General features: G+C 40.9%; 3 protein-coding genes and 1 non-coding gene across 8 annotated transcripts in view; 3 read left to right on the top strand and 1 right to left on the bottom strand.

The window, feature by feature from the left end:
• The window catches only part of LOC109043313 (UDP-sugar transporter UST74c), an 8,855-nt gene extending 6,340 nt beyond the window's left edge, over nt 1–2,515 (bottom strand). The window contains exons 1-2 of one of the 5 annotated variants that reach the window (XM_019060490.2): nt 2,099–2,515; nt 1–541 (exon numbers count right to left, since the gene is read on the bottom strand). The exon at nt 1–541 is cut by the window's left edge and continues 6,340 nt beyond it. The gene's annotated coding sequence lies outside the window, so the exon portion shown is untranslated. The other 4 variants (XM_019060491.2, XM_019060492.2, XM_019060493.2 and 1 more) reach the window with 4 other exon arrangements.
• A 7,983-nt stretch (nt 2,516–10,498) lies between these two features.
• Nucleotides 10,499–71,443, top strand: LOC109043335 (armadillo repeat-containing protein 2). The gene is made up of 16 exons (XM_019060532.2): nt 10,499–12,307; nt 40,616–40,794; nt 41,702–41,955; nt 42,584–42,755; nt 44,694–44,881; nt 45,703–45,805; nt 46,774–46,940; nt 47,666–47,856; nt 60,041–60,206; nt 61,625–61,765; nt 62,980–63,084; nt 65,169–65,328; nt 66,367–66,480; nt 67,578–67,710; nt 68,441–68,601; nt 70,485–71,443. Exons 1-16 carry the CDS (start codon nt 12,183–12,185, stop codon nt 70,598–70,600), a joined length of 2,475 nt encoding a protein of 824 aa, XP_018916077.2. The 5' UTR covers nt 10,499–12,182; the 3' UTR covers nt 70,601–71,443.
• Nucleotides 71,444–82,766: 11,323 nt separating this feature from the next.
• Nucleotides 82,767–232,595, top strand: Tis11 (Tis11 zinc finger protein). The gene is made up of 2 exons (XM_019060486.2): nt 82,767–83,201; nt 225,780–232,595. The coding sequence occupies exons 1-2, from the start codon at nt 83,139–83,141 to the stop codon at nt 226,539–226,541; spliced, it is 825 nt and encodes a 274-aa protein (XP_018916031.1). The 5' UTR covers nt 82,767–83,138; the 3' UTR covers nt 226,542–232,595.
• TRNAE-CUC (transfer RNA glutamic acid (anticodon CUC)) lies at nt 199,855–199,926 on the top strand. The gene has a single exon. It is a non-coding gene; the product is annotated as a tRNA-Glu (tRNA).
• Nucleotides 232,596–253,209: the final 20,614 nt, after the last annotated feature.

The following is a 253,209-nucleotide window of genomic DNA, read 5'->3' as shown; positions in this document are numbered from 1 at the left end:
CTGGTTTCATGAATCTGTTTGAAGGAGAAATTAAACCCAGTTTTATTAATCCTTGTGCATTTTGGAGACAGTTTAACACCAGAATCTTCTATACCTTACTTACAGGCATTGAAAATATCCAAAGGTGGGTTTATTTTCACATTTTCTCAGCAAGGAGCTGAAGATTAAGAAAGTCAGGATTGCAAAATTACCAGTCTTCAACTTTCCATGTGGTTACATTTTCATGAAAGTGACTGTGTTCCGAAATCAACTTTCAGTGATTACTTACTACAGAAACATAATTCATTTGGTACATTACTCATTGTAGAGCAATCATGGTGCTTATTAGCCTCCTTCCACAACTTACTTGAATAAATCCCAGTTTGCATGAAATTGCCAAGTCAGGGCACCTTCGATCTGGCAATGGAAATGACAAAATAAGCTCATTGATCCGATGGTGAGACAAATTTTTCGGCATCACTTGAGCTGATATTTTGTAAGACACGCACTGAGTTGTTTCGGTAAAGTGTCAAAGAAGCGGCCAGTTCCTAAATCAAGATGTCTGTAAAGGGAAGGAAAAAACACAGCTTGATTACTTATACAAGTTTTGTACATAAAAATTCAATAAAACAACTACAAAGAACTGTTCAAGAAAATTTTCAAGAAACTATGAGACTCACATTTTGCCATCTGTTTTTTGCACCAGTTTCACAGAGCCTTCATTTGTCAATGGCTCAGTCAGAAACTACATAGATACCACCAATTTCAAAGTTTCAAACCTTTCCTCAAGCTTCCCTGTTTCTTAAGAGAACAAACCAACAATTTTCCATAAAAAGTTCTTGCAAATTTTTTCATTCTTTAAAAAGTGCCTTTTAACAGATAATTTCAAGGAGATATTTTAGTCAGGTCCCTTGTTAGAAATAAAACTAATCCTGAGATTTCGGGGCGTCACATTGGAAATACCTACACATTATTCGGCTTTAACCTTTGACGCGCCATTCTATGTTCAAACAGAAAATTCATTTTGAAACAAGGAACAAATTCCAATCATCATGCTTTTGAATCACTGATATGCGCATTGAGAACAGCAAGCCTCAGCATGTTTTGGTAGCAAATTGTAGAAAATATAGGAGCTCATGGTGGAACTTGACCATAATCTATGAATATGATCTAGACTCCTTCCAAGGAGATAATTGCAATAATGATATTAAGTTAGTACCAATTTCTAAAAATTGGAAACATCATTGAAGAAATAGGTATGAGAGCTCGTTGTTGTAAATAATGAAACAAAAACTGCGATGTCGAGGTGAACTGTTTGGACCATTCGGAAACAGAATTTAGCGATTCTAAACGGCCAGCGCTGGTGGACTCCATTAGAATTACCTGATTACTTGTGCTCACACATGAGAGCCTAATGTTCCTACCAAACGCTCGACGATTACAGGAGGTTGATAGGACCATTAGGTTACGTTTGCAAACAAAAGAACCAAACAAAATTGCACAAGTTTACTTCGAAAACACACCTTAACAGCTCAGAAGCAAACTTTGAGAGTCAGACAGATAATCCTCTACTCCTTTAGTTGCATTTGCTGTATGCAGCAAAGTAAGAACATCAGATCGTCAATTGAGGTTTGAAGATGGGCCAACCAATTCGGTAAGATTTTTTTCTCTAATTAAAACTCAGTTCCTCCATTTCACCTTCATCATAGCAACCTAGCGGACAGAATTATTTGATCCTTGAAAGGGGCCATGATCGGTAGATGTCTATGGTTCTCCAAAATGATTACTATCATTTAATCAGAGATTCTTGAATCTCATCTAAGCTCTCAATTAAGAAGACATCTACCTCCTAATGTAGGAATCAAAACAACATGCAATGGTTACTGCTTACAGCTAAATCAGAAGCGAGTATTTACTTTGACCATGGTAAAGTTTTGCAACAAATTTCTTCTGGCAACGGCACTCCCTTCCTACGCAAGAATAAATAAATGAGTAGGTAAAATTCTAGTGAATGAGAATTTTTAAGAGAGATTAACTTGCATCACAGAGATAAAAACTGTGTTTGCTCAGAAAATAGTGCGGACTAAGAGTTAGGAAACGAGTAATGACACTTGACTACCTGAAAAACACACTTTGACACTGGATGACATCGACGTTTGAGGTACGTCAACAGGGAAATTTCAAAGGTGGAGATTATTGACAATGTTAGTTCTCAGTGAGATCATCCGCAACAATCTAATCCAAGGTTTCCTCCAGTCAGGGTCATCATAGATATTTCAAAACGGCCACGTTAATTACTTACAGATCGGCTCTCGCAGTTGGCGGACAGTATAAACCACTGAGAAAAAATGGCAAACTATGATAATGATTCACCGATAAATTTGCACAGGATGCTACGTAGCATTTCATTAAACACACCGACTGATAAGGTATCCAGGAGAAAAACGAGAGGTGGAGTGGTGGAGAGGTTATTATTTTATTTATGTTTAGCGATAACAGAGAAAACAGGAGGACGAGAGGTGTGATCCGTATGACTGGCTGCGTGGCAATCCCCACTTTCAGTAGCAGGGAAGAGGTCAGTTTGATTGGATGGCTTTTCGTAGAGTACCTATATTGAGAGAGTATGGCCACTGGAGTTACCACCTCTGATTGGCTCAGCCATCTTAGGCTGAATGGAGCCCTTAGGACCCAAAAATGGCGGACGCCATAAAGTTAATGTAATGCAAAATGATTCTAAATGTAGTTGTCTTTGCTTATCGTAACGAGAACTTTACCCAAATGCACTATTGCGACTTTTTTACATATTTTTAAGGCTAATCGTGTGCAATTTTTGAGAAAAATGATCTTAGATGTAGTAAGGTTGGCAGCAAGTGCGGTTGGTGATAACCGTCAAAAGTTGGCAATGACCCCCCTCCCATCATCAAAAACCAAAACAAAGCACCGCCATTTTTGGGTCCTAAGCCTCTCCATGGGACCCAGTGGCCATACTCTCTTAATATAGGTACTCTAGCTTTTCGCGCCACTTTTGGGTGCCGAGCCAAAGACGAGTTCTACAGCACTGGACTGGTCACTGGCCGAGCGTAGTTGGCTGGTAACCACGTATTTCGATTTGCGACGTTACACACTCCTTCTCACTCTTTATAAAGCTACGGAACCTTAGGCGCGTCTGGACGCGGCGTCCTGAACGCCGGCGGAAAATGCTGCTACCGAGTCGAGGGCGAGAAGACGCTCACATTTTGGAGCACGGCACCTTAGGAGCGGAATCCGTGGATTTTTTCCGCTCCGTCCGCCGTCAATTTCTCGAATTTTCGTTGATCGGACAGTATGCTTTGGGCCGCGAAAATGGCCGTACGCGCTTTTTTTTAGGAGGGTGTGGATTCGATCGACAAAAATCAACCGAAAAATAAAAACGTGAATCGATCGACACCAATCGATGGACAAATTACTAAAAAACGGGTGTCAATTCGATCGACAAAAAATGTGGATCGATAGACGAGAAATGATTGACAATTAAAAGGAAAACCTGTATCTAGTCAATCGACATGAATCGATCGAAAAACCAAAACGTGAACCAATCGACGTAATTTGATCGATTCACAACTTGGTCGATCGATTCACGGGTTTTTCGATCAACTCACAGGTTTGTCGATCGACTCATAGGTTTGTCGATCGATTCGCAGGTTTGTCGATCGACTTATAGGTTTGTCGATAGACTCACAGGTTTGTCGATCTATCCACGGATTTTGTCGACTGATTCACGGGTGGGTCGGTCGATTCACGGCTCTTGTCGATCGATTCACGGAATTTTCGATCGATTCGCGGCTTTTGTCGATCAATTCACGGCCTTTGTGATCGATTCGTGGGTTTGTCGAACTAAACACATTCAAAAATCGGTAGGAAAGGCAGCGGACTGAGCGGAATTTCTCGGCGTCTTCGCTCCGATCTGTTCGCGACAGATCGGAGCGTCCTCGATCGGCGTTTTCCGCAGCGTCTCTTCGCCGCTAAGGTGCCGTCCCCGCGCAAAAATCATTAGACAGATTTATCGGCGTCTGGACGCCGCGTCCAGGACGCCGCGTCTAGACGCGCCTAAGGTTCCGTACCTTAATGGATCGTATTCGATACATCGAATAGGTGAGATTGTATCTATATCGATTGGTTCAACATGTGGATTGCATTTTGCAAAAAGGAACCACTAGCATTGTAATGATGCTAAGATTGTGCACAAGGTCGGACTGGCTCGCATCTGAGGGCGTAGACCCTTGGCTGGTTAAAGGGGCGTAACGTGATATTTCTTGATGGGGCATCCCCTTCGTGGAGAGGGGCTCAGAAAATTTTGGAAAAGCGGCACAAGTTTACGCTATTTTCAGGTTCAAAGTTTAGTAATCGTACAGAGTAAAAATTGTAAAATTGAACGTATTGAAGTGGCCGACAGACTTCTGAAATTAAAACAAACAAAAATATTAAAGCCGCAAGATCAAGACACATCTAAGAACCATTATTTCCATAAGAACCGTGTCAATGCTGCGGTTTACACGAGCTTAAGACGTGAGTCTAAAAATCCATCCTAAAAAAGAATCAGGCAAGAACCTATAAAAAGAAGAAAGAACGAGTATAAACACAGCCGACGACAAGCAAAACGTATTCGGGCCTCTTTTTTAACTTTTCTTCCGAATCTGAGCGACACCTCATTGGCAGAATATAGCAGGGCATTGAGAACACGCTTCGCGTCATCGCGCCTTCAATTTTTTAGATGCAGCACAGACGTCCATCAAGTACGAATAGTTGTATCTCTGCGCCGCCGTCGTTAACGCGCATCCTTTCCCTCGCTTTATTTCCATATTGTGTTTGTTTGCGTTTGTCTTATTCGTAATGGAGCTTCAAGCACTACGTGAATAACACAGCCGAAGGTAGGAGAGATGTGTTCGGGCCTCTTTTTTAACTTTTCTCCCGCATCTGAGCGATACCTCATTGGCAGCATATAGCAGGGCATTGAGAACTCACGCTTCGCGTCATCGCGCCTTCAATTTTTTAGATGCAGCACGGACGTCCATCAAGTACGAATAGTTGTATCTCTGCGCCGTCGTAAATACACATTCTATCCCTCGCTTTATTTCCATATTGTGTTTGTTTGCGTTTGCCTTATTCGTAGTGGTGCTTCAAACTAGTAGCATAGGGCAGAGCATTGCGAGTTATCGACTCGCGCCATCGCGTCTTACATTTTTCATATGCAATGTGGACATCTATCTTGCGAGAATAGTTGTATCGCGTTTACACTTTAGATGCCTCTTGCTATTGAATTTCGAAATAAATCAAGGTTAAGTTTACCCGAGTTATGCTATGATATGTCTAAATCAATAGTCATTTTGAAAAGGAAGAAATATGTTTAAAGGTCTCTCAGGAGGTCTATAAAGTGTGCGTATGTCTAAAAATCGAACCGGCTATCGCTTCTCACATAGTTACACATAGAGAATGAAGGAGGGGGATGATAAAGCGCCTAGATGTCAACAAAAAGGTGACAATTTCACAGAAAAGTGTTTACGCTTTAGAACATAGTTCTTGGACCTCTGTTCACCACTATACGTAAATGCGCTTCTCCTCACTCCTAACTCTCTCTTCCTCCGTTCATTTAAGAAATTTTCCGCACATATTCTCGGTCGTAATTTTTTTTCTCTCCTCATTTTGCTATCCGTCAGAGTTGGCGCGTTTTTTGCGCGCCAAGAGGGCGTATCTGCCAATGGCAGATTGGCCTTATGGCCAGTCCGAGCCTGATTGTGCAACTTCATATTTTGCAATAAAATTGCGGAAATTGTGAAAAACTATGTTTAGATGGTAATTTTTGTCTTAAATTTACAGTTTTTAGAGAGTAAAATAGAAACTATTAATGGATAATCGGGGTTTTCCTCCAAGACAAAAGAAGTTGCAGAATCTTAGCAACATTGTAATGCTAGTGGTTCCTTTATGCAAAATGCAATCCATGTAAACATAGCCTCAGAAGTCAATTGATCAATTTGAGGGAGCGGGTTTTTCGTGATGGACTTTTTATTCTTGTAAGTAAAAATGACAATGAAAAGTGAAATTGGTATGTCATTTCTAGCTTTTCCTACTGAAATCCTAAAATTTTCGTTTGAGGTTTCTAGTGTTTGAACCGAACGATACATCGAGCCACTATCGAATATAGCTATCTATCTATTTATACAGGGCCTTGCAAAAGTTCAGCTCCCCCCCCCCCCCCCCAAACGTTTGGGCGGCCCCAAACTCAAAATTTTCAGTTCCAATTCGAAGTATCATTTAGCATAAAGATCCAGTCATAGTAAACTCGAGAGGAAGCCTCCTTATGGATTTCAATCTTGTTTACATAAATGGCACATACCTATAACTTACCATTCGTGGCTTTTCATGGATGTGGGTCCCTCACATTTACAACGGGAGAAAAATGCATCATCAAACACAGACCTTCAAAATATCCATTAGTTTTTCATCTTTGCGGATGCTTTTTGGGGGGAATTATCGCGTTTGGCCCTCGCCTATTATTCAGACGGTGGAAGTAAAGTAAAACAATTGTTACACCCATTGTTTATTAAATTTTCGTTTTTCCGTAGTGCTCTCTGAGTTTCCTCGTGATAAGACATTAATTCTTTCACCAACCTACATACGGATGTATGACGTGTTTCTCTCCGTTTTCCTCCTGAGAAGTCACCAACTAATCCTATATTGTCGGCCATTTTGGAAAAATAAATAGAACTGAAAACCAGCTAGCTGCCTCTGTGCCATATTTATCTTCCTACGAGGATTGAATTTGTGAATTTATCTTTAAAGAGGGGGGGGGGGGAGGGAGTGGCGTGAAAAAAATGAGGTTGGGGGAAAATTCTGCAATGCTTGGGAATTTCCCAATCCAGTCTTTAGTTTCTCTTTTTCTTCTTTTCTCGGTGGAATAACAAAAAAAACTGCACGTCAGCGACACTTCTAAGATGGTTTTTTGGAAATTTTCTGAAGAGCGCTTAAAAAAGAAATCGCTTCTAGCTCTCCTTCAATTTTGGCGAAGCAACCCAACCCTCCACTGACGTTAATTAAATTCCATAGTAGCAATGGCTCCTTAAAAAATTCTAAAAAACGTTGTCCAAAAAAATTTAAACAACTTGTAAATTTTGAGAGTTCGTAAATTTTAAGTAAAAAAAACTCTTAAATTACTCGTTTTAGGAAACTCTTTTGGGGAATTCTTTTAAATAAAAAATAGTGTTATTTTAATAAAAAGAAAACGTAAAATTTACGTGAAAAACAACAAACTATATCCTCAATTTTTATGGGCTGCAACTTTTCCTTTTATACTTTTCTGTTCACCACTTTTTCCCCTCGTTTTTGCCCTCAGGAAGTTTATAAAATAAAATACGTAAATTTTACTTAGAATTTACGTAAAAAAATATACTTTAAAGAGTTTTCTTCAATTTTATGGAAAAACAGCCCCAATAAAGGTTTCCTGATACGAATATTTCAAGAGCTTTTTTGCGTAATTTTCAAGTGGTTTTGAAGTAAATTTTAGGTTCTCTTTAAATTTACGAGTTTTTTACAACTTTTCTCAACAGCCACTGCTACTACGGTTGCTTCAACCGATTTAGTTGTATTCTGAATATTTCATACGTTCTTGAGCACCTATTACCGTTGCCTACGAGAATGGAGAGGCCGTAACTAGTCAGTTCTGTGACGTCAAGCTAGTAGATATTTACCGAAAACAACAAGCATCTCCGGGTCATTAGTGCATCGATGAGTGAGGCAGTCGCTGCGTGGACCAATCAGAGTGGCTCTCGATCGGCCGAAGTTGCGCGAGCGGCCCGTTTGAATCTGAGTGGAGTAACGATTTTCGGTATTACGCATTCATTTCCTCGATATTCAGACAATGTCACAAATGAACTAGTTAGTTTTCTAAAGTAAAATTTCATCTTCTTTCTAAACGGTTCTTATGAAATTTTGCGTCACATCAACCCTGAAAGAGATATCGGCGAGAAATCATCGCGCGGCAAGCGTTCTCCCATAAGAACGCGTGTTAAACCGCGGCCGAGTTTCATCTACTAGTGTGACGTCACAGAATCGTAGTTACGGCCTCTCTATTCTCGTAGGCAACGCTATTACTTACATTAAAGGTATCGAAATGAAATGCAGGCAATTTTTTTTTTCCATATGTAGTCGCAGAACAAGCATATTGATGGTAACACTCCCAAACCTCCTATCTGGCTTTGCGACGTTGTCGACTTCCTGTCATGCTTTATATTTTAAATTAAAAACCACGCAATGTCAATTCTGAAAACCTTCCACGATTCGTCTTCTCTATACGAAGCAAATTCTGAGAAAATTTCAAGGAATACTGTTGTTTTGTTCTCCCTTGAAAAATAAATCAGGAGCAACTAACACAACATTTAAACGAGGACGAAACCATGCATTTCTCGTTTTCCCCTCCGCGCTAAGGAAGAAAACCGTATGGACATTCGAGTGTTGCCAAATTTCCCTTGATAAAACATGTATTTTTGACAACATTCATGTATACTTTTCCTCCAAATTTATATTTTAGATTGAATTGCGTTCAAAATTGTCTGAAAATTTTGGAAAATAATATTCGCATTTTCCCCAGTAAATTCGGTTTTTTACCGGAAGAAATTTGGCAACGTCTGAAAGCTCATACGGCGTTGCTTCCCTAGCATGATGGGAGTATATTCTTTTTCTCTGGCTCAGAGATGCGCCGATACGAATTGCAGTTTACGAACAGCCTCATGACAATATTACGTTCAATGAGCCCCCTGGACGATATAAGTAAGTTTGTAATTATATTGATCTTTAAGTTAATTGTTTTGTAAACATTTCCATTCAGATTTATTTTATATGGTTTATTCATAAATTTTTAAGGGGATTTAGACGATATGAGGGAGTGCCAACTCCCTGCAGGGTTTCGGGATGATAGGGGATTTTCATTGATGATAGTGTCACAGAGCGCCAAAGAGCGCTATGAAGGTGGCTTTAATGTATGTATTTAATTATTTCATTTTATTTTTTATCATTAAAAAAAATCAGTTACAACTATGGCACTATGCTTCTATAATCAGTGCATATGATGTGCAGCATTTAGAATCGGATTACAATAAAATGAAATGGATCACGTAAAACAAAGCTAAAATTAAATGCATTAGAGCCGACTCATTTTAACTAGCTACTGATTGTGAGTCATGCACAATGCGAATAGACAAACATCGAAACATAAAATAGAAAACTCAATCTAGAACCTGCATGACCAGAGAAAAGACCTGTGAGCTTTACGATGTTCAAAATAAAAAAAAAAAAAAAAAAAAAAAAAAAAAAAAACCTCTTTTTTTTAGGTAAACCTTTGCTCCACTCAAAATTCCTGGTGCTGCTGAACCTCAATGACATTTTAGTACCTCTACGTGGATCCGGAGCCCTCCCTTTTTTCGAAAAATGAGCTGATTTGTAGGATTTTTTTGTGAACCATATCACTATAGCAATATTCCACTATGAGCGCCTGTTACTACAGATCGCAATGAAATGCATCTACCATAATGAAGCTTTTGTGAATAAACGTGCTCTAAAGCACGATCTCGGATCAGAGCGCCTTCACTTCCTGTGATACTCTACGCTTTGTCGCAGAGTTAGTTTAGTTGCCTGTCCGATCTAAACTCAACTAAGGGCACGAATCTTACTACACTTTCCATTGAATGAGCCTGTTATTACCATGTTTTTAAGGAAGGAAACGTGTCTATTTGCATTTAAGGCCAAATAATCAGTACTCCAATCGTGTTCTTTAATTTCTAAATTTCATGCTTTCCGATTTATTCACTGGTGGCTTGCAAATTGTCGTTGGTCTCTAATTGCCTTCGAAATTTAATAATGAAAAACTAAGGTGATGCGCGGTTAAAGGCATCTCCTTTCTCACGTGTTGACTTAATCCGTCGTTTTCCGAATAGCCTGTGTCACACTACCAAAGCTAGCCATCATAATATCAAGGTCAGGTTCTGCCGTGCTAAGGAAGAACGCCGTATGAACTTTCAGGCGTTGCCAAACTTCCTTTGATAAAACAAGAATTTCCTGGTAAACACATGAATATTTTCCTGCCAATTTTTCAGATAATTTTGTTCGCAATTTCACTTAAAGTTCCTGAAAATTTCAAGGAAAAATATTGATAACTTTCTTCAAAAATATACATTTTATTGAGGGAAACTTGGCAACTCTCGAATGTTCATACGGCGTTCTTCCTTAGCACGGTAGTGTTGTGATTGGCTTATTCGATGACTTGGACCGATCACAGCACTTGACCTTCACATTTTGATGGAGTATAATAAAATGACATTCACACAGGCTACAGAAGGAACGTAATTCCATTCCAAAGTTGCAAAACTGAGTAAAAAAAAAATATTTTTTCACGAGAATACACCTCTGCATTTTGGTCCTAATTTTTTTTTTTTTATTTTTTTTAATGAGACAAGGAAGAAAATCAAAGACATTTTCAGTTTCCCGAGAATTTGCTGGTAAAAATAAAATTTGCGAGGAAAATTTCGGCAACATATAAATGTAGTTAGGTTCTTTCGTGACAGAAATGGCGAATGGTTTCAAAAATAACGATTACGGTTGATTTTAAGCCGAAGAGGTCTGCAAACAAACCGTAGCCCAGCTTTAAATGAACGCTGTTTTCAAGACAGAAATAATTCACAAATCCATGAACGATACAGACGTGTGTGTGAGCGAGGAAGGGTGAGGGTGTGTGTGTGTATGAAAGGGGAAGAGTCACGAATCCCCGGCTTCGTCTCTATGGTGATTTGCGTAAACAAAATATAGGGCAATTCAAGTGTCATCGCTTGTGCGTTACTAATATGCTCATATTCATCTTCTGTTCGAGTTTTCCTTCTTCTGTGAAACAATATGATTTTATGTATGACACGCAAGTGCCGGTCTTTCCAGGGAGCGTGAAAAACGAATTGAGGTGAAAAATTGAAACGTTGGAATTGGAATTTTTTTTGGTGATTTCACCGAGTAATGTAAAATTTCGACGAGAGAACGTGTGTTGTGGTGCTTCAATTCTTATCAGTCCTGTGGTTCATTGCTAAACATTTATCGGTGTGAGGAAAGGAACACAAAAATTCTGAGAGGTTGATTAGAACTTTCAAAAATATTTTTAAACTTTTTGCGGGAATTTTAAAATACTCGACATAATAATACTCACTCAATTTAATGTAAAATTTTGACGAGGAAACTTGTGTTGTGGTGCTTCAATTTTTATCAGTCTTGTGGTTCACTGCTTAACATTTATTTGTGTGAGGGAAGGAAGACTAAAATTCTGCGAGGTTGATTTGGACCTCTTAAAAATATTTTTAAAATGTTTGCAGGAATTTTAAAGTATTCGATAGAAAATATTGACTAGAAGAGTTTCTTACAGTCAATATTCGATCCTCATTTAATGGGAATCTGAACATCGGTGAGTAACAATTTTTGCCATAATATTATATCAAAAATTAAGAAAAAAATTAATATCTCAAAATTGAGATAAAAAAGTAACTTCGCATTAAAATGTTGGAAAAATAAAATAATAGCAGAAATTCTTGCACGCCGCGATCGAGATCCCTGGTATGGTAGTTTTACCATCGACGTAGGAAGAATGGAAATAAAAAACCTGATAGATGCCAGGAAGAGTTGCTGAGGTTGAGCAAGATACTCTTATCTGTAAAAACGACCTAAATGCTCTTACTTCACGGACATTTCATTGAGACATTTTTTTCTTAATTTTGAGATAATCTCACGACAAAAATTGTTACTCCCCGATCATGATATTCCCATTAAATGAAGACAGCTGCACGATCCTACGATTCTGATAACGTTCACCGTTCCTCGCGTCGTATGTAACGATCATTTTTGTAACGATGGTTAGAACGGATTGAGGTTATTTTCATCGACAATTTAATTTCATGCACAGTGTTTTCTATATCGTTATAGTGCTTCTATCGTGCCGCAATGAGAATTCATGAGATATAGAGGCAACTTCTGTGGGCGATCCTTCTTCATTTGCGTCTTAACAGTAGCGGTCAAGCGCATGACGTTCAACTCTATTGAGGTGCGCGCGGTGAGACCGGTGATATATGCTACGATGTGTCCCTCTGCCTTTTTCATAAACAATTTTACAACGTGAATCCCCCCCCCCCCCCCCCCACGGGAGAATGGATCGGCGTCGCGACGGGACCGGGATGAGAACTTTGGCAACAGAGCGACCTTTCACCCCATTCAACGCCCAACGGCACTTCTTTGGGCCCCGCTTGACTTTGAAGTCACCACTTCTAACCAGGTAGGTGGCACGATCATTCTTGAGTATTTTTTTTCTTTTTTCTTTCTTTTTTTTTGTTTATTCGCCATCCAATTACGTTACTACAGAATTAAAAATTTACATCAAAAGAAAATAGAACTATCACTAGTGAAAAAAATAAATATAAATAAAAAATGGTTAATCAATTTTTGGGTGGCTGCCGGAATCACAGTTAGGCATAACATCAGCAGCATTCTTGAGTATTGTATGTGCTAACCTGGAGGTCAGGTTGAAAGGAATGAGATGAAAAAAAATAATGGGTTGAAGGAATATGGGGTTATTGAAAATTGAAATGTATGCGAAACTGCAAAAACACGTATCTCGGACACCGCAGACCTTCTGCAGTCGAACAGTGTCGACATACATACAAATGTCGAACAAGTACACAACTCTGTATACTGATGTTAAATTTTAAAAAAAGAAAATGAAAGAATGGAATTGGTGTCTTGGGGGGGGGCAAGTTGCTCCATAAGGGGTGCGAAAAATCACTTACTCTTTCGAAAAACAGCGGATGTAGTCTTTTTTAAAATGACTGTATATCGTTAAGACTTTCTTAAAATTTAAAGTTCTAAAGTTCCTTTTATAGAGGAGGATTTGCTCTTTAATATATTTCTTGACCAAACCTTATTTGCTGCACGAACATCAAAATACACAGCTTAGAAAACCTCGAACGCGATTTTCTCAAAGCTTAAAACTCTACATCCGCTGCTTATATATATCAAATGATTTTATAAATGAATATCTAAGAGAAACAATATTTGGGAAATATTATTTCCTCGGAAGTCAAAATAATATGTAAAAATAGAGGCCTTTGAAATTTATCTCGACAAACGGATTCAGGACACTTTATTAAACAAATAATAAAATAACAACATTGTGACTTCGACTTTATTTTATTTCATAGAATCCTTTTCTTTTCCATTCATTTTAAATCTCTGTTTTCACAATTCTATCCATAACCAACGAACACTTTTAGATAGGTACAATTTTAATTTTCTGTTCGAAAAAAATACAATTTTATCCAAAAAGAAAGGAATATAATAGTTGCTAACAGTGTTTCGTACCTTTCTACATGCAAAACAAGGTATTAAACTTAAGTCGATGCCTTAAAATTAAATATCCTAAAGTCACATAAGCTCTGGCAGAATACGGCATCATCATGCACTGAATTATGATAGATGCACAGGAACAAAGCTGAACAGTTTTCCGTGTGGCATAAACAAAATTTTGAAGGTGCTTTGTATGTACTCTCTTTATAAAAAAGTTCAACTATTCAAGTTTGAGGAGTGTTTCCTCTGATAAATTCAAATATGAGGTACTTAAGGCGTGCCAATCTACAGCGCAAGTTGACGACCGAAGTTGGCTCAAAGATGTACTGAAAGACATTAGTAGAATTTTAGAATTTTTTCTAACGGAACATTAAAACGTTGCTGTTGGTCCTCTACATGCATCGTAGATTTGCGCGCCTTGAAAATGTACTTTGGAGGTGTGAACAACCATTTATCGTAAGCATGATACTTCATTGTGCTTTCAAGTACAAGTCTTTTAGTGTATTTTCCGAAGGAAAGATACACTATTGCGTTCTCCCTCATGGTGGGACCTAGACCTGGGACCATGTAAAGAGCACTGATCTCGAGTCGTAGATCACGAATATATATGTCATTCAGTTTCTGTCATATACAGGGTTATTCAAAAGTTACGCACCACTGGCCATAACTGGCCATAATTAGAACTAAAGTTATGGCCAGTGGTGCGTAAATTTTGAATAACCCTGTATGTATATATGTAGTTAGTTAGTTAGTTTTAGTTAACGACGATCAGCATCTAGGCTATTTACGTCGGGGACTAGGCAATATATGTATGTATGTGAGTGTGTATGTATATATGTATGTATGTATTTCAGCCAGCGTGAGGATTTTTTAGTTTTCAGAGCGTTGAGCGGCAGTTAATTTTTTTTTTATTTTTTGGCAAAATTATGAAAGTAAATACAAAGTGGAACTAAAAAATTATGAAAGTAAATACAATTTGGAACTAAAAAAATTCATATTCTCACAATTAGCCAAAGGCGTATGTTTATAATCTAATAAAAAGAAAACATAAAGCACACAACATTGAGCGCCTGTACATAAAAGTGCAGCGTCGGAAGCGTTGCTAAAGCATCTCGTCTGCTATTCCAAATAGGTACCTACTAATCGCCCTCGCTATGTCAAGTATAGTTGTAGCACTTATAAGTATTGCGTTGAATTATTTTCTCCGATACGCAAACATGAATATTGGTCTCTCGTCACAGATCATTGATACGATCAGAAGAAAAGTAACTCTTCGCTGTTCTCCTTATTTCTTTCAAATGCTTTTTAACCAAACGCTTAGACATTTTGAAGTAACTCTGAACAAATCTAAATTTTCATCGGTAATCAATTTGTATATTCGCTTTTGTCTTTTCGTGGCATATCCATATATTTATTCTGGAATGAAAAAGTAAATTACAGTAACTCAAGCTAGTAAGATACTAAAAATATACAAATTCTTGTATTTTAAGTCGGATATTCGAGCAAGTTTGCTAGGAAACTTGGTGTTTCTCCGAAATTACAGAGCTTTAATTCATGGATTCAACGAGAAAAAAAGTAGGAATCAAGTTGGAATTTCCAGTAATGTCTAATGGATTTTTTTCTAGTTTCACGCTTCAGTACTCGCACAAATGAGCTATTTTTCGTCCGTTAAGATTACTTGCCTGTGAGAGATGAACGAAAAACGGAGCGGCAGTGAAAAGAACGTATGTGAAACTTTTCATTTTCATGCAAAAGAATGGTCAACAACTATCAGTTAGTGTTTTATTCATTCATGAAAAGTGCTGGGAAGAGGGGCATGAGACATTGTAATTTGACTATACTATCGACCCCTGGGTATTACTACCAAAACCAGCACCTATTTTGTCGGCGATTAGCCGAGGGTAAAACCCTCGTTTCCACCGTCCACCACGAGGAGGAACCGACATCAGACGGCAACGCTTCCACCGTCCAACTTACAACTCCCATGGCATTACGTTAATTTGAAATTCAAAATTTTGAAGAAATTTTGAAGAAATTGAGAAGAAATTTTAAAAGCAAAGGCATGGGGCTCATGCCTTTGTTTCACTCGAGATCGGATGCCCTATAGCCGTCCGGACCGACCATTTTCCTCCTTAAGATCTCTTCTCCGTTCTGCTTTTTTTCACACGGACTCCCGCGCGAACGAAGCACAACGGATCTACTCAGTTCCTACGAGATCAGAGGTTTAGTCGAGTGAGATTTAGTAAGGATAACCAGTGACCTCTTCAAGATCTCATGCCATGAAGAGTTGGGTCGCCTCGAGGTCGCGCACCCTCACTCACAACAGTGAACAATTCGCCAATGACCGAATGCAGGGAACTCCTCTACCACCGTGCGATCCAGCAGTGAGACAACAAACTCGTAGCTGGATACTCTCTACAGAGATAGAGATTGCTGAAACTTTGTCCGGCTTGTTCGGCCCAGGAGAACAGAATACCCTGAGCCACGAGGCCCCGGAACTCTCGTGAAGTATTCGGCTCTCCTGCATCAAAACCTACTTCAATCTGCAACATCGCCCCAACCACCAGCCCGTTTGAGAGGCGTCCGACCCTCCGGTTCCGACTTTGCCTGGTCTAAAGTGTCCCGGGGGATGACGGCTTTAGACTTAATGCGCAAGCATCGGCAGATACCGGAGGTTGACCAGAACAGGATTGCCAGGCTTCGATCGGTCACCCCTGCATTTGGTCGCTGACGAATCGCGCAAAGTCGGTCACAGATCGGGATTTTCAGACCACTGTGTACCGGTTGATCCTTGCACCTCGCGGTTCAAGGATATGGCCTAACTACTATCAGTGGTCCTCTGAAGATCATCGTTCCCCTCATGTTCCTCAGGTTCCGCTTGATCTCTTCCGTAAGCCAGGGATATGGGCTAAACCAAGGTAATAACGTACCAAGGTTCAGCTTGATCCAAGGCTGCAATGGATATGGCCTAACATCCAAGTGTGAACAGCCTTGCTGAAGCAAGGCACCGAGGAAGCGGTTGATCCACCCGAGCGAATTAGGGATATGGGCTAACAACCAAGGTAATAACGTACCAAGGATGCGCTTGATCCTAAATTGCTCTATACGAGTGTGAAGAGATATGGGCTAACAACCTGAGGCGAGGGAGGGTGCAGAATCACAACAGGTTTGCCGGCGTTTGGCACGGGTCGGAGACCCGTCCCAGGTCCACCACGAGGAGGCTCCGGCACCAGACCCTCAGCTCTCTCATTTTCATTCATCTCATTTTCATTTCATCTCATTTTCATTTCATCTCATTTTCATTTCATCTCATTATCATTTCATCTCATTATCATTTCATCTCATTATCATTTCATCTCATTATCATTTCATCTCATTATCATTTCATCTCATTATCATTTCATCTCATTATCATTTCATCTCATTATCATTTCATCTCATTATCATTTCATCTCATTATCATTTCATCTCATTATCATTTCATCTCATTATCATTCCCTTTTCAACTCATTTTCATCTCATTTTCATCTCATTTTCATCTCATTATCATTCCCTTTTCAACTCATTTTCATCTCATTTTCATCTCATTTTCATCTCATTTTCATCTCATTTTCATCTCATTTTCATCTCATTTTCATCTCATTTTCATCTCATTTTCATCTCATTTTCATCTCATTTTCATCCCCTTTTCATCCCCTTTTCATCCCCTTTTCATCCCCTTTTCATCCCCTCTTCATCCCCTCTTCATCCCCTCTTCATCCCCTCTTCATCCCCTCTTCATCCCCTCTTCATCCCCTTTTCATCCCCTTTTCATCCCCTTTTCATCCCCTTTTCATCCCCTTTTCATCCCCTTTTCATCCCCTTTTCATCCCCTTTTCATCTCCTCTCCTTCTTATCTCTTTTTCATCTCATCACCTTTCCATCTCATTATCATCTCATTTTCATTTCATCTCCTTTTTATCTCTTTTCCACCTCATCTCCTTTTCATCTCCTTTTTATCTCTATATCATCTATCCCTTTACCCATCTCTATATCTATCTCTATACCTATCTCTACCTATCTCCCCTATCTCTATACCTTTTTATCTCATTTTCATTGCATTCCCTTTTATCTCCTTTTCATCTCTTTTTCATCTCATCTTCTGTTCGTCTCCTTTTCATCTCTTTATTCGTGTCTTAGTGAGGGCATTTACATCCAAGTAATCACTTCCATTTTAGTTCGAATTCGTACCAACAAGATGCAAATGATTCAATATTTATATGAGCTACATTAAATAATTTTTCAATCAATTATACATCTGCATACATATTAAATTTGGAAAGTCCTTTTTTTATTACCTCATCCATTTAAATAGGCGAAGAAAAATGTTGGCATTTGGAAATTTAATAAAATTGTATACGGTAAAGTAAAAACGTATGTGTACATGGGAGTAAAAGGGAGGTATAGATATTTTTATAAAGTTCAGATACTAGTTCAAATAAAGCACAGGCACCGACTGATTAAATTTAATCAAATGCTTCAGTTTAAAGATGGCTCATTAACTTTGGCAAAAACAGTACCGCCACACAGTGGATAGAGTCTATTAGAGCGGTCGGACTTGAAATTTTTGAGTAAACTGCAAATTTTGATGTTTGTATCGTCCCTTTTTAAATTTCAGGGGTGCTTAAAGAAGATTTCACGAGAAAATCAATGGACCCACTTTTAGAGTCTCAAAGTTTTGTTTAAACAGAGTTATAAGCGTTTAAAGTTTCAAAATTTTGTCCGACCTCTCCTATTGACTCGATCCACTGTGCGCCATCTTCTGTAGGATTCGACGTGATATTATCAGGGGCTGCATGTTGTAATGATTGCAAATCAAATGAATTTCGAATGAAAATAACTTTAGATAATGGAGTCCGTCCTTTCTCATCCGTATATCCAGGGCCGGATTTACATGTTTAGCGCCCTAGGCTAAACTTAAGGTGGCGTCCTTAAAAGTAGGCGCTCTCGCGGACCCCCCCCCCCCCTCCAGATCAGAAGGAGGATGTTAGGTGTCAGGAAAATGTTCAAATTCACCTTTAAAATAACACGATTTTAAACAGTTTTGAGGTACGTTTACGTTTGCAAGTTGGTTTTGGAAAATAAAAAGTAACAAAAGACTCGTTAGATTAGAAAAAAAAATTAATTCTCAAAAATTTTGCGCCCTTCAGAATGTTGCGCCCTAGGCTACAGCCTATGTAGCCTATTGGTAAATCCGGCCCTGCGTATATCCCCCATCATGTCTTACCCACAAGTATTCATAATTGAGTTGATATTGCTTTTAAGATGCTAAAAAGCGTAGCTTGCTCCGATGAGCAGTCAGGCTAGGACATAGGTAAATAAGAGCACTGGACGTGCATTGCAACTCTCAATTGTACAGCTGAACTTGCTGTATATTTTCCTTTGATTCAGAAAATTGTTTCTATAAAATCTCCGGGCGAATTCAATAATTAATTTAGACGGTTTGCCATCTCTTCAATTTTTTTATCAGTAACAGTAATCTAATATACCCGGGGCAACACGAATATTGGCAGCACTGCCGACACGCATAACAATTTCACGGGTCTGCTCAGGCGACGCTACGGGGCAAGCAAATGGACACCTTGGGTCTCAAGGGTATTACGACGAGAATATTGTTCAATTGCATCAAACTCTATTTTTAAACTTTCTACTGCACTTTTAGTGTCTCAATTCCACTCTCTACGACGGAATCCCCCCCCCCAAAGTAACTTTTTTCCTTATTCATCCTCTGTTCTATATAATAATTAATTTATGCTAGAGAAAGGGGAATTTTAACCCTAAAACAAAAATCGTATTGATGCAAAAGATAGGAGTAAGGAGCTGTAATTTATTGTTAGGAAAAATAACTACCAATTGTGCAACTATCATTACTAATTAAAAAGATGAGAAACGAAATGAAGATAATCATATGAAATCACATGAATGGATGGGAGTTATTGGTGAAAGAGGAGGGTATAGAATTTTCGTGAGCATTGTGCGTTTGAATTATCAAGAAAAGTTAAGAAAAAAATAGTCCCATACCTACCCATTAGACCTAAACCCATCCACTCTTTAACAAAAACTGAACGAAAAAAAACAGAGATGAGAAAGAGGTTTTAATTATTCGTCCCGACATCATGGACCCCTGCCAACTCAGACATATTTTATCTGCCGAAGGGGTTTTCTCTACCGCCCTCAGGCCTTGCCGTGCACCCGGGTCCTGGGTCATTGGTTTCGGCCTTCAACGGATGCCATGGCTGCCGACCGTCCAACGGAAGTGCAAGCACTACTGCGACCCCAAACCAAAAGCTGCGGTATCGTACGCCCCCCGTTCTAATAATACTGGGCGCTAGAATAATTAAAAACCCTGAGGGGGAGGGACTGAAAAGTAAAGTACGAAAGTTAATTGAATTTTTGTTCTTTTCTACTTTCTCTCCATCCTGTTCTCCTTTCTTTTCTCCTTTTCTCTCGTTACCTCCTGCTCTTCTTCTCTCTTTTCTTCTCTCTTTTCTTCTCTCTTTTCTTCTCTCTTTTCTTCTCTCTTTTCTTCTCTCTTTTCTTCTCTCTTTTCTTCTCTCTTTTCTTCTCTCTTTTCTTCTCTCTTTTCTTCTCTCTTTTCTTCTCTCTTTTCTTCTCTCTTTTCTTCTCTCTTTTCTTCTCTCTTTTCATCTCTCTTTTCATCTCTCTTTTCATCTCTCTTTTCATCTCTCTTTTCATCTCTCTTTTCATCTCTCTTTTCATCTCTCTTTTCATCTCTCTTTTCATCTCTCTTTTCATCTCTCTTTTCATCTCTCTTTTCATCTCCCTTTTCATCTCCCTTTTCATCTCTCTTTTCATCTCTTTTATCATCTCTCTTTTCATCTCTCTTTTCATCCCTCTTTTCATCTCTCCCCCTATCTTTTCTTCTCTCTTTTCTTCTCTTTCTTCTCTCTTTTCATCTATCCCCTTCTCTTTTTTCTCTCTTTTCTACTCTTTTTTTCTACCTCTTTTTCTTCTCTTTTTTTCTGCCTCTTTTTCTTCTCTTCTCTTTTTTTCTCTTTTTTCTACCTCTTTTTCTTCTCTTGTCTTCTATCTCTTTTTCTTCCTCCTCTTCTCTAGCAGAATAAATCTCACTTAATTGAAAAAGTTTTTTGATGCAAGAGGCTACGCATGCAGAATCAATGGCAAATCTTGAGACGTCCAAGCGCTGCAAAATTTATAAATTTATGTTCGAGAAAGGAGCATTGCAGCCCCAGAACGAAAATTGCATAAGTGAAATAATATATTGCTATGGAAATTATTTAACAAGGATGAAACTATCATTACTAATTTACAAAAAGCGGAACGAAATGGAGATTGTCGATAGAATGTAGAATGAAGATATTAATATGACAAATTTCATTTTAAATTTTCTTTATTTTCCAAACGTAGAACACTCACGAAAACTTTAATCATCCCTCTTTCACCAATAACTCCCCTCCATTCAGATGACTTCGCACAATCGAAACGAGATACGCGGTCTAGTAGGTTCACCTTCGTCGTTTGTTAGATTTATCCCTGCCGCTCAGGAATTAAAACACTGAAATCTTTTTGATAACATTACTTTATTCCTAATTATGTAAAATTATATTTTGCAATGAGGAATTAATATTTTAGGCTCATTTTTAAAACAGCGCAAGTGCCATCAATGTTCTTATGTTCTTATGCAGAATGTGTGCTGCTTCTTCTTCTTTATCTTCCTTTTTGTCCAACCCTCCCTCTCCTTGCTATTTTTGTTCTTCATCGTTTCTCTCTTCTTCTAGTTCCTCTTACATCTTTACTTCTTCTCCCTCTTTTCTTTTCCTTGCTCTTGATCATCTTCTTTCTCTTTTCCTTCTTTTCCTTATTATCCTATCTTTTATCTCTCTCTTTTCCTGTCTCTCTTTTCTCTCTTATTTACTCTCTTTGTCTTCCCTCTTTATTCTCTCCTTCCTCTTTTTCTTTATAACTTTCCTCCTCTTTCTTTTCTTTTCTCTCTTCTTCCCTTCCTTCTTTTCTCTCCCTTCCTTTCCCCCTCTTTCTCGCCCCCTCTCCTTTCATCGTTTTCTCTCACTTCGTCTTGCTCTCCTTTCTTTCCTCTCTTCTTCATGCTCTTCTCTCTCCTCTCTTGTCTTGCTTCTTCCTGATTTCCTTTCTCTTCTTTTCTTCCTATTCTTCACTCTCTTCTACCCATTCTTCTCCCTTTCTTTTGTCTCTTTTTCTCCCTCCTCTTTCCATTCTTTTTCCTCTTCTTCTTCCTCTCTTTGCTCTTCCTCCTCTCCCAATTTAATTTTCTCTATACAGATAGGTGCATTTATGAATGATCCACAAATATTAATTCCTTATTACATAATGTATATAGTCAATAGGATTCCCAGGAATAAAAACCCAGTAGCCAGTGATAAACTTCAGACACTAGTTATCACGCAGCCAATGAATGTAACCAAATGCATGAATCTCATTGAACGCTGTAGAAAAACAGGCAATCCATGCATGAGTCAAGAATTCGCCCCATTTAGTCGGCCATTAAATGTATGATTCAAAGTTAATCAAGCTTATATTACAAAAAAAAAAAAAAAAAAAAAAAAAAAAACTAATCAAGAATTAAAAAATCAAAATATCTCATGCCTATCAACTAAACTGCGGATTCAACTAGTTAACCTTAATCTATCAAGCGGTTTTCGTAACGAGAGCGTCAATTGAGGGGCTTGGAAGGCAAGTGGGATGTGTGCAGTTTTTGAAAAAATTGACATGTAAATGATTTTAACTAAAGCTAGTCTCGAAATGCACCGTGTGCAGATTTCACTCCTAAAATCCAATGTTTAAACAGCAAAAAGTGAGTTCAAACTTTCTTGCCGCCATAAGGCTCCGCGTAATTTTGCACAATTAAACACGTATTCCTTGAAATAGTAAAAGCGGGTTTTTCGCAAGTGTCATCCAAGCCCCTTGCCTAAAAGAGGTCAATTTAATCAGTTTTTGAGATTCATGTGTTTACTGCTTTCTATCCCTCTTTTTTAAGTTTGCGTTCGCTGAATAATTGAGGCCTTAATTTTGATTTTTGTAAGTTCCAAAAATACCCTGCAATTTGGAGGGTATACAACCTGCACAGTTATTCATCAATGCAGTTTGTGTGAGCCTATTTGGGGAATGATGCTGAATATATTTGAATTTTTTCTTTCCTTTTGCCGCCATTGCGGAGAATTGGTTGACTTCGCTGAGGGAGGGTTTTTTTTTTTAATTTTCCTCAGACTCGTTCATAGGTAGACAAAGTTAAAACAAAAGAAAATATATCGATTGTGACAAGAACCCCACCATGCTTTAATTCGTGTGGCTTGATGGAAGCCTTCAAGCTAAATTAGTCTAACTCCAAAATAAGGCCGATATATAATATTTCTCTCACGATTCATTTCATTAGATAAAAAACATAAAAGTAAATGCTGCCGATGCAAAACTAACTATTGCTAAACTGAATGCTTCTGGGATTTAGTGAGTAAGTATTCGCTTTCGAAATCTTATGGATTTTGCGAGAAAATTGTGACATTGGCCCCCCTTCTTAGATTGGTCTCCGATATGATATACGAAAATATTGACATTTTTATGACGGGGGTATTTTTTTTTAAGTTTAAAATTTGGCATCGTTGCAACGAAAGGTAAAACAATTTCCCGGTCATATAAATTTCAATATTTACATATCTGATATCGGAGAATAACATACTGAACATTCGGACCAATCGAAGGAGCGGGAGGGGGGGGGGCAATGTCACAATTATTTCGCAAAATCCAAAATTATGAAGCTTGAAACTTTGCAACGATGCAGGGGAGCAAAAGAATTTTCTCAATCATGACAATTTCAGAAAAGTTGTACCGCATATCGGAGATTAATATACTAAAAATTCAGATGAATCCAAAAAGAAATGGGGCAAGGGGGGATTTAAGTGCCCTACATGAGCCTTTTTACCAAAAAAAAGCCTAATAACCTCATAAAATCGCGATTATTTCTCCAGGAGCTCCAACAACCTGTTTCGAAAATGTGGTTTTTAGTATTAGAGAGATCTCCTCTTGACATTTTAGCTCAAATTTGTCGCTCTTGACAAACTTCGGACCCCTTCAGGAGCACCGTGCCGAGTTTGGTAGTTTTCGAACTAAGAGATACAATTATAGGGAACGCGGAATGGAGTTAGACTGATTTTACTAAGATCCGCCTACATGGCGACTGCTTATTGTATCGGTGGTGAGGAAGAATACTGTGCCAGCTCACTTTGAAAAATTGAGAGAATAAACAAAAGGTCGATTCGTTCGCAATTAATTCTGAGAGCAGGAGTTGGAGAGATTTTACCGTGATGAAGCGATGATCCGTGAATTCAGGAGCAGTTAATTCTGAGAGCAAGAGTTTGAGAGATTTTACCGGGAAGAAGCGATGATCCGTAAATTCAGGAGCAGCTCTGATGCAAAGTGAAAATTCTCAGTCTTCGCACGCCGCCTTGACGAATGTTGGAGAGGCCACAAAATAATTACTGCAAAAGAAAGAAAAGAATGCTGGAATAGATACATTCAACATAAAATTGTCATAAATGTAATAATACCGTTCCCGAGGAGCACAGAGCAACGAAAATTTGAAAGAATGGTACAAGTTAATGGAAAGAAATTGCAATATTTTCCCATTTAAATTGCATTATTTTTACATCGTTTGATTAGTAAATTCCCATTTCAAACGATCAAATAGTTCTATGTATAAGGCAGTTAGGAAATTGCAATTAAAAACAAGCGGGAAAGTTCTAATACTGTCGTATTAGAAAAGCACTCAGGTGTTAGTAAATGTATTTAGTGAAGAAAGGAAGTATAAACTCCGTCGACTTGGCTGGGAAATGGAAATAAAACATCAGCTGATAGCAAACAAAGGTTACCAAGGAAACCGTAAACGCGTATTTTCGTTTCCCGAAAATGAGCTCACCGTTGAGCTCATCAGGCGCGTTTTTTTTAGGCTTCATTTAAGTTCAACGATCAATTTCGATAAGAATTACTCTACCGCTAAGAAATTTTCTTATAGACAAACGATCGAAACTACCTGCGCATTACGTTAAAAGCATAAAATACGGTTTTCACAGCTTTATTTATTTTAAAAATGGACCCCCCCCCCCCCAAGAAAAAAGCCTAGACATCGATGAGCTGGTGCGCCATTTAAACGAATTAGCACTAGTATACTAGTACCTACTCTAGAGGCAAGTCGAAATCAAAAAGCGCTGCCTATCGGCTGAGCGCTTAAAAGTGCACCTTATCGCGATTTTACTCCAATAAATTTTAAAAAGAGGAGTCCCTTCAAGCAGAGAATAGACAGCATACGCACCACTCCGATCTGATAGCAGTAACTTGCCATGTAATCGCAATTTATTGGAACATGCGCTGCTTTTAATTGAATCAGTGAGTTCGAAAACACAACAACTCGAAGAAAAAAAATTGTTCAGGAAACACCTAAAACTGCGCAGCGGGCGAGGAAGTTAGTTTAAGAAAAACCTTTTTGAGGTTTCACACCTCGTTCTCACAGACTTTCACATCCTGATTTTTCATTGTCTGCCCTGAAAAATTTTTCGAATCGACCATTTGTCTATTCTCTCAATAACCCTACTATTTCAATTTCTAAGCAGGTAAAACTGAGTATTCACGCAATGGATGAGACCCCCCCCCCCCCCCGCTGACTTGGAGACTTTAACGCGAGGGTACCGAAGGTGGACGCGATACGACTATTTTAACTTCCAAGGTGATAAAATTGCATATCGACAAAATGAAGGAGAATCTCTTCTCAGCTGACTCAAAGACCTTAACGCAGGAGTAGAAAAATTGGATGGGTCAAGAGCAGAGACCGAGACTAGACAACGGGTTCCGCCGCAAGCTCGGTGAGACGCATCGTAGAAAATGCACGCAAAAGTTTCTATGTATGGTAGATATGTAATTCTGATTCCGAGACTTTGAGCTTTGCGCGAAAAATGATCGCGGGGAGCCTGCAAAACTGTAGGTATACTTCACGCATCGCGCCGCGCCATCTCGTCGAGCTTGCGGTGCAACCTGATATCTAGTCTCGCTCTCGGCTTTCTCTCGGCACCCATTCAACTTTTCTACTCCCGCGTTAAGGTCTTTGAGTCAGCCGAGAAGAGATTCTCCTTCATTTTGTCGATAGGCAATTTCATCACCTTGGAAGTCGAAATAGTTGTATCACGCGTCCAACTTTTATAATCCTGCGTTGAAGTCTCTGAGTCAGCGAGGGGAAAAAGTCCCCTATTTTGCGTGAATACGCAATTGAATCTGTCAGTTACAAAAGAACTCAAGCACCAATAATGAGAATTTGAGAAAAACGGTAATAATCGTTTTAATTGACCCCTCAGAAATCTCAGAGCCCTAAAATATTAAAGCAATGAATTAATTAATCTCATTATTAATTAATTTGCGATTTAAAACGGGTTGGTTAATAAAGTTTCAACTGTTATTTTCATGACTCGACGCTTGAGCACTTTTGTAACTGATCGATTCAAGTTTACCCTCTTGGAAATCGAAATGGTTGCGTCACGCGTTTCGTCCCATCCAACTTTCCAACTCAGTGTCAAACCTCTGGGTCAGCGGAAAAGAGACCGAACTCATTGTCATTGTTGCAGATATTCGAGAAAGCTTCTTTGCTTCATAACTAGTACCGGATCTGTGAGAAGGAACCTCATTCTCCGGAGGAAATTTTCCGCAACATTGAACTTAACGCGAAAAAAGATCACGGGAAGCGCCTGCAAAACTGTCGGGATACTTCAAAATAGCACGAGCTCTAGTCTCGATCTCGCCTCTTGACTAGCGCTCGCGGAAAATTCGCATGCACACTTTTTATTGCTTCATCTGAAAGTGCTTAGAGAGCTAATTTCAAAGTATTTTTTATAATTTTTTCCTGATATGGAAAATAGTATAAAAATACATTACAAAGTGAGAAAATGCACCTAGTGATGTCATCTAGCAGCATTTCCCATTTAAATACACGTATTTCAGCAGAATAGATCACTTTGTTATTTATTCTCATACAATTGTTCAATTCATGAATCGAGGGTATCCTTGTGCTCAGTTTACTCACAAGTAGTTTCCACTTAAACACATAAATCATCAAATTTCAGACACCTGCGAATTCTCTATTGTAAGTTTCGAAATGCGCATGCGAAATTTGGAGGACAGCGCGCGCACGAAACTTCGGAAGGTGCACGCAAAAATGAAGCACATTTTCATCAAAACGTAATACATTTTTTATCATCCATTACCCAAGGTTGTAGCCTACGAAATTTTTCCACTGCCTATACAAAATCGTGAAAATTCTGCGCTCCTGGAAGGATCTTAAAAATAATTCTTTCCATTGTGGCATAATTCAGTGCACGAATCGTGTACATTAAATCATCCATAAACGTTTTTATTCATTACTGAAATATGCTTGAAATCTAGATTTACAGAGGCGTTCATTCCATAATCTGTAGATTAGAATCTTAAAGCATCATCCGCGAAGGACTTGAATCATAGATAAGGTCATGTATTTGTTTACAGTTGAACTATCACGAAGATTCTAAATCGGTTTATTGATATCAAAATGCGATTAGATTTTCGCTAAATGATAGAGACAGTTATCGAAGTCTCAGTAGCATTGACTATAAAAGAACGTTGAAAAAGTAGCATTGACTATAAAAGAAAGTTGAAAAAATCGGTAAATTCAACACGGAAAATTCTTAGGAGGGGCCGTTCAAATATTACCTAAGCCATTTTGGCAGACTTATTAACCCCTCTCCCCCCTTGAAACAGGTGCAAAAGTGCTTCAAGCTGAACCTTTCCACCACTGACCAGTTAATATTCACTTAACCAGTTAAATTTCACCACTCACCAGTGAAAGAAAGTCCAACGAAAAGTTTAAATCCGGTATGACTATTGATAGAGATATTCGGGCGACGCACAGTGCGGCCCTCAGTGGACAAAAATCAAAAATTCACAACTCGATATTTGAATATTTTTTTTGGAATCTGTCATCTTAAAGATATTTTTGACTCACAATGATGGTTCATTTTCAAATTTTTTACTCAAAACTACTTTACATTTATGTAGAAAGTATACAGGAAATGGGTCGAGAGTCATACTGGTCCATTAGAAATAGACAGAAAAAATACGACGACTTTAAATGAAGATTTCTCGCTTGAAACGCAAAATGCTCTGGGTGCTTGACATTTTCTTAATCCTCAGATATCCAACTTCAATCCTACCAAAAGGATCTTGCGACTTTTTGCCAAGTTAAAGTTTGGATGTTTCACGTTGCTTTTACAGTTAACACAGGGTTGATTCGAGGTTGCCAACTTTAAATGAAGTTTTCTCGAAAAATACGCATATCCTGGTGATAAACCTTGATATGGCCAAAATGTTTTCCTATGTATGTACTTCTTTCTTCATTTTTTAAAGTTAAGTGTCTTTTACCGATTTTTGTCCGCATCGTCCTAAGGATGCCGCACCGTGCGACGCAACAACGATAGGCTCACACAAATAAAAGAGTGCCTTCAATTTCGAGTGATACTACAACACACACAGAAGCTCGATAAGTCGCATGCTTCATTCCGCACCTGTTTTAATGAGGCCAATGAAGGGGCAAGGGACGAACATTATAATTATTGATGGATTATTAACCTCATATCGACGGTGCAACTCCCAAACCTCGTAGCTCTATTCGCGATGTTGGACGAGGGAACATGACTCCATTCCAAGGTAGCCACATCGACTCAAAATATTAATTAATTTTACTCAAATGTACCTATGAAATTTTTAGTCATTTGTCTGTTTTTTTTTTTTTTTTTTTTTTTTTTATTAAATCTGAGGGGTAATCAGTGAAATTTTCAGATAGAAAAGCCCGAAAATTGTCCTTGTTGATATGCAATTTGCGAGGGGATTTTGGAAACATTCAAATGGAGTTACGTACTTTCAGGATGGGGGGGGGGTGGGGTTCGCATTGACGGAGAAGAGGAAAGTCAATGGACAATAATTACGAGGATTTAGATACTTTGGAAATGCCACACATAAAAAACGATGCAAGGGGAGAAAATAATTTGTCAGGGATAATTGAAAAAAATTAAGACAAATGAATAAATGTTAGCTACAAACTGGAAAAACTGTGAAACTCAAGTAAAATTGGAAATTAAAGCAATGAATTTGAGAGAGGTTAATAACGGTATCCTTAACGACGAATGAGTGTATTGTGGAAGAAAAAGGTAGAGTCTACGCATCATTGGAATGATAACATAATGTGAAAAAGCGGAAATATCGAAACATACGATAGTGTCAGCAAATACGACTACATACCTTCAGCGACTCGTAAGCTCCCAACAGACAAGTTGTGAAGCTGGAAAATCTGAAAAATAAAACATAAAGAAAATAATAATCGAAATGTATCAAAGGGACAGGAGCTATGATTTACGGTGCAAATTGGGAGTCACATTTTCGGGATGGGAGAAAGTAAGTCTGTGCGTCAGATACGGGATTCGGGATTCGGAGTTTTTTAAGTTTATGGATTCAAATAACACGAGTACTTATGAAACGATGCAGATTGCGCAGAAAGAGATATTTGGTGGACATTTTGTCGGTAGAAGTACCTAATCACTGTGACTTGATCCTAAAAATCGTCTTAAACACAAATAAAACACTAGGTAAAGCGCACGATTTGCGATTCTTGAGGCCAGGTTCATGATGCCAAAACAAGTGAGGACATTCATTTCCATCTTACTTATGTACAGGATACTTCCCTCATTCCTACATCTCCTCTCTGGAGTGCAAAAAATAATAAAAAAACATTGATTTCCACCCTCCATATAGTATCTACGAATAGCGAAAAAAGCAAATTTTGACTTGACGCCCCCAGAACGCGCGGTTCTTTTCGTATAAATACTTAGGTGCTTGTTTTGAATTACATTACACCTTAGGTGATACCCAATTTAGGTATTCAAAGGATCACACCCTATGAATTTTTTAATCATTGCGAAATTTTGCGTCGATTGAAAACTTGGAGAAAAAAACAAAACAGTAAATATAGAGTATCATAAAGACCCATTTTAAGAGGACAAAATAAAAAACACCAGCCGATTGTCCCGACAGTCAGACTGTTCATAGAAACATGAATTTAAGACACTCACTCTGAAATAGGTAACGCTGAAGCTGCTAATTTTTCACGATTAGGAGAGAGTTAAGCACATGTAAAGTCACTTATGAATTTCGCGAGCGCAAACGGAGCCTTCGGAAACGCCCCTGAAAGTCCACAAAAACCACAGATGGTGCGGTGCACACTGGATTTCAACACAAGGGTGAACTGATCGTATCAAGAAATTGTTACTAAGAAAATGCCTTTCTCACCACGATTATGTTTAGCGATGATATGCTCAAATGCACATGACACCTTGAAATTGCCTCAAAACACAGTTGACAAGCACTTCAAGAGGAGCAGCACAACCGTAAAAGAAACGTTTTGACGATTAGCGATCAGGTTTTGAATTTTAAGAGAGGCTACTGTCACCGATCGAATACTGCGCGTAGGTAGCGGTGGGAGGCAATCTCTGAACTAGACTGAACAGGCAAGTGGCAAAGGAAAATGCCATAGGCCGGGCATCGTTGGAAGGGAGGGGGGTTTCGCACGTGTGCTCGGACGATCTGAAACCACCGGGACTTTTCCGCCGTGCTGAGGAGAAACGCCGTAGGAACCTTCAGGCGTTGCCAAATTCCCTTTGGTATAACACGAATTTCCTGGTAAACTTATGAATAATTTCCTTCCAATTTTTCAGATAATTTTGCTCGCAAGTTTACCTAACGTTCCTGAAAATTTCAAGGAAAAATATTCATAACTTTTCTCAAAAATAAACATTTTATTGAGGGAAATTTGGCAACTCTTGAATGTTCATACGGCGTTCTTCCTTAGCACGGCAATTTTGGTCTGTCGAAAGACGTGTGAGGGTGTGCGTGCGTGTGTGTGTGTGTGTGTGTGTGTGTGTGTGTGTGTGTGTGTGTGGGCCCAGCCCACCTCCTACCCTTGACGTTTCAGAGTTCCAGAGACATTTCGCCGGACGGGAAACCGATAAGCCTCTTTGTCGCTCTGTATTATGTAATTGTTTCAAAGTTAGAGAAATCAATTTGGCAGTTCCACCTGCCTTTTCAGGCCGGTTCCATTGTAACCCTGTCTAGACTCTGCCATCTGTCTAAGATTTCCTGTTAATGAAAACAAGCTGTCCAGCTCTCTTTTTGACGACGCCGACACGACACGACGCGACAGGACGGACGTAAGGAATTGATTTTTCCAACTGGCCAGCGCAGCGTTGCAAACATGGAAGGGGGTGGGGGGGGCTGAAAGGAACCTAAAAACGACCTCTCTTACAGCACGGATGGCTCGAACGAAGTCTGTAAAAACTCGCAACCCCTATATCCTAAAGCGGTAAACTACCCTGGAATACTTTAGAAAAACATGAAAATCGGTCATTGATTGCATTGAAATTTTTTTCCGAGTGAAAAATACTTTTTGCACCGTATTTTGGTTCAAATATTCCGCAGGTCTGCAAAAAGGATTGTTGGGACTATGATGGTTGAATCTTATCTAATCTCCCTCAATACCCACCGATTTCCGGGAAACTGATATTTTACTCAAGACGAGCTTTTCCGAGAGAAATTCAATGTACTGCGAATTTCATGCTTTTTAGCCGGTTTCCCCTGCCGAGAAACTGTATAATGAGAAAACGGCTTATAATGTAAATATATATCGTTCGCAAGTCGCACAGTGCAACGGAAATATTGAAATTAAATTGCAATTTGATTTTAACACAATTGTAATTTTTTTACCATCAAATTGCAATATTTTTACATAATTTATTCGATTTATGCCGATTTTAAACGATCAACAAAATGAGCTCCATGTGTCAGAAAGATAGGCAATATGCAATGCAATGAAAAATTGAAACTTATTTCAATTTTATTGCAATGAGTGTCAATGAATGGGGCCCCTTTAAATAGGAACTAGGCAACATACACAACACTCAGTTGAATTGTAATATTTTTACTACACAACACTTAGTTGAATTGTAATATTTTTACTATGTAGTTGCTACTTATTGCAATCTGTGCTACTTGGGATTTTATTTTGTAATTCTTACTCAACGCGATTATTATACATTACATGTCATTATTAAATGTCATATTAATGTGAAAAATTAAAAACGTAAACGCGTAAAAAATGAGGATGAACACGAGACCAGTCTATCTATAAGACGTCGTTGCTCGGGTCAAAGTTCATGTCGATTTTCTCTGCAAGACTGTACTTCATCAACACACTGCTCTTCCTGAAAATGGCCTTCCAGAACCTGAGGTTTAAAAGGGATCGCAGGAAATCAAAACGTACATCTTTAACTCAAAAATTCAACCAATTACTGTATCATCACATTTACGTCCATCCCATAGGATTGAAAACAGGACAAATCAAAAAAAACAACAACACCCCTCCCCCCTTGAGGACTCATGAGTCATAGAGGCTGTACGCGGCCACATATCTTTCGAATAATCAAAATATTTTGCGATCCAGGCAAGTGACTTACTGAGGCAACATTGTGGGGGTAAGCGTAAGAAGAAAACTAATAATGACTTCCAAAACGATATCCTCAAACCGAAAATTATGAAAGAAAGGCTACAGATACCTAACTTATACAATGGCAACCGACGTGACAAAATAGTAACTTCATTGATTGTGAAACTCCCAGGAGTAAAAAAATCTCGTGGAAATCAATAGAGAAAATCGCCCCTCATGGACTCTCAAATCAGGTTCTGTACGTGACAACTTTTCGTCTAAGGTGATTCGATGGACGCCATATTGTGTGTCAGAACGGCATGCGATATATCGCACCAATTGTTTCCATTTTTTCAGCTACTCGTCATTTTTCTCCAGTTTTGAGATCGCAATTCTGTTGTCAGGAGACTTTTAAAGCACTCACTTACCAATTTTAACAAAGAAATCCAACGTAATAAAGGCGTGGTTTTTTTAGAGAGAAAATATCGCATTCGAGTGCAGTTTCGATATCAGTATCGAATGCGATGTTTTCTCTCTGAAAAAACCACGCCTTTATTACGTTGAATTTCTTGGTTAAAATTGGTAAGTGAGTGTTTTAGTCTCCTGACAACAGAATTGCGATCTCAAAATTGGAGAAAAACGACGAGTAGCTGAAAAAATGGAGACAATTGGTGCGATATATCGCATGCCGTTCTGACACACAATATGGCGTCCATCGAATCACCGTAATAAGGAAAATTGAAGCGCTGAGTGTAAACTGGGTATTTCTTAGTTGCGATGTCTTAGGATCTCCGTTAACGTTTCATCCACTAAAATTAAAGCAAATAGATGAAATGCGTTAAAATTTTACTGAATCCTCTTTAACATTTTACAGTGTTGAAAATTAAAACTTTAGAAAATTTGCCTAGTAATTTCACCTCCAAAATATAAATTGAGAATGAAGATACTTTAACACCGCAACCAAAAAATGCCCTTCCTGCACCTAACCCTTCAATTTTTTATGATATGAGCAAGTGACTTACCAAATTAACCCTAAATGGTTCATGAACAAACTGACTTCCAACATGATATCTCCAAACCGAATATCACGGAAATATCACGGAAAAACGGCTACTGGAAACTTACACAGTGACAACGGATAAAAGTGTTTTCATTCGACTCAAAAGCGACTCAGCAAAAAATCGAATTGGACAGAATACGTTGTGTTTCAAAATAATCAATAGTGGGGCGAAGAATCACCGAACTTGACTAAAACATCAGCTCCTCAAAATCACAAGCCACTTAAACGGACTGAACCGTTACATCCAACTTCACGCACCAGACTGCCGCCGCAAGACGTTTCACGTATCGTCTCCAATCAGTCTCTGGTAAGGGGGGAGGGGGCTATGGGTGGTCAGATAAGCCGAACATCCGCTCGGTAGAATCTCTGTCTGGTCGTTTGGCGACAGGTATGTATGTACCACCCCACCACCGCACCGCGGCCGCGGCCGGCCCGGCCGGCCGGTATCGGAAAAAATTCTCTTATCGAGACTCTGATGAAAAAGGAAATCGGCAGCATATGTATAAAAGGGATAAAGCCTGGGTTTTGTCGAAGTGGCGATGACAAAATATCAGGGGGAAAACTTAGGCAAGGAAGGGCGGGACGCATAGTCACACCTATGCCCAAAACACGAATCTCTAGCTCCGTTGCTACAAAGAACAAAGTAAAGCAAGAGGACGAAACAAAGATGCAATTAAAGTGTTGGGCGCAGAAAGGGTATTTCTTGGTTGCGGTGTTTCAGAATCTCTACGGTTCCTAAGTAATTTATATTTTAGAGAGGAAACTGTTGGGTGCAATTGTTTCGTGGTTCGAGAAAATCAAAACGAACTAAATGGGAGCATATTGTTCTAGGCCTCCGCAATTTTCTGCAATGCGCTGGGTTTTCGAAAAAAGATCATACATCATAATAACAACACACCGCTGGTCAAAATTTTGTGGAATTTTTAGTTAATTGAGTTTTGGGGCGCAGAAAGGGTATTTCTCACTGGAGAGAAAAACGCATCTGATCTAGAGTCCAGACTCTTAAAAACATCGACAAGAAAAAATACTCTTGATTCAATCAGATATTAGCTTAAATCAAGAACCAAGCCTCTTAATTTGAGCGGATTTCCTTTTGATATAAGCTTAAATCTGATTGAATCAAGAGTCCCTTTTCTTGTCAATGTTTTCAAGAGTCTGAATGCTAGATCCATGTGTTTTTTTCCAATGCTTGGTTGCGGTGTTTCAGATTCCCCACTGCTAATGTATATTTAGAGATGAAATTATTGGGTGAATTTTCTGAAACTTTCAATTTTAAGCATCGTGAAATCATAAAGGAAATTCAGCAAAAGTGTCAACGAATTCCATGAATTTGCTTTAGTCGAGATCCTAAGACACCGTAACCAAGAAATGCCCTTCCTGCATTCAGCACTTTAATTTTAGAACGTGTGCTAGAGTCGCAATCCTCACCAGAGTTGGAAATCTGAGAAATCTAACAAAAAAGTCTCACCCTCCACAATTTTTGCACTCCTGTAAATAATCGCCTCCCGAAGACTTTCAAGTGTCTTACAATGCCATGCTGAGGAAAAACGCTGTATAAACAATAAACCTTCAAGCGTTGCCATTTCCAATCGATAAAATACGAATTTCCGGGTACAAACTTATGAATATTTTTCGTCCAATTTTTCAGATAATGTTGATTGCAATTTTACCTCAAGTTCCCGAAAATTTCCAGGAAAATTATTCCTAGCTTCCTTAAAAAATAAACCTTTTACTGAGGGAAATTTTCCCACTCTCGAATGTTCATACGGCAATTCGTACGTTCTTCCTTAGCACGGCAGTATACTACACATAAGCACATCTCCTTCGAAGAAATACAATTTTCAGTGATATAAATGCAAGCAACTCACCAAATTAATACTGCCGAAGCGCAGACTCAGAGATAGAATGACTTCCAAAACGACACCCTCCGACTGAATATCATGGAGTATCACGAAAAAAGGCTACCGAAAACTCTTACAATGACAACCGACAGGAGTGAGAAAACACCAACTCCACCAACGGTGATACTTAGCAAACTATCGAATTAGACAGGAAAAGAAGAGTTTCAAAATCACAAGTTCTTTTATCGGGGCGGCGAATTATCGAAGTTTACAGGTAAAATTAGCTCCTCAAAATCACAAGCTAAAGAATGAAGGTGAACCGTCTCCTTCGGTCCAACATGCCCGACTGCGGCACGTGCACGACGTTTTACTTGACGCGGCCGACCAGTCTCGGAGGGGGAGGAAGACTATCATAGGGGCAGGGATGCTCACTGCGTATTCAGGTAGGCAGAATCTCAGTTTTGGCGACCGACTGGCGGCGAGGGTGTCGGAGAAAATTCTCTTATCGAGACGGACTGATCACATCCCCCCCCCCCCCCCCCTCGAGCACGAAAGTCAATTCATTCTACCTTGCTGAGGAAAACCGCTGTTTGTGAAAGTTGCCAAATGTCCGTCTATAAAACGTTTGTTCTTAAGGAGGAATATTATCTTTTGAAATGTTTAGATTCTTTAAATCTGATCGCAGATAAAATCCTCTGAAAAAATAAGAGGAAAAAATTGACTACTTTCCTTGAAAATTCGTACTTCAACCGCGAAAATTTGGCAACGTCTGAACGCACATGCGACGTTCTCCCTCAAAACGGCCATAGGCGCAATCCAGCAATTTGGCAACACCGGATTTCCTCCATTTAAACCTATGTTAAATAATCGATTCTTTTCGGAGCACCTCACCTCTCCGGGAATCGATACATTTCCATAGGTTTAAATGGAGAAAACACAATATTGCGAATTTGCTGGATCTGCCAATGAGAACGGCAGCTACGTTACGAAGTATTATGTGGCGCGAGAAGAGGGTTAGCCCAAGGAGGCCACTGCATCCGAATATAGGAATAAAAATAGGTGGGGGTAATGTTGTGCGGCAGGAACAGTTGTAAGGCAGGCAGATTGTAAGTTTCGTTGGGAAGGAAAGGTAAGCAGATTTGAAAACAAATTCTGCAAAACCGACCTCAAAACTTTGAAAGTTCCGCCATAAAAGTGTTACATTATCAATCTAATGTGAGGGGGGGGGGGGGGATCTGCCTCTCATGAGCTATAATATGCGCTATAATGATGGAGCCGATGTGACTGATAGGGAAAGGACTTAAAAGCTAAGATCTGTTGCCAATTTCCTTGGAAAACCATATCAGTGCGGAATTTTGAGTTTTTTTAACTATAATAATTGGTCACGCGTGGAACTTCATGAAATTTCGATCCGAAAATTTGTTAATGCGCCATGAATAAAGAGTTGTTTTACTGAAAAAAATATATACGAGATATTCCAAAAGTTCTTAGCAGTCGTTGGTAGGTAGATCCAGGTAGAATTTCTACCTTTCAAAATCTATATTTTGAAATTGTGATCCAGATATTCGTTCTTACCTCACACAATGTCCTTATGCAGGGTATCCTTCAGTTCCGTGCATGTGGTCCGAACTTTCGGCAAAAACTAGCGGAGGGCAGGGTTGTTCGACTGTTCACATCATCGCTTTTTCTCGCAAGAAGATTCGCCGAAAGAAATTACTGAAATGAAACACCGAACACAAACCAAACTGATGGTAATGCACTTCGATTGCAATTTTTCACAAGCGGTTTTTGACATTAACCTTTTTCTCTCAAGTTTTCACACGGGGACCGGAGATGAATAAAATTTCTGACAGTATATCAAGAGACATTTCACAATCTCATGTTAGAAGTTCAAAATGATTCTAACTTTGTAATCTACGGACTTGTTTAACCACTTTACTCACACACCCACGCCACGGCTACTCAACTGCAACTACTCGGGCCACCAGAACTTCCGAGCTCTCGAGCTTTTCAACGTTTTCCTTATTCACCCCAAAGGCGTGGCTTCAGTTCCGAAAATTTCCCCTTTTTTTGGATTCCCCAAGTGAAAACGGTACATGCACACGAAAGAGAAAGCCATCCCACGATAACGGTCGCCGGTTTGCTAATTAGAAAAGGTCTTTTCACTAATCCATCCCTCCCTACTCTTTTATCTCCCTCCAACTCATGTATTTTTGACCTTTTTCATACAGGTCAGGTGAGAACGCCCGCTTGCCTGTCCTTTCTTTCAACCCAACGGCCCGATCTCGAGTGCTTAGGGAGCGTTCATAGATCACATGACGCACTTTTTTTGAATTTTTAACCCCCCCCCCCTATCCTCCCCCCGTTCCCCTTGTGAGGAAAATAAAAGAAAGCCCATCCTTGATTTTTTAGATGAGAGGGCGCACCATCATCTTGCATATTAAAAAGTCGCCGAATTAATGTTATATATGTATTTGAAACCAGCGACCCGTCGAACAGAAAAATATTAGATTTTATGATATTTTCATAATTTTCTAATTTTCGGGCACATTTTGGCGGTTCCAGACTATGGTTGCAACTACCGGTCGATCGAGAATCGTCAGAAGCCTGTTGATGAACCGTAGGATGCTCGCTGCAACACATTGCAATTGGTCATTTTACAGATCAACTGACATGATCATGCAAATGCACTTCGTGCAAAAAAAGAAAAAAATCGCACTTGCATTTAGGAAAATGCAGTGCATTTCTTATAATGCGATGCATTTCAGTTCATGCACCACATTTCTGCAAATGTACCGCATTTTTGTAAGCCATTGATGATTTTTTTTCTTCTTTTTTGTGCGAGATGCATTTGCATAAAATGTAGAGTGTCGTTTTACAGAGAGTATGGACATAACAGCCTTCCTCTTAGACTCCCCTACCCTCTCCTCTGTAACGCAGTCCCACTTTCCTTTCACCATCAGGAGCGTTAAGGATTTTATCAGCGGCTCTTCAGCGTCCTTTTCTTTTCTTTTTATTTTTTAATTTCCTCCCTCAAAGTATATAACTTCACCTTCGCATGCTGAGCTCGTAGTATATGAAACTCTTTAATTGTTTATTAAGAAGGGGTAGGAATCAAAGGAATCTCTTTTGACAGTGGGTCGTTGTTAAATCGTTATCGAAAATGCCCCATTTTTACCATGGAAATGCAGTTCCTGTCATAATTTACTTTTAAATCGAAAACTACTTTTCTTGAATACTTTCTTGATTTATCTGCTCTGCGAGAAGAATATCCTGTGCAACATTCAAGCTGTGATGTTAAGTCGTTCTCTTATGATACATTAAATGGCAAAAGTATTAGTCGACTGTCCTTTGATAAATTTAAAAATGAGCGGAGATTCTAAATACCGGAAATGAGATACGTGTTTTTGCATGGTCTCTCCGTCAATGCTTGATTAGTCGAGGATCAAAACGACAGAAAGTCCCCCTTTCGACGAGACTGGCAATCGCACATTGAAACAAAGCACGGCAAATTTTACCAGAAGTATGGTAAATTCTATCATAAGTCTACTTAATCTTTAACACAGTGATACTGTAGGGTCAAGATAGACGGTTCGCTGATTTTTGAAATTGATAAACGAAGTTAAAGACAATGAAGACAAAAATAGGAAAATGGAGCTATCCTAAAGGTGGAAGCGGGTGGTTGCAATGTACAAAGGAGGTATAAGTAATAGATTAAATAACAACATCCCATGGATAGACCATTTAATTAGTTCATCATTTCACCCCTGGTCTATGAGAATCACTCGTTTCGACTAAAGGAATCGCTTTGTTCCCTTTGTCTCTTCTGTCTATCGTTTTGTCAGCCAATTTCAAAGATCAGATGGCAAAAATCTGGTACCATTAACCATCATTTGGACGTTTTTCTGTCAAACGGAACTAAGCGCCAATTTGAATTCCTTTTGAGGAATTTAGAATGTCGGATAGCGCGTTCTGTCAAAAGGAACTAAGCGCCATGGAAAAACATTGCGAGTGTAGGACGGAATGAGCCTGACGCCCGGCTTCGCCCCCAATCCAAGCCCCCCTCTACCTTCCTCCCCCGATGGCGCTTAGTTCCGTTTGATAGAAGTACGTCCATTTCGACGAATGCTACCAGAGTTACGGTCTTTGCTACCGAAAAGTCTGTTAGTGATTACCATTCTCATATTACTGTTGCTCAAACCATAGTTTTTTTAGTTTTCAGCCACATCCAGATATACGAAAAGAAATGGGCAAAAAGAGCTTGATGCAAAAACAGCTTTTTTCGCCCCCCCTCTGGAAGTTCTTCAGACTTTGTCTATTGATTACTCATACTTGAGCGCTTCTTTTCCCAAATTTTCAGACCCCCAAAAAATTTTGGGGGTGAGCTAGGGGGGGTGGAAGTCAAAACCTCTGAACCTCGATATCTCTTGAACAAAGAAAGATATCGAGGTCCGGTTTGGACGAAAAATCGTCTAAAATTGCATACTTTAAGATTCTAAAGATCGAAATCCCGATATCACATTTTTAAGTCAACATATGTGCTTTTTTCCAGTTTTTAGGTCGAGAAAATTTCTTTTAAACGAAAAATTTACAAAGATTTCAATTTTTTATTTGAACCAAAACCAGTTTTTTAAATTGTTCGTCTTTTTCCGCATCCAACGAGTGGTCCATTAAGCTGGGGAACCAAGCGGTTCCGGAGTTATGATCGATTGAAGTTTCCGCTCAACGCGCGCCGACCGATTTTCGCGCGCAAAAAAGTCGGATTTGACTGTTATTAGATCAGATTGAATGTTCAAACTGAGCAAAATGCTTTATTAGGGACTCTTGAGGGTCGCTGAGTTCAGAAATTACAGCTACTTCCAAAAAATTCACGTTTTTAAAATTGCAGCTTCGGACAGGACCACTGAGCGGCCAGTCGGCGCTCAGTGGGCCTCTAAAATAGCGCTGCGGAGCTGTAATTTTAAAAACGTAAATTATTTGGAAGTAGCTGTAATTTCTGAACTCAGCGACCCTCAAGAGTCCCTAATGAAGCATTTTGCTCAGTTTGAACATTGAATCTGCTCTAATAACAGTCAAATCCGACTTTTTTGCGCGCGAAAATCGGTCGGCGCGCGTTGAGCGGAAACTTCAATCGATCATAACTCCGGAACCGCTTGGTTCCCCAGCTTAATGGACCACTCGTTGGATGCGGAAAAAGACGAACAATTTAAAAAACTGGTTTTGGTTCAAATAAAAAATTGAAATCTTTGTAAATTTTTCGTTTAAAAGAAATTTTCTCGACCTAAAAACTGGAAAAAAGCACATATGTTGACTTAAAAATGTGATATCGGGATTTCGACCTTTAGAATCTTAAAGTATGCAATTTTAGACGATTTTTCGTCCAAACCGGACCTCGATATCTTTCTTTGTTCAAGAGATATCGAGGTTCACAGGTTTTGACTTCCACCCCCCCTAGCTCCCCCCCAAAATTTTTTGGGGGTCTGAAAATTTGGGAAAAGAAGCGCTCAAGTATGAGTAATCAATAGACAAAGTCTGAAGAACTTCCAGAGGGGGGGCGAAAAAAGCCGTTTTTGCATCAAGCTCTTTAATTTCCAGTGATGTAGGGAGGGAATCAATCTCTCAAAATGTCGGACATTTTCAGATGGGATCTTTCCTTCTTTACTCTCATCGTACATAAGTCCCTCATACTTAATCCTATCTATGCTTTACTCTTGAACGTTTTCTCTGAGGGCTCCATTCGTGTTCCAGTTTGCGACATGTGCGGTTTTTCGAAATCGATGCGTTGCCAAATCTACCATCGATGCCTTCGCTTTTCCAGAAAACCCCAACCTCGTTGCCGAACATAACGCCGAGAACGAAGTTATGCAAGTTACCTGCGATCAGAAAAACGCACCATTGTAAACAGCTATTCAGTTCCCTGGATAATTGTAAGTAATGATTGATGCAGTTTCTCAATTACCCCCCCCCCCCACTCGCAGAAAAAATACCTCTTCCATCTCCCCTCCAACCAGGGTTGCAATTTTTCATGAAAAATCAAATCTTGAAATTTCATGTGAGATATTTTATGATATTTCAGAGAAATATGAAATATATTGAGAAATATTTGTCGAAATTAAATGCAAAATTTAATGAAAGGCAAACGGTTTTCGCTTTTTGGCGTATATTAGTGCGTGTTGCAATACCAGCCCCTGAAACTATGCTTCATACATTTTGCATATTATATATCCAACTTTGTAAAATTTTATGAAATATTTCATGGAGATTTCCGATGTTTCATATTTTTCATTTCACTTGTGCAACCCTGCTCCCGATCTGCGCCCCCCCCCCCACCTTCCGGTGGGTGCGGTCAAGGAAAAATCTGTCATAGTTCCCATACTATACAAGAGGTAGTACCTATACGGGGAGAGTACGTACATTTTGATATAATTTAATTAGGTCGTGGAGCTTTTAAAGCCCAAAAGAGCAGCCAACTTTTGAATTCTAATTATTCAGAGTGATTTATCATTACAATCGTCACAACCCATCATTTGTGAAGCACGTATTTGACTTAGTTCTTGCATGAATTTACTCATTTATGCGGAGGAACAAGAACGCTCAATTATGAACATTCTTATACATCTTGGTTTGAAGTTGGAATCCAAAGATTGGCAGTGACATTTTTTGCGTTAGAAGTTGCGTTGGCTGCTTTTTTGCCCTTTGGGCCTTAAGAGCTCCATATTTCGGCATGTCCGCACACTCCCTACATATGTAGGTACCCTACCATACAAGCCATACAGTTTTTATCTCTTTTCTTCTCAGTGCAATGACGCTATGTTGTCTCTCCGTATTTTTCAGTGCTAGAGGAGCTTGAGAACCAAAAAGATGACAGCAGCATCCCTAGTCACCCATATTGCGCCCCAAAATGCAGATCGAGAGGAAGTTTGACCAGCTCGAGATCCCTGGATGCGGAGACAGGACCTCGAAGCTGCACCCTCCCCAGGAGTGCGGGAAATCCCTCCAGTGAGATCTTGAGCATATCTCACCCTGATAACCCCACCGCAATGGAGCCGGATTATTCTGCGGAGGATTTTGACCCTGCCATGCCGAACGTAAGTGTCTCCGACCAGTGGCGTGGCGTGATTTGCGATATATCGATTGATCTGCCATTTAAACCTATGGAAAAGGATCGATAAACAGGATGCTCGCAGTGAACACCTTAATGATAGATTCTTTGCCGTAGCTTCAAATGGGGGAATATCAATATATCGCAAAGCACGCCACGCCACTGCCTCTGACTGGGGATCTGAAAGGGAACTTTCCAGTGGCGTGGCGTGCTTTGCGATACATCGATGGATCTGCCATTTAAACCTATGGGAAAAGATCGATAAACGTGGTGTTCGCAACGAAATCCTTATTAATCGATTCTTTTCCACGGCTTCAAATGGGGAAATATCGATGATCGATTAATCACGCCTCGTCACTATACTAGAGCTGCTCTCCCCTTCGCGGGGAAGCTTCCGCCTAGAAATGTTTACCTGCTTCTAGCATCTTCCGACGTGGTGAATTTTTCAGAATCTACTTTTCAGTAAACGCTCAACAGGGCTTTACAAGTGAAATGAACATGTGGAATGTTTCATGAAATCATGTGACTGAAATATTTCAGCAGCACCATCATTTTGTTCTTCTCTTTCTTTGTTTTCTTGCTTTTTGAGGTCCTTTTACTATTTTTCTTCACAGCAGGAGTGTTTCATCAAAAGGATCCAGGATGTGACGGATCTGGCTAGTTTTGATAACTGCATCAATGAGGCTCGTGCTTTGGGGTCCAACCAGACCTCCATAACATCACCAAGAGTTGACAGTCTCCTCTCTCTGGAAAAAATCCTTTCCGAACTAAAATCCCTCGATCATGGTAGGTATAACGAGTGCTGAAATATATACAAAAAGTCTTACAGTATCAAAAGCATCCTTCAAAAAAAAAAATAGTTGACGGTAGCTCTCTAAGCATGTGTACCTACATTTAAAATTAATTCCTGATTCTTTCACGTTCTATACGCGAGATTTTTAAACTTGCAATATTATTTTTTCTACACTGTCAAACATTTTGGAGTGAAATTCTATGCCGGAGTCTAATAGTCCATAAACCCCGATTGATTTGAATGCGTAGCGGAATCTTCTTCTTACGGAGTGATTTACACTATTTCAAAGCGGAATATACTCTTTTTGCGGAGTGCTATACGCTTTAATGGTGCTAATTTCACTTCTCATTCATGTCACTCGGGGTTTTTGGGAGCTGTGTATAGACTGCGGCACCAAAATTCACTCCTCGATTTTTAACAGTGCATATCGAAGAAGAAAGACACCTAATCTAATGCTCAGGGCCGGATTAAGGGGGTGGCCGCATGGGCCACGGCCCATGCCGGCAAATTCGGCAATTTTTTTAAAAGTAGGTATAAAAAAAAATCGGATTTAGAGAAAAAAATACAAACGAAAAAAGGCAACAAAATCTCTACTTTCCTGAGAGTATAGTAATTTCTAATTTTGTCGTCTTTTTGTGATACAAGTGACAGACAGCACCTTTAATTAGTCGAGTTCAGAGAGAAACCAAACACGCAATTTGGCCAGGAACAGCGCGACTTAGAGAGAAACGGTGACGAGGACTTAAGATGAAAAGGAGAAGCCCTCGGCGCGGCGATCGATCGGCATGTAACACATATTAGCGCCTACAAGACTGCACGAATACTTCACGCATTGCATCAAACACAGTGCGGTCACTGCGGTCAGCGAGAAACGGATAGCGCCTGCATAAATGCATGAATACTTCACGCATTGCGTCAAACACAGTGCGTTCAGCAGCGGTCGTCGGCGTGAAACGCATAGCGCCAACAAAACTGTCGGAATACTTCACGCATTGCTCCAAACACGATGCGGTCTGCGCGGCGGGCGCGGCGGCGGAAGTTAAAATCATTAAACCACATTTATTTGTTCTTTTATAATTTTTTCGTGCACATCTTATGAATGAAAGGCCATGTCCACGCAGAGATGGTTTACGAAACTTAACGTTCGCGCACAGTTCGGTGAATTTTTGTTAGTAGTGTTAACAGGGCTTTCCCAAAAAAGGTTTCCAACATGAGTAAACGCGTCTTATGCACCCCACCCCCACTGGCACGTTCACTTGATGGTTTTTATTGATGTTTCAAAACGAATGAGAAGGGGGCGGCAAAATATAGGCGGCCCATGGGCGGCAAGTAGGTAAATCCGGCCCTGCTAATGCTTAGTAAGTTTCTTCTTAGCAGGATACAAAATTCGACGTAATTCTGCTTAACTGACCTATAAGTTGTAGAGACGTGTGGGAAATATGGAGTGTGCTCTAGAAAGCTGCACATGCACGAGAAAAAATGTAAACGTTTATGCGGATTATTTTGAAAGTTTTAAGGATGCTTCGCACTGTGCAGAAAATTCACTGAGATTTACACAAAAATCCGCACAACCGTTTTCATGTAAAAAATTAAATCGCCCAATTAAATTTGGCAATAGCTAACGTGGCTTGGTTCCTTTCTGCTTAACGCGGTCCATCCGAGGCTGTATGTTGGAAGACCGTAGACACACGTACAGAGAATGGTATCTTGAACAGCAAAATACGTATCATAGAGTAACGTTCGTAAGATTGCCAAAAGCTGTTAAAACTCTACTTTAATCCGAGTATCTTACGCACCTACACTATCAATGTGACTTTATGGTATGCTTGGTTTAAATGACTAAAATCCACATTCAGCAGCTAGGCAATAGCTAAGCTTTAAAAATATCCATAGTTATATAGACCTCATATCCATTTAACCGCTTTTTTCAGAGAATATAGACGAAATTAAAACGCTAGAGCTTTTTTCTGCTCTGTACCTGCGGCTAAAGGAAGAGGGCCTTACGAGCAGATATTGTCCTCACTCAAAATTAAAATCAAAGGTTCTCAGGAATATTTACTCTTTCGTCGAGAATGGCACCGATCCAGTGTTGTTGGAAATCGCACACATATCATTAGCAGTATGTATTCTCCATCATCTTGTTTTCCTCCCTTTTTTCCCGCCTCACAATCATTTTTGGATTTTGAGAGAACGCGAAAATTAGACAGGAAAGTTTCGATCTTGTTTTCTTAAAACAAAATGATGTAACCATCTTCAAAACTTCGAATGCTTTCTCAGGCTACTCTCATTAAAATCGTTATTGATGATATCAGTAAGTTATAGTAGAGTATAAGTTTAGAAGATTGCATTTATAATAGAGCAGAATGAGAAAAATCAGTTGGAGGCTGCTCATCTGATGTAATTTGGACAAAATTTTACGGTAAGGAATTTCCAACTCTGGCTCGGCCATAAAATCACTTATCTGTGTAGGGAATGTAATGCCATAAATTTTGTTGCTAAAATTAGCCGAAAATAGTATTTTCTTGTTGAATAATGCAATCTAGTAGACAGAACTGATAACAAGCAGCTTACAAATATTTCACCTGATCTAATTCTGTCTTAAAAATTTTGAGCGTATTTCTTTTGATCCGGTGGAAATCCATATACATACACTTCCAAGAAGGTAAATTACTTGGCTTTCGGTCAGAAAATGGAATAAGAAAGCAATGAATGGAGGAGGTGAATGGAAGCAAGAAAAATACACTAGGAACAGAATTGAATACGTAAGTCTGAATTGTATGTACAGGGTGCAAATATTTTAATGAGAGTCGAAAGGTTTATCAGACCTTACATTTTTACCTTGCTACATACAGGGTAAGTGTAGTTATGCACCTAAAACAATTTGTATTAAAACGATCCATCGTCCAATTATTACCTTGAAACCGTTATTCTTATTTTCAGTTGAAAGTAAAAGGACCAAACGTATCATCAGTTTGCAAGCTCATTTTCAAAGTGACGAGATCGGCCAAAAATGACGAACTATTTCTACACAGCGACATTTTAGGTTAGTTACTTCGTTTCTGCCTATCTTTTCCAATGAAGGCAAATCTCACGACTGCTCATAAACTGCTGGACTGGCACTATGATCTGATCCAGTGGCGTGGCATGCTTTACGATTTATCGATTTATCTGCCCTTTAAACCTATGGAATAGGATCGATAAGCAGGGTGTTCGCAACGAACACATTAATTGATTCTTTACCGTAGCTTCAAATGGAGAAATATCGATAATCAACCATTCACGCCTCGCCACTGATCTGACTGTCCACGGGGAAAATACCCTCAGGTTACGGAAGGAGAATTTTCCACAAAGTGATTTCAGTCGAGTCGAGTCAAAAACTAGATCTTGATAACTCTTTCGTGCCGTAAAAAATGAGCTGCAAGCGGTTTAGTGTCTAATCGCGTCATTTAATGGTGTAAAGCTGCATTACAATACGTCACCAATGTTGATTTTGCAAGTTGGCAATACTGTTTTACTTCATTAATATCTATTAAAAATATCGATTTAGGTTGCATGCCTCCTCACCAAGAATCGATTGTTTTACATACATTCAAATGGAGGAAAAAGATGTTGCCAACTCATGAGTCGCCACTGTCCGTCACAGTGCCTCGCAGAGAGAGATTAGTTATCAAATAACGAAATTACAATTTTTGCAAACCTCAAGTGAATGTCAGAAATATAAATTTAGATACAGGTCCTTGAGAGGGATTGCAATGATGTATACATACAGATAATTATTTAAAACACGGAAGAAAATATTTGCGAGATTCGTATAAGTTTTAAGATACGTTCGCCTACCGTAAAGTTCTTTACGACCCATACACAACTTTAAAATTATCACTACACAATCTTCACACCGCGGATCTCCTGGGAACTCCTTTATCGAATAGTACGGATTTAGCAGTTTGTTTTCAGGGACTTCAGGAACGTGGGCGAGATTCCACTGATTAACATTTATCGAAAATTTTACAGATTTGTTCATCGAGAGTTTAACGACACCTCTTGAAGATCCGGAGGCGCTGATCTACGCTTACGGGGCGTTGAAGTTCTTGACCATGAATCCGACCTTGCTACAAAGTCTCTTGGATCGGGGAGTTCTCCAACTCATGGTTCTTCATCTGAAGCTTGTCAATACCGCGGTACGAAGTGTTCTCTTCTAAAATTCCAGTTTATGAAATGTACACATTAAGTTTAACACGTCATAACACTAATTTTCATAATTCTTATTGTCCATCGTTTCATAAATTATAAAAGCACGTTCAATACTTTGAATCCGCATACATTTTCTCAGTTTCAAAGTCATAATCCTCAAAGACGCTTGTTTACAATGCGCTATCGGTCGTGTTGATTAATCTTTCAAATGCATAGGTTGGCAGCGGCACTTTCCTAGTGATTTTCGTTTTTCACGTTGTCGCCCTTTGGGCCCTAAGAGCTACATAATACATATATCCATAGAGTACATAGAGTCGTATTGCAAGTGGGAGAGCTGGCGCCACTTTTAAGCATTTTCCAGGTCCCGAATTCCGAGATTCCTGTGCGGCGCCGGGTCCCTTTATCGATACATAATCGATTGTTTGCGATACACGGGGACCCGGCCATATTCCACACCGCCATTTTGGATCGAATATGTATCGAAAAAGTGACCCCGCACACCGGGCTCGGAACTCGTCGATCAGAACATGGCACCAGCTCTCCCACTTACATTACGACTCTATGTACTCTATGCATACATCGAGTTGTCCATACTCGCCGGTCGCGGAAATGTAAGGATAAAATAAGTTTCTTCTCTGGAGCTACTCGGAAAGACATGAAAAATCAAACGCCTAAAACAGTACATGCTGAACTTCTTGGCACTGAATTTCAGCACGAGGACGGCATTCAGATGCAGGAGCAGACGAGCCACGCCATTTTCCAGCTGACGGGTACGTTGCGGCACGTAGCGGATGCTGCGGCACATCTTTTCGTCTCCACCGGGGCGCTGCAAGAGTTGTGCGTGACGTTAAGGTTGTTCTCGGGAGACATCGACCTGGTCGCCAATATTGCCCGCACCATCAGGTACAAATGGACTGCATTTTGCAATTTGGAACTTTAAATTCTGGCCCGGTTTGAAAACAACGTATGTGCCGTTAGTTTCCCTATGCACATAAGTGTTTTTTTCAGATGAGCCAGAATTTATAGTTAATAGTTTCAAATTGCAAAATGCAGTCCAAATAATCATCGGCTTCCTTTGATCTCGGCTTGGAGCGCCTTCAGTTCCCGGTGATACGCTCTGCTTTGCCACGGAGTTAGTTTAGTTGCCTAACCGAACCAAACCCAACTAGAGTCACTGATTTCACTACAAACATGCGCGAGTGTGCCAACTAGTAGTGCAATGCACTCAAGAAAAAAACAGCATATCGACGGCCGAGTCCGCAATCACAAATCTCGTTCAGGGCCGGACTAAAATGGTGGCCACATGGGCCGCGGCCCATGGCGACAAATCGAGGAGGAAGCAAATTTTGCACTTTTTTTTAAATGTAGGTATGAAAAAAATCGGATTTAGAAAAAGATTACAAACAAAATCTCTCATTTCCTGAGAGTCTAGTAATTTCTAATTTTGTCGTCTTTCGGTGATACAAGAGACAGCACTTTTGATTAATCAAGTTAAGAGAGGGACCAAACACGCAATTTGGCCAGGAACGGCGCGACTGAGAGAAAAATGATGACGAGGACTTGAGATGAAAAGGAGAAGCCCTCGGCGCGGCGGTCGGCATGTAACACATATTAGCGCCTATAAATTCCCACAAGACTGCACGAATACTTCACGCATTGCATCAAACAAAGTGTGGTCACTGCGGTCAGCATGAAGAATGAAGAATGCATGAAGACTTCACGCATTGCGCAAAACACAGTGCGGTCAGCGTGAAACGCATAGCGCCCACAAGACTGCGTAAATACTTCACGCATTGCGTCAAACACACTGCGTTCAGCAGCAGTCGTCGGCGTGAAACTCATAGCGCCTACAAAACTGTCGGAATACTTCACGCATTGCTCCAAACACGATGCGGTCTGCGCGGCGCGGCGGAAGTTAAAATCATTAAACCACATTTATTTGTTCTTTTATAATTTTTTCGTGCATTTCTTATGAATGAAAGGCCTTGTCCACGCAGAGATGGTTTACGAAACTTAACGTTCGCGCACAGTTCGGTGAATTTTTGCTAGTAGTGTTAACAGGGCTTTCCCAAAAAATGTTTCCAACATGAGTAAACGCGTCTTATGCACCCCACCCCCACTGGCACGTTCACTTGATGGTTTTTATTGATGTTTGAAAACGAATGAGAAGGGGGCGGGAAAATACAGGCGGCCCATGGGCGGCAAGTAGGTAAATCCGGCCCTGATTTCGTTTGGGGTGTCTGAAAATCTCTGCCTATATGTTATTTTGTTAAAGGACATAAATTGACATCATTTCTCGAAGTTTTTGCACAATTTTCTTCGCATGGAGAAGACAAATCACGGCAGTTTTGATGAAATGTCATTGCGTGGTTTTCCGTTAAAAAAATAAAGTATGACAGGAAGTCTGTGACGTCGCAAACCGAGTTATGTGATTGCCGACCTATACCGTCGATATGTATCGATTTGGAGCACAACAACCAGTAGTTTCTCTCATTTTTCTTTATTCCTGAATGTTTACATTTTTCTATCCAACACAAATAGATTGCAATTTGCTTGCGATTGCTGATTGCCTACCACATACACTTAACGCTGATTAGAGGAAAGGCAAACTGGATTGCATTTTGCAAAAAGGAACCAATAACATTCCAGCGTTGCTGCGATTGTGCAACTTACATTTTTTGCAAATAATTACTGAAATCATGGAAAACAATTAAAGATAAATGTTATGGGAATTTGTTGGGTCGACCATTTTTCAAAGGCAACGAGAGAAGTAGGACAAATCAACCTATTCTCAAAGCTTTAATACTTGTACAAAATACGTCGTTTCACGATTGAAAAATGTAACTACAATTTTTGCCGATGTATGTAGGAATATAACTGTGCAATACTACCACACCTAGAGGAAGAGCACCGCATGAGTCTTCAGACGTTGCTAAATTTCCTCTGACAAATTATGAAAAGAAATCTGCGATTATCTTCCACTAATTATTCAAAGAAGCATATTCGCAATCAGATCTAAATTATCCGAAAATTTAAAAAAACCTTCAAGCGTTGCCACATTTCCTTTGATAAAACACGAATTTCCTAGTAGAAGTATGAATATTCTTCTTCCAATTTTTCAAATAAGTTTGTTCCCAATTTAACCTAAAGCTCCAGAAAATCTCAAAGAAAAATGTTCATAACTTTCCTCAAAAATAAACCTTATATCGAAGGAAATTTGGCAACTCTCGGATGTTCATACGGCGTTCTTCTTTTGCACGGCAGTATACCACACAGACTTATGACATCACCTTGGCCTATCATACATGACGAGTAGAAAGTCAAAACCTGGCGAGGGTCATCAGGTTATTGCTAAAATATGCATGTTACTCCTCAGCGTAAAGTGTCCCGTTTTCATTGGATTTCCATCAGGAAATGTTTTCTAAATTTGGTCTATTAGAAACTGATGCCCCATTATAGGCACCTGATGGCAGTTACCAGGTATTTAATTTCTGCTCTCCGTGTAAAAAAGAAAATTCACACTTCTTCAGCTTCGTGTTGCTCTCACCTGAAAAATTCAGTTTCGTATAGTTCAATAAAAAGATTCTCAGGTTTTGACGTCAGCCAGAAGCTATACTGCCGTGCTAAGGAAGAACGCCGTATAAACCCTCCGGCGTTGCCAAATTTCCTCCGCGATATCACGAATTTTTGGGAAAATGTTTAAATATTTTTCTCCCAAATTTTCAGATAATTTTGTTCGCAATTTCACCTAAAGTTCCTGAAAATGTCAAGGAAAAATATTCATAACTTTCTTCTTTACTAAACGTTTTATCGGAGGACATTTGGCACCTCTCGAATATTCATACGGCGGTTTTCCTCAGCACGGCAGTATAAAGCACAAATCGTAAAAGGAACGGGGAAACAATTTTTGTAAAGCTCATTTCCACACCACCTTAGGATAGTCCGATCAGGTAAATGATACGGTACTGCTCCTGGAGGTAGAGCTTTAGGCGCGCTTTTTTTAACGTGGTATCGCCATGAGCCCTAATCCACGGGGGGGGGGGGGGGGGAATAAAGTACTTACCAATGCTGACGCAGCTCCATGCTTCCTCTGCTCCATGCCATTTTTGATTTTGCTAAAAAGCAGCTCTTCTCGGAAGACGGAAGTAGTGCCCGCTAAAACTGCTTAACGATTATAACCCTTATTTACAAATGAGGAGAAATTAAACGGTATCTTACCTTCGGTTGCGGGAACGGCAGCTGCACCTGAAACAGAAGAAAAAAAAAAAAAAAAAAAAAAAAAAAAAAAAATTCGACGATCCCGGTACGATGATCCTGGTACGATGATCCTGGTACGATGATCCCGGTACGACGATCCCGTTACGATGACGGCCTCCCCCAACCCCGGCTTCAGGCCCCTCCGGCCCCCAGGTTCCTTTCCCACCTCCTCCCTTTTTTTTTTTTTTTTTTTTTTTTCCCACTCGTGGCTTGCTGAGATCCTCCGGGGCGTAACGCCCCGGAGCCGCCGTCGCCGGCAAGGGCGCCCGCCGGGACCCCATAAGGGTCCGCTGGGCGCCCCCACCCCCGACCCCCCGCGAGGGGGGAAAAAGCCCCCCCTTGCGGGGGGGCAAAGACCCCCCTCGCGGGGGTCGGGGGCAGGACGCCCAACGGACCCACGGGGTCCCGGCGGGCGCCCCTGCCGGCGACGGCGGACCCCGGGACGTAACGCCCCGGAGGATCTCAGCAAGCCAGTCGCGGAAAAAAAAAAAAAAAAAAAAAAAAATCCTACTCCTCCCCCCGTGATTCTACTCCGCGGCCCCTCCCCCCTTGGAAACCCTACTCCGCGATCCTACTTAAACCCCACGGACATCCCCCCCTCTCCCCGGGAACCCCCCTTAGGAAACCCTACCCCACGATGCCGCACCCAACCCTACGAACCCCCCTCTCCCCGGGACTCTCCCCCCTGGGAATCCTAGTTCCGCGATACTTCCCAACCCTACGAACCCCCCTTCCCTGGGAACCTCCCCCCTCAGCGATTCCTCCCCCCAAGCCCGAATCTTCAGCCGCATCTGAAACAAACAAGGCAAATCATGAATTATTAGTATGATTAGCAACAGGTGACAAAACTGGCTTCTACATTTCTATCTAATCCCTCTTCCACGTAGTTAAAAGTTCTGTTCTATGATCATTAGTGGCATGGCGTGAATTGCGATATATAGATTTTTATGCCATTTAAACCTATGGAAATTGATCGATAAACAGGGTGTTCCCAGCGGACACCTTAATAATAGATTCTTTACCATAGGTTTAAATGGAATAACAATCGATATATCGCAATTCACGCCACGCCACTGATTATTACGCTGAACTTATAAATACTAAAGGGAACTATTTGCATGCAACATACTTCCTTTTAGCGTGCATAGGTCCATGATCTATTTGTCCATTTATCTCTTGTCAAAATTTTAGTCGAGGCACCATGCCAAAATTCAGATATCAAAGTTTAGGTATTACTTTTTCAAATTTAAAATGCAGTTCCGTGATGCTTTTGGACTATATCATGCAGCGTTAATTGCAGAAAGGTGGGAAAATAGTGCTGGGTCCACACTATTTTGTGAGGGAAACGAGGCCAAATAGAACTTTTGATTTCTATTCTTTCGAACTTTTTGGCCTTGTTTTCCCAGCAAAATTGTGTGGACGCAGCACTATTGTACCATTCGGCTTATCTACTACCTATTTTATTAATTTCAAGTTTGCATTCAGCTGTAGAGTAACTGAACTGTATAACGCAAAAAGAAACTAATATTTCTGGCCCATTTAGAAAAATTCATGGCATTTATGTCTATGCTACAATAAACCGAAAATGATAATTCCTTTCTACATGATTCAGTCCAATTACTTTCAGTTGAATGCGGTATTGTTCGATAGTAGGTATCACACGAGAACTATGCATAACTTGTAGGAATTGCAAATACTTTTTATCTCTTTCAGCAACTGAGGGCATTTAAGTTATGGATACGATAGAACAAATAGGTACACATTTTGGAGGGCACTACTTCCGTCTTCAATGGCTCATCATGCGGAGCATTTTCTTCGTTTTTTGCAGACCTGAAACAAACTAAGAATAAAAAAAAGAAAGATTAGTTGGAGCTTAACCTAACTTGAAAATAAAAAGTTTAGTGGAAGATTTATTTTAAATAGAAGTTGTGTTTTTATATAAAGAAATTTGATAAATATTTTTGTTTGTTTGAATACTATCCCCTTTTCTGTTGGTTTTAATATGATGATCCTTCGGGCTTTTTGTTCATGTAAAATCAATTTGATGAAGCTGATACCCATCTCTTATTCTAATACAAAATTAATTATTTATTTGGAATGTAATGTAGCTAATTTCTACTTTTGTCTTTTCTTTTGCTATTTGTTATGTAGTTGCTTGGCTGCGGGCCGATTGTTGAAATTGAAAGATAAGGCGATAGACAAAGAAGACATAGGGAGTATGGAGCTATCCTATTGGTTGAAACGGGTGGTTCCTTTAGACGAAGGGAGAAAATAATGGACTAATTATCGGGTCCCTCGTAGGTTGCTTAGTCTATTACCTACCTCTTTTGTCCAATGCAACCGCCCGCTATCACCAATAGGATCCCTCTATATTTCTTTTGTCTTCTTTGGCTATAGCTTTATCTATCAATTTCAATAATCGGCCCGCTGACAGAAGGGCGTAACTACAGATTGAGATGAGCCCGGAAAAGCATTGAATTGTGTGGAAGACAGGGTTCATTGCAAAGTGTAGCTACGCCCTTATGTCAGGTAGGCGACGATGTGAGCTACTAATAAAAGTCATTTTAAAGTGATTATAAATTATAAAAAAGTGATAAGTAATTAGAAACGACTCAGTGTTTCCTGCTTAATCATGCGAAAATCTATGTTAATATTTGCAACACTAAAAATAATGCATGTGAAATTCAATGATCAAAATGCGTGTAAAATTGCTTTCACTGTGAGCGTGCTAAATTATGCGAAAATCTATGTTTATATTTGCAACACTAAAAATAATTAATGTGAAATTCAATAATCAAAATGCGAGTAAAACAGCTTCCGCTGTGAGCGCTTCGTTTCTTGCCGATCTGAAAAAAGAAAGATAAACAAAAGAAAATTAAGTAGTTTGAGGTTTACGGAATATAAAACGGAAACTAAGCTGAACAGTTTGAAAAACTGTTTTTCCTACTGGTCTGAAACTATGCAAATAGAGGAAAAGTACTTTAAAGTATACAAGAAAAAACACTGAATAAAACAAGGTGAAACAATTTTGGAGGGTATGGATCCGATCGACATGAATCGATCGAAAAATGAAAACGTGAATCGATCGACGTGAATCGATCGACATGAATCGATCGACACCGATTCGATCGACATGAATCGATCGACACCGATTCGATCGACAAATTATTAAAAAACCGGTGTCGACTCGATCGACATGAGTCGATCGAAAAATGAAAACGTGAATCGATCGACCTGAATCAATCGACACCGATTCGATTGACAGTTAATTTAAAACACCCGTGTCGATTCGATCGACATGAATGGATCGAAAAATAAAAACGTGAATTGATCGACATTGATTCGATCGACAAAATTCGATCGACTCACGGCTTTTGTCGATCGATTCACGGGTTTGTCGATCGATTCAAGTTTTTGTCGATCGATTCACGTTTTTATTTTTCGATCCATTCATGTCGATCGAATCGATACGGGTGTTTTTAAATTAACTGTCGATCGAATCGGTGTCGATTGATTCATGTCGATCGATTCACGTTTTCATTTTTCGATTGATTCATGTCGATCGAGTCGACACTGGTTTTTTAATAATTTGTCGATCGATTCACGTTTTCATTTTTCGATCATACCCTCCAACAATTTTTACTGTGTTCGTTTCATATTAATCTGATAAAAAAATAAATGAAAATAAAACACAGAGAGCAAAACTAGTTTCTTATTCGAGAGAGTAATAAAAACGCAGTCAATCAATTTTCCTTGTGATTAAAATGCTGAAAATTATCTAACCGCATCTCTCGTCAATTCAGAAAAGATACATACAAATGAGAAAGAAAAGCTGACGTGAAGCTATTGAGGAGGGGAAAAAATGTGGCTTAAGAAAAAAGTTTAACAGTTAACAGTCTTTACAGTTTAGGAACTTTATTTTAGATTTTTAAAATTAAAAGTTTTTGATTTCAAAAATTTCAACTTTTACATTTTAGAATTAAAATTTTTACTTTTTAAATTTTATAATTTTTATTTTTCAATTTGATTTTTATGTTAATGTTTTACATCATTTCTTCCATTTTTTCAGACTCAATAGATCAATAGAGATATAGATCATATATACTATAAATATTGTAGTAGTAGGCATATTGTGAGTAGTATGGTGGGTAAATAAGTATGGTAAGTACAGTAAGTAAGTAAGTAAGTAAGTAAGTATAGTATAAGTAGTAGTAAGTATATAGTTGCGGTAGTAATAATATATATGTATTATTGACCTATTGAGTATGAATAAATTGGAAAAATGATATGTAGCATTAAGATAAAAATAAAATTGAAAACCAAAAATTTTAAAATTTATAAAGTAAAAATTGAAATCTAAAATTTACAATATAAACAATTTGAAATTAAAAAATTAAAAAATAAATTTTTGAATTGTAGAACATATGAATTTTAAACTATAAATTTTCTTGCAGTAGAAGTTAAGAATAAGCTATCATACACAGTGTACTCACGGATTAGAACCTGTAGTGTAAGCGACCACTACAACACAACACAACACCACACAACTCTACCGACTGACCGACTGACTGACCCACTGACCTGCTCACCCATGAAATTACTTCGCTTGCTGAAACCAAACTGACTGAAATTTAGGGTCGGGTTTGCCCTTTTATAATCTCGTAAACTGCTGGCCTGAAGCCACCACAAACAATCCCCCCCCCCCCCGGCTGACCCCTCTCGCAATTAGGATGTATTCCAGAAACTTCTTCCTTGTTTTCCAATGGCGGAAAATCCGAGCTTTGCGGGATTTCAGGAAGGGGTGCATTCCATCACTTTCGGATGCGGCCAGGCGGGATCCTTTGTTTCACTGAGATGGATGATGGACCTTACGTGTCACTGTAATCAGGACATGGAAATCCCCTGTTTTGTTTCTTTGGCGGTCCGGTCAAGAAACCTCCGGGCTGCAAAACAATGGGAGAGGGGGGATCGTAAACAGGAAAAAGAACACGGAAATAAATTATTTTTGAAACACATCCGTTACAGTGAAAAAGCAAAAAAATACTGAACTACAGAGAGAGAGAGAGGGACAGAGAGGGAGAGAGAGAGAGAGGGGGGCGGGTGGCAAAGTCCAGAGAAAGTCTCTAAGTGGGTCGAATTTTGGAAAAAGGAACCATCGCAATTACAGTGTTGTAAAAAGATTGCTTCTTCATAATTATCAAAGAAATCTCCCAGAATAACAAATGGACTACATTTTGCAATTTGGAACTATAAATTCTAGCTCAGTTTAAAAACAATGTATGTGCCATTAGTTTCCCAATGCATATGAGTGTTTTTTCATATGAGCCAAAATTTATAGCTCCAAATTGCAAAATGCAGTCCAAATAGTTCTGGCTTCTCACGAAACAATTGTTAGTTTTGAAGGAAAATACTGAAGGTAAGTTCTAACACTGTACATAGATTATAAGTAATTTTAAACGTACAGGAGAAGGTGCACGATCTTGAAAACACTGTAATCGCGCTGGTTCCTTTTTGCTAAATGCCATCCAAGTGAATTGCGTAGTTCCACAAACAAAAGCGGTGCGTATCACGATAATATTAATATTATGTCTTGGTGAGGTATGGTATGAATATTTTTCCTTGAAATATTTAGATAGTTTTGATGAAATCGCGATTAAAATTCATAAACACATTTGGGGGGGGGGGGCACAAATTCCCCACGAAATTCCCGTTTTATCCCACAAATGGCAACGTCCGAGGGCTCATAGGACGTTCTTTTGCAATACAGAGTTCGGACTGACGGGATTTGAGTGTTGACTTCAAAAATTTTTTCTGCCGATTGATTTTTCTGGCTATCGATTAGAGGTATTCTACAGCTAAGCCTGCTCTCCCTAGATCAGGGTGTCTACAGGTCCGGAAAACCCGGAGATTACTCTTTTTTTAGGGTGGCTCCAGTGGCGTGGCGTGCTTTGCGATATATCGATTGTTATGTAAACCTATGGGTTTAAATGGCAAATGGTTTCCATAGAAAATGATCGATGAACAGGGTGTTCGCTACGAACACCTTAATAATCGATTATTTACCATACGTTTAAATTGCAAAACAATCGATACATCGCAATTCACGCCACGCCACTGCGTGGCTCGGAAGCAATCGTAATGCGTGTTTTTTTAAAGACAGCCTGGAAAGTATGCAATCTCTTGCGCACTAATTCTTTGTCTTGCATCAACGCACGTTTTGCTTTCCTTCTCAATCGTTAAAGTCTCCTAGTAATTCTGTCGCGCTAAGGGAAGAACGCCGTATGAGCATTCAAACTTGCCAAATTTCCTTCAGTAAAATGTTCATTTTTGAGAAAAGTTATGAACATTTTTTCTTGAAATTTTCAGGAGCTTAGGTGAAATTGCTAACAACATAATCTGAAAAATTGGGAGAAAAATATTCATACATTTACTAGGAAATTCGTGTTTTATCAAAGGAAATATGGGATCGCCTGAAGGTTCATACGGCGTTTTTCCATAGCACGCATCGCATCGCTAGCAGTATAGGATCACATGGTTTGTAACCATTGTGTTACACTGCACCGTTCCGAGTCTATCACAAGGGGACTTTAACGCAGGAGTAGAAAAGCAGAAAAGCAGGAAACTTTAGGTGAAATTACAAACAACATAATCTGAAAAATTGGAAGAAAATATATAAGTCTACCAGGAAATTCGTGTTTTATAAATGAAAATTTGGCAACGCCTGAAGGTTCATACGGTGTTTCTCCTTTGCACGGCAGAATTTGCCATGGAAGATTCGGATGAACACCGGCTAAAAATAGGCGGATTTTTATCAAGTTCGACACAATTTCATCTCTGTCGATCGTATTAAAAAATTTCCATCGGAAGTTCCAATCTTATTATACTTTTAATTTTAAATCATCATAATTTGTTCAGCTTGAACTAAAACTCAACTTAAAACAGTGCCCAAAAATAGGGCAAAAATTCCAAATCTGTGGTGAGCGTTCCGTTTATCAGGAATCTAGTGGTTGAATTCAAATTATTTTTTTTTTTTTTATTCAAAATATAGAGAACTACAAAGTATTAACTCTATTTGCTATGACTAAAAATTAAAATAAGACCAAAATTTAGTTCGGATCTTTCGATAAGAATTCCTTGCAGGAGTCTGAACTTTGATAAATATTTTGTATTTAAGTAGAAACTACCGAGAGAACTGAGCACGAGGATACTTTTGGTTCATAGATTGATTACCTAATTACTGAGATACGAAAAAATGATTTAATCCGCTGAATTACATGTGTTGAAATAGGAAATCAAGTTCAGCGAATATTGTATAACACAATGTCTAAAAGGTAGTAGCACTGAATATATTGGCATGTAGGGTGTAGCAAAGTGCTAGAGATAATATTACAATTTTATAAAAAAAACACTTACATAAACTTTGACCGAGGTTTTTCGAGGGGCGAGCGCTTCATCGTCAGGGTCACAAAGTATATGTCTCAGGCAAATAGTAAAATCAGGCATTTTGTCAAATGCCTAGGCAAATCATCAAATAAATTAACTTAGATTGAAAGGAGGGGCATCGTTAAGGACCTTTTTTGGGCCCACCCTGAAATTCCTCAACTCCGCGATTTTTTGGTCATTGAAGGTCTATATTTTACGGAATGCATATTGGTTTGGTCATTTTCGATCTATCGCGGGGTCTACCACTGGCATGATCCGAAAAAAATGCCGCAAATCCACCTAAACGCGAATTGTTCTCGATTTTCCCGAATAACATGTGGCAACGCTGAGCCACAGCGGGAGATAAATACATAAATAGATAAAACATGCATAAAATCCCTACTAATGTGGCCACTGCGTGTGAAAAATAAAGGTTTCTGAACTTGCGGAATGTTCTTGACGAGGAACAGCCTCCGAATTCTGAAATACTAGGTTTTCGTGAATTCAGGCAATAAAATATGGCAACACCGGCTTTTTTTGGGGGGCTTTGAATCCAAAAAAGTTTTTTGAGGAAGGTTTTTGACCACCCACGTCCATTTATTGTCAAAAAAATTAAACTCTGGCGTAAGATGAGTCGCTTTTTTAAGCCATTTTAAATAACGATGAAAAATGGAAAATTCTAAAAAGTTTTTTTTAACAATGAGCGCAAAGTTTGACATCAACAAAATTGGCCAAAGTGACTCTCTTACATCCCTAATGAACATACTTGAAGGAACTTTTGTCCTCCGAAGGGATCGGTATGAAACAACGCTTTGAATACCGAAAAACCCGCATTTTTCGCCAAAATTGGCCTTCAGACCCATGTTTAGGCCAGTGATAGACCCCGAAATAGATCGAAAATGACCAAACCATTATGCATTCCGTAAAATATAGACCTTCAATGACCAAAAAACCGCGGAGTTGAGGAATTTCAGGGTGGGCCCAAAAAAGGCCCCTAACGATACCCCTCCTTTACTAAGGTAATTTTCGACTTGAATCCATGATTTATTGGGAGTAAAGTTGAGACCGGTCTAGACGATCAGTTTATATTTGCAAGGTAAAAGAAGTCGCACAATCTCAGCGACATTGGAATGCTTTTGGTGCCTTTTTGCAAAATGGAATCCAATTATACCACCGTTACAAATACTAATATCTGTTTCAAGAGTTGATTTTAAAACTTATTGCCACTGAATTTCCTCTGCAAATTTTTCTTTATTTGAGAACTAACCTAAACTCAAGTTTGCTCAGTTATTGACTCCATTTTTAACTGACTGTTTGTTTCTCTGGCTGAGTGCCTAAACTGATTTCATGTGACGTTCAAATCATTCATTTTTAAGTGATTCCAGAAATTTTTGTTTACGGTTTTTAGCATTCTATCGGTGCGTAAGGATTGCGCGAGCGTCCTTCTAGAGTACGGCATGCTCCCAACTTTTATAGAATTGTTCAACAAGTTTCCTGGACGCTCAGATATTGTCATTCGACTTGCCTACTCGCTGGGAAATATCCTCGAGTGCAGCAGCGTAGCCAGGTTTCAGGTAAGATAAAATACTGTTCTGTCATGCCTACATATTACGCATTCAATGTCGTGTGATAAAAAACAATGAGGAAGAAAAATATTGGCTCAGAATTGGTAGACGGAGTCGTAACATCATTCTAAGAAACCTTAATTGGTGAAAAATATGTGTTTTTACTTGTTGATCCAGGTATCTCTAAAAGAAACACTTAAATTATGGGTATTATCCCCCCCCCCCTTTTGACCTTAAGATGTCTAAAATTGCATTATCAACACTTTGTTCATACTCATCGGTCGGTTAAGGACCGGATTCCAGCAGGAAATGCTCATTGCTCATTAACTGACGGAAAATGCAATTTTTTAGACGCTCATCGAAGAATCTGAATAACGATCACTGCTATTCCTGGCCTATTCTAACTAATTTAAGTGCGGGATAAGTATATTTTTGAGTAAATAACATTTCATGGTGTGCATCGATGGGTCAAGGATGTAAATCAAAGTAGCGATTGACGGGTAGGTTCGAATAACTTTTAACTTCTGAGCCCACCGAAATTCCAAAACTAAAAGTCACGGAAATAATTTTACAGCAATAATTTTTTTAAAGGCTTCTCACCTTCAAAATTCATGTTACAATAGTGGTCTAGAATAATATAGACCGGAAATTATTTTTAATTTTTTTTTTTTTTTTTGTGAATTTTAGAGGTAAAGACATTTTCTTACGTCATTACCGTGGTCTGTGCATTTGGACCTTTTATAACTACTGAATGCTCCTTAAAGTAAAGTTTATCGCAACAGGGAGCATTTAATTCTATGATCCATAAGTATATCTACACCATAACTTTTTAAGTATTTTGTGAATTATCGCACCACCCAAAAAAATATGTCAATTTGAAAAACCTTCTTTTTGCCAAGAAAGTAGGTTTGTCACCTCATATGCACCTCAGCATTAGGGAGTCTGCGTTTATAGATAATCGTTGAAACGATTGATATCTCTACAAAGATCTCTTATTTCAGAGATGGAGTAGTAAGATTCCCCCCGTTTCATGATTATGTAAGAGAAAAAATGGACGTATTTGTGCTAAAAAGAACTATGTGCATAGGATTTCAGTGCAACATAGTTCCTTTTAGCATAAATACGTCCAAATTGCGGCAGTATGAAAGCCAAGTAGCTTTAACCTTTTCATAAGCCAAGGAGCTTTAACCTTTTCATAAGCCATGGATCTTAAAATTGTCTCATCTGCATATATACTCACGAGTTAAAATGACGTAGAAATTAATTGTATTGTAATTTTTTGTAATATGGTTCGGTTGTAAAATAACAAAAATAAGCTATGTTTAAAGGACTGAATATACCTCATTGCTATGTTATCCTACTAATGACTCCCCTCAACTTCTCTCAGTTGTTACATCAGCTAACTTTTAATCGGATTAACTTTGCAGTTATTTGAAGAGCCGAACGCATTCAAAGTGTTAATTGGTTTGATAGCGAGCTACATGCAACGAGATTTCAAAGAAACGCAAGCAAACATTTTACGAGAAAACAAGCAAAATGGGGATTCGTCGCAAGATGTGATGGTCAAGGTAAATAATTTAACTGAATTATAGTATTTAAAATCAGAGTCCAGAGCCCAGATCAAAGCTGTCATTAGAATCAATTTGAGAAATTAGATTTTGCAAAGATGTGTAAAGTGTTCTTTTGTGTCATTTAGAATAGAATCCACGAGAATTTAGGGAGTAGTTGTGGACAGGTGCCACAGGCAAAAAATTGGGACGATATTTAATATTTTGTAGTTGGTTTATTATTTGTATTAATCAGGCAACCAATTGGAGTTGTTGAAATTTTGAGTGTCGAAGTAGGATTTGTTATGCAATTTCGAAAGGAAAATTGTTTCTCTTGTTTCATGAAGGGTAGTATGCATACCAGTGCACCAGAGCCAAAAGACACCAAACTCACATTTTTAAAAAAATCGAGTTTGTGTCGTTTTGGAAAACTCTGATAACAGTTTCGTGTGTGTGAAAATTTTATAGCCCTATCTTACGCCGGTTATGAGATACAGAATTCCAAATATTGCGATTTTCATTGGAATCAATGGGGCCGGCGCACAGTTCTCCCCTGATATATTGGAATGACTTAAAGGAGTTAGGTACCTTTTGGCTCTGGGATACTGATATACGTTGTTCCCATAAGGTTCAATTTATGGGATTGAATGAAGTGATTTTGACGATACACTCCTCTAAAGCGAGGTTTTCAGTTTCTTTCATGTGACCTAAAATAAATAAATAAACTGATTACCTGGGAAAACATGCCGGACAGTATTTGCTGTAGAGCCTAAGCAGCGCAGTGCCACGAAAATATTAAAATTAAATTGCAATTTGATTTCAATAAAATTGTAATTTTTTTACCATGATATTGCAATTGCTTTACATAATTTACTCGATTCATGCCGATTTTAAACAATAATCAACAATATGAGCTCCATGTGTCAAAAAGATAGACAATATGCAATGCAATGAAAAATTGCAACTCATTTCAACTTTATTTCAATTCGTTCCAATAAATGGGGCCCCTTCAAATAGGAGCTAGGCAACCTACACAACACTCAGTGGAAGTGCAATATTTTTACTACGTAATTGCCACTGTGCTTTTTGGGAGTGGATTGATATTAACTCAGGTACCATTATCTGTGACGAAAACACACCCGTGTTGTTTGCAGCAATGAATATGATGTTTTAATTTTAAATAACTGTAATTCAATCCTAACAAAATGCCTGGTTCATAATTCTTTCTTTCACAGCTGGTGCGAGTGATCGTGAACATGGCCACAGAGCCGGATGTTGGTTCTAGATTAGTTTGCGAGGTTAACGACTTCGATGAAGCCACGTACTACGATCGTAAGGACGTAAGTGAAGTATATGAGTGCCGAATACGTTAAATATAAAAATAGGATTACTCTATATTACGCCGAACAATAATGTTTGTATACCTACTTTGGTTTTATTCCAGGGACCCCGAGTAGAGAGCTCAAACCAATATATGGACAGTTTACCATTAATGACAATTCGTCGTTCTTCAGACGAAGGGACGTAACTCAATCCCAAGGTTGCCAAATCGACTTAAAAAATTCAATTATTTACAAAAATGTACTCGTGCATTTTTCGTCCAAAATTTTACTCATTTTCGAAGAGGATCACGGGAAAAATTGGTGAAATTTTCAGTGAAAAATGCCGACGATTTCCCTATTAAAATTTCAATTTACGAGGTGAAATTTGGCAAGAATGGAATGCAGTTACATTCTTTTGTGGAGGGAGTGACGAGTTGTTTCGACTCCTCTCTCCTCTTCACGCTAGGTGTCGTTATTAGGTCCTCTATCCTCTTCTCTAACTACATTTGAAACTTCTTTTACTCCTCTTTTTCTCGCGAGGTGGTGATAAATCCCTCTTTCCCCGTAAGGGGCCATGCAAGTATCATGTAAGCAACCTAGGGGATAATGGGGCCTGTCTAAGCTTTCCTTACAGGGTCTAATGAGAGGGAGGGGGTTTACAATCAGTCCTACGTGAGTTTTCCACTGAAAAAAAAAAAAATAATATTTTTCGATGGAAATAATTTTACCGGGTGTTTATCAGGCCCCTCCATCGTTTTTTGAAAGAATGTGTGGGGAACAGGCTAATCGTGCGTAATTAAAAAAAGGGGTTAGAGGCTTTCCGGGTGTCTTTCAAGAGGGAGGGGGGGGGGGTTCAAAATATCGGCCAAAATGCCTCACGTGATGCCTGAGCGGCCCCTAAGTACCTGATGTCATTCATCGACGACCCTTTTTATCCAGGAAAAAATGATCTTGGATAATTCGAGAATACAGTGAGGAGGGACAAAAAGGCCATCTGTCAACGGCAGAATTCTCTTATACTTGCCGCAAAACTTGCTAAAATAGTTATAGAAACATAATGTTTTAAAGATGACGCGGAGACTTAAACGCAACATAGAAAAAGAAACAACCAGCAAAAAACGCAAGCAACGACGCACTACTTGTTCTCGATCGGATTGATTGCGTGAATAAATCAGATTTTGGAGAAAAAATTTACAACCGTATTTATAGAATTACTTTTTTTTTAGAATTTTTTATTATTTTTTCTAGAGTTTTTTCTTTTAAATTTTTATTTTTATTTTTTAGAAATTTGGAAATCAGACTCCTCATACTCCCACTGCTTTGCTTCAATTTAAAAAGACTGAAGCCAAAAAACCATTTGAAGCTTTAATGCAATGCAAGGGATTAACACCGAATCTTCATGACAGGCAATCGATGCCTTAATCCACGCAACGGGCCGATCATTGAAATTTTGTGTTTGTCGTGCGGAAATAAATGACATAGGTTAAATGGCGGAGCGTAATTGGTTGACTAATGACTATGTCTTTGTCTTATCGCTGCTATGTCGTGTCATTGTCAGGTGGAATTCAAGACGAGCCAAAAGCATCTCTTGAGTTTCCGAAAGTATGTCGTCCATTCCACCTGACAGAGGCACGACGAAGCAGCGGTAAGGCAAGGCCGACCAATCATGCTCCGCCGTTTAACCTATGCCGCGCCGTCTATGTCCACCCGCCACACACAAAATTTTAACAATATCGGGCCGCTGGTGTGGTAAAAAGCAGCACCCTCTGATCAAACACGAATTTTGTGGGAAAATGGTGAATCTGTTGCGCTTTTTAGAGGGTTTTTTCCTAACCTAGTCCAAAGTACTTTGAAATTTCTTGGAAAAATTTCGTAATTTCTCTTTAAAATGAATGTATTCTCGAAAGAAATTTGATAACTTCTGAATGTCCTTACTAAATTTTTACTTATAACGACAGGCCAGCCCTCAGCTGAGTTACACAGGCGGGATGGAGCTATTTATCGAAATTCGTTGGGATCGCGGAGAAATTTCGAAAAAAATTTTCACTCAAGTTGCTCTTCTGATGTTATTAAATTCTGAGGTTGATTTGAACTAATTCCAGGAATGTCTGGAGTTCATTCATATTCTGCTCGCCATCCTTAACCAGAAATCGCCGTCGGAGAACGAAGAAATAGTCGTTGCGATCTTAACAGCGCTGAATAATCTCACTTTTTACTCCATCGACGGACCGCTCTCTAAAACCTACCTCGATATTGCGCAAGGTAAAGAGATTTTTGGGGCCCGGATGTTACTCACAAGTTTGTCACATGTTTGTCATTGGCGAGGCGTGAATGATTGATTATCGATATTTTCCCATTTGAAGCTATGGTAGAGAATCGATTCTTAAGGTATTCGTTGCGAATACCCTTTCTATCGATTCTTTTCCAAAGGTTTAAATGACAGATCAATCGATATATCGCAAAGCACGCCACGCCATTGTCTTATTGCTGTTTTGCTTGCAAGAGCAAACATCCATTTTGTGTCAGAGTTGCATTTTTCGCAGTTTGTGAGAGCGTGAGCTTTTTCAAAAAACCGTGAAATTATTTGAATTGGTTGTCTCTAAATCCTGGACATCGAGAAAATTGTCCTACCTAATAATTCCCAGACGAGACTTCTCGTTACGTCAAACCGAAATCTCTTTAAAAAGACCGGACGTTTCTATAAAATAACAGAAATACTGTTTGAAGGAAGGAAATTTCTTTCATTACTGCCAGCCACTTGTGGTTGAAGCTTGGTTGATTTAAGGAAGGCCTTTCATTAACTGAATCGGCAAAATCGTTTATGCTGCAGTCGATTTCTATTGTTAAGTCACTGCACGATGAAAATATCCTTTTAAGCGGTTTTATTTAAGCGAAAAAGGTCTTCGTAGATGAAACGCAAATTGATAGTGAAGATATGCAGGCCGGAATAAATGAGCTTAATTTTTTCAGTACCTGTCGTTAAGATCAACTCCGCTGCATTTGTTGGTCTCTTCCCTCTCTATACTCGAGCGTCATTTTGTTGTTATTTACCGGGGCTTCATTGGGGAAGGGGGTATGAGGTGGAGGAAATTTGGCTAATTTTGAACTCCTTGGAAAATGATCCAATTTTTCCACACTCATACTCGGCAGGAGCTCACATGGGAACAAACTATCAATATTTTTAACAGTGCGTTCGTAACTCTCAGAAAGCACATTCGCTATTCACAATAATGTTAATTATAGGTACAGATGATTTGTCATATTTTAATTAACAATCTGTTTCATTTATCATTATTCCAGGCCTCAGTTCATTAATCCGGTCAAATCATGTCAGGTGCTTAATTGAAGTTACGAGAGTGTTAGGAAATTTAACTCGATGTCACCATGTTCGCCAATTGTTCCTTGATATTGGAGGTTAGAAATTACAATTCCTATCACGAGCATTAACTTCTGTTCTGTGTGCAAGTATATAAAGAGGCACAATTTCAAAATATCATGCTAAGTTTACTTTCCAGAGAGGCGATTTTCCCAATTTGCATGTGCCGAATTGCTTCTATCGTTTTGAATTCAAAACATTCAAATTGTACTGAGGCAAGCGCCCTCACTAATACACGATACAAAATTTTGCGGCAGTAACCACACCCGAGAATTTTGGCAGCTGGAGCCGAGATTTGCAGTCCCGGCTGTCGAAATTCGGCAGGATTACAGAATCCTCGGTAGAATATTCTGCCGGAATTTGCCGAACTTCTGCCGAATTCCGACAGTCGGGACGGCAAATCTCGACTGCAGCTGCCATCATTTTACCACTTTTTGTTGAAAAAGAAAGATTTTTCAAAATTACGATTGAGAATAATGTAGTTACGATAGCCAGACCTTTCGTTATTTTTTGGGAGGGAGGGAGGGAGGGAGGGGGTGGGGTCTCACGGACTATGTCGCATTTTCAAGCTGCGAGCGTCCCCCCCCCCCCCCCCGGTCAAATGACGAGAATTGCATCCTCAGATAATTCAACTATGAAAGCAAAAGCAATTCTACGAATTATAATCCGCAGATGGCCTCTTGGGGATTTTCAGACAGGCCTTATCAATTTTTGAACATGAGTTGAAATAGAACTTTGATCGTGAATATCTCGAGAACGATAAGTTGGATTGATCTCCGGTCTGTGCAAGCACTCTCCTTTTTTATCCTCTTTCCAACGATGTGTCACAAAGGAAGGGGGGTTATCATTTTAAAATTTCGAGTTTCCCCCCCCCCTTGGGAGGGCTCCCTTAGGAGGCCCCATAAATGAGCCCCCCTAAAAAATCAGCCCTTTGTCAAAATGAGCAATGATCCAAAATTCCAAACCAGAACCTTTTGTCTCTTTCTGTTCAAAAGTTAAAGATACTTTTCTGTTACTGTTGGTCCACCCTGTATAAATTTTCCTCGAAAAGCATTTTTCGATTTAACCATAGATGTTAAAAAAATAAATATTCAAAAAATACTAAGTTTCAGAGTTCGGACTTTCCTTCTTGCAGGTTTAGCTGAGTTAACTCGTTGGCTAAGTAGCACCAATGATGAACTACTTTATAACGCAACCGGACTGTTAGTCAATCTGTTGGCAAGTCAGGAATCCAGATTATTACTCAAAGAGTCGGATAATATAGATAAGTAAGAGTTTTTGCAATAAATAATACTTATATCAGTACTGACTTTAAGGAAAATCGGACCAATTTCAGAAATCGCTTCTTTACATTATGTTGCTTAGGCTGTATCTCACTGCACTGTAGAAAATAACGTTCAAATGAACGACTCCTCACACGTGGGAACATTTCACCTGAAAATGGAAGTTTATTAGCCTCAATTATGTAATTTTGTTTGTGTTTACTAGAAAAATTTCGTCACAACAAGTAAACTTTTGAAGTCACAACTAAAATGTTAGTAAGCGTTAAATGTTAGCAAGGCTATTGACGCTGAGAGTGAGGGATTTCTGTAGCTTGTGGTTTTACCTCATATTTGAATCGGGACGTGCAAAAACCGTTAATTTCCATTTTTCCAGTCTTCAGTTTTTTTGAGTTGATAATACTTATAAAAGAGTTGAGACAACCACAAAAGTGATAACAGGACTCGTTGTGAGTTTTAGGTAACCCGGAGACGAGTATTAACGCAACTTTCGTGGTTGCATCCAACTCCGAAAAGTATTATCAACTCAAAAAAACTGAAGACTGGAAAAATGGAGATTAGCGGTTTTTGCACGCCTCGATTCATTTGATTTTGAAATTTATGAAGTTTTTCACCCACAATGTAAAATTTTGAGGAGCCACATGAAAATTCAATTTCAAAAACGTAGCGAAATCATTGTTTGAAAATAAGTCATGAGCAATATTCTCCTCCGTTTCAGACTTGTCTTAATCCTGGAGAGGCGATGCGAAAATAACTGGAATCTTGCCACTTTGATCTGCCAAGCCCTGTGGAACTTTGCAAGTGACGCTTCCGACATTCATTCGGCTTTTGGTCCTGACAAAACGCCGAGAATACTATCCGCATTGATGTATTTATTAGGTCAGTAAACGATCTTCGTGACTTTCAATATCGTGCGCGAGAATTGGACTACATTTTGCAATTAGGAACTGTAAATTCCGGCCCGGTTCAAGAACAACGTATGTGCCCTTAGTTTCCCAATGTACATACGTGTTTTTTCAGATGAGCCAGAACTTATAGGTCCAAATTGCAAAATGCAGTCCAATTATCTCCTCGTTCTGTAGCTGAGTAGCTAATCCTCCGTGCTAAGGAAGAACGCCACATAAGCATTCGTCGCCAAATTTCCATTGAAAAACATGTATTTTTGACGACATTCTTGCACATTTTACTTAAAAATTTTCAGATATTTTAGATTGAATTGCGTACAAAATTGCCTAAAAATTTTAGAAAAAAGCATTCACAATTTTTCCTGTAAATTCGGTTTTCATCGGAGAAAATTTGGCAACGTCTGAAGGCTCATACGGCGTTCTTCCTTAACACAGCAGAAATGATGTGAAGATGTGCCTAAAATAAATGAAATTACGACATTTCATCAGCTCTCTCGCTAAAATTTCAAGCGCAGTGGTAATTTTGAAAAAGCGGAAAATGAAAATTAACCAGAGTTTGTTGGTTATATAGAAATTTGTAACGCACTTTGAGTGTTAGGGACCCAGCCATTACATTTAACTCCTTGATGTTCACTCATAGAGTATTTTTTCATACGCGACCGTCCGCAGAAATATAAACAATCTCGGTGTCGAGACACCTCTAAATTCATGTATTCTTACAGCATTGGGTGTATATTGTCTCTCAAATTGTATTTTGACATGTTCAGTGTCTGGAACTGTTAGACCAGCGCTAAGTAGGTAACTTACAGTGAAGCACACCATAAAATATGCAGTCCAAAAGAAGTAGTTTGGAAAAAAAAGTCATACTTTAAGTTCGATTCAACATCTTTATCCCTCCTAGGGATATATCTCCATTTTTTCGTGAACCTTGGAAAACAAAGAGGTCATGGTTATGATCAACACGAATCATCTGAAATTGTAGAAATCCTCAACGTCAAAGGGAGGACGAATTATTCGAGGCTTAAAATTATTGGACTTCAATGCATTTTTTACGCTATCTGTTGGCACGCAAATGAACTAAACCGCTCAACACTTATTTTTTGAGTTAAGGTGATTCGATGGACGCCATATTTTGTGTCAGAAAGGCATGCGATATATCGCATCAATTGGTTCCATTTTTTTTAGCTACTCGTCATTTTTCTCCAATTTTGAGATCGCAATTCTGTTGTCAGGAGACTGAAGCACTCACTTACCAATTTTAACAAAGAAATTCAACGTAATAAAGGCGTGATTTTTTTAGAGAGAAAATATAGCATTCGAGTGCAGTTTCGATATCAGTATCGAATGCGATGTTTTTTCTCTGAAAAAAACCACGCCTTTATTACGTTGAATTTCTTTGTTAAAATTGGTAAGTGAGTGCTTCAGTCTCCTGACAACAGAATTGCGATCTCAAAATTGGAGAAAAATGACGAATAACTGAAAAAATTGAGCCAATATACATTGATGCGATATATCGCATGCCGTTCTGACACAAAATATGGCGGCCATCGAATCACCTTAATAGAGGATGGTTCCACCATAAACTTAGATCCCAACTTCCTGAGTCAACTTGAACATTTTTGATCCCCTGACTTGGACACCATGCGTTAAGGTTCCTTTATCCGTCTATGGTCACAGCTCGACGCTCCTCTGAACTGAGGGCTTATCTTAGTTTCCACTTGAACCCTACTTTAAATGTAAATCCATGCATTCTGGAGCTCATGCGGAAATAGAGATGGACCCTTGCGTCAGAGGAGCCACGATTTACTCGTAAGTTGAGAAATTAAACGAATAACTAAACTTTCACTGTGCTTTCAGACGAAGATAAATTTTTCCCTTCCGACGTTCGAGAAGGAGTCGTTCAGATGGAGGATTATCAGAACTGGGATTGCTTCGCAGAGATAGCGGCAAACTTGCTCGAGAAATTGGAGTGATTAATGTTTATGACCACAGCATAATCAAATCACGGTCGAAGAAGAAATGGACCGAATTTTCAACTTCCATCTCATATTTTTCAAAAATCCGCTGAATCAAATGAGGGATCGGAGAACAAGGCGCATAAAGGCAGTTTTCAAGAAGGAAACTTATATTAATGATTTTAAGTAAGGCTAGTCTTAATGCATATCAGTGGCGTGGCGTGCTTTGCAATATATCAATTGATCTACCATTTAAACCTATGGAAAAGGATCGATAAACAGGGTGTTCGCATTGAACACCGTAATAATCGTTTCTTCACCACAGCTTCAAATCGGGAACTATCGATAATCGATCATTCACGCCTCGCCACTGATGCATATTCTGTGAAAAATTGGCTCCCAAATTCCAATTTTTAAGCATGAAAAAGTCAGTTTGAACTTTCTTTCCACCATGAGAATCCATGTAATTTCGAGACTTCAAACACGTATCTCGAAATAGCAAAAACTGCACTTATGCGCTCTGTCCTCGCAGCCCCTCAAATGAGGCCTATACTCACTTACTGCCTAGCTGCATATTTTTACTGCATTTTAAATTGAGATTCTGATTTTGATTCCTCAATAATCGCATTTAAGCGTCACTTTCAAAACATAATTTTCAATCAGAGAACAATGCATTTCTTCTTTAATTTTTATAAATTACTCAAACGGTATACTGCGAATGTTTTGTAGCAGGGAAGGAAATAAAAACGGAAACTGCTCGCAGTTTTTGCAAAGGTGTTCACCCAGCTAGGTTGTCTTGACTCTTTTTATAGATGGAACGTCTAAAAATCGTTAATTTGACAAATAATCAAATCTGTTTTTACCGAAAATAAAGCAATTTATTTATGTATGTGTCCTGTTGCTTATTGCTTTTATGCTACTCTTATTTTTAAAACGAGAGTGAAACATGACAGAGAGAAAAATAGTCAAAATGAATTTATAGGGGTTGTCAACAGTGGCGTGGCGTGCTTTGCGATAAATCGATTGATCTGCCATTCAAACCTATGGAAAAGGATCTATAGACAGGGTGTCGCAATGAACGCCTTGCTAATCGATTCTGTATCATAGCTTCGAATGAGGAAATACAGATAGTCGAGCATTCATGCCTCGCCACTGGTTCCCAGGCCGGCGCCGGCCCAATGAATAGGAGTTGCATTCGAGATTTAGATGAGGATGAAATTCCTGTAATCCTCTCATAGTTTTCAATACACTGATTTTGAGTTTGCTTCAAAGCAACTTCAACGCGTATTTTATTACATCTCTACAAGTCAATAAGAGCGTAAAATGAATTGCATGAACGTTGTACGTTTCGTAGCTCACAGGATACTGAGATTATGGCACTCGGGTAAAAACTCCTTCAAATGTTGAGTATGCAATTTGCGCTACAGTTATGTGTAGTTTTAACACTCGGGCGAGTTTTATGAAATTCACAAGCACTACCAAGTGCCGACTGTGGTATAATGGTTGTGTGTTGTGTGCATAATGGTTAGTAACAAATATATAACAACTTTTTCTTCGTAACCTAATCCAACCTACTTTACCTGCATGGAAAAACATCACACATTGATGAAGTCCGGAATGGAGATGTTGCATGCGTGAGGAATTTGCGATTTGACTGTTGATTCTCATGTAAAAGTTTGCGAGAAACACGATGGTGACACTGGTTTTCTCTGAAATCAACTCCGAAGCTCAAAAAAGCTCTCAAGTTGAGGCCAATAAGGAGGGGATATCCCACGCTATCCTGTGAGTCCACCTCTACCTCAAGACGAACTCTCCATGCAAAGATGGGGAGCAAATACATTGACAGGGCTGCCACTTTATTTGGGGACTCTAAAACCGAAAACACGGCATCATTCCTAATGTATTTGTTCCCTATATTTGCATGGAGGGTTTGTCTGAATGTAGAGGTGGACTCTCAGGATAACGTGGGATATCCCCTCCATTTTGGCCTCAACTTGAGAGCTTTTTTTGAGCTTGGGAGTTGATTTCAGAGAAAACCAGTAGTGGGACCATCGTGTTTCTCGCGAACTTTTACGTAAGAATCAATAGTCAAATCGCAAATTCCTCACACATGCAACATCTCCTTTGATCGGTTGACAATTCGTCCCTCTGACGTAAAAACGTATATGGATTTCTGCATGAGCCTCGGAAAACACGAGGTTATACGGGTCGTAGGGTTCACGTGGTAATTGAGGTACGCCCTTACGTCAAAGAGGCGATGAATTTCAAGCCTACGTGTAATTATTTGCAACTGCGTCGCAAAAAGTTGTACTTTCAACAAGCACAGTGATTAAAAAGAAAATTGGATGAATTAATATCACCGGATGTATACTAATTAACGTAAAATTATTTCAGAGGATGATTAGTTCTGAGAAATCATTTAAAATTATTAACATGACCTTTTAGCCGCAGCTATCTTTTTTATTTCTTTTGCTGCTCGAGTTCAAGGTATGCAGGAACTTTCTACTGGTCGGCTGATTAGTACATCAAAAACAGATAAATTATAATTTGTAACCGATTTAATATTTCCACGTGTTAGTCGCATCACTCATCAGTTCGTGGCGTTTTGGCTGAACTTACTTTGTCTAAACTTCGTGTTGCATCATCAAATAGCTTTATGAGCGTTTCAATGTCTTTACAGATTTTGCCTCTTTTGATTCGCATAATCGCTCCTCCGGTTTCCACATGTTTTTTTTTTTTTTTTTTTTTTTTTTTTTTTTTTTGGAAATATTGAAATAAAGATCATTGTTTCATTTAAGACTCAATTCAAAATAAGATGGGACAGTTTTGAAAATAGTTCAAAGGGGCTGTTAATAGCGGATCTTTGCAAGTGGATTTGTTCAGCTTTTAGTGTACCAAGTAACAAAGAAAACCATTTGTCAGAAGTTATTCAAAAAATTCTGCAGTTTGACGACTTGCGATCAACGTTCTTGTCCGTTCACTTCTCGATCTAGCTCGGGAGATGAGTCAAGACCTTCTTCTTAATCACAGTGCAAACTAGGAGTCGTATTAGGGGGCGCCCCTTAAACGGTCCTTTTTTTAACGGTTTATATAAACAATGTGATTGGAGGAGGTTTGTTGAGATCGTAAAACTATCAAGTTTTACAAATGTTCAGTAAAATCTCAAGTATTTTTGGAGATAGATCAATGCAATGGTTTACAATTATTTACCACTACAAAAAAACACCAAATGGAAAAGAAAAGAGTTAGCATGTTGTGAAAATTGAGGCAGGTCTATGGGTACTTATACTTTGAGTAGATTAAAATCTTTGTCAGTCAAAAATGTTGTTTCTTCATATGTTTTGTTATTTATTCCCAGCGGTAAATGGATGTAACTCCTTGAGGATCTGTTTTCAAAGTTACCTGCTGAATTTCACCTCATGGAAGCTTCGGAAAAATTATCCTTTTTTCGTGTTGCTCTATAAAAGGTTTCATTAATGACTCCTTTGGTCACAATGCAAATCATAGGGAGCCTACCCAAGAAATGGAGCTCCTCAGGAACGACCATGTCATGTGCTACGACGAAACGCCGCATGAGCTTTCAGCGTTGCCAAATTTTACTTGATAAAATACGAATATTTGGGGAGACTACTTGTGAGTACTTTTCTCATGATTTTACTCAGAATTTTATTCCCAAAAAATTTTAAAGTAGCTGAAAACTTCAAGGAAAAATAATCGTAAATTTCTCCGAAAATGAACATTTTATCTCGAGAAATCTGGCAACCTTCAATGTTCATACGGCGATTTTCTTTGACAAGGCAGAATGGATGGTTGCTCGCGAGCGGAAGTGCAGTGGCGTGGCGTGCTTTGCGATACATCGATTGATCTGCCATTCAAACCTATGGAAAAGGATCGATTAACATCGTGTTCGCAACGAACACATTAATAATCGATTCTTTACCATAGCTTCAAGTGGGACAATATCGATAATCGATCATTCACGCTTCGCCACTGCGGAAGTGTTTTTCGGTGTCCTGAATCTGATGTTATAAAAGGCACCCTAAGTATCGAGTACTTTCAGGTCGACAACCCGCGGTCCGCGTTTCGGATAAGGGACTCGTTAGAGCAAAAAATGACACGAGGTCGCCACACTTTGCCCGCATCAGCGTTTGCTAATTTATTCCTCGCGCCTACTTGCCCCATCGGGGCAGAACGATTTTTCTCAACTACGCAGTAACGGTCTTTTAAAACCGCATTGCAAATCGCAAAAATGTTCACAAATTTATCGAGTAGAGTATCGTTTATTCAAAACGCGCGAAAGAAATGATACATATTGATTGATGAGTGGGTTCATCATTCTTGCTACAATCGACTCCTCGATTTATCGATTTTAGATGGTTTCGATGTAAACAATAGATCACGAATATAAGTCCAAATTCTCTAACCAGGACAAAGCAATTTTTCTTGACCACGTAGGAACGGTTCTTCACATCTGCACTGTATCACGCAAAAAAGTTTTTGAAAAATAAAGGTATACAAATTTAAAAACGGAGAAAAAGGTTAGAAGCAAAAAAAAATTAAAAAAAAAGATAGAGAAATTAAAGGGGGAAAATGTTAGACATTAAAAAAATAGAATAGGGAGAAAAACAAAACAATTTCCATTCGTGAAAAAGTCCACTTCCTTCGGGACATTTGCCCAACATGTGGGCAGATGTTATACATAGCCTCAAATCTTGATTAGATCTTTAACACACCGTGTATGCGTCGTCTTAGTTGATCCACACAAGTAGCAATCAAGACCAAATGGACTGCATTTTGCAATTATGGGGACTGCTATTTCTGGCTCATCCATAAAAGAACCTATGTACGTAGAGAAACTAACGGCACATATGTTCTTTTTGAGTGAGCCGGAGAAAGTACTCACTAATTGCGAAATGTGATCCAAATGACCGGTTCAGCGTTTAGGAGGCCCACTCAAACCCATCACCCATTAGACAAAGGTGTTTAACGAGTTGACACCGGTGCACCGCCTCATTACATTCACACATGGGCGGTCAACAATCAGAAGCACTCACGTCAATATAATTAATTAGTGAAGTGTCAATTTGACTACATTTTGAAATGAGAGACTTCTGTTTCTGATCCATATGCAAGGCTCGGAGGACGAACCACGCAAGTGCACTTTTTTAAAATGATTTAGATATTATTGATTTCAATTGAAATGACTAGTTCTAAAAAACATTCTGTGAGAAATTTACATTTAAATCCAATTTTTCAGCATCAAAAAGTGAGTTTGAGCTTTCTCTCCGCCCTAAGGCTCTATGTAATTTTGAAACATTAAACGCGTATTTCCTGAATTAGCAAAAACTGCCCTCATGCGCCCTATCCTCAAAGCCTCTCATGTAAGAAACAACGCACGTGCCCAAAAGTTTTCCAATGCAAATAAATGCTTTTGTGTGAGCCAGAAATAGAAGTTTCTCAAAATGTAGTCCAATTGCTCAACTTTGGTGGATTCGGTGCCTGAAATATCATTTTCTCAGCCCATGTCTCTCATGGGGGTGTGTTCTATGATGATGGTGATCAATCACCTTAGTAGCATGGACTGTAATAACTCTCTTAAAAACCATGAACATTTTAATTAAAAAACGTAATAGAATACCACTAAAATATAAGAGGAAAAAACCCATTGAGGGAATTTTTTATGTCTTTATGAGAGGTTAAATTTAAGTACAATATTTCCTTTAAAAAAAAAACTCTCTTAAAATTTTTTAAAAATAATACACTGGGTCTTTAAAACTGTTTTACGTAAATATTACTTGATTTTTTTTTCAAAAAAAAAAAAAAAATACGTTATTTTAAAGAGTTTTTAGACACTTTTCACTTAAAATTTTCCTTCTCATGAATTTTACGTAAAAAAAATTGCGCAAAGGGTCTCCTTCTTCGTAAATTCCAACAGTTTTTTCAGAGTTTATGGAAAACAATTTTTTACAGCCGTTGCCAGTGGCGCAGGCAGTTTTTGTGAAACAATATTTCCAGCAGCACAAAAATCAAAACATTGAACGGAGAGCGTGCGGCGCGCCTAATCAAGAGCCTGCGTTCAAATCAATCTGGCCAATAAACATGGGCGGGGGGAGCCCAGCCCGAGTGAGATTAAATCGGGACAAGTCAATGCAAGGATCGACATCCCTCCGACCCTCCCTCCTGCTGGGTCGCCGCCCCGTCCAACGCATCCCTCCACAGACAGACGCGTGCTTCCTGGGAAAATAATGCCACTCGATGATCTCATGCGGGCTCAGCTGATTGCAACCGTATTTTTCGTGCCAGACGCTGTGACGCTTAAATTAAGCAATTATTAGACCCGCGAGTTGCCACATTTCTCAACGATAACGATTTAAAGACTGGACATCGATGGCGGACAAGAAGCGTGTTTCCGTTGACGATCGGTCGAGCCAAAATGTCGCATTAGTGGCGGCGAGATCATAATCGGGTTAGTAAACATTTGAGTTTAGACTTTCGAAGTTGATGCTGGTCGGATGTCATTATCTTCATCAGATCATTTTTAAACCCTACTATGGATCCTGGCATGAGGTTGTTATGCACTACAAAAAGTACAAAATACAAAAGGAATTGTATTACGTGGTTTGTACATAACGTTCGTAAGGTCGCTGAATTTAAAGGATGCACTATGGACATGATTGCTTCCTTTATTTAGGGTGTCTACCCCTACATGAACCCGAGGCCACTATTCGATCACCCCGTACGTGGCACAGTATCACTCAAAATTGAAGGCGAACTTACAGCGCTGCTGGGCACTCACAAGGGCAGCTTACTGGGAAACTTCTACAACAGTGAAAGTCTCTAAATTTAGAATCGTAATCAAAGTCGTCTCCAAAAACAGCTCTTTCAGGAAGTCCCATGGTTTACATCGCAAGTTTATACATGTTAAGGTACCTCGAAGTTTGTCACAACCATAGAATTTTTTCTTCCGTATTTTTTACTTTGAGCAATGATGAATCATTGCAACCCCTTGCCAGGCTTCATTTCCAAAGACATTCGACCGAATTTTACTGGATGTTAGCAAAAATGGTCATTTTTATGATGCTGTTTTATCGGCTTCCTTAAACCTTAGACCTCTCTTAATTACCAACTTTCTTAATCCTGTCTAAGGAACGGCATTTGAATAAAGTTAGGTTCTTTTGTTCGGGAAACGCCGATTTATAGACTGTCCTTAAGGGGCCGGCCGTCGGTATATTACGTACACTGGAAAAAAAAAACAAATTGGATCCAGAGCAAAGACATAAAGACGGAGCGCTCGTATCTAAAAGCACGGGGAAAAAGTGAAGCTAGGTTCGGCGCTGCGCGCTTGTGTGAGTGTGTAAATGAGCGCGGGAATCCATGGCGGCAAACGGAAATTTGATTTGAACTTGTCCTCTTGATTTTTCCTTATTTCTTCTTCGAAACGTGTTTTAAATGCTTAAAACGATTATATTAAGAAAGTTCGGTCTGCGTCCTAATATATTACACCTACTTTTGCTCGGTAACAGGCAGTAATCTCAGATAAAGTTAGTTTTTCTTCTGCTTATGGTGGTTCTGCAGGTTCAAACAGGCCGTTACAGTTCTAGATCTACGTTACTCCCAAATGAAATCAGTCGGTCGACGACGGACCGAAACTAACCTAAAGTTAATAAAATATGAGTGTGTACCTGAATTTGGGCAAAAATCAACCTAAAATACTTTGTTTCCGCAATTTTATTTATTAGTTCCCGCCCTACATTTGAATTCAAACTTGTCCCGATTTCGCCGCCAATCCTCTAGCCAATAGTAGAGGTGATTGAAAAGAAGCTCTAGAAGCTTCATTTTTTGCTTTTAGTGCTCCGTAGAGTCCCTTTATACTGAGAGTCAAGACAATTCGGCTCATGGATGTCACAAACGGGAATAAAGATTACAGAAATTGAACGTTTTTCGTAATCTTTGATCGGCCCATTCTCAAATGGCTTTCTCCGTTCCTCCTCTCATTCCGTTTGTTCCTTGCCGAACCCGTAATTCCCTGGTCCATTCCAGATTATAATCTTTGCAATTGGTGAAAATGTAATCTTTATTCCCGTTTGTGACACTGTGGAGGCCTAAAATACGGGAACCAATCAGAAATGGATTCAAATTGTCTTGACTCTCAGTATAAAGGGACTCTAGTGCTCCGTCTTTATGTCTTTGATCCAGAGTCCAGACTCTTAAAAACATTGACAAAAAAATACTCTTGTTTCAATCAGATTTAAGCTTAAATCAAGAATCCAGCCTCTTAATTTGAGCGGATTTCCTTTTGATTTAAGCTTAAATCTGATTGAATCAAGAGTATTTTTTCTTGTCAATGTTTTCAAGAGTCTGGACTGTAGATCCAATGTGTGTTTTTTTTCCAGTGTAACGCTTTTTTTCGGCATTTTTGACACCCCCCCCCCCCCTTGTTACGTTGTCGTGACGTGGACCCCTATTCTTTACCACGTAAAAATAAAATGGCGTAACGCTTTCCTCGATCCCCCTCCCTCCAAGAGCGTTACGTAATTTAGAGACGGCCCCTAAAAGGTTCCGCGAGCGTTTGAGCCTCTCCCAAAGTCAGGGACGCAAAGTCCGTCCACAAGAGCGTAAAGTGCAAAGAACGCGGAAAAGACACTAGAGTCAGACCACGGAGGTTTACTGCCGTGCTAAGGGAAAACGCAGTATGAACCTCCAGGCGTTGCCAAATTTCCTCTGATAAGATACGAATTTACTGGGGAAATTGCAAACATTTTTCCCCCAATTTTTGGTCATATTTTGTTCGCAATTGAATCCAACACATCTGAAAATTTTGAGGAAAAATATTCTATAGATTTCGTCAAAAATACATTTTTATCCGGGGAAATTTGGCAACTCTCGGAAGTTCATACGACGTTCTTCCTTAGCACGGGACTTTACGAGTCATCAAAGTTGCAAGTTCAACTGTTGAAGCCTCGCGCCGATACGACTCGAAAATAAAATGAGCTGAATACGATGGCGGAATGCGAGCTGCGCTTAAAAAGGAAAGAGCCGCTTTTTACAGGTATTCCGTAATGATGCAAGAAGACATAATGGGCCGGCGATCAGTCACATTTACACGCTAAGCTGAGGCTAATTCGTCGTTCCTTTCACGTAAGCGCGCATCTCCGTTTCCGCGTGAGCCGTGGAAAGCACTGAGTTCAGTGGCGTGGCGTGAATTGCGATATATCGATTTTTATGCCATTTAAACCCATGGTAAAGAATCGATTATTAAGGTGTTCGCTGCGAACACCCTGTTTATCGATCCTTTTACATAGGTTTAAATGGCATAACAATCGATACATCGCAATTCACGCCACGCCACCGACTGAGTTAATAGGACGAGAGGTCTCATTCCTGAAATCAGTTAGGCTCTTACATCGGAGAGGCGACGGATTGGAAGACAAACGGCCAACAGGGTAGGGGAGAAGCGGGGGTGGCTGGCAGAGTTGCCTTGTTTTCGGAAAATTCCCCCATTCTCCAGGAGGAGGAATGTAAAACATGGGAAAACTACGTGTGAGAATTCGAACGTCGCCAAAATTATTTTCCAAGGAGGTACGATTTTTTTTTTTTTTTTTTTTTTTGAGGACTTTTGAAAATTTTTACCCATGCGGCAATCAACGGTGACAGTAGCGTGGCGTGCTTTGCGATGTATCGATTGTTGTCTGTCATTTAAAAACTATGGAAAAGGATCGATAAACAGGGTGTTCGCAAAGAACACCTTAATAATAGGTTCTTTATGAAAGTCTCAAAGGGGGAAATATCTATGATCGATCATTCACGCCTCGCCACTGATTGTGAGCAGCGACGTAAATTTTATTGTTAGTCCTCAGCTGTACAATTTTGGATGGGACAAGTGAAATTTTAAGATTCCATTTGGTCTTGAAGTCGGCTAAAATGCAGTGGCGTGGAGTGCTTTGCGATACATCGATTGTTATGCCATTTAAATCCATGGAAAGGATCGATAAGCATTGTTAGCAGCGAACACCTTAATAATCGATTCTTTACCATAGGTTCAAATGGCAGAACAATCGATACATCGCAATTCAACGCCACTGCTAAAATGAAAAAAAATTACAAAAGAATATGGCAGCGTAGACCGTAGAGTACACCCATGAGTATTTTTCGAAACTACATTTTTTGAGCCGCAAACCTCATACCGAAATAACTTCGATTTTATGTGATATTTTAAGAAATTTTTGGATATTCTAGGTTCTGGTTTCAAAAACGCTATATTGAGTTTTTATCGATTCTAACGTGGGGTCTCGATTAAACGCAGTAATCGAAACTCGCAGATACTTCGAAACCAGCTTATGCCCAGGAAACAGGATCGAAAAGGCTTTATTTTAAAAGGATTATCAAGACCTTATGAAATAATAGTCATAAATGTAACAATTGGTTAAAAATAAGGGAATTTTACCAAAAAGAAATTATCTCTGCAAACATCATTCCTGGAAGATTTTTTTTATAGAAGTTTCCGTCATAAAATTTTAGTAAACGCTACAAACGGGCCAAAGCCAACGAGGAAACAGCCTCGGATAATCGAGGCTTTGCTGTATTTACAACTTCTCTTCAAAATAGTTATCCTATTGACGGAAATTTGGCAACGCCTGAGGGTTTTTGCAGCGTTTTTTTTCCAGCACGGCAGAGCAAGAAAATTCTATGAGGAAAGCGTGGCGACACCGAGGAGCGAGGGAATGCGATCCGATGATGATGATTCTGTCATGGGTGTAACTCGAGAATTTTAAATATTGAAGGCCGTGAAAAAAAATTGTTTGAGTCGTGAGTGATCTCGGCTGTGTGATTACCATTTCATTTAATTTGTCATTTTCATTTTATCGCGACTGGAAACTTTACTCACTTTTGCTCGAGAAGTTTATTGTTGGACCTAAAATTTAAATGACTTAAAATGTTTGACAGGATGCCGTTTCTGCGGTTCATTATGGACATTTGAATCTCATGCGTCTCCTCTCAGACGAAAGTACAGTCATTTTTCGCGCAAGATTATTTTTGTTTATAAATTTTCTTCTCAATTTACTTTTGAATTTAGTTTTTTTTAAATACTAGGGGGCCCGCGGCCCAACCAGCAGAGATTTGTATCGCGATGAGAATTATTGAGAAATTTCGAAGAAATTGCAATCGGCAAAAAAATTTCAATCACAATGATATGATTATTAGAAGAAATTTGACCAATCGCACTATATTTTCCGATAAGGGACTAATATTTTAGGCTCTCGTCACTTCTAAGAGAAGCGGAAAAAATATTATCACAGTCTTTCTCTCCGTCGAAAACTAACTCAAGTAACACGATTTTCAGTTTAAAATTTATTTCATCATTTTCCACTACCCCCTTTGGAATTGGAATCATCTGAGAATATCAGTACATCCCGCAAAGCTTCCTCTAGGCTCCTCAGTCCTCAGTTGGCAGAGAAAAATACGAAAAAAAAAAAAAAAAAAAAAAAAAATTACGAGAAAAATTTACGAGCAAATAACGCGATATAAACCAACTGAGATGCATTTCCGAAATAAAAACTCGGCACTTGAATAATGCGCGGAGCGTAAAACAATGGAGGAATATTCGAAGTTGGGTTCGAACCCAACATGCAACTATTTAAACTCCGAGGTGGGCCGGGTTGCATACGGTCGATTTTGCGGGCGAAATCTGAAATCTGCCTCTGGCTCTAGTAGTTAGTGTAAAATTTCGAAGTCAAGGGAGTTCCGACTAATATCACGGATCTTTCAAGCTAGCTACCTCGAGCTGTGACAGTGAGTGTCCACTAACACGGCTTTGTTTTCTTAAGTGGAGGAGGCAAATTTGCATGTCAAAGGGTCAGCGAGGACGAGTGACACTTGAACGATGAGTTGAGAAGGGAAGTGAGAGAGCGAACAAGCATTATTTTGGGACTTAATGACTTTCAAAATTAACTAATTGTGGAAGTGGGTGTAATTCTCGCGAGTGAAAACGACTCTCGTGGATGAAGTAAGGAAGCCAATGTAATCTGATGTTTTCGTCAAGAAATCAAAAGTGACGGAGGGCCTTGGGGAGAGAGTGATCTGTAATAACCTTGAGAGATTTTTAACCCGTCCGCGGCTGTGGTGCTGCTGGATAGCCACGCCCCTAGCGGTGATGTACGGCAATTCTGTAAGTCACTGGGTTAGCGCTCGAACCTCGTGCGAGTTCCTATGTTTAGTTGCACATTGGTAGCTTGACGAGCAGCATACCGTACCGCGTCGCGCGATTATTTTGTTTCACACGAAGGAAAACTTAGTGATTAATACACCGTTTACCCATAGTGATTTTATTTCATCGATCGTGAAGAAAATCAATTTTGGTGTGATTATTATTCATTGTTGCCTTCGGTTGTAGAAAAATTTATAGTTTTTCACAATTAGTTTTTCGCGCTGTTTGTGTTGAAATTAAAGTGAAGTGATTAGTTCTTGTTTATTTTTAATATTTGGCAAGAAATTTTCTTTTGGTTTTTGTTCGGAAATTGTTCGTAAACCCGCTTCAAGTTCAACCCTATTTGGAATTATGTCTACAATTGATATCGTATCAAAATCCAGTATGTCGGACTTCGACAATTATCTTTTTGAGGTTGGTAAATAAATCTTTATACGCTTACTCATTAGACTTTTCTGCCCTTTACTCATTCATGTTTTGCACTACTTCCCCAAAATATATTCTTGGTGAATCTGATTAGATTTGGCTGTTCAGTCGGTCGCGTCACTGCTTGCATCTCGTGACAAGTTTCAACGTGTTTATGTAGTCGGCGGTGACGGCTTCGCTGTTTCCCTGTGATCCTGTGAAGCTGTTTCCCCGGGGGATCCACCTGTTGCTTTGCTTCTCACCAGCATAAGTTTCGATGCGCTTACCTATCCATTTCACTCTTCTCATTTGTCAGATATCATTATTTAGATCTATATTATCTACTCCATTTTCATATTAAAACTATTTTACCGTTTCCTCATTAATTTACTTTCATTTTTCAATCAGCGATGTCAGCACGTCTTCAACTTTCGGGTCGGTAGCTTCGGCCCTACATTCCAGGCTTTCAACAATGGACTGTAATTTGCACTAAGGAACTGATATTCCTGGCTCATCCATAAAGTACATATCCGAATAGGGAAACCAATGGCACATAACTATGCTGCTCCTATCATGAGCCAAACATTTTTGTTCCTAACTGTAAGTTGTAGTCTAAATAATGGCAGGCTTATCTCTTTCTGAGACGGTTCTTCATGTAGACTAGGTACAGGTGGTTTTAGATTGTGGATTTTCGTTCTAAGTAGTTCTCAGCAAGCAATTGCACATCAGACTCTTTTAGTAAGGATTAATAATTTAAACCGAAGTACGTATTTGTATATTTTCCGAAGATTTGAGAAATACATACTCCGGTTTTCCAAAAGATGCTTTGTTGATACATCGATATCAACATTTTTTTTACGTTCTTAAGTATTCCTACTGAAATTATGAATCACTGTCAATTTCTCTAGGCAGTCAAAGCGTTACTATTTATTTAAGAAATATTGAGATTCATCTTGATGGTAACCGAGAGTCAGTTGCACTAGGTGAAAAGGCGCTTCTCTAGATACCTACTTAGGTACTTTTTTATTTTATTCTATTCAACATTTCTTTGTCTAACTTCTTTTTACTTCTTCCAATAGAACACCGAAAAAAAAGTGAAGTTGATTTAACATTCTAGATGTAAAAAAGGTGTGCGAGAACTTGAGAAATGCTGAATTACCCGCCACAGCAGTTAGTTTTACATCTTGGCATTGCTAAATTAACTGCTGTATCGGTTAATTCAGCATTTTATAAGTTCTCGCACACTTTTCTTACATCTAGAATGTTAAATTAACTTCACTTTTTTTTCGGTGAATTTTTCCCAGAGGGTGGCATGCGTCGATGGAATAATACGTCTGTGATGTTGCGATTAAACGCTTCTTTGTTCTGCTTTACATTCCTTACGGCGTAGTATTTTTCACTTTTTCTCGGTGAATCTTACGTAATTTCTCGCGTAGGCTATTATTTTCGCAAAAGTTTTCCGCGAGTCCTTAGGCATGTCCTTGTACTTATAATTCCTTGTAAATCATTCGATTTTTTCTGATGAATTGCAATGGTCGAACGAAATAGGAGAAACTAATCTGTCTGCTAATTTTGCATCGACGTTTTTTCCTATTCACTTTTTCTTAATCATGTAGTTATTGATTGAGAGTATAGGCGCATAATTGCAGTCCGAAAATGTTGTGACATTACTTAGTGATTTCAACCGGAAGGAGTCTTGAGGTATATCCCGTGCAAAATTCATTAGGAAAATAAAAATTTCGAGCATCAAAATGTGAGATTGAACGTAGGTACATTTCGCATAAGGCTCCATATAATTTTGAGGCTTTAATAACACATATTTCTCGAAGTAGTAAGAACTGTCTCTAAGCTCCTTGTTTCTCAAGTCCATCAGTTTCGATATTTTTTTCTTTTACCAAAATTGCTTAAGTAATTATATTACTTCCTTTCCTTTTTTAAAGCTTCACGAACTCACTTACTTCAGTATCTTTTTGTTCTAACGTAACGCATAATAGACACTGTCTCCGCATGCATCCATCGAGCACTATGTTTCCAAATTTCCGCTGTTTTTTACTTTTATTTTTAAACTGACACACTAAGTAAGTAATACGTAAACGTCACTCCCTGAAATTTCTAAGTACAGATTAGGTAGCCTAGTAAGGATTATTGAAAACCAGCAAAACTTCCAAGAAACAACGTTCATCGGTTTTCCTATAATTCTAAAATTAAATGTTACTCACAAGCAATCTGCATCGTCAAAGGTGGTCATATTTTTGTCCGATGGACCCTTTCGTACATATACATTCCGATGAAACACACTGCTCATCAGGAAGCGGACGTGTTCAGTTTTGAAGGAAGTCATGAGTCATTTCAGTCAATCCCCCTCCCCTCATCCCCTTCATTCTTCAGTCAGTTGTCGAATCAAATTTTACATTCTCAGCTGTAATTCAAGACAAAGTTTTCTTCAAAAATCTGAGCGTTACCATATTTCATTAGTTATGCGAAGAGAGAAATATAATTCGGCACCCATGTAACGTCATTCCCGTGCGAATCCAAAACTTCAAACGGTTTTTCTCTAAAATACGATTTTAACCCTAAGTTGCACTCCCCTCAGGATCTCCTACGGAGATATATTTTAAAAATTATATTGGTGTATTATTTTTTTTTTCTTTTTTTTTTAAATTTCCTTTTCGCAACTAGGTAGGTACCTACAGACGAGACGGTTTTCTCTAACTACTCTTCAAGAAAAAAAAATCAGTCTGAAAGGCAAAAGGTCCTATGTGCGACTTTTTTCCCCTGAATTCAAAAAAATTTCAGTTCTCGAATTTTTATAAATCCTCTCGTTTAGTGCCAGTGAAAAGAGTAAGTAATCTAAAAAAAAATCAATGTGAAAATCTATCAGGTAAAACTTAGAAAAGTGTACCTCACTCAGCATCAGTACTTAAGTACTTAAATTTTTCAGCGTGAAGATGGAGACTCATGACTCTCCTTAAAACAACAGATGCACGCAGTGGCGTAGCTAGAAATTCTTTAAGGGGGGGAGGGGGGTCCATTCAAAAACGTGACGGTAAATTCACATTATTTTGCGTACGTCCCTGATAATATTTTATGTCTGCCCTCCAAAAGTAAAAAAAGGTACAATTAGCAAGGCTAAAGGGGAGGGGGCAGACCCCCTGGAACCCCCCCCCCCCCTGTCTACACCCCTGGATTCACATGTGATGCGCTCACCTGGTTTCAGCTCCGTGGACGGAGTTGAAGTTGAAGCATCCAGCTGAAAATTCCCCGGCAAGACCGCGGCTGGCAGCCGACTCGCATTCGCGCAAGAAACCTCGGGAGCAATTACAGTAAATTACAATATTAATTGCACAACATTGTCGATCTTGACTATCTCCCCCCGCCCACTCCTCCTCTCCTCCTTTGTTTTTTCTTTCACTCGCCTCTCGTCGAGGAGGCACTTACTTTGTAACGACCGATATGGCTTCTATTCGAATCAAACGTGGAGTTAAAGTTGATATAAAAATGGAGATAAGGAGGCGCGGGGAGGGTACACGCTCGAATAATTTAAGCTCTCTCCAAATAGTGTTAATCGTAGGAGGGCTAGGCGGGGGGGGGGGGGGGGGGGGCTTCGTGGAGAATCTCCGCGTTATGTAAAGGAGTCGTCCGCTTGATTTCTCAAGAGTTTACGGGCTTTACTGCCGTGCTGAGAAAAAAACGCCGTATGAACCTTCGAGAGTTGCCAAATTTCCTTCAATAAAATGTTTATTCTGGAGGAATATATATGAATATTTTTGATCGAAATTTTCAGGAACTTTGAGTGAAATTGCGAACAAAATTACCTAAAAAATTCGAAGAAAAATATTCACAAATTTTCCCTGTAATCGGTGATTTACCTAAGGAAATTTGGCAACGTCTAAAGGTTCATACGGCGTTTTTCCTTGGCACGGCAGTTTACGAACCGCACGTAGCCAGTGTGCAGTCGAATCCTAATTGAACTTTTGAATAGAGTTAATTTAAAATTGATGACGTAAGGGAGGGACTCGAAGACACTGTCGGAACTGTGGCACTCGCGGTTTTTTTTTTTTTTATTATTTTTATTATTTTTCTTCCCGAGTGGAGGCAGAAAGACTTAGGTTTCGCCGAAATTTTCGAGTGTTTTTGAACGACTAGTTGCGCGACGGGACATTTCAACTGCGATGAAGATTGCAACGTTAGGCAGGGTATCTTTTGGTCCTTAAAGTCCGGAAATTTTACTGATTTTTAGAGGGCGGTCCGGAAGCACTGAAGAAGTGCGGAAATTTATTTTGCCTAAAGTTTCGATATTTTTCTTATCATGCCACTCGTGTTTTGTTAAGACAGTCTTGAATGCATTCACTACCTTGCACGTTGATTTTCAGTGCAGTATGTTTACTCGCCAGATCGCTATTGTGCAGCCAGTCGATTCTCAGATCACCAATAAGCTTCGAATTTCTTTGCTATGTCATTTTTAACGCAATTCGTGCCTAAATTATTTTTGAAGGACTATAAAAGCACTGATTTTTATGATGAGAAGCCATACTGAACTTTTTGGGAAAGTACTATGCCAGCCAGCCAGTTTAGTATATTTTTGCCAGTCAGTTTTAGTAGACACCTTGCTTTATGTCAGGGTCGCCTTCCTTATCTAAACTTTGAGTCTGATTACTTTTTCAAGAAAAATTAGTCATGGCAGTCCTCCTGCTCTTACAGTGTCGCGATTTTATTTCAAGTCTATTCGGCAAATTTTAGGAGAATTTCCGAAGATGCTCTTAAATTTTTCCTGAGCCCCACACTGGAAAAAAAAAAACGTATTGGATCTAGAGTCCAGACTCTTGAAAACATCGACAAGAAAAAATACTCTTGATTCAATTAGATTTAAGCTTAAATCAAGAACCAAGCCTCTTAATTTGAGCGGATTTCCTTTTGATTTAAGCTTAAATCTCATTGAATCAAGAGTCAATTTTCTTGTCAATGTTTTCAAGAGTCTGGACTCTAGATCCAATGTGTTTTTTTTTTTTTTTTTTCCAGTGCGAAGCCCCAAAGCTTCCGTCAAGTGACACGTCCACTCCAGACGCGATTACAAAAAGTACGTCTTTCTCTAATGAAGATGATCGATCGGTCCGCCACATAGTATGATTTTAGTCGTGACGGAGAAAGGATTCAGTCGTTTTTATGAGGATATTTTTCTGGTCGCGACGGAATCTCTCTCTGCTGAAAGTGCAAGTTTCATTCTACCGAGTGACTAACAATGAGTCGAAAAGTGTTCTTAGTCTCGAGTTTCACGTTTTGTCACTGATACAGCCTCTCTGCTCTGTGTCTATCAAGGGGCTTACAGTGGCAACCGAACATTGAAACTTCTCACTTGCAACGTGATTCACTCGGTAAATAAACAAGTAAAGCTGCGAGCACTGCTCGTCCCCCCCCCCCCCCCCATGCGCTGAGGTTTTTATCTCGTCAAATGCTCGATTAGCATTTGCTGGAATTAGTACGTGCACTATCAGCTCTCGTGAATTTTCACAGGCTCGCTGCGTACCGCTGGCTGCGTTGTGTTGCTGTCCATGATAACTGAACCGCTCTTGCGGTATCCAGACAGAATGAATCCAATTCTGAATCTCAATTTTGAGTTTCTATTGTTCTTTAATTGGAGCCAAGTAACAAGAAACAGAAAGGAGTCGAACTGTATTTTGGAGGAAAGTTCTAAGAGAAACTGTGAACGAAACTTCTAACACATGTTAATACACACAGGCTAATAGTCAAATCAGACATTTTGTCAGATGCCTACACCTATCTCAGGCCAGTAGTCAAATGAGACATTTTGTCAAATGCCTACAAGATGCCTTGGTAAATAGTCACCCATTTTACCTAGATTAGATTTCTGATTATTTTCTAAATTTCAGACAAAATAATTCATTGCTTAATAGGAGAAGTCGGACAAATTCTGACAACTTTGAAAGCTTACATTTTCAAAAATACGAAACAATAAAGTTCAATAGTGATTCTTTTGGGTTTATCGTGAAATTTCCTCCAGAAATACCCTTCGAAATTGAATTAGTGACCAACATCGCAGTTTGAAATTGTTGCCGAAAAATAATGTCCGACCTCCTTTATTACCTCGATTCACTGTGCGGCGTTCGGAAAATAAAGCTTGGGAGTACCAAAAAACAAAGCACTGAATAAATAAAATCACTCACTCGCCGCACAGTTGATCGAGACAATCAGAAAGGTCGGACTTACAATTTTCGACTAAAACTGCAAATTTTGATGTTTATTTCGTCACATATTAAATGTTAAGGCGTGCTTCTCGAAGAAATTTTCACGAGGGAACCAATGAGAACCTCAAAATTTTGTATAAACGGAATTATAAGCTTTTAAAGATTGGAAAGTTTGTCCGACCTCTCCTGTTGACTCGATCCACTGTGCGCCGCGGCGCAATACCTTTTTCTAAGACTTTTTAGGGTGGCACGAGAATTTTTGCCGCGGTTTTACGCGCGGTCCCGCCGATGACTCATCGGACGCACTCACAATCAGCGGAGTACGGAGCTTGGGCCAAGCTCGTGACGTCATTCATCGGCGGAGGTTGAAAACGAGAGTGGAATCCGCCGCCCGATGCGATGATACAACCGCGAGCGTTGCCGGCCGCGGTCGATGCGATCAAGCTCTGCCCTGCTCCGGAAGAGAGAAGTTGGTGCGAAAGTGGTAAATTATAAGCTACTTCGACGGCCTACGTTGCCGCGGAAACTTGAAGCGTACAATCGACGGATTCCTCGCGACGGATCCGTATCATGCCAGGGGTCCTGAAAGTTTTTCAAAGGATAAAATGGATCGCATTTTGCAAAAAGGAACTAGGTGCATTGCAATGTTGCTAAGATTGAGTAGCTTCTTTTGTCTTGGAAGAAAAACCTGATTATCCATCACAACAGTCTCTATTTTACTCGCTAAAAACTGTAAATTTAAGACAAAAATTACCCTAAATTCCATATTTTTTCATGGGTTCACTAATTTCATTGCAAAGGATGAAAATGCACAATCTTAGCGTCATTGCAATTCTTCTGGTTCCTTTTTGCAAAATGCAATCCAAATAGTCGCCAACTCAGCCTTAAATATTCCCAGTTCTCGGATAATTTCCTCACTCCGCAAACCAAGTACATACTCGACAGCACGTACTTTTCCGACAACCCTTCCAGATACAGACGGACCAGGACACTTAAATTGGGGGGGGGGGGGTTGAAAGGGGATTTCGGGGCCTCCCCCGAAATGTTTTAAAATTTTCAAGCAACTAATGTTCAATTTAAGTCAATTTCTTCATGAAAAATTGAAGCGCTTTTCGGTAAAAGAGCGCACGCAGCTATCAATGCTGCGAAGATTGTGCAACGTAGTTCTCTAGGTGTACGTAACATTTCCGGCAGTTCTGCTGTGAATTTTTCCCTGAATCTGCTCCGAGTCTTCCTTCACTTGTAAGAAAGTAAGTCGACTGTGAATGAATTTCATCGGCCGTAAACGCTTTGAAAAATTGCACACTCTCAGCAGCAGTGGAAGCCCCATTCGCTCTTTTACCAAAAAATGTCTTTATCAACAAATCCAAGTGTTCTTCCTCCTTCGGTTTCTTCCTTCTTTCTCTCTTCCCTTGCTCCTTCTCCTTTTTTCTTGCCTCGGGGGAGGGGCGTGCGACCTCTCCACTTGGGTCCTGAAAAATCAAAACAGCTGTGCACTGTCCCGAACCAGAGTCCCTATATAGAGAGAGTCGAGACAACGCGGCTTATGGATGTCCCAAACGGGAATAAAGATTACACAAATCGGACGTTTTTTGTAATCTTTGATCAATCCGCTCCCAAATTCCTGTCTCATTCCATTTGTTCCTTGCCGTACCCCCAATTCCTCGGTCCACTCCGGTTTATAATATTTGCGATTGGTGAAAGTGTAATCTTTACTCCCGTTTGTGACACTGTGAAGGTCTAAAATACGGGAACCAATCATAAATGAGTTCACATTGTCTTAACTCGCGGTATAAAGGGATTCTACACCGGACGAAGCTCCGAGTCCCCCGATCGGGTGGGGGGGGGGGGGGGGGGGTTTGGAGGCGGAAGGAGGAAGCACGGACGGTGCTGCCGGGGCTCGGAGTGCGGAACTGCCCGAGCCGGCACAAAAGGAGCGACAAACTTGAAAAAGTGGACTCGTGTTGCCGGTTCGCGGGGCCGCGGTCCGGCGATATGGAAAGTGGAACGGCTCACCGCAGCCAGGAACGTAACGTTCGCGGTGACTTAATCGTTAGCGTGGGCGGGGAGGGGGCAGGGGCAGCTTACCGACCGGTAACAACGGCCGTACCTGCTGGAGGCTCGCTAGCTGCTCGAGCGTCGGGATCTCAAGTTGGCGAGGGCGCTACAGCGGAACGCTCTTTTAAAATTTAGAATAAAATTTGACCGCGTTAAGCAGAATAAAACCAAGTCACATTAGCTATTGACTTTAATCGGGCAATTTGATTTTTAGTATGAGAACGGTTGTGCGGATTTTTGTATCAATATTGAATGATTTTTCTGCACATTTCAATGAATTTAGTGCATAGTTCAGTAAATTTTCGGCACTGTGAAGCAAATTCCTTAAAATTTTCAAAGGAATTCTCACGAACGGTCTCGTGTTAAACATTTAACAGCCCAGTTAAATTGGGCAAAAGCTGATGTGGCTTGGTTCCTTTGTGCTAAACGCGGTCGAACTTTGTGCCGGATTTTAGTGCCCAAAAACCCCGATCGATATGAATGCGGGAAGGAGTGCATGCTCCTTACGGAGTGACTTACACTATTACAGAGCGAAATCCGCTCTTTTTTTGGAGTGTCAAACGCTTTTAACTATGATGCTTTACACTTAGGATTCCTATCACTCGGGGGTTTTCGGGCGCTGTACAGACTTGGCTTAAACCGTGAATGCTCCGCTACAAAGAACTTGAATTTGTGTAAAAAAATGGACGGATCAACCGAGTATTATCCTGCGTAATTGCACTATAAGGAGCTACAAGTCTACCGTGCTAACCGAACGAACAGTGGCAACCCAGGAGAGACCCCCTAGTTTTTCAGCCCTCAGCCTTCAGCAACCGCGCGTTTCAACCAATAGGATCGTTCCATTTTCCCGTCATCTTCTTTTTTATCTATCACTTTGTCTATAAATTTCGATTTCGATGATAGGCCTGCAGTAGCATGTTTACCCTCTCTTCTTATCACAGAGGTACTCAATTAGAGCATTGGCGACGATGAACCGGACCTGTAAGTACCTCGGGAAAAATTCCTAAAAATAGTGAAAAATGATGTGCCTGGTAAATTCTCGACCACGTACTTAACTGTGCGCGAAGGGACTCTGAACTCTCTTCACAAGAATTGAATCAAAAGGAACGGAACACGCGCAAATCCTATGTTTGGAGTCGATGTTGATATAATTTACTTGTACGTAGTTCTTTCTGCATATGCGTCCAGATTATACATCCTCTGCAATGGCGAAACTTGAGCGATCGAGTATCGATATTTCCCCATTTGAAGCTATGGTAAAGAATCGATCATTAACGTGTTCGTCGCGAACGCTCTGTTTATCGATTCTTTTTCATAGGTTTAAATGGCAGATCAATCGATGTATCGCAAAGCATGCCTCGCCGCTGATGATTTCCTGGATTGGATGTAAGTCCAGTAAGTCGACGTAATATCGGTTGGAATGGGCACTCCTGGTGATAAACCGCTATTATTGAAAGGCTCATTGACTTTGGAGTCTTTCGATCACGTGAGAGCAAAATATGCCCGATAAAGGTTCTCGAGAACCGCGACAACTTCGCACTTCATTTCTCCGATCGATTGGTTTTCGTCTCGGATCAATTGTTTGTTCATTTCCCTATTCAAGATTGATAGCCACTCCAAGCGCCTTGTTTCGATGGATTTATTTACAGACAGAGTGGGAGAAAAGTTCTCGACATAACACTCGGAACCGTGATAAATATTTGACTTAGGGGCCGTTCATGTCTCACGGAACGCACTATTCCGATTTTTGATCCCCCTCCCCCTTTGTAACGCACCCGTAACGCAGTCCTAGACCGCTGCTTTTGACGTACGTAACGCTGGCCTGATCTTCCCCCGCCTTAATTTTCCAAAAATAAAAAAAACTCTGAAAAAGCAGCGTGAAAAAAGTTCTTTTTTTTTTCAAGATATTTATTTTGTTAAATACGTCGGGAAGAGATCTACGAAGATGTTTTTGGTTAGGCTAATAATTTTAATTTCCCTCTTCTCAGTCTAATTTTATTTGCAGATTTTTTGTTTGTTACAAAAGTCTTTGGCAAATGAATGAAGTGACACACTGGAAATTTTTTTATGTTTGGATCATCAAGATTCCTGTTTTTAATATCATATTTGATCCTTTCTATTTATATTTTATCAAAATTTTGAAGTTAAGTTAAACTGAAAATTTTCAAAATTATAATTAAATCTAGTGGTTTAAAATTCAGTCTGGGAGGGCGGAATTTTCAATTTTTTGCTGACGAGCCGCTGGGCTTAACCCCCCCCCCCCCTCTCTCTCTCTCTCCCCTACGAGATACATGGTTTCTGCACTTGGCCATCGATGTCTTGAGTCCTCTGCTTGTGGGAGTGGCAACATTGGAAATCAAGTTTTTTTTAAATCGGTGACATCATCAGTTCACCGCATCGGCGATTGGCGGGAGGAGGGGTAAAAAATTACATAAACTCAAACCAATGCTCGGTCGAGCGGCCCGGCGCTGTAAAATAATTTATTCGAGCATTCCGGGGGAAAAAACTCCGGCTCGTTTTGTGATCGAGCAGGACATTATCATAAATTTTAAAATATTTTGACGAGCCGAGTCTTCTTTGTTTCGGGTTATCGAGTTTATCAGGCCCAAGTGGATTCCCATTAAGAGCTCCGCGTGATAACTCTCAATCGACAATCCACGCTGCTCGAAGCGCAGCGAGGAAGAACGTCTTATAGGCCCCTCAACGTTGTCAAATTGCTGCCATTTAAAACGTTCTTTTTTCCTTTTTTTAAAACATGATAGGTACCTACTTATGTCTCGTTTTTAGCAGAAAGGAACCAAGCCACATCAGCTCTTACCAAATTTAGCCGGGAAACTTAATTTTTTGAGAGAAAGTCTGTGCGGATTTCTTTGAAATTTTTAAGGAATTTGCTGCTCGCTGGACGGATGATTCCCTGTAATTTGCTCCAAAATCGCACAATCCCTAAAGTAATAAATGAAATTGCCCGATTGAATTTGGCAAGAGCTGAAGTGGTTTGGTTCCTTTCTGCTTAACTCGGTCTCAATATCATCTCATCGCGTTCGAAATTTGCCGAAATTTTCTAAGAACGATATTCAGCTGTTCCTAGATTAGCGCATGGGTCAGAGAGTATCGAGTAAACCGTTAAAACATGAAGAACCGGGAAAATTAGGGAATTTTCACCGTGGAATCGGAATTTTTAAATCGAGCTATCCTGAGATAATTGCTTCGTTTAATAGGCTGATCGTGGTGATTTCGCGCGTTTCATTCTCTTTATTCGAAATGCATGAGGAAAATTAAGAGATTTTGGTATACGTACGAGGAATTTTTTGTTGAATGCAAGAATTACCATACAGACAACTAGTTTTTTTAGGTTCAGCTCAGAGAAGTCAGGAAAAAGGTAGAGAACTTTGACACCTATGCTCAGGGGGATTTCGTTATTTTATGCAGGTAGCCAGGATATGTTACGGATTTTTTAAATTGAACTGAAGAAAAACGCCGCACGGGCGCCTACACGTTTCCAAATTTGCTCTCACAATAAACTGATCTCTTTGAAAACTTGTGAACGTTTCTCGCCCGAATTTTCATAGATTTTCTTTCATAATTTCATCTGGAAATTCTGGAAATTCCGACGAAGAGCATTGGTAATTCTCCCGATAAATTAATATTTTATCAGGAGAAATGTGGCAACATTCGAATGCTCATATGGCCTTTGTCCAAAGTACTGCTGTGCTAAGGAAGAACGCCGTATGAACATTCGAGAGTTGCCAAATTTCCCTAGATAAAACGTATATTTTGACGACATTTATGCACCTTTTTCTTTCAAATTTTCAGATATTTTAGATTAAATTGTCGGAAATTTTAGGAAAAACTTCACAATTTTCCTAGTAAATTCGGTTTTTATTGAAGGAAACTTGGCAACGTCTGGAGGCTCATACGGCGTTCTTCCTTAGCACACCAGAGTAGGCCTCGACACAGCAGCCGCACGCTACAATGTTGAAAGAGATTACTGGATTACACTTGTAGCTACTCGGGTAATTAGAACCGCGCAAGACACACGCGCGACAGATGTGCGAATACGCGGTTTAAGCCGATAATTGGAGTTGAAGAAGAGCCTCGGCGGTTTTTTGCACCCGCATATCGCGTCGGGGCGCCCGCGAGATAACCCCCCCCCCCTCGGCCAGAACAATAGCCTTTGAAGTGCGAAGAAGCAGGGACCGAGATCGAAATCTTCCGCGGGCGCTTAAGTGGCGTCGTCTCCGATTTTCGAGAGGGAGATCATGCATTTTTTTGCCCGATCGTTTGTTTGTGTTTACAGTTTATCATTCATTTCTCCGCAGTTGGGTGCCGAGTGTAGTGGTGGGTCTTTTAAGCCGCGGTTTCACGAGAAGTGCACGACTCGGAGTTGCCCGCGCGGCGGGTGCGACAAATGATGCGATGATGCGTGCGATGATTTGGACAAATAAAATCAGAAGCTGGAAGTGGGCTGACATCGAAATATCAAACCGATTTTACCTAGGTACTAATGTCTTACGGGAAAATGGATTGCTGATTTATCAATAATTTGTTAAATAATATGTCCGGCATGTTTCAAATGTACATTTTACAATAGAGGATAGCTAATTTAACCAAGGAGGTGGTTGTGCTACCACTTTGCCATTCGGAGCTCGTACCAAGATACCCTGGATTCACGCTACTCGAGGTACCTCAACTAATTCGTCCGTCGTTGGTGATATTTACGCTCAGATCTATTCACCCTGAGCACGGCGCGAAATTCGCGCTGGATTTTTTTTTTCACGCCGGCTATTCATTCAGAGTAAATAATTGATTTTTAACAGTGTAGTAATGATTGCTTCCTACTTAAGTGCAGTCATGTTCGTGTCGCTCGCTACGTACACTGAAAAAAATGAGTTAGCGTCAGATGACTAAAAATGGTTTCTATACACTAACTCAAATTGTGTGATTTGGACACACATGATTTTTGGTTTCTGTACACTAACCACTATTAGTGCTGGAAAGTAATTCCGCTACTCTAATTCGCATTCGGTAGGGTTGGGTCAACCTAACCTCAAAACTGAGAGAGGAGAAAACGGCTTAGCGAATGATAACTGGACAATACTTTCAGGAAAAGAAGATCTCTTAAAAGATGAGAGGTAAAAATAAACTGACCGGTTCCAAATGAACGACAGAGGAAAGGAATATCCCATAGGTACGTGCAAGTAGACAGAATTATCCTTTAGAGAGACACACACTCACACATGAAACGGTAGCGAATGTTCACACTGAATAAACATATCTCGTCCGAACACTTGAGATATTCTTTTGAAATTACGGGAGAACACGAACTATAGAAGTAAGCAGTAAGTTCACAGGTTTTCGTAAAATATAAACTGAACGCGGAACGCTTTAATCGCAATTTAATACAGAAGATTGACGACTCCAACGAATATCATGCTTGTTTACGTTTTGAATCGAACAGACGATTTCTAACCTTAACAGGTTTATTTATGTTGCTTTCGAACGTTTTCAAGAAAGAGAGGACACTATAAATCATACCGGGAGTATTTACATTGTCAAACGAGCCCGAAATTTCACATTTTAATTGATTTTCACGAGCTGACGCAATTGAGGCTGTTGTACCGACGCCACTTTTTTGAAACTAAATAAATGTAACGGACAATGTGGCAGTTAGCGTTGAGGGCGAATTAGTTTGACCCGAAGGTGAATTTGTCTTACCACAGCGCTAATTTTACAGCTAGTGCTGTTTTCCAATTCTGGTTCGCGCTCTAGTAAAGTGAAGTCAGCGTATGAAGCGAATTGATTGGTGCTTCAGTACAATAAATTAGTTCTGAAGCCTAATTTTGATTCTACTTGGCGAGAACTTACCAAATTAGTTCTCAACGCTAACTACTTTTTTTTCAGTGTATGGAAGCGTGGCTGTATCCCAACTTGAAACTTAAACGGCGGCCCGCCGATGACTCCGGAACGCGGTGGTTGAAGTGTGGAGACAAATGTGATTGGATTCAAGAGAAACGACCCCTCTCGGCTCGACCCGGGTGAAAAATTTTCGAGTGAAGGATCTCGAGCGAGAAGGGTCGAACCAAGCGCGCTTTTGACGGAAAGTGAGCGTCTCCAGGAAAGGCCACGGAAAGTCAGGGGAAACTCTATTTAAAAATTTCACCGAAAGTATGGACTCTCAAGTAAGTTGCAGGACGTTACACTGAAAAAAAAGGTGCTTGGCTCAAGCATGATGATTCAAGAATTGTTTTAATCTTGATTTAAGCTGACTTTTACTCGATACAAGCAAAATAATGCTTGACTTAAGCAAAAAATTAGCTTATATTAAGCAGCGAAATTCTTGATTTACGAAAAAATACTTCTTGGCGGCAAATTTAAGATTCTTTTTTTTTCAGTGTATATTTCGTCCTGATCATAGTTTCGGAAGCGCTCTGTTAGGTCCGTGGGAGGGAGTGCCGTCACCTTTCGGCCAAAGTATCACAAGCGCCAAACGACGTTTCAATATCTCCGCGGCCATTTTATTTTTTCAACAGAGAAATTGTTCGCGAAGCCGTCCGAAAATTTCGCTGAATTATCTTTTTGCTAGGTATCGATAAAATTTAGTGAAATTTTCAAACGGATTCAACAAAAAATTTCTCTGTAAAAAAATGATGTCGAAAATTTTGAAACGCCGCATGGAGCTTGTAATTTTTCGGCCGGAAGGTGAAGATGTCAGCATTCGAAGTTCACAGTAAAAAAAGTAACCAAAATCTTGTGTTAGTATCGGAAGTAAAGCACGAAGTAACACAAGCTGTCGATTGATTCTTTTTTTGTTAGTTTTCCGTGTGTCTAATCGACCAAACTTCGGGTTGAAATTCGGCGATCCCGTTGAAAGTTTTTTAAGTCATCAGCCTCCAGGATCGAACCTGGATGACGTCTTCAGTAATCCAAGCCCCAGGCACTCGCAAGTTCTTTGTGTTCTTGTGTTACTTTCGGTTGGAAAGTGAAAAACCAACACACATTTTGTGTTGATTTTGGTACAGTTCGCGGTGAATTCAGCGCTGAAAACAATGGGAGAAACTGGGAAAATGCGTTCCTCCGATTGCGGTGTTGGTATTCATCACTCGTATTTTATTAAATTTCTTCAAGAAACTAGCGGGGATTTTCTCTTGAAATTTTCAACCGAAGGCTAGGGTTATTTTGTGTTTTACTTCCCTCATTAACCGAAGTCGAGTGTTGAAATTGCTATCTGTGTGTAGGATTGCGATGTGCGCATACTCGTGAACGCGTACAACAGTGCACAGTCGTGTGTGATTTCAGTGATCACCGGTGGCCGGAAGTCTGTACAGCGAGTGTGCCAACCATGACGCGAAGTCGGTGTTATGGTGCCCGGATTTCTTGCGTGTTTCCTAACGCGCTCCACTCCAAATTCCACCGAGTCAGCCCGCGCCGGAAGGATGGTTTTTTCAGGACGAGTTGGACGGAACATACTGTTCTTTCCAGTCAAATATCGATTTTTTTTTTTTTTTGATCGGGAAACAAAGTCAGTTGAATTCCGGCCGTATAATTTGGTTGCCCTCGTCGAATCTGGGTTGCAACATCTAAAGGAAGATACCTTTTCATGGTGTCCACCGGCATGGAAAACCAGAAAATATCGGAAGATTCTTCGCTATTCGGAAAGTATCAAAATCGGTTGCAGATCACGAAATTCCGAGCGCATCGAGCATTTCTCAAATTCGTGCGGTTCATAGCTGACCAAAGTGACAAAGATTCAATTCCTTAAATATGTCGATGTATTTGCGCTAAAAATCATGAAATTTCATTAAAATAACAGGAAAATCCGAAATGATGTTTAAGTAGAACCGCCGTATTTTTGCGTAGAGTATGAAAAACTGAAAATAGAGTTGTTTATACCACAGCGTAAAGGAGAGGTGCCGGTGCCCAGCACATAGTTCTGAATATACTTTTTGAGACCAAGTATGAAAGTCGAAATGTATTAGGCACATGATGTCTTAGTTTCAATTAAAGGGCTAGACATACATATATCCCCTCTTTTAACCAAATTTTTAGACATTTTATTATGAAAAGAGTTTAATGATTGATTTCTTTTTGTGTTTCAGGTAAGGACTATGACTTTTTCATGACAACACTGTGCTTGTACAGTATCACACGGGTAAGTAAAAAAGTCCTTGGAAGTGCGTCGTATTTTCCCTAGGTTTGAAAAAAAAATCGAGAGTTGTGAGAGAGCCCTAGAGTAGCAGTATCTCTTGCTTTGTCGTGCCAGCTAGTATCCCTAAAATTTATTTTTTTTCCGTCAGAAACACAAGGTCGTATTCATTGTCGTCTCTTAAACAGTTCCTTTCCTTTATAGGTGACCCTATTTGGTTTACATTGTGATTCACCTCTAGCATCATTAAAAGGACAATTTTTTTCAAACATCAATGAGAATTTAGCAATATAAGTGAATAGATCCTTGCATGGGATCACAATTATTCATACCACTGCAAAAAATACAAAATACGGACAAAAAATCTCTATGAGTTTGGCATACTTCCGGGTAGGTGTGAAACTACCTTGACATTGACTAATTGTAAGCTCAATGTATTTTCGCTAGTAATTTGTAATTTGTCTAGTGGTAAATCATCGTAATGTCTTGCATAGATCCGTCACCAAAGTTATGTTGCTAAATTTTACTCGAGATTTCCTAAAATTGCCTTAGTTATGATGCTATTTTGGAGGCTTCCAAACCACCCATAATGTAATGTTCCCTCGCAATGTAATCCGAAAGGAGTGTCCTGAGGAAAAGAGCTGTTTCACGAACTGCCATGATTACGATCCATAATCAAGCACCCACGCAGATTTAGCATACACTGCCGTCTCGCCTAAATTATTGGAACAAGTTTCTTTCCCGTAGTTAATGATAAATTTTGTTATTTCTCGATCTGAATCTCGAGAAATCTCTAGAATCTCGATCTGCGACGATCTTTAAAGGTCCGGAGGACATGCAACCAAACTTTTTCGCTGAAGTAACTTTTGGTCCCTTTGCCGAAAACTTCATTTTTAGGGTCACAGATTTTCTTCGTAACACGGGAGTGGATTTTTCGCTGATGAAGCTTTTGGCCCATTTTCCGAAACCGTCGTCTCTTGAGTTACGGGTTTATTCGCCGTAACACGTACGGGAATGCAGGTACTCTGGTTTTTAGAGCACCCGATTCGCTCCACCCTGATTTCGGGCTAAATCGCTCCTTCGACACCTGTCACTGCTCGCGAAGACATGTGTCGAAGTCAAGCGGTGGAATGATGGTCTGAGGAGGAGAGGGGAGGGGGTGCCCGGGGGTATTGCGTCATTGCGTAACCGCGAGGCGGCGCGCAGTGCCGCTCCACAGCGGTATGCCGTAAGATATTATCTCCTCCGCTACGGAACAACGTCTTATGAAAACCCAAGCGTTGCCGAATTTTCCTATCTAAACTTTTTACCTCTGAGGAAAATCGCTCGTAAATTTTTTCTCGGAAGTCGCAGCAAGATTAGATCAAGTTACGACTGAGCTTCCGTTAAAAATTCGGAGGAAAACATTTTCTAGTTCTCCAAAGAATTCATGCTCTAGTCGGAGAAACCCGGCAACATCCGTATGCTTTTACGGTGTTTTTCTTCGGATGAGTCATCTGCGTCGAGGGGGATTTTGCGAGCCCAAACAACGCCTATAACCAAGGATCGGTAACGCGTTGGTAACGCGCGTTATACTGCATCTTGCGCCGAAAAGAAGGTTTAAAAAATTCTCTTCTTATTGTTTTAACAATCGGGTGTTCGGTTCGAAGACAAATTTTTGTCTCAAAATATTTTTTGGGTTTGGTGTATTCTATTTCTATATTGTAAAAGAAAATGTTTGATCAGTTTTTGTGATATGACGGAAATTAAGGCCGCCAGAGCGCGCTTAAAAACCGCCAAACCCAGCAGTATCAGTTCCTTGACCGACCGCTTGGTCTCTCACCGAGGATCTTCTTCGCAGGCAAAGACTTGAATCAATTCCATTAATATCGGAAGTTACACCCGCCTTAAAACGTCGATAGCCATTAACGCGATGGCGGCAATACCTTGAATAATGTCATTACAAAAAATTGCCGGTCGTTCATGCCGCCCGCTTCCGAGAACGTCCAATACTCGCTTCCTGGGCTAATTAAAACTCAAGTTTTTCTCAGCTGCTCCCGACAAAAACACTGACCAGCTCCGTGATTCAATGCCGATTTAATTTCGAACCTCAAGGACGCCGGGAAGGAAGAGGGTGGGTCTCCTCCATTCGATGCTTCGTGTGACTGTATCAATTAATAAGGGTACTATTTTCTACTTAAGCTATTCGTAAGTGGTGCTATTATTATTATTTTTTTTTTCTTATCAACATCCTCTAATTTACGTCGTCTTATCTGAAAGCGTCCCCGTGCAGCGTCGTGGCTGCATCATAATTTTTTTTCTCTCTCTCTCTCCCTCCCTCTAGCCAGTGTAAGTATCCTTTTCCCTGTCAAAGCCCAACAAACGAAATTTGCAAATAGATGGAAAAGAATAGGTCTGTGGTGCTATGGAGAAGTGCCGTATGAGCATTCGATTGTCACCAAATTTTCTCTCAGAAAATATTTATTGTTGGAGGAAATAACGAATATTTTTCCTTGGAATTTTTGAACACTTCAGTTCAAATTACAAATTAAATTCGCTGAAAATTTGGAAGAAAAATACTCTCAAATTTTCCCGTCAAATCTTTACTTGTCGAAGGAAATCTAGCAACGCCTAAAGGCTCATACGGCGTTCTTCCTTAGCATAGCAGCTAGATGAAAGAGAGAGAGGAGTGAACATGCATACTCCTCCAAAGTTACATGATTTGGGACCATCAAACCCAGGCCGGATTCGAACAAGGGACCTCTGGGTTGGGAGTTAGTTGCTTTATTAGTAATTGTATCATATTTAAGAAAGATCGCACTGAAAATGCCGTAACGCATGTCAAGAGAGAAACGCGGGAACCTATATGAAGAGCCATTACAAGTCGTCCGGTGTATTTTCAGTCGAAATTCCTGCAGCCAATGCAGAGTATAAAAATTATACAGTATACATTATAGTATCTCAGCTAGGAGTTGATTTTAGTGATTTTCCTTGCGCGAATCGTGTTCTATGTGAAATTTCAGCAAGGACTGAAAAATAAAGATTGGGATAATTTACCATTCCTTCACGCTGTATAGTACACAGCATGAATTCAAAGTCGATTCTTCCAGAGGAATTGTTACCTATTCCAGTATATAGTAACGTTTACCTTTTTTCTGGCAGAATTGACTATGAATTGACGCTGTGTGAAATACAGCGTGAAGGAATGGTAAATTCTACCAATCTTTTTTTTTCAGTGGGAACAGGTGTGAGAATACTTCGATTCGCATCCTCTCTGTTGACAAAAAACTTCGATAGCTCTACAAACCCCGCGCATTTAAAGGCTTTGGCTTCGATTAACGCATCTTGGAGATGAATACACGTGATTTTCGCTGCTACTGAATATGTATCATGCATACACAGTGGCAACTGTAATCCTTGACTGGCTGTTCAAAGTGGTCTTGTAAAATCCTGTCCAGAGGCTTGTCTCGTGAGCTGCTCCAATAGCGACGGCGCGGCGCGGCGAATAATCGGGCCGACCGAATTGCGCAAGCGCAGCGCGAGAGATAACGCTCGCGCACGAGACTGTTCCTGAACGACCTTCGTGGAATCGAACCACGGACCCGACACTCAGGAATCGGCCGTTCTCTGACCTGACCTCAGTTGAATGCCTCGTCGCGGAAAGTGCCCTGTTCTGAAATGATGGAAAAGCTTAAGTTCAGAAAGCGGCGAAAATTGATCGATCGTGATTGAAGAAAGGGTTTGGATTTGTTCGGTGATGGGACTGCCGCCCCGACTCTTGCCGGTTGCCCATTGTCATCGCAGGGTGGCAAAATGTCATAAAATTCAAATATTATTATTTTCTCTCGTGAATGCCAAATCATTTCGAATGAGTTTCTGTTATCAGGAAGTAGGCAAGCGCAGAAAAATTGCCGATATTATCAAGTTCATATTTTCTCGCCGTTATCAAGTACTTAGATCTCTGATTTGCACATTATACTGAAGTCGACAAAAAGTATCTACCTACTTCGACGTTCAGGAAACTCAGTGATGAACCGAAGTAAACCACTAGAGGCATCAGTGGCGAGGCGTGCTTTGCGATATACATATAGATTGATCTTTCGTTTAAACCTATGAAAAAGGATCGATAAATGGACTGCATTTTGCAATTTAGAACTGTAAATTCTGGCTCATCTGAAAAAACACTTATGTGTATAGGGTAACGAATGGCACTTACGTTGTTTTCAAACCGGGCTAGAATTTATAGTTCCAAATTGCAAAATGCAGTCCAAATAGAGTATTCGTAACGAACACCTTAATAATCGATTCTTTACCATGGCTTCAAATAGGGAAATATCGATAATCGATCATTCACGCCTCGCGACCAAAATATCATCCGGTATCTACACCGAACTGAAAATAATGGCTTAATCGAGCTGTGAGCATTATACCTTTAACTATCGTAAGTAGCTCAGTCCCTGAAGCCAAGGCTTTACAATGGTTACAGAGAATTGGGTTGTTTTTCCTTCTCTGCATTGAAGTCTCTTTAGCCCTGTGCTTATCTTATTTATAGGCCTTTAGACAAGGTACGAATGCAAGCATTGCGATACATGTCATCTCTTCAAAATTTCACGTAAAAGACGATTTGCGCAAAGTTAATCACTGCAATCAACTCCCAATCAAGATAGTAATGTTTTTATAAACGTGGATCATTGGTCCTTCTATGGGCGGGAATTTTGAATTTCTGCATCGAAAAACGCCAATATCTCAATCAGGAGTTAGTTTCAGGAAGTCGCGTGGTATAAATCATGTTCTGCTTGAAATTTTGAATGGAGAACACTCCACCTCCAATGCTTGAATTTGTATCTTGTCTAGTAACCCATTGTCTGGGCGACATTCCATCTAGAGACAAAGAGACCCTCCACCACTACCGGTATCGCGGCAATGTGTGGAGCTTTTACTTTCGGGACTCCAAATCTCAACAGTTGACCTGTAGATTGATGGTTAACAACGTGTTGAGAATTTAGCTTTGCAAACAAACCGAAGTTTTGGGAACTTGTTTTGCTCATGACGTCACCCGAAGCTCACCATCCACCATGTAGGTAGGTCAACAGCCGAATCAAGGGAGAATGACTGTTGCTCTCTTATAATTTCTCCATAAGAAAGTGTTGAATCCCTAAAAATAAAAGCTTCCACCTGTTGCCAATAGACCAGTGGAGGGTCTCTTGTCTTTGGTTCCGTCGCCTAGAATAGGACGAAATGGGTCAGCAACCATTTTCTGACCGTTCTGGGTGCCTCATGGAACCCTGTTTCCTTTCTCTCTCTAAAGGTTCTCTCCCCTCCTTTGGAAGTACTGCGGGGTTCCGGTGGTTTGGCGAGTCCCGCTGACGTCATCGACCCAATCCTCCGGGAGTCTGGAAGGTCGGAATGACGGGAACGTAGGATTCAGGATTATGGATGTAGCATGATTCCTCTTCGGCGCTTGGCGTGCCGGGGCCGGCGTGGTCAGGCTGGCTCTGCGCAGGCGCAGTCCGCGGCCACAGCGCACGGCGCAGGCGCAGTCCCGCGGCCGCGGCGGCGTTTACTTAATCGCGAGCGAGGACTCCCAGTCCCGACTGGACGCTCTTGCTCTTGCCGTCGCCCGTGCCCCGTGCTCGCCCGTTTACTTTCTCCCGCTTCACTGATCAGCGCCCCCCCCCCCCCCCCCCCGGGCCGGGAGATCGCATCGTGGCCTGTTGCCAAATTGCCAGGTCTCCCGAGGTAAACTTTAAGGGGCATAACTTTATGGAACCGCGACGGATTCCTCCAAGTAACAAGAATCCTCGTTTCCCAGTCACAGGGACGAAGCTTTATCCATAGTTTACCACCAAACGGACACGAACGATTGAGGCATTTTTCGGTAAAATGGCGTATGAGACTTCCGATGCTGCTGGCTGATTGTTGAAATTGGAAGACAAATCTATATACGTAAAAACAAAAAGGATACGGAGGGATCGTATTGGTGGAAGCGGGTAGTTGCAATGGACAAAGGAGGTTGGAGGTAGACTAACTAACGACAGCCTGGAACTACCCATTTCAACTGATTGGATCGCTTCCTACTCTTTATGTCTTCTTTGTCTATCGATGTGTTTATCAATTTCAACAATCAGTCTGGTTCTAAAATTGTGTAACATAGTTCCCTAGTTACTTCTCCGACCGTTCTGCTATGAATTTTCCCCTGAATCTGCTCCGTGTTTTTCCTCCTTATTGTAAGGAAGGAAGTCATTATGGTGAATACACACATCCAGAAACAATCAATCAGAGTTCCCGTAATGATGTTTCCCCGAAAGTGTAAAAGATACTTCGGAAGCCAACGCCTTGATTCGCATAATGATCAGTGGCGAGGGGTGAATGATCGATCGTCGGTATTTCCCCATTCGAAGGTGTGGTAAAGAATCGATTATTAAGGTGTTCGTTGCGAACACCCTGTTAATCGATCCTTTTCCATGGGTTTAAATGACAGATCAACCGATGTATCGCAAAGCACGCCGCGCCACCGATAATGATGGTGCTGATCAGAGAGTTGAGCGGTTGGTTAAGCAATCCGCCACTCATCAGTCATCATTAGGTAAATTTCCTTTGATTTGCCCAACAGGTTGCTCATCAACCATCGTCAACCACCTAACGCCGACCTCCGAACTTAACGTGAGCACCCGATGTATTTTCTCAGAGTGTACTGTCAGGGTGTCTACCGGTCCCCAAAAGTCCCCTATGTCCCCGATTATCCCCGATTTTGGAAGGGTGTCCCCGATATCCCCGAAAGTCCCCAATTTTCTTGTGCAGGCCCCAAAAAATAACAAAAATCGTCCTTAACACCGGCATTTCCAAATTTTCCAGCCAGCTGCGGTGGCGCGGTATAACCAGGAACAAAAAAACTGAACTGTTGCTTGATTTTTCGTACGTTTTCATCGGCTCAACAGGACTTGTAAAATTAGTCGTATAAAATACGCCTTTTAACGCTGTAACTAGCTCCCTTTCTCTTACTTGTTCGGGGAAAAAAGTCCCCGACTTTCTTGAAAAATCACCCCTAAAAGTCCCCAATTTTTGTTTTTTATAACTGGTAGACACCCTGATCGTCGCTCGGCCGCTCTACTGCACAACCGCATAACCCCCCCCCCCCCGCGCATTTTTTGTGGAACTTTTCACGTTAGGTTTTTGGTACGGGAGCGTTGGACGACGGACGTGGTCGGGGCAACAGCGGACGAGTTAAGTGGCCGCGGCGAGTATTACTGGGTGTTACGTGGTCGGTGACGTTGACGGCGGCGCGGCGCGGCGCGGCGGGTCGCTCGGTCGCTCGCTTCCTCGCTGGCACCGATGTCGTAACAGCCCCCTCCTGCTCTGCGATCCGTCCTCAAGTCATCCAAGCCGACGAGTTCAACAGGCCTTTCCTGCGCTTTTCCAACAGACACGATTTTCCGCTTCCCTCCAACCCGGATGAAACTCCATATCGATGGATCCTTACAAGGTTGTCACGATCAGGGAATTTTATGAAGTCGGGGAAAATGACGAAAGTGCCAGGAAAGAATTTTGAATTTACCTTCATTAGCTTTTTAGAACGGATTTGACGTCTAGGACAACAAATTTTGCCTCCAAACTATCTCAAATTATGTCTCTTATGCCATTTCGCAAGGCAATTGTATGATTGTAAAAGTTGATAGACAAAGCTATAGACGAAGAAGTCAAAAAGGACGTAGGGTTGCCACGCTCAGGGAAAACCGGGAAACGTCAGGGAATATTAAATAGTCAGGGAAAATGACGAAAGTTCCAGGGAAAAAAAGTTTAAATTTACCTTTATTAGCTTTTCAGAATGAATGTGACGTTTAGAATAACCAATTTTGCCTTGTCTCTTATGTCATCTCGCATAATTGCATGATTGTTAAAATTGATAGACAAAGCTATAGACGAAAAAGACTAAAAGGAGGGAGGGATCTTATTGGTGGAAGCGGGGGGTTGCTATGGACAAAATGACGTCAGTAATAGACAATAAACGACAACCTACGAGAGACCCGATAGTTCGTCCATCATTTGCCCCCTTAGTGGCCTTAACCACTTTGAAGCAATAGACTCGATGCATACTCCTCATCCTCATGTCTTCTTTAGCTTTCGCTTTGTCTATCAATTTCAAGAATCAGCCCGCTGAATGCTTCGAGAGCCATGTCCACGTCGCGTCGCGTCCCCTCTCCCTTCATCACCTCAACTCCAAGATTCAGTCAAAATGTCTTATTTTCCGCAGAAAGGATCTCGGTGATGACAGTCTAAATCAAGTTTAAAAAGTTTGTTCCCTTACACGGTTGAAACGTTCAATTATTGGCTAACGCTCCATTTTCTCGCTTAAATTCCTCCTCGCCTAATAAATACTCACTAATTTCCTCAACATCTCGGCCGTTTTCGAACGCTGGCCCGTCATGGGAAACAACTTCCAAGTGGACCCTTTACGACTGCCACTTCCCGTCCAGATTTTGTCACAGATATGTCGTCAAGTTTTATTTCTTGTTACTTAACGCAATATTTTTTGTTATGGTCCGAACGCGTGGTTGTCAGATCGACCGTGTGCTGTCGTCGCTACTTGCAATTTACCAATAGATTTCCATAAAACTTTAGCAAACGCTTATTCGCTAAACGCTCATAAGTTCCTCCGTAAAATCGGTTCTGCCCTGCTGGCTCGCGCACTGTTGTCATTCCGTGCTAGAAAATCTCCACTTCTTATGGTTTTTTCTCCGGTTGAATTTTGGTTGCTATTCGTTTCAACGGCATTTAGCTCTGCGGCTGTCGAGTGACCACTTTTGACTTTTTTTTTCCTCCTTCTTTATCTTCTTTACGACCGCTCGTTATATTTTCGTTTGGGTTATCGCTTCGACAGCGGATACCTAATCAATCCTACCGCAGCTTGTTTTCGGTCGGACGTTGCCGGCCCGTGGGTCGATTGTTGAATCGATATTGAATGATCCTGATCGATACATCCCTATAATATAAATACTCCTTCAAAATATCAAGATCAGGGGTTGTGATTGGCTTATTCGATGACTTGGACCAATCACAGCCCTTGATGAAGTATTTTGATAGTGTGACACAGGCTCATCCTGCCGTGCTAAGGAAAAACGCCGTATGAACCCTCAGTTGTTGCCAGATTTCCGTTGATAACACACGAATTTCCTGGTAAACTTATGAATATTTCTCTTCCAATTTTTCAGATAATTTTGTTCGCAATTTCGCCTAAAGTTCCCGAAAATTTCAAGGTAAAATATTCATAACTTTTCTCAGAAATTAACATTTTAACAAAGGAAATTTATGTCCATACGGCGTTCTTACTTAGCACGGCAGAATGCTGCCATCGATCCTGGTCATTCGATATCGATTCAACAATCGAACTGCTGTTGTGTTATTGTACGTTTCGGAGATTTTGGAGCAGAGCCATTGCCTTCTCTTAGCAATGCAATGTGAAATGAAAATGACTAGGTGCTTCGAAAGGTTTTTAGGGGATTTAACACATCGTGCATTGAAAAAGTCGGCAATTTCCAATTTTCAGGTTTTTTACCCAAGCACCTTCCTACCCTCAGGATTAAAAAAAAAAAAAAAAAAAAAAAAAAAAAAAAAAAAAAAAAAAACCCAAAAAAAACAGAGTAAGATGATTCGTCGAAAAGGGGACGGATGAATGAAGATACGGGGTATGAGAATATTACGTTGAATTGTCAACCCTTGTTTTCCCCTTTTTTGCTTACCACAAAACGCCCCTCATTCGCAGAATCTGCTGACTAAGCCTTTTTGAATTGATTTTTTGCGTCTGATTCTCTGTAGTCTTTAGCGCATTTCAACTTTCAGGTTTTTCGGCAAGTTTTTTCTCGAATATCAATGGCATTTATTCTAGTGCAGCTTTTTCATGTATGTACCGGAGGGAACGACGCTAATTTTTTTCAAGCTTCAAAATTTCACCGAAGGTCGAATTTTCAAAAATATCAAAAAATTTCGTGTCTGATTTATCACGTGGTAGTTTTCACAGGGGTCATAATGAAGAAATGAGTAACGATTGTTGTAATTTCTGAAGGGACTAAAAAATCTCAAACGCTTCTGAGGGAAGCGGACCCAGTAGATTTGAAAGAGGGAGGGAGAGAGAGACAAGAGTTGGGGGCATTAAAATGTCGCAATTTACAACGTCGACTTCAGAGGAAGAACTTTACTACATTTTGCAGTTTGGAACTATAAATTCTAGCCCGGTTTAAAAACGACGTATTCGCCATTAGTTTCCCTATGCACATGAGTGTTTTTCCAGAAGAGCCAAAATGTGTAGTTCCAAATTGCAAAATGCAGTCCAACTATACTGTTACTCTTGTTACCCAAAAATTAAAAAGCGCACGATGACAAAATTTCTAAATCAATTCGTGCGCCGCCGCTCATTCGGTTGTACGAACAGCGATTTGCCGAACAGACCCCGTGCGATTTGGCAGGCATTCTATCCTCCTTCGGGTGCATCTCGACTGCCGATTTCGCGATTTTTTTCCGTGCGGCGCACGTTTAACCAATTTGGAAAATTGATTAGGATCTCCTCAAGACACCCGAAATAGAAGGAACGAAAGATTTCCCTCGTCAACCACAAACGTTGTTTTAATGGTGTGGTCACAACGCATAATTCAGAATCAATTATCGGGAACTAATGATGATTAGTTTGCTCATCGATCTCTGGAAAACACTCTTCTAATGATAACTCGTTTCTCTGTGTTGCAGGTGAGAGAAAACACGATTTCTGTAGACATCCGATGTACCGATTTCCTGTTCAACATGCCAGTATGTAAGTTTTCCAGTGCACTGGAAAAAAAAGCACATTGGATCTAGCTAGAGTCCAGACTCTTAAAAACATCGACAAGAAAAAATACTCTTGATTCAATCAGATTTAAGCTTAAATCAAGAACCAAACCAAGAGCGGATTTCCTTTTGATTGAAGCTTAAATCTGCTTGAATCAAGTGTCCTTTTTCTTTTTAATGTTTTCAAGAGTCTGGACTGGTTTTTTTCCAGTGTGGCGAGGCGTGAATGATCGAATAGCGATATCTCCCCATTTGGAGCTGTGGCGAAGAATGGATTAAGGTGTTCGCTGCGAACACCCTGTTTATCGATCCTTTTCCATAGGTTTAAATGGCAGATCAATCGATTTATCGCAAAGCACGCCACGCCACTAACGTGTGCTTCATTTCTTTTCTTGGCTTTCCACGTTCTCTCTGTCTGCCACCGTGGTGGTAAAGAAGAACGCCGTATGAACCATCCGACTTCGTCGCATTCCCCTCAGTAGAATCTAATTGACTGGGAAAATTGTAAATATTTTTCTTCCTAATTTACAGACAATATTGTTTGAAATTTAATCTAAAGTATCTGAAAATGAAAGGGATAATATGTATAACCTTCCGCAAAAATGATTGCATACATGAGCCATCCGGGGATTTTTTTTTTTCAAGCAGAAATGTGGGCAGAAATCTGGACTTGGAGTTTTTCTCCAGACATTATTATAGGTATCATCAGAAAATGAGTGGGGTAGAACTGAGGAAAGAAAATAATGTACACATGTCACATCAGAATATGGCACCATTCAACAGAAATGTAAGTTCTAACCTAGAGAGCGACTGATGATTGATGTTTTTCAGGTTGATGTGACTTTTGTCCTTTCGTTTCTCTCCCCTTTCTAGGTTTCACCATCCACCGACCCGAATATTAGTGTTAGTTGGACGCACTTCTATCAAATGGAACTATGTGCATTATGACGTGAGCCCTGTTATGCACATATTCTTATGGGTCTCAGGGCTCATGTAGTTATGTTTGGCAGAAATACGTCCAGTTGACTTTGATGTTTGGCCAAGTCTTCCCCCCTCCATCCATTCCTTCGGGTCTTAGATCGCTTCGCAAGAAACTTTGAAACTCCCATGGTCTTCGCTCTCTTTGAGCTTTCAAGTGTGAGCGAAGAGCGAGGTGGAGACCTGTGAAGTGCTGGACTCACGTGTGCCGTACAGCGTGAAGTGAAGCTATTCGAGGTGCTCACGCGTTAACGATCGTGCACGCCGCCATGATAAGCGTGTCGCTATTTATCATTTACCGGTTTCAAATATTTTTCTTCTAATTATTAGGGACAAAATTACAGATACTGCCCGCAGTTTGGGGTAAACGATTTTGGCTCCTAATAAATATTTCTCCTACTTGAGTGAAGAAGTTTTCTTAATTTTTAATTTAAGAACGTACAAAATTTATTTATTTTTAAAAATTCAAATGAAGTTTTTTTTCATGTAAAAAAAAAAAAAATTAAATTTTTCATAGATTACAAAGTGAGTCGAGTGATTGACCACAGCAGCGTCTACCGTCAGTTAAAACCAGAAAACAGAAAAAAATTCGATGTTATCAGGAATAAGCAGAAAATGTCATAATAATAATAATAATAATAATTAATAATAATAATAATAATTTATTTTATTTGTAAATGCACATTTATAACGGCGAAAACAAATATGTCAAAATTAGTTAGGATATAAGAAAAAAAATAAATAAAAAAGAAGGGAAAAGAGATTACAGAACTTAAGCTAAATATTCTGCTACACTATACAAACACTTGGCAATAAAAAATTGTTTTAGTACATTTAGAAAATTTGGGTCCCTGTATTTGGATTTCAGGTTTGCGGGAAGTTTTTCAAAAAATATTCGGCCGCGCCTTAGAGACTGGCTGTTCCTTGTTGCGTTAGTCATGGCCTGGAATCTAGTGTTTATTTTATTATTACTGAGATTCGTAGGAGCTATGGAGCTATTCATATCAACTATAAAATTCGAAATCAGGAAAATCGGTAATAAATTAAGTGCTTCCAAGTGCTCGTAAGTGCTACAAGCATTTTTTAAACTTTTGATATAATTTTTAAACATCTTAGTCGGTCACGTAAATGGATTGCATTTTGCAAAAAGGAAGTAGGAGCCTTCAAATGTCGCTAAGGTTGTGCAACTTTCTTTACCCTGCAAATCTAAACTGAATCTATACAAATTTTATCTTTACTCTCAATATACTATGAACTCAAGAAGAACGATAATCGATTTTTCCTCACCTAAAATAAATTGCTTTATACACATTCAAATGGGCCAAGCCCGGTTTTGCCAACTTTCAAGGATCGTCACTCGATGAAGTTGACTTGCACAAGAGTGAGAGATTATTTAACCGGTTAGCTTTTATTTTTTTCTTCACAGTCCAGATCTCCAAGCGATTAGTGGTCAAAAAAAAGAAGGCTCCTCAGCTAACGAGGTTGTTTGTCGCTTTGGGTCGAAGTGTGTTTGGCCTAATGGTCTAAATTTTCGACGTCCGGAAGTGCGTAAGAAGGAAACCGTGTTATTATGATCGGAGCTTTCAAGAAACGCGGATCAAAAATTTCCACTGTCGATAAGAGTCGAGCTCCGAGCGCTGAGCGCAGATTATGAGCGTTGAGCAAGTGATATCTAACTCAGCAGAGTTATTTTTAATTTCGGTTCCCAGCGAAAGTTCAGCCCTGATAAAGGATCTAAGTGGGAACAATCCCGCTTCTGGGAATGGAAAATTTCCCCGGGAAAGTTTCGGGTATATCAATTTTTCTGGTAAACCCACCCCCGTGAAAACTCTGGGAAACGCCCCCCCCCCCTTGAAAGGAATTACCTTAACCCTCTCACCAGGTCTCACTTGCCAACTATTTTTGTATGCCTTACTATGGAATAAAGCTGAGTTTGGCTATGTCTATGAATCTTAAAGAACTCGATATCGCTGTACTTTAATTGAGGGACTCGTAGGACAAGGCGCATATGTGCAGATTTTGAAAAATTGAGGTTTATTTCAAGTAAAACTAGTCTCAATGCATATTCTGTGAAATATTCGTTCTCTAATTCCAATTTTTAATCACGAAGAAGTCAATTTGAACTTTCTTTCCTCCATAAGGATCCACGTAATTTCGAAACTTCAAATAAGTACTTTTAGTACTCCTCCAAGCCCAGTGGCGTGCGGTCCGGATAAGCAAGGCAAGCACTGCTTGCCCAAAGATTTCAAGAGAAAGAAGAAAATTACACCTTTTACATGTTTTAAATTTTAGCAAATATAATTTATAAGGTGTTCAGTAAGTAAATTGCATTGAAAACAGAAAGAGGAAGAGACAGAAATACGTATAGAGCCACGAAAGTAGGAAAGCGGCAGAGAGGATGGAGGTGGCGCAGCGCGCTGCGCGGCCTGAACACGGGCCAACTCATGCGCTGGAGAGTCGCTTGCGATCAGCTGAGCGGAGCGCCACTGCTCGGCGCGGAATCAAGGCGGGCGGGTAGAGCGGTACGTTCCGAGTCCGAGCCCTTCGCTGCGCGATCGCAGCTCGCTTCTCTTGGCCATCTCTTGGCCCGTCGTCACCGCAGCGCGCTGCTTCTGCCTCCGTCCGATGCGCTATCTTGTTCCCTCTTTCCGTCGTGGTTGTAATTGCTCCTCCGGAGCAAATGCCCTCAAATTCTATAAAATGTCGCTCACTTGGATCTACTGGTGATGAATTAGACAATTCACAATCATGTTTTAACGCAGAAGCTGTTGTTTGGGGGAATTTTAAGTAACTCAAAAAATTCTAAATGCAATAGAACGAGACTATGATACCTCAAATAAGTGCATGGCAAAATTAGGATTAAAGAGCATGGAGCCGTCCTCCAATGCTCAATAACATTCGAAACAAGTTGAGTAAACGAAATCATAAGTAAGAGAGAAAGAAATGAAACCACAGTTTTTCAAGACGTTCCATCAGATTTCATCCGCAAAACAGAGCAAATAGAGTAAAATTTTAAGAATTTTCTAGGGAGCCTCCCTGAGGAGGGGAATGAGGCTACGTTAACCCCCCCCCCCCCCCCCCTGGATGGCGAACGCTAGAGCTTGCCTGTCACTAAACCACCGCACGCCACTGTCCAAGCCCCTAAATTCTGACATGTGAAGAGAAAACGCCGCATAAAAATTCGAGAGTTGCCAAATTTCCTCCGGTAAAACATGTGTTTTGAGGGGTGTTACCCATACGTTTTCTTGAAATTTTCGCATATTTTAGTTTGTATCGTTAACTAAATTGCCTAAAAAATGTGAAGAAAAATATTCACAATTTTTTCAGTTTACTCATTCTTTACTGAAGAAAATATGGCAACGCCCGAGGGCTCGTAGGGCGTTGTACCTCACAGAATTAGCAATTTGATTACTTATCGGTCTAATCCGGCTACATGAAGTTTGCGTGGATTGTTTCCATTTCTTTCAAAAATGCGGTTTATTTCTTATCTACGGCGAGGAAACGATTGCCTTCTCTGCCGCGACGAGTGACTCATTGCAGGATTGGAAATTCTCAGAGGTGATTGGACCTCAGCAACAGTAGCTCCATAGTTAATGATTCACCCATTTACAGCTGCAATTCTTGCCCAGTGGCGAGGCGTGAATGATCGATTATCGATATTTCCCCGTTTGAAGCTATGGTAAAGTGTCGATCATTAAGGTGCTCGTTGCGAACGTCCTTTTGACGGATCCTTTTCCATAGATCTAAATGGTAGATCAATCGATGTATCGCAAAATACGCCACGTCACTGATTCTTGCCTGTTGGTAACATCGTTCTTCATCCTTTCAGATCCTTTACAAAATGAACCAGGAAAGGCTAACCCGATAAATTTCGATTATTATCATAGTTACAAATAAAATGAACCGTTTTATTTTTAGGAGCCACGTCGGCGCAGAGCCTTCAGTTTTTAGGCGCCGTGACTGATTTCTTAGGCGCATTTGGTGCGTTGGCGCCTGTGAACTTTCGATCACTGCAAGGGTGCAAGGAGTGCTATTCGGCCAAAATGTTCATGCGAGCCGGGATTTTTCCTCACTCATTTCTAAAAAAAATCACTTCCCACTACTCTGATTGACTCGAATCTGTTACACCCGGATCCTCGTCTACCGAATCGGGAGACGAATTCCTTGGGACGTTGGTCGTCTATTTCATGATCGTCATCGCCGGCGATGAATTGTCTTGGCAATGAAGCGCGACTTCCTGCCGCGCGGCCGGCGTTTTCGGGCACGGCGACTGCGCAAGCGCTTTGTCCGTAAACAAAAGCAGACGCGGCTACGACGACGGCGACCTTGAACCCGCCGACGGAATCGAGGCGTCGCGACGCCAGCGATGACAAAGGCTGGAGGGCTGGGGGAATATTGGCGAACCGAGTCGCACGCTCTTAAAATTATCGATAGTGAGAGAGTAGTACCATCTCTACCCTTTTAACCGGACGTATTTATGCTAAAAGGAACTATGTGCATAGGGTTTGCATGCAACATAGTTCCTTTTAACATAAATAGTTCCAACTGTGCTTCCGTTCCAATGAAGAACGCCGTATGAACATTCGTGAGTTGCTCAATTCCCTCCAATAAAATGTTTATTTTTGAGGGAAATCATGAATATTTTTCCTTGATATTTTCAGACACTGTAGATCAAATTACAAACAAAATTATGTGAGAAATTGGCAGAAAAATATTCAAAAATTTGCCTGGAAAGTAGCGATTTGCTAGAGGAAAAGCAACGCCTGAAGGCTCATACGGCGTTCTTCCTTAGCGCGGCGGTGAGGGAGTCGGTCTGGATTCTGGCGTGGTCGAACTGAAGCAGTATGCGAGATATCGCATCGATTGAGTAAAGAATCTCGGCAGATTTTGAATTTATAGCCGAAAATAGGATTATACAGGGTTGCCACAGCCAGGGAAAACCGGGAAATGGCAGAGAATGGTTAGAAGGTCAGAGAAAACCTGGAAATGTCAGAGAATAATCGTCAAATCACTTTCTTTTGCTGTCTCGCGTGGGTATGGTGTTTCGAACAACAAATTTTGCCTAAAAACTATTTCTATCTACGTCTTTTTAAAAACCTGGCATATATTCAAGTGTCAGGGAATTTCACCAAAATGTGTCAAGGAAATTAGGGAAATGTCAGGGAATATAATTTTCCAAATTTTGTGGCAACCCTGAGATGGCCATCGCGCGTGAGTCTAAAAGAATCATTTCTCAGCAAAAAATTTGCAAAATTCCGAGGAATGATAGCAGGATTTGTTTCCAGAAATATAACCTCGCAGTCAATACGGCAATCGACCCGTGTATCGAATGCCAGGCTATTCTACCCACCGACAATTCCGTCTACAAATTGAGGATTCGGAAAAGCGTTCATCCTGTTTCGACGCCGCGGTTGACATCGCGAGGCGGAGCGTTTCGACAACTCCGCCGACGACTTAAAATGCAAACTGACCGCAAGAAAATCATTATCGGCTCGCCGGACGCGGCCGCTGGGGGAGGGTTTCCGGGAGTCGGAAACGACCTGTCAGCGAAAACAAAACAAACAGACGCGAATAACGAAACGAGGAGGGAAAAAAAATTGCTGCGCTCGAAAAGTATACCCGCGACACGAGCGATAGGATCCCGACTTGGAAGGCTGATCTTTCGCTTCTCAGTTCTCACGCGATCTGTTAGTCATACCCGCATTCTTTCCGCGTCCGTCCCCGCCGCCAACGATACTGCTGACGAGGCTGAAAAGGAATTCATGTGAGAGTGACTTTCTGGAGCGTGGTTTCTGCATCAGGGGGTTATCAGTGGCTATATCAAGTAGACGATGGGGAACGTCCAGGGGTGCGAAATCTGGATCGCGCACTGAAAAAAAAAGTTACGGGCCCTATAGACGTACCGTTCGTTCCGAGCTCAGAGGCCCAAAAGTTTCGGGTGCTGGAGCAGTAGCTTCTGACTGCTCCAGGTCTACGCCTGGAACTTTATGCCTCTGAGCCTAGAACGCGGACGATATGTCTAAATAGCCCGTAAGTACGGCCTCCATGGCCGAAGTTTTTTTTTTCAGTGCGTGATCGGTGAGAAAATATTCGGAGAAGTGAGGAAATTTTCGTTCAAAATGGCATCGAAAAAAATCCCGGCAGAATTCCGCCGATTTATCGATCTGTTCGACTTTCGAGTGAAATGAAAGAGTTCATCACTTTGAAAAAGAGGAAGTGGCGAGGGATTTTTCGGAAGTGAATAAGGCAAAAATCCCGGATCGTGTGAAAAGTTTGGCCGAATGAACTGAAACTCGGTGCAACCCCCACACGCGCTTCGTGGCCTGGCGTTATGCGTTTCTGTCATGATTTCATATTTTAGATCAAGATCTATTTCTCTGAATACACAGTTGACACTTGCCTCAAGGTGTAAGTGGCCCTGTCATCTGGCAAAAAGTCACATCGAAGCCAGTATTTACGAAAGTGTGGTCGATATCTCGATGTTTGCTTACTGCTAACTTTTTTCCCCACCATTCTCGCGCTAACGTCTGAATCTGTAACAACGGGACTGAGAAACCCAGTTCGCCATCAACTCGATGGATACAATATGAGCGGCTCAGGAGTTGAAATAGTTGTATCACGCATCTCATGTTTAGTATGATTATTTTGGAAAAAAGTTACGCATTCGTTGTATGTTACCTTCAGATTTTCAGATGGGAATTTTATATTAAATTGCGAACAAAATAGTCAGAAACTCTGAAAGAAAATAACCAGAATTTTCCCTGTAAATTTGTTTCCTTTTGAAGGAAATATGGCATCGTTTGGTGGCTCGCACGGCATTTCTCCTCAGCTGAGCAGAAGTTGAGTCTCGTTCATCAAGCGAGAAGTCAATTTTTGTACGAATGTTATTCATCTATATATACTAATAAAGCAGACTTCACGTTGATTGACTCACTGACTGACTGACTGACTGACTGACTCACGTATCAGCGGATCTCGTGAACGGGAGGCCGTGTGACCCTGAGATTCCGCACTGGGATCCCTCTCTACCCCGAGGCGCCGGATAAGGGAGGATTTTGCGATCCGCCCGCCGGTTCGCGGGATATCGCGGTCCGCGTGTGTCGATTTTCCCGTAAGGACAACGGGTGCGAGAGAGAGTGCGAGTGAGATGGAGCAAGTTCCGCGGCTCGCGCTGGAAGACAGCTGATAAATTTTACGTGTGTTCTTCTGGTACGCGCAACGGGTGCGAGGAAGATGGAAGGAGTTAAGCGTCCAACGAGTGCGAGGAAGATGGAACGAGTTCGGCGTCGCGCTGTTGGAAACGCGGCGCCATGATTTTTGCGAGCTCCGACTCGTGCATTCGTTGCCGGGTTACTCTCTCAGGGATGTGAAAATCTGGAAAATCTGTCTACGCATCGGCATAGAATAAAGAGACTGACGTAGTCTCTTCATTCTATGGCATTGGTTCGCGATTTTCGCGATTGGTTCGCGCATTGGTTCGAGTTTCCTTCCGTTTTTTTTTTTTGCAAGATTAGTGAAAAATGTGCTCCGCGGAACCTTTCGTTTCGTTTTGTTTTTTTTTTAAAAAATTTACCTGCTCAAATTCGGAATTAAAAAAATTGTTGTGATTTAGTCTTCACGTCGCCTGGGGTTACTTTTTGTTACTTTTATCTTGTTTTGAAATGATTAAGGCAAATTCTAGGGAAATTTTGAGAGAAGCTGTTGCTTGGCTTCAAAAATAGAATAAATAAATAAAAATGGAACATAAAGACGGTGTGCAACGCTTCAATCGGAGGAGAAGCGGGGGTTTGACAGCAAACAGAATTGAAGCGAGCAACTATTTGAACTCCGGAGTGGTATGTGGTATCATACAAAATTGAAGGAAAATCATACGTTTTCGCCCATCTCAAGTAACAGATGTTTATGAGTTTTATGCGCACATGCGCGTCTTAATTCAGTCAGAAAATTCGCGTGTAGGTATGCCACGATATTGATGTGAATAACGCGCAATTGTAATGATCTTAAAATTTCGCTAGGAACACGACGTATTTGCCGTGATACCGAGGTGATTATCGTGTAATTTCTAATTTGTTTTACAAAATCCCTGGATAAATCAAGTTTTCTCCGCGATGTAGATGACAAACCCGCCGTTGCTGTGAATTAAACGAAACCGCTGGTTAAATCCCGTAATTTTCGCGGCTGAAACTCACCACTAACTTCAATTGAACATTGAACTGACAAATCTTCATGAAAATAACCATCTTTTGATTGGGTATTTTTTATTATTATAATTATCATGTGAGCTTATTGCAGAACGGACCAAAATAGCAGCATACTTCGAATCTCTACTTTTTTAATCAAACCAGTGCGTCTCGCCAATTTTGAAATAGTAGATAATAATTCAGAAACACAATTAGTAACTGATCACTAATCACAGTGATTGCTGATGGTGGGGTTTTCCTGTGCGTAGCACGGGTTTCCTGCTAGTAAAGCGATAAATTAAAGAACGGAAAGGAGAGACTGGCATTTTTTCGCTCGCCACCAGCCGATCAGAATAGCAATGCTCTTAAAACTCAAACATTATCGTGAGCGACGCCGGTCGATTGGTTCATTTGGATGTATTTCTATCAAACAGAACTATGTGCACTAAGAGCCCCGAGATCCAGAAGAATACATGCATAAAAGGGCTCACGTCATAATGCACATAGTTCCGTTTAGCAGTAATACGTCCGTTTTACGAGCCATTTCCGGTAACTCGCGCAGAATTTCTCACCAGCACCTGCTCCACCCTAATCCCTGATTTTTACGACCTAAACCACTGAAACAAAATCAGAGACAGATGTTCAGAGCTCCTTGTTTTTATGGTGGCTAATGACCAAACAAACTCAACCGCTCCACTCATTAATGTTGATTGTTTTCTCAAAAATTCATTTTTCAATATGTATCCCATACTGAATATTCTGCGAACGACAGGCGCCGCGCCGTTATCGGGACATTAGGTACCTTTATCTGGAGAACGCAATGGTACTTAAATCTTAACTCTCTGCGATAAATTGGCTTTAAAGCCTGGAAATACGTCTTTAGCTTAAGTTCTCATTCATGGACCGAGGACGAAAGTTTGCGACTTGATCGTTTATAATGGTTTTGGTTCACGTGGTTGAGATGTTACAGTTTCACTGCGTGACGAAGTGGCTAGACTGTTGGTCTCGCCGATAACGAAGTGACTCACTAAATTGACCCCAGGATAATATCCCGACGAGCGATTTTTTTCACGCTCACAATTTTGCGTACATTTCACAGCGCCATATTGCCTACTTATGTCTTTTCTCCGCAGTGACTCACGTTAACATGTTACTGATTGATTCAGTGCCCACGTTGTTTGATTCATCATCGCTGCCCGAATCATGCTACCTAGTTTTCCAATGGAAAAGTTAGAAATGTCAGAAAATCTGCCGCGTCGCAAACGGAGCTACGCGGTTTCGCACTTCGGCGATCGATTTGCAGGGTGCCTGCCGGTCCCCAAAAGTCCCCAATGTCCCCGATCTTTCCCGATTTTGGAAGGGTGTCCCTGTCCCCGATATCCCCGAAAGTCCCCAATTTTCTTTTTCAGGTCCCCAAAAAATGACGAAAATCGTCCTAAACACCGGCATTTGCAAATTTTCCCGCCAGCCGCGGCGGCCCGGTATAGCCAGGAACAAAAACACTAAAGTGTTGCTTGGTTTTTCGTATGTTGTCATCGGTTCAACATGAATTGTAACATTAGTCGTATACAATAACGCCTTTTAACGCTCCAACTAGCTCCCTTTCTCTTACTGTTCGGGAAAAACCCCCCGATTTTCTTGAAAGAACTCTCCTAAAGGTCCCCGAAAGTCCCCAATTTTAGTTTTTCATATTTAGCACAACCTATTGACTTTATTCCTGCCCCGGAGCACCTTTTCTCTTACGATTTCGGGGAAAAAAAGTCCCCGATTTTCTTGAAAAACTCACCTAAAGGTCCCAGAAAGTCCCCAATTTTAGTTTGTCATACTTAGCTCAACCTATTGGCTTTGATGTGAATAACGCGCAATTGTAATGATCTTAAAATTTCGCTAGGAACACGACGTATTTGCCGTGATACCGAGGTGATTATCGTGTAATTTCTAATTTGTTTTACAAAATCCCTGGATAAATCAAGTTTTCTCCGCGATGTAGATGACAAACCCGCCGTTGCTGTGAATTAAACGAAACCGCTGGTTAAATCCCGTAATTTTCGCGGCTGAAACTCACCAGCTAACTTCAATTGAACATTGAACTGACAAATCTTCATGAAAATAACCATCTTTTGATTGGGTATTTTTTATTATTATAATTATCATGTGAGCTTATTGCAGAACGGACCAAAATAGCAGCATACTTCGAATCTCTACTTTTAATCAAACCAGTGCGTCTCGCCAATTTTGAAATAGTAGATAATAATTCAGAAACACAATTAGTAACTGATCACTAATCACAGTGATTGCTGATGGTGGGTTTTCCTGTGCGTAGCACGGGTTTCCTGCTAGTAAAGCGATAAATTAAAGAACGGAAAGGAGAGACTGGCATTTTTTTCGCTCGCCACCAGCCGATCAGAATAGCAATGCTCTTAAAACTCAAACATTATCGTGAGCGACGCCGGTCGATTGGTTCATTTGGATGTATTTCTATCAAACAGAACTATGTGCACTAAGAGCCCCGAGATCCAGAAGAATACATGCATAAAAGGGCTCACGTCATAATGCACATAGTTCCGTTTAGCAGTAATACGTCCGTTTTACGAGCCATTTCCGGGTAACTCGCGCAGAATTTCTCACCAGCACCTGCTCCACCCTAATCCCTGATTTTTACGACCTAAACCACTGAAACAAAATCAGAGACAGATGTTCAGAGCTCCTTGTTTTATGGTGGCTAATGACCAAACAAACTCAACCGCTCCACTCATTAATGTTGATTGTTTTCTCAAAAATTCATTTTTCAATATGTATCCCATACTGAATATTCTGCGAACGACAGGCGCCGCGCCGTTATCGGGACATTAGGTACCTTTATCTGGAGAACGCAATGGTACTTAAATCTTAACTCTGCGATAAATTGGCTTTAAAAGCCTGGAAATACGTCTTTAGCTTAAGTTCTCATTCATGGACCGAGGACGAAAGTTTGCGACTTGATCGTTTATAATGGTTTTGGTTCACGGTGGTTGAGATGTTACAGTTTCACTGCGTGACGAAGTGGCTAGACTGTTGGTCTCGCCGATAACGAAGTGACTCACTAAATTGACCCCAGGATAATATCCCGACGAGCGATTTTTTTCACGCTCACAATTTTGCGTACATTTCACAGCGCCATATTGCCTACTTATGTCTTTTCTCTCCGCAGTGACTCACGTTAACATGTTACTGATTGATTCAGTGCCCACGTTGTTTGATTCATCATCGCTGCCCGAATCATGCTACCTAGTTTTCCAATGGAAAAGTTAGAAATGTCAGAAAATCTGCCGCGTCGCAAACGGAGCTACGCGGTTTCGCACTTCGGCGATCGATTTGCAGGGTGCCTGCCGGTCCCCAAAAGTCCCCAATGTCCCCGATCTTTCCCGATTTTGGAAGGGTGTCCCTGTCCCCGATATCCCCGAAAGTCCCCAATTTTCTTTTTCAGGTCCCCAAAAAATGACGAAAATCGTCCTAAACACCGGCATTTGCAAATTTTCCCGCCAGCCGCGGCGGCCCGGTATAGCCAGGAACAAAAACACTAAAGTGTTGCTTGGTTTTTCGTATGTTGTCATCGGTTCAACATGAATTGTAACATTAGTCGTATACAATACGCCTTTTAACGCTCCAACTAGCTCCCTTTCTCTTACTGTTGCGGGGAAAAACCCCCCGATTTTCTTGAAAGAACTCTCCTAAAGGTCCCCGAAAGTCCCCAATTTTAGTTTTTCATATTTAGCACAACCTATTGACTTTATTCCTGCCCCGGAGCACCTTTTCTCTTACGATTTCGGGGAAAAAAAGTCCCCGATTTTCTTGAAAAACTCACCTAAAGGTCCCAGAAAGTCCCCAATTTTAGTTTGTCATACTTAGCTCAACCTATTGGCTTTATTCCTGCCCCAGAGCACCTTTTCTCTCACTATTTCGGGGAAAAAAGTCCCCGATTTTCTTGAAAAAACTCCTCTAAGGGTCCCCAATTTTGGTTTTTCAAAACTGGTAGACACCCTGTTAGCACAACCTAGTGGCTTTATCCTGCCCTAGATAACCTGGAATCGCCTTTAGCGCAACTTTGCAGGGATTCATCGAACACGGATTGGGAGCCCGGAACCCTCCAAGGAGAAGTGCGAGTTACCTACTTCTTCCTGGATCCCAGTGCTCTGGGAGCCTTCAATCAGTGCCAGGACGTCTCTGCACCTCTACCCTCCACCGAAGAGGACCTGTTGCGTCACCGTCAACCCTGATTTAATTTCTCGTTTTACGACCAACAGGTGGCTGGCTCTCAGCCTAGCGCACGGTGGGTCAGCCGTCACTGGCAACGGAACGCGAGAGAGGGTGCAACTTTTTCCGAACCTCCAGTAAAATTCAGGTGTATAACTTCGAAAATGCGTCCTTGTAAGGGAATACAATGATTTTCCACTGCGAAAAATACAAAATACGAAAGAAAACATATTCCGATGTTTGCACATTTCAAGGTGAACTCTTGCCTAGCTTAAAATTGTATCAAAATCATCATATAGTTATTTCTGCAGTAGTTCGTAGTTTCTGCAGTTGCAAATCCTTATGTCTCTCATGAATGAATACATTTCCAAAATTATACTGCCTAATTTTCCTTGAGGTTAGCACAAATTGTCCTTTTTAAAATGCTGTTGCGAGGGCTCCCTTGAACCTCCCTTACTCACGATGTGAACAACCTGCGGCCTTTTAAGGAAATTAGTCGTTTCAGGGACGACTATCTATACTGTCGTGCTAAGGAAAAACGCCGTATGAGTCTTTCGACGTTGCCACAGTTCCTTCGATTTAAATCAAATTTACTGGGAAAATTGTGAATATTTTGTTTCAACATTTTTAGACGATTTTGTACGCACTCTAATCTTAAATATTTGCAAATTTCAAGAAAAAATCCGTATATTTTTCTTAAAAAATGCATGTTTTATCTGGGGTGATTTGGTAACTTACGAAGGTTCATACGGCGTTCTTTCTTCCTCCACATGGTAAAATACATCACTGGAAAGAAAAAACACATTTGATCTAGAGTTCAGACTCTTGAAAACATTGACAAGAAAAAATACTCTTGATTCAATCGGATTTTTGCTTGAATCAAAACGAAATCCGCTTAAACCAAGAGGCTTGATTCTGATTGAACAAGAGTACTTTTTCTTGTCGATGTTTTTAAGAGTCTGGACTCTAGATCCAATGTGTTTTTTGCCAGTGAGGTAGGAGACGAGTTGATTCTTTGCTATCCTGCATGACGGAAGTGCTGGCCCAAATATATAGATAGGAGGAAAATAATTTTAGTCCCGAAGGAACGTTGAAATCATGGGCCTGTGCGCCGACGCAGAGCGCACCCTTGTCAACCCCTATTTTTTCCTGGAGCTCCGCGCCCCTTCTCAACCCCCGCCGCCCTCGCTCGTCCACTTTCGCTCTCTTGCGCCGCTACCGCGATCGTGAGATTCGATACGGTCCTCGTGAGGAGCGTAATATGTTCGAGTGGAACGGAAAGAAAGGAGGGAAGACAAAGGTTTACGTAAACATTTTTTAGGGTTTAATCCTCCACCCCTCGGTTTCTCCCCAGCGATCACCTCTTTCTAATCCGGGAAGCGGGCGGGTGTACTTGATACATCAGTGCGTGGGGCATCGGAAAATAAAACCTGTGGCGTCGATTGGTGAAACTTAATCGATTGACCTTGATCGATGTATCGATAGTCCAAAACAAAAGTTGTGAACAACTGATGGCAATTTCAAAAGGAAAGGAAGCAAAAGAAGAAAATGTGAGAATCTTCAATAATGACTTCAAATAATGACGGAAATGCCAACTTTTTTCCTTCTCTTTTTTTTCATTTTTTTTTCTTCTTTCGAATAACTGGGTGTCTACAAGTACGGAATTTTCAGGAAGTCTGGAAATAGTACTGATATTTTAAGGGGCATCCGGAAGTACTGAAAAAATCCGGAAATTCCGCATGAGGTCCGGAATTTTTTTGTCATTTTTGTCATAATTTGAGCGAGAAATTCGAAATTTTTCGAATTTCGTCGAATAGAGGCTCAGAAATAGCACTGAATTTTTCTGTTACGGAGGTACTGTATTTTTTGGAATTGTAATGAAAAAGTATTGCCAAATATGATTTTTGGCCCGCCTGTTTTAGTGGACCCCCTGAAATCATCGCAAAAACCAACGCATGGGTCTCTGCATGGAAACGGAAGGGGGCATTCTTTTCCACACTCGTGGCGAATGAATTTTTCTCGAAACCAAACAATTTTCCAAAAAAACCGATGACGATACAGGTCCTCTCAAATACGTCACATTTTTCCACGATGACAGAATTTTCATCACTTCCTTTTTTTCTCTGGAGTCCCAAGTTTCTCAACGGTGAAACCAAAGACCAGCATAGGGACACTCGTTTGGGATGCTAGTTTCGAAAAATGATTCTTTGACTGATACATACCAGTGGCGAGACGTTAATGATCGATTATCGATATCTCCCCATTTGAATCTGTGATAAAGAATCTATCATTAAAGTGTTCGTTGGAAAACCCCGTCCATCGAGCCTTTTCCGTAGGTTTGACCGATCTATCGATGTATCGCAAAGCACACCACGCCACTGAACCATACCGTAATCGAGGAAATCGACAATCAAATGGATTGCATTTTGCGAAAAGGAACCAGAAGCATTGCAATGATGCTAAGATTGTGCAGCTTCATCCCTTGCAATATAATTACTCTATGAAATAATATAAAATTCTCATGGTAATTTTTGTCTTAAATTTACAGTTTTTAGCGAGTAAAATAGGAATTGTTAATGGATAATCAGGTTTTTCCTCCAAGCCAAAATTAGGGGTACAATCTGAACAATATTGCAATGCTCCTGCTTCCTTTTTGCTGACTGCAATCCAAATAAAGTCCGTACCCTTGCGTCATCGACCTCTGCTTAAAATTACCAAAACCGGCGTCTTTTTTTTTCTCTCCCTCTCCTCCATGGTGTTTCCAAGTTTTTTTCTTGTTTTCTTCTTGTTTTTTTCTTCGAGAATGAGCACAAAGGCCAACGGTGGGGCTTCTGATGGGGGGGGGGGGGGCTGCGATAAGCTTACATCAGGCAGATCGAATGGAATAAGGCTCGGCGATTCCGCGGGTATTTTTCCGTTTGTTGTTGTTGTGTTGGTTGTTGTTGACGAGAGTGCGGGCGCGGTGACGCCCGGACGGCAACGGTGTTGGTGGATGGAGTATTCTAAACCAGTTTTTTAGTGGTTATGTGTCCGTTGAATTCCTGATTGTGCAATTCCTCCGCCGCTCACTAACACTTTCTCTCGGCGACGCTCGCGCTCCACCGCCGCCGCAGCGTCGCGACGCTGTCACGTCAGCCTGGAATCCTCCGGGAGTTCGGGATCCACCCAGAGGAGCGCCATGTCTGCCTCCCGCCGTCCCAAGTCAAAACGCCGTATAAGCATTCCAATGCTGCTACGTTTCTTCTTTGAAAATATGTTTTTTTGAAGGCGGTCATAGAAATTTTTCCTCGAAATTTTAAGAATTTTTTTATCAAAGAAAATCTCGTGAAAAATCGGAGGAGAACTTTTCTGAAAATTAGTGAATTGTCGATGGAAATTAGGCAACGCTTTATGGCCCATACGGCGTTCTTACTTAGCACGGCATTGCTCTCCGATTGGTTCCTTAGTTTTAAGAGTTTCATTTGGCTCCGGAGCACGAATGTAAGCACATCCGATCTGGAGAAATTTTTATAATCGCGGGAAAAATTAGTAAAATTCAGCTGTATGACTACAGAAATGAGTTCTAGCAATGGATGAGAAAAAGTTAGTAAGTTAATTTATTTAAAGACATTCAGCAGCCTAGGCTATTCACAAGAAACACAGAATATGCAAGGGAATAAACGGCAATTTATGTAAATTTTAAGGTAGGTTCGCACCTACCTTAGAGTTGGTCGAAATCATACATTTTTTTCTTCCGTATTCTGTGCTTTTTACAGTGGCAAAATACCGGGGTTAGACTGGAGGTAAGAGGCCCGTATATTGGGCCCGGTAACGGGTTTACCACCTTTTTACCCACTTTTCAACGAAAAAGGTCGGGTTCAAATACCAATTCCTGAAATTCACTTTATGTGACCTCTACTTGGGGCGTCAGAATTCAAAAATTTTTCCACGAGCGTAAAATGCGATTCCCCCTATATTTAAGTGGAAATGGTCAAATTTTCTCGGGGAATCAGCGTTTGTTGATCAAATACCGAACACTGTCTGAAATTTTGGGACTGCCTCAATTATTCTTTCAGCCAGTCAGGTCCTTCAGCTCCAGCCCATCTCCTCTCCTCCCCCTCTCTTTTGCGCCTTTCGACATGATCAATCGAAAACATCCCGAATCAGACCCTCGATTCAGAGGACATGAACCCGCGGTGGCGTAAGCGTGGCGCAAGGCGAGGCGAAGCGTGCGTCGCGGAGCCCCGGTCCTTGCTGCCAGATCGTGCTGAGAATCGGCACATTTCCCTGTGTAAAACGCGCAATTCATGGAACAACCTGGCAGCCTTGCTGTTCACCGTTGCCCGATCACAAGGCATTACGCCACTCGCGTCCGATAGCTACATTTGCAAATTCCGCATTTCACTGCCCTACCTGGCAGCGATGAAAGCGGGCGCAGTTGCAAAATTGTGTGCAAAAATCGTGTGGAACGTGGGGAAATGGGGGATTTTTGACGACTATCCGACAACGAGGGAGGTGAGCGGGTGACGGGTAATTTTGAAGGTCCAATCACACAACTCGCTCCGCGCTTACGCTACTCTGCAATGCGACTTGAATCGACGATTACCGTGCAGCAGGGTTGCAATTTTTCACGAAAAAATGCTTGAAAATTCGTGTGAATTATTTCATGAGATTCCAGAAAATGTGATGCGAAAAATTATGGTTTTTGCTTTTCGGTGTACTTTAGTTCGTTTTGCATATCCAGCTCCTGTAAATATGTTTCATATTTCTCGCAGCTTCGTGGAATTGTGCAAAATATTTCACGGGAATTAAACATCTTTCATATTTTTCATTCCATTGTTGCAATGCTACCGTTAAGTTCAACCGCTGCTGCGAACGCATTGTCGGAAAGTGTGAACGAAATTAAGATGCGAAACCTGTGCGGGACAGTCACATGGAAAGAAAGGACGAGCAGTGTTTATTATTATGAAGGCTCGTATGACGAGTCTTCATGTGCCCCTGTCATTACCCAAGCGTCAATTTTTTTAAAATACTCATTTGTTATTCTTTTGTATGTTGCAGGTGAGTTTCCGCACAATTTTCGAATTTAGTCTGAATGAGCCCTCAGTTTACTGTAAGTTTTTAGTAATTCGTTTTGACCATGAGAAAAAAGCACCAGCGAGGCGTGAATGATCGATTTTCAATTTTTTCCCCCATTTGAAGCTGTGGTATAGAATCGATTATCTATTCGTTGCGAACACTCCGTTTATCGATCCTTTTCCATAGTTTGAAACGGCAGATCAATTCATACATCGTAAAGCGCGCCACGCGACTGTTAGAGCCACTGTGATATCTGTGCCGAAAACGCAGCTCGAAAACCAGGGGTCATATTTTCGAGCGTCAACTTCGTAGTTGGCTCGGTTTTCGACACATTACGTTTCGGTAGTTCCCACAATCAGGTATTTAGTTCTTTATGGCGTATTCGCGTGATATACCGAGTCCGTGTTACACAACGCTCCCCCCCCCCCCCCTTCCACGGTCGTGCCCGGGGTATTTGGTCCGTGAAGATGAGCCCGAAACTGTGTTACAGGAACTGTACCGTGATCGTGGAAAACAGCGTATGGATATTCAGGTGTTGCCGAATTTCTTCCGGTAACCATTAGGAAATTCGATGTGTTCTGGAAAAATCTGCAAAATATCAGGAAAATTTTTCCTGGATCTGGAAATTGCGAGTGCCTCAAGGATGTTTGGTCTATACGTGCAGTTTAGCACAGGGATGCAGAAAATGCTGGAACACGCACCCGCCGCACAGTGGATCCAATCAATTAGAGAGGTCGGACATGCAAAATCAAAATTGTCCAATTGAAATTCTACTTTGCGCCTCAAAAATGTTAGAAATCGTCATCGGAAACATTCGTCTCTGCGGGCTGGACGGTCTCGGATTCATTATAATTTATGAACGCGTTACATTCAGAGCTCCAGCTAAATATCTTCCTCTTGGATGTAAGGGAGGCCGACGGGACGGTCATCATAAACATATTGAGCCGTCATGCTTCAAGAGCGAGACCTCCCCTTTTAATTACTCTCATCTTGACTCGAAAATCACTACAAAATCCACACCCATTTGACGAGCTGAGGGGTTTTGTTTAGGGTTTCGGCAACTCGAAGCGATGCGTTGCCAAACGAAAAAAAAAATCCCGTGCCTTGTCCGGTTGTTTTCCCGAAATGACCTAAAATATCTTTTTAACACGTCCCTCAGAGAAATAAAACGCCGTGGAATGTTTGTTTTATAACGAGGGAAAAACTAAAAAACCTAAATATGATTTTATAACGTGTAAGAAGACGATTTAATGTGATATGCATGCGTTTCTAAAATGCATAAAAGTCATTTTCTTATAGTTTTCAAACCAAGTTTAAAACATCATAAGTCAATTTTTTAAATAATTTTTTCTAATTATTTTAGAAACATTTTTAAAAGGTTTCGTAAAATCATATCTGAAATGTCCATAAGCATGACCAGTTAATATTTTGTTCATTCTTTTATATTTTTTTTTCCCCCCGATTAAGGTTTTTGTACAGAGAGTTAAAAATTACACATATTTCTAATTCATCTGCAACACCGAAAATAAACAAGTTTTCACAACATTTAAACGATTTTTCCAGAAGTGAGAATGCCGAAGGTTTCTCTTACTTTGCTTGATGTTTTTTTTTAATTCTTCCTTTCAAATATGTTTCTAAAAGGTGGAGACAAATCGTTTATAAAACACTTTTGTACTTCGGTGCGCTATTAAGCACGCACGAAAAACCAGCGATTTTGCTTCACCGTCTGAAGCCTACGGCACAACGAATCCATTTATCACTCTGCTCAGGGTGTGGGAACAGCCATGTCTCGTGCTATCGCACATGGTCAAGGCTAAGCGGTGGAGTCAGTGCATCTGGAAGCTGTAAAACCATTAACAGTCGATCCTCCCAGATCAGCGAGTAAAATATGGTTTTCGGAGATGTTTGAAAGAGAACAGCGCGGACAGATCGTAAAGAGATGAAATCACTCGCCTATTCTGACCTGTAGGGCACCGCCCCAAGCCCCCTCTCATTATTGGAGAAATCTACCCGCTGATGCACCGAAAAAGTACTTCGTTTCAACGAGCTCTCGTTATAGGAAAACTTCCAAAGAATTCGTTTACCCAATTCTTGAATTCGGTACCCAACAACGCAGGTTGTAAAATTCAGAAAAATGATGTATATGTGTGTAATTGTGTACCTACTGTCAGGCTGTTAACCTATCAACCAGCTGTTAGACTGGATTCTGCTGTATTTTAAACGGCTTCCTCAATTTTTTCTCTAAATCGACATAATTTTTAGGGGGAAAAATTAAGGAAATATATGCCTTCAGAGCAGGTTCAAAACATCCCCTGCATGATTCATCACCAATATCCCACAAAATACCCTCCCATGTAAAAGGTACGTCAGAGCACACAGTGTACTAAAAAGAAAAGAAATTAAACTTTTTTACCCACTTTCTTTTTTTTTACCCAAAAAAAATGACTCCTATCTTTGAGCAAAGTTTTTTTGTCTCCTTAAAATAAATTATCGAGGAATTGAGAAAAAAAAGTTTTCATCATGCAACCTGGAAAAACGTCATAGAGTTCTTAAAAAAATTGTTGATCGTGTCTTGTTTCTTTTTTTGTGGAACCATCTAGTTTTACTTTCGTGCAAAAAAATTGCGGATTTCTCCGAAAATTGGAATGAGTTTTTGAAAGTTGAAACGAGTGTTCTCTAAAAAATACAGCTTCAAACAGATCAGCGACCAGAATACTTTCATTTTCTGTGCTGAAAAACTATTAAATTGTCAGTATTCTCTATGCCCAACAGGTTCTCTGTCCTTTTGGGATAATTATAAGAGCTCCTTGACTAGACCTCCATAATTACTGACATGTCCATTGCCCATACTCTCCTACCCACCCGAGTAATTAAGGCATTTTTCGGTCAAAGGGCGTATGCGACCTCCAATGCTGCTAAGATTGTTCAACGTACTTCCCTCATTATCTGACCTATCTGACAGTTCTGCAATTCCCTGAATCAACTCTGAGTTTTTCCTCATTATTGTAAGGAAGTAAGTCAACTTCGAAATCGAATGAATTATTTCATCTGCCACTTGTGCTGAAAGTAATTCAGAGTATCTAGCATCAGGAAAAACCGGAAAATATCAGGAATTTCGGCCGATCAGGAAAAAATCGGGAAAATATCAGGAAAATCGGACAAATCGGACGGTTTTATCAGGGATTTTTCTTACGCGAATCTCCTCAGCGGAGAAAGTCTTACTGCTTTTTGCCTACCGTGCTTGGGGTCGAGAAAAATCAGGAAAATATCAGGATTTTTCAAAATTAAAAAATACTAGACACCCTGTAATTACACAATCGAAGCAGCATTGCAAGCCTCACACGACCTCTTCCCCCTTACCAAAAAAGTTCCCAATTTTTAAAAATATCCTCGATCTTCAGGATGAAGCTGCGCGGGACGATACCCAGCGCTACGATTGCGATCGGTTCCGCGGCGGCAGCGACCCAACTTTGGCTGTCCGCTAATCCGAAGTTCGAGGTTCGGCCTTGCCGCGAGGCAAAGTTCGCGGAGACGGCAGTGAACTACGCGGCCGGCCGCGGGCGAGAAAGTGAAAAAGCAAGTCGGAACGACTCCGACACACGGTGGATCGAGTCAATGAGAGAGGTCGGACAAAATTTGGAAATTTTAAAAGCTTCCAACTCCGTTTATACGAAACTTTGAGGTCTTAAAAGTGGTTCCATCGGTTTTCTCGTGAAATTTGCTTCGAGAAGTGACCCCTTACAATTTAAATTGAGACGAATTTAATATGAAAATTTGCAGTATTAATGAAAAATTTAACGTCCGACTTCTTTAATCGATTCGATCTACTGTGCGACAGTCCGACCCCGTCGACGACGACGAGTTTATTTTCGTCTCAACGCGGAGCGGCCAGTGATAAGGCGTTCGGCAGGAGGAGGTGTGGGTGAAGGGGGGGGGCGGTCGTCGAAATGCCGATAAAACCGATAAATGAACGATAAGTTCAAGTGGAAAGGCCCTCCAGTAACATCCATTATCGCTTCTTCCACTCCATCCGAGAGATGCGTCGTTGTCAGCTCCTGGTTCGTTCGGCTAGAATCCAATAACATAACCGGCTGAAACCCTGGGCCAAAATCTTTGTGCTTTACGATCGACCACAACTGGAGAAACTTTACCTCTAAATTCGACTTTAAGTCGCAAAAATTGTACTCTCTACTGAAGCTGTACGGGATTTGAACTTTTTTCCTGAACTTAGCGATTGGAATGGTGTATGCCGTTTATTTTTTCTGTAAAAAAAATATAGATCCAGCAGCATGATCAGTGTCAACCTGGAATAATTAGCACGAATTTGGAAACGTAACGGAATTTTGCTCGATCTTGAATAGTCGGAAACTTTTTCCACGGGACCTTGAATTTTTTTTCTTTCAGTCCAAATACTGCATTTATTTCAATTTCATGAGACTATGCTTGAAACAGTTCGTGGAAATAAATTGCATGAGAAATTTTGCAAGAAGAAAAATTGAAAAGCAAGATTATTTTAAGTTCAAAAATCCTGAGAAATCGAGGAGAGGTTAGAGAATTTTGTTACGTAATCTTGGGGTTACTTTTCTGGTTGAAATGTGTAATTTTTCACATATAAATTTTCCTTTTGCACGTAGATGTTTTTATAGATTAGCCAAAAATAGACGTTCCCTGTCGCAAAATGCAGTCGCTTTAAAAATGGCCTGAAAGTTCCGCGATCTAGCAACCCTGTCCGAACTTTCATGCACGAGGTGATTCAAGTATTTTCGGTAGTTTCACCCATTCAGTCCAACATTGATAAGTTATGAGGAATGAGAAAAAAAAAGAGGAGAAAAGAAAAAGGATAAGGACAATGGTTATCGGTCGTACTTTATCAGAGGTTCAACGTTTCAAGCCGGTAGCCCCCCTTACGCCAGTCAAGTCGGTAAAACAAATTCGATCATTATTGTCTGTAACGCACGAACTCGAACAGATCGAACACATTTAACATTAGTCAATCAATTTGGCAATGAAAACTTGCTTGTTTGCTTATGCCCGAAAGTTTTATCCGAGTTTTACACTGTTATTCAGCCGCCATTGAGTTGCATAGGAATTATGAAAAACCGGCAGTATATTGCATCATTGATGCAGGAGCGTAATGGTTCGAAGACTATTTTTCTGCTTTCTTCAAGATATTCGATTCGAAAATTGAAGTGTTGGATTCGAATCGGCGTGGAGTCCCACAGGCAGCGTTGATAAATTTTTCACATTTCATAACGATATGTTTACCTGTCACTCAGTCAGTGTCTCGATGCCTTACACAGCCGAGTCATGAATGCACTAATAAGAGTCTCTGCCTGGGCCCGTGTCAGTTACAATCGACCAAATCGGAGGTTATTCAGTTCCTTTTGATTTGAATAGTCCAATAACGGACATTCTAAACAGCCGATGGCAAATCCAGGAAGTTGGCAGAATTTTTTTCTCTCCATTTAAACCTTTGGCAATGTATCCATTCTCGGAGGCTGCACTGGAAAAAAACACATTGGATCTAGAGTCCAGAATCTTCAAAACATCGACAAGAAAAAATAATCTTGATTCAATCAGATGTAAGCTTAAATCAAGAACCAAGCCTCTTAGTTTGAGCGGATTTTCCCGTTGATTTAAGCTTAAATCTGATTGAATCAAGAGTCCTTTTCCTTGTCAATGTTTTCAAGAGTCTAGACTCTAAATACAATGTGTTTTTTTTCCAGTGTGATGCATTGAAATACTAAGCTTAGATTACGTCGAGAGATCTACCTATAAAGTTTTGCATCTCTGAAGACCTCAGTTTAGGTCACATTTTTAGTGTTTTTTTCTCGCAAGGTGACAAGTTTTTAAGAAATCGCTAGGAAAAGCTGGAAAAGTCAGGGAATTTTACCAAACCATTAAAAGTTATGAAATTTTTACTGCGGAGCCTTACATTTTTTCTCCAGGTCAAAAATCTGATTTTATTTTTCAATTGCAAGAGACTCAGCTGCAGTTTTCGTGAACTTACTTTTTATGGGAACTCATGCTTAATAATTAGATACGTATCGAAAAGTCAAGGGACAAGGGAAACTCAAGGAACTTTAAAATCCGAAAAAAAAACTTGCCACCCTGTCTTTAAACAGCAACCAACCTGCTGTAAATCAAGGCTGCAGTGCGAAAACCAAGATTTGAAAAATCTCTCAGCTCTCAGCTCTCGATTTTGTCGGTGACTCGAGCCACGGAGAGAATTTTTAAAATCACCGTTCGGCTCTTTTCTTGCATGACAACACTACCGTGCGGAAGAAAAACGCCCTATGAACCTTTGTCAGTTACCACATTTCCTTTGAGTAACCACGAATTTTCAGGAATACTCGTAAATATTTTCCGTTCAATTTTTCAGAGACTTTTCCTCCCCGTTAAATCTGCATTTTCTGAAAATTCCAAGAGAAAATATTGATGACTCTCCTCAAATATAAACATTTCTTCGGAGGAAATTCGGCAACTCTCGAACGTTCAGACGATGTTTTTCCTCAACACGGCAGAACACTGCCGTGCCAAGGAAAAACGCCGTATGAACCTTCATGCGTCGCCAAATTTCCTTTGATAAAATACGAATTTACTGCTAGATTTATGAATATTTTTCTTCTAATTTTTCAGACAGTTTTGCTCGCAAATTCAACTAAAGCTATTGAAAATTTTAAGGAAAAATGCTCATAAATTTCCTCAAAAATAAACATTTCTTCGGAGAAAATTCAGCAACTCTCGAACGTTCATACGATGTTTTTCCTCTACACGGCAGAACACCACTCGGATGTCCCTCGCTCAGCTACACCGAGCTACAGTCGCTCAGATCTAATTAATATTTCCTTTCGGTTTCTGTTAATTTGCCGTGTGTCTTATTTCTGTGCGTTGTGAGACATCGCGACCCGCCAAACTGGTTTTGAAGTCCAGGGCTCTCCTCCCCCCCCCCCCCCCCCCCCCAATCAGCGCTTCGTACGTCCGTAACATCGTCGCTCTGATCGTCCACCCGATGGACTTAAAATACTCAGGTCTCAGGAAGCTTTATCCCGAAGAAATGCGAATTTGAATGAAACTGTTTAAGGCTAAGCAGACGCACCGGAAAACGGAACGAAGATGGCACGGATCAGGAAAAATCGGCGTGATCTCGCGCTTGTGACATCTTGTTCTATCGTTGGATCCTACGATCCTTTCCCTTTGAAAAATTCGGTTTATGACGTCATCCACCGCGGGCGTGACACCCTTGGTTTCTTCCACCTTGTTTTCATCCGAGTTTCACGTTGAGTGGAATTGTGTGTCTCCCTGACTGATGAAAGCAAGGCGGTAGAAACCAAGGGTGTCCGCAGTGGATGACGTCATAAACCGAATTTTTCAAAGCGCGATATCTTGGTTATTATTGATTGCACGAAGTGGCTGTTTGGACAGATCTCATTATTTTTAGCTGATCTATTATAATTAAGTATCAGAACATGATTTGAAACCAGCACAACTGACCCTCTGTACCCTCTTTTGCATGAAACACGGCGATATCATACCTGGAAAAAGAGAGTCATGGCAATGAGTTTTAAGATCCAATACCTAATTGAGCTGAGAGAGTTTTCGTTCACGCACAACCAGCGCACACACTCGAAACTCCCACTTGACCTGAAAGTAATTTTCGACTTCTCTTGCCGCGTTTCGTCGAACAAGCCGAGTGCCCACTTTTCTTCTTCCACGAGCGCTTTATTTTTCTCTCTCGGCTGTATGCATAGTCGTTTCGTAAACAGCTCCTTCCCTGAGGAAGCCTCATTATTATAACACGGTAATTAAGATAGGTTGACGGAGATCTTTAATATATTATCATAAAAAGGACAATATTAACGATCTTGAGAAAAAATTCAGTAATACAACTTTGGAAATGGACCCTTGTAAGGGATTATATTGATTTGCCCCTTGATTGATGCAACCCTTGCTGCGTTGATCCTCAGTGCAGTATATTTGCCCGCTTCACCACGATTGCGTTGCCAGTTGATCTTCAGGCCACCAATGAACTTCGATTTTCCCAGCTATATCATTTTTCTCGCAATTTCCGCGCGAATTTCGACACATGAAGGTACTGTGAAAGTACTGAATATTTTCTGCTGATAAGGTGTCCTGAACTTCATGGGAAAGCACTGAGAAAGCAGTGTATACGCACCGAGTTTTTAACAGCCAGTTTTAGTAGACATCCTGCTCCTTCTCCCTTAATTATCACGTGAGCCCTATGACGTCTCCTGAACAGTGGCAAGGGGTGATTGATTGATACTCAATATTTCCCCATTTGAAGCTATGGTGAAGAATCGATTATCAAGTTGTTCGTTGCGAACACCCTATCTATCGATCCTTTTCCATAGGTTCAAATGGCAGATCAATTGACATCGCTAAGCACGCCGTGCCAGTGCTCTTGAGTCCCTACGACCATGAACACGGTATTTATTTATTCTCTGGCAAGTTGGCAACAGCGCATACGAGTAACGCGAAGGTGCGCCGCTGGTTGCGCGTTGCGCTGCGTTTTACAACTCGGTGTTTGCTCAATACGTTGGCACCTACATAAGTAATGCAATCGAACCTCGATGCTAACTGTGAGGTCGGAGGAAACAGAAGTTGGGTTCATGCTCGAGTTTATTGAGAGACGTCTTCTCGTCGACTGGGTGTTTAAGTACACGCATTTTGGGTCATCATGACCAGTGGGAATTCTAAAGCTGCCAAGCGCCATCAGGTGTTGCTGAGATCTCGCATGACATAGCTGACTGTGGAAGAACCCAAATGCTTTCGCTTCATAAACTTTTTTTGTCTAGAATTTTTCTCTGAATTTTGCTCCTATTTTCATGACATGAACTGTCGTTCTTAAACAACTGTCCTTCCGTTAAAGTGAAAGGAACAGCCGCACCATCTTAGTAACACACGATGGCTCTTGCAAGGGTTTGACTTTCCACTCTTCAAGTGTTGTGTTTTCAAATCAATGTGGAGCTATTTAGCAAGTGCTTCCTCGAGAAAAGACGTCCTTTCTTAGGTAGAGTTTCCAAAAGTTTGGTATCGTGATGCTAAAGACTGTACTACCTAATGTCTACAATCTATTCTGACCTGGATATGTCGCACTTAACCTAGATAAGGTTCAAACTTTCTGCCACCAAAATTGTGATCGATATTGAAATTCCGTTATATGCGTTACGGAAATTGAAGTTCGTTAACATTTGGACTGCATTTTGCAATTTGGACCTATAAATTCTGGCTCATCTGAAAAAACACGTATGTGCATTGGAAAACTAATGGTACATACGTTGTTTTTAAATCGGGCTAGAATTTATAGTTCCAAATTGCAAATGTAGTCAATTTATAACTAAAATTGAAGGTTGCAAGTTGCAAAGGAAAACTGCAGTTTCAAAGGTATAACTTCCTCCTTAATTTCTCACTGGGCCCTTTTTACTAATTACTTTATCCATTGAAATGACCCATTGAAGATGAAAAATTATGATTAGACACTCGATTATCAAGACCCAGCGCGATGGGTCAGTTTCAATGCCTCAGATATTTTCCAAGAAATCGGACGATTTAAAATCGGTTGATTTAAAATCGGTAAGCTGCTTCGAACACCTGGATCAAGAGCACAACGAGTCAAATCGTTTTAAGATTCGATGAACGATATATTGTCCGAGGAGCGATTACGCTCCATCATCGCACTCTGATGCTCAAGAATATTATTTTTCAGCCACCGAATCGCGATGTCTCTCGGCTGCGTATCGTTAATTGATGTCAGCTGACGGCTGAACAATGGAAGTTCGGCCGGAGGCGTCTTTCAGAGATCTAAAAAAAATCGGACTCTGCAGGTGCGTCGATGCACGAGTGTCAACTGTGAACTGTGTAAGAAACGTAAATTTCGTTCGTATCGATTCTTTTCTGTCATACTCGATTTTACCCGCTCACACGAAGAATACAATGAAATTTTAATTTCGAACTTGGATTGCTGAGATTAAGGCTGGGAAAGACGGGGAAACAATGAGCAATTGCGCTCTAAGGCAGTGGTGTTGCCGTGAATATTTCATGCACTGGAAAAAAACACATTGGATCTAGAGTCCAGGCTCTTGAAAACAGTGACAAGAAAAAAATACTCTTGATTCAATCGGATTTTTGCTTGAATCAAAACGAAATCCGCTTAAATTAAAAGAGCGCAAAGAGGCTTGGTTCTTGATTTAAGCTAGGTTCTGATTGCATCAAGATCACTTTTTCTTGTCGATGTTTTTAAGAGTCTGGACTCTAGATCCAATGTGTTTTTTTTCCAGTGTGGGGATTCGAGGTAAAATCTCTGCTGAACGGTCCAGATCCGTGATATCAAGCCAAGGAGTATTAATAAGCGTCGAAAATTTTAATTAATAACATCCGTCACCTCAAACAAAACTCTCATACCCATTTAAAAAAAAAAAAAAAAAAAAAAAAAAAAAAAAACAAGCGTTTTGAAAATAGTTTGACACAAATTTACAAAATGCTGTGAAAATTATCTTTAATTTTTTTTCTTCCTTTTTTCCCTTCTCATTAAGCAGTAAGAGAGTAATTTGTCGGATTGAAACATTACGAGGAGTGACGGTAACAGGCATTCTGGGTTCTGACGAATCGAAAACCGGCGTGTTTCCCCCGAAATAATAAATTCACGCCGACACACGGACTCGGAGCCGAAGAAGAAAAGACACTTGACACGTCGTCGTCGCGGTGGCTCATTTGAATTTTTTTCACCGCTGCCCTCCGACTCCGATACGCGTTTCACAGCATTTTAATGTTTTCGTATTCATGAGCTCCCTGTTGCCGAAATTGAAGCCAGGAAAAGAAATCGACCGACGATAACTCTCGAAATTCCGGGAATTTAGTGTTGTCGTTGCGATGGCGGGAGGGAAATTAAATCATTGTCATAAATTACACTGGAAAAAAAACACATTGAATCTAGAGTCAAGACCCTTAAAAACATCGACAAGAAGAAATTCTCTTGATTCAATCGGATTTTTGCTTTAATCAAGAACCAAGCCTCTTAATTTGAGCGGATTTCCTTTTGATTTCAGCTTAAATCTGCTTGAATCAAGAGTCTTTTTCTTGTCAATGTTTTCAAGAGTCTGGACTCTAGATCCAATGTGGTTTTTTTCCAGTGTAAGAAAAAAAATCGCGGTGAAATTGGCGAAGCAGCGCAAGTTTCATAATGGCATTTTGGTTGCATTTTGCAAAAAAGAACCGAGAGCATTCCAATCGCTCTAAGATTGTGCAAAATTTTTCACCTTGCACGTATAAACTGATCATTTTAACATGTTTTATTCCCCCCCCCCCCCCAAAAAAAAAAAACATATATTCAAGACGAAAATCACCTTTGAAAATTTTATTTTTTGCGTGATTTTAGTAATGTTATTGCAAAGAATTTAAGTTGCACAATCTCCTCGCAACATTGAAATGCTCTTGGTTCCTTTTTGCAAAATGCATGCCATTTATTGTCATACTCTAAGGCTAATGACCCTAGTTCATCTCTCAAAATTTTCGACGAAATTCTCTCAAATCCTATAAATATGTCTCCGTCCACCCGGATACTCTACGAGCCAAGGATTGAAATCGGTAGACAAAGCGATAGATCCAAAAAGGAAAACCAAGCAAACTCAGCGGGGTAAACCGGTGACCAAAAGAGGCCCAATAGTTTGTCCATCATTTTCCCCCTCAGTTTTTAACAACTACCCGTTTCAACCAACCGGATCGATCCATTTTTCCTTCGTCCAGGGATGCAAATCCTTCTAGACCTCCAAAATTTTCCAGGATGCCTACGCAGTTTCTGCAACAGAATGAGTCTCCGCAAGGTCACACAACGCGTTTGTCAAAATTTTGATGAATTTTTGATAATTTCAAGATAAGTGCTTAATACGCATTATTCGACAAGAGCTAAAATCTAAAAACCGTCCAAAAAATAATTCTCTCACCATCCAAAATTTTTAAGCACCCCCTCTTTCGGGCGTGACCGCGCGGTCGAGGACAATTTGCACCCCTCCTCCGTACGCCTTGTCCGTCTATCACTTCGTCTATCAATTCCAAATTAAAAGAAATTTAACAAAACAAGTTGTTTAGCTTCTGTATTACTACCTAGAAAGGAGTTTCCTTGTGCAATGTGGCACTGCGGTTACGCTTGTTACGTTTATCTCCTTATGCATGAGTAAGAGTTATGACTGCGTGGTTTGTCAGAGAGTCGATAGTGACCAGTGGCATGACGTGCTTTGCGATACATCGATCAATCTGCCATTCAAACGTATAGAAAAGGATCGATTAGAAGGGTTTCCGCAACGAACACCTTAATAATCGATTCTTTACCGTAGCTTCAAATGGAGAAATATCGATAATGGATCCATTCACACCTTTGCCCATGTTGTCGTTCGGAGAAGGGAAAACATCCAGCTCGCTTGACAAATGGACAACCGACTCGAAAGGTCGGTCCAAAGGCAATTCCGTCATTTAGGGTGCAGATCCGCGATTCCGTTGCGGTACAAATGAAAACGCCACTCTGAGAAAAATCGCAAGAAAACAGCCCTCCTCCGTAGTTCCTTTTTTATGGCCGCGCCAAGGACACCACTTGTTGCGTCTATGAAATTACACTGGAAAAAAAACCCATTGGATCTAGAGTCCAGACCCTTAAAAACATCGACAAGAAAAAATACTCTTGATTCAATCGGATTTTTGCTTAAATCAAGAACCAAGCCACTTAATTTGAGCGGATTTCCTTTTGATTTAAGCAAAAATCTGATTGAATCAAGAGTATTTTTGCTTTTCAATGTTTTCAAGAGTCTGGACTCTAGATCCAATGTGTTTTTTTTTCCAGTGTATGTGTCATCCCACGTGTAACATTTTAGTCACATTGGTGAAAATTTCCTCGTAATTAATTTTTTCCGGTTGTGTCTTGTGGCAGTTTTTTTTTTTTGGAACAATTTTTCAAGTTGGGAAAAATGAAATATTAGGAAAGTCTTAACATCGTAACACTGGAATATGTGCATGTTTTCGCACTCTCCGCGCCATCCCTTCACCCGCAGTTTCGCATTGCGGTCGTTATCTCATCAGTCGCATGGGAATATACATGTAGCCTCTCCTGTTCCATCCGGACCCCCCCCCCTCCCCACCATGCCCTCACACCCCCCTCCAGGCATTTCCGTTCGAGGCCCCTTATCAAGAGTCCTTTCTTATCTTTCTCGCCGTTGTGGCGGGGGGCAAGGGGCACTCGTTTTTCGGGTCCCCTTACACGTCACGGAGTTAATTTTACTCTGGAAGGGATCGTGTTTATTTATCGATGAACCCTGGGCCCAGTAAGAATGTTAGCGCGTCGGGGTCCACGTGAGTAGTAGAGTTGCTCCGTTTTGGAAATGTCTCGTGTCTTTGTCCTCGTGTCAGAATGTTGGGATTAATGAGCTCAACGTGCCGTCGCGGGTCCTGCCAGGAAGGCGGCTGTCCATCGTCATCATAGCACAAGACCCAAAAATCCGAAGTGATAAGTTTATCAGAATGACGAGTTGTCACCGAGATAAGCTTGTCCTATGAGTAGAGATGTTGCATGTATGAGGAATCTGCGATTTGACTGTCGATTCCTATGCAAAAGTTCGCGAGAAACACGATGGTGCCACTGGTTTTCTCTGAAATCAACCCCCAAGCTCAAAAAAAGCTCTCAAGTTGAGGCCAAAATGGAGGGGATATCCCACGCCATTCTGAGAGTCCACCTCTACATCAAGACAAACTCTCCATGCAAAGATAGGGAGCAAATGCATTGACAGGGCTTTCACTTTATTTGTGGACTCCAAAACTGAAAACACGGTAATCCTGCTAATGTATTTCCTCCCTATCTTTGCATGGAGTGTTTGTCACGATGTAGACGTGAAATCTCAGGATAGCGTGGGATATCCCCTTCATTTTGGCCTCAACTTGAGAGCTTTTTTTGAGCTTGGGAGTTGATTACCAGTGGCACCATCGTGTTTCTTGCGAACTTCTACATAAGAATCAACAGTCAAATCGCAAATTCCTCACACATGCAACATCTCCATTTTATACTGGGAGAATGGCTTCTCAAATGCAACATCTCCATTTTATACTGGAAGAATGGCTTCTCAATTCAATCGAATACAATGTGGAGAGAAAAAGGAATCGTGCAGCACCTATATTGATATTTACAGTAAATTTCAGGCGACATTTAAAGAAGTTCCCCTCCTAGAGTTCTCCATCTTAAGCTGAAAAATCGAGCGAACCAAATTAACCAGACTGAGGACCGTACCTGTACATTGTTGGTCCTTGTAAATCTTCTTTTCTGAATGATACGGTTTTTTTTACAAATATATTGCTCAAAATATTATACGAAGGAGAAGGTAAAGTTCGTTTAAGAGCCGGTCCAATCATGAGGCTCATTACGGATGAAGTTAAACTCCGATAGTGACGTAATTCCGCTTGACTCGCAGCTAATGCGTTTTTACCCATGCAGAACGGTTGCATTTATGGATTTATGCTAAATCGAATCGGCTTCTAAAGTTTTCCACGGCAGATAATCTTCATTTAAATAATTACGTGAAATTATGACTCTCCAACGAGCTACCCGCTATGAGAAATGTCGAAATAACTCTCTAGCCTCTAGAAAACGAGGGTCATCCCGATGCCTGATTGAGCGTCCTATTTTCAAATTGTTTAAATGAACGTATCTCCGTATCACAGAAAGATTTTCGGGGGAAGAGATACTACGAAATAAAACGAGAAAGAAGGAATAGTACAAAATTACCACCACAAGTCTGATCTGTTAAGAAAAGTCAAGAACTCTTGTCGCATCGAAAAGCGCCTAAAAAACTACGTGAACTTCAGATCTGTGGTGTGTTTCTTTTCCTTCCGAGGGTCCAGGAATATATAGTTGGTCTTACCTGCTCTGTAATGTTAAGTGCTACTTGAAAGGGTTTGCGTGTGAAGAAGGAAGATTCCACACCTGCACACCGTAACATGATAAAATCATAGTTTATACGGATTTCTAGATTATTCAATCCACATGGCTCATGACTGGATTAAAATGTTCAAATTTCAGAGTATCCTCAGACCGTGTAGTTTATTCGACAATTATTCTGCCATGCTAAGGAAAAACGCCGTATAAACCTTCAGGCGTTTCCAAATTTCCATTCATATAACACGAATTTCCTGGTAAACTTATGAATAAATATTTTCCATCCAATTTTTCACATAATTTTATTCGCAATTTCACCTAAAGTTCCTAAAAATTTTAAGTAAAATTATTCATGGTTTTCCTAAGAAATATACATTTTATCGTAGGGAATTAGGCAACTATCGAATGTTCATACGGCGTTCTTCCTTAGCACGGCAGTATTGCAGGCGTTGAAGGAAAACACAAGTCGAACACTCGGGCCAGTCTTATCAGCTGCGCGAAACATTTCCAGATGTTTCGATTTGGCGGACTCACTGATGCTGGCCGATTAGGTAATTGAAGCGATTTGAATATCAGCGCGAGAATTATTACGCGATGAATTCGCGGTTACGCGCTTCGCACACCGGGAGTATTCCCCGATACCAAATCGCGAAAAAAAAGAGAATAATTTCGCGGAATCAGTGTGCATCTCGCCGCACAGTGGATCGAGTCAATCTGATAGGTCGGACATGAAATTTTTGACATAAAGTGCAAATTTTGATGTTTATTTCGACAGATTTTTAAATTTCATGGGGTGCTTTTACAAGAAAACTGTACAAGAAAACTCTTATAACCACTTTTGGGACCTGGAAATTTTTCATAAACGGAGTTATAAGCGTTTAAAGTTTCCAAATTTTGTCCGACCTCTCCTATTGACTCTGTCCACTGTGCACCTCAACAGTTGCTGCTTTTTCGGGGCGCTTTAAGTGATAGGAGGAAAACTCAACATATTCGAGAAAGAACTGGAATAGATCTCATCAATGTACGCAAAACTTCGGGATGGACTTGGTTTCCTGCGTAAAGGGAAAATAATATTTGAGGGGATGTAGTGGAACGATACTGTGCTGATTAGATCAGTTTTGCCGAACTCGGCCCACCCACGCTCTGAACCGGCGAACTTTAGGTCTACTTTCCTTTACCTCTTTTTTTTTCGCAGAACGGTCGTGCTCGAAAAGTAGGTATGCTGTGTTGACATCCTTTCTAAGTTTTAATACTATTATAGCCTTTTTTTGATATGATTCAACCAATACTTTGGTTTGCACAATCGAAATGATATTTATTTATTCGCTCGAAAAATCGAATAATTCAATTTAAAATATCAGGAGAATATAAAAAATACCAGAGTTGCCCGCAGTGTGGAAAACCGCGATTGTCAGGGAAAGTCAGACGATTTGCGACGATTGGAAAAATTCAGTGAAAGTCAGGGAATTTCTAACACATCTACTACTCATTATAATAAATCACTGATCTTCCAACTTTTTACCCTTCTGGCCATTCTTAAGGCTTTTCATATTTTACCCTGCCACTGAATGGCTCTATCATTATTTTGTTCTCTAATCAAGAAAATGTCGTCTAAAATTTAGCGAAAGGTGGGGTATTTTAAGAGAAAAGATTGGACATTTCGTTCGAAGATTAGAGAGTCAGAAAATTTTGGAATCAGGGAAAATCAAAAATAGTCAGGGAATCTAAAGATAAATTCACTATGGCAACCCTGAAAGACCCAAAATGAAATTTTCGTATACCCCCGGGTTAAATTTTCGGATTTGTAACCCGGGGCCGCTCGGATGCGAGGGCACGTTGTCGCATCTGTCCGAAGTATGGGTGCCTCGTCGAGGAACAAACCTGCTCATTAAAAACACTATTGACACAAAATACAGGATACAGGACCGCGGAGGCGCAAGGCACATGCGCGCGGCTGCATAACGTCTAGTCGGACCCTGCCTTCGCGCGGCTACACCAGACGACGTCTCGCTTTGACGTGCTGCCTGTCGACGACGCCTGCGATCCCCGTGCGTGCACAAACGCCACGCCAGAAGCCATGAAGCACACTAATTGTCGCACGAAAAATGACAAGGAGCGATGAGCCAGCAGAGCCGCAATCGACAGGGTTGCAAGTTTCATAGAGCCTCAAATTCCCCCGTCTCGCCGGTAACAGGTCGTGACGTGTTTGAAAAGTCAGGGGAAATCTTGAAGGGTCTGGGGAAAGTCGGGGAATTTTGGGAATTTTGATCTTTTTTCCTCCAAAACATCGTCTCTTTTCAATTACAAGAGTCTTCGCGCTTAAAATTTATCATGAAATAATTTGTACGAGAAATCGTGCTCACAAAAGTAAACTAAAATAAAATGAAAATCCAGGGATTTTCACATTCAGAATCCTGAGAGGTTCAAAAAGTCCAGCAAACTTATCGCTCTGAAAAAAGAAATCTTCCGACAACACACGGAGAACAATTACTAGAGCTGCTACAGGAAGAACGTTTTTTAATAATTTTACTTTCACCAGATATATTTTTGAGACAACTGAAATTCCCGTTCCCTGAGGGTATTCCAATTATCGTACCAAGAAATCTGGTTATACTCAAAGGGCATCCGATAATAATAAAAATAAAAAAAAAAAAATCTGAAAAAACGCTCCTCGTATTTGAATCAGTATGTATCAGTTGGGTTCCTCCGGAAGGCGACGGCGTGGACGTCCCGTGAAAGGTTGACGACAAGTGGTGGAGGAGGAGATCAGAAGGTGCCAATTGCCTGATGATCTCTGGGAGGATAGGGGGCAATGGCGATTGGCGGTCGCAGAGCGGCGCTGTGAAAGCGACTTAATGTATGTATGTATCAGTATCTTACTCAGTATGTCCTTTCATGCAAGCCAAGGCTCATGCAAAAATGGACTTGTTCCCTTTTGAAAACAACTGATTCATTCATCGTTTCCCATATTTTGATCGTCTTTTCCGGCAACGCTGCACCACGCAGGTGCCCCGAAATCCTCGCTCGGAATTGGGGTACGAATCCGTAGCCGCGGGTTAACGAGACGGGGCGCTTACGCTTACGTAACAGGCGTAACGCATTCATCAATGCAGCGAGGGGTCCCTCAACGACACGGTATGTCGCGACGCACCGGGGACTTTCGGCCGTGGTGGCCTGGCCTTCCGACTACAATTATTAATTAACGCCTGCATTTCATGTGCTTCCAGTGGGACACCCCCGCACCCCTCTCAAGTCGGGGCACTGGCCCGCATATTTGCGCGGGAGGGGAAGGGGTTGCTCCCCCTGCGCGACACACTAGCTCCTACCGAGCTGGGGATGAACGCAGTATTTAACACACGTTTAGAAGGGTGTCAAATTGCCTTCGGTAAATGTTTGTTATTTCCACGTCGATACGGTGTTTTTCCTTTGTACGGTAGTACTGTGCCGTGCTGAGGAAGAACGACGTATGAACCTTCAGGCGTTGCCGAATTTCCTTTAAGAAAATACAAATTTCCTTTTGAAGCCGTAAATATTTTTCTTGCAAATTGTCAGATAATTTTGCTCGTAATCTCACAGAAATGTCCTGAAAATTTCAAGGAAAATATTCATAACTTTCCTCCAAAATTTACATTTTATTGAAGGAAACTTGGAAACTCTCGAATGTTTATATGGCGGTTTTCCTTAGTTCGGCAGTGCTGTAAACTGTCTGCGTTGAGTAAAAACGTCGTATGGACATTCGAGTACTGCCTCTGCCAAATTTCCTCCTTTACGAGTAATTCTGGTCGGTCTTTCTACCCTGACAATTTGTGAGTGTTTAAAGAAAGTAGACGTTTTCAGCAAGCATTAGGTTACCAAGTGTGTTGTTTGATTTTTGTCGTATGAAATAATAAACGAATCATTAATGTGCGCTTTTATATTTGTTCCAGGTAAGCATGGCGTTGGAAACTTAATCTAGCCAGGCCTTGTTCGTCGTGAGTAAATTTAGTCGATCACAACTTTTCACTCGTATTATAGCTTTCTTCAGCTGTACTAGACGAATATTGGAATGGCTTAAGCAAGTATTTAAGAAGGAATTAAGGCAAACTTTTTTTCGGGTATCTGAGTCGGGCCCCTTTTCACAGATCCGATCACAATATTATGAATCAACAAGACTTTTTCGCATATCTACAACAGCAAGCTTGGTCTCTAGCTTACTCAGAGATTTTAACGCAGAGTAGAAAAGTTAGATTGGGCGGAACACATGATGCAACTTTGTCGACTTCCAAGTCGGTAAAATTGCATATCCACGAAATGAAAGAGAACGTGAACTCTTTTCGGCTGACTCAGAGAGACTTTAACGCAGAGTAGAAAAGTTGAATGGGGCGGAAGACGTGATATGCATATTTTGACTTCCCAGAAGTTATAAGTGCGTATGCGTATCCAGAAAATAATGGAGATCATGGTGTTCTATATCATCCCAACTTTCAGCTCGTGTAACCGAACTTATAAAGATCAAAAAATCGATTAAGGAAGTTCGGTATGTGAATCGAACTTTCGGTTATTCGAATAGAACAATCGGTTTTTGTCCTCAAGAGAGAACGCGCATTTTTTATGAAAACTCATGGCAAGGATGTCGATATTTTGTAGAAATCAGTGCGAATTCACTATTCTACACTAAACTAGCGCGAAATTGTTGAATTTCGGAAGAAATAATCACGAAAGCGTTGAATTTTTGACAAATTTAGACTCCGAAACGTGGCAATGCAAACATATTCGCGGGCACCGAACTGGCAAACCCTGAACCTCCGCTCCGCTCTGCGCGGTTGGGATCGCGACTCCCATGATTCTCAGTTGAATGCGATGCGTGCCCGAGGGAAAAAATTGAGTCCTCTCATCTCATCGTCCGCTTGACAAATTTCTCCATCAGGGTGCATGAAAAAAACAGCTCTGTGCCAGTCTGATTTGGACGTATTTATGCTAAAAGGAACTACGTGCATAGGGATTGCGTATGTCATGGTTCTTTTCAGCATAATTACGTACATTTTTCGATCGCACAGCGCAGCGGCGACGACGTGACGTCGGGAAAACGTCGATTTGGCGCCGCGGCGACGTTACTCTGCTGATACAGCTCATGCTGAGCGCTGATGCAACGCGACGCCACGCAACGATTTGATTATTTAATGGCATTATCGCATTGCTGACCACCGCGGCGGTGCCGGGTCGACGCTCCCCGAATTTCCCACCGGTTTCGCCAAGTTTGAGCGTCGTTGTATCGCCGCACAGTGGATCGAGTCAATTGAAGATGTCGGACAAAATTTGGAAACTTTAAACGCTTATTACTTCGTTTATACAAGACTTAAAGATTCTAAAACGGGTTCCATTGGTTTCCTCGTGAAATTTGCTTCTTGAAGCACCTCTTGAAAGTTAAAATTTGACAAAATAAATACCAAAATTTGCTGTTTTATTCAAAAATTTCATGTCCGACCTCTCTCATTGACTCGATCCACTCGTGCGCCGTCTTCCGCACGAAGGAGCGTAACTCCTCTCCACGGTTGCCAAATTGACTTGAAAAATGCAATTTTTTCCTCGAATGTACCGGTGCAATTTGTGTCCAAAATTTTGATGATTTGTGCGCGAGATCAGAGGAAACTTTCAGTAAGAAATGTGGAAGATTTTTCTCGTAAAGATATGCAAGATGCGAGAAGAATTTGGCAACATTGAAATGTGGTTACGTTCTTTCGTGAGAAAAACGACGACGTGAGCAAGTGGTTATTGATTTGTAGTAGATAAAATAATTTTATTTTAAAGCGGGTGCTTTAGGCATCTAAGAGCCATTTACCACCTCTAAAGAGGCAGTAACATAATAAATTTACATGGAGATATCACGAAAATACAAAAGCGCGTTGAGGGGGACAAGGTAAACTGCAAGAGGAATCGAGACGATCATTTTCCCAATCACGTAAGGGCGAAAATTGTGAATGCGAGGGAAGCAAGAAAACCCGATTTATTCGCTTTGTTGACAATTATTTTCGAATTCCAATAAATGTATGATCTTCTAAAAAGACTATTTTGAAATCAGACATGATTGATCTTACCAGAGAATAAAAATAATACAACCTCTCTACCGCCAAAATAGAGGTTGGCGCTTACGTGATTTGGAAAATAATCGGTTCAATTTTGTTGGATAATACTCGCTTTTTTTGACGATATTTATTCTTGTTAGGACGAATCTGCGTTATCGAAAAGAGCAGTGACGCTAAGATTTTCAAATTCCAATTTAAGTAAACCGAACTAAATTCTTATATTTTAAAATGAGAGCCATGAGAGTGCGGCAAGAGCTCAAGAATTGACGTAATTTCAGACTACACAGCCGTAAGTGTACATTTTGCCGCGGAAGAACTATACTTACTGCCAGAACCGGACTTGTGGAAAAAAGCCCGGATTGTGTGCACTTCTGAAGAGCCCGGGCCCTGGGGAATAAAGGGGGGGGGGGGTACAAGGTATGGAACACCCCCAGGAAGTCCGTTGGGTGTTTTCATTCCCAAGGTGAAGGGTCGCGGCAAGGCACCGAACAAACCTCTAATCGGATGGATCTTGGGTGGGAGAAAGCAGCCGTGATTTTTGTAATTAATGTCCTTGTTAACACCCCCAAATCGGGAGTCAAAAAATAATTAATGAGAAACGCTATCGGCTCCAACGACTGGTGATAACATAATCATATCGCAAGTAAAGTGGTCGGACCGCACTCTTAAAAATAGCCGAGGTCTTCTGAACAGCAACTGCCACTTTCTACTGATTAGAGGACTCTCTGTTATCTCGCCCGGTATCGTCAGTGTTATCTCCCGCTGGGAGGTCCCCCCCCCCCTCTGTTTTTTGTACTCTCGTTTTTTAAGAAGATGTACATTTTAGCCGCTTCGTCATCGTCGTTCCTGCAATTGACCCATGACCGGAATGATAGCGATAAATCGATTAGATCGAGCTCCTACAGTCTTGCACGTGGTTGGGATTTGCAATTCAATCGACTTGGGGGAAGGGGATGGTTTTTTTTTCTTTTATCTAATTCTGGTGGATTTTTTTTAAACAATTTCCATGAAAATATAGCTTTCAACCAAAATTTTCAAAAATTGGTGTGAGCTAAACCCAAATGATCCTACGTCACCCGAGGGTAGGGGCTTTTCTAAAAATAAATTCCTGGTTTTCTCCAATCCCTGTGGGAGAAAAGAGCACAACACTTCTTTAACTCACGAAGTTGCTTTTTTGCGAAATATACTGTATTAATCAGACTTTTTTTTTTTCCTTTTTTTTTTTTTTTTTTCTTTCTCTTATTTACAATTCCGTTGGATTTCCTTTTAAAAATGTTCATGAATATATACCGTTCCATCAAACTTCCCAAAAATTGTTGTGAGCTCTGATTATGAAATTATATATAATTGTTCAAATATTTGTTGAGCCTGTGACTGAATTTTAATTTAGTAAATATCGTCAAATTCTACATCGTCAAAATTATCTGAAAAGGGAGGCAAAAGGCAAAGGCAACATTCCTGTCCCAAATTCCTCCAAGTCACACCTCGCTATATCAAATTGTTGGACCAGCATTTTTTGACAGCAGTAAACGAAGCTTGAATGATCGAGTATCGATATTTCCCCATTTGAAGCTATGGTAAAGAATCGATTATTCAGGTGTTCGTTGCAAACATCCTGTTTATTATCGATCCTTTTCCATAAGTTTAAAAGGTGGATCAATCGATACATCGCAAAGCAGGCCACGCTACTGTTTCTTAGGTACACCGAATCTGCGTGTAAATACACAAATCGGTGATCGGTGAATGCTCTGCCTAAAAGATTGCCCTTTTCATTGTTAGAGCGGCTCCGTCGCTGCTGCAAGATCCAAGGTTCCTAAGCCCAATTGAGCCGTTTAAATTCTGATTTTTAATTCCATCAGGCAACACATATGTGCATACATTCAGTCGTATACACAAGTGTGAAAAGATGAACGTTCAGGCACCCTCTCGCCTTGGAGAGATGGGATTTAAACATGGCTTGTCATCTCGCCGTACTTGCATTTAGAGTATACCTTCAACCTTCATAGTCCTAAGGGTATGAACACTAGAGGAATATTTTTGATCGTTCGGTCGTTTTCGGCCGCTTTTTCATAAAATTCAAAATGTTAGGAAACGAGGTTTTATTTGCTTGTGTCATCGTGTACTTCACTCAAATTACATACCTCTTACCTATTAAAGCGTATTTACTCAGTTTTGAAACCAATTTCATGCATTGCCTACATCCGGAAATGAATCTTTCCGACCTAGACCTCCATGATGGGTTACAAATATTAGCCTCCACTTTTTCTAAATCCGTAAGGTCTCCAATAGGACCCAGAGTGTCCTTACTCTCCCTACAAAGGAATTCTATAGGTTGTCATCTCGCTGTCATTACGTGTATACGTTCTAATAATCGATCCATTCATGCGACAGTGCGGAAGTATACTTTTAAAGCCACTCCACCGTCGATGCTCGAAAATTCGAGGATTTTTTCATTACCCTCTACAGCGGTTCAACATGTGACCGTGTTGATCCAGTGATCTCGTTGATCGCTAGGTGACTTCAGTGTGACGTCACGAGGCCAAGATGACGTCATCGCTGCAGTCTGTTTACACTACCGAGTCTACTGGGGGCAAAATCGCGAATTGGAGAATGTCCGCGATCGTTGAACTCTGGTCAGTCACTTATTCAGGTTAAGTTTGTTTTCTCTCTCTCCCGAAATAACTATCGCTGCGTCGGCACAACAGCAGACATTTTTGCTATTGTATCGATGGCCTAAGCCTAAAAATGCGTACTTCCTCTGCGACGTTAGAAATTTCTATTTTTTAAAAAAAGAAAACGATTGTGGAACTGTTTCTCTCATTCAATGGATTTTCAGTGGTCCGAGAGCAACGATTCTCAGCATGAAAATATAACCAAATCGCAGGAAAAATATGTACGGCTGTATTTATTACAAGAGAATGTTTTTGTGGATTATTTTGAAAATCTTGAGAATTTGATTCGCAATATGCAGAAAATTCACTGAAATTTGCACAAAAAGCCGCTCATCATGTAAAAAAATGAAACTGCCCAATTAAATTTGACAATAGTTAATGTGGCTTGGTTCCTCTCTGCATAACGCGGTCCATATAATACTTGACGAAACCAAGGAGTTTTGTGCTCGGGTCATTCCGAAAAAATGACCCAAATGTCCGAATGACCCAATCTGCCAAAATATATGTGTTTAAATGGGAAATGCTGCCTGATGACGTCACAAGACGCCAGATCTTCTCACTATTAAATGTATTTTTTTTGCGATTTCCCTTTTCTGGAAAAAATATGAAAAATACTGCGAACGCAGCTCACCAAGGACTCTCGGAAGTAAGAGTAAAATATTTCCGTGGAAAATCTCCATTCGGACGACTCTAAAAATAATTGCGAACAGTTCCAGTGAGTGGGTGGACGAATGCAGTTGACGTGAACCGAGCGCGCGATACCGAGGCGAAGGAAGAAATTCAACGAAGCGGACGGATCGGCGCGGGTCGGAGCCGTTTTGAAAGGGCGCCGCGCCGGTTTCGTGTTAAATAATACTCGGAACTAGGCCAAAGTATGATATAAAGAAACAATTTGAAAGTTGCCCCAGTCCGGCTCGAAGCTCCTCCAAGGGTCGTGCAACTCTTCTCCGAGACTTGTCCAGCCCCCGGGCCCCGCTCAGGCCGGAACCCGCGTTGCCGTTATTGACAACTTTTTTTTTAGTTTTTTCTGCCAACATTTCGAGACCGGTGCGGTATTTAGGTCTCAGATTCGTAAGAAGAACGCTGGATGAGCCTTCGGTCCTTGCCAAATTGTGTTCGATAAAAGGAAGACCCACTGAAATACTTATACTATACTAGGGTGTCTACAGGTCCCAAAAGTCCTAAAAAAAAGTCCAGAATTTGCTTGACCGGTCCCGAAGTCACGAAGAAGTCCGGAAATTTAACTCGAGGTCCCGAAAAATTTAAAAATTCACGGTTTTCGCGAGTCAAAGTGTAGTTGTTACGTAGAAAAAATGTCCCCGATTATACATTCATTATCATGGATTCTTTTAGTCATCAGCAATTTTCATAAAGATGGACTCGATTTCAATTAAAATTAGCAGTAAGTGTAGACCCTGACTTGGCAAAAATACTCCAAGGGTCCTGAAAAAGTTCTGAAAAGGTCCCGAAAAAGTCCTGAAATTGGTTTTCTAAAACCTGTAGACACCCTGTTAGATGGTTTTTCTGCAGAGTTTTCGTGGGGTTTAGTGGTTGTAGCGCTTGCTCTATGATTGGGAGGTCCCGGGTTCGATTCCCGGCTCGGTGACCCGAGTTTGATGGTCCTAAACAACGGTTCCCTGGGGCTGGCTCAGTTAGGGACTTGGGGAGGGGGGCATCAGGGACTGTAAGCGTGAGATTATCCCCCCAGGGATATTTGAAGTAAGTAAAAAAAAAAATCAGAGAATTTTATTTGTGATCGGATGTACATTGTACAATATTGAAAAATTCACGGGAAAATATTCGTGACTTTCCATCGAATTTAATATCCATCGGGGAAGTAGAAAATGAAGCCTTTTCAAAGGGTTCTCAATAGATTTCTGTATGTGCTGAAAAAAGCATGTGTAAGTTTCACTGTTTTCATAGCCGGTTGGCCGCAAATATTTAGCCGCGAACTTTGTTTACGACTCAAATCATTTAAGCGCCGACAAGAAATATTCAGGCGCATTCTGTGCTTGGCGCCTGTCGGATTCGATCACTGCCCTTTAGTCCATGTCTGTAACAGCCACCCATCTCACCCAATAGCGTCGTTCCATTTTCTCTTCGTCCTCTTTGTCCATCGCTTTTTTCACCAATTTCAATAATCAGTTCGCAGAGTCTACGATCCCACACACCTCGGGGAGCTTGTCAATGCTCAAATCTATCACTATAACAGCCACTCGTCTCACCCAATTGCTTCGCTTAATTTTCCCTTCGTCTTCTTTGTCTATCTCTTTGTCTATCACTTTGTCTACAAATTTCGATAACCAGTCCACAGAGTCCACGATCCCACACACCTCGCAGAGCTTCGAATCCCGAAAATCCGTATCTCGGGTCAGGGTCCTCTACCCTCCTCTCTCCTCTCATCGTCGTGTTAATAAGTCCAATTAGTAGCCAAGCCGTTAAGTTTCCACCACCCGACCCGACCCGACCCGGGCCTAGCAACAAGTGTTCCCATCTTGCGTACCCTCTCCCCGCCCCCTTACCCTCGCCTTCCTGGGATCCCCGGTCCCTGCCGCTATCTCCGCCGTCTTGGGAGAGTTTATCGCGGGGGAATGCCGCTCCCTCCCTCCCCCGTCCTCCGGGTTCTGGAGTCAGCCCCGATAACCCGCACCAGAACCCTCGGTTCCTCTGTCAACAAGTGTGACTGTTCCAGACTGCGGTCCCCCCCCCCCTCAACCGCCCCCCGCCAACCCCCCTGTGCGTCCATGGTCGCTCCCGCTGAGACTCGCACTTTGCTTCTCGACACTGCTTGCATATCAACAGCGTCGCCGCTGTTGCAATCCTTCTAGGTTTTTCAAAGTTTTTTCAATCGTCCGTAAATGAAGCTGTCCAGTTCATGAAAAGTAATTTTTTAATTTTTTGGAAGAAGGTAAAGCAAGTATTGCGCTTTCGAAAAAAAAGTCGAAGCACCCGTTTATGACGTCATCGGTGTAAGGGAACGACACCATTGAAGGCGTTCCCTCGTGGCGTCATTGGATAGCACGTGAAGAAAGGAGTATTTTGATTTTTAAAGTTTTCTGATAGTGATGGTGGTTATTTTGACCGGCTAACTATCTACATGTGTTTCCGAGAAAATCCAGAGGGCAGCATACCGAGAAAAATGGGATTCATTACAACATAGCGAACCGTAAATTTCACAGTTTGTTGTTGCACGGAAGACATGTCTCGTCGCTAGGTCGAATTGAAGAGCTTCCTTCAGAAGGGCATACTGTAAATTATAGGTCTACGTTTTGAAAATCAGTCGCGCATCTTCGGAAACACATCGTCAGGTTTTTATGATAACCTGACGCTCCTTTGCGGAACAAGAGGCCAAAACGTGCCCAGTCGCCCTATCAAAACGGCAAATGCGTTTTCCTGAAAGCAAAATTTTTTTCAAGCATAGCTTTGTATGGGCAGACTCTTCAATTTTAACACTAGCAAAGTCTCCGTATCACATAAAATTTTTCCGGTAGCCGCAACTCAGAAAGTCTTCAACGTCTTACAAATCGTCGTCCCTCCCACAAAAGAACGTAACTACATATCATTGTTGCCAAATGTCCCCTCACAAATTCCATTTTTTCAATGAGAATCGTGGGCTTTTCTATCTAAAAATTCCACTACTTTTTCTTCTGACTTCATGCAAAAATCTGACAAATTTTCGACTAAATCTGCGCAGGTACAGTCTGCGCTGGAAAAAAACCACATTGGATCTATAGTCCAGACTCTTGAAAACATTGACAAGAAAATATACTCTCGATTCAATCAGATTTTTGCTTAAATCAAAAGGAAATCCGCTCAAATTAAGATGCTTGGTTCTTGATTTAAGCAAAAATCCGATTGAATCAAGAGTATTTTTTCTTGTCGATGTTTTTAAGAGTCTGGACTCTAGATCCAATGTGTCCTTTTTTCCAGAGTGTAAAAAACTAAATTGTTCCGAGTCAATTTTGCAACTTCAGAATAGAGTTACGTTCCTTCGTCCAAGAAGCGATGAAATGATCGAGCATCTTTAGTCGGTCTTTTTCTCTCCTTCCAAAATGAACCCAAGCTATAGTCGATTTAATCAGATTGCAATGGTAGGTACTTAGGTGAGGAACATGAATTCATATACAGTTAAAGAGTGCCAGAGACGTCGGGCAGATTGAAGGCAGGCGAACGTCCTTCGCTGTAAAATTCACAAGCAGGAGGCAGTGGGAGGGAATCTCGTAATTTCTCACCCGATGCAATAATCCCTTAATGCACCTGTTGGAGCCGGTTCTTTTTTTTCCCTGGCAAGCTTGTGCCAAGAAGCACTCTTCGTTGGCGCAGTGATTAGTCGTGTCAATCCACTGACCCTGAGATTGTCGGCAAAGGGGGGGGGGGGTGAATGTTGGGGCAGGGTATCAGTCCTCTCGCATCTTTAGGGAAGGGGGTGGGTCAGAGAGTAAACACCCCGGTGTCTTCTTTCGGGGTTGTCATGTTGATGCCTCTGTTCACACCTTCGAAATTTTCGTGACAAAGTAGCTCTCGCGATACTCCTGTGATCGATGACTTTGGAGCCAGGGGGCCTATCCTAGTAGCAGTGACTGTTAAAGTTGTTAAAATTTACGAGTTAGTCTTTTTGTTGTGACTTATTTAGCTAAAATTTCAGTGAAATTTAAGTTTAAAAATTTTGAAAAAAAATTGGCATCAACATTTTGTTAAATTCTGAAAATCACCCTGCTTATCCCTGACGCCAAATACAAATTAAACTGCTAAATATGCCCCGTAAAAAAACTAAAATCTCTTATACATTTTTTGTTGGAATACAGACAGTAAAATGAAGTAATGAACCACTTTTTAAAGTGTAAGGTGGTACTTTTACTTTAAAAAACAAGGAAGTCTCTTGATTTGGATCATTTAACAGTTTTTTAAAAAAAGTTTTCTCTTTAGTTTTTCTTCCAACCTTTTTTTATTAGCCATTGCTACTAGAGTATTACAGCGCCCTGCCTATTCTCCTCTGAGATGCCTATTTTTGCCTAGATGGGGCGAACAATAGGAAAAATATGCACAAGTTCAGTGAATAGATACGCTCATCGGGAAAAATTAAACATGAGAAAATCACTCAGAAACTCTAAAATTTCACCGCGGACGTGGAACTGTTATTCCTTGAAAAGGAACATGAAAATTTAGACGACGGTTGCCGTTGGAAGAAATTATTAGGGTCAAAATTTTATGGGTTCAAAATCCTTCGTTTAAAATTCCCGTGGGGAAAGAAGATTGAGTGAAAAAGACAGGAAGGTCCGTGGATGTGCAGATGAGGAAAAATTCAAAACACAACGAGCGCCATCAAGTGTTGCTGAGACTGAGCAATCAAGTAAAATCTAGTGCACTGAAAATTTCAATTCCTATCATCGAATTAAGAACGAACGAATTTTAGAGAAAATTCCACAAATCCAGGAACCAAGAACATGCAGGGTTTTTTTTTTTTTTTTTTTTTTTTTTTTTTTTGTTTGTACCAAGTATAATGTCTCTCGGAAATCAGTCACCGCGTTCCTGCACGTACTTGAGTGATTTCGAATGGCAATTAATATCTTATCATAACCCCCAAGCGAAGTCATAAAATAATCTCGTGTCGTAAATCAAAACATAAAATATTTCTGTATCACCTGCAGTGTTCTCAGAACGATTTTATGTCCCACGATTGAGTGCAGTGATCTGAGATTTTGAAGTGAGCGAGATAATGTCGTGCGAAAGAGAGTGATGAGGAAACGGGACTTGCTGTCTCTCGCCTGTCTCCCTGGCAAAATTTGTCGACAATAACTCGAATTTAACTAAAAATTAATTCAATTTATCTGAGTTTCGTACAAGGTCATGAACTAATTATTTAATTTTTGTCTTTTGTTGCAGGTGAGATTGAATTTTGGTGTGAAAGTTATTATTCGAAGCTCCTGTGGTGACTGAACAGAATCTGTCTGGGTAACTCATCACTATGTTCTTATCTGGTAGCCCGTGCATCACTTAACATCCCCCCATTTTTTTTTGCGAAAAACCCTTCGGAGCTTTTCTTTACAGATTTATTGACTAGTTAAGGGGAGAGGGGGACAGTCATGCTTCGTACAGCTTATTTCTAAATGACCTTTTATACAACTGTTCAGAAAGAGTAATCCATCTCCATCCATTTCTTCAGGACTGGGTGGCGTTACGAGCAGGGGCGGAACGGGCTCCTCGAGTAACTACACTTCCCTGCTGAGGAGAAACGCCATATGAGCATCCGAACGTTGCCAGCTTTCCTCTCAGAAATTTATATTTTTTGGGGAAATTTGAGAATGGTTCTCTTCCAATTTCTCGGAGTATTTCATTCGCAATTTAATCGCTAAGTGTCCGAAGGTGTCAAGGAAATATAGTATTAACATCCTCAAGAAAAATATTTTATCGAATGTAAATTTGGCAACATTTGAATATTCCTACGACGTTTTACCTCAGGAGGGCATTGCGCGCGCATGTTCTTGATCATGTAAGCTCGTCGGTTTCTCAAGTTCCGCCTCGCACGACCTCGCGTTCTCGGTCGTTACGTTATCACCGTCTCTGTGTTATCACCCAAGCTCTCTCTATCTATAGCGGGCTGATTATTGAAATTGATCGACGAAGCTATAGACAAAGAAGAAGAAGGGAAAATGGAGCGATCCTATCGGTTAAAACGGATGGTTATTATAGACTACGAGTGAAGACAATGGACTAACTGGATTGCATTTTGCAAAAGGGAACCAAGAGCATACCAATGCTCGTGCAACTTTCTTTACCTTGCCAATATAAACTGATCATTTAAATAAATTGTATCTTTACTCCCAATAAACTATATATTCAAGACGAAAATTACCATTGTACATTTAATTTTTTGCATAATTTCAGTATTTTGTTGCGAAGAATGTAAATTGTACAATCCTGGCAACATTGGAATGCTCTTGGTTCCTTTTTGCAAAATAGGATGACTTGCGGGTTGCCGTTAGTGTTAGTCTTTACCTCTTTGATCTATTTCAACCATCACTTCCACCAATACAATCATTTCATTTGTCTTCTATGTCTATCGCTTCTTCTATCAGTTTCAGTAAGCAGCCGCCGGAGTCGATTCGTCCTGTTGTAAAGATCGAAAAGGCCAAGCGTATCTTGTTGGTCTTTATTGAATCTTTCAGTTCGAAGCCGACCCATCTCGGAAGTATGAAATTTTCAGGAGACAATATAAACTGCGTAGTAGCCAGAAAAGGAGTGTAATTCCACCCAAACAAAATTAGCATCGAAAATATCCCGAGTTGGGCCGTTTTCGGACTGAGCGATACGATCAGAAACATCATCGGAACCCTCTTAGCTTTTTTCGGAAGCTTCGGACCAATGAAAAAACACCCTTAGAGAGCTGACCTTAACCCGATCCTCCCCTTGCAACGCAGCGTGATCGCGGCTCATACCACTACTCCCGCCCTAAAGCGCAACGTCACGTATTTTTTAAACGTTCCCTAGACATCACAATGGGGGATCCAGAGTGAGTCCGGGAGGGGGAGGGGCATTTGCTGACGTCGAGTGGGGCGTCCGCGTCTTCCTCGGAAAATTTTATAACAATAGGCCCTCCCAGATTGAGTTAATGCGCACATTATTTGCAAGTTGAAATTTTACGAATAATACCTCTTTCAGCGTAATTTTATTTTAGTGTATGGACTAGGTTTTTCTGTCTGCGGTGTTGAGAAACCTTAATACCTCTTTCAGCAAAATTTTATTTTTAGTGTGTGGACTAGGTATTTATTTCTGCGGTGTTGAGAAACCTTTGGTTATATATAGTTCTGCCTTAAATAACCATTTCAGCAAATTTTCAGGAGCACTTTATTTTCTCCCCCTCCCCTTTCCCTCTTCTTTGCTTTTTGAGTCCGAGTGGGAGAGGGTGACCGGTGACCTCCCTTGGATCCGCCGCTGAAACGTCATGGTTCAGCTCGACCCAAGTGCGGGAAATTCGGAAGCTCTTTTCTCAGGGGTGCAAAATCTTCCGAGCCTCCACATTTTCACGCGCCCGTCGCGCCGGCCGGCTTCCCACATTTTTCTCATCGGTTTTCCACAAGGTTTCCCTCCGATCGAAAACAAGATAACCTTTGTCTTCCGTTTTCTTTTCATTTTCGACTTCTTACCCCGCAAAATTTTGCCTCCTCCCACATTTTGGGGCTTTTCCATATTTTTACGTCCCCGGGCGGGCGTGACGGAGCATTTTGTACATCCCTGCTCTTTTCCCCTAGTATTAGTTGAACATTTTTCTCATCGGTTTTTCACAAACTTTCCCATCTATCTGAAACAAGATGACCTTTTTCTTCTGTTTTCCTTTAATTCTCGTCCTCTAACCCTTCAAAATGTTGCATCCTTTGGCTTTTTGGGGGCTCTCCAAGCATTTTCTGCATACCTGCTTCCCCCCCCCCCCTCCTACTGTCCGTTGAAAATTGGAATGATAGTGTCTCTTTCCGTAGCCGTGTTGGAAATTTTCGCTGTGTTGGGAGTTAATATTCTTCTCGGTTGGAGAGATGAAGGAGCGAGCCGGCGAGGGTGTCGGAGAGTGTCGGGATTGGCGGGTGCGTGCGGATCGGCGGGCGATCGGCTGGCGATTCTTTATTTGGTGAGCGCGGTCGGCGTTCAAGGCGTCCCGGTATCCATGCCCGTTGTCGTTGATCATCGAACTCGTCCGTTCGCGTTTCCGCCCAGCCTCTTCCTCATTCGCGATCTTGACCTCGCCCTCGACCACGACGCGCCGCCACTCCGTCGTCGCACCGTCTCCACGTCCCGACGACGACGCCACGCCCCCACCCACCGCCGCACGCGTCCCCATCAACCCGTCCAGGGTTTCACTATCAATTCACGGTTGCCAGTCAGGGAAAACCGGGAAATGTCAGCAGGGTGTCTACCAGCCCGGAATTTCCGGAAAGTCCGGAAATAGTATTGATTTTTTAAGGGCGGTCCGGAAGTACTGATTATGTGCGGAAATCCCGCCAGAAGGTCCGGAATTTTACTAATTTTCGTCGCAATTTGAGCGAGAAATTCAAATTTTTGATATTTTTTTTTAATTTCGTCGACTAAAGGTACAGAAAAAGTACTGCATTTTTCTGTTGAGAAGGTACTGAATTTCTAGGTAATGTACCGAAAAAGTACTGAGTTTTGGCCAGCTTGTTTTAATAGACACCCTGGTCAGGGAATTTCAAAAATTCAGGGAAAATTTGTTACATCACTTTCATTCGGTTACTAGGATGGGTTTGAGGTTGCGAACTACAATTTTGCCTGAAAACTATTTTCAATTATGCCTTCTTTACCATCCGTCACATCTTCAATTGTCAGGAAATTCCACCAAAATGTGTCAGGGAAATCAGGGAAATTTCAGGGAATTTCATTTTCTAAACTCCGTGGCAACCGTGCAAAGAAGACGTTAGGAGTATGGAGTGATCCTATTGGTTAAAATGAGTGGTTCCTATGGACTAAGAGTATAAATGATGGACTAACTATAGGGTTTCTCGTGGGTCGCCGTTAGTTAGCCTATTACCTACCTCCGTTATCCATTTCATCCGCCCACTTCCACCAATAGGATCTCTCAATATCTGTTTTGTTTTTTTTGTCTATCGCTTTTTCTACCAATTTCAACGATCAGCCCGCTGGGTTTTATAGCCAAGGTACTCACGTTTTAGAATTCTTCCAAAAGTTGCTCCCCTCGGATCGTTGCGCCGAAGACTTAGCCCATGTGGCCTGTGTAGTATCCAATCGGGGAAAATTATATATATTTCAATCAAGAAAATTCCTAAAAATCACAAAATAATGAAGTTTTTTTGGCAAACATTGCCAGTAACAGGAAGGAGGTAATTGCGATTAGAGACCCCCAAAATCGCCGGGAATCATCTCTTTGGTTATAATTTCAGGAATCAAATGGGAGGGGGGGGGGCTAAATTGCTGCCAACCAACCCCCTCTCCCCCTTTGTTATGTCTTCTGCTAACGTCATGAACCCAAGTGGAAACGGATCGTGTGACTGTGGTGGTGGTGGTGTGGTTAGGCAATGAGCGAGTCAACGACCTATCGAATCGGTTGCGTGTCGGTGTTATCTATTGTAAAAATTGTCGAGCTAGTGATTGCGGTCCCCCCCCCCCCCCAGCCTGCGCTCGTGCAGCACACTTGCATTGTTTCAGGCGGAGCCAACTGCCGCGGTGCAACCTCAGCACCTTGCAGCGGGCCCTCCGCGAACCAGACGCGGCTGCGACTGGATTACTCCTCACCGCCCGTTGCCACGATGTCTCCTCATATCCGGATACTCGAATCGGTCGATGCGCAAACATGTCAAGTCAAAGAAACTAAGAAATTTGAGGTTTTGGGCCAAGAATTTTGGTGTGGAATCATGAAGTTATCCGTGTAGAGATGGATAGATGCCAGCTTCCGGAGGATCTCTATCATGCCTGATTCCTGTGGCGGGTAGGCATCGCAGAGCGCCCTAGCTCGCCGTAAAAGAGACTCATTCATACGTCTTGAATTTTTCCTCCAACCGGGAAATTCAGCTTTTTCAGTTCAAAAGACTGCCCCGATCGTTTTTCATGCAAGTAGCCATTTGATTTGAGAAATTGAATCCCCCCCCCCTCAAAAAAAAAAAAAAAAAAAAAAAAAAAGTCAAAGAAAAATCCAGGAATTTTTTGTCCGAGTACTTTGAATAGTCAGGGAATTTCAACATCCAAGAAAACTTTGCACCCTGCTCTGCTCTACTCTGCAATTTTTCGATCCCCCTTCCTTTCCCTTTTTAAGGCCTTCAAGACGTATAAAAATTAAAATGAAGTGAGTAAACCTCTCATCCTCCTTTTGACTCATTAGAAAAGACTGACCTGGCCCTCTCGCTCCCTCAATTGATTTTCAAAATATGCCGGAAAGAGCCTGGAAAATAGCTTGAAAACAGGTTTTTGTTGGAAATCGAAGCCTTTCTCCCTCAAGTAGCTTACGCAATGCTTGCACAATTCCTAAGATCTCATGTAATGTATACTTTTAAATTCATTTCCCTCGATATCACAAAAACTTTACTTAACAGTTTTTTCTCGGATTACTTTATCCGTCGTTTTTGGTTTGAACTGTGAAATATTCTGCAAAAAAAATTATCAGCAGAAATCCATGGAGGAAAATCTGAGGAAATTCATTACCAAAGTCAGATTTTCTAGAAATTCTATGTAAAAATATCCTTAATTTCTTCCTCAATGTGAAAACTGGAATGCTAAAATCCAGATTTATCGCAGATCATGATTAGAAATTATCCGTTTTAAAGTGAAAATCCCTGTTCTCTTTTAAGACAAAAGGACAGATTTACTAGTTTTCCTGCAAGTGTCGGGAATAAAGATGCGGACGGCGGGGAAAACAGGAAAAATGGACTTTTCACCCTCATTCGATTGAGATGAGAGGAAAGGAAGCGATATCAATGTAAGCGGTTTTTGTGAACGTACCTTAAGTGATTCAGTTTAAGCACTAGATAGAAAAAGCGCAAGATGAGGATATGCCACGTTTATTTAAAATTTACTTCACATTTTCCACCGTGCGTCTTTTTTTCTTACATTCCCGCTGCCAAGCGAAGAAGTGTCCTCTGAAAAGTCGACGTACCTACCTCACCTAAACCATTATCTCAGAGAGAATTTGTCTACGTAAGCTAATGCTGTCGTTTTTTTAGTCCCTGGAAATCCAGAGAAATATAAATAAACATTAGAGTTGTCGTATTTTAGCCAAAGTTCTTCTGCGTGTGTTGAAATTGAAGAAAAGCGTGCTTAAGTCCATAGTTGCATCTTTATTTTTGTTATGCAGTTTAGTATTCGCATCTTTGAATTCTAAATTTCGTAGTATGTTCGTGCTTTGGCGTGTCGTTAAGATGTAGAATATGTGAGATTGTTATCCTCTTATTTTGCCATCAGAATCTGCCACTGTCAAGGTCAGTGCAGCAGCGCTAAGCCTCACGTTCTAAATACTTCCAATATGTCTTTCTTTTCCTTGATGTTTTTTTCTTCTTCTTTTCTTTTTTTCACTATCTTTACTCTTACTTTTAAGCAGTATTGTAAAATTAATTTGTTTTGTGACCGCCGCGCCGTCCAAAGCGATCAAGAAAATATCACATATTTCACCTCTTTTTCCTTAAAGTTGCAAGCAACTAAAATAAAAATTTAAAAAAAAAATAATAAAAAAAAATAAATAAAAAGATATAATCTGAATAAGATCTTGCCAATAATTGAGGCGACTAAAATTGGTCATTAAGCACGTTTTCCAATGGCTTGACATTAATGCCAAAGCCACCGGGTTGTTAAAAATACATTTTATTTGTATCGAGTGTTATTTAGAGCCAATGACTGGGAGTGCGAAGCAGTTATTTACGAATCTAGGAGGTTTTTATTTCTTCGTTCGAGAGTCCTTAACGAGACCCTAAAATTTGGCTTCTATAATTAGAACTGCATTCGATTTTTACCAAGTCTAACTCACTGGAGCCAGGCATTTGACCTATATCGATGTTGGAAGCAGAGAACGCATAACTCTTATCACATTGTCACGTAAAGATTCACAAAATTAGGTTTCTTGGGGCTTAAAGAAAAAAATTAAAAACATTTTGCTAAATAAATGTTTGGGGTTTTTCCTACCCTTGATATTTTATTCGATCAATTTGTTAGTAAGAACAACTTAAAATTGCCTTTCAGACAACTCAATATTTCCAAATTTTCTGGGGGCAGTCCCTCGAAAACAACCCTTTGAGGCTCGGGAAATCCCTCAAGCCCCCCCTCGGGATTTGTGGAGAGTGCAACAAATCCCCCATAACGAGGTATTGTTTTTAGTGTCCCTTAGACCCCCTTTGACGAGGTCTCCTTCTACGGTGCCCCCCCCCCCCCCCCACAAAAAGTATACCTCGTTCCGCTCATGTGCATACGTGCCATTTTTATGTTTTCCATAGTGCAAGTTACTCCTTTCTTCCGTGGCACGACAGTAAATTCGTCGCTCCTCTGACGTAAGGGCGTAACTCCATTTCCAAAAGAGCCCTGTTCTCCGTATAACTCTATGCTTCCCGGAGCTCATGTGGAATTATAGAGATACGCCCTTACGTCAGAGGGGCGACGAATCCAGAAAGGAGCCCTGGCCTTGCGACTTGGGGCCCAGGCTGTGCCGGCAAGCTAACTACCACAGAACAACCGGTAGTTGCATCGCTAAATATATATACGTGTAATTAATTCGTCGCGAAGCTCATACCGCAGCACGGAAAATCTTGGGTGCATTTTTTTTTGTTTGTTTCTGCCAATCAAAACGCTCCGACTCGGAATCAGATGCCTCGCTCGTGCAGAAGGACACGTGAATCTTTTTATGCTCCGCTCAGCCGTGCTCAGGAAAAACGATGGATAAACGTTGGGATGTTGCCGAATTTCCACGGATAAAAATCGAATTTTCTCGAGATAGTACGTGATGCTGTCAATTGTAAGCCACTAACAGGGTTGCCGGCGCGGTAGGGGAAGTTAGGGAATTCGAGAAAAGTCAGGGAATTTTGCGAGGTGCGTTTAGCAGGGGTGAGTGTAATCTAAAGGGAAAAATGGAAGCTTTATTAGAATGTCAGGGAAAGTCAGGCAATCAGCAAATTTTGGAGTCGGAGAAAAGTAAAGAGCCAGGGAATTTGATTACGGAGAAATCATGGGAACCCTGCAATAATGATGAATTAAGAAGTATACATAAAATGCAGAAATAAAGGAGCAAGATTGGGGCGCTGATTACGATTTGCATTTAATGTAAAAAAAGCTCTTTCTGCGTGAAAACATGGTAGTCACCGGCACATAGCACAGCGCAGTATTCAAAGTGTGTAGTAACACGATTTTCAGTTTAAAAACCATTTAGTCATTTTTTAACAACTCCTTCGAATAGGAATCATCCGAGAATATCCCGTATTACATCTCCTGGGGTCCTCAACAATTAACAGTCACACATATTACCAACAAAATAAGACGATATAAACCAACCGAGATGATTTCAGAAAGACAAACTCTGCATTTTAATAATGCAGTAAGCGTAGAACAATGGAAGAATATTCGAAGTTGGGTTCAAACCTAACATGCAACTATTTTAACTCCGCGGTGGGCCGGGTTGCATACTTTGGATCTTGCGGGCGAAATCTGAGTTGTGACCGCGGCTTTCGCGATAGGGAAGGATGTAATACATTTTTTCGGTCAACCACTTTGGACGCTCATATGTGTAACGAAATATTAACGAGCGGAGATGATTTCAGAAAGACAAACTCTGCATTTGAATAATGCACTACGCGTAGAACAATGGAAGAATTCACGGAGTTGGGTTTGAACACAACATGAAGCTATTTTATACCGCAGTGAGCCTGGTTGCATACTCTCGAGGAAAACACAGATCGCACCTGTCCTCCCGAGAGCCATATATCGCGAGCGAGCCTAGACCGTGGGCAGATCTCAGATTTTGCCCGCAAAATCTAGCGTATGCAACCCGGCTCACCGCGGAGTTAATATAGTTGCATGTTGGGTTTGAACCCAACTTCGCATATTGTTCCATTGCTCTTCACGTTTTTTCTTAGTTGAAATAGCGTTCTGTTCTCTATGATGTAAATGACTCTTTTATCGAAGTGCAAACTGAAAACACGCCATCGCCGGAACCGTGTGTGGTGCAGCCCTAAACCGGCAGGTGTGGGTGGCACGCTAAAAAGTTGGGTAACGCCAATTGGACCGCGTTTAGCAGAAAGGAACCAAGCCACATCAGCTATTGCCAACATTTATACACTGGGCAATTCACATGGAAACGGTCGTGCGGATTTATGTTCAAATTTTCTGCATAGCACGAAGCAATTCCTTAAACATTTTTAAAAGGAGGCAGCACAAACGTTGTCTCGTAAAAAATTAAATGGCTCTATTAAATTTGGCTACAGCTGATGTGACTTGGTTCCTTTCTGCTAAACGCGGTCCATACAGTCGAACTTTTTTTTCAGTGTGTAGAGAATTTGCAGGCGATTAAAATTTGACGAATTTCGTGTTTAAGTGGAAAATGCTGAGTGAACTGAACACGAGGAACCCTTGGTTCATGAATCACGATCAGAGGCGATACGACAAAATTATCTATTCTGCTAAAATACGTGTGCTTAAATGGGAAATGCCGCCAGATGGCGTCACTTGGCGGTGCATTTTCTCACTTTTAAATCTATTTTTATACTATTTCCTATACCAGAAAAAAATTATAAAAAATACCTTGAAATCAGCGCTTTAAGCACTTTCTGATGATGCAATACAAATTTTGCATGCAAATTCTCAATTTTTCAAAGTGGGGGGCGGGAATGTTTTACGGAGAGGGATCGCATAGCGTGGCAACGAGATGGACGATGCTCTCGGACCACGTGAGTCAAAGAACACACCGTGTCACGTTTTATTAGCGTTACTCCGCCGACTCGAAAGTGGAAACACTTTGTCGCGAGTTGTTTATAAAGTGTTAACCGCTGTGCCGCGCTGCACCCCCCCCCCCCCCCTCCCCCGCAGTCGCAGCGAGGAGCGTTAATTACCCAGCAACTGAGACGCCTTCCTCATCTCGTCGGATTGTTTACCGTGTAATCGTAGCGAACTTGGGTCAGGTCAGTTCTGTTGTTGCTCCGTCTTAACTTCGCCCGGTCACGTTCACATCGGTGGCGCGGCGTGCTTTGCGATGTATCGATCGTTCTGCCATTCAAACCCATGGAAAAAGATCGATTATCGGAGCGTTCGAAACAAACGCCGTAATAATCGATTCTGTACCATCGCTTCAAATGGGATAAAATCGATAGGCGATTATCACGCCTCGCCGCGGGTTTGCATCTTCGTTTTATCGTGCTCTTCGAGTCGGTTTTCTTTTACTTCGCTTTTCCGCCTGTAATGACTCACCGAAAGCCGGCGAGTGTGCCGTCAGCTAGGGGTTTTATGCAAAAAGGCGTCTGTGCCATTGGCAAACAAAAAAAGGTGGTGCCGGATTTGAGGAAATGCAAGTAGTAGGGTGGGCCTGAAAACGGTCCTTACCGATACCCTCTCTTTCACACATTTCATAAAATTTGATGAAAGTGCATTCTGGAACCTCATCCTACACTTGAAGTTTAATGAAATTTTGCATCCTTGATCCTACGGTATCCGTGGACGGATATTCTGTTACCTCCGTCGCCGAAAGAACCCGATCCTCGGGCATCGATGCAGGAGGAATCGATGTCCCGGCGCACAGTTGGATAGAGTCAACAGGACTCGATCGGACAAAATTTGGAAACTTCAAGAGCCCATAACTCCGTTTATACAAAATTTTCAGGTTCTAAAAGTGGTTCCATTGGTTTCCTCGTGAAATTTTCTTCTAGATCCTACCCTTAAAATTTAAATTGTGATGAAATAAACATAAAAATTTCCAGTTTTAATCAAAAATGTTATGTCCGACCTCTCTGGTTGACTTGATCCACTGTGCGGCGAATCGACGGGGTAACTGACACCGACCGTCGAGGAATCTGCACTGCTCATCATCCATCAACTTTATCAAGCCGACCGAACAATCGGCCACGAATCCAGCAGCGTCTTCTGGGGTGTCGGGTGTGGTGAGTGGTGAGTGGTGTGCAGAACGCTGATCGGTGAAAAGTTGAAACCCAAACCAGAGCTGCCATCAGAGACGATAGTGGAGAGGGCCTCTGGTTACCGTTGTTGTCACAACTAATTGTAAGACTTTAAGTGAAGTGGCGAGGTGAGAATGATCGATTCTTGATATTTTACCATTCGCAGCTGTGGTAAAGAATCGATCATCAAGTTGTTCGTTTCAAACACCCTATTTATCGATCCTTTTCCATAGGTTTAAATGACAGATCAATCGATGTATCGCAAAGCACGCCACACCACCGCCACGCACTTGGTTGTGCAGACGGATTGTAAGGATTCTTAATGTTCTTCAAGGATCTAAGTTTCAGCCCCAAAACAAGAGCCCCCGCCGACTTATGAAGCGTTCTTGTTTATCTATCTAACGACGTTAGGTCCCAACGTGATTCACTATTGGAGGTTGTTCATAACAGCCACTTGTTTCGACCAGTAGGATCCCTTCATTTTCTCTTCGTCCTGTTTTGTATTTGTCCATCGCTGTTTCTGTCCATTTCAGTGACAGCCCGCTGGTTTGAAACTGCGACGTATTCTGCCGTGCTATGGAAAAACTCGTATGAACATCCGAATTTGCCAAATTTTCCCTTATACCTTAAATGCAAATTTTCAAAAATCGTTCAAAATATCCGAAAATGTATCTATGTGCAGATATTTTAAATGAAAAAAGTCACATTGGTATATCAAGGTAAGGATCATCGATGTCTTAAAATTATCGCTGGAATTCATAAATTTCATCTAGGTCTAAAATTTAAATTAAAAAAAATTGTCAGTTCTATGAATAATAACCAAATGGAAAAAATGTACCTCAAAGCAAAGAGTCTTGTTTTCTATTTTATTCAACTTAGTAATTTAGGCGTTTTTTTTCGGTGCGTGAATGCGCTTTCCCTTGTCAATCCGGCAAACACGATTCGCGAGCCATAGCAGCAATTTGAGCCCACTGAACTGATCGTTCCCTCTCAAGGCCTCCCTCCCCGCGGCTCCGTGAACCTTCCGGGAGCTTCTGTTTAAATGCTGCCTCTGCAATATTGCACTGAGGACGATTTAGTCGATGGCAGTCGGTATAGAATACGCTGCTACCGTGCCAGGCACGGACACCGCGCAGTGCAGGGCAGTGGCGATTCTTCAAAGTCGGATAAACTGTTATTTCTCCGTTTAAATGTATGTAAAATGTCGATTGGACGTGTTTATGGGGGTTTCTCCTTTAATTTTCATTGCAATGCATTTGATGTTTGATCGCCGATTTATGAGGTATTCGAAAATTTCAAGGATACATATTCGGAGCTTATCTTGAAAATAAATATTTTATCGAAGGAAATCGGCAATGTCCGAATGCTCATGTAACGTTTTTTCTTACCACGGCGTAATAATGTCCATCGACGCCGCAACGTCAGCCAATTCGTGTAGCGGCAGTTTATGAAGAGTTCCCTTTCATCGAATTACGTTGTAAACAGACCCCACGAATCCCGAATCCTGACGCAGCGATTTGCCACAGGGCATGCGCAAGTGGGGGTGAACGGTTTATTGCAGTCCATTGGAATCGGATAACGCAAAATCCCGCTGAAGTTGATAATGCCTTCGGACCATTGACACCGCAAAAGGCGCAGTCTGGAAAAGCTACGACCGAGACGAATTCTTGACTTTTTTCGTGGAGGAGAATTTGATTAAGCCCAATACAAAAATTCTGAAAACCAGACTGTATTCGATTTTTTACGGGGAAAAATCTAGAGAGAAGTGATTCTTGAAGAAGGGACCGTCTCAATGAATGTTTATGAAGATACACCTGTATTATCGAAAGGAGTGTAGAAATATGAGCTTCAACATCTTTAACTTTCAATATCCTTCGACGATTTGTCAAAAGTAAGGAGGTAAAATTTGACAATTGTTTCAAACAGTTAAAATTTACACAATTTAGCATCACTAATTCGATCCACTCAGAGTTGCTCGACACTTGAAGCTGGCAACGATCATCATTTTCCAGGTATCATAAAAAAATTTATGCACAAGCATGGCGCGTGGACTTCTGTACGCGAGCTTCGCGTTCAGAATGGACTTTCTGATTCAATTTTGGAAATAGCTTAAGCGGCAAGCATCCTTGGCCCCCGACTTCGGGCATGTACCACGAATTCCAGTGCCCGCTCGGTTTTGACAGTTGCGTCTTTTCATGGATGCGAGGCTCCTCAGAAATTCGTGGATCGAGCCAAAGTTGTATGAAGCCAGACTATCTCTCAACTGTCACAACAGCAGTTGCACTCCAAAAACTTTCTTCTCTAGGGACGCGAGGTTCGTCCCGCAGTGTCGCGCTAGGATGAAACATCATTTGGGCATCCAGAAAGTGCCAAATTTCTCCTGGCTAATCAAATGCCGCAATCAGGAAAAACTTTGAAGTTCGGCAGTTTCAGAAAAAAGGAACAAATCAACTTTAAATTCAGGAGAGAATTTCGTTAACGCGATGTTCTAGGTGCTGCGTCTTACTACAGCTTTCCTCCGAAGCGGTATCGAGAAATCTGAAATTCAGCTTCCGCTACAATTCATCGGTTATTATACTTTGAAAGGTGTTACTTAAACAAGAAAAAAACACTAAGAAATGTGGCCCGAACTCTATGTAACAAGGTGATCAAATAGTGCTGGGTCCACACTATTTTTCGGGGAACACAAGGCCAAAAAGTCCAATAATTTCAATTAGAATCTAACATTTGAGCTCTAATGAGTACTGGTTCAAAGAACTTAGCGTTAGAGCTCGACTTTTTTACTCTAATTAAAATGTTTGGACTTATTGGCCCTGATCTCCCCGCAAAATAGTGTGGACCCACTCCAGCAGGGTGGCAAAATTTCATGATAAATAAAATCTCGAAATTTCACGAAAAATATTTCATGAAATTACAGAAATTTATGAAAGATATTGAAAAATACCGGTTCCTTTTCACGTTTCGCAAATTGTAAAAATTGTGACTGTCTTCTATTTTTGTATGTGTGAGTGCGGATTGCATACTCTAGCCCCTGAAAAATATGAAATAGTTCATAGCCTCGTGAAATTTCATGAAATAATTCACTGAAATTTCCAATCTTTCATTTCTTTCTTACATTGCAGCACTACGTTGCGTTACGGTGCATCCAGCACCATTTTACCACCTTGTTATGCCACGCAACACTCATTTCTCCTCGTAGTAACTTCTTTTCTCTCTGTTGAGCCCTGCCGTTACATTCGTAATTTTTTCCACCGAAAACCGCAATTTATAATGGGAAATCAGGCAACTTTCAAGCGCTCTTACGACGTTTTTCCACGGTCGGGCAGACTTTGGCTCCGACTTCCAAGCTCCTTTGTCTCGCGAGTAGGCAGATCCAAAAGGGTCTGACCTATGGTTATAAATGTTAGACTCGACTTTCGAACCGGGGGGGGGGGGGGGGCTGGTCTATAATGTCATGCAGAGGCAGGTTCAACGCACAGCTATTATTCACCGGGTTACATAGCAGATTAATGTCATGACTCATCGTGGAATCACCTGAGCGTTTTCTCCTTCCATCACGGTTTCTTTACACTCATTTTCTTTAATTTTTTATTCGTCGCCGTGCTCCTGTCGGTAGGCGACTAGTTTCTTTCTTCCCGAGCGTGCATGTGTGAGCGCGTGGATGTATGTTTAAGTCGGGTTCGCTGTTCTGCCGCGCTCGGGAAAAGTCGCGTACCCGCGCGCGATTTCCCGCGAAGATAAGTGGTTCCTGCCCAGCAGGGCAATGTTTCTCCGGCGCGTATTTCTACTCTACAATGAAGCGCATTAATTCTTGCTCATTGGTCGCGCGCGTCATTTGAATTTGGATTGGCGCCAGGCGCCACGTTGCCGTTCCGACGCCACAAATTCATATACTTCTGGTTATGGGTCTAGATGAACGTAAACACTCCAAGTCGTAAATCATTAGTCGCTCAGAACGTAAAATGGGAGGTTTTTAAGGGCTCACTACATTGTTTACAAAATTGAATTTTGTTATTTTTTCTTTATTTTTGTTTTATTTCAACGTAAATTTTGCCCAATTACATTTACAATCTGTTGCCTAAGCAGAAGTTTTAGGCATAGGGCATCATCGGTCCGGCAGCCATAGAGGAAAGACGAAAGAGTGTTTGGTTTTTGGACATTTTGGAGTCTGTTGTCATCGATTTTAAATACTGTGATTGACGGTAGAATTTTACGCTTGAAAATGCGTTTTAAGTTATATTTTGTGTGTACGGCGAAACAACGAACGTCAGAGTTCGTTTCCAGTACTTTCAATTTCGGATTTTGTAAGAATATTGACGCCATATTTTACCCATTGATGTCATGCCACAATGTAAACTAATCGAAATTGTCATCACTCCTTTTTTCTTTGTGACTATCTTTCAACCAGTGAAACGTCAGGTACTTTTTCTGAAATCAAATTAGGAAATATTTTCTTTTTCGGAGAAACCTGTTGAATAGTCCAGCCACCAACCCAAACCAGATTCATTACAATGAACTTAATACATACTACAGCTTTTTCTCGTTGCGCCAAGGATATTGTCGGTTGCGTCGAGAAAATAATTGTACACTAAGTAAAATTTTAGTTGTGTCAAAGAAACTCGGATGGAATTTTTCCAGCTGCTCATTCATAATATTCGAATTTATAAATCATTTACTTGACGCTGTACATTCATAATATTCGAATTAATAAATCATCTACTTGACGCTATCCGCAAAAATCCCTGAGAGAAATTGCCAGCGTAATATTTTCCTCACTTTATAGACAATTTGATGTGCACAATTTTTGCAGTTTCGAAAGCTGAGTCCAGTGCAATCAAGAATCATTAATCCTGAAAATTGAGGTATTATCTGAAGCGTGGCAACATGAGAACTAAGTACCTTAATAACAGTCCACTTGAGAGTCGATAATAAGTTTGACGTATCTGAACCGAAAGGAACTATATCCTTTCTGATGTGAGCCCCGAGATCCAAAAGAATACATGCGTGGCAAGGTTCATGTCACAATGGACATAGTTCCTTTTGGTTTAAATACGTCTAGTTGATTTGTGCTCTCGTTGCAGATTTCATCGCCTCTCCACCGAAATTACTGTGTCGGTCAAAATGTAGGAACCAATGTAGACTTCTCATCGTGTTTATAGCCGTAGAATAATAACCGATGATAAATTGCGATCACAGAGTTTTGTTTTCCTCTCTTTGTGCACAGCAGGCCTTGAACCATTTTCAACGCACGCCCTTCTGGCCCCGGAAATCTTCAGCCGCTCGTAATACGAACAGCTAGAAGTGCAATTTATCGTTTGAGAAGTTTCCAAATGATGCTTTTAGTCCCCAAAAGTCTCAAGCGAGGACACCGATGCCAGTGGCAAGACGTGAATGATCGATTTTCGATACCTCCTCAGTTGAAGCTGTGGTGAAGAATCGATTATTAAGGTGTTGTGAATACTCTGTTTGTCGATCAGTTGCGTGGCCTGCTTTGCGATATATCGATCACTCTACCATTTAAACCTATGGAAAAAAGTCGATAAAGAGGGTGTTCGCAACGAACATCCTAATAATCGATTCTTCACCACTGCTTTAAATGGGGAAATATCGATAATCGATCATTCACCCCTCGCCACTATTGTCGATCCTTTCCCATGAGTTTAAATGGCAGATCAATCGATTTATCGCAAAGCACGCCACCCCACTGCACCGATCGTGTTTATCCTTTCAAGTTCTCGCGGGACGCATTGGAAACCATCCATTTTAATTTTACCAGCCATACGTTGAAAAAGTCACGGCGACGATCACGCGCCTTTGCCCTTTTTTTCAATTTCCACGGAAATTGTCAGGACGCATAGCACTTTCAATTTAAAAAAGTCTCTAATGATTTCTATGATTTCCCTAGACAAAATGCAAAAAATTTCCTGGCTATCTGCAACTCAGTAAAAAGTTCTATGTTTTATACTTGCGTAATTTTCGGGAACAAAAATAACGAATTCCCATTTATTATGAAGCGCTGTAGGCTCATGTTTTTGACGGCAAACTATCGGGAAAAAGCGTACGTTGTTAAAATAAATAATACTTTAAACTAAGTAAATATTTGACTTGCGTCAAGTATATTTTCTAAACTTCGGATTTGCGCATTTAGTAGGAAAATCAATTACTTACCGGGGAATGGCAGCGTCTGAAGGCTCATACGGGGTTTTTCATACGAAACCACACTCGGCGCGTGGCAAGCGCGTCTCTCTGCCGTGCTAAGGAAAAACGCCGCATGAACATTCGAGAATTGCCCATATTTCCTTCGATAAAATGTTTATTTTTTAGGAAAGTTATGAATATTTTTCCTTTAGATTTTCAGAATCTCTAGGCGAAATTGCGAACAAAATTATCTGAAAAATTGGTAGGAAATTATTCATAAATCTACCAGGAAATTCGCGTTTTATCGAAAGGAAATTTGGCAACGCCTGAAGGTTCATACGGCGTTTTTCCTCACCACGGCAGCGGGTCATTCTCGGGATCGGATCCGTGTTGACAAACACAATCGAAAAATATTTCCGTCTGCGTCTCGTCGCCCGACCAAACATTCGAGCGCCCGACTCAAAACACAAGCGCGGTAATTAACCTCGCTGCGGCGCGCTTTTGACCGCCAACGCGACTGATTAATCGGGACCCTGATCCGGTTCGCTCTCATCCCTTGGTGACCCTTGTCGCGGTGGTTGTAATCCGCCCGACGCGATGGGAGCGATGAAAGCTCTCCGGAGTGGGCGGAGGTTGTTTCGGGACGCCGCTCGACTTCTGGGTCACGGTTCCCCGACCACGAGGGGGTTTCGTCGTACAAATTCCGCGAAAATGCGGAACATTTCGGTGGCGACGCGATTTTGCATTCCGAGGTCATGGCTCTCTCTGACGCAAAATTGCGGGAAGGCCGAAAAATATCGCCCAAGATGACGCGCACTCTGAAAAAAAAGTTAGGGGTCATGTTGATACATCGTCCGCTCCGGGCTCAGAGGCTGGAAGTTCCGGGTGCTGGAGTCGCAGCTTAGATTGTTCCGGGTGCTGCGCCTGGTACTTTCGGCCTCTGAGCCCAGATCGCGGACGGTATAATTATATAGCCCGTAGTTCGGCTTTTTTTTTAGTGTGCAAGTCGATATGTACACGGTGGCCGCATGAACGGTTCCATGAGCTTTTTTGGACGGGGTGGACAGGCCCCTCGTCAAGGGGAGTCTTGGGGCACGGGGTTGCGAGAAATGCCCCAAGGTGGCAGATTTTGGGGAGCGTTTAGAAATTACAAATTGTGGGTAATCGTCGAATGTGTAGCCGGAAGCAATTTGAAGCATCTCCGATGATAGTTTGACAGCTTGCAGAAATGAAGCTGATACGTTTTGGATCCTGTGTGTTTTCTTACGAATGGAGTGAAGTCCCTTTCCTCTTGTAACGCTATACCTCCTCCACCCCGCAATGTTCCGTAATTTATGAACGCTCCCCTTGGTTCGTGAGACATTTTAAGGCAACTTTAAGTAATACCGACCCTTTATTTTTACTTTATTCCTCTCCGTATCTCCTCATCAATCCTCTCATTGCTCCAAAAAAATAGGTTCAAACTGCATGTATTGCCGAAGAACCTGTAATGTTCCCTTAAAATCGGATGTTTGACCGCATGTCGAACAGGAACCAATGTAAGGCATGCAGACTGCCGGATCACGACAAATTGGACTTTATTTTGCATTCAGGAACCTCAATTTGTGGCTCATCCGTAAAAACCCGTTTGCGCATACGGAAAGTAAACTTACGTTGTTTCTAAAATTAGTCAGAAATTGTATTTACCAATTGCAAAATGTAGTCCAATTAGCGTTTGGGCACTTACTGCTGCCTTGCAGAATGACAACCCGTCGAAGGGAGTCTATCTCTACCGGTTCCCAAGGTGGATCCTGAGGGATCAGCCCCAATTGGGGGTGGGGTGGGGTGGGGGGGGGGGGGTTCATACCCTATGCCTGGGTGCACCGGTAATTCCATCCATCGAAATCTTCCCATAATTACTGATGGGACTGCTTTTCGTGTCGCACGGCAACCACGGAGTGTGATTTATTGCGTTGCGTAAGAGTACGAGTACGAGTGTATGTAAGTGTAATAAGCGAGTAGCGAGTGTCATAATTTTCTCGGCGTCAGTGCCGCTGCTCCGCGTTTTCGCACAGTGGATCGAGTCAATCAGAGAGGCTGGACATGAAATTTTTGACTTATACAGCAAATTTAGTTGTTTATTTCGTCAAATTTTAAATTTTAATGGGTGATTCCTGAGGAAAATTTTACGAAAAAACCAATGGGTTCGTTTGTAAGACTTCAAAATTTTGTCTAAACGGAGTTACAAGCGTTTAAAGTTTATGAATTTTGTCCGACTTCTCGTATTGACTCGATCCACTCTGCGCCGCGCCGGCGTTCTGCGTCCCGTGCGGTAGCGCCAGTCACGCGCGAGCCAGCCGCAATCGACGATCGGCCTGCTTTTGTCGTCAAATAAAATCTCCGTTTCAAGGAAAACAACTTAACAGCATCATTACGTTGTCAAATTTCTAGCAGCCAACTGCGAATCCACTGAAAAAGTCTCGGAGTTTCTTTTCAGAATTTTTTGAGACTTAATGAGCCATGTGGAGAATGTGATGTCAAGAATAAATGGATTTCATTTTTCAGTAAGGAACCACTGTATCTGGTTCTTCCATGAAAGCACATATCTGCATAGGGAAACCGATGGCGTACATGTTTCGCCTAAAATGGGGCCAGAAATAGCGGTTTCTTATTGCAAAATGTAATCCAAATGCCTGTTGAACTTGAACTAATAATCTTGCTCGCATTACTATATAGATTTTGGTAACATATTCCTCGCTCGTTCAAGCAATGTTTTACTTATTTTACTTAATTTAAATGTTAATTCAAATATTGATTTAATTCAAATGTATTAATTTTTTGTTTCAGGTAAGGAGAAAAGAATCGATAAATATCAATGGTCCTGAGAAACCGTAAGTTGCAAGTTCTTTTGGCGTATCTATTCATTGGGTTTTGGCTACCATTGAATTTACTGTTTTTCAAACCTAGCCCTGCCTTGATCTTCGACGTATCTCGCGTTGTAAGAACTGAGACGGGGCTGGATGTTTGATACATTGTAAACGAAACCCGAAGTTGATAGACAAAGCATGCCGTATAAAGTTCTTCGCCATCCCTAATTTATAATTTGCCTTCATCAACATTTGATTTTGTATTGTTCCCCACCACATAGTGCATCACTGAGTCCTCCTTCAAAAACAGCGCCTTGGAATGGTGTCAAGCACCTTAAACCATGATCTTCATAGTTTTCTTCCCAAAATCAGTCAAAATGAGTTTATAGATACTGTATATTTAAAAAAAAAAAAAAAGAAAAAAAAAAAAAAAAAAAAAAAAAAACCTTTCACTGCTAGTACTGCCACACGATAATGCTGCCGTGCTAAGAAAAAACGCCGTATGAGCATCCAAATGTTGCCAAATTTTCTCTCGGAATATTTATTTTTGAAGCAAGTTATGAGTACTTTCCCTTGAAATTTTCAGACTTTTTAGATCAAATTACGAACGAAATCCTCTGAAAAATCGGAAGAAAAATATCCGTAAATTTTCCCGAAAATTGGTGATTTGTCGAAGGAAATTTGGTTCATAGGGCGTTCTTCCTCTGTACGGCAGAATGATAGCATGGCTGAGAACGTTCTGTACCCCTGCATTTAACAACCACCCGCTTCAACCAACCGGGTCGCTTCATTTTGCCTTTGTCTGCTTTGTCTGTCGCTTTGTCTACAGCTTTCATTAATCGGCCGGCGGAGCACGTGCGACGTCGCCTTGGACGAGAGCGACGAGGAGTGTGAAAACGTCGGTGCTGCCGTGCTAAGGAAGAACAACGTATGAACATTCGAGAGTTGCCAAATTTCCTTCGATAAAATGTTTATTTATGAGGAAAATTGTGAATATTTTCTCTTGAAATTTGCAGGAACTTTAGATCAAAATACAAACAATATTCTCTGAAAAATTGCAAGAAAAATATGCATAAATTTACCAGGATTTGCGCGTTTTATCGGAGGAAATTTGGCAACGCCTGAAGGCTCATACGTCGTTTTTCCTTAGCACGGGAGCGCTGGCGTCCGGCTCCGGGTCGGGTGGGAAGGACATCTGACGGATGACTGGACTGCGCGAGTCACTCCCGGACTGGGGACCCGAGACACGGGAGACAAAAGACCCGGCACAAAACAAACGAGGCGATCTAAAGGTCAGATTGACCCGTGCCCATGTCATGCCGCTGCCTCCTCCGGCTAAAAATATTCCGCCACCGTTGCCTTACCCTCCCTCGTCTCACGAGCGAATTTGCTCTGCCCTCCTACCAGAAAAAATCGCGGTTTCGCCTTTAAGCTATGACGAATTTCCTTCGACCAATCATGAATTTTCCGGAAAATGTGTTAATTTTTCGCCGATCTAGGGTGTCTATTAGTCCGGAACTAGTATTAATTTTTTAAGGGCGGTCCGGATGTATGGAAAAAAGTGAGAAAAGAAAATTCCGGAAATAGTACCAATTTTTAAGGGCGATCCGGAAGTACAGAATAAGTGCGAGAAAAGAAAAGAATGCAGTTTGAGCCTTTTAACATCGCCGAATTCCCGAATTTTTCTCAGATTCCGGGTGTCTACTAGTGCAGAATTTTGGAAAACCGGAAATGGTATTAATTTTTAAGGGCGATCCGGAAGTACTGAAATAGTGCGAAATTTTCGCAAGATGGTCCGAAATTTTTTCTCTCAAACCATGCGTGTTTTTTAATAAATTTTGAAAAGTATGCAATCCCCTGCGCGTTGATTCTTAAAGTAAGTAGTTTTCGCCTGCAAGATCGCGATTATGTCAGTTAATTTTCAGGCCACCAATAAAATTTTGTGTCCACGTCAATTTTGTCGCAGTTCGAGAAATAAATTAAAATTGTGGGAATTTTTCAAATTTTTGAAAAAATTAAAGCAATAAATTAGCGATTATGGAATTAGGGAACTTTTGCATTCCAAGCAAACTTGTTATCTTGATCCTGCGTTATTTTTGATTCCACCCCTCAGTCTAATCATCCAACATCGATACTGACGAAGCTCTCATTTCTTAATATCCTTACGCGACAGCTTGTTGATCGTTCCCAACCAATCAGCGGCGAGGTTTGAATGATCGATTATCAATTTGTCCCCCTTTAAAGTTATAGTAAAGAATCTAATATTAAGGTGTTCGTTGTGAACACCTTGTTCATCGATCAATTCCATAGGTTTAAATGGCAGTCCAGTCGATGTGTCGCAAAGCACGCCACGCTATTGCGACCAATGACAACACACCAAGACGCGTAACAATGGGGGAGAGAAAAAGTCTCCAAGTTCATGATGAACATTCTGATTCTGAACAACGGCCAACTGCTTCGCCAAACGAGGAAATGAATTGCGTCGTCTTTCAGTTTTCAAGGCAAATGCAGCACTCTTCGTCTTTATGCGAGCAGGTCGAGGATCCTCTCCGTCATTTTACGCAAAAACGCCCTTTGAACAAGCAAATGTTGCCATCCTGAGAAAATGCAAACTTTCTGAAAAGCTCCTGTATATTTTCCATGTAATTATCACACAATTTTATCCGGGAGTTAATTGAGTGTTCGTGCTTTTTTAAGGGAAAATATTAATAACTTTCCTCGAAAGATAATTTTTCTGAGAAGAATTTCGGCAACATGCGCACCCGCTCGCGTTTTTGCCACGCAAAATTTCATGGAGCTTAGTAAAATGAAATTTCATGAAATGCTTTAAAACTTCTGCCACTTACTCGGTATGTCATGCAACGTTTAGGAACGGTAAAATCTTAATATTTCAATTTTTTTCCAAAGAATATCTCGTTTCAAATTTTGAAGTTTTTTTTTGTCGAATAGGTACCTGGTTATTTGTTGCTTGTTGCACACGAAGCCCATGATGAATCGTTAAACATAAAAAATGAAATTTCTCTTCGCAGCAAAATGAAATTTTTTGTAAAAATGAAATTTCTGAAATTTTATTTCGCAACTCTGGCGTTTGTTCAGTAGGGCAGCACTGCATTGTCATTATTTGCGACTGAGGCGAGATATATGCATTTTCTTTTTCCTCATCCCACGGAGCCGCTTCGCGACGGTTAACATGACTTCGTCAGAAAGACGAGTTTCAGGAAGTAACAACTTTTCAAGTGGCGACCTTTACGTTTCGTTTTGTCTTCTTCATTTTTCCTTTTTTAAGTTCGAAATGTTAATTTTATGCAGAGTATCTGAATAATTTCATACACGTTAACAAACCCGACTTTATTCCCTTTCTTTAAAGCTAGTTTTAAGTGTCCTATTTTGTCAATAAGGGCCAACCAAACAAAATTGAAGAGAGAAGAAGGATAGATGAAGGGGGAGGAGGAGCAAACATTCATGTATAGTACCTTTATAGAGAGAGAATGGACTCTAAGCCCCATGGAGGGCTTAGGGCCCAAAAATGGCGGCGCTTTGATTTGGTACTTGAGGATGGGAGGGGGTTCGTCGCTAACTTTAGACGGGTATCAGTGGTATCACCAACCCCCCACTTGCCAACCTTACTGTATCCAAGATAATCTTTCTAGAAAATAGCACACGATTGATTAGCCGTAAAACTATGTACGTACGCACGTCGTATTAATGCGTATGAGTAAAGTTCCCGGTGCTATTTGCAAATAAAACTACACTTTAAGTCATGTCGTATTTTCATTTATTTACAGCGTCCGCCAGTTTTGGGCCCTAAGAGCTCCATGAAGCTCAAGATGGAGGAGCCAATCAAATACGATCGCCACATGGCCATACTCTCTCTATCAAGTTACTTTAGAGAGAGTGAGAGAGAGCAAACATTTATTCATCTCCAAAGTAATAAAATCCAAGACTATCAATCTATAAATTTTTGTCACCCTGGCAGGGATTCGAACCCGGGACCTCTGGGTCAACAGTCTCCATTCGACTTCATTCCATGACTCAACACTAAACGCATCAAACTTCTGAGTGTCTGACAATGAGTAGGTTTAAGGGTACTGTGTAAATACACGCACCACTTGGGCTGCGAGTTCCGGAGCTGTAGACAAGAAGGAGACGGAGAGGACGCAAGGGTGGCGAGGCGTGAATGATCGATTATCGAAATGTCTCCGTTTGATGTTGTGGTAAAGAATCGATTATTACGGCGCTCGTCCTGTTTATCGATCCTTTTCCTTAGGTTTAACTGAATACCAATCGATATATCGCAAAGTACGCCACGCCATGAATGCAAGCCGAGTCAACAACCCGCATTGGAAGGAAGGAATATTATTCATCGTTGTACCGACCCCGTCCCATCCTGTCAGCCATTGTCTCGCCCCCCCCCCCCCCCCCTCCGGGTCCGTGTTATTTCTCCTCAGGACATACGCTCTGATTAGATGATCTCAGGCTGGCTTGAGGTTTCCAACTCGTCGTCGTTGAGAGACCAAGGGTGAAAGGTCATCGGAAGTCACCTTGCTTCGACGTCGCGAGCGGTGGTCAACCCCTCAAGTTACCAACCCAAGACAGGAAGAAAAGTACTACGGGCGAAAACACAAAATGAGAAGAACAAGAAAATACGTAAGGAAATAAGTCTGAATTAGCTTAAAGCGAATCAACTGCAGAACACGTGCAAATTCTTCCAACAGTTTCCGTTCAAGTTTTTTCGGCTGAATACGAGACAATACTTCATGAATATTCGAATAGCGATTGGAAGATCGTATGAGTTACTGTCAAGAAGCCAATCATTTTTGATACAAATATTTCAGCTTCAGTGTGAGAAGTGTTGTATCTTACGAAACCAAAGGCGTTTCCGAGTTGTGACAACAGATTGTCGTAGCTCTCAACGACGTCACGGATCAAACAGATCCGAATCTCCCCGTCATTTCTTCGAAGGCTCCAGTCAGGATCTGCCAAGGTAAGAAGCATTTGCAAGATGTTAACAGTTTCCATAAAGATTTTTCCGACTAAATACAAGACGAGACTTAATGAATGTCCGTTAAGAGATTAAAATATCCTACGAGTTACGATCCAAATGCGCAATGATTCGATACAAATATTTTAACTCAGGTGTGGGCGGTGAAGTATCGCCCAAAACTGAAGGCGTTTTCGACTGGTGACATCAGTTTTTCACATCTCCTAGTTTTTCATTTCTGTCGCGTTGCGGGTTTGTGGGCTTCACATCCGCCTGGCGCTCGCAATCTTTCAGGATTTTACCATGTTGACTCACCTGTAATTTCGGCTAGGAGGTGCGTCACTCGAGACCAGCATTTTGTCGAGGGATCTAGTTTACCATAGAAAATGAGCATCATGTAACTCATGAAGCTAAGACCCGATTTCGAGAGAATTTTCGAAAAATTTAGTTCGCTTTCAAATTCCTAATTTTCTGATGAATATATATGTCCGAAACCCAAACATACAATTATTTTTCCCGTGTGCACCGTGTATGATAGCTCTTATTTGATTGAAATTATTGCTGGTATAAAATTGGGTCATAGGTCACCTCGCTGAATAAAAGGGGTCTCTTTCTCTAAGTTAAACGCCTTCTTGGATTTTCCCCTTTCTTTTTGCTTTCTCCGTCCCTGAGTGGGATCGGCACGTATTGTTTCCTTATTTTTACGCTTTTGTTTTCAGTTTTTTTCCTCTCTTTATTAGGTGTCAATCTTTTCGAGTACCGTTCTTCCCCCTCTTTCTTCTGTGAGCCCTTGTCATGGATGAAAATATACTACCCTTGTTGATAGATGTTTTTTTTTCCTTTTATTTTTTCCAAATCTTCCATGACGGATGAAGACTCGTATTGGAACGTTGCCATGTTTTTATATTTTATCTTTTCGTCCTGAAAGTAAACTCCGACTCTAATAACTTCTTTTCAGAGATTACTGATGCATTAAGCTTCGCCCACATCCGCAAGTCCGCGGGCACGTTGGTTTGTCAGTAGGTAGATCATCTTACCACACGCCTCACACTGCATAGAGTCGATGAAAGAGGTCGGACTTTAATTTTTTAAGTTTAACTGCAAATTTTGTCGTTTATTTTGCTTAACTTCATGTATATGGGGATAATACTTACAGAAACTTTTACGAGAAAACCAATATTACCACTTTTAAAACATCGACGTTTTGTATTAAAGGAGTTAAAAGCTTTTAAAGTTTCTACATTTTTCCGACTTCTATTGGCTCGTTCCATTGTGCGCCAGTTGTTCTCGTGAGCAGAAAATTCAAATTTTTCGTAACAAGTGCCGAATAAAAACCTTAATATATCGGTTGGGAGGTTTTGTCAGTAATTTTCGGTGCGGGAATCGTGTTCCTGGTGAAATTTCGAAGAGGCTAAACCGATAACGCTGAAATTCGCACCATGTCAAGTTGCAGGAGTGGCTTCTTATTCAGTCAGGAATCTAGTTACCGCGAACATTCTTTTCAACCGATTAGTTTTTACCCCGTCTAGCGGGCTGAGTGTTGGAATTGATAGACACGGCGATAAAAAAAGAAGACATAATGAGTTTGGTACAGTCCTATTGGTTGAAATTGGTGTTTCTTATGGGCTACGGGGGTAAATGATGGACTAACTATCGGGTCTCTCGTGAGTTGCCCTTCGTTAACCTACCTCTTTTGTCCATTGCAACCACCCGCATTCACCAATAGGATTCCTCCAAACTCCTTATGTCTTTTTTGTCTATCGCTTTGTCCACCAATTTTAAGAATCAGCCGGCAGTGGTCTTCTACCTCCGATCCGAGTGGAGGAGAACTGATGATGAGTGGATTCGAGTGAAATCGAAATAGTCCACTTTGTCTGTAGCTTTGTCGATAGCTTTGTCTATCGATTTCAAGAATGAGCCCGCAGTGGTCTACTTCCGATCGCGTGGAGAACTGATGGTGAGAGGATTGGAGTGAAATCGAAATCTGAGGTGGAGCGCGGCCGGCGTGGCGGCGGAGCGTGGCGTGGCGTGGCTTGGTGGCGCTCGGCGATTCGCGGCGGCGGCGGCGGCGGTGGCGGCGAGCGGGGGCGGGGGCGCAGTCCGAGGCAAGGTCACGGTCGCGATTCCCCGCGATGTTCGTTGACGCGACGGCGACGCCCGCTCGCGCCCGACGCCCGACGCTGCCGAGTCGGCCGTCGCTCAGCCCTCGGATCTCCCAGGGAATTTAGGTGTTCATCACGTAAAAGTGCAGAGTCGCGGGGTTGCCTCAGTCAGGGAATACCGGGAAATGTTAGGGAACTTAAAGTAAGTTGAAAATTAATCTAAGGAGAATAAATTCAAAAGGAATTGATAGTCAGGGAAAACCGGGAAATGCCAGGGAATTTGAAGTAATTTGAAAGATAACTTAAAGAGAATATATTATTTATAGGAAATTGATAGTCTGGGATAACCGGGAAATGTCAGGGAATTTAAGTAATTTGAAAATAAATTGTAAGTGAATAAATGTAAAGGGAATGGATAGTCAGGGAAAACCGGAAAATGTCGAGGAAAATGACAAAAGTGTCAGGGAAAAATTGGCAAGTCGCCTCTAGTTGCTTTCCAGTATGGGCTTGACATTTTGGACAACTAATTTTGCCTGAAAAGCATTTCAAAGCATGTCTTTTTAATCATCTGGCCATCGTCAATTGGCAGGGAATTTTGCGTATATGTGTCAGGGAAATCAGGGATGTGTCGGAGAATTTCATTTTCAAAATTCTGCGGCAACCCTGGAGGCGTATTTTTTTGTCGAATTTGGGTTTTTGATAGAGTTGTAATCCTCAAGAGACTGCGCATCTGCATTCTGCTTGCAAGAGGATGTCTTGAAATTGTGATCGAAAGTGCGTCAAATGGACCGCGGTAAGCAGAGAGGAAGCAAGCCACATCAGCTATTGCATTTGAGTTTCTACATAAAAATGTATGTGCAAAGGACGACGGACCGGTCTTATGGGAAAAGTGGGCCCGGTTAAATCGGCTGGCGTTTTGATATGTTGTAGGTCTTAACCTACTGATCAAAAGTGTCAATGGGCATTTCTCCCTATCTCGAAGTTTTACCCCCCATTTTGGGGGTCAAAGTTGCCAATTCGGCGTATAATTGGCAGTTTTGACACCCGGGTTTATTGGTCGCCTATGAGATTCTTTGATGGTTTCTTGAGTCTTTCGTATCCTCTGAATAGGCTAGAGACCATCCGAACTCAAAAACTGACAATTTTCCCTTATGGGTAAGGGGGGGGGGGGTGTTCACGCCACCGATTTCAGAGTCGGCGAGCCGCATTAAACCGATTCTTTCGCCATGTTTTGGAGAATTTTTTATGCAAATGATTGCAACTGCATCTAGAAAGGTCGACTAAGATGCAGCTCAGAATATACCCCCGGGCGGGAGGGGGTGGGGGGGAGGCGAAAACTGGGCCGAAAAGCCGACCGAACTCGGGCTGCGAAAGTTGCCCGAGTTTGATTGTTGATCGTTGATGAGTTGATAGGTTGACCGATGATTTTGTCATGTTTTGGAGTTTTTTTTTTTTATCCCAATGAAACAGACTGCATTTCGGAGGGTCGACTGAGATGGAGCACGGAATATGCTGTATGAGAAAGGAGGCTTCTCAATCCGCACCCTCCCTCGCAATAGGATCTCTCAGCATAGGTCAGTGTGGCACTGACACTAGTGGAGTGACACTTTTGAATGTGGCTAGGACGATTAAAACTTCATACCATCATTCAATTTTCAGCATATCCTGATGCATTTCAGAATTTCGACGAGGGGAGGGGTTATTTGCTTTTGAAAAGAAAAAAAATTAAAAAGAAGAAGTACATGACCTTGTTTTTTTCTTAGATTTTCTGATTACGTAAAAAAATCTCAGCGAGCTCGCCTCACTTTCTGCACTGAGAGCTTCCAGGATTTGATCCATTACTTATGGAGCTCCGGTAGAAAGAATGAAAAACCCAGAACTCGTCAAATACCTTCAGAACTGATTGCATTGCATATATTGCCTTTTTGCGAATACTTTGCTTTCTTCCTTGCCTTTCTTGACATTCTACAAAACTGTTTAATGATCGATAATGGTGTGCGATTTCATTTAAAAAATCACCTAGATGATATATTTCTGAAATCAACCGACGTTATATACGTCTCAGCCGTAGGAATCATCTGCACCATTAGCTTTCGCTTATAGAAATATTGGGCTCAGTCGGAAATGCGTGTCAGCTAAAACGCCCCTCGGAATTATGTATGAGTGATGGTGGTGGTAAAAAATGCCACTATACTAGTGTCAGTGCCACACTGACCTATGCTGAGAGATCCTATTGCGAGGGAGGGTGCGGATTGAGAAGCCTCCTTTCTCATACAGCATATTCCGTGCTCCATCTCAGTCGACCCTCCGAAATGCAGTCTGTTTCATTGGGATAAAAAGAAAAACTCCAAAACATGACAAAATCATCGGTCAACCTATCAACTCATCAACGATCAACAATCAAACTCGAGCAACTTTCGCAGCCCGAGTTCGGTTGGCTTTTCGGCCCAGTTTTCGCCTCCCCCCCGGGGGGGGGGGTGGGGGTATATTCTGAGCTGCATCTTAGTCGACCTTTCTAGATGCAGTCGCAATCATTTGCATAAAAAATTCTCCAAAACATGGCGAAAGAATCGGTTTAATGCGGCTCGCCGACTCTGAAATCGGTGGCGTGAACACCCCCCCCCCCCCCTACCCCTAAGGCAAAATTGTCAGTTTTTGAGTTCGGATGGTCTCTAGCCTATTCAGAGGATTCGAAAGACTCAAGAAACCATCAAAGAATCTCATAGGCGACCAATAAACCCGGGTGTCAAAACTGCCAATTATACGCCGAATTGGCAACTTTGACCCCCAAAATGGGGGGTAAAACTTCGAGATAGGGAGAAATGCCCATTGACACTTTTGATCAGTAGGTTAAGACCTACAACATATCAAAACGCCAGCCGATTTAACCGGGCCCACTTTTCCCATAAGACCGGTCCGTCGTCCTTTCAGTGAATTTTCTGCTTAGTACGAAGCAAATTCCTTAAAATTTTCAAAGGAATTCGTACATTGTTCTCTCGTAAAAAATTGAATTTGCCAATATTTGGCAGTAGCTGATGTGGCTTGGTTCCTTTCTGCCGAACGCGGCTCAAACGTCTCTGTGTCTCTGAACTCCAGTTTTGCGGAAGAAAATGAGATTATAATTTTTTCGAGTTGGGCGGTTTTCGAAGCAAGACATTTTTTCCGCGTTCTGCGGTGAGACGCGAGTCACTGGACGTCGATTGCAGTCGGCCCGGAGGAAGATGAAGAAAGTGAGAGTGTTGCGTCAGGCGCTGTCAAAAACATTCGGGCTATTTTTACCTGTCACGAGAGCGATGCTCCATCCTCACGAGTTCCTCTCGCCGCACAGTGGATCGAGTCAATTACAGAGTTCGGACCTAAAATTTCAGATTAAAACTCCAAATTTTGATGTTATTTTCGTCCAATTTTAAATTTCAAGGGGTGCTTTTTGAAGAAAATTTCACCAGAAAACCAATGGAGCCACTTTTAGAAGTACATAGTTTTGTATAAACGAAGTTACAAGCGTTCAAAGTTTCCAAATTTTGTCGGACCTTTCCTATTGACACGATCCACTTTGCGGCGGCTCCGTAATCACGTAGCGGTCCGCCCACTCCCCGGCAGCGTGCACCGCCACTCGGACGACGTCACGCGAATGAGTACCAACTTTTCGGGCCCGTTGCAAAAACGTCGTAATCTACATAGATATCTCTTTGCGGATGAGAGCTTTCGCGAAGGAGCTTGGGAAGTCAGTTCTTTTTCGCGTGATGCCGTCGTCGCCACTCGAGTACTCGGCCGGAGAGCTTAACCGACGAAAATAAGTGATTCGGGTAGTTGACGTGTGTCGGAGCCTAGTATGACGTCAAGCTTATCCAATATGATAAGAGGAGATCATACCCTGATTGTCTAGAGAAACTTTCAATTTGGACATATTTCTGCATTATGTGCATTAAGGCATGAGCCCTGAGACCCATAAGAATACGTGCATAACAGGGCTCACGTCATGATGAACATAGTTCCGTTGGATAGAAATACGTCATTCGTCGTGTGCGTGGTTCGAAATTGTATTACGACGTTACGCCTTCTTTTGACACAAGAATTAACCAAACCACCCGTAACTTAATGTTTGATTTTTTGATATCACGCGACAAAACGGGCTCCTCACGAAAGCTTCCGTAGATTAAGGCCCATTAGTTCGTCGACGGTCGCAATGGTAATCACCGGTATTCTTGGCGTCGAGAAAAGAAGAAAAACCCGGAAAACCCGGGAATTCAATTTGGATGGAAAAACAATTGAGCACGCAGAGAATTGGACGTATTCTTGCTGAACAGAACAATGTTGAAATGAATTAAAACAAAAGGAACTATGTACTCCTCAAACCTCACAAACCAAGTTCCTTTCGATTCATAATTTTTTGTCGTAGTTCCGCTCAGCACGTAATATTGCTTCTAGTGTGGGGAAAACCTTCGTTATCAATGAATAAATTCGACTATCAATAATTTTTAATGTGAATCTATCTGCTTTTGAGTAGATAACCACTGTTTAGAATCGTTGTAATTTTTAGATTCTTCATTTTTAAAAACTTTTAAAATCCTAAACACTGATGATGATTTACGTATATTTTATTACATAAAAAACAAATACTCCGTAACTTTATAAACTCGAAATGGTAAGAGTAAAGTACGAGTATAGTTTCAATTTATAAAAGAGGGAGCGATATTTCCGCACAAGTTAAAATCATTGAATAAATCAATTTTTTTTAAAAATTTTTGTTACTTTTCCTCTTGCGACCTTCGTCGCAAAAGGAAAAGTATTCATTTTAAAAAAGAAAAGAATTAATTTGTTTTATAATTTCCATTTTAATTCTATTCTTCTAGTTCTCTTTGTCGTAAATAGGTGCGTCCGATTCCGAATGTTCACACATTTCCCACGACCATAAGTTAACTTGGTAACGATCTGAAATGCAGGTGGCAGACCACCGATCCCTCGGGACCTTTGACTTTCCCCCGCCGTTTCTCCCGCGTCGCGGTCGGTGCGGAAGTGCCTTGCGCGACTCTCGTTTCCGGCCCGGCCTTTTCTCCCTTTTTTACGACGCCTCGATCTTGAACTCGGACGCGACGAACTGAACTGAACTGCCTCCGCTTCCCATTGACCTCCAACCTCGCTCGTCGCGCTGACCTCCGCGCCGACCAAACAAAGCCGTTATCGTCCGTGTCTTGCGGGTCGCATTCTTGACATCGAAGGGGCCGTCGCACGGTGGATCGAGTCAATGGGAGAGGTGGGACAAAATTTGGAAACTTTAAACGCTTGTAACTCCGTTTATACAAGACTTTGAAGTCCTAAAAGTGGTAGCATTGGTTTCCTTGTGAAATTTTCTTCACGATACATCCCTTGAAATTTAAAATTTGAAGAAAGAAACATCAAATTTTGCAGTTTCAGTCAAACATTTTACGTCTGACCTCTCTAAGTGACTCGAGCCATTGTGCGTCGCGTCGGCTGCTCTCTTCTCCGCGTTTTCCGAAAATAAGTTATTTCGTCCAGTGTCAAGGCACAATGAAGCGATGTTTATCGATTCATTTTAATTGGACCGCGTCTAGCAGAAAGGAACCAAGCTACATTAGCCTGTTGCCAAAAACTGGGCAATTTAAATTTTTACAAGAGAATGTTTGTGCGGATTCCTTTGAAAATTTGAAGGAGTCTGCTTCGGATAATGCAGAAAATTCACTGAAGTTTGCACGAAAATCCGCACAATCCTTGTCATGTGAAAAAAAAATTCAGATTGTCCTGGCCTGGCTCTCATCCAGTTACATATTGCTTTACTTTACACATTGCTTTACTTCATGTATATTTCTTCATCCTAAAGATTTTCTAAATTTTTTCTAATAAGTTTCACGTCTATTCATAGTTTTCTCGATTTCAATCATAAAGTAAAATATTTAACTACTCCTTAAACCTTTCGGCATGCTAAAATCTCAGAATTTAGAACCAAAAATTATCCGTCAATGACTAGGTAAATTTCTTCAATCGTAAGTTTACAAGAAAAGAAAAACAAGTATTACACATAATCGATTCGTATAAATAAATGTAAGAAAGCAACGAATCTGCGGTTCGTCCCGCAATCTTGGCGTAAGTTGTGACAAGGGGGAGGGAGGTGGGGGGCGATGGGGAAAATCGGGGGGACCGTGGAAAAATCCGTGACGCAAAACGTGGAGAGTGGCGCGTCGAGTCGCGTTGATTCCATCGACCACGACAATTTGCGCGGCGCGGCTTAAGCGCCTCCCCCCCCCCCCTCATCACCCTGTACCGGGAAGAGGCAGGAGCTATTCATCAACGAGATGGTTAGCGCCTTAGCATCGCGTCCATTATTCAGTTTTTTGCAACTAAGTTGCATGCGATGTCGCCACGTTGCATCGGTTCGAGCGAGTATTTTCTGCTAGGCTTCATGAAAAGATAAAGATATGTATGATTGAATTTGCTTGGACAATGCAATGGACAAGACAATTCGACAAGAAATGCATTTCTTTTTTAATGTAGACCATGGCGTCTAGCAGTGGCGTGGCGTAAATGATCGATTATCGACATTTCTCCATTTAAATCTATGGAAAAGGATCGATTCGATCATAAAAGATCGAAGGAACACCTTGATAATCGACCATTTTACATTGATTTGAATGGTAGATCAATCGATATATCGCAAAGCACGCCACGCCACCGGTGCTTAGGACGTAGAATCCCCGGAAAGTACCTGTATTCATCAGGGAATGAAAGACATTCAGGAAAAGCAGGGGATTTGTAGGGGAATTGGTGCCGAAAACAGGGAATTTCCTCTCTATCCACTTCAAGATCAATTTTTGTCATTTATTTTCTTATCATATTTTATTTTATTTTTAAACAAGTGGTTCGAGTTGGCTTTGTACCGAAAAGGAAACCAGAAAACAATGAAACAATTTTTTTCTATACTTCGGTACAAAAATATTGACTTTTTCAAGACAACTGAGAAGCAAATGATGGGAAAGTCCGGGTCACCGTCAGGAAATGAATAAAATCTATAAGTATAGGCATCATGCTGTTAATTCACCTTGAATGCGCACAGCACTTATCGGTGATTTTGATAGTTTTACTATATCCTCTTTTCATTGAGCATGATAAAATAACTCGTTATTTTCGGTATAATTACTGAACATTTCCATGGATCGGTAAACACTTAGAAATTTGGTAAATCTACGGCCACCACCCCTTTTTTTCTACTCCTAAGTCTAGCACCTTTTTTGAACTCCGGTTGACTTGGCTGTTTGTTTTTTAAAGCTTGGCATCCATGGAGATATGTCGATATGGTTGTTTGCGCAGACGCCTGTTCACCTGCTGTGCCAGGTTTAAGCTTGGGGTGCGCTCACATCGGACCGTATATCGGTAGTGATGTCGCTAATCAGGAAATCGATTTTCAACCGATATCTGACCTTTTGGGAGTTAACTTAATTCCGCACATCTGCCTTAGCGTGTTACGTAATCTCATAGTCCCTAGATTACACCGTCTTACTAGCTGACGCGAGAGGGGCCAGAGCGAACCCTCTTTTTCAGCCCTTAGAACAGCAAGTTTCACAAAGTTTCGTTTTTTTAATACACCAATTTGCCTACTTTTTGTTTCGGTGGGGAGGCTACATTTTTTACGGGTGCATACTCACAAGAAGCACTCATCAGCGAAGAACCAGTAATCGTAACAGTAATGAAGATAGAACGAGCGGAAACTGATTGTGAGAGAAAATAAAAAACTTTAAAAATTTGAAAACGTTCGTAATAAAGTATCGAGTTTTCCACTTCTTTCTTACAGGTATTTTTTTCAATGGAAGCGTAATGCAATTCGAATTAGCGAACGAAATAAATTCCCAAGAAATCAGTCACTCAGCAGTTTGATTTGCACATGAATCAGTGAAAGTATCATCGAGTCCGATTAATATTCGTTGCCCCGTCTTGTTTATCAACACAAAATGAGATAGTATACGAGTGGGATCCGTATCATCTCAAGAGCGGGCACAAGCTATAGAGATACGGAATAGTTAGTTAAATTCTTGCCAAATCAAATCCCACAGTATATTTAGTTTAATATGTTTTTTATATTTTATTATATAAGTTTTATATTAAGTTCTAAGTTATATATTAAGTTTTAACCTTCTCAGAATACTTTAACTTCTCAGGAAGCCGACCTGTATCGCGTAACGAACTATAGGGAGTTACGCCGCGTTGCTGTGGGCTTTTATTTTTTCCCTCATTATTTCCCATCGTGATCTCATTCCTTCGATTCGCATTCAAATTCATTTCATTTTATTCTTCTTTCAAATTTTTGAAATTTGTAGAATTCCGTCACATTTCCATTGGGTGGTCGGAAAAATTTCCATCGAAAAAGCATTGAATTCTTTTGTCACACTGGAAAAAAAACACATTGGATCTAGAGTTCAGACTCTTAAAAACATTGACTAGAAGAAATACTCCTGATTTAATCAGATTGAACCTTGAATCAAAAGGAAATCCGCTCAAATTAAGAGGCTTGGTTCTTGATTTAAGCAAATATCCGATTGAATCAAGAGTATTTTTTCTTGTCGATGTTTTTTAGAGTCTGGACTCTAGATCCAATGTGTTTTTTTTCCAGTGCAAGGAAGCTTTGAATTTTTCGAAAAAGTACCAAAAAAATTACTGATTTTTAACCAGCCATAATTCTAGGAGACACCACGTTATTGCAAATGCTGCCGTGCCAAAGAAGAACGCCGTAAAAGCCGTCAGGCGTTGCCGTATTTCCTCAAATAAAATGCGAATTTACTGGGATGATCATGAATACTTTTCTTCAAATTTTTTGAACAATTTTGACCGCAATAAAGCCGAAATATCTACAAATTTCAAGGAAAATATGCATAACTTTCCTGAAAAATATTCATTTCATCCGGGGAAATTTGGCAACACTCGAATGTTCTTACGGCGTTTTTCCATAGCACGGCAGAGTGACAGAAAATATCCGGATCATTCGGCAACCTTCATCGCCGGTGGCGCTACGGTCCACGGAAGATTTGCCACCCGAACAGGTTGCCGCTGATCGCAGCTGCTCGTTTTCGGAACTGGAACTCAATCGAAAAAACTCGGCCCACAGGTGCAATTTATTGCAGTGACATGAAACCGAGACACTCCCGCCTTCCTTCAAACCACCTCCAATGGCGTGGCGTGAATTGCGATGTATCGATTGTTATGCCTTTTAAACCTATGGTAAAGAATCGATTATTCAGGTGTTCGTTACGAACGCCCTGATAATCGATCCTTTTCCCTAGATTCAAATGGTAGATCAATCGATATAATCGCAAATCACGCCACGCCACTGCCTCGCACGTTCCTTGATTTGTCGAGGGTGTCGCTTCAATTTCGTTTTCTAAACATGTAGAGCAGTGGTTGCGGTTATTTTCATTCCTACCATCTACAGTTTTTGTTTAATTTTTCACCTATTGCAGCGAATGAACCTCTGTGTTTTGAAGAAGGAGGGGATGTAAAGGGAGGCAAACAGGAGTTATTGTCATTCGGCGCCTGTAAGAAGAGATTTGCTTATTTTTAATCGCATCTTTTACCACGTTACTTGAATTCGTTTTAGAAATCACTGTGGATCCGTACATGAATAATTACGCCACGGTAAAATTCGAAATATTAGACCCCCGTGGTTCCCACTACTAAGATTGGCGTCTCTCTAAAAAATTACGCTTGTCGCATTGCAAAACCTTCTCTTCTTCTTTTAATGTCTAGAGATACGGCTGTCAATATTTTCATTAAAATCCTTGAAAATGCCTAAGATAGAGGGGAAAAAAATCGGCGGGAGTTTTTGCCCCCCCCCCCCCCCTTCCCTTTTTTACAGCGTAGAATACGAGTTTAAAGTAAAACGACTTATCGTAAGATAAAAGGAATGCATGTAGCAAAAATGAATCAGCGCGATTACAGCGTTTTCAAAATCGTGCAACTTCACTTTTCTTTCAAAAATGCTTAATATTATGTACGGTAGTAAAAACACAACTATATTTCCCTTTAAAATTTACCTTTTTCTAGGTGGGAAGCAGAAACTATTTGCTATTCTGGGAACTTTTTTAGATAATTTAGAAGAAGCAACATTTTTATAACATAGTAATCGCGCTGGTTCCTTTTCGCTGAAGGCGATCTAAATAAACATACTATCCTTGGAACATTCCAATTTTCGGTCCCGATTCCGGTTTCAAAATCAAATTACTTTTACGGAAAATGCCCTCATTCCCCTGGGATATACTGTGTTCTTACATAGCAGGGCAATTCGGCATCGCAGCGTTGAGCACAGCTAATGTCGGCGATAACATATCCCGAGAGGCAATTTGCGGCCGACTGCGATGTTGTTGGTCGCGTGATTTTATCACTTGTTTTGCTGCAACACCACTGGTCGAGTGTTCCATTGCACTCAGCGAAAATAGCGTATTTCATTGGGTTTTTCATCGTTGTTACGGGTTTCTACTTTAGCACGGTCTCTCGTATTGGGAGAATCCTTTGCGCGGTATCCGTAAGTCATAAGTGGGCACAACGGAGAATCTACACGAAAAAATTCTATTACTTCATCCGAGAGACCTCAGTGAACTGAGTTCGCAATAATTTCCATATTTTTTTCTACTATGGGAAATCGTAGAAAAATAGATATAAAAGCGAGACAATTTTTATTCCTTCTTTATTAGCATAATAGGTACTCTGTCTAAATTACAAGGGAGACAATTTGCTGTTTTCTCTTCGATGAAATGAAATCAGAGCGGAAATTTTGAAACGCCGCAACTAAGATGCGTGGGTTCGCTTTGAGCCATTGATGTGGAAAATTTTGACGCGTCATGCAAATGATTTCAAAGAACTAAAAGCAATTGCAAGTGGTAGAGAAATTGACTTTTGAGTGTACTATTAGCGACCAGCGAGAGTAAAATTTTTCAAGGAGTGCTCATGGAGTGACCCTCAGTTCATCAGGAGTATGAAAGTTTTCAATCCAGCTATAACTGAAGTTTTCGGTCGTACAAACAGAACTTCGGTGAAAATAAGAGTCGTGATTTATCTAACAAAAACTCCACTCAAACTTCAGTTATCTGCACTGAAGTTCAGGCTGCAAGACCGAAAACTTAGGTTGCATGCGTTGAAAACGTTAATGTTGTAGGTCTAATTAACGTTGCATAACAAGAAGACGGTTGGTCCAAATGTCGTATTGTTTTTTCGACCGTAAATGATCCAATTACTACTTCATTAATTTATCATTAACTCGCTATTTCGTAATTTATTTTTCTTACCTATAAGCATTCCATGAGTAATGATTCATATCGCGTATCGTATGCCTGTTGTTATTAATCATAGGAAATTTAAATTTCACTGACCGGTGGTTTTCGAAGGTCGAGATTATTGGCTATATTTTTTTTATTTTCCGTTGTTTTTTTAATTTTTCTTTAATGTACTCAGTCAATGAGTTTATGAATTTTTCCTTCCCTCTTTTATACAAAGAACCATATATTGTGTTTTTTTTCCTCCGCAAAATCTTCAGGCTGAAGGGCATGCTCAATTTATTCATCAGGGAAGAAGGAACCAAAAAAATACCTTTTATTCGCGCATCCTGCCTACGGGTTGTCTAACAATTAGACCTCTTTTCTACCAGTCATAAAGTGCTCCCTGCATGGGAAATATGACTATTCCGACTAACATTTTAACAGAGCAACTTTTGAGTTTTGCCAAGTTGGGTTGGATCAAGAATTAGATTTTGAGATTTCGACGGAAACAATTTCAGTGTGAGTGTACTCGAGAGTGCGTTTCGAGTGGTCTAGTTCATTCATTTCTGCACAAGTGGAGTACATTTTGCAATAAGGAACTTCTGTTTTTTTTCTTATTTTAGGAACAACGTGTGAACCATTAGTTTCTCTTCGCAGTTAGGTGCTTTAATGGATAAGTCAGAAATAATAGTTCTTTATCGAAAAATGTAGTCCAATTAACTAGAGGGCGTGAAGTTTTATTTTAAGTCATGAACATGACTGAATTTGTTTGATCTCCAAACTTCAAACCGCAAATATTCATTGGTTTGTTTTGTCATCCTGAAACGTTATGAACTCGTAAATGTTCGAAGATAATTCCACGCTCCGGTACTACCAACTCAATGTTTAGTTTTTTCGGTCTGAAGTCCCTTTTATCGTGAACTGATCAAAATTCAGTTAAGTTTTTAACGGGATTGGGGCCGCATTTACAGTCGCTTGTCTAACAAATTCTATCCTCAAGAAGGCGATTTATGTTCACATCTTAATTCAGGGAGATGTTTCCCCTATAGCATAATAATAAAAAAGACAATTTTTCGAGTGAAATTCAACGTTGTAACTTAGAAAATAAATCTTACTTAGAAAATACAAGGATTCGCAGGCTTTGGATTCAGTTTATCCGCAGGATTTTGATTTAGCGTCGGATAATTGAAATTTATAATTAAATTAATTCAAATGTGTTTATGTTTTGTTTCAGGTAAGGAAACTGCACCAAAAAATTAACAAATTATAAGAATCGCATTATTCTAAGAAATCGTAAGTTGCATGTTCTCTTAGCGTATCTATTCATTGGGTTTTGGCCATTCTTGGGTTAACTTTTTTTTCCATGGCGCTTAGTTCCTTCGATACTCGATTCGTAGGGACTATTCCCGTGGCGGAAGCCCGGAGTCCTTAACTGGAGGGCGGGCGATTTTCCCGCGGGAGCGTCAAGCGTGAGTCGCGATTCTTCTCGCGCGAGTGTTATGAAACGCTCGCGCGAGAACCGCGAGTTCTGTTGTAGCGTCCACGTAGCGCAAGCGCGAACGGGAGATTGCGCAATCCGACTCACGCTATCGAGAAGATTCCGCGGTCATCGAGCCACAGAAGTGCTACCTACTTGAAGATAGCGGCTAAATTGTTTTCCTTATTTGAAGCCTTTTAATGACAGATGCAAAGGCATTCTACCACACTGAAAAAATGGTATGCTGTTTCAGCACCTAGGATGTCAAAAAATATGTCTCGTGATCTAAAGATGCTGCCTTGATTGCCCACGCAGTTGAATATGCATTCATAGGATGTAAAGTTAACTGCCAGGGCAGTAAATACAGCATCTTGCGATCACCAGACACATTTTGGACATCCTAGGTGCTAAAACAGCATATTAATTTTTTTAGTGCACGGAGACCCCACACTCCCAAGAATCGGACATCGGAAAATTACTCGTTTTGAATAAGGTTCTAGAAGAAGAAACTACTAAGCCCAGGAATGTCGAAAAATGTTTCATCAGGTCTAGAATCGCGAAAGCTCGATTCAAGCTCACCAACGTGTCATTAAATATACTTCGAGCTCGCAGATATCGGTGAGAATGGAAGATCGGCGTGCGTGAATTTTTCTCGTCAACGCTAAAGCTGTAACGCAATCACGCACACATCAACGCGTGTTTCATGCTGTCCTCAGCAAAAATATCGTTACTCCAGTCCGATGTTTTTACTTTATTCCAGCGTGTTTTTGTTGCGCTATTGCAAGAAAATGGAATTTCCCTTAGGCTTCATTTTTTCATTTCAAGTTCATAATGGTGTGCCAGAGTTGTTTCGGAAAAATGAAGGATGAATATTTGTTAGGTTTTTTGTAAAACAGCATTTTGTCGAAAAAAATTGAAAAAGTGTCGAATGGAGATACGACGTTCTTACTAGGGACGGCAAATGCTGTCCACGCCGTGAAATCAAGGTGAAACCCGAGCCGTATACTGCCGTGCTAAGGAAAAACGCCGTATGAACCTTTAGGCGTTGCCAAATTTCCGTTGTTTAAACGCACATTTCCTAATAAACTTATGAATATTTTTCTCCCAAGTTTTCAGATAATTTTATTTGCAATCTCACCTAAAGCTCCTGAAAATTCCAAAGAAAAATTTTCACAACTTTCCCTGAAAATGAACACTTTATCGGAGAAAATTTGGCAACCATCGAATGTTCATACGGCGTTCTTCCTTAGCGCGGCAGTATACCGCGCCGTTCAAAGAATACACGTCGTAGCATGAGCATTCAGACTTCTTACGATCTTTTTTCGTTTTCTTAATCTTATCAAATTTTTTTTCTACAACCTTTTCGAAGAATTTAATTCGGAGCTTAATTTAACGTTTCTAAGCAGTTCAACGGAAAATTTTCAAAACTCCTCTGAAAACGAAATCCTTTAGCCGAGGAAATTTGGCAACGCCCAGAAGCTTATATGATGTTTTTCGTTGCACGGCCGTGTAGCAAGATGCGGTGAGCGACTCAGCGGAGAGAACAACGAGGTAGGTCAGCCAAACGCGCACCTTACGTAAAAATAATGCCGCATGATGTATGAATCAATGATACCCGTGCCATTGCCAGCATAAACTCATAGACATAATAATCGGCTTACTTTCACCGTGCGCTACACCCCCCCCCCCCCCCTTCGTCCGCGTTTCGACGGTGAGCGAATCGCGGTTTTGTAATTTACAGTAGCGCCGACTTAATTCCAGCGAAATTCGCCGCCGACATACAGCCGTGAAAATCATGGACTTCGCGAGAAGCTCTCATAGAAAATCAGGGAAGAGTCAGTGAAGGGCAGGTTGGTTCCCACGAAGTTCCTCGTAGTCCCTTAAAATTATCGAAAATTTGAAAGTGCATAATAGTGAAGGAAACTTGTGAACCTACTGAAACTTGCGTTGACGTACGGTCCGGTATGGTCTAGTGGCTAGGATACCTGGCTCTCACCCAGGAGGCTCGGGTTCGATTCCCGGTACCGGAATGATATTTTTAGTGCAATTCCATGAAAATTGAATTTTTGAATTGTTGTCAAGTAAATATTTCATTCCTAGTTTTCGGGGAACGGAAACCTATACAGATTCTTACAAACTTATCGTTAGTTCACTCTGTGCCTACAGGCAATGATTTTAACGAAAAGGGTGCCGATGACTCGTCGCAACGTCATGAAATGGTGTCAATTTCTGTCGCATGGAAAACGATGATGTGTTGCTGAGAAAATCATTCTTCTGCTCCTGCCACGAACATATAATCGAGCCAACGTTGACTCTTTTTTCGAGTTAAATTTGATGTTATTTTTTAGTTAAAGTTAACTGTATTTCGCTTTATCCTACACTCTAATTGACTTTAAATTACTCTAATTGGACTACATTTTGCAATTTGGAACTATAAATTCTAGCTCGGTTAAAAAACAACGTATGTGCCATTAGTTTCTCCATGCACATAAGTGTTTCTCCAGAAGAGCCAGAGTCTATAGTTCCAAATTGCAAAATGCAGTCCAATTGACACTCGCATTTGTCCTGAAATGCTTTAAGTATCTCCAAGTGGTTTCTCATCAGACTCAATCCACGAATCAATCAATGAGTCAACTTCTACTCTAACTTCGCCTCAAATCTGACCCAATAATGTAAAATCATAAGTATAACGCACAACGCCGCCGCATAGCACGAGGTGTTTCGGGGGCTTGCACCGCCCGGAAAGCGGCCAAGGGGTGTAGTAGTCCCGTAGTTCGAACCTATTTTCGAGTTTAATTCGGTCCGCGTTAAGCAAAAAGGAACCAAACCACATCAACCATCGTCAAATTTAATTGAGTATTTCACTTTTTACATGAAAACAGTTGTCTAGATTTTTTTGAAAATTTCAGTGAATTTTCTGCACAGTGCGAAACAAATGCCTTCAAATTTTTTAAGGAATCCGCACCAAAATTGTAAAAAATTAAATTGCGTTGTTAAATTTGACAATAGCTGATGTGGCTTGGTTCCTTTCTGCTAAACGCCGTTAGTTTGATCATAGTTCGGTCTATCTTGCTTTTAAAAAAGATTACATGTTGGCTTATCAGACGGTCACGGAGCCTTGCGGGAATATGGAATGTGTCAATTGCACGAAGTTGAGGACTACGGTCCATCGGCAGGGTATTCCTGCTAGTTTCCTTGCACCCCTGAGGGCGCCGCGCGCCTCGTCGGTCAGTCCGGTCCCTACTTACTTACTTATTTTCTCACTTACTCACTTACTTACTCACTCACTCACTTACTTTAACCCATGTTAAAGCACCTTTAAATAAAGGAATCTACCAACCAACCTTACTTATCACTTACTTACTTACTTACTTACTTACTTTCTTACTTACTGAGTCTCAAAAGACTGACTGAATCTCAAAACATATATTTCTTCGCTCCTCTGACGTAAGGGCGTATCTCCCTTTCAATATGAGCCGTGGAAAGCATAAAATTGTACAAAGAACAGGGCTCACACGAAAATTGAAGAATACCCTTACGTCCGAGGAGTGACGATTTGACGCACTCCTCATGCCGGTCCGATTGAGCGGGGCGATGGAAAATCGGCACGAGAAACGCGATTTCTGGAACAATAGCGCAACGACGGCGAGCGATTAGGCGAGGAGAAGAGTTATTTTTTCACGTCGTCGCCCACTTTCGGAGGTGTTTTTGGGTTTTCGGTGTCAGCGGCGCACGGGCGGCGAGGCGTCGCGATGCGCAAGCGCGGCCCGGTTCGGTGACGTCACGGTCGCGCGGATGGCGGGCAGTGCGCAGGCGCGGTCCGCGGCGGCCCAGACGCAGACGCCTTGTCACGCCGATTAATTTCGGTCGCCGAGCCCTGACGTAATCCGACGTAACTTCCGACCCAAGAACCAGCCGGAAGGAAAGAGACCGTTGCCCCGCCGAAGCCCTCGCCGCGTTGCCGCCTCGTCCTCATTCTCGTATATTGAATCAATTCAATTTAAAAAAAAGAGCATATTATAATATCTTGAGTACCTATCTACGGGAGAGTACTGGCATCTCTGTGCCGCTTTCTGATTGGTTCATCAGTTTTAGGTTATCATGGAGCTCTAAAGTTGGACCAATGTAACAAACCCGACCCAGAGGAACACGGTCGGCTGTGAAATGCATGATAATCACACTCAAAGGTTGATTTTCGGCAAAAATGTCAATCAAAGTTCGATCCGAACTCAATTTAGAAGTTGGTTACAAAAAAAATGTCTATCACATCCAAAATCACGTCTAGAACTTTGTAGAAATTTGTCGCTGGATTGTTAGTTTACATTGGGCGAAACTAGAAGCGGAGGGGCTGGGGATTGTTTACCTTGGTCCAACTTTGGGGCTCCATGGTAGACGACCGATGTGTGCCGAAAAGTGTGCCGCCTCCAGAGCGGCACACTTTTTCTGTAGTAAAAGGATTGAGATGGCAATACTCTCCTGTATGCAGGTACTCTAACAATATTGATGGCTAAAGTCGGAAAATGCCTATCTGCATTGTAATGTTGCAAACTTTCCGATTAGGTGGCTCTATTTTTTATCAAGAGAAAATTAAAACAAAGTTCTCATAACCAAAATATGAATTTGTCGATCGATTCACGGTTGTCGATCGAATCGATACCACTTTTTGGTCATCTATCGATCAAATCTATAACCTCCTGTCAATAATAATCTCCCTTTAGAGGTAATTTAGTCCCATTAAATTTCAATATCCGTGGGTTTTACGACAGAACCATGGTTAGAATGGATTTTCTACATCTTTGATGAGCTCAACGTGATTTTTGAGCACTTTCTTGTCTTGGAAACTCAGTTTGCCACATCAGAAGTATGCGACAGACTCATCGCGGTAGATTATTTTATTTCTGTAGTACCATGAGCGAATCAGTCGTCGAAATTGAACCGTGCAAATTGACTCATTCAGTATCTCCTTCACTAGAACCGGTTATGTTGTACCTTCTGAACGGACTTGCACCATTGTTTGTTTACATCTCAAGTCTCCCGATATCGGTGAACATATTCGCACCGACGATCGGCTGGAAACCGGTTGCTTCGTGAATGGGCCTTGCTTCACTGTTTGTTCTCATTACCAACTTACATCTCGTTGTATAAATAAAATGCGGCAAAGCACAGCCTCCATGTAAATCGAGGAACAAAACCAGATTTCCCGATGATGAATTGCCGCTGCTCAGTCCCTTTCCGTTAGATTCGATCTAAATTTATCTTATGCTGTTTCAAGGTTAGGGGAAGTGCCGCTGCGTTATGGATACAGTTAGTTCTTAACCTGCAGCACTGCGCCTTAAAATGATGCAGAATACTGGTTGTTTAGCTCTCATCGTCAGTGTGTGAAAGTAGGTGAAAGGATTTCTCATCGCTGCCAGAAAGGGGGTCGGAAGGAGTACCCGGGATATACCTCCTCAGCGCAGATTAGAGTCTTGGGTGCGGGTTTCCCCGGAAGATTTTTGCAATTACCTAGTGTAAATCGACAGATTGAACCCTTTTTTAAAAAAAAGAAATAAAATAATAAAAAAATTGAAAAACACATTTTCGTCGCCTTTCGCAGTATCAGTACCTAGTGAGAGGAGGTGAACAGTAAACTAGACCTAGAAAATTAGTATCCCTAGAAATTTAATTTTTCCGATCGTATAATTTATTGAACCCAGCTCAGAACTCTTATAGTTGGTGGTCCCCCCCCCCCCCCCAAAGATACCTATTTCTTATGACTGAGTGACTTCGCACCACATGTCATTCCTTTTCCTCCTCCTCCTCCTCGTTTTCCTCCTCCTCCTCCTCCTCCTCCTCCTCCACCATCACGTCTTTCTCAGCCCGCAAGCTCAACCTTGGACACTTCTTTCGTTTTTCGCGTCGTTGGCCGTTATCGTTGCGAACTGCAGCCGAAACAATGACGGGTGTCAGTGAGACCTTCCCTTAGACGTCTCGATTTCGATCGGAGTCGCTCCTCCGACGTAAGGACGGAGCTCCTCTTCCTCGTGAGCCCTGCAAACCGTGGAGTCAAACGGACAATAGGTCTCATCCCGAGGGTTAGACACGTTCTTACGTCAGAGAAGCGACGATCGGGTCGCGTCGGCCTCTGATCCTGGGAACGGACTCGCCTCGCAAGTCGCGACACGCGCGCGCGCCACCAGATTATGCAAAAATGGTCACTTGTTGAGAGCAGTGTCGCCGCTGTGAGCTTCTGAAACATTCACAATGAGAATAGATTATAAAATTCGAAAGTTTTTTAGGGAACAGATTCAAAGAGACCATTCTCTGGCCTCTTTGCGGCACACGGTGGAACGAGTCAATAGGAGAGGTCGGACAAAATTTGGAAACTTTAAGAGCTTACACCCCCGTTCATACAGAACTTAGAGGTTCTGAAAGTGGTTCCATTGGTTTCCTCTTGAAATTTGCTGCAAGAAGCACTCCATGAAGTTTAAAATGTACTTCCGGGGATTCAATACTTCCTCATGGACAGTTATAAGAGTCATCATCCTTTTTTGGTTGTTGGTCCTACTGGTGGGAGCAGCGGGCTGATTGGCATTGATGGACAATAAAGCGATAGAAATTGTAGACAAACCGAAAATGAAGCGATCCTTTATGAGCTACCCGCTTCAACCATTAGGATCGCTCCATGTTCCCTATGTCTTTTTTGTCTATCACGTTGTCTATCAATTTAAATAATCAACCCGCAGGTGATTTCAATGGACGAAAGAGTTACTAAACTAATTAGAGAGGCCCTGTAGTGTCTATTATTTCCTCCCTTTGTTTATAGACGGTTGCCACAGTCAGAGAAAACCGGGAAATGGCAGGGAAAATCACAAAATGTCAGGGAAAATTTGTTAAATCACCTTCATTTGCTTTCTGGAATGGGTTTGAGATTTTGAACAACACATTTTGCCTAAAACTATTCTCAATTAGGCCCTCTCAACCATCCGTCATATCTTCAATTGTCAGTGTATTTTACCAAAATGTGTCGGGGAAATGTCAGGGAATTTCATCTTCTAAATTCTGTGGCAACCCTGGTCTATAACAACCACCCATTTCAACCGATGCGATTGCTCCTTTTTTTCTCTGTCCTCTTTGTCTATCCATGTCAATAATCAGCCCGCAGGCGCGTTTCTCTTAGACTCGCTTCATTAAAATCTACATCAACCGTTAAAAAAGTGGTATTTTCCCGGTCCGAACGGCAACGCTGGCGAGTTGAAGGAAGTTCAAAGCTCCGAACGTACAATTACTCGTAAAGGGGTCAATGAGAGACGCGGAGACATGGGATTGTCCCGAGGAGGGGGGGGGGGAGAGGTTAGGAAGGGGCAATCATAATTGATGATTTCTTCAAAGAATGATTAAAATTGCAAGAATGAATCGATGAAATCTACGCGATGATATTTATCGACCGCGAACCGCCGCGCCATGCCGGTTGCGTTAGGTCGGAATATTTTAAGGAGATTACTCGAATGGATTTAACAAGAATCAACCCAACTGCGGGTTGATTGTCGAAATTGATAGACTACGCCAGAGACAATGAACACAAAAGGTATATTGCGGGATCCTATTGGTGGATGCTGATGATTGCGATGACCAAAGAGGTTGGCAATAGACTAAAAACTATATCTCAAATTATGTCTCTCATGCCATTTTGCATGGCAATTGCATGATTGTTAAAATTGATAGACAAAGAGGACAAAAAGCATGGAGGAATCCTATTGGTGGAACTGGGGGGTTGCAAGAGACAAAATGACGTCAGTAATAGACAACACTAACGGCAACCCACGAGAGATCCTATAGTTAGTCCCTCAATTCCCTCATTTGTCGGCCTCCTATGATGTAGTAGTTGTAGCGCTTGCTCTATGATCGGGAGGTCCCGGGTTCGATTCCCGGCCAGGCGACCCGAGTTTGATGGTCTCAAACAACGGTTGCCTGGGACTGGTTCAGTAGAGACGGAGGGGGGATGGGACTTAAAGCGTGGGATTAGCCATTGAGGGCTATTTGAATAGTAAACAAAAAAAACAACAACAAAAAAAAATTATCCCCATTGTCTATAAGAACCAGAACGCAATCTGATTTTTGACTTTAAATGCAATCTGCTTCGACTATTAACGATTAAGTAATCAGTTTTTTCTCTCTTTTGTTTGCAGGTGAGGATGATATTCGGTCAATACTCTCAAAGGATTTCCACCGAAGCAGGTTTAAATCATTTTACCGTTGGATAAATTATCTGACGTGTTTTTTTTTTCTTTCTTTCTTTTTTTTTGGTGCGGTGTCCATTTCATTAAGCTTACCTTTCCTTTCATTAATTTTTCATGTTGGAAGGAAACGATCAGTTCAGTAAGTAAGTGAAATAAATACAAAATCGAGATGATGAAAGAAGAATTTATCTGTTCTCATTCAAAATTCTGAACACATCTCAATGTAAACTCATCCCATGCTTTTGACGCTCTGATCGAGATTATTTTATCATACGTTGATTTTTTTTCTCGAGTAAGCAAATATTATTGAAGCTATTTTTAAGTGGAATAATCCGTCACGAAGACTAATACAAGCCGCGGGCGGAATCATTCACTTTTCAACCAGCTTTTTTTTCCCCCTGACGGATAATCACGCTTTGTGAGCCGTACCTTAAATTGCATGATCGTAGCATCCTCTGCAAGAATGGCCCACAATGCTGCTGGAATTGTGCCCATACTCGCCCTGAAATCACTTTCCAACAGTGGTCTTCAAATTTGTCCTCCCTCCTCGGCTGAAATACTCACTACGTGTGAAAGTTTGGATTGCTGAAAAATATTTTCGAAGTTGCACAGTCTTATCTAACTCCATCGCATTGATCTTGGTTGCCTAGAGCAACCATCGCGGATCCACAACGGAGTCGATGATGAAAGCAGGTTCAGGTGCAATTGAGAAAAACTTCCATTTTGCATATCAAATTTGCCTTCCACAGCAAAAACACCGTAACTCCACTCAAAATGTTTTCTTTTTTTTTTTTTTTTTTGCAGCACTTACTGCTCTATTACAAGAAAATTTAATCGCCACAAGGCTTCATTTTTTCATTTTTATTTCCTAGTGGTGTGGCGGAGGCGTACACTGGGAAAAAAAAAAAAAAAAAAAAAAAAAAAACAAAAAAAAAAAAACTAGTCCAGACTCTTAAAAACATCGACAAGAAAAAATACTCTTGATTCAATCAGATTTAAGCTTAAATCAAGAACCAAGCCTCTTAATTTGAGTGGATTTCCTTTTGATTTAAGCTTAAATCTGATTGAATTAAGAGTCCATTTTCTTGTCAATGTTTTCAAAAGTCTGGACTCTAGATCCAATGTGTTTTTTTCTAGTGTATAAAAAAAATGAGGATAAGTATGTGTTAGGTTTTTTGTAAAACAGCATTTCGTCAGAAAAAAACTTGAATAAGTGTTGAATGGAGATCGGCAGTTTTACTTTGGACGGCAGAGATGATCTCGTGCGAACGCGACCCTCGTGTTCGATGGTGTTTAGACACGTTGAGTGCACACCGTGTCATTAGGCGTTACGGATGCACTTTTCTAAGTGCCCGATCATGTTGCTAGGCATTACCTGTTAACAAATGAAAATCACGTGGAAGCAGAATTCAGACGAAGAGCGGTTTGGAGCAGTGGCGCTGCGAGGAATGAATAATCACTCATCGATATTGCCCCATTTGAATCAATCGTAAAGAATCGATTATTAAGATCATCGTTGCGAACACCCTATTTATCGATCCTTTTCTGTAGGTTTAAATGGCAGATCGATCGATATATCGCAACGCACTCCACGCCATTGCTCTCCGCTCTGGCGTCACTGCTCGTCTTGTGTCGTCAAGTCGTTATCGAAGACTTCAGCGTTATCGATGAAAGGCTCTTGAGTCTTTCGTCAGGCGTGAAAGTATGACGATCTCGTCGTGGGTTCGGAGTTTTGGACCGTTCCGAAGAATTGCTCTTGTTTAATTTTGACGTTGATGTAATGATGACGTATTTACGTACCGCACAGCAATACTACTCTGTTCCCCCATTTGTGTAGCAAGGCCAAAAATGAAATTTTGAGGAACTGGACCCAATTCTGTTCGAGCGGAAAATTGAGAAATGCCTGCACTCATAATCGTGCCTTAAACAGATACTGTCCCTACAGGAAGCCCTATTTATTTTCATGGTGACCAAAGGAGGTATATGCTAATCTTAACAGCGGGATGATTGATGAAATTGATCGGCAAAGCGATAGACATAGAAGACATAGGGAGTATGGAGCGATCCTATTGGTTGAAGCGAGTGGCTGTTACAGAGAAAGGGAGAAAATGATGGACTGACTATATAGGGTCTCTCGTGGGTTGTCATTAGTTAGTCTATTATCCACCCTCTTTGTCTATTGCTTTTTCTATCAATTTCAACAATCAGCCCGCAGGGAAAATTTCCCCGAATTTGAACTAACGAATTGTAATCGTGCGTCATCTGGAAGAACCATCTTTATCAAACTGCCGTATCAAACCCACCTTTACTTTTCGCCCCGTCAACTTTTCTACCTTGGCGTTTAATTCTCCGAGTCAGCGGAAAGAGACAAAGTTCTCCTTCATTTTTGTGGATGTACAATTTTACGTACCTCGAAGTTGGAATAGTTGTATCACTTATCTCGCCCCGTCTAACTTTTCTACCTCTGCGTTCAAGTCTCTGTGTTGGTGGAAGGGAAACCAAGTCCTCCTTCATTTTTGTGGATATACTATTTCACCTACTTTAAAGGTGAAATAGTTGTATCACTTGTTTCGCCTCGCTTAACTTTTTCTTTCCACTCTGCCGTTCATGTATCAGAGTCAGCGAAAAAAATAGCAAGCTCTCTACAAGTGCTCGCCCCGACATTCATCAGTCATCATCAGGCTCTTTGAAATTTGCTGAACGAATTTCTCATCAACCATCATAGCCATTACGCGATAAGTAGCGGTGACCACCAAACTTAATTTTTGCCTCGCTCGATTGCAACGCTTAGATTGTTAATGCAGGTTCGCTTTATATTGTCTTTGTTGTGAGTTCAACAGTGCGTTGTCTATGATTGAATGGTTGCAAGTAACTTTCAAAGCTCGGAAAGCGGCGCCGAACTCGAATCGATGACTGATGCTTCGAAAATACGCTCGATTCCGCAACACGAGTGACAAATCATCGGAATAATTTTTTCCTCATCACCTGCAGCCGAGCCAAAACCGTCCACGGTTCGCCCTCCGGCCATGATGAATTTTTCCCACCGAATTAATCGAGTCAGACTCAATGATGCGCACCAGGTTGTCAAGTTGAAAAACTCCGAATCGGTTTCGGACTCCTTGGTCCATTCCATTTCCTGAGATTCTCCGGTCCTTTGCGAATTTGTTTTCTTTCTAAGGAATTCCTGGATTTCCTCTATTTTTCCTGGATATTTTGGTATGGTCATGTTCAGAGAATGCAGGAGATTGGTTGCCGAAGAAGTCCTTGATTGGGTTCCTCCTGGGAGAAGGCGCAGAGGGCGCCCAATAGAGAGTTGGAGGGAGAAGATTAAAGCAGAAATGTTAAGGTGCTCAATGCCTCAAGGGTTGTGGCTCGACAGAGGCGACCTATATGTATGTCCTGGATTTTCAGCGGAGGAAATTTTTCTGCATAATTCCAGAGAAAATCCTCGAAATTTCAGGGAATGAAAAGAATTAAGAATTTTAGACAATGTGCTATCGAAGACCAAGGGCCGAATTTCAGTCGGTCCTTCTACCGTACTCAAATAAACTTAGGACGAGTCTTGACTGCACTTAAGTCCGGCTCAGCGCTTCTGATAGGCCGGCGGTGCGGTTCGGACCCATCGGTGGATGTTGCACCTCCTTGGGAAAGAGCTGACAAAATTCGGCCCCAGAGAATCTTCATTTCATACTTTCGTCGTTCTCAACCAACTTACGGAAGAGATTCCCTCGAAAAAGCTTTACGGTCCGGCAACACTGCCTCGACTCCGGGCAGGGAATCAACCTGGTGCGACTGGGTGACCTTGAAAATTAGCTAAATTGTCACCGAGCCCCCCCCCCCCCCCTCCACCCTCGCCATCCTTCACTTTCGAATCAAACGACTCGCATCTTCTCGACAACCGGTCCTGGGTATTTAAGGTTTCCCTCTCTCTCTCGATTTTCTTTCTTGCCGACGATCCGTGCTAGGATGCTGATGGCACCGGGAAAAGGGAAAGAAAACTTTGGAGAGCAGCCCGACCGCTGTTGCCGGTTCGAACCGTTACGTCATCATAAATATATTTTCGTATAAAAAAATGTACCTACATCGAAAATTTGAAGTGCTCTGTGGCTCTCCTTTCCAGCGAAGCCCTCGGCAGTTAGTCAACTTCGGTTTTTCGGAAGCGATAAATTCCGGCCCTTTTTGCGGAATTTTCTGTTCTTTTTCAGCACTTTCGGGCAGTCTTAAACAATATGCAATATTTCCGGAAGTTTAGGATTTTCCGGACCCATTCAGGAAACGGCACTGTTTTTCTGTCTTGATCGTATTCGACACATCAAACATGCGCTCTATCGATGCGATACATTGAAAAAGATAAGCTCGAAATATTGACATAACCTCAATTTTCGCCCATACATCGAGCGGTGAAATGCATGCCTTGCGTCTTGCTGAGGAATGGTTTTATTTGAATAACCGCAACTATTTAATATGATATCAAGACCGAAAATGTAGTATTCTAAAATTTCATAGCTCGTTGTGTGAGTGTGTGGGTTATCTCAATATCCAACAGGTGAGATTGTATCGATACCCATTGGTTCAACATGCAGCCTCAAAAGTCAATAGAGTAATCTGAGGGAACGGGTTTTTTGTGTTAGATTTTTTATCCTTATGAGTACAAACTGGCAATGAAAAGTGAAATTGTTAGGAATTTTATCATTTTCAGCTTTCCAACTTATATCCTAAAACCTTTGTTAAGGTTATGTTTTATTTGTGAACCAAACGATAAATCGAACCACTATCGAATACGATTCATTGAAAATGTGGAACTGACAGTACTCCTCTCATGTTGGCACTCTCGACCGATTTTCGACGGAGCGTTTTTCGGATCGTCGTTTCTCGCGAACGTGATCAACGGAAAATATTTATTCGCCGTGAGCGGATCGGTAGGCCGCGCTGATTCAAAGTCAAGGTTAGGCAATCCCCCCAGCCCCCCCCCCCCCCCGTTCACACCTCCTCCCCCGTCCCCCTCCGATTAATTACCGATTCACCGCCAGACACCGCTGCCGGGTCGACAGTGCCGATTCGAGTAAGGCTTCGAGGGAATTGGATGTTTGGTTACTTGAGAAGTGGAATAATTGGACTACATTTTGCAATTTGGAACTATAAACTCTAGCCCGGTTGAACAACGACGTATGTTCCATTAGTTCCGTACGCACATAAGTGTTTTTCCAGAAGAGCCAGAATTTATAGTTCCAAATTGCAAAATGCAGTCCAATTGACGTCGATGTAGCCACCAGTTTTGACGATCAAATGCCTCGATCAATCGAAATTCACGAATCGATCATTATCGAAAGAAAATTTCAAACCAAGTAAGCATGCTTATAACAGGGTTGCCACAGTCAGGGAATACCGGGAAACCCGGGGAATGTCAGGTAATTTTAAAAAGTCGGGGAAAACCTGAACCTCTGAGGGAAAATGACGAAAATGTCAGGAAAAAATTGATAAGCACCTTTACTTGTTTTGTAAAATGGGTTTGACGTTTCGAACAACAAATTTTGCCCTTAAACTATTTCTAATTGTGTCTTTTTGACCATCAGGCATATTTTCAACTGTCAGAGAATTTCACCAAAATATGTCAGGGCGATCAGGGAAATGTTCGGGAATTTAATTTTCCAAATTCTGTGGCAACCTTGTAAGTGGATCTTGGCATGTGGCTGTAAGGGGAAGCCAGGGTTGCACTGGTTAGAAAACAGTCGAAAAAGACAGCATGGACTTTGATGACAACTTGGAGAGTCAGGAAATTTGACATGGCTGCGGCTCAACAGCTAATGGAACATTCATTTCGCGCTGTTACCGCCCGTCAGCATTGCCCGATTTTTGGGAATTTTTCGCCGCAAAACGAGTACTGTGTCCGCGTGTTGTGCGCTAGTCCAACTTGAAGGGGTCTAATTATTATTGACACTTATCTACTCACGATCCATCTATCAACTCTTTTTTCCTGCCTTTCCCCCAATTTTTCCTTAAAAAAATTAGGTTGACATTGATGTTGAGATACATTCCAAAAGCTAGAACGTGGTCCCTTTCTCACGCTAACGCATAAAAAAGTGAAAATGGGCGTGAGAAATCAAGTTCGCCTTCAACTCGAAAGATGCAATTTGAGCGGCTCAGAAGTTTGAATAGTTGTATCAGGCATTTTGATTTAGCGTGATGCCCGTAGGGCAAGTGATGCTCAGTGTAGTCTTCGTGTTTTAAATGGCCATTGTAGTGACCCATCCATTAACTTTGACTCGATTTTCCCCGCAGGAAATATTTCTATATGAACGTTGAAATAAATTGCAAAAGATAGAATGCAGCCCGGCTCTCGCACTCACGTCACGTCAGATCTCCGTCAAAACAAATATTAAATAAAGCACGTGAAGAAATCGTACAACGTGAGACGCGGTTATGCTGATTCTACCCCAATCCATCCAATCGGAATGGACGCGATCCTCGGAGTAGCCGTGTTAAGGAAAAGCGCCGTATGAGCGTTCAAATGTTGCCAAATTTCCGCTCGGAAGATATGTATTCTTGAAGAAAATAATGAATATTTTTCCTTGAAATTTTCGGACTATTCAGATCGAATCACGAACTTAATTCTCTAAAAAATCGGGAGAAAATTATCGACAAATATTTCCAAAAATTTGTGATTTGTAATAGGAAATTTGGCAACGCCTAAAGGCTCCTACGGCGTTTTTCCTTAGCACGCCAGTTTACTCAATCGAGTTTAATAAGTCGCTATGATTTGCATTTTATCGGCGCGGTGCGGTGCGGTGTTGTAACGCGTTTAGGCGCGTTACCGTCTGGGTGCCGGTGTCCTTCGGGATCATGATGACGATAACGATATAACGATAGCGATAATGATGCGGCACCTGTCGCCGATCCGATCCGTGGGACACCGTCGCACGGTGGGTCGATTCTTCGGGTCAAGTCGGACGTGAGATTTTTTGTCCGAAACTGCAAAATATCTGTTGAAGGCGAATGGTCAATTCAGGCATTTTATCAAATGTCTTGGCAGGTACTCAAATTTTCAGTGTTAACGAGGTTTCTTCTGTTTTCACAAATACCTCTGTAATTTCCAATATTTTGAGACTAAAAATCCGTCAAGTACAAACTGTCATTTGATTTCTTGTTCGAAAATGCTCCTCTTAATTCTTAAACCGCCCAAATTGTGAAAACTTTTTATTTTACGAAATGCTGCATGTTTTGAGATAAATTTGCATTCAAGGATGGAAACAACGTACTTATAATCGTATGGAACAAGATTTCAAAGGAAATTCATTTTCACATGATCAGAGAATTATTTTGTCTACAGTGAGCAAAATTTCGACTGTTTGCATTCGACATATCTATATATAGGATTTCGTCACTTTCCGAAGGATTCACGAAGGATTTTAGGATTCCGAAGGATTTTAGGATTTCACCGATATAACGAATGGAACCGCTTTTAAACGTATCTTTTTTGTATTTACGATGATATAAACTTGTAAAATGTCCGATCTCTATTATCGACTTGTTTCACCGTGCGTCGCCATGTTGTAACTCGATTTTCGACCCGAGGCTCTGGCCGTCCTTCTCTCGATTTTTGAAGAGCGCACAATGGGCAGTATCGCGGGCAGGGATTCATTGTTCAAACTGACGGAGCTGAAAAATTGTCTTTTAATGCATTTTAATCATCCGGCGAACACTAGGAACTCAACATCTGGTGAAAGCTGTCGAGCTTTGCTAATTGTAAGGTTGCGTAACTGTGTGTCTCGTTTATAGAAATTCATCGGCCTGAAGAAGAGAATTCTTTTCATGACAATGAGACTGAAATTTAAGGAAAATTTCCCAGTAGAAAGTCACCGGCAATCAGTTTTGCCCAAAGCAACATAAGCCTCTATCTGTCTTAACGGAGTTCAAAATTTGGTCGGATTAAAATGCAGTGGTGAGGTATGAGAGATCGATTATCCATATTTTCCCATTTGAAGCTATGATAAAAAAATCGATTATCAAGGTGTTCGTAGCGAACACCCTCTTTATCGATCCTTTCCCATAGGTTTAAACGACAGATCAATCGATATATTGCAAAGCACGCCACGCCACTGCTAACATGCAAGCTCACGCACCCATGGACACGAAAACAAACGAAACTTCCTGGATCGCTATTCGTCTTTTTGGAGAGATAACGCTTCATCTTCTAGAAAATTTCGCCTCCCTTTGCGTCTCTGACGTCGGGACAGCTTCCAAGAATAGATTTTAACCACTGAAAGAAAGCTACGGGCTATATTGATATACCGTCCGCTCCGGGCTCAAAGGCCGAAAGTTCCGGGTGCTGGAGCCGTAGCTTCGATTGCTCTGGGTGCTGCATCCGGAGCTTTCGGCCTTTGAGCCAGGAACGCGGACTGTATGTCCACATAGCACGTAAGTACGGCCTCCACCGCCGGAGTTAATATTTATAAAGTCATTTCCGAAGAAAATATACTATTTTTATTTTCACTTCATTCCGCCGATCCTCAGTCTTTCGATCTTGTCACACCTTACTCACGTTCTCACCAATCTTTCATATTCTCTTTTTTTTTTCTCTCTTCTTTTTTCGCCCCTGAAACTGATGAGGAAACAGATCAGTTGAATGGTTACCGGTGACAAGACGGACACAGCATTGGTTGCGCCTCCATCCTGAGGGTTATGCAATTTGAGCCACCGGAAAGATAAAATAGTTGTATCGCGCGCCGGACCGACAGGCATGAGTTTCGCGAGGTGTTTTTTGATCCGGTTATCGTTGAAGGAAATGAGCAATAATTTTACTGTGACAGTTCGAGCGCTCGCTTAGTAATTGTCGAGACAAAAAACCACAAATCAACACCACTCATCAGGTCGATAACATTTACATTTAGATCGCTTTATCAATGATATAAATACTCTGTATGATGAAATTGTGTCTCGCAACCCGATAAGCAACCTCTAATTACTTTCCTATTTGATTGCGAAAGAAAAAAATCTAGTTTTTTGGGTGTAGCGAATTAAGAGCAATGTTTCAAAATGAAATGATGAAAGAAAAAAATCCACGCACACGTAATTAATTATTTAGAAACCTTTGAGTTTCCGCAGAGAGCATGGCAACAGCCCTGCCTGGCAAATCTTCATCGTTCCATCATCCATTATCGCCAGTTCGTAGCTGATTCTTCGAATGAATTCCCCACTCAAAGCGTCAACGTTTATATGAAAGGAGCCTAATCTCAATTCGAAGTTTTTTAAAGCAAGTGCCTCAAAATTTGATCTCTTCTATCTCACGCACTTTCTCAGAAGTGCTCCAAAACGATCCATGTGAGCAGATCAAACAAGTGGATGGACTCATTGATATGCGTATTGTCGATAAATTTATTTGTTTTTCCTGTGCGACGTTGCGGTAAATGGTTTCTATATCTGAAGACTAGAAATTAAATAAAATCCTAAGCCAATGATGATTGTACCAAGTTTGCAACACTGTTTTTCCTCATTTTAAATGCATTGGCGATGCGTAAATCGAGAGTTTGTCTTGATGTAGAGGTGGACTCTCAGGATAGCGTGGGATATCCCCTCTATTTTGGCCTCAACTTGAGACCTTTTTTTGAGCTAAGGAGATGATTTTAGAGAAAACCAGTGGCAACACGTGTTTCTCGCGAACTTTTACGTAACAATCAATAGTCAAATCGCATTTCTCACACATGCAACATCTTAATTGGGAACTTTTCTCCAATTTGCACTTGATATGAAAAGAAGACTCGTGATTTTCAAACACAGACTCTCGATTAATCAGAGATGCAGTTAAACAATCTTAGCAACACCCGATGACGCCTTGGAAGATTGAATCCTCACTCATCACTCTTGAACTAGTACTCAACATCGGTCGCAACCGTACATGTCATCACTCAACCGAGTAATCGCCGATGTTGTCGCTTTTCATACGAATGCATGTAATTTTCGTTGAGTCCGATGCGAAAATAATGTGAATAACTCTGCAACAAACGGCAACGCCGAAGAATGCCCATGTAATTAGTATCGCGTAACGACTGCAACTCGGGTACGGAGCTCCAGCGTTGCCAAAATTAGCCGGATCATCCCCGGACATACAGAGTTTTCGATTCTTATCGAATCCGATTTGACCCAGAGCTATGCTGCCATGCAAGGAAAAACATCGCAACAGCATTCAAATGTTGCCAAATTTCCTCTCGAAAGGCATTTATTTTTGAAGTGAACTTGAAATTTTCGGACTATTTAGATCAAATTGCGAACGACATTTTCTCAAAAATCGGAAGAAAAATATTGATAAAATTCCTAAAAAGTCGTAATTTGGTAACGCCTGAAAGCTCGAACGGCGTTTTTCCTCATTTCCAGCATGGATCATGGTCCATGCTACAGCATCTTCAGACAAGAGGATTTCAAATATAATTAGGTACTGTATACCATCAGATGATCTGTAAAATCCAAAAAAATGGCAATGACACTAGATGTCAATCTTGCTATCGAAGAGGTCAAGAGCAAGGACACAAATGGTTTTAAAAGTGAGTAAATACGCCTAACTGTGAAATTCGTGCAAAGTTCACCATCGGATAATCCGCAGAAACCAAAAAAATGGCGATGACACCAGATGCCAACCTTGCCATAAAGAGAGGACTAGAAAAAGAACACAATTGGTTTGGAAACTGAGTAAATACACGCCGAATAGTGAAGTTTGCGTATAGTTAAAGTTTAGACAGGGATACGTGGGACCCTCAGGTCCTCCGTGAAACCCAGGAAAATGGCGATGACATTAGATGTCAACCTCGCTGCAAGAGAGGTCTAGGTCTAGGAGAAGGACACAATGGGCCTGTTGCATGCAAGAGATACAGCCGCGCGAATAGACTTTTTAGAGGTTAAATGACACGAAAATTACGATGGTCACATTAAAAAAGTCTGAAATACACTCCTTACTGCGCAATTTGCGTTGTCAGGAACGCGCTTTTTCAAATTTCCCGCGTCTGGGGGCAGTTTTCTAATCACCGGAAACGAGCAAACGGCGGGCTCGGTGATTTCCGGAAGATGCCGAGTCGTTGTTGTTGTTGTTATTTTTTCCTTCAGTTTGTTTACAAACCCAACGTGATCTCTTATAGTGGTCCATATACGCTTTATGCGCTAACCAAATCGATCAACTTTTAAATATCCAACGCAATCCTTCTACATTTCATTTCACGATATCACGAGCTCCGATTTTTAGGTTATGTTGTCAGTTTTAGTTGACCGGAAATAGCCGCGAGTTGCCGTTAATTGTTTCCGTTAGAAAACTGCCCCCAGACGCGGGAAATTTGAAAAAGCGCGTTCCTCACAACGCAAAATGCGCAGTAAGGAGTGTATTTCAGACTTTTTTAATGTGACCATCGTAATTTTCGTGTCATTTAACCTCTGAAAAGTCTATTCGCACGGCTGTATCTCTTGCATGCAACAGGCCCATTGGTTTCAAACTGAGTACATACATCCGATTATGAAGTTTGCGTAAAGTTAGAGTTTAGACAGGGATACTAGGTACTATCAGATACTTTGTTGGAACTAACAGAATGGCAATGACACTATATGCCAACCTTGCCGTAGGAGAGGGGAGAGATCCATGAGAAGGGCACAAATAGTTTCAAAACCGAGTAACTACACCGAATAGTGAAGTTTGCTTAAAGTTCACGGCCATACAATCGAATAAAACCTAATTTTTTGTCTTTTTGAATTATCTGCATGGAGTGGCCGCAATTTTGTTGACCCTCAAAGCTCTATAAAGCTCAAAGTGGCTAAGCCAATCAGAAGTGAAACCCTCCTGTCACCACTCTCCACGTGAAGGTGCTCTAATTTGACCCTCGTGTTGCTTTACTTGCGACTTGAATGCAATAATTTGGTTGAAAGCTCAGTGATGCTGCATTCTTGATGAAAACACCAGTGAGAATGATCTTTCCAAATCTTCTTTCAAAACCTACAAAAACTGCTAAAACGTCACTTTAACGAATCTTTTTTTCGCTTTTTCTTCAGGTAAAAATTATCTCTGTGAAATTAACGTAGAAAAGTTTTCAAAAAATGACCACTTTTTAATGAGTATTCTAAATTTTTAGTGTTGAACAATTACAGTCGATATTTTAAGAGGTTTTTAACACTTATTTCACGTAACATTTACCAGAATTTTACTCCTCGCAAATTGTACCTACCAAAAATAAAATATTCAAAGAGGGTTTCCCGAAATGAGCATACTTCAACAGTTTTTCGTTTTGATTTACGATTTCTTTTTAAAAAAGTTGTTTCAACAGTCGTTGCACCAAGGAATGAGAAGAAATCCCGGGTTTTCACCAGAGAATTTTTCTGTAGAAATCAGGAAATATCCGGGAATGATAAAAATAAAACAATTTAGACTCAGTTCGTATCTTCAGCTGGGTGTAAGGCCTAACGGAATATAAGCCGTATAATCAGGAAAAATCCCTTAGTAAATTGGCGCTCTGACGGAAAAATTACCGTAATCGCTCGCGGCATATTTTTGTCCTTTTTCCGGTAACGATGAGTGTCCGTATCCTCAATGCGCGGCGCTGCGTCGCGCGACCTTCCCAGCAGCTTCCTGCTTCACTGTAATTGTAATTGTTCGCAACGCGAGCGAGTGTAATAGCTTCCGATACACGATAACACACATCCACCAAGTGCACAATGGGACGGCTCCCGCCTGCCCGCCGAAATTTACCGGTTTGCCCACCGCGAAACGCGGAACAGCGGGAACGCTGTGATAAGAATACTTGCTGAATTTTAATTTTGGCGAGTTACTCCGGTTTCCATCTTGTAGGAACTCCGCTGGTCGAAGAAAGCATTTGTTTTACTCGTTGAGATGGTATTGTCCGAGTCGTCACCGGCGTGAGAAAACTTTTCCGTGTTTCAGAGTTGCCACACTCAGGGAACACCGGGGAAAACGGGAAATGTTAGGGAATTTTAAAAAGTCAGGGAAAACCTGGAAATGTCAGGGAAAATTACGAAAATGTTCAAGTAAAATCGTCACATCACCTTCATTTGCTTGGTCGAGTGGGTTGACGTTTCGAACAACTAATTTTGCCTGGAAACTATTTCTAACTATGTTTTTTTAAAAATCTGGCATTTCTTCAATTGTCAGGGAATTTCACTGAAATGTGTCGGAGAAATCAGGGAATTTAATCGTCCAATTCTGTGGCAGCCCTAGCTGTTTTCTTTTTCTGTTTTTACCCCTCCTGATACCCTTCGATTTTTCAGTGGCGTGGAGGAGCAGGGTAAGCTACACGCCTTGAAAATTCGGAAAATCTGAAAGTCTCCAATCTGTAAAAATCAAATTTTTGACTCCAATCATAATTTTTGGAACTTCTTGGCTTTGATTTCCCCGCGAAATGGTGTGGACCCATCACCATTTCTCCACCTTTTGAATAAATATGGCCATCACCAACGAAAGACTGCACAAATTCTCTTCAGATCATGTATGTTTCTTACCAATAGAGAGTTTTACGTAACGTTTGCTCATACATCCTTTTCTCCTTAAAGCATTACGTAATTGAACGTACTCATGCTAAAAGGATCTATTTTCAACGCAAACCCTATGCACATAGCTCCTTTTAGCATAAATACGTCCAATTGAAGCGCTGGGTGCAGAAAGGGCATTTCTTGGTTGCAGTGTCTCAAAATCTTCCCGAACGTTACATCCATTATAATCAAAGCAAATGTTTGTATCCGCTGTAACTATTATAGATTATTTTCTATGATTTTACAATGCTAAAAACGTTACATTCAGCAAATTCAGCCAATAGTTTCCTCTCTAAAATAAGACGTTGCACAGGAGATACTGCACAGAAAAAAATAGATGGTGCTGACGACAGAACCTTTTGTTCACACGGCTCCCGCAGTTTCTTTGTTACAGTCACTGAAGCTTCCGTTATGAGGACAGAATACTCTGTTCCCACGACCGAAGTTCTGTCCTCACAACAGAAAAATCCTGTAAGTGTAACAAAGAAACTGTGGGAGCCGTGTGAACAAAAGGTTCTGTCGTCAGCACCATCTATTTTTTTCTGTGTGAAGCCCTGCAAATAATAAATCCCCTTTCTGCGCCCAACGTCTCAGTTGATGAACACTCCCAAATTCAAAGGCTCGGTCGTAAGAATCAGTCATGAACCTCGAAATTATGAAATTCGTTTTCTTAAGCTCGGCACGGAGAAAAGTTGGACCCCGTTTCGATTTCGGCGACCGGAGCTGGCGGCGAGGCCAGGGGCCAGGGCTCAGAGCCTCGCTGCGGTTCGTCGTCTCCCAGACGGGACACTGCCCGTCCACCCGCGTTCGACCCCGAGCCAAAAGCGCCCATCCGCATCCCAGCGTGGTCCACGGACGTCACCAACGGCCACCCGTCCCGAGGGCCAGGGACTCAGGACACGAGGGCCCCTTCCCTCCTCCCCCACCATTACCACCCCTCTCGGTCGTGTTGATAAGCTCCGTGGACTTGATTTGATTTGATTGGGACCCGGACGACGGCGGCGCGCAGTGGATCGAGTCAGTAGATGAGGTCGGACAAAATTTGGGAACTTTAAACGCCTATAACTTCGTTTATAGATAATTTTGAGGTTCTAAAAGTGGTTCAATTGGTTTTCTCGTGAAATTTACCTCTGGTAGCACCCTTACAATTTACAATGACCTCTCTAATGGAGAATTTGCATGCACGTTTTTTATTGCTTTATCTGGAAGTGCTTAAAGGGCTGATTTCACAGTATTTTTCATAATGTTTTTCTGACATGGGGCATTGGAGAAAAATAGATTTAAAAGTGAGAAAATGCACCGTCTAGCAAGGCCGGATTCACCTACTTGCCGCCTGTATTTTGCCGCCCCCTTCTCATTCGTTTTGTAACTCGATAAAAACCATCAAGTGAACGTGCCAGCGGGGGAGGGGTGCACAAGACGCATTTACTCGTGTTGAACACATTTTTTGGGAAAGTCCTGTCAACACTACTAGCAAAAGTTCACGGAACTTTGCGCGAAAGTTAAGTTTCGTAAACCTATCTCTGTGTGGACAAGGCCTTCCATTCATAAGAAATGAACGAAAAAATTATGAAAGAACAAACATATATGTGGTTTAATGATTTTAACTTCCGCCGCCGCGCCGCGCAGATCACACCGTGTTTGGCGCAATGCGTGAAGTATTCACGCAGTCTTGTAGGCGCTATGCGTTTCACGCTGACCGCACTATGTATGGCGCAGTGCATGAAGTATTCATGCATTCTTGTAGGCGCTATCCATTTCACGCTGACCGCAATGACCGCACTGTGTTTGATGCAGTGCGTGAAGTATTCGTGCAGTCTTGTAGGCGCTAATATGTGTTACATGCCGATCGCCGCGCCGAGGGCTTCTCCTTTTCATCGCAAGTCCTCGTCATCATTTCTCCCTAAGTCGCGCCGTTCCAGGCCAAATTGCGTGTTTGGTTTCTCTCTTACCGCGACTAATTAAAGGTGCTGTCTCTTGTATCACTCAGAGACGACAAAATTAGAAATTACTATACTCTCAGGAAATGAGAGATTTTGTCGCCTTTTCTCGTTTGTAATTTTTTTTTCTAAATCCGATTTTTTTTATGCCTACAATTAAAAAAATTGCAAATTTTTGCCGCCCCTTAGATTTGCCGCCATGGACCGCGGCCCGTGTGGCCACCCCCTTAATCCGGCCCTGCCGCCTAGTGGCGTCATCTGGCGGCATTTCCCATTTAAACACACGTATTTTAGCAGATTAGATCATCTTGTCACATCTTCACCAATAATTGTTCAATTCATGAATCAAAGGACCCAAAGGTATCCTCGTGTTCAGTTTACTCAGTAGTTTCCACTGAAACACGAAATTCATCAAATTTCAGACACCTGCCAAGTCTCTAGTGACTGGCTCCACTGTGCGGTGCTGTGATTGTGGCTGTGCATTTGGAGGATGGGTCTCCGGTCAATTGTCGACTCCTATCTTCATCTTCCCGGGAGCCCCTCCCGCGCCCCTCCCGCCCTCGAGTCGCTCGTACTATCAATCTTGCGGCGGCCGCGGCTTCAATAGATCTGGCCTTGCTCCTGCGCCCGGGCCCCGCGCCAGACCCGGGAACCGGGACTCGACACTCCATCGTCCATCGGGCTTTTGTCGTTCCGCAGGGAGCAGTCAAAGCTCCCAGTTTCCAAATCGAATTTCCTTCGAAATTCGACGCGTCTAATGTCAAAAGGGTTGCCACAGTCAGGGAATACTGGAAAACCGGGAAATGTCAGGGAATTTTAAACAGTGAAGGAAAATCGGGAAATGAGGGGGAAAAATTGACAAGTTTCCTGTATTTCCTTCCTTGAATAGCTTTAACGTTTCGAACATCAAACTTTGCCTGAAAACTATTTCAAATCGTGTCTTTTTAAGCATCTGGCATATTATTAATTGTCAGGGAATTTCACCAAAATGTAACGGAGAAATCAAGAATTTCCGTCATGGTGGTTACTTTGGTGTCCTTTGCCTTACTTTTTTCGTTCAGATAAACCAAACGGACGAGGAAGAAAATTTTCCACTATAGGGAAGATGGCGGTGTCTCCAAAATTCTCCGTTCGGATATTTTTTTTGTTTTTTATTTTATTATTATTTTTTTCATGTTTTTTATTTTATTATTTTTTTCATGTTTTTTATTTTATTATTTTTTTCATGTTTTTTATTTTATTATTTTTTCCATGTTTTTTATATTATCATTTTTTTTCATGTTTTTTATTTTATTATTATTTTTTTCATGTTTTTTGTTTTTTGTTTATTTTTTTCATGGTTTTTTAAAATTTTTTTCATGTTTTTTTATTCTCTTTGTTTTTTTTATTTTATTTTTTTATTTTGATCTTGGACTTCTCCATCTTTCACCGCTCGGCCAAAAGCGTGCGATCGGAGCCACAGGAGCGTCGAGAAGCGACGACAGGTGGAGATGGAGATCCCGTGTAAACAGAAAGTAGCGCAGAACAGGGAACACGTGACGAGTGTTAAAGCTTCATCGGGGCCGAGCTGAGTGTTCAGACCTTGGGCAAGGCCACCGGAGAAGCCTCCCCCCGCCCCTTCCCCCTCTCGCTCTCCGCACGTCGCGTGGAAAAACGCAAAGCTCAACTTTTCCGCCGGCAACTGGGAACTCGCGGTTTCCGCTTCCGCCGCACCCGTCAAACTCATCGCCTTCAATTTTCCGGTCGCATTCGATTGTGGGATTCTGCCGTGCTAAGGAAGAACGACGTATGGACTTCTGAGAGTTGCAAAATTTTCTTCAATAAAATGGTTACTCTTGAGGAAAGTTATGAATATTTTTCCTTGAATTTTTCAGGAACTTTAGGTGAAATTGCAAACAACATTATCTGAAAAATTGGAAGAAAAATATTCATAAATTTACCAGGAAATTCGTGTTTTAGAAATTGAAATTCGGCAACGCATGAAGGCTCTTACGGCGTTTTTCCTTAGCACGGCAGAATTGGCAATGGAAGGCGCACGGAAAGTAGCATGAAAAAGTGAGTTCATGCAAAATATAAAAGCTCCGAAAGTCAAGCGCCCAAAATCGATCTATCTTCGATTTTTCACCCGCCTAAACAATTTATCCCCTTAGTTTACAAGAATTACCAATTTCAACTGATAGGATAGCTCCATACTTCTTATGTCTTCTTAGTCTATCGCTTTGTCTATCAATTTCAATAATCAGCCCGCTGGTCGACGCGATTGCAGGCCTGGCCGAGGAAGCCGTCTCTCGTTTCCATAAGCGGACACCGTGATCGATTATCGAAATCTCTCCTATTTGAAGCCATGGTGAAGAATCGATTGTTAAGGTAATGATTGTGAACACCTTTTCTATCGATCCTTTTCCCTAGGTTAAGTGAGAGATCAATCGATCTATCGCAAAGTACGCTACGCCACTGACACCCGAGTCGGGCGGGAACCTTGACATTACACGAGGGCTAGACGAGACGGTCGTCGGTCGTGCTCGCAGGACATAAAACCAAGCTCGGGCACCGGCCAGAAACATGCCCGCACCGTCGCGGTTTTTACCCGCACGCATGCGCCAAATTGAGAGCTCGGACGTTGCGTTACGACCCCCCGCCCCCCGCGTTACGGTTATGCAAAAACTCCTTGCAACGAGGTATAAAAGCGGATGCACGGGTTAAGAGTTTGATGCCTAAGCTGCCTTGCAATTCTATCGGAAAAAGTTCTCTACTGAAAAAAGTTCGGAAATTCTGCGAGAAAATTGGGAATTTTTGCTTTATGCCACGCGTGTTTTTTTTTAAACAGCCTGGAAAGTATGCAATTCCTTGCGCGTTGATTCTTTAGCAGGGCACGAAATTAAGCACCGCAATAAATTATTTTTCAACGCAACGGAAAGTTTCCTCTTTAAATCCACCACTGGAAAAATAGTGGTTTTCATGCACGCCTGTCAACATTTGGACTACATTTTACAATTCAGAACTACAATTTCTGGCTCATCCGCAAAAACACTTATGTGCGAAGGGAAACTAATGGTACGTAAATTGTTTCTGAACTGAGCCAGAAATATTAGTTCCTAATTGCAAAATGTAGTCTAATTCCCGCAGGAGTTGCAAGTCTGCCGGAGTGGCATCCACGCCGCCTTGCAGACGGGGATTTTGCGGTCTGGCCTGGCCCGCACTCCTGCGCCGCGGTTGCGGTGGGTCAGTCCACCCGACAACGACATCTCACCACTCAACAGGCTGTTGAGTGGTCAGACGTCGAATAGCACGTATGGGCGTGCGTCGACTGGACTCTATCGTGGTAAGTCAGTCAGCAGTAGTACAGGATTTCCAGGATGATTTTTTTTTCCTGCGGGTATTTTGTCCGTTGCCGTCCGTCGCCGAGAGGGTCCTCAAGGTTCTGTATTCGACAGAGCCGAAGAGAGACTCCCCATTGATAACTCGGTAATGGCGGAAACTTATACTCTCGGGACTCAAACATTCTTCTACTGACTGACCCAGTAGGTGGATGCGTAACAACCTGTTGAGTATTTCGTTTTGCAAATAAACCGAAGTTTGGCTAACTTGTTTGGTTCATGACGACTCCCGAAGCTCATCATCTACTCAGTAAATAAGATGACTGTTGCTTCCATAAGTGGACCACGTTAAGCAGAAAGGAACCAAGCCGCATCAGCTATTGCCAAATTCAAACGGGCAATTTAATTTTTACATGAAAACGGTTGTGCGGATTTTTCTGCAAATTTCAGTGAATTTTCTGCAAAGTAGGTACGAAGCGTATTCTTTGAAATTTTCAAAAAAATCCGCACAAACGTTATTTTCCGAAAAGTCAAATTACTCACAATTTGTTAAATTTGACAATAGCTTATGTGGCTTTGTTTGTTTCTGCTAAACGCGGTCCAATTGTCCACTTGGAAGTGTTGAATCCCCGAAAGTAAAAGTTTTCACCTGACGCCAAGAGGCTAGTGGAGGATATCTCTTTGCCTCTGGTTTTACATATACATACATAAAGCTGCTTTCACAGCGCAGCCTCTTGCTCTGCGACGCCCAATCGCCATTGCCGGCTATCCTCCCAGAGGCAATTGGCACCTCCTGATCTCCTCCCACGCCCCTTGTTGTTTCTGGTATTCGTCTCTTTAACATTGTGTTGAAAGCCAGCATGTCTAATGGAATGTGGTTTTTTCTCTGTTGCAGGACTCAAAACCGATGCCATGGCACGACGAGATGGAGCCGATCCACCGGCCGATCTCGCAGCCCTCAGTCCGCTCGGGGAACCCGGGCGCCTTCGACGAGCACCACCACCACAGCGGGAAATACCCCTCGTACCACCACGGCTCGCAGCACAAGCGCCTGGACCGGAGCCACTCGGAGCCCATCTCGAGGACCCCGGCCAACGTGAACGCCACCCGCTACAAGACGGAGCTCTGCCGCCCCTACGAGGAGAACGGCGGCTGCAAGTACGGCGACAAGTGCCAGTTCGCCCACGGCTTCCACGAGCTCCGCTCCCTCTCGCGACACCCCAAGTACAAGACGGAGCTCTGCAAGACCTTCCACACCTCCGGCTTCTGCCCGTACGGACCCCGCTGCCACTTCATCCACAACGCCGACGAGACCCGCGCCCTCGCCCCCCGGGAGTCCCGCAAGCCCAAACCCGGGCCCTTCTACCTGCCGGCCGCCCCTGGCTCCTTGGCCGACTCCCTCTCGCCACCTCCGAGCATCTCTTCCGTGTCCCCGCCGCCCTCGGCCACAGCGAACACCGCCTTCAGCTTCGCGCCGCTGGTCAAGTTCACGCCGCCGGACTCCCCGATGGACTCCTACTCGCCCGCCTCCTCGCCGTCGCCCGTCGGGTCCCCCGTCTCCGAGTCCAGACTGCCCGTCTTCAACCGCCTCAGCGGCCCGCCCGTCGTGTCGCTGTCGTTGCACCACCACTTCAGCGGCGAGCTCATGGCCCAGTGAGCGCCCGCCGCCCTCTTCCACCCGTGAACGCTCGTTTTCCTTATGACATTCACCGGAGCTCGTGCGACGAGAGCCAGCTGCACGCAGAGAAGACGCAACTCCTCTTGCTCAAAACCCCGTCTCGAGCTGCGTCGTCGTAGCCAGTCGCGATTCTTCCAAGTTGGCAACACTGGTTTTTCCTCCATTTAAATGTACGTTGGACAATCGATTCTAGGCGAAGCAGCCTGCATCGCCCAGAATCGATATATTCATTGGATTTAAATGGAGTAAAACTAGTGCTGCCAACTAGAGGGCGTCGCCACTGGTCGAAGCGTTTCGCACTCTTCGTGTTTCCCGTGTGTAGGATCAACTCCCGCTCTAAGGAGGAATGTTTTACGAACCTTCCCATGTCGCCGAATTTCATTCAAAAAACATGCGTTTTTTAAAAAAAAATTGCTGATATGTCTCTCTGCAAAGTTTTCGTACTGTGTTGTTCTCAATGCAATCAAGCTCCTCTGAAAATTTCAGGGTTCATTGTTTTTCCGGAAAACATTTCACATTTTTGTCGACAAATTACGGCAACGTTTGAATGCTCGTATTCTTATTTCTCCTTAACGTGGTGGAAAAGTGTACAAGTCATCTACTTTTCACGATTGTGCAACGCCTCATCTATTCCGTAAGTCGTCAAAATGCTTTTATCGTGGATTGGAATCAGTCTGTATCAACTGTATGACAATTTGCCTAGTTCCCTCTCGTGTTCATTTTTTTGACAGGAGAGTTAGCAACATTTTACTGAGAAATTTTGTGAGAACATACTTGTAGTCGGAAGGAAAATCGGAGCGAGTTTCAATAGATTTTATTGTTGAGTTTTTCGTCAAGAAAATGAACATGAGAGAAAACTAGGCAACTTGTCATACAATTAAGCTGATCCTGGTCGAAGCTGCCCATTTTGTAACACCTCACGGACGGATCCTCTCATCAATCGAATTTGCGGGGGAATTGACCTACAAAATATTTACTTTTACCCGGGCCTTCTTAGGTCTGAATATCCAGTCACGTGATGGTGAATTGTTACATGGAGTTGTGCATTTTCGATCCTACACGCCTCATTTGGTCCGCAGCACGATTTTTTTTAAGACTGTCAGCCACTTCCTCCCTCGAGATTTGGTATTTCTTTTAAGTGCGTATATCCTCCCCCTTCGTGGAGGCCTATAGTCACCTCCCAACTAGTCCGGTGCGTAGCTTTCGTCGCAGCAGCTCAACTTGACATTGCCTTCGTTTTGAAATCATCCAGAGCTCGTCCAGGTGCAAAAAGGGTCTCGCAAGGGATCGATCTTAAGGGTCCGCGCGCAAGTGTTACCAGGTAGCTCATTACCTACCCATCTTTTTTTTCGTTTCCCAAGCTCTTCATTTCTTGTCTCTCCTCGAAGAGTGTTCGCTATGATCAAATGTTGAACTTGTAAATTTCCTTGTTCTTTAAAAATGTTCGACGTATGATCATCGTATCCTCGCTACTCTATTTCCACATTACTCTTATCGCCAGAAGAGAAATTGCTTCCCTTCCAAAAATTGTCGCTCCTCTGATGGCACGGTTTTTTGGCCCCTTTTCATGTTCATGCAACGAGGTTCTATTTTCCTATTTTTTCGTACTTTTCCGTCCTATGGAAAAGTAACAATTGCCCATAATACTATCTCCTGGAATCATGAATCTTTTACGAAGTTAATTCAGATTTTTGTCCATTTTCATAAAATCCCCTTTACCTTTCCTCGTGGACCCTAAATATCGCCCCCGAGCGAGCCCTTTTCTGCACATTTTGTAAGAATCTTTCTTGAATTTGGTACCTATTTGCATTTGAACGCAAGTTTTCGCTCATTTGGTTTTTTTCCACCCGGAAGGTCTCCCCCAATTTCTCAAGAAGCTTTTTATTTTGGAATTGTAATCCACGATATTTACTTTGTAGAAAGAGCTTTGTATCATTTCTTCTCTTTGGCTTCATTTATGGAAGAATCGTGTCATTTTTTAAACAAAAATTGAATTGTTTTTATTTATTACTACATTTGTTTAATTTATTTTATTTATTTATTTTCTACCATACTTAGATTATTAAAAGTTAATTATAATCATTGTTTTTATGTAAATTACTGTAATCTACATGTAACTATGAAATGTTTGAAAATTTTTTATCAAGAGCGAACTGTTTTTACGTTCTCGTACAGTTAAACGTTTGTTGTTTAAGAAACTTATTTTAATTTATTTAATTTTAATTCGATTATTTCAAAGCCAAATGTGATCTTAGACGGTTAAGTAATGAATTAAAAGTAATTTTTGCACACAATTTTCAGTCGATAGGTATGGATACTGCTGATTGATCAGAATATAATCATCATTCATTTTGAAGTTAAATCGCAAGCACTTTTTTTCTCATTTTTTTTTTTATCGTTTGTTAAAAGACCCATGCCTTGATACCATGGAAAAGTTTTTAAAATCCGATGGTATCACAGTCTCTCTCGCCCCCCCCCCCCTCCCCTCCCTATAACTTAGTCAGGTGTATTCCTCGTTGTCCCTGCACTCCAAATCCGAGTGCGTTTTGTGTTAAGTAATGTTTGTATTACTTCCTCCTTTTTTCATATTTGTTTGTGATAAATTTTCTACTGCCTTGTTTAATTTTATTGAAATTATCATTGAGAATAATTTTTACAATTTGATCCAAGAACACGCTCTGTGTATTCTCCAATACTACTTATCAGTTCCCTTTTTTGTTTTACTACTCGGATGTAATTTTATAATCCACCTCTTTTTCTACTAATTGTTCCCCTCTGCAGTTTGCGTTGGCATTTGCTGATGACGATAATTCAACACTTTCTTATCGGAAGCTTTATTTCAAGTCGGTGCTGAGCCCTTGATCCAAGAGGACTTATGCTTTTGTATCCTACCTTGATTTGTGGCCTCAAAATTGACCAATGGTAATTTGTGCTTTTGTACAGGGTGTAATATTGTCCAATCGACAATACTTTAACTTATTTTAGTTAGTCTAAGAAAGCGTTTCGCTCCTAATTTATTGAACAAACTCCATGTCCACCAGAAACTTATTTTTCCATACATGATGCGCACTAGTTCAACAAGCATCTTCCTTTCGTTAAGTGAACCAATCAAAACAATCATTTTTAAAGAACCATTTTTGTAGATATTTCCTTTTTTTTTAGTCTCTTGTGAATACATACTTAAATTTTACTATCTCAACTTTGTACGCTCGCCGCGCACGATACTATAAAGTAAGCATATTATTTTTGTGTCTTTAACTAACTTATTTTTTTCTTACGAATAAAAATCCCTCCCCTCTTTAAATTAAACTCTCAGCCTGTCAATGTACTTGTAAATTTGTTCACTACATGTATATACCTCCAGTAAATGTAATCGTCCTGTTCTGTGATGTTACTCAAGTTTCAGTGTGGCTTTTTTGTATTTTTGTTTTTCCAGCTCACTGCTACCAAGTGATGTACTTGCATTTCAACTTTCTGTAAACTTTTTTTTTTTTTAAAAAAATGTTGTCCTCATTTTTTTCATATCTGTTAAGTTGCCTTAGCTAGATATCGAAAAATCAACCTGTGCATCATCTCACTACAGAATTATAGTTTAGAACACCCTGTATCCTCTTTAAAAGCTTCATAGAGTTCAAATCTGGAAGGATTTTTTTGCGCAGTAGCAGTTAAATTGAATCTTCAGTTCTTAATAGTAGTTCTTCTCTTTTTTTATCCATCCTAATTATCAAACTAGTACGAGAACATTAGCAAGTTCAGTTTTTTTCTTCGCTTTTAAGAAATTTGAGTTTTAAAATAATTTTACGTTTTTTTCAACTCCTCCAAATAGTGTGCTGAAATTGCAACAATAAAGGATGTATCATTTTAATTTTTGGAATCATATTTCAATAGTCAATGTATTTTATTAATTCTTTTATTTTCAAAGTTTTCACTGTCAATTTTTTTTTTTTTTTTTTTTTTTTATTGATTTTGCGAGTTCACTGTGTTTTAATTTTAAATTCAGATTTTCTCTCCTCTTTATTCTAGCATATTTTATGATTACTCTCATTTTCCGCCGCACTTAACGCACAAAAATACGTGCCAATAAATACGCAAGTAACAACAAAAACTTACTTTTTGTCTGTTTGCAATGTAGGATTATCTTTCTTCATTTTTTGCAGTAAAATAAAAAATAGAAAGATATGTGAAATCACCCGATGCTGAGTCAAGAGCATCATGTCGAACATTTCATATTCATTCCGTTTAGTTCGTCGCGTATTTGAGCCCAATACTTTCTTTCCATATTCTCAAACGTGATTCTCCACAGTAGCAAATCAGTGTTGTTCACACGAGAAACACAAACAGTACCCTTGCCAAATTTGGTCTTTTTTAATTCTTGTCTATTACCAAAAACAATTGTGCCTTTTTATTGAAAAAAAGAAATTGAAACCCATATTTTCTTCTAATTTTTTAAAGAAATTATTTTTTTACTATGCGGCTCCCCAAAGAGTTAATTCATCCACTGATTTTGCAATTTCTCAAAATGAGGTAAAACGGCTCTTCCGAATGCACTAAGCTCTCGTGAGAAAAAATCTCTATTGCTTCTTGTCTTTAATTTACCATGTTCAGTACGTCTCTTTTTCTTTTTTTATCTTCCTTTTCAATTGTAATTTTTCCTCATTTTTCTTACTTGGCATAGATGTTGTTTTAATTTAAATCGAGCACATTTGCTCGACACAGCCCTCTTGACTAAAATCAGTTTTCAGGCCCGGACGACTCAAATTCTTTGAGGCATACATCTGTTTAATTTTGCATTTATATTTCTTCCGATTTTGAGCTGCTCTTTGATTTTTAGAGTCTTTAAAATAATGAAGATTTAATTTCAAAATGAAGTTACAAATCTTGCAGCATAAACACATTTTTTTTTTCTTTGTTCAGTCATGAAGATCCAAAGATTACTACCTCTTCAGATCATCCCTCTATTTTCCATTTGGCCCTAAACTATCTGGCCTCAAAACAAAAATTTGGGGATTATAAATGAAAAGCTTCTCTAAGCTCAGCTCGCTCATGTCAGCATGGAAGTCGGTAGGTGTGTCATAATTTCATAAATTCGTGACCCTCGATAATGCGGAAAATCTGCCTAAGGTTTTGTGCATCAAAATTTTGGCGTCAAATTTTTCAGTCCTCAAAGATACCCGCCAGTTCTTAAGTTCTCTTTTTATGTTTTAAATTTTTTTTTAAAAAATGAATTATTTAACAAAGTCCCCGTAGCTTGGTTTGCGGCCTTGCGAGTTACGTTACCTATTCACATCGTTTAATCGATGAGAGGGTTGGAAATAACCGAGGGCAAGCAACGAAGTTTCTGTTTCCTCGTCAAGTATTAGTGTGGCTATCATTTGCACTCGTATTCTTCAATATTCTGAAAATGTGTGTACATACCAGCATTTTTTGTAACTACCTAACCTTATTTACGCTCATTGAATTATCACTCAGGCTTGTAGGATATTGCGATGTTTCGGAAAGAGACACGAACCTTTCATTAGTTTATGTCAATTGTAGCGTGCTCGTACTATCCAAGTATCATTCGTTGAATCCCAGTATAGCACAAGCCTGCTCCTTCTATGTTTATTTATTTATTGATTAGAAAGTAACAAGAAAAATATATGATTTGTTATCGTGTTGTTTTTATGTATCATCATTATTTTTACATGTTAGTTTTTTTCTATAATTTTTATACTTTTTTTTATCGTGTTCTCCTCTTCTTTCGTTTGCTCTTTCACCTTTCCCCCTTCCTGTCTCCATTTTTCGTCTTCCTTTTTTCCTCCTTTGTTTGTTTTTTGAGCTTTCTATCTCTGTCTTAAAGAAGTTATGCTGCTCCCGACCCTCCCACCGCAAGGGTCGTTTTTATTCTTTCTAACTGACTCAATGTTTGTATTTTACGAATAGGTATGACAAATTATTTTCTCTATTTAATCCTTGTATTTACGGTTTATCCTCATTTGTTTATTTATTTGTCGTAACTTCTCAAAATAAATCTTATTTATTTTTATTTATTAACCAACTCTTTTCATTTATCCATGTGGAATCCCATAAGCAAACTCCACTCCAAGAAAGGAAATTGGAAGGCCCTATGTATGAGCGTTTTCGGTGACTTTAAAGTGATTCCGAGAAAATGCTGTTAGAATTGAGACCCTGCATCCTAAGTTATCACAGTGCAATATTTGAAATTTTATAAAAATCAAATGCAATTTTTTCTACCCTGATATGGCAATAAATCACTTTTATCAATTCATGTCGATTCCAAGCGATCAATAAAATTACATATTTGTATGCGTGAAAAACGTGGGCAGTTTGCGATGCAAAAAAAAAAAAAAAAATCGCGACTCGTTTCAATTTTATCGCAATAAATTTTAAGAAAAGGAGCTTTTATTAATTATTAAACATCATACTCACTCACATTCCTACGCAAAAGCACTAGTTTTACCAGGCTATCGCAATTTATTAAAATAGTGTTTCATATAGCTTTAAACTCATTAGAACTCGTATTCTCACCCAAGTAGCAGAGGATGCAACAACTTGCAACAAAATCGTTTGATTCTTGGAACTAATAGATTGATGTGCAGATTGCCTACTCTCTCCCCCGAAGGAGCTATCATTGTTGGAATTAGTTGCAAAATTAAGTTGAAACATGTTTCAACTTCAAAGTATTGCTGGTTGCCTATCTTTAGATTTTAAACAACTTTGGTGCTGCAATTTTGCCATCTCAGCAGGTTGCAACTTTGTCTTCCGATCAGATCGCCGAAAATCGGCACTTATCGACCAAAAGTTGACCGAAAGTTGCAACTTTGTTGCAACTAATACCAACATTGTTTCAACATTTTGCAACTTTTACATTGGAAAATGCTACTTGGGACGTAAAATAAAGCTCTGCCTCCTCTCTATACTTCCCTCACTGGAAATAACGACTCATACAATTTTTTTGATAAGGTTACATAACATGTTCATGCACTAGAATCCACAAATAAAAAGGGCCAAAAGGTTTTATTCCATAGGGTCAAAATCCAAAAAAATCCTCAACTATATTAACCGACGAACTTTTATAAACTTCAGAGGCATGAGGGAAAGAAAAGAAAAGTGCATGAATATGAACATTGAACAGTTGTCTTGAATGACAAAAAGAAGGAAATGAAGATGGTGCTCTATCATAAAATTTAGAAAGACGCGCAACTTCCAGTATTGAGAAAAAAAGTTCAATTACAGATACTTTTACTTACTGTTGAAATTTTCCGGTTCAGGTAGGTCTCTGAAAGACTCCGAATCCAGTTTCGGTTAACTCGACGAGGGTTCGGTTTCTTTCAGACATCTACCTGAACCGGAAAATTTCAACAGTAAGTACTCAATTGGTTAAAACAAATGAATTTAGCAATGCCATTGTGATTTTGGGGATAGAATCTTGTGTCCAAGAACTATGTATTTAAGGTATTTGAGGTGTCTGAACCCGTACCAACTACAGATCATATTAACTATCCGAGTAGGTACTAAGTAATATTCCAATACTTCGACGGTGAAACTTCCAAATAACGTACCTAGTTTGCGGTATCATAAAATCTATACTCCTATTTTATTTTTTGAAGAAGAAATAATTAACATGAGCCCTTGAAATTTTCATAGAATTTTCCTCGCACAGAGAAGCAAAATCACGGTGGTTTTTAAGAATTACCATTCAGAAGTTTTCCATTGACGAAATAAAGTATGACGGAATGTCTACAACGTCGCACTTAAGCGAGATTAGCGGTGTGGAAGTTGCAACGCCGAATTTCAATCCAAACTTTCCACTTTTGGGAAGAGTGATCAATACAGGAAATGAACTGGTGAACATATTCAAGAATTATTTATGTGTTCACTCCTCTGTTTATGTGACTTGCTTCTTTTTACCGTTATTACGCACCAAAAAATGGATTATCCTGCAGATTTTGCAGTATCAGTTTTTAGTGATTCCTACGTCATCTTTAGCGCCGAGTTAGATTTTTCAACTTCCCACCAAAATTTTGTCAGGAACCTTGCCATTTTTGCAGTAAGTGGTGCTGTTTGTCCTAAACTCAGATTTCGCTATATCCATAGACATATGTAACTCATTCCAAATGAATGACTCTAGACAAGGTACAAATTTAAGCAATCTGATACATGCTTCTTAGCCAGAATTTTACGTAGAACACGATTCGTACAACAAAAATTACTGAAACCAACTCCTAACGAAGATATTAACGTTTTCATTTCACATTGGTGACGAGGAATTTGAACAGCCCGCTCACAAGAAACTCAAAGCTCTACGTGGGTCAAATTGCGCATTAGAGTGACGGTTTCAGCAAATCTCTCAATCGAGCAATGTTAATTTCCCACCATGTGTTGTTCAAACTATAAGCAATTTGCTATAGCTTATCCAAAGCGTTAAGATTGAGGTTGTCAGATTTTTATATCGCAGAGACTGTCATGATAAAGTTTAGTGCGCGATGTGAATCACGCAGACCATTGAGTTTTCATGAGCGGGTGGTTTGAAGTCACTCATCAGGAATCATAATATATCTTCGAAAGGAGTTAATTTCGGTAATTTTTGTTGTGCACATCGTGTTTTACGTGAAATTTCGGTGAAGAAACATGTATCAGAATGCTGAAATTCGTACCTCGTCTAGTGGTCCATTTTAACAAAATCTGCTAGGTACCTAGGATTTTGGTGTGAATTCACCTGAAGTTCCTGAAAATTTCAAGGAATAATACTCATAACTTGCCTTAAAAATAAACATTTTATCGAAGGAAATTTGGCAACTCTCGAATGTTCATACGGCGTTCTTCCTTAGCACGGCAGCATTGGTATCAAGGTCGTTTCGAGGGAATTTTCCCCTCTCGGACGACACGAGGGACTCACAAAGAGGCGAGGAAAAGTTTAAAAGTTAAAAAAAATCGCATCCGCTTCCTCGAGGAAAAAACCTCTCTTGAAAATCCTTCATAACCTCGACAGTCGAGATTTTTGCATACAAAGCATCAAACGGATTGACTCGTCAATACCTCGTCAAATCGTTGCCCTCCCGAAGGGCGTAACTACTCTCCACCATAAACCCCGTCGTCCGTACAATCAAATGCTTTTCCGGGCTCGATTCAATGTGTGGTTACGCGCTTCTATCCGAGAAGCGACAAAATCTCTGAGCAACGAGGAACGTCGATCCGAGATTTATAATTCGTAATTTAGGGCAGAACATGTTGAACAATTTTACATCCGGCCCCTTTGTTTCTGGCCCGGAGTCGACAAACCCTCAGAAGCAACGGCCGTGGTTGGAAGCACGTGCCATAATCAGCCAACTGATTTGGAATTTTTGACTATAAAATGCAGCGCGGAATGAATAATTCATGGCGCATGAGACAATTTCAAATTCATTGTTCATTGAAACTATTTTTTTCCCCGCTGGAGATTGTTGAGAATTCGCGGAGACTGACGAGCGGCGGATAATTGGGGACCAACTACGTCATCCGGGCTCATTTTCATCCGTCATGATGCATGAATAAAATTCGCTTGAAAAATGCAAAGAGCTTTGATAATCCTCTCCTCTGCCGGTCCACGCTTTCGGTGCCCTCCTGAATAGGCAGGCAAAAATGAAAGGTAAAAAATGCATATGAATGCCAATCTTTTCTGACGGTAAAAAATAGTCACGGCCGAGATATATTACGGGGGCTTGGATTTCCTCGCTGGGTGAGGCTCCTTGAAGGGCGAGCATTTAATCGGATTTACTCTTGGATCCAACGAAAGCCGAAAGAAAGTGAGTCCTTAGAAACGTGGCAAGTTCCCGGAAAACAAGGGAACTTCACCTCCACTGCTCTGAATAGATTATTTGAAAAAGTTGACTACCAGTGAGCTGCCATGCTAAGGAAAAACGCCGTATGAGCATTCGCATGTTGCCAAATTTCCTCCCAGAAGATATTTATTTTTGAAGAAAGTTATTAATATTTTCCTTTGAAATTTTCAGGCCATTTAGATCAAATTACGACCGGGAGTCTCTGAAAAGTCAGAAGAAAACTTTGAAAAAATATTCCCGCAAATTCGTGACTTCTCAAAGGAAATTTGGCAACGCCCAAAGGATCATAAGGCGTTAAGGCTTTTTAAAATGACTATTGATTTGGACATACCACAGCATATCTCGGGCAAACTTAACCGTAATTTATACCGAAATTCAAAAATAAGAGACATCTAAAGGGTAAACGCGATACAACTATTCGCGCAAGATGGATGCAAGATGGATGTTCATTGGATATGAAAAATGTAAGACGTGATGCCGTGAGTCATGAACTCGCAATGCTCTGCTCTATGCTACTAGTTTGAAGCACCATTACGAATATAAGACAAACGTAAGTGAACACAATGGAAATAAAGCGAGGGAAAAGATGCGCGTTAACGACGGCGCAGAGATACAACTATTCATACTTGATGGACGTTCGTGCTGCATCTGAAAAATTGAAGGCGCGATGACGCGAAGCGTGACCTCTCAATGCTCTGCTATGTGCTGTCAATGAGGTGTTGCTCAGTTTCGGGAGAAAAGTTAAAAAAGAGGACCGAACACATCTCTCCTACCTTCGGCTGTGCTACTCACGTAGTGCTTGAAGTACCATTACGAATAAGACGAACGGAAACAAACACAATATGGAAATAGAGGGAGGGAAAGGATGCGCGTTTACGACGGCGCAGAGATACAACTATTCGTAATTGATGGACGTCCGTGCTGCATCTGAAAAACTGAAGGCGCAATGACGCGAAACGTGACCTCTCAATGCTCTGCGCTATTTGCTGTCAATGAGGTGTCGCTCAGTTTCGGGAGAAACGTTTATAAAGAGGCCCGAATACGTCATTCCTGCCTTGCCGTGTGTTGATACTTGTTCTTTCTTCTGTCTTTAGGTTCTTGTCTGATTCGTTTTTAGGATGCATTTGCAGACCCACGTCTTAAGCTTAAGCTCGTGTTAACCGGAGCATTGGCTCGGTTTCTTTTGGAAATAATGGTGCTTGGATACGTTTAGTGTCTTTAATTTTTTATGTTTTCTTTAATTTCAGAAATCAGTCGGTTACTTAAATAGTTCAATTTTGCAATTCTTATTCCGTGTGATTAATAAAACTTAGAACCTGAAAATAGTGTGAACTTGTGCTGCTTTGCTAAAATTTTCTGAACCCCTCTCCACGTAGGGGATGCCCTACAGGAAATACCACTTCACCACTTCACGCCCCTTTAACCAGTCAAGGGTCTACGCCCGGCCCAATCCCCGAGGTCCGCGCGCCTCTGGTGTTGTGCGTTAGTACGCGTTAGTCCTAAATATTTATATTGCAGAAGTAAGATTAAAGATCTATTTCTTGCTGAGTTTCCTTTAATTTGCCATAAAGCAGTGTCGCATACGGAAATATAAATTTTTGTAAACTGCAGAGGCTTTTGTTTGTTTATACCGACGCAGAGTCAAATTTGCGGTACTATCATTATTGAATTTTCGATAAACCCGTACATCTCTTTCGAATGCAAAAAAAACAGTCCCTTCTTTCGAATGCAAAAAGAGTAAAATCAATTCAGAGAAAGGAACCAAACGCTCAGTGATGCTTACGTAGTTCTTCCAAGCAACCAAAGAAAGGACACCCTTTTCCCCCGAAAAACTCGATTCCTTTCTTTTAAACTCGATATATTTTCGGGTGTGCCCATATTTTACCAACGACACTCTGGCACTTTGTCTGGCACCGTAGCATCTCATCAATAAATCCGCAGCAGCGTTGCCGGCAAGTGGAACACTCCATTCTCCCAAACCCCCCGAACAGTAGTTTTCGGCGAAACCTGGCAACGCCGCGTGCGTTATCAGGCGTATTTATGCGTTTTAATGACCGATGTGTTCCCGTTGACAGATTATGCTTTCATTATGGAACTGGTTTGGGAGCCGCTCGACGCATGCGCACGGACGTTTATGAGCAGGGATGTCGCCGCGAGGCTGATTTCCCGGCTTTCCCCGTTGTGATTTCCCGATTTTCCGGGAAATTCGTCAACGCTGGCCTCCGTGCGACTGGACCGAGACCGGCTGGCCCATGAATTATGCATCATTTTATGTAAATTTGGAAACCTCGCTCGGCAAAGGCTCCCGATGATCTATTCTCATGATCTCGATTTATAATCAGTTTGAGGCGTTGCTAGGCATGCGCATTACTCTTGAATCACTACTCGGGGACTTCTTGAAACAATCGGATTTTTGTCCCGTTACGAGAATTATCAGTATCAGCCGAAATTATTTAGGCTTTAGATCTCCGATTATTTAATCAATCATTAGTAATCGTACACTGGAAAAAAAAAACAAGTTGGATCTAGAGTCCAGACTCTTAAAAACATCAAAAACAAAAATACTCTTGATTCAATCAGATTTAAGCTTAAATCAAGAACCAAGCCTCTTAATTTGAGCAGATTTCCTTTTGATTAAAGCTTAAATCTGATCGAATCAAGAGTCCATTTTCTTGTCAATGTTTTCAAGAGTCTGGACTCTAGATCCAATGTGGTTTTTTTTTGTGTATAGTGCCAAGTCTTGACGATCGATTGCCTCGAATAATCAAATGTACCGAATTAACCGATTAATCGATTATCATCGGAAGAATAATCCATACCATGTAAACACTCAAAAGTCTGATAAAAATATTTAAGAAAATGTTCCGTTACTCACTTGCGGTAATCTTTTAAAAATTAAAGATTGAAAGATCTTTAAAGGATTACCGCAAGTAAGCAAGGAAAAATTGTTTTTAAATTTTTTATCACAATTTGACTTGTGACGTCCTCCCCCCCCCCCCCCCCCATGAAGTTTCCACTCAAAGGTTAATTGGGCTTGGAGGATAAAGCGCTAAAGTAGAGGTTTTGAAAAAATTGAGGTATTAATGATTTCAAGGCAAACTAGTCTTGGTGCATATCCTGAGAAAAATTCGCTCCCAAATTCCAACTTTTAAGCATCAAAAAGTCAGTTTGAACTTTCTCTCCGCCATGAGGCTCCAAGCAATTTTGAAACTTTAAACACGTATTTCTCAACAAAGCGAAGACTGCAGTTATGCGCTTTGTCCTCCAAACCTTTGTTATCCAATCAGTAATGAGGAGGCACCGATCGAGCGATTCGTCGATAATCGGAGCATCTCTAATTCCGACATGTGCACTTGACAAAAATTCGTATGTTCGAACTTATTAGTTGAATCAGGAAAGCTTCGATGCTTCGATTGTATCGTGCCTAAAATTTGGATGAGGAAGCATATTAAATTCAATCCTCTAATTTTGTGTTTTACACGCCAATAATGGAATAATTTACACAGTTTTGGCGTGGATTCCAGTGGCGTGGCGTGCTTTGCGATGTATCGAATGCTCTGCCATTTGGACCGCGTTAAACAGAAAGGAACCAAGCCACATCAGCTATTGCCAAATTTAATTGGGCAATTTAATTTTTCACATGAGGACGGTTGTGCGGATTTTTGTGCAAATTTCAGTGGAATTTCTGCATACTTAGTACGAAGCAAATTCCCTAAAATTTTCAAAGGAATCCGCTCAAACGTTCTCTTGAAAACAATTAAACTGCCGCGTTTTTGGCAATAGCTGATGTGGCTTGGTTCCTTTCTGTTAAACGCAGTCCATTTAAACCTATGGAAAAGGATCGATAAATAGTGTGTTCGCAGCGAACACCTTAATAATCGATTCTTTACCATAGGTTTAAATTCCATATCAATCGCTATACATCGCAATTCACGCCACGACGCCACTCAACTAGAGGATTCCATCGAATCGATCCAGATTAGATGCAATACAATTAACTAAAAGACCGAATCGCTGAATAATATAAAAGAAAATTCTTTTCTCTATTTTGGCACGTCACAAATTGAAGCTGAAAATAAGGTCATCGGCAAGCCGAGTACAAACCACTGGCCAATGAGAGGGAATCAATGCTCGTAATTGACGAGTTCTTTGCAACATGCAACAAGGACTTCTAAGCTTTGCAATGCTGTCAAGGCTGTGCGACTTGCTGAATAATTCCCAGCTGAACAAATTGAAAGCCTTAATGGAATCTACCCCTCTCCAATCTGTTTGGAGTATTATATATACTCTTTTTCCATAAAATTATCAGCATGAATTCATTTGGTTTGCTATACGGATCAAATTTAAAGCTGCATAGCAGCCATGCAAAGTGCATAGCGCACTCGTCGCTAGTAACTCATAATAAATTTTCAGCTCCCTTTTGCAGCGCGTAAAAACGACCCAGTGTTCATGGACGTCTTTATGCGAAAAGGAACTATGTCACACGCCATCCCTATGCACATAGTTCCTTTCAGCATAAATACGTCCTATTGATGGCCGCGTGCCTCCCGTTGCGGCGATTCAGAATATTCACCACTATTTTATTTTTTCGAATAGAAGCAAGCTATCTTAACAGCTTGAAATGTGTACGGGACATTCTGCTGATAGAGAAGGAAAACCATGAAATCACGAAAATGACAGTAAGTCTATAATGTCGCAAATGGAGATACGTGGTTTCACAATTTTGTCATCGATATCCACAATAAATGAATGCACTTATGTCAATGCATGTCCCTATATGCATAGGGTTTGCGTGGAACATAGTTCCTTTTTGCATAAATAATTGAAAGCAGTCCTGATAGTATGCTCGAATGCAAAAAGCTATCTCATATTAGTTTATCTTGTAAATAATGACTAATTCATTTTTGTTCATATTGGTCCGCTGCGAGTTATCAACGAGTTCATAAGCATGAACTAAACAAAGTATTAGATCAGTTTTATAAAAATAATGTTTGAATGATCACTAATAATTTTATTTCACTTTTTAGGGTGGCTTTATTTTGGAGCAAACATTTAAATCAGAAAATAAGATGGAAACCTGAGTATGTGTTGCACGGTTAATGCATCTCATGCGTTGCATATTGCATTAACTACTATGTTGCATAGTGGTTAATGTGAAGCGAGAGCACCGCCATGCTAAGGAAAAGCGCCGTATGAGCATTTGAGAGTCGCCTTTTTTCCCCAGGTAAAAAAAAAGAATCTTTTAGGAAAGTTATGCGTCTTTTTTTTTTTTTCTTTTGAAATATTCTGATATTTCAGGTAAAACTGCGTAAAAATTTGTCCGAAAAATTTAAAGAAAAATATTCACAATTTTTCCAGAAAATATGGTTTTTATTGAGGGAAATAAGGCAACGCCTACGGCGTATTCCCTTCACACGGCGGATCAGGAGTACCCCTCTTGATTCTTCTGTCAGAAACTAAACATTTAACATACTCACAAGATTAGTAATGATTATCATTTTGTAAAATTCAAAACAGGATTTCCCACTTTCAGTAAAGTGCACACGGTTTTCATATTTACGTTTGAAAATTGGTGAAATACCCTTCCCGTTCTACCTATCCCTTTAAGGACAATAATAATGGCTTAAATTCAATCCGAAATGTCATGGTAAATTCTGGAGATTTCGGAGCGTGATTATAATCTGCATCAATATGTTCCGCGCAAGTACTGACCGGGTGAACGGCCAACTTTAGGCTCAAATCTCAATGGATGAAATTTAAAATTCCCATGGTCAGGGCGCTCGTTAGCGGGAAAACTTGTCAAAGAGCCAATAGGTCACACGAGAGTTGAAAAAGAATGACCCTGACGCGATCTCGGCTCCCTCGTTTAGTAAAATTAGCAGGTTGCCGCTTATTTTAGAAATTTTTCTCTAGATTTTTTTTGTTCATTTTTTTATTATAATTCCAGGTTATGTTAACTTAAAAGTACCACCCAATGGCTTATGGATACTCAGTTTCTAGTCTATTTTATCGCGGACATACAGTTCGTGTGCTCGGAATGTGCTGTATGTTTCTTTGTGTGAGCGAAAATTTATTTATTTTTTTTATTTATTTATTTTTTTTTTACTGGTGTTGTACATTTTTTTGACAATAGTTTTTCCGCTCACCGCTAAAGTGGGTTTCACAATTTTTAAGCGCCATCATAGAATCCAGAGAAACGGTTTTTTTTTAAAATTTTATATTCCCATTAGCTCATTCGAAATGAGGCGACTTCTGAACTAATGACGATGTTAGAATACCAGGGTAAAAACTTGGAGCTTGTGTTTTCAATGGATCCTAAATATTTATCTCGAAAAATGAGTTACTAATTGTTGCTTCATTTTGTGCGACAGCAAGACATGATGGTGTTTTTTCCAAAAAATATGAGCCCGGAACACACAAGAGGCAGGTCAAAACTTTCAAACAGCATTATCTCAGAACGACATTTTCCGGATTGCAACGTTTAAACAACCATACTTAGTTTGAGATTTTTGGACGTGATCTTAGTGCCAAAATATTTTTAAATCATTTCTCCTTATAGCAACGCTTGATAGCATCTATTCGTGTTTCGTGTAATCCTAATTGCATGTGCAAAAAGATAAAGCTGCATTGAGTCTTTGACATCGTTCGCAACGCTTTGGCGCAACTATTCGTGCTCGGCGGACGCCCGTATTGCATATTCACAACATTGAAGGCGCACCACGTTCGTTACATCCTTTGCAACGCACAAATGAAACTCTCGCTACATAGGTGACATAGAGAGAAACAAAAGTAAAGTTCAGCTAGATACATCCTCAGGATATGACGTCTGTTCTGCCGTGCTAAGGAAGAAAGCCGTATGAACATTCGAGAGTTGCCAAATTCCCTTCGATAAAATGTTCATTTTAAGGTAAGTTATGAATATTTTTCCTCGAAATTTTCAGGAACTTTAGGTGAAATTACGAAAAAAATCATCTGAAAAATTGGAAGAAAAACATTCATAAGTTTACCAGGGGATTCTTGTTTTATCAAAAGAAATTTGGCAACGCCTGAAGGTTCATAAGGCGTTCTTCCTTAGCACGGCAGTACTTGGATGCTTCGTTTCTCACCTTGTTGAGGTCCATTCACTCACAAGGAACCCGACGTATTTGAAATCCATTGTGTGGATCGTTGACTTTCAAGTTGGGTTGCGTCAACTTTGACGTCTCCGGCCCGGGCGTCTCACCTTGAGGCAGGACAATGCCAACGCGGATCCGCACTTTTGACCGGCGAGAAATTTCGCGGCCTTTATCCGCGAGCCTCTTATTTTTGGCGCGGGTGAATATATCTCGCGAGGCGAAATTATCAGATCCGTGAGCGGTGCCAACTAGAAACCGCGTATGCTCGGCTCGAATCCTATACCGCTTGCGCGGTTCCTCCGCCGCCGATCCCGAGCACCTTGAACTTCAGCGTTGCGGTCTCATTCCGCCAATCTTAGTAGGCGTAGCTGTAGCTCCGCGTTAATATTAACGTTAATGTTAATATTGCTACGTGATGATAGCGCCGAGTTTTTACCACCGCAGATAGCGCTACCGCCGTGGTTGCCAAATTTTGCAGAATAAAAAAGCCCATTTATAAAACACTGAGAACTAGATGGAAAAAATATTTTCACCCCTCACCCTCCCTCCAATTGAAGCGCTGGGTGCAGAGAGGGCATTTCTGCCGTGCTGAGGAAAAACGCCGTATGAACATTTGAGAGTTGCCAAATTTCCTCCGATAAAATGTTTGTTTTTCAGAAAAGTTGTGAATATTTTCCTTCGAAATTTTCTGATACTATGGATTAAATTTTGATTGAATTCCTGCAAAAGAAATTGTAGAAAAATAACCGCAAGTTTTCGAGGAATTCCGTATTTTAGCGAAGGGAATTTGGCAACGCCTGAAAGTTCGTTCGACGACTTACCTTAGCACGGCGGATTTCTAGGTTACGGTGTTTCAGGATTTCCATTAACGTTTCATCCTCTATGATTAAAGCGAATGGATGGAATTCGTTAAAACTGTTACTTAATTTTCTTTATGATTTTACAATGCCGAAAACTCAATATTTCAGAAAATTAATGAATGATTTCCTTTCTAAAACATAAATCAGCAGTGGAAATTCTGAAACAATGCAACCAAGAAATGCTCTCTCTGCACCTAACGCCTAACCTATACACTGGAAAAAAAAGAATCTTAAATTTGCCGCCAAGAAGTATTTCTTCTTAAATCAAGAATTTTTCTGTTTAATATAAGCTACTTTTTTGCTTAACCCAAGCCTTATTTGTCTTGTATCAAGAAAAAGTCAGCTTAAAGAAAGATAAAAAAAATTCTTGGCGGCAAATTCAAGAATCATCATGCTTGAGCCAAGCTACTTTTTTCCCCAGTGAACGCCTAACACATAACGCAACCGTAACACGGGTCCTATCCTAGGGGCTGTTCATAAATTACGTGGCACTCTACGGAGAGGGGAATCTAGGAGAGCGTTACGCCATAATGTTTTTACGTGTTAAAAGATAGAGACAAACGTCTCAAAAACATTACAAGGGGGTTCAAAATGCAGAGAGAGTGCGTTACATAATGTTCGAACACTCCCTGAATACCCCTCGCCGAAAAAGGGGCGCTCCCCTTGAATTGCCTACTCGACAAGTTGAAACTCCGCTACTAACGCGTTTTTTCCTTACTTATTTTAAGTTTATTTACTACTTAATTACTCGAAAGGGGGGGGGGGGATAATGAAGGCAGAAATGAATACAGAGAACAGTAAAAGAAAAATAAGTGGTTCGAAAGTTTCACAATTACATAAAATTTAAAGAGGAAAGGACAGCAATGAAACAAAGGAGAAAATTCAAATAATTAAAATGAAATAAAATAAAATTGGAGAGGTAAAAATGAGAGAGATAATGAGTTAAAAAAAGTAAAAAACGTCAAACGGTACTTAACGCGGTTTGGATCTTCCTCCGCATGTAATACACCCGTAACGAGTAGGTTTAGATCCTCTCCCTTAGGGCGTTACGCACTATATGAACGGTCCTTTACGTTCTGCTAGTTGCGAACAGTGATTTCAGCCTCGGTTTGTGGGTGGAAATTTACGAACCAAGCGTGTCTTCATGACGTGTACAAATTTGACGGACAGTTGAGCCAGTGAGGGCAAATGCGATTTTGAATTTATTATGATGACTAGAGCTTTCCATAAACATGAATATTAATCTTCACGATATGCTTTCTGACTCCGCAAATTCCCATTTTTTTGTCATGGGTATATCAAGAGATCTATCGAATCGATTTCTTTGCATTCCCGCTATCTGGCCTATTAATGAGCCCGCTGTTTTCAACATGATAAATTCTTCAGTTCATGTTTTTAAATTTTTTTTTAAAATTTTCTTTATTCAGTCAAAAATATTTTTTGAATGTCTGTTTTTTGAAATGTCCGACGCATTAATTTTTCCTTGTTAGCGGAATATTTTCGATGAAAAATGAACCCCCTGTTATTTTCCATAAGGGTCCCAGAAAGTGGGCGGATCAGAGACGACTCGTAAAAGAAGGGGGTACCACGCGGCCGAAATCCTAATTGAATCAGTGAGTTCGAAAACACACCAACTCGGGTTTTTTTTCGATCTTCACTTTTTTACGGTTTAGTAACACTTATGGATAGAAGCATTTGCACGCAAAAGGAAATTTCGAAATTGCAATCGGAAGTGCACGAAACAGCGACGGGAAAAGGGAAAAATCGAAGTATTTCATTGGAAATACCAATTTTTGGCCATTTCAAGGGAAACGGGTGACCATCCGATCTTGCGGTTTTCTTTTTTCGGTTCAGTATACCTTGTACCAACAAGTTATATAAATATTCAAGCGTTATTCAGGGTATTCAGGTCAAAAAATATACATTTTTCTGGGCAGACTATGAAAAATCAGTATCTGAAAGTCAGAGAAAACGAAAGCATCACCTCGGAAATTTTAAATGCTTCATTCTCTGTCATCAAACATGTTGTATCGATTTCAACTTGGTGCTTTACAAAGTCTCTAAGCACTTGTCCTTTGGCACCAAAAAGGTTCTTCTTAAACTAACTTCTTCGCCCTCTGCGCAGTTTTAGGTGTTTCCTGAACACTTTTTTTTCCGAGTTGGTGTGTTTTCGAACTCACTGATTCAATTTTATTGCCACTCTTGTTTTCTCTTTGTTTCGCACGTTGGACACCGATATTTTGCTCTGTTTTTTTTAAAAGAAAGTTTTAAACATCGTAGCAGAGTTGTGTTTTTATCAACTTTGGCCATCGACATCCCGTTTGTCCCATTTCCGCCATACACTTGTACCTTGGCAATAAAAAGCAATTATACGACTTGAACATCCGAAGATTAATTGACGCTTCCTTCATGCATGTCATATTTCATGTTCCACGAAGCCTCAGGTATTTCCGAAAATCGATATAGTTCACCGGCGCCGCCGGCGTCTGGATTGATTTTATCTCTCAACGGAATATAAACGGACCCGTGTGAACCTCAAAACTCCGGAGGCGGAAATAGTCACAAACTGACCTCTCTCGCCGTCGAAGACCCTCTTCCATCGTTTCTCGACGACCGTTATTAATTAAAATGATACGAAACTAGCCTTTTTAATAGCTGTCGTCAATTTTCCCGCTGCGTCGCCGTCGCTTCAGATGTAAATCAGTCGGAGAGTGTATTCGGGAAAAATTAGGAGGACACGGTCGGTAATAATGATGTCACAAACTCGACCGCGTTTTCGTGTTCTGTAGTTCTTCATCCCTGGAGAAAAACACCGTGAGAGAATTCGAAGGTTGCTCAATTGAACGTATTTAACAGTTGCGTGGCGTGCTTTGCTCCATATCGATTGATTCTTAAAAAAGTAAATAAAACAGAAAACTCCGATGTAGTGTCAGAAGACGGTGCCGGAGTGTCGACCTCACGAGTGAATAGTGTTAGCCAGTGAGTTAATCGCGAACCTTTTTTCTAAATTTAGTAGAACCAGTCCGGCATAATTGTAGAGCAGAAGATTTTGCTAGATTCCTCGACTTTTGTGAGAAAGGTGTCTTATAAAGTAGTTTTTCACTTATTATTTATTATTTTTCATTAATTAGTTACTTAATTACATCTGTCGGGGGATCGGGATTCAAAATCAGAAGCGATACAATATGAGCGAGCTCATTTTGACACACTCGTGGGGGTCAAAGACACACCCCAAAAAAAAAAAAAAAAAAAAAAAAAAAAAAAAAAAAAAAAAAAAAAAAAAAAAAAAAAATCGATTGATTCGACTTTTAAACCTATGGAGAAGGATTGATGAACAGGGTGTTTGCAACGAATACCTTAAGGATCGATACTTTACCACAGCTCCAAATGGGGCGATATCGATAATCGATCATTCATGCTCCGCCGCTGGCTTAAAATTACATGGAACTTGATGCAAGGCGCACTTTCTTTGTCAATTTTACAGTGTTACTGTTCGGATGACCGGGGCCACCCAAATGTCCCTCATTCTGTCGCATGTGCGCATAAAATGGATGTATTTATGCCAAACGGAACTATGTACATCATGACGTGAGTCCTGTTATGCATATATCCTTATGGGTCTCAGGGCTCATGTCTTAATGCACATATAGTTCCGTATGGCAGAAATACGTCCAAATATGTATGGATGGCCGAAGTGAAACCCCCATTTCTGTGTTAACGGCGTTGCAGACTTCCTGTCATACTTTACTTTGTCTCTGGAACAATAAGCAAGGGGCCGTCCCTAAAATATGTAACGCTATAGGAGGAGGGGGGTCGAGCAGTGCGTCGCGCCATTTTGTTTTTACGTATCAAAAGATACGGGCCTTTGTCACAAAAACTTCACTAGGAGAGAGGGGACGTATTTTCTTGAAAAATGCCCTGATTTTTCCCCTTTTTTAGCAGAATATCTATACTACAAGCTGTCAGGCCTTCTGAATATTCATTTTTAGTAACGCTCAGTTGCAGTTTGGTAAAATTTCAAGCTCAAAGTTGACTTGTTTCTTTTCGAAAAATCAAAAATGAGCGTAAATTTTGGATCATCGGAACACTGCCGCGCTAGGGAAGAACGCCGTATGAACATTCGAGAGTCGCCAAATTTCCTTCGATAAAATGTCTATGTATGAGGAAAGTCATAAATATTTTTCCTTGAAATTTTCAGAATCTCTACATCAAACCACAAACAAAACCCTGTGAAAAATTGGAGGAGAAATATCCACAGATTTTCATGAAAATTCGTGATTTGTAGAAGGAAATTTGGCAACGCCTGATGGCTCATACGACATTTTTCCTTAGCACGGCAGAACGGAGATCCGCACTTTGTCCATCGACATCCAAGGGAAACATTAAGAACTGAAGTTGGAGATGGAGTCCTGTCGCAGGAAACGTTTGCATGGCACCGCATCATCAGGTAGTTTTGATTTATGGCCGCGGAGGTGAGGTTCATGAACTCAGAAGCAGTGCTGGGCACGATCCCGCAACTCCGCGACCAGGAAACAAAAAGTCGTAAATCGGAGAGCAGAAACCTGGCCAATAAAATACGTCGATTACGGGCGCAATCGCCTTGTCAACTTACGCACATTTCTCGATCGCAGTTATTCCTCGCGACGCTTATTAAAACGAAGCCAGGCAGCGCTAATGTCAATCGAGCGTATTTAAGTCGAAAGGAAATACACCCGTCCTGGCATGAGCCCTGAGATGCATATAAGATGACGTTAACGACAAGGCCCACGTTAGAATGGATATAGTTCCTTTTGATTCAAAATCATCCAATTGTTCTATTGACGGAAATCGCATTCGCTCTCGCGCCGTCCAACTGCTGCTTCGAATTGAAATCGATTGATCGAATGATCGATTCTGCCCGAGTTTTATACTTTAATCACGCACGTAGTAAGAAAAACTAGCCGAAATTCTGTGTTGATATTGGAAGTAGTACACGAAGTAGCCCAGACGTGCTGCAACAACGAGCGACGAACTTGCGAGAACCTTGGGATAATCTGCTATAAATCTGCTAAACTCTGCGACAATGCATGAAAAACTTGCGACACTCCTGCCACAACTACTAATTACACTGCGACTACCTTTTTTTTTCAAAGTTTGAATATATTCCCATTGAGTGGAATTGATTGACACTGGAGTATTCTTCCCTGAATGAGCCGCGCTCTAAAGTCACAGTGGTATAATTAATAAAACTATCTAAAGAGTGTGAAAAAGCCGCGCAAAGTGTGGAGTGTGTAATAAATTTGGAACGTTTTCAAGGCTTTTATAATTTTTCAAGCGTTTCTTTCAGAAGAATCGACTTTCTTTCCAGATGCGGCAAAATTTTGCGACCGTCCATTGTGCCCATGGGAATACGTGCTTGGGCCAGAGAACATGCCTTTTGGGTTTTGACAATGACGTGGCATGCATTGCGATATATCGACTGATCTGTCATTCAAATCTATGGCAAAGGATCGATAAACAGTGCGTCCGCAAGGAACAGCTTTATAGTCGATTCTTTATCACAGCTTCGAATGTGGAAATATTGATAATCGATCATTCACTCCTCGCCACTGGGCTTTGATCAATTTTAATTACTCGTTCGCTGGGACCTCGATTTTTCATGGGCACAACAATTAAAACGGCGGAGAGAAGAAGGAATGAGTTCTCCATGAGGCGATGATAAATTCACTTATCTGTCGCCATTAATTCGAGTCTGACATAAATCAAAGCATAACGACTGGCGTGACTCATTAGACGCACTTGATCGTATTTATGCTGAAAGGAACTACATGCATCGGGTTCGAATGTAACATAGTTCTTTTTAGCATAAATACGTCCACTTGTCGCACAACAGGACTCGGACAATTGAAATGTACATTTAGGAGCCTCACACAAAATAGGTTATACGTCATTGTTTTAAAATTTTGGTCTCCTTCCCTGGGTGACACTTTGAGTTTGAAATAAATTAAAACGGCATATTGACCATTTATGACGTCTTGGGTCTGTAAGTACTAGCATAAGCGCAGTGGGCAGGCCGAGCAAAGTTGGAAAAGTTTGCATTTTTTTGTGCAAATTTTTTTCTCCACCTCCCTACAATTGAATCAGTGGGAACGAAAACACACCAACTCGGAAAAATGAAAAGAATCAAGACACACACGAAACCGAACAGGAAAAGAAGAAATGAGTCCAAGAAAGAGATTTTTGGTGCCGAAATACAAGCATTTAGGGGCATTTTAAAGGTCCAAGGTGGAACAGATGCGCTAACTTCAATGACTTCTATAAAAATTGGCCGTCTCTTATGAAAATTGAGTAATTTCGAGTTACCAAGTTGGTGTGTTTTCGAACTCACTGATTCAATTGAAACACCTTAGGGAGCGCTTATAAATCACGCAACGCACTTTTTTTTATATTTTTTGACATGTTTAATCGCACGCGTCGATGAGATGTAGCCCCTCCTCTTGTAACTTATTGTAAAGTACATGCATCCAGAGTTGCCAGATTGTGCGATAAAATAAGGATTTTTAAATGGGTTAAGTGGGATAGTGCTGATATTTTAGCATTATCTGGTAACAACGATGCATATTGCATACCCTCATCTCCTCCCAGAAATGCGTTCTGTCATTTTTGAATACTCGCCAAAGAGACTCTCTTTTATGCCCCAATACCTCCATGGGAATTTTTAAGAACCGGTACACCCTTTTTTTCGTTTAAATCACTGGCGTGGCGGGTTTTGCGATATATTGATCTTTCATTTAAACCTATGGAAAAGGATCGATTAACAAGGTGTTTGCAACTTACACCTTAATAATCGATTCTCTACCATAGTTTCAAAAGGGAAAATATCGAAAAGCGATCGTTCACGCCTCGCCAGATTTAAATCTTTGTAGGAGAAGCAGTCCATCTCGACATACATTTTTTTTCTTACTCTAAGACAGTAGACGTTTTTAAGACTTTTTATTCCCCGTTGTATGGTGTATAATTGTACACCTTGAAATCAAGTAATCCATTCACATGCCTGAAAACGCTTTCTAGCCCCCCACCCGATCCTCAACCAATGGTTGTGGAAAATTCTCAGGGTTGTTATTGGAAACTTAAGAAGACCGGGAAAAATTTATAAATATATAAAAGTCCACTCCTAAGCCAAGTAATACGTGAGGTCAAATTTGCATGGAACTTTGAGTTACTTTGTTCCATCGCTCGGGGAGGTTTTTTAGAAGAAAGGAGGAAAGCGAAACCGATGAATAAACTAACAAACAAACAAACAAATAAATAAATAAATTAAAGCCATTGGCGACCCGCCCTGTTAGTCACTTTAACTCACACTTGCTCAACTTGTTTACACGGACGATGGGGGGGGGGGGGGATTGGCGGTGATTTTACAAGTGTAGCCAAAGAGTAGAGCGAGTGCATAACAATTATTAGGCGTGGAGCTTTGGCTTAATCGCGTGGTTGCCAGTTTGAGCTGAACCAAGTCCGAAATTTCTCGACCCACCTGCACTGCCGTGCTAAAGAAAAACGCCGATTTTTGAGTCATTTTCTATGAGAAATAAATCTTCTTTTTGCTCCCTCTGAAGTTCCCAACAGGCCCATACTGAGTGAACCAATCAGAGAGTGGCACACACACAGCAAGACTCTTCCTCAATAGGTACTTATTGTACATGTACCTTTTCCTTTGGAATCTGGCAACATTGCTTAATCGCGTTCATGCTTCAGGTGGCCTCGCGGCGCGGATGCTGCCTCGCGCATGCAACGTTATCGCACGTTCCCGATTGAAAAACGCCTCTGAAAAATCGCCTGAGGCGCCTAAAAAAGGAAAAGCGATTTTAAAATGAAGTGACGTAGGAAAGGTCCGTGGCTGAGCACCGTTACTCTTTGAGGTATTGCCATTCACCCTTTGCTAATATTTAGAATAATTCCTGTCGGAGCAACCTTCGAAACTATGATTTTTGAAAAATTTGCTGAAACTCCTCAGAAATCGTTCAGAAAATAAAATCACTTCAGAAAAAAAAAAAATTTCAATAAAAATCACTTTATCAGGTATTTTTTGAGTCGTTCTCTGGTACGAGTATCTCCTGAAAATAGGGGTCGGGCGAGTTTTATGTAATTCGAAAGGATCGGGTGAGTTTTCTTGGGACTCCACTGAAAAAAAAAGAAAAAAAAAATCTCTTGGATACAAAGACATGTCCAAGACAAAGTCCAGATTTGAATTTCTTTTGTATATAGTGTTTGTTTTCGTTTGTCTTATTCGTAATGGTGCTTCAAGCACTACGTGAATAACACAGCCGACGGTAGGAGAGATGTGTTCGGGCCTCTTTTTTAACTTTTCTCCCGAATTTGAGCGACACCCCATTGCAGTATATAGCAGAGCATTGAGAACTCACGCTTCGCGTCATCGCGCCTTCAATTTTTTAGATGCAGCACGGACGTCCATCAAGTACGAATAGTTGTATCTCTGCGCCGTCGTGAACGCGCACCCTTTCCCCTCCCTCCTCATCCATATTGTGTTTGTTTGCGTTCGTCTTATTCGTAATGGTGCTTCAAGCACTACGTGAATAACACAGCCGACGGTAGGAGAGATGTGTTCGGGCCTCTTTTTTAACTTTTCTCCCGAATCTGAGCGACACCTCATTGGCAGCATATAGCAGATCATTGAGAACTCACGCTTCGCGTCATCGCGCCTTCAATTTTCCAGATGCGCGCCAAGGGGGCGTATCTGCCAATGGCAGATTGGCCTTATGGCCAGTCCGAGCCTGGGTTTGTTTACATTGGTCAAACTTTGGAACTCCATGACAGCCGACCAATCAGAGAGCGGTACACTTTTTCTGTAGTAAAA

This window comes from Bemisia tabaci, chromosome 3 (assembly GCF_918797505.1).
Source record: "Bemisia tabaci chromosome 3, PGI_BMITA_v3".
Lineage (NCBI taxonomy): Eukaryota > Metazoa > Arthropoda > Insecta > Hemiptera > Aleyrodidae > Bemisia > Bemisia tabaci.
The sequence above is the reverse complement of the archived record's forward strand: the minus strand, read 5'-3'. Positions and strand labels throughout refer to the sequence as shown.

Bases quoted from the DNA above. Each gene is read 5' to 3' on its own strand.
- LOC109043335 (XM_019060532.2), top strand. From the start codon at position 12,183: ATGGATCGGCGTCGCGACGGGACCGGGATGAGAACTTTGGCAACAGAG. The intron at 60,207-61,624 runs GTAAGATAAAAT...TTAACTTTGCAG, and splicing joins GCAGCGTAGCCAGGTTTCAG to TTATTTGAAGAGCCGAACGC. The intron at 68,602-70,484 runs GTCAGTAAACGA...CTGTGCTTTCAG, and splicing joins CGCATTGATGTATTTATTAG to ACGAAGATAAATTTTTCCCT.
- Tis11 (XM_019060486.2), top strand. From the start codon at position 83,139: ATGTCTACAATTGATATCGTATCAAAATCCAGTATGTCGGACTTCGAC. The intron at 83,202-225,779 runs GTTGGTAAATAA...TCTCTGTTGCAG, and splicing joins TCGACAATTATCTTTTTGAG to GACTCAAAACCGATGCCATG.